We start from the raw sequence: 263,664 nt of genomic DNA on the forward strand, positions 1-263,664 counted from the left end.
TAATACATTTAACAATATTATTTAATGGCATTAATAACTTATTAGAAGGAAAAGAAAAATGATAAAATCAAAAGTAATTTCTAAGTGTACAAAAAAATAATCATAGTGTTCAACCAACTCAATAACCCTACATACATATTAATGACCTAGTACAAGCTAGAGTATATAAGAGTTCTTTAGAAGTTGTATTACACTATGAATTTAACTTGGTAAATAAAATGAGTCGAGTATAAACAATTATGATTCAGATATGTATGTTTGTGAGTTTAATTGGCAGCAAATCAATGGATAGTTTTCTATGGGTTGTCATTGTGCTGGATTAGAGGATTCAAATGGGTGGAACTGGAAAGCGACTCAACACAATACATGACAATTGAAAAGATTTTGAAGGGAGGAAACAAGAAGAATCCATATGTGCATATCCTTAGAGCTATATTTAACTTGGTGATTGAGGTGGGATTGGAGATGCACTATATATATCGTATACATCATGAAACAAACTTTTATATATATGGACTGGATAACAACACATCTGGATGATAGACAATTTGGATTGCAAGTATTTGACTCTGCCAAATAGGGTGCAATCAAATCTTGACACCCAATAGTTATGGAGATACATGATCACATTTTGTGTATCTTAACTTGATCGAAGTATTCCTACATATTAAAAAAAAAAAAATTGTTGAGTCTTTCCTTTGATACTTAACACATAAATTTTATGTCAATTAAACTTCACCAATAAGTACATTTTAGTATATCATTTATCATTGGCATGCCATTTTTATTTATTATTTATTTATTTTTAATCGAACCAACTCACATGCACTGCACCCTACCCCTTCATTATCCTCAATTCCTCACTAACATATATATACTCCGTATAATACTTACTATTCATGAAAAAAACTTTAAAAAAAAAAAAACAAGAAACAATGGGTTTTCGATTATTCGTGGAAGCTTAGGGAAGATTTTTTTTCTCCGACTTAGAATGAGAGATGGAGAGAGAGACAGAGAAGCGGGTAATGGAATGGATGAATGATGAAGGAAGACAAGACTTGGAAGAAGGAGAGCCATTTGAATATAATGAGGTGGTACAGATTTGCTAAGTTCTTAATGAATGGAAGTTGTTCGATCTGATATTCATCAATTCCAAGGAAATGTTGATGGTAGGGTTGAATTTATGTAACGTTAATTAGTTGTACAAAATACAAATGAAAGCTAAGGAAGGGGGAGTGAAAAAGCTAAGGAGAAGAATATAATCAATTGAATTGTATGATCCATGTTGTTTATGCATCTTGTTGAGCTACAGAATCAAAAAAAAAAAAAAAGAAAAAAAAAAAAAATCTTGGGTGTAATGGCGAGCTACGTGTTTTTCTCTCAATTCATAAATTCATCACTCTCGTTCAATCCTCATATGATGATGATTATTATTATTATTATGAGTTTCGCGTTCTTTATTGCTAACTAGTTGTACTATGATTCCAGGTGACATATAATGTGGCCTTGAATCTTAGCTAGCTTGTAGTATAAATATCTTCCCACACCTCACATTTCATGAATCACACTTACAACCTATCTAGCTAGCTTAGCCCGCAGCTACCACTACTATACCTTCATATCTTCATCCTCTTCTTTCTACTTCTTTAATTTGTTTATCTTCAAGTACAACACTGAGGAGAAGAAAAGCCATATATAATAAGTACAATACTCAACATATCCTTTTATCTTGCATGGTATATATTATTGTTCTTGGTTTTTACTCCTGTCTTTGATTTCTGCATTTGTTTCATTTCATCCATTTTTGCATCAATTTCTCTCACCTTAACATCTGATCTCAATGTTGAGTATAATATATGTATAAAAAATGAAATGTATAATATGTCAATTTAACCTTATAATTAAAATGAAACAGATTCATTATTACATGCATTCTCATCCCTGGCATTTCACATGTTATGCATCAATCAGTATAGCATATATTAACGTTCTTGATTTTTACTCTTGTTTTTACTTTCTGAAAGTTGCATTTGTTTCATTTCATCCATTTTGCGTCAATTTCTCTCATCTTAACATCTGATCTCACTGTTGAGTATAATATATGTATTAAAAAAAATGTATGTAACCTTATAATTAAAATGAAACAGATTCATTATTACATGCATTCTCATCCTTGGCTTTTCACATGTTATGCATCAATCATATATGCTCGGCAAAGTTTAATTAACATCCCAAAGTAGTAGTGGGCAGGAGATCCGGTTTTACATAAATGCCTCCACTCAACGTAAAGACAAGAAGTTTAAAACAATATTAAACATGATATAGCAACATGTAGTGAATGTACTAATGTACGATGCATGTCATCCACTTGTTAGTTGTCGGGTGTAGTTTGGTTAGTTCATATTGACGACTTGATAATATATATATGTAACTACCAACTTATATGGTAACTTAATAATCTTAAGATCTTCCTAAGTTTTGAGTCCTTTCCTAGTTTATTTAGAAATATATTATGGATACTAAGAACTTATTAGTTTGAACATTTCTATACAATTGTAACCAAACAGTCTGTATATTGATTACAAGTACAAGTAATATTACACATACTCTTAATTTTAATTTTATTCCATTTTTTACTATGAATTTAATTTTTACCATATTTTTTACTCTGCCTATGTCGCATGTAATATTACACATACTCTTAATTTTAATTTTATTCCATTTTTTTACTATAAATTTAATTTTTACCATATTTTTTACTCTATGCCTATGTCGCATGTTCATATTTATTTAGAAATAACTTCTATTACCAATTTTCTCTTATATTAATAAAATCATGATATAACCAATTACATTGTGCTTAGATGACAAGTCTGTGGTTCTCTTTGAGGGAAGGTCATAGTAATTCAAAAAAAAAAAATCACAATATATTCCCCATTTTCAATTCTTTTTCTTTTTTTTTTTTAGCTCAAAGGTATCCTCCAGCCGATCGTCAGAAGACTAATCCCCCGTCCCTACTAGTTACCGGTGGTCTTATATAACGGGGAGTAATATACGGAGTATCATTTTCCATAGAGTAAAGAACTGAAGCAAATACACCTTCTGACAAGAAGTCAAATCAGTTCCCCAGATTGGTGTTCATGCATGTTTTCATTGACTTGGAATTTTCAAGAAGCCTCATAAATTGTTTTTTTTTTTAAAAATTTTTTTATTTTAACCTGGATAAGATTACCGTACCCAGGAACGATTAAGACTAGCTGTTAATTAATAATTAGAAGCTAATTAATTGTCAAACATGACCTACACCTCACAAATAGCAAGCATGCATGCATGAACTTCATCAATATAATTCCAGTTAATATATTTCTGGGTTTTTTTTTTTTTTTTTTAAAAAAAGTCTTTGGAATGTTGTGATTAATTGCTGGATATTAATTGTTCAATGTTTTAGCTTTCAAGCATGGGAGACATCGGCAGGGCCGGATTTTAGGCTGTGCAAGCTGGGCTACCGCACAGGGCCCCCAATTTTAGAGGGGCCCCAAATTTTAGAGGTCCAATATTTAATTTTTACCTAACTAGTTTAGAAATAAAAATAAAAAGTTTTCAATTAAATCTAAAAAGGTTCTATGAAGAGATGGTAAGAATGTGTATTTAGTGTATTTTCACTTGGAGGTCAAAGGTTCCAAACTTGCATATATTGATTTTAAAAATTATTATTTTAGTAGGCCACATTTATTTATCAGAACAGGGCCACAAAAAGTTAAAATACGACCCTGGACATCGGAGAATCATCGGATCCACCATTCGAGGAGGCGTACAAGAAACTTTTTGACGAATTTAACCCGCAGAGATTAAGCGAAGGGGACGAGGTTTTGGTGGGGGATGAAATGGAGCTTCCATTGATTGATCTGGAAGAGCTGAGCCGAGGAGAAATGGCAAGAGAGGAGTGCAAGAAGAAGATCGCCAGAGCTTCTCAGGAGTGGGGTTTCTTCCAGGTCGTGAACCACGGAATTTCACGGGAGATATTGGAGACGATGAGGAAAGAAGAAGTGAAGCTGTTCAAGAGAACGTTCAAGGAGAAGGCTATGGCGGACAAGATGTTCAACTTCTCGGAGGGGAGTTACCGGTGGGGATCACCGTCTGCTTCGCGCCTGAGAGAGTTCTCTTGGTCGGAAGCTTTTCACGTCCAGCTCAGCGATATCTACGCCGACGGCGACTCACCGGCAGCTGCCTCAATGCCCAACCACCACCTCAGGTACGGTACTTCTTCTCCCCCTCCCCACCATGCATGCATGAAACTTTAATAATATTTTAAGTTTTTTTTTTTTTTTTTTTGAAAACATAATATTTTAATTTAAATTATATTATTAAGAACTTTATGTAATTATTATTATGGAATAATAAAGAAAAGAAAAAAGGGGAAAGTGAAATGGAAAGGCCGACACACACACCATCTCCAGGTATGGCGTGTGGTACGACCAAATTTGCCATATATAACTAAACATGGCTTTTAGATTGTGGACAAGTTTCAATCTGAATATACTAGAATGTTGCGTTGTTTTTTAGCCAGGAAAAAAATATCTTCCACAAACATATCCATCCACACATTTTTATGGTAAAAACATATCTCGTGACTGATATGATCCATCCATTTCGCTAGATTAACGATTGCGAGTTGTTAAAAATTAAAGAGAAATTTGTGAGATTATTTTAAAAAATTATATATATATATATATATATATATATATATATATATATATATATATATATATATATATATAAACTAAAAATTTAATTATTGATGAATCCTGATGAACGGTCTATATATATGTGTGTAGCATTTTTATATATATAAAAATTAATACAATTATTAAGTTGAGTTAGTTAAAAAAATTCATTACTGAACATGAAGTACGTTTTAAAAGAACAAAATTGTGATACTGATTTTTTTATTATTATTAAAGTCTCATTTAAATTTAATTACCTAAACTTTAAGGGTGGTCACACATGAATTATTCTTTGCTACCATAAAGACATAAAGTTGTATGCTTTTATTTGATTTGTTTTTCATATATGGCTTATGGACTATAGTTATTGCTGCTACTCCATGCAATAATTGAATAAATAGAGACTAATTTAGCCAGATAATTATTATTCCGATTCCAGCTCAATAATGCGACAGGTGGCGACATCTTTGTACGAGCTAGGGCAAAAGTTGGCTGCAATCTTGGCGGAGAAGGTGGGCCACAGCCCGACATACTTCCAAGAAACATGTTTGCTGACCCACTCTTACATTCGAATGAATCGTTATCCTCCACGCCCCAACACCTTTGGCTTTGGTTTGATGCCTCATACGGACAGCGACTTCCTCACCATTCTGCACCAGGATGACGTGGCTGGATTGCAGCTTGTCAAACATGGAAAATGGGTGTCCGTTAAACCCAACCCAGATGCACTTGTTATCAACATTGGTGATTTGTTTGAGGTAGTTACGATCTTCGTTATTTGTGTCATCACTTATAGCTTATTCGTACATGTTTTATATGTAACGTGTCATGACTAATTAAAGGGATTGCTGGTTGTTATGTGTGTGCAGGCGTGGAGTAATGGGATTTATAGGAGCGTTGAGCATCGAGTTGTTACTAATAGTACGAGGGAGAGATTCTCAACCGCTTTTTTCTTGTGTCCATCGTATGATACAGTGATTAGCTCTCCTTTTGAGCCTTGTTTATACAGGAGATTCACTTTTAGGGAGTTCAAGGAGCAGGTCGGAGAGGATGTAAAAAAAATTGGTCATAAAGTGGGCCTTTCTAGGTTTCTTGTACGTTGTGACTAATCATTCATAACTTACAATTTTGCCCATCTGTACTACTAGTTATTGATCCACTCAAATTAGCATGCATTTGTCAAAATAGGAATCAAATGACATTGATATTCAGTGTCAAAGACTTATAATCAAGTGACACTTACTATCAGCCAGTGACTAAAAATAAAATGTAAAGCTACATGGTATATGTAGCTAATATTCTGAGTTTGTAGTTTTGTACTAAACTATCTTACTTACATATGAGCAGGCCAGGTAGCATATGTATATGTTCGATTCTTCTATGTATGTGTACATCAGTTTCGTTGGTTTAGATTTACAGCATAGATCGACCAACATTCTTAATTAAGAGCAGTTTCATTATCTCCACCAAGCTTGGTGCCAATGGATAGTGTGAAATATATCAGTAAAATGGTTCCCATGCTTGACCTGTCAACAATTTCATAACTTAATTAATATATCTCTACTCTGCCAACTTTAATTTACCTCAAACAGATCATTGATACTCTTCACTTTTTCAGAATATTAAAGAGTCGCGTTTCGTTTTAATTAATTGTATATAATTATATTCTTTTTGTATGCACAATACTAATTAAGCACATTATTATATATTCTAGAAAATAAATATGGTGAAACTTACAAGGTGGCAAAGAAGAGAAGGATCCTTCTGGGATCAAGGGTCCAAGAAGAGGACGGAAGCCGCCGGAAACCAAACTTCTTGTCACCGATTCTTCTTTCAGTCGGGGAGGAACTGATAATGTCGCCGCCGGTAACGACGGTTATCTGATTATTAAAGGGTTGCAGAGCAGGGGAATCGGCGGCCAACCCCGCAGTCACTATCATCGGCTTTTCAGGAGTGCTAGCTCCGTGTGAAACAGCTGCAAATTTAATAAAAAATTCCAGACAGAATATACATTAAAAAAAAAAAATCAAACAATATTATCTTCATTACCTACTTCTCATGTATGGGTACCCCACGGCATATTATATAGTTAATTAGTATACATATATGACTACAATGCAGCAACCAACCATTAATGTGGTAATATGTATATTATATATACTTCTGCAGAGTCATCATTTTATTTTTGTGTTTATCAACTAACTAAAACCCACAAGTTATAAATAATTCAATATGTTTGAAACAGTTAATAAGCAATGTTGGATAAATCTAAAGATTATTACTTCTCGACCTTAGCTCAAGGAGTCAAGGTCTTGATTTAAGCTAGGCTTTCCTAAAGTCGTGAGTGGGCCTTCAGCCCGAGAAGAGATTGACGTGGGGTGCAAGGCACCTTTGATCATGATTAAGGAATTCAATATTTAATTTATACCTCAATCTACGCATAAAATCAACAAGTAGATTATATTGCTAATGTAATTTAGAACGAATTTGGTACAGTGTTATAATAGTGAGATATCATAAGTCATACACACAAAATATGTTTTTTTCTCATAATGAGTCTTGTAACACAAGTTATGAATAATTAAAGTAGATACAAAATCATTCATGGTAAAAGAAAAGAAAAAAGTTTAACCTCTTGGTGATGATGAAGATGCGATGATGGAATTCTCATTGGTTGCATTTTGATGATTGGTTTTCTTCACTGACCCTTTTCTTGCCTGACTCCTCTGCAACTTATATTAGTCAACCAAAAACATGAGTTTTGTACCATTTATAATTTGTTCTGATCACTTATAAGTAACGATTTGACAATAACACTATAACCAACCAAATGACATGGATATTGGATAAGTATAAATGTCACTGTCTAATTAGTAATTTCGAATGGAACTGTACACGTATAGGCTTATCGGATTTTATATATATCCTGTATTCATGAATCATGATCAAATACCATTTGATTAAAAATAATAATTAACACGTGTAAAATTGATCAAAAATTATAATTGATTAGTGTTACCATTATTATAATATCTATCATTTTGAGATTATGATATCATTAAAAGTATTATATGGTCTAACATTACAATATCAATATTGAGATTATGTAAGATGTTTTAGCTTTAAGTGGTTTGAATATATTAAAATATATAAATAGAATACAGCTAGAAACTATATATATATAGTCATAAGACCAACTTTCACCCAGAGTATATTTTCCGGTAGCAGTTTTTTTTTTTAAATCAAAGAATGAGGTGATAATATACATAGGGTTGATTTCTCAAGGGCAGTCAAATATGAAATATGGGGAGAGAGAACGACTTACAGTAATTCTTGAATTTGGTTGTTGTGTTAGGTGAGAAAAGCGTTCCATCTCCACAACAAAGCTATCAGATCGGTTGGTGTATTGCAATCCAGTTATTATATGATCAGAAACTCTGACTTTCTGGGCAGTTTTGCCTTCAAATTCTTCTGTGAATTCCCCATTTGAGCTTATTACAGTCTCAGACTCCATATTCTCCGGCCTGCAAATATATATATATATATATATATATATATATATATATATATATATATATATATATGACAGGTTATTAATTAAACTACACGACAAGTTTCAAACATGTGAAAACAAAAACTGTGCTTACGAGCTGAGGTTTGGAGGTCGTTAGTTTTTCAACTTCTTCTTTCTTCAATTCACCGCATGCAGATGAAGCTAAAGGAGTGAATGGGAGAAGGGGAGAAATATAAAAGATCAGAGGAGTTGTTTGGAGAGGGAGATGGCGGCTGGGTAGCAAATCAGGAAACCACACTTCAACACCTGATCCTTTTCATACCAAGACAAACACGGCCTTGTTGGTCAACTTCACCTTTTCACACGACGGGGGATAATAAACAATGAATATTTCAGCTGCAAGACTCCATCTTTTTTTCTTCAACCGCTACGTATGTTATTGGTTTGAAAATCAAACTTAGAAAAAGAAGAAGAATTGAGTGAGGGTGTGGAAATCTTATTATTATTGGAAGAGTGATTGAATTGGAGGTGTTTATATATGGCATGGGAACAATGACTAATGGGAAGTAGTTTTAGGTCCACTTGGACCAACCTTAGCACAACATCTTTTTTTAATTGGGTTCAATTTTATTCATGTAGAAGATGAAAAGGACTTGGATGTGCTTATCTTAATAAGGTTTTGAATCAAGAATTCAAGATGAATTTCTAAATTCTAACGGGTGAATGTGCATGCCAATGTGGGCTTCGAGTTGTGGTGGACCTTGGTCCTAAATGACGTATAAATTGTGTATTTTTAATATTAGAATAGTGAAAATTTAGAATATAAATTGTGTACATGACAATTGTAGAATGAAATTTGTGAATATAATACAAGGTCACCAAATCCTAATCTGTTAATATTGTGTGACTACAGTATTTGAAAAGAATTTATGATTTATGAATACAAAACAAGGTAATCAATTACATATATATTAACATTGTGTGTTCGTAGTATACAAATTGTAAATTTTTAAAAGGTCAATTGCGAACTATTGTGAACATTTAGTATGTAAATTGTAAATATTTGAAACTTAGTCCACCTTGCAAGATGGACCCCGTCTACATTATAATTTTCCGTGGGCTTCCCAACAAATGGTTTTCACATATGGTATAATGGGTGTTATGTTTATTAGTCTGGGCTTTATTATTGTCATGGGTTTCACATATGCCCATTATATATTTAAATTCTGCTATTCACTTGCCTTCTTTTACAGCATTTTCATGGATTCCTAACCTATGATCAATCCTAGGAAGCCAGGTTTGCTTTGCTAACATTTGTAATAATATACAGGATTCCGAACTTACTAAAAACTAAAAAAATGATTTAAGGATTAAGTGTACAATCATTTGGGACTATACATCCTCCACTTATCTTTAGGGCAGGAGCAGATGGCACAGATGTAGTAAGTTCTTGGAAGTTGATCCATGCCAAATTAAAAGATTATTACGGACAATCCCAACAAAATTGGTCTGACTGTTAACTTAGTAACTACATGATTTCTTATTAGTAATGGACAATTTAGGGTCATAAGCAGAGTTCACCCATGCAGACCTTCTGGTACAGGGTTTCCTCACTGGGATTAAAAAAAAAAAAAAAAAAAAAACAAGAATTTCAAATTAAATTAGTATTCTTTGGCAACACTTCAAGAATGTGTTTGATATATACATACATACATACATACCCAGTTCATCACCTCATAACGCAAGAACATAGTGACCTTTTTCTTATTCTTTTCTTTCTACATACAACCAAGCCATTCCGCCGGCATTACTTGCCACCTCCGCCACCTTAATTTTCCACTACAAATACAAACGCCGCGCCTACAGTGTCCTCAGCCGCAATCTTCCGTTGCACAACATATATATACTTCATTCCGACCCGAAAAAAATGAACTATTCCAGCGGCGGCCGCTTGCCGCTCCACCACCAAGACCCCTACTCCGGCGACGGCCCTCTGAAACGCCACCACAGCGCCCATTACTATGCGCACCGGGTGAAAGAGAGCCTAACCGCAAGGATCTCCAAGCTAATCTGTTCTCTCTTTTTAGGCCTTCTTGCTTTTCTGGGCATCATAGCTTTCATTTTATGGTTAAGTCTCCGCCCCCACAGGCCAAGAATCTACCTCGAAGATTTCTCCATTCCCGGCTTGGATAAAGAGAACGGGTTCGAGGACGCCGAGATTATCTTCAACGTTACCGCTAGAAACTCCAACCAAGGCATCGGGTTTAACTTCGATGCCATGCAGGTCACCGTGTTCTACGAAGACCAAAGCATAGGCGGCGCGTCGTTGTTAATCCCCTTCTACCAGTCCCCGAAAAACACCACCGTTCTCGCCGGCGTTCTAAGCGGCGCGACGCTGACGGTGACTAACCAACGGTGGCAGCAGTTTCAGGCCGACCGGTCTCGCGGACTAGTGCTTTTCCGGCTGCAACTAACGTCGACGATGAGATTCAAAGTGTCGTCGTGGCACAGCAAACATCATAGGATGCATGCTAATTGCCCGGTCGGTGTCGGAAAAGATGGCACCATCACGGCAGATTACAAAGGAAAGAGATGCCCGGTTTATTTTAGCTAACATTTAGGACCTATGAACTAATGTTTAAAATTAAATTTGCTTGTAACTAATTAACTATTTTTCCATCCCAAAAGTTCTAAATCAAAACAATAATAAATCTGTTGAGATAAACCAAACAAGAATCGAAAATAATGCCAGAAAGTAAAGATTTACATGAAGTTGTTTTTTAATTATCATCCTGCAGTACATATGAGATATACACAACAAAATCTCTTTTCTGAACTTTTTTGAGGTCTGATTCATAAAGAAACAGGATAAACTAACATGCATGCATGCTTTTGGCTTTAATCTTTAGACAAATCTTTAGAATACGGTTTTCTTCAAGACAGTGCCGTTCTGTCCTAAATCAGTTCCATTAACTGTCACATTGTATACATAAGCTTCATAATCCATCTTATGATGCTTTGTTTTCCACTTGAATATCCTATACTGAACCGTCGTCTCCAAGCCAATCTTGAAACTTACATTTCCACCTATAATCTGCTGCAAAAACTGCAGGTCAGCTAATTTCATTTCCACTGCCCTCGTAGTATCATTCTTGCACGGCTGATAGAAGCCCGGGGTGGAATTCTTTGCGACAACAATTCCATTGTGGTTCATAGTGAAGTAGATGTCGCTGTAGTATATGCTCATACCCTTGTTGGGATTCGAGATTTCGATGCCTAACCTGACAGAAGTAATGTTGTGATGATCTGTTGTAGAATTCTTGGTATCTGAAGGATGAACATGGAAAGCTGCGATGGTGAAAGTGGGAGAACTCGGGATTAGAGTACGCCATATGACTAGAGAGACCAGAGTTAACACTGTTGCAACTTGAAAGTACCACCAATAGATTTCAGATTTTTCTTTGTATTGTTTTCCAACTGCCATTTTTTGGTTTACAACTAACTTGTAGCTGCAGTTGGTATATATAAGGATGTTTCGAAAATATTGAGGTTTATGAACCAGGTAGCATGTTATGTTTGTTTAGAATTTTATATATAGACTGAAAACCGAAACTCTCTTACTTTTCTTATGAAGTAAGAAATATAGGTACGTGTTTCTTTAATTATTTTTCTTTTTTTTTTTTTTGTTTATTAACCGTCACTGACCTTTTCTGATCTGAGCTATCTTTTTGGGGTTTCTTTTTCATAATCTTTGTAAGGAATGTCTGAACTCTTAGGTGTAGATGGAAGCTTTTGAGTGCTTATTGACTGTAGTTGGCTTTATCTCTTTCAAACTACTTTTTCGTGGCCACTAAAAGATGAGAAATAAAGGCTGTTTTTGAAAATAGTATATTGGAGTGTTGGAAAGTTGAAAACCAGTTCTCATTCCATTCCTACCATCAATGTATCATTTTGACTCACATTTGCACTCCCTAGCTTCTAGTGAAAGTTGAATTCCCAACTCCAAGAGACTCTCACACTCTGGCCCGACAAAGCATTTAGGAGAATATAAATCACGGTGATTCAATGATTCAGCAGACAGGGTCAAATGTTCATGCGCACAAAAGATCTGCTCACTTGGGCATAATCCCCACACTGTCGTCGCCGAGGTTCGAACCTTGGTCTCTTCTCCCAAATACTCCATAAATTCTAGTGTCATTTATCTATTTATAACTTCTTGTTGCTAGTTACCATTGTCCTTTGACGGGTGGTCGGTTGATAACTAAGGAGTATGCCGCCACTTCGTCCAAGTCTCCAAGACACGGGTAGGAAGAACTTCCATGAAGTTCATGTTACACTGGCAAAAATGCACAATAAGTATGCACTTTACAGATTTGTCTAAAGAATAAAGCCCAGCCATTGCAGAGAGTTGTCCTGTTTCTTTAGGAATCAGACTTCAAACAAGATTCAGAAAAGAGATCTACTATGTTGCTTTAATTTAGAGTGCATATATTCTTTTTTTTTTTTTAAAGGTAAAGAGTGCATTCTAACTCTTCCAGTTTTCCATCTTTTAATGACAAAGTATTGCAAATGTAAGATCACAAAATTGAAGCAAAGAATAACTTGGCATGGTGTTTGCCTTTTTAGCTTACTGACAATTAGTAACTGCAGAGAATTTCGGTACCACAACGCTAACATGCAACATTTACTTTTGAAAATTTCAGGTGTAAAGCTGCATTATGCCCAGTTTCTTACATAAATAATCAGTGTTCTGACCTAATGGATCCCTACTTCAGGGACTGGCGATGGGTAGCAACTTGTCTTCGCCATTCACGAATAGGAACCTGCAATAACAATCCATAAACAACATTTACATTTACAAATTTGTATAAACATATTTTGAATTTTTTTAACCATACAAAGAATAACTGTTAAACCCAGTATGCCTATGACAGAATATGGGAACAGATTCCTTACAGCAGGGAAGCCGCCATAATCCCCTGGCTCATTTATATCCTTGGTGACACAACTATTAGCTGCTAGCCTGACCTGTAGCCCAATTCAATAATTACGTTGGTTATCTATCATGTATGGATAAACGGAATAAGAGTGCATTTATAAATTGCAAAGCATGCTGATAAAAAGTTTGAAAATAAACCATTCAAGAAAATGGAAATGCATAGGAATATTTATTCAACCACATATAGTAATTATTGAATGAAAATAATAATTCAAGTAACTACCTTTGAGGCAATGCATACATGATCACGAATTGCAACTCTTCCCCCCATAGTTACATAGTCACCTATGCTGAAAGAAGATTAAAAGCAAATTATGTTAACAGTTTTAAAATGTTGAAAAGCAATCAAGTTTTGTATAAGTTTGGGAGTGATTTAGATTCAGCAATGCCATTTTGCTTTCCTCTTTATATAAAGGCACAGAGAGAGTAAGCAGCAATTTACGTTACTGAGCCGGCAATTCCAACTTGTCCACAGAGCATGCAGTTCTTCCCAATAACTACATTGTGACCTATCTGCAAAGTTGAGTGAATATATTGGGATTCTCAAATTTGAAATACAAATACTGTTAGAAACTCTGAAGATAAAGGTGAGAATGTTAGATACCTGAACCAAGTTATCTATCTTTGAATGATCCCCAATTACAGTATCCCTCCAACTGGACCTCTCCAAAGGTTAAACGATCAAAATCAATGCTTAGAATGCAAAGTACACTTAATTCAATAGACATTCACAAAATGCTCACCTGCCTCTGTCAATGCATGTATTTGCCCCTATCTCCACATGGGCTCCTATTGTCACATTCAGATTCTGAAGATGGAATACAACAAGAATGTTAATGCCAAGATAACTGTTATAAATGTTACTCAATACGACATAGAAGTGATATTTAGAGAACAAAAGATATATCAGTAAATAATTAATATTTCACCAACTTGAGGCTTCTTCACCATTTTTCCTTGTTCGTCCACAAAAAACCCAAAACCTGTTAGGAAACAACCCATTTTAAAATTGGCAGAAAGCAGTAAGTTACATTCAAATCTAATCCATTAAAACTGACACTCAGCCTTACCATCTTGTCCAATGCAGACACCGCTGTGGAGAACACAAAAATCACCAATTGTGCAATTAGTGACTGCAACATTATACCTGAATTTGTCAAGAAAAGATTTCACAAGATGTGAATGATGAAGAATTAGAACTTAGGTAAAAGATTACATACAGCTCATATTTGCAGACTTTAATAACTTGGAAAGAGAATGTTAACATCCTCAAAATAGTGCAGGAACTATACCCTACTCTTGTTGATTGGCCTATTGTAACTGCAGGCCCAATGATGGATCCTGAACCAACATGAACATTTGCAGCTACAACAGATTCTGCATGTATTACTGCACCAATCTCTATGACTGCCGTTGGATCAATGCTAGACGACTTATGGAAAGTCCCACCTCCATTACCCCATTTTTGAAATTCTTCATGGTCAATCTCACTGCAATCTTTTAGTGTTGAATCTGAAGCAGATTCCATACACAAGTCACAACTAAATGGGACCAGAACATAGTCATACTGAACAGAAAGTAAATTTTACATAAACCAAACCATTAAGGTCCAATACAACAATTCCAGTTCAAATAACAAACTTCAAAGTTCAGTAAACAAGCAACTCTTCACTTGGGGAGTAACAATGCAGCTTGGATACATGAGGTAACCCAAATTGCCAACTATTGCAGACAATTATCCTCCGGTGAACATGTCCATACAACATAAGAATCTTTAAATATAACCTAATAAAGCCATAGAGGAAGAGGAGCCTTATATCGTCAAACAGGTTTGAACTTTGAACTAGGGTGTTCTAATGCAAGGATCAAATTAGAAAATTAAAGAAAAGAAAAAGGTTCATACTTTTGCATCAATAGATATTTCCCATTTCGCTGCTAGCCTAGGTCTGCAGAACCCCATTTGCTATTATGATAAGAGTTTCACGGCGACATTTCCTCGAACAACTGGAATAGCTAAAAAAACTCACCAATCTCAGAGGATGAATGCTTATAAACTGATTGGTTCTTCGAGAAGTGGGTGTGTGCCGAATTGATTAAACCGGATCTTGGAGGGAACAGTGGTTGGCGGTAACTCTTGCAACCGATGAGGGCAGAAATTGAGGAGAAAGAACGAAGAGCTGCTAATCTTGGAATCCGAGAAGCCATGAAATCAACTGTCAAATGATCAAACACAGTTCAAACTTCAAAGATTCGCTTCAGAGGTTTGAAGCTGCTCTGATTGTTCGTAGATCAATTAAATTGTTCTTTTGAAATGAGCGCGCAGTTTTTTCCCACCCTAATTACCGAATTCCGTTGCAAAATTTCCAAAACGAAATTCTATTTACCCCATCTATTTTGCTATTTGCATCACATATTTAAATAGCTGTAGTCAAAGATTAATATTTGTTATCCATTTTTTAACAATAAAAATATTTAAAAAAAAAAAAAAAAAAAAACAAATCTGTCGCCTTATCCGGAGGGAAGGCAAGGTGTATGTCAAGATAAGATGTATGTTTCAGCTGAGCAAAGTCTAAGTGGATATGGTCATATGATTGGGATATCAGAAGTTACTTGGTTTTTCCTTAGTCATAGTTAATTATGTCCAATAAAAGACTGAACCTCAATTAACACACGGATAACGTTAGAAAAACAAAGAGAAAGGGACAACAAAGACCTGATCCTAAAAGTAGCGAACAAATACTCGTTACAAAATAAATCAGCGAATAACAATATTTGTTGAGATTATTCTTTCGTGAACTAAACGGAAAAGAAGACTTATAGCTACTAAAAGACAATTTTGTCCACCCCCACATCGTTATACATGTCATAAAAAGTTATGTCAATTTCTTACTCTCTAAATGAGAAAGTGACACCAAATTACTCTCACATATGGGAGGTTGTGGGTCTGAACTTTAGTAGAGACGATATTGACTCTTATAACAGAGTCAGTAGTACTAAGGGCATCCTCAATAGGGGTTCTTTCCCTAATTTTGGAACAGTAAAATCTTCATGTTTAACTTTTTAACAAATGGAAAGTAAAAAAACACACCACATTTTTCTCCTGCAAAAAAAAAAAAAAAAATTGTCAGAATTTAAAAAAAAAAAAAGAAAAAAAGAAAAAAGAAGGGTGAGACGCGCAAGTGCGTCTCACCCTTCAGCCTGGCGGGCGCGTGTAAGGCGTTTCAGAGTGGCCGCCAGTTGAAATTATATGGTTTCAGAGTGGCTGCCAACCGCCAATTAAATATTTTTTTTTGTTATGATTTTTAAATATTAATAATATGATTTTTACATATGATTTTTGTAAATAATAATTATGATTTTATTTGCTATAAATAACACATCTTTTATAATTTTTAACACTTTTTATTTGCAATTTTTACGTATGCTAATTTACATATTATTTTTACGTATCATTTATGTTTATTTCTAAAATTATAAATGAAATAAATAAATAATTAAAATATGGAGATAAAATGGTGGGTCCACAAAAAGTTGTGAACAAACTTAAAATTAATGGGAAGAAGAGATTTTTTGATTGAGTGAAATAGTGGATGATGAGGTGGATGTTGGGGCTCACAAAAATTAGGGGTAAAATTCTCAACTATTGAGGATGCCCTAATAAAAAATAAATAATGTAAATTATTATCGAAATGTGAACTGATAATATATATGACCAATTAACTTACCTAATAACTCCAACAGTGTCAAAGACCTTGTGGTTGAGCGGATGAGAGGTTTTAGGTTCAAATTTTAGTATGAAGTTTTGACTTTTTGTATTTCAGTAGGTTGAAAACATATACTATTATGTAATAAAGTTAAAAGCAACTCATAAATAAATAAAATAACTCCAAGGGCTAAAAACTACTCTTCTTTAACAACCGGTTACCCCTTTTTTTTTTTTTTTTTTTTTTTTTTAATGTAACAACCGGTTACCCCACTCCCCAACTTTTTCCAATTTCCATCATATTCCGCTACTCTTTAGTCAATAATAAAATAGGAAATTTCTTCTTAAAAAAAAAAAAAAAAAAAAAAAAAAAAAAAAAAACAGGAAAATTCAAAGAAAAGTAAACATAAAGAAAATCATAACAGTAAGAACATGGTTGTTTCTTGAGGATTCTTGTGGTCTACGTTGACCTGGAATGGGCAGATTCAATTCATTATACAGTCTTCAACCTCCATTTGTCCTGCATTTAACTACCATCAGTACGTTTACATTAAAGTTCTGATCTTGGAATAATCCGTTTGGGAGATCACAGAAACTGCGAAACATGAATTGGAATATACTTCACTACCTGTCGATTTTGTACTTCGCCCTCCCAGATTCTGAGTATGTAGATTTTCCTTACAGGCTCTGTGATGTACCCGGCAGCTTTCCAGAAAACACCCGCCTCCACTCCAACATCGATACTTCATTTCTCGCGTTATCCTCAAATGCTTCATACCATAACTTCTACAATACTTCAATTGGAAACGGTTCTGATACCGTTTATAGTATGTCTCTCTGCTACACCTATACTACACCGGAAAGTTGTAAGCTTTGCATAGAAAGTGCGGCAAAAGATGTCCAAGGAGACGATTGTTCTTACAAGAAGGAAGCAATTGTTTGGGAGGAAGATTGCCAGTTGCGATATTCGACACAGATGTTCTTGGGCAGCTTGAATTCTTCTGGGAATTTCGCTTTGAACAACAAACAGAACAACTCTAATCCGGAGCTGTTCAGGTCCACTGTGAATCAGACTTTGAATAATCTCACCAAGATGGCAGCTTTCAACCGCTCAACTATGTCTGCAACTGGCACGGCACCGTTTGTGGGTGGGGATACCATATATGCTCTTGTTCAGTGCACCCTGGATTTATCTCACCATGATTGCCAGAAATGCCTGGAGATAGCCACAGCAGAAATCTTGGAAAGTTTTTACTTTTCTCGAGGGGCTCGGCTTCTTAGTCGTAGCTGCTACTTGCGGTATGAGCTCTATGCGTTTTATAATGGTGACAAAGAAGGAACAAGTCGCAACGAAATGGTTTATGATGGTGAAACACTAGGAACAAACCACAACTCAAGTAAGTAGTTTTGCTCATAAATTGTTAAACTTTACACTGTTCTTCATGGAGTAAGAACTAATTATGCTCTTAATTTTGTTGCATTAGAATCAGGATTAAGTAAAAAGTGGACAATTACAGTGGTTGTAGCTGCTGTGACACTTCTTATAGCAGCAATGGGGTTCACTGCCTATTATCTTTCTCATTGTAAGTGATCAAAAAAGACTACTTTTGATCTATCCATATATATTCTCTGTTTGTATTTTAGGTTAACATGTAGTCTGATTTCACTTTTTAGGCTATAGAAGAGGGAATTCTAAAACAGAGTTAGTTCAGAGGAGTTACCCTGATGATGAGATGAGTCTGCTGAAGCAAAAATTCCCAGGAATAAACAATCAAGAACTTCCACATATTGACATTAGAACAATAATAGAAGCCACAGACAATTTCTCTGACCTTAATAAGCTTGGGGAAGGTGGATTTGGCCCGGTTTATAAGGTGGTATTTCTAATCATCAGGTCCATATATAATACACCCAACTCATATATATTTCCAAGCTTATGTATCCATAATTGTATATGCAGGGAAAACTTCCAGATGGAAAGGAAATAGCAGTTAAAAGGCTTTTAACTAGTTCTGAACAGGGTTCAGAAGAGTTTATAAATGAAGTTGAGCTGATCTTAAAGCTTCAGCACAAAAATTTAGTTACCCTCTTGGGTTTTTGCATTTATGAGGATGAAAGGCTGCTAATGTATGAATACATGCCCAATGGTAGCTTAGATGTATTTTTCTCAGGTTTGTGCTCTCCTCCTTATGTTTTCTCAGGTTTATGTGAATGGTAAACTTAAGGTTCTTGGCCTTTCTTCTTGTCTGTGCATTACACCAGATGAAAGTAAACTTGCACAGCTCAATTGGAGCCAACGTCTGAGCATTATCAATGGCATTGCGCGGGGAATGCTGTACCTTCATGTGGATTCGAGGCTTAGAATCATCCACAGGGATTTGAAACTCAGCAATGTGTTACTAGATGCAGATATGACTCCAAAAATTTCAGACTTTGGGATGGCGAGGATCTTCGCAGGAAATGATGGCCGAACTAACACTTCTGTGATTGTTGGAACGTTGTAATACCCTTTTCTCCTTTGTAGTACCAACTTTACTAGTCATGTCTCAATTTTCAATCTCATTTTTTTTTTTACTCTTTGTGCCCCAGTGGGTACATGGCTCCAGAGTTTGCCATGGAAGGCCTGTATTCCATAAAATCTGACATCTTTAGCTTTGGAGTCGTGTTGATTGAGATCATTACTGCGAAAAAGAATTCCGCTTTCCATCTCACCAGAACTGCTCCAAGTCTAATAGCACATGTAAGTCTGTGGCTCTGATACTAAATTGAAGGATGTGTTTCGTCTTAGCCAATGCCTTCTTGCAAAGATATTACACGATTAGCTGATAAAGCGATATACGTATTGCAGGCATGGAATATGTGGAATGAAGGTAGAGGCCTGGAGCTGGTGGATCCATTGCTGGAAGGTTCATTGTGTGGTGATGAATTCCTGAGGTGTCTGCAAATTGGACTGTTATGTGTTCAAGAAGATCCACATGACAGGCCTAACATGGCATCTGTAGTTTTTATGCTGAGAGGTGAATCTCATGCTCTTTCCCACCCTAAAAGACCAGCTTTCTGTGTTGGGAGATTCACAGATCACTATGAAAGTCTTTTCACTGATGTATCTGTAAATGGTCTCACTGTTTCAGCAGTATTACCCAGATAGTAAAATCACAGCTAAAAATCTTTTAACTACACTGATCTACTTGTGTAAATCTCTGACTAGCTTCAATGAAGATGATCTGTGTAGCCTTTTCCATGTGAAATGTGTAGATTCTTGGAAGATGGGTAGTTGGTGTCTGAAGATGAATTTTGGCCTTTTTGTTATTGTAGGTTTCTTGAAATTCTTTTCTTTGGTAATCTGCTTTGATCCGTACAAATTAAGCGTGGTGCTTTTGTGGTCCTGTTTGGCAACCATAATACTTTGACTCATCCTCTGTTTAACACAACTTGCCAGGATTTAATAACGATAGCCAATATGTGAGTGGAGCAAACAATAACACATTTTGTAATTAAATATTCATGTCTAATATATAATAAATTGAAAATAATGACATTTTTAGTCTTTCAATGACTAATTGTATGTACGCTTGGTAAATCTTACTCCTTTCATTGTAACAATTTTGTGCAACAAAACTGTCTGCAAGTCATGTTCCATTAACTTAATTATTCATTTTCTCTTTATGGTATAGTATATGCATATAATGAATTATGGCAGCAGCGGTTCTCTATTATATATGGCGGGCAAGAAACCAAGCGGTATGGGAGCATGCTCTACCGACGCCCAAACGAGTGGTGAATGCGGCGACATCTGCGTGGCAAGCGTGAAGCATGGTGCATGGAGGACCAGCTGCGGTGCCACAAACCGTACCCACTGCCACGGCTGGAGGCGGGCTGCCGAGAGTGTACGTCGATGCTGGCTTCCACGCGTCGGACGGAATGGCGACGGCAGGCGCGGTTGTAATCTCAAGCGAAGGGGAGTTTATGTCATGCTTCAATATGCGGTTACCTCATTGCCTGTCCCTATTAATGACAGAAGCGTTGGCATGTAAGGAAGCATTATTATGGTTGAAGGATAAGGGATTGCTCGCGGTACAGTTACATACGGATTGTCGTAATCTACAACACCACTTGACATCACAAGCCACACGGATGCGAACATATATTGGCTATATCATTGATGGATGCAGGACTATTTTGTCATCCCCTGTTATTTACATTCCTAGATTAGAAAATCTTATGGCGCACTCATTAGCGTCGCATGCTTTTACGCAGACTCATACGATGTACTGGGATACTATCCCACTAGATTTTAGTGCAGCCTATCTCTAATATAATCACCTTCATTGGTGGCTTTCAAAAAAAAATATGCATATAATGAGTCCGGATGTAAATAAATAAATGACAAAAGTAAAAGCCCAGTTGTGGCTACTTGTGAAAGAGTAGTCATTTTCTAAACGCTTTTGTATGTATTGGGCAAGATGTTTAATTAGAAATATCAAATATGGAAGTCATAAGCGGAGAATAAGCAGTTTTGTCAGAACTTAGATTCATTGACCATGAAATGGTCCTACATATTTTATATTTTCCGTGTAAATGCAGTCTAATATTCCATTTGTGGGTGGTATGCTTTCAAAATAATAATAATAATTATTATTATAGACCATGGTTAATGGTAAAGTGTTTTGGAATTTTTTGTGTGAACTCCAATATAATATCAAAGAAATATATATATATATATATAGAGAGAGAGTAAAGTGGACCTTGGTCCATCCCACCAACTTATAGAATTATATTATACCAATTAGGACATGCCATGTGAATAAAGAATCAACAATCAATAAAAAAGGAAATATAAATATTAGTCAAATTAAAATTTTTATATAAAAGGGGATCGTATCATACTCGGACTAATCTCCGTTCCCACAGAACCAGCTCAATTAATGGGTAATACGAGAGAGTGTTCAAACTCTCAACCTTTCTATAGAAACAAGAGTGCGGGGCCACTCACATCAACCAAGCTCGTTACTACTCTTTGTTAACTAATAGTGCAATGAGGAATGCAAGTTGACTCCAACCTTAGTTCTGGTCCAGCCGTTCAGGTTAACCAACATGAGCGCAAATGGTCATATTCACTCTCTTCAATTTCATGGACCCTATAGCTACGATTCCGAATATTGAATCTATCCTGCTGAAAATTCCAAGAACTTCTCGGCATTCGATCTTTTCCAAATGCCCGAGGAAGATTCACTCCTCTATTTGCCTTCTTCTTGATGGTTACATTCCTACACGTAGCTTCATTTTCAGATCGAAGTTTCAAAACGATGAATCAAACAGCTATTACTGCCGTTTTCCTGTTTCTGCTACTTCATGTTTGTGCAGCAGATCCGCTGGATACTCCCTGTTCGTATAACAGAGGCAATTACACAACCAACACCCCCTTCGACAACAACCTCAAAACCCTCCTTGCCTCTCTGCCCGACAGCGCCGCTCAAAACCAAGGCTTTAACTACACTTCACTTGGGGACGGAGATGACAGAGTGTTTGGTCGAGCGCTTTGCAGAGGAGACATCAACTCCACGGACTGCGAAACCTGTCTGGGAAAAGCAAGTGAAGAGATTAAACGCCAGTGCCAAACCAGGGAGGCTCTGATGAGATATGATCAGCGTTGTCAACTCGAGTACGGCTCTACACTCTTGAAGCGTTACAATGGGAAGTACCCAGACTCAAATGGCCTGAAGAAAACCGCGTCTGATCCCCTTCGTTTTTCGCGAGTTTTGAAGGAGTTGATGGGTGACCTTTCTGACGAGGCTGCTTTCCATTCCGGGCTCATGTTTGCAGCTCAAAGTAGAAATTTCTCAGAACAGATTTCTATTTACGGGCTTGTGCAGTGTACAAGAGACTTGTCTAATGCACAGTGCGGTGAATGTTTGAATAGCGCCTCGGGAGATCTTGAAGGATGTTGTGGCTCCCGTGAAGGAGGAACGGTTTATGGTGGGGCTTGTTCTGTGCGTTTTGAGATATACCAATTTTATTATACTGCCATAGATACCCGTGGTAAGAAATTTAATTTCATCATTTTAGTCCTATCATCCTCTACTACATACACAAATTACAATCTTTTCAACTTGATTTCATCAGGGCATAAGACAAAAATCTGGGTTCCTGTCACAATTGTATCTGTTTTAGTATTTCTGATAGGAGTTCTGGTTGGGTTCTTTGCGTGGTATCGTCAAAAGAGGAAGCACGCAGGAATAGGTAAACGCGTTTATAGTTTCTGAAATAATGAAAGATGAATATAGTTTTACCTAGTTTTTGCTTTGATTGAAGATAAAGAGGAAAGAAGCCATAGAGGAATGCTAGGTGACATTGAGGCCAGACCTGCAATTAATTCTTTGACTATAGTGGGAAAGTATGTGTTAAGTTCCCAGGAAATGCCAGCCGTGGAGCTGCCCGTCTTTGATGCAGCCCCGGAAATTTTTTCGCAGTCTAATAAGCTTGGACAAGGCGGATTTGGCACTGTTTACAAGGTACGCTAGCTCCTCCTTAGGATCCTGTCTTCAATTTCTGGTTCTGCTTTCGTGTTTCGATAACGTTAGAAAACTGGAGCCTTAATTTACAGAGTGTTCTGCCCAGTGGGGAGGAAGTAGCAGTGAAAAGGTTGTCCAGAAAATCATGGCAAGGGGTGGAGGAACTGAAGAATGAGGTGATGCTGATAGCAAAACTTCAGCACAGAAACTTGGTCAGGCTTCTTGGGTGTGCCCTGGAAGGGAATGAAAAGCTGTTGATATATGAGTTCATGCCCAACAAAAGCCTTGATTTTTTCCTATTTGGTTTGTTCTTCACTGGCATAGTTAACTTTTCTACTATCAAGAGTGCAGTTAGACTCACTGAAAAATTGATTTCTGCAGACAGGGAAAAAAGGTTGCTGCTTGATTGGAAAACACGGTTTAACATCATTGATGGAATAGCTCGGGCACTTGTTTATCTTCACGAGGATTCCCGGCTGAAAGTGATACACCGGGATCTTAAACCTAGTAACATTCTGCTCGACAATGACATGGTTGCCAAGATATCTGATTTTGGAATCGCTAGGATCTTTAGTGAGAAACACAACCCTGCCAACACCAGAAGAATCGTGGGAACATAGTGAGCTACTTTGCTACTTTGTTGAGTCAATCATAATCTAACATCTTATATGAAATTTTAAGGTAAATTAGTGTACTTTTCTTTGTACAGCGGATACATGGCACCTGAGTATGCAATGGGGGGACTATTTTCAATTAAATCTGACGTGTTTAGCTTCGGGGTGATAATGCTGGAGATCATCAGTGGACAAAGAAATAGCAGCTTTTACATCAGCGGAAGCCCTCAGACACTACTCTCCTATGTATGCCTTTGCATGAATCAATTTGGTTGTAATTAACACACACACACACACAGACAACTTGAACTGACTATAAAAAAATGCACAATATTGTCAGGCATGGAAGCTTCTGAATGAAGAAATGGAATTGGAAGCTGTAGATCCTGTGCTGATAGAATCATCTTCTCCAATGGAAGAAATAGCAAGGTGCATCCATATTGGGCTTTTGTGTGTTCAAGAAGATCCAGCAGAGCGGCCAAGAATGTCAGAAGTTGTTCATCTTTTGAAAGGAGGACAAATGTCAATGTCTAAACCAAGCCGGCCACCAGTTTCTTTGGGAAGAAGATCTAACCATGCCATTCATCTCAACCCTTCATCTCTCACAGGATCATGTGCCACCACATTGATTACTGGTAGCTACTATAGGCCTTCAGATCATGGCTGCATGCATGATATTAGACATACAAAATAGTGAACTATATATATAGTACGTGAAGTTATAGCCATTCAATTAAATATTTGATATATACATGTAAGAGCATCTACATCAAAGGAGAAATAGGGGAGAGTTCACTACATTTGAGGCCAAAATGCCATGGTGGCAGAGAGAGAATCAAGAGAGAGAAGGGGTGGGGAGCATCTGCAAATGTTGGGATATTACTCTGCCCAAGAAAAATAATTAATGATGAAAGATAAAGAACCAATAGAGAAATGACATGCTTATTTTTTATATATATTTTTTTATAAAATCAGTTTTGATTTTTTTTCCCTCCCCTCCCACATTATTCTCTTTCCTACTCACTCTTACATTCTCCCCCTAATAACCCCAACTGATAAGGATGCTCTAATATACTTATATAAGAGGTTTTAATTTGGTTCAATCTCTTTCTATAGTCAAATATATCAAATCAAATTAAAGTTAACAATATCAATATAAATATTTTTCTATGTGAGGAGAGAACTTGACAATTATTAATTGGCTGAGTAAATTGTGTTTCTGCATAATAATTGATAAATTAGTGAGATAATTAAGGATAAATCTCATAAATTAATTGTTACAAATCCCATAAAATTAGAAGTAAATTACCAAAATTAATTTCTACAATTAATTGAGGTTTGATAAAGGGCGAAGACTAAAAGGAGTAAAGGTCAAGGAGAACGGCAATTATTATTATCTATTCTAATAATTTAATTTAGGGAATAATTTATGTAATATAAATAGTAAAAAAATAAAATCAGTGGGAGCAGTGTCCCAGCCCCCACTTTGAATCCGCATGCGGATATACGCCATTTTCGTCATCTTCCGCTAGTCTTCAGTCAATCATCAACTTGGAAATTAAAAAATAAAATAAATAAATCAATAAATATAAAGAAGATCATAACAGTAGAACATACTTAGTTGTTTCTTGGGTCAATATAATTGATAAGGATTGTTGTGGTCTGCATGATATGAGATGGCCAGATTGATTATTCTTTGGTCTTCAACCTTCATTTGGATGTGTATTTAACTAATTCAATTCAATCTTCTACATAAAATTAAATTTTCTTGGAATAATTCATCAGTTTGGGAGAAACATGACGATGATGAATTGGAAGATGCTTCATTACCTGTCGTTTTTGTACTTTGCCCTGCCGGATTCTTTATATCCACAGCTTCCTTACAGGCTCTGTGATGTTCCCGGCAACTTTGCAGAAAACAGCACCCTCCAGTTCAACATCAATACTTCATTTCTTGCGTTATCCTCAAATGCTTCAAATCATAACTTCTTCAATACTTCAATCGGAAATGGTTCTGATACCGTTTATAGTATGTTTCTCTGCTACAGCTATACCACACCGGAAACTTGTAATCAGTGCATAGAAAGTGCGAAAAGCGATGTCCAAGGAGACGATTGTTCTTACAAGAAGGAAGCAATTGTTTGGGAGGAAGATTGCCAGTTGCGGTATTCGACGCAGATGTTCTTGGGCAGCTTGAATTCTTCTGGGAATTTCGCTTTGAACAACAAGAAGAACAACTCTAATCCGGAGCTGTTCAGGTCCACTGTGAATCAGACTTTGAATAATCTCACCAACTTGGCAGCTTTCAACCGCTCAACTATGTATGCAACTGGCACGGCACCGTTTGTGGGTGGGGATACCATATATGCTCTTGTTCAGTGCACCCTGGATTTATCTCACCACGATTGCCAGAAATGCCTGGAGATAGCCACGGCAGAAATCTTGGAAAGTTTTTACTTTTCTCGAGGGGCTCGGCTTCTTAGTCGTAGCTGCTACTTGCGGTATGAGCTCTATGCGTTTTATAATGGTGACAAAGAAGGAACAAGTCGCAACCAAACGGTTTATGATGGTGAAACACTAGGAACAAACCACAACTCAAGTAAGTAGTTTTGCTCATAAATTGTTAAACTTTACACTGTTCTGCATGGAGTAAGAACTAATTATGCTCTTAATTTTGTTGCATTAGAATCAGGATTAAGTAAAAAGTGGACAATTACAGTGGTTGCAGCTGCTGTGACACTTGTGTTAGCAGCACTGGGTTTCACTGCCTATTATCTTGCTCATTGTAAGTGAACAAATTAAAGAAGACTACTTTTGATCTCTCCTTTTTTACTGTTCCAATTTTAGGTTAACTAACATACAGTCTCTGTTTTCACTTTTTAGGCTATAGAAGAGGGAATTCTAACACAGAGTTAGCTCAGGGGAGTTACCCTGATGATGATATGAGTCTGCTGGAGCGAAAATTCCCAGGAATAAACAATCAACAACTTCCACATATAGACATTAAAACAATAATAGAAGCCACAGACAACTTCTCTGACCTGAATAAGCTTGGAGAAGGTGGATTTGGCCCGGTTTTTAAGGTAGTGTTTCTAATCAGATCAGCTCCATATATATATATTATATATAATACACTCAACTCATATTTATATGTATCCAAAATTATATATATATGCAGGGAAAACTTCCAGATGGAAAAGAAGTTGCAGTTAAAAGGCTCTTGACTAGTTCTGAACAGGGTTCAGAAGAGTTTATAAATGAAGTGGAGCTAATCTTAAAGCTTCAGCACAAAAATTTAGTTACCCTCTTGGGTTTTTGCATATATGAGGATGAAAGGCTGCTAATGTATGAATACATGCCCAATGGTAGCTTAGATGCATTTTTCTCAGGTTTGTGCTCTCCTCATGTTTTCTCAGGTTTATGTGAATGGTAAACTTATTGGCCTTTCTTCTTGTGTGTGCATTACAACAGATGAAAGTAAACTTGCACAGCTCGATTGGAGCCAACGTCTGAACATTATCAACGGCATTGCGCGGGGAATGCTGTACCTTCATGTGGATTCGAGGCTTAGAATCATCCACAGGGATTTGAAACTCAGCAATGTGTTACTGGATGCAGACATGACTCCGAAAATCTCAGACTTTGGGATGGCGAGGATCTTTGCAGGGAATGATGGCCGATCTAACACTTCCATGATTGTTGGAACATTGTAATTCATACCCTTTCTGGTTTAATTTGTAGTACCAAATTTACTAGCCATCTATCAATTCAAAATTTATTTACTCTTTCTGCAGTGGGTACATGGCTCCCGAGTTTGCCATGGAAGGTCTGTATTCCATAAAGTCTGACGTTTTTAGCTTTGGAGTTGTCTTGCTCGAGATCATTACTGCAGAAAAGAATTCCGCTTTCCATCTCACCCAAACTGCCCCGAGTCTAGTAGTATATGTAAGTCGGTCCATGTATATGCCTTGTACTGTATTACTTTCGTCACATGTCTTGATATGACACATGTAACGTGTTGCAGGCTTGGAATATGTGGAATGAAGGTAGAGGCCTGGAGCTGATGGATCCATTGCTGAAGAATTGTTGCTGTGGTGATGAATTCCTGAGGTTTATGCAAATTGGACTGTTATGTGTTCAAGAAGATCCATTTGATAGGCCTAATATGGCATCTGTGGGTTTTATGCTGGAAGGTGAATCTTATGCCCTTTCCCAGCCTAAAAGACCAGCTTTCTGTGTTGGGAGATTCACAGATCACTATGAAAGTTTTTACACTGATAGAACTGAAAATGGTCTCACTGTTTCAGCAGTAATACCCAGATAGGAAACCAATTCTCTTTGTTTAAATCACAGCTAAAAATCTTGTATGTATAAGGTTCTATATTTGTAAGTCAGCAAAAGTTTGTTTTAAAGATGCACAAATCAATAATATTGTGTTTATGTTAGGAACTCTAAGTCAAAGAATTTAACTAGTTGTGTTTATCTCCTAACTCCTAACGCGCCTCGTGTCATCGATTAAATCCAATTGCAATAACTCAACATTTAATTATTATTATTTTTTTTTTAAAAAAAAAATCAAACTTTAAAAATTTGATTTCTAATTTAGCTTTAGAAAAATGGTCAAATAAACCAATGAACTTTGAAAATTTTTACAAATGTTTAATTTTTTAAAAAAGTTGCTATTAATTCATCAAATTTTAAATGTTTTAATATAGTTTATATGATAATTGGGTATAATTATTTAAAATATAAATATTTATTTTTTTTTTAAATCAAACTTTAAAATTTTAAATATAATTGTTGTAATACATAAAGTTTGATATCCCTCAATAAACCCTTTGAAACCCACTTGTCCCGTCATACCGAACGAGTCTTTGAGAAATTCTTTTTCAAATTTTTTTTTTTTTGAAATTTTATATCTGTTACAAGAATTTTGACACATAAATCAGAATCAAGCAAGTTGTTAAGTGGATGAATATTTTTGTCACAGTCATGAGCCATGGAGCATGACCGCCATTGAAACAGTCCTACATATGTAACGTGTAAATAGGGTTGAATATTATAATTTTTACACAATTAATTCATTATAGTAATATTAAAATATAATTTTAATTATAATACATGTTTATTTGACAATATTTATATTTGTGACATATCACTATAGTCCACCATATAACGATGGGTTATAACGACTCATGAGTTGTTTAGATATATGTAAATAAATAATTCACAGAATTATAAGCCCACTTGTCCAGTTGCATCCAAAGAGCCTTTGACAAGTCTTTTCCAATGTATATTATTCCTATTATTTTGATATTTATTGCAAGAACTTTGACATAGAAATCAGAATGAAGTTGTTAAAGTGGATAAGCATTCTTGTCACAGCTTCAATTCATGGAGCTAGCATGACCGCTATCAAAACAGTTCACATATTTAACGTGTAAATAACGTCTAATATTAATCTCAATATTTTATGGACTTTACCATTGATTCCTGGGCAACCCGCATGAGTGCAAATGGTCATATTCACACTGTTCAATTTCAAGGACCCCATAGCTACGATTGGAGATGAATGTATCCAACACTCTGAGCCATCAGCAGAAAATTCAATTCCAAGAAGATGTCCATACACATTGCTTTCATCTTGCCATGTTTTTCCAAATTCCTGTGGAAGATTCATACTATTTCAATTCCTTCGATCAAGTCCCCAGATCGGATAAAGCTGAAAAGTTGCCATCTTTAGAACTTCCGACCAATTATGATGATCAATCAAAGAGCTATTGCTGCTGTTTTGGTGTTGCCGCTATTTCTTCATGTTTGCGTTGCCGCAGAGCCGCTTGATACCCCATGTTCGAGTAACAGAGGCAAATACACAGCCAATAGCCCCTTCGACAACAACCTCAAAAACCTCCTAGGTTCTCTGCTAGCGAACACAGCTCGAAATGAAGGCTTCTACAACGCTTCAGTTGGGGATGGAGCTGACAGAGTCCTGGGCCGAGCGCTCTGCAGGGGAGACATAAACTCGACGGACTGCCAGAACTGTCTGGAGAAAGCAAGCGAAGAGCTTAAACGCCAGTGTCAAACTAAGGAGGCTATGATAAGATATGATCAGCGTTGTAAAGTCGAGTACGGCTCTACCCTTTTGAAGCGTTACAATGGGAAGTATCTCGAATCGAATAACGAGAAGAAAACTGTGTCTGCAGATCCCGCCCAGTTCTCACAGGCTTTGAAGGAGTGGATGGATCACCTCTCTAATGAGGCTGCTCACAATTCCAGGCTCATGTTTGCAGCTCAAAGTATAAAGTTTTCAGAACAGATTACTATTTATGGACTTGTGCAGTGTACAAGAGATTTGTCTAATGAAGAGTGCAGTAATTGTTTGGATAGCGCCTCGGGAGATCTTGAAGGATGTTGTGGCTCCCGTGAAGGGGGGACGGTTTATGGTGGGGCTTGTTCTGTGCGTTTTGAGATATACCAGTTCTATTATAATGCCACTGGTAAGAAACTTGATCATATTGTTTGCATCTCTTCTTTCAGTTTGGTCATAATTATACACACTTTATTGCATTAACTTGATTTCAGGGAATAAGAAGAGCAAAACCTGGGTTCCTGTCACAATTGTGTGTGTTTTAGCATTTCTGATGGCAGTTTTGGTTGGGAGCTTTGCACGATATCGTCAAAAGAGGAAGCAGGCGAAAACAGGTAAAAATATTTATAGTTTCTGAAATCAAAGATGAATATAGTTTTATTAGAGTTGGTTTAATTAATTGCAGATAAAGAGGAAAAAGGCCATAGTGGAATTGAAGCCAGACCTGGATCCAATTCTTTGAGTATAGTAGGAAAGTATGTGTTAAGCTCCCAGGATATGCCATCTGTGGAGCTACCTGTCGTCGAGGCAGCCATTGAGATCTTTTCGCAGTCTAATAAGCTTGGACAAGGCGGATTTGGCACTGTTTACAAGGTACGCTAGCTCCTCCTTAGGATCCTGTCTTCAATTTCTGGTTCTGCTTTCGTGTTTCGATAACGTTAGAAAACTGGAGCCTTAATTTACAGAGTGTTCTGCCCAGTGGGGAGGAAGTAGCAGTGAAAAGGTTGTCCAGAAAATCATGGCAAGGGGTGGAGGAACTGAAGAATGAGGTGATGCTGATAGCAAAACTTCAGCACAGAAACTTGGTCAGGCTTCTTGGGTGTGCCCTGGAAGGGAATGAAAAGCTGTTGATATATGAGTTCATGCCCAACAAAAGCCTTGATTTTTTCCTATTTGGTTTGTTCTTCACTGGCATAGTTAACTTTTCTACTATCAAGAGTGCAGTTAGACTCACTGAAAAATTGATTTCTGCAGACAGGGAAAAAAGGTTGCTGCTTGATTGGAAAACACGGTTTAACATCATTGATGGAATAGCTCGGGCACTTGTTTATCTTCATGAGGATTCCCGGCTTAAAGTGATTCATCGGGATCTAAAGCCAAGTAATATTCTGCTAGATAGTGACATGGTTGCCAAGATATCTGATTTCGGAATCGCTAGAATCTTTTGTGAAAAACAGAACCTCGCCAACACCAGAAGAGTCGTGGGAACATAGTGAGCTCATCTACTTTATTGCTGCTTGTCATCATTTCTTTACATCTGATCTGAGATATTAAGGTAATTAATTAGAGTATGTACTTTTTTGTACAGTGGATACATGGCTCCTGAGTATGCAATGGGGGGACTGTTCTCTATTAAATCTGATGTGTTTAGTTTCGGTGTCATAATGCTGGAGATCATCAGTGGACAAAGAAACAGCAACTTTTACATCAATGGAAGCTCTCATCAGACACTACTTTCCTATGTATGACTTGGTTGCAAACTTGCAATTAACCTATACTTAATTGCTTTAAATTCTCTACACAAATTAAAGAACTAGAGATTATCATGTCTGCAGGCATGGCAGGTGGTGAATGAAGAAAAGGAATTGGAAGTTGCAGATCCTGTGCTGATAGAGTCGTCTTCTCCGGTGGAAGAAATAGGAAGATGCATCCATATTGGGGTTCTGTGTGTACAAGAAGATCCAGCAGAGCGGCCAAGAATGTCAGAAGTTGTTCATCTTTTGAAAGGAGGACAAATGCCAATGTCTAAACCAAGCCGGCCACCGATTTCTATGGGGAGAAGATCTAACCATGGCATTCATCTCAAGCCTTCATCCACTACAGCATCATCTTCACTCAATCATCTCACAGATTCTTGTGCTACCACTTTCATTGATTAGTGCAGTGGTAGCTAGCTGCTAATGGTCTTCATGGAGGCATGCATGATATTACACATACAAAATAGTGAACCAAAGTTATATATTGTTTTAGTAATGATAGGAATAAAGTGTCAGTCCCAAATTGAAGAAGTGATTTCTAACTTAAACTACAGCAGAAAAGAAAATAAAGAATGTCTCCAAATTTCAATAAAGTAAGAACCAATTCTATCATCGTGACAACTTTAAAAAGCACGGTAGGTAAGGAATCCAATATTTTTTATTCAAATCTATTCGCACTTGCAGTATATATTAAAGAAAATATAACAGCTATAACGCAAAGAACAGACAACTTTAGGAAGTGCCTATTTTTTAAATATGAAAGTTCAATTAAATTAATTCAGCTCAAGTCAATAACCTTGTGGTCCAATGACACAAAGCGACTGATCGAACCTCAGTGGGCAACTGTCCCTTGCTTAAGGAGTGTATTCAATTGAGACTTTTATAAACACTTTTAAAGTTTGGTTGTATTCAATTTAGATTTATAAGGACTCTTTAAAAGTTTATCGGTATACAAAAATAGTCACTTAAAATTTCCAACACGCTTTATTTCTAATTAATTAGTATTACATTTCCTTATTGATTCGACTCGATCTGTCTAACGAATAAGAATTCGTAAAACAACCTCACACAAGTATAACTAATTTTCTTTACTCTTCTTTAATATATTTTTTTTACACATCCTTTGATATTTTATCGTTATACAATTATACATCATTATTATACTTTTGTGTAGAGACATATTAATCATTATCATTATACTCATTATTCCTAGATAATTTATTTTCTATGAAATTTTTAATTTCATTTCTCATCCATTATTTGCCTCAATTATTGTTAGTCAACAACAGTCTCTAGCTTTGTGAATTTTTTATAACTTTTGGCCTACATTGATGAGATGGGAGATCGAAAAAATCAGCCTTCCCTGATTGTTTTCACATTTTTTGTCGTTTTGTTGTCCCTTCCTTTCAGTCTGGTATTTGGATTAAAATAAATAAATAAATAAATAAAAGCCTTCCTTTAGATGATTCAAGAATCACTCTACTGAGAGTGGAAGTACACATAGTATTTTTCTTAGGAAAAACTAGGTTTTATGTTTACAAATAATTCGCGCTCTGTGGTTGAAACTTAAGCTCATCATAGGAATAAGAGTTGGCATATTTTGTGTGAACATGAAGCTAGCCAAGCTAGGTGGCATGGATTTGCAGAGATGCTTGGTTTTCCTATACCTGCTTTCTAGTATCATCATCACCCTTTCGGCAGTCGCACAGCCTGATCTTGTATTCTCAGTATGCGGCAAAACTGGAAACTACACAGCAAACAGCGCCTACCAGAACAACCTTAACACACTTCTTTCCTCCCTCTCGTCCGAGGTTAATGAATACGGATTCTACAACGCATCCGAAGGCCAAAGTCCCGACATGACGAGCGTGCTTGCGATGTGCAGAGGTGACGTTAAGCTGGACGCATGTCGTACCTGTGTTACCGATGCTGCTAAGAAGTTGGCACAATTATGTCCTAATCAGAAGGAGGCGTTCGGAGGGTACGATGAGTGCGTCATACTATACTCCAATAGATTCATCATAGGTTCCATTTCAAAGGATCCTTATTGGTATCGGTGGAATTTGGAGAACGCCACGAGTATCGACCAGTTTAATGAAGATTTAAGAAAGTTGCTGGATGATCTTGGAAGCCAAGCTGCAAAAGGCAGCTCCTTTCTTAAGTTTGCAGCGGGGAAGACGACTGGACCGGACTTCCAGCCCATATATGCACTTGTGCAGTGCACTCCTGATTTAAGTGCTCAAGATTGTTCAGCTTGCTTGAATGCTTCTTTTGAAGAGATGAGTAAATGTGACAAGTGTTATGGGAAGAGAGGGGCCGGCATAATCTGGCCTAGCTGCAATTTTCGATATGGCAGTGAACGTTTCTTCAGTGATACCTTGATTCAAGTTCCAGCTACGCCACCACTGGGGCTATCACCACCACCACCACAATCACAATCAGGTATATTTAGCTTAGGCCCGCTCAGTCCTCATGTTAATTTTCACTCTTTGTTATACAAGTAAGGGCAAACTCTTCGTCATCTCTGATTGGTCAAGGTAGGTCTTCCAATGACTAGTGAGATTAGTGTACCGATCAAGACTTTAGAGTGGTCAGTTGAAGCAATTGAGTTTGCCCATTGATTATTTTTTATTTTATTACCTCAAGACTCAAGCTAAGGGCCGGCCGGCCGGGGGAGGTTTTACATGCTCATATAAGTACTTAGTAATCCAGATCTTTATTTTATAGGAGGAAAGGAGGATGACCAGCATACAACTCCAACTGTCTTGTTTGTTGTAGTTCCAGTTATAGTTGTAGTTGTCATGGTTACAATCATTGTTTGCATCGTCTTAAGAAAGAGGCGAAAAGGGAAGCAAGAGAATGGTGACGTGGAAGGTAAGTTCCAGTCCATTTGACTCTTTCTTATTTCTTCTGTGAACTCAATTCAATATGAATTTGCTACTATAAGAAATGCTACAAATTAAATAATTTCTAAAATCGTAATAAATTTTGACAAGGTGAGGGTATGCAGAGGAAATAATTTATAATTTGTGAGATTTATAATGTATTGTAATAAGTATTTAAATTAATTAATTAATATGAAATATATTTTGTTATGAAAAATATTTTTTTTTAAAATAAACTTTTTATGATCATTGATAAGACCATCTCCAATGAGGCGCCAAAACACCAAAACACAAAAGAAAAATGGCGTTTGTTGCCTCCAATCAAGTCGCCAAAACACCAAAATTTTAGCGCAGAGTGAACAGTGCTGCGCCATATTCACCTTGCGCCAAATCTCTTTTATTTTTTTTTCCATTTTGACCCCTCCTTTTTTTTAATTCCTTTTTTTTTGTTTTGTTTTTGTTTTGATATATTTGTATATTTTGATAAATTGTTAATTATAAATTTTATATTATTAAAAATAAATTATATCATTTGAAAGATCTCATCAAGACGATTAAAACAAGTCTAATATTGAATATAGGCTAATTAAAAATGAAAACACATAAAGCTTAATTATAACAAAATTAAAGAAAATTACATACTTAATTTAAAGCAAACACATAAAGTTTAATTAAAACTACTTTAAAAATATTAAACATAAATTGTATATTATTAAAATAAAATTATATCATTTGAAAGATCTTATCAAGACGATTAAAACAAAATTAATATTAAATATAATTTAATTAAAAATATAATTACATAAAATATAATTAAAGTCTAATTTATTAAATTACAACTATTAGTTTTGTTAAAAGAATAAAAGTATAAATATAAACTTTATGAGGGGTGTATGAATAAAATTTGGTGCAAAATTTGGTGTAATGGGTTGGAGATGGAAAAAATTTGGTGTAAGAATATGCTAAAAATATTCCTTTTTAGTGTAAAATTTGGTGCAGAATTTGGTGCAATGGTTGGAGATGGTCTAAGGCCAGGACCCATGAGTAGGTTCTCTGTCCTAACTGATTCTTTCGTTATATATTCTAATATTCTATCACATCGAATGGTCATTATTGTTGTTGTAATCTTATCATGATTACTATTTGCATTTTCCTTTTTCTAATGCAGAAAAGGAAAGCCAAAAGCCAGCAACCTATTTACCTTTAATTTAATGTCATTAAGACTCAAATTACTATATGAATAGCGATTCAATATAATCCAATTAATGAGTAGAATCTCAAAAAGATTATTCTTGGTTTCTATGTGAAGGTTTGGAAGAATCCAACTCAAGTGTTGAAATTTGTCCGGCGGAGTCTCTTGTGAAATTTAATTTGATTACCTTACAAAATGCAACCGATAACTTCTCTGAAACAAAAAAGATAGGAGAAGGAGGTTTTGGTACCGTATATAAGGTAAGTCTATAATTAATTATATTATGTAATATTAGTAATATATAGTTACGTACAATTTAATAAAGCTTTAAATCTCTATAAATCAATATTATTTATATTATTTCGTGAATGTGTAGGGTACACTTAAAAATGATCAGTTAGTTGCTGTGAAGAGATTGTCTGAAAATTCAAGACAAGGTAATTTAGAATTTAAAAATGAAGTGGATTTCATAGCTAAGCTTCGACACAATAATTTGGTGAAGTTGCATGGTTACTGCCAAGAAGGAAGAGAAATGATTCTTGTCTATGAATTTGTTTCCAATGGTGGCCTTGATGGCTTTTTATTTGGTAATATTTCTTAAACTAGTCGATCTTTCACTTTGGTTTAGGAATTTTTAAAATCATATATTCTCAATTAAATGTCGACATGCAGATCGTGACAAACGTGGATACTTGGATTGGGAGAGAAGCTACAGAATCATAGAAAGTATTGCTAGTGGACTTATTTATCTACACAAAGAATCCTCTCCTAATCGCATTATTCATCGCGATCTCAAAGCTAGTAACATTCTCTTAGATGTAAATTTAAACCCAAAAATTACAGATTTTGGAATGGCTAGGTTGTTTGCTTTAAACCAAACCCAAGGCTCTACAAATACATTGGTGGGATCCCAGTAAGTACTCCTTACTAAACTAATTATATGCAATTTGATTAGTCAACTTATTGGACTAAAATATTTATCAAATTCACATTTCAGTGGATATATAGCACCAGAATATGCGCGCTTTGGCATATATTCCGATAAATCTGATGTATATAGTTTTGGAGTGTTAGTTTTGGAAATTATAAGTGGACAGAGGAATACCATTCAAAGTGGAAATTCTAAAAAGGACCTTTTATCCGACGTAAGTATGGTATCAGTATTAATGACATGCATATAAGTAACAAAACAAATTTAATTGACATAAATAAGTTGTGGATGGTGTTACAGGTTTGGACAGAATGGGAAAAAGGGTCTACTTCAAATGTGATAGATCCATTATTGAAACGTCCATCAAGTCCAAAGCAGGAGATAGAAAGATGCATCCATGTGGCCTTGCTGTGTGTTCAAGAAAATGCAGATGATAGACCTAAAATGCCTCTAGTTCATGATATGCTAAATCGTAACTTATCTATGGAACTTCCAAAGCCCTCAGTCCCTGGTTTTTATACTCAAAGCCGTGTCAATTCATAGGCTCCGAGGCAGTTTAGGAAGAATGGGATTTCAAACATTTAGTGTCGTATATGCTGAATGATCACTTTTAGTATTGTATGTTGGGAAAAAAATATTTTTAGTTTTTAGTTATATTTTGAATGAAACAATTTTACAATGATTTCAAAATATGAGAGAACATATATGGATTGTCATGAACATTATATTTTTATTTAAAATATATTTTGTATTTGGTAAATGAATTTTTCTTTCAAGCATCAAATTGTAGTAAAGGGAATTAAGATATAATAATGACTCTTTTGATGTGGTATGTAGTATTCAATTGTCTTTTTTTGTGGAACATGCATGGATTCCATTACTACCACATCTTTTGGGTTAAAGCTCCTTTGAGTACTCCAATTCAAATTTCCTTAAAAGTAAATTAAAAAAAAAATCTATCTATACAATTTTTTTAATTAACTAATCAAAAAGTTTCCGTTTGTGCATCGACAGAACAGTATGGTGGCTCATTATTTAGCTAAGTATGCTTTTTGTTATGTAGGAGAGACTAGACTTGAATATTTTGATTTTATTCCTTATTTTCTCTCTGTTCTTTTGTGTAAGAATGTTGCTATGATTTTATTTTTTAATATTTTATTTAACACTTTCCAGAGTCGGTTGCTATGATTTAATATATTTTGCGTTTTAGTTTTCAAAAATTAATTGAAAAGTTGAAATCAACTTTTCATAAAGTAGGAAAATGTCTCAAGTCCTTCAGATGTTAAGTCGAAACTCAATTCTCAAACCTCCAGAGCTCTTGGATCCTTGATTTTTTATTCGAAGTAGTGTCAATTTATAGGTTCCGACGCAGTTTAAGAAGAAAAAGATTTCATTGGGTGAGCAGATTGCAACCAAATTGATGTCAGTCAATCTGATCAATTTTGCACATTCGTGCCTCAAAGCTAAGGGTGTAGCCCCTAATTCTAATACTATTTTGTGATATTTTATTATTGATTTCCGATAATTAATTTGAAACATTTTTCATTACGGATTAATTGTCTAATTGTGATGGTTATTGGGCATTTGATACCTTTATAATTTGTATTTGATACATTTATAATCGATTAATTGTCTATTGACTGCATAGTCCATTTTCTATTTGTCATTATATTGTGTATATTTAGGTTATTAGGTATTGTGCCATCATTGTAGGCAAATCCTTAATGACCATATTATCTTATTGATAATATTAATCCATTACCTAATTGCTAAATATTAATTACCTCAATAGACAAATTATACAACCTTAATAATAATAATAATAATAAATGTTACATCAACATTATAGTATTATAAACTCTCTTTCCGTCTAATTTTTCAATGTGGGATAATTCAACACTTCTTTCATTTCATTATTAAAAGATGTAATTGTGGCGCATGGAAGATTCATTTACTTCCTTGAATTTTAAGTTTTGCTGAATAATACTATGCTGTATGATTCATTAATATCTGACCAAGCAAATCTTGTGCAGCTTGAAAGGTGGACGATCTAAACTAGAAAATTTGACGTTGTCCTAATCTGCCCCCCTTCTATCTAGACCTTTTCAAACCTTTTATTAATTGATAGTTTTGAAACGAGCCAATGAGACCTGAAGGGGCGATGGCAAACAATGCAATATTTTATTTTAAATCCGTTACAGAATGAGTGGTGATTATATTGTTTTTTTGAAGTGGTGATTATATTGTTTGTGTTTCAAATAATTAATTTCAAAATTTGTCCCAAATATATTATTTAATTATAAAAAATTTGAAATAATTTTACAAGATAAATGAGTAATGTAACATCACAGAGTCCATTCTATTTGAGACGTAACATTTTTTTTATTGGAATATGGATATAATTGAACATTTGTGAAAAATTATAAAATTGGATACAAATAACATTTTATGTTGCCAATGACCTTGTGGTTGAGTGGCACCAAGTTACTCCCTTATATGAGAGGTTGTGAGTTTAAGCCTTGGTGGATGTGGTATTGACTCTTTGTGATTCAGTAGGTTGAACAGATACTGCATTTGTGACCTTAATTCAGTTTACAATAATTTGAACCTCACTAGTTCAATAAACTGTATAGAAGAAATCAATATTCGAAATTCTTAGTGACAGTGTGAAGATTATGCACACCAACACAAGGCTAAGTCATTGAGTTCTCTAAAATGCTCTGTCGGGCCTGGGCTAGGCAACATTTTGGGGAAGCTTGCAGTAATTTATCTTAGGAATAAAGGTCAAATAGGTCATCGAACTGCACACGATAATGCAATTAGGCCATTGAACCTAAAAAACCAACAATTAGGTTCCTAAACTAACTAAATTCATGCAATTCTTCCAATTTACAGGTTTCCAATAGGTCATCACAACTTAAATTATTTTTTTAAAAAAAATAAAATTTAAAATTAATTATTTAAATTAAAAAAAAAAAAAAAAAAAAACAGATCTTCCGGTCGGAGACGAAGAGTCTTCGTCTCCGGCCATGGAGACGAAGAGTTTCTTCATCTCCGTCCAGACAAAGCTTCGTCTCCATGGACGGAGACGAAGATCAGAGTTTCTTCGTCTCCATGCTGGAGACGAAGAGTTTCTTCGTCTCCGACCGAAAGTTTTTTTTTTTTAATTTAATTTTAAATTATTATTTTTAAATATTTATTTTTTTAAAAAATAATTTAATTTAAGATTACCTGTTTGAAACTTACAAATTGGAAGAATTGCATGAATTTGGTTAGTTTAGGGACTTAATTGTTGATTTTTTAGGTTCAGTGGCCTAATTGTATTATCGTGTGCAGTTGAATGACCTATTTGACCCTTATTCCTTTATCTTACATTGGGTCTTAGGAAAGTGGCAAATTATGCTATGGACCTGTGTCCACCATGTGCATGGTGGACACGCTGTACATTCATAATTTCTATATTCTACATTCATAATTTCTAAACTGTAGATTCATAAATTTTATAATGTAGAATCATAATTTCTATACTGCACATTCATAATTTCTGTACTGTAGATTCATAATTTCTAAACTGTATAGTTATCAAATTATGAATCTACAGTACAAAAATTATGAATGTGTAGTATAGAAATTATGAATCTACATTATAAATTTTATGAATCTACAGTATAAAAATTATGAATCTACAGTATAGAAATTATGAATCTACAGCGTGTCCACCATGCACATGGTGGACACGGATCCAGGGCATAACGCTTCCAGGAAAGTTGAAGAAATGAACATGAAAACGTTGAATATTGCCAAGCCAAATAAAAAAAAGAGGACATGTAGTGAAGATGAAGACAATGACAATGTTACCCAAAAGAGAATTAAGAAGAATTAGAGAAATTTAAACCAAAAGTAGTATTTATTTAGACTATCGCTGTTAGACTAAGTATTTAGACTAATGTTATTACAAAGTTGCAAACATTTATTTTAGGAGTAAAAGACATTTTTGGTCCTAGACTTATAGTGGCTTGGATGAACAAACTCCGCCGCGGCCCTGTATGCTGGTCGCGGTGGTCAGACCAGTGGGCACGGCGGACGGCAGTCCGGGAATCAGCGTGGTCGTGGCCGTGGCGGTGGACGGCAGAATGGCGGAGGTCGTGGCCGTGGCAATCCTAGGTGTCAGATTTGCCGGAGTCACGGTCATACGGCCGTCTACTGCTACAAAAGATACACGGAACCTGCACCGCATGCCAATGTTGCCGTCGCAGGAGGCTCGCCGGCGGACGCCTGGTTCCCTGACACTGGAGCGTCCACCCACGCGTCGCCGGATGAGCAGCAGGTTGGGCAGTCCGAGCTCTACACCGGCGGAGATGTGCTGAAAGTGGGCAATGGCACTATAAGTCTAGGACCAAAAATGTCTTTTACTCTTTATTTTAGTGACAATAAAATCAATCTCTCATTTATTATCTTGCATTTATATACTTTAAATTACATATTTAAATAAACAAATTAAATATTTAATTATTTATTTACCAATGCATAAACATCTCCGATATAATATTACATTGATATATTTTAAAATACTTATTTAAAAATAATTATTGAGCATTATTTCATTCACGCAAAGCGCGTAAAATAACTAGTTTATGTATTAAAAGTAATAATACTTTCATTGTCACATTTTATGTACCTAATTAAATTAATGAGGTTTACTAAAATTATCTTTAATTTTTTTTTTATAATAATGTTAAGTACTCCATATAATATATAAACTCAATCTAGGTTATATCTTTAATATATGTCCCTTTTTCGTTATTTTTCTTATACATTATGCTATAAGAGTTGTATTATACAATTTTTTAGATTAAAATATTTTTACCATTATTACTTCTATTATCTTTTTCCACTATTATTATAATGCAAATGGATATACAATATATTTTTTATATTCTTCAATGATAATAATGTATGTATACATGATATTATGAGAAATAACTTTGATTTCATTAGATTTTAATTAAATGTTATCATACTTATATTTAATAATTTATCATTTTTAAAAAATTCATACTTAGATAACTTTTCTTTTAAGTACTATTGACCCTATTACGTATAGTATATTTTATATATACTTTCATAAAATACTAAAACAAGTCAATAGCACTTCTATTGATGCTCAAATCCATGACCTCACACTTAGGAAAGTCACTTCATACCACTTGACCACAATTCATACTTTAATAATATTAATCACACATAATTATTACTCAATATATCAATTATACTTTCAATATGCGCGATGCACAAAAACATACGCTCAAAATTACAATGTACAACTTTTTTTTTTTTTTTTTAAGTACTACTCACTCTGTTATTATTTTATTTTATTAATAAAATCACGACAGATCATGTTACTTTTATTCCATAAAAATTCATATACTCCGTATCAATTTTTTTTAATGTGTATTCACAAGAAAGACAAAAAGTCAAAAAGCGTAGAGCCCAAGGGTATTATTGCATGTGGTTCACTTGCGAGTAGAGTTATTTGCACACTCTAGCTGTCAAGCATTAATTCCCAGGCATTGACAATGTCTTCACCACCAGTCTAGCAAGGAAAATGTTTTGATTTAAAAAGAAAAATGATAAGTGAATTTATTGAAGAAAAAAAAGTTGCAACTTGTTTCTTTCATGAATAAATTAAGGTGAAAAAAAGAAGTAATATGTGCAATATTTTTTTGTTTGGTTGCCTAAAGCTATCTCTCTCTCTGTAGTATTTGGACTGAGAGAAAACCCAACTGTTAGTTCACTGCTGGGATGCTCTTTAAAAAAAAAAAAAAACTTTAATTTGTTGGCATATTTTGTGTGAACATCATATCGATCAATGAAGCTAGGTGGCATGGATTTGCAGAGATGCTTGGTTTTCCTATACCTTCTCTCTAGTATCATCATCATATTCATCACCCTGAGCGTGTCAGCAGCAGATCGTGAACTTTTATTCGCACTATGCGACGGCCTAAGTGGAAATTACACACAAAATAGCACCTACCAGAACAACCTTAACGCACTTCTTTCGCCCCTCTCGTCTAACGTCAATGACTACGGATTCTACAATGCATCCGCCGGCCAAAGTCCTGACACGACCACTGTGGTTGCGATGTGTAGAGGTGACGTTGAGCTGAGCGAATGTCGTAAATGTGTGAATGATGCAGCTAAGATGACGGTGCAATCGTGTCCTGTTCAGAAGGAGGCATTCGGAGGGTACGATGAGTGCACGATACGATACTCGAATAACCCCATCATTGGTTCCATTCCACAGTATCCTGTTAAATACCTTTACACCTACGTGAATGTCACGAGTACGGAACAGTTTAATCAAGATTTAAGAAAATTTCTGGATGATCTTAGAAACCAAGCTGCAAATAATGGCAGCTCCTTTCTTAAGTTTGCAGCGGGTAAAACCACTGGACCCGACTCCCAGCCCATATATGCACTTGTGCAGTGCATCCCTGATTTAAGTGCTCAACAATGTTCAGCTTGCTTAAATTCTTCTTTTGAAGAGATCCCTAGTAAGTGTCTCTTTTGTTATGGCAAGACAGGGGCCGGCGTGATCTGGCCTAGCTGCAATTTTCGATATGACAGTGCCCTTTTCTTCGGTAATGCATTGATTCATGTTCCAGCTCCACCACCACTGTCACCACTGCCACCACAACCACAATCAGGTATGATATGTATGTTTAGCTTAGGCCCGCTCAACCCTCGTGTTTTTACTCTTTGTTATACAAGGGCTCTTCATCATCTCTGATTGATCAATATCTTCCAATTACGAATGAGATTGGAGTACTGTAGTTAGAGCAATACTTTAATTAGAGTGGTCGACTGAACCAACTGAGTTAATCCATTGATTGTTTTTTATTTTATTACCTCAAGGCTCAAGCTAAGGGCCAGGGAGGTTTTACATGCTCATATATATAATTAATAAGTACTTAGTAATCCAGATTTTTAATTTATAGGAGGAAAGGAGGATGACCATCGTCATACAACTCCAACTGTCTGGTTTGTTATAGTTGCAGTTATAGTTGTAGTTGTCATGGTTACAGTCATCGTTTGCATCGTCTTAAGAAAGAGGCGAAAAATGAGGCAAGAAAACGGTGGTATGGAAGGTAAGTTCCATTCCATTTGACTCATGGAACCAATAAATGAATTCTTACCAAAATGATATTTTTCTTATTTCAATTCTTCTGTGAACTCAATTCAATATGAATTTGCTACTATAAGATATGCAACAAATTAAATAATTTCTAAAATCGTAACAAATTTCAACAAGGTGAGGGTATGCAGAGGAAAGAAATTATAATTTGTGAGATTTATTTTTAATTCTAATTATATTTTGTGAGATTTATAATGCATTTAATTAATTAATTAATATAAAATATATTTTGTTATGAAAAATATTTTGTTAAAAATATACTTTTATTATCTATAAGGTTAAGAGTAGATTCTCTATCCTATCTCGTAATTGACTCTTTCGTTATTCGAATGAGTTCTAGTACATGTACTTTCAAATTTTACTTTTTCAAAATTATTCCTAGATGTGAATATGTTTTTTTTTTTTTTTTTTTTTTTTTTTTTTTTTTTTTTTTATGTGGATCCCTATAGATGTGTCTATATCAAACTTTTTAAGTGTGGTAATAAAAATTGAAAGTGGAAAATATGAATAGATTATACATATAGTGATACGAACCCGTATCAAGCCGGCACCGCTTTGAGTGGGTGCAGACTCCAAAGATGGAATTAGGGGAGGGGAAAAATCAGAGATAGAGAGAGAGAGAGAGATTTCAGAGAAGGAAGATGAGAGTAGAGAAGAAAAAGATAATAATAATTCGCATGTCTTTCCCCCTAGCATGCAGGGTGATTATATACTAAGTTACTCCTATTATGCTTAGGACTATGATTCCTAATTAATATGATATAATAAAGTATTAGGACTAAACTAATGTATCCTATTACGAATAAACTTAGTCTAACAAATGTAATCAACCATCCATGCCGGTTTCCTTCGTTTTCTCCTTGGCCTAGTAGCATGGGTTGTTTCTTTTCTTTCTCCCAATTCTTGATTTTCACCTTCTTCTACTGTGGATATACTCGTATCACTCCCCTTCCCTTCGACGACCGCCTTGTCCTCAAGGTGGAGATTCGGGTACCATCGTTCCATTTCCTCGGCAGCTTCCCAAGTGGCGTTTTCTGGACTACTATCTAACCATTGCACTAAGACTTGGCGTTGTATTTTTTCATTTTTTAGAACATTCTGTTCCCCACAGAGTGCTAGTAGAGCTGAAATTGGTGATCGGCCCACAATTTCTTCTGGTAATTGGACCTCTATATTTTCTTCAGTTCCTATGTGTTTCTTGAGTTGTGAGACATGGAATACTGAATGAATTCTTGCTTGTGGTAGTAGCTCGAGGCGGTATGCAACTTCCCATATTTTTTTCAAGATGTTGAATGGACCATAATAGCGTCGTGCTAGTTTGTTAGAGCTTCTACGTGCTACTGATATCTGTCTATATAGTTGTAGACGAAGCAAAACCTTATCTCCTACTGAAAATTTCATTTTGCTTTTTTTTGGCATTGGCTTTTTGGGCCATGCGATGCTGAGCTTCCCGAAGATTGTGTTTCAGTGGCCTTATCAATCTGTCACGATCCAACAATAATTCATATAGTGCTTGCACTATTGGTGTGTCTTTTGTATACGGTGCTAAGGTGGGTGGTGGTCTTGTATATAGTGCTTGAAATAGAGTCATTTTAATGCTGCTGTGGTAGCCTGTATTGGCGCAAAATTCTGCCCATCCCAAGTATGTCGTCCAATTGGTTGGTTTGATGTGAGTAAAAGCCCTTAAGTATTGCTCTAAGCCTCGATTCATTACTTCTGTCTGCCCGTCAGTCTGTGGATGGTATGATGTGCTTCTCTTCAGTGTTGTGCCACTTAGTGTGACCTTCAAAGTATGTAACTGTAGTTGCTCAGCAATTTTGGGTTGCACAAAGTTATGGGTGCTGCCACTATCTATTAGAATCTGTAACTTTCGGTCATTAACTTCTCCCAAAAGTTTAAGCGATCTGGGATTACCCGGGCCTGCCAATGAGTTTAGAATGGAAATATCTCCTGCGATTATGTCATCTTGCCCATGCACTATGGTTTCTTCTCCTAAGATTGGATCTTCTGTGGTTTGCTGTGTCAATTTTGACAATTTTCCTTGGGAATCCTCAAAACGAGACTCGCCGAACCGCTTTGTGACATTCTGTAAAAATTCCTTCCATGTAGTTAACATTCCATTCCTTTTCATCCATTGATACCACCCAGAAGCATTCCCTTCCATTGTGAATCCTGATATTCGCAATCGCTGTGTGTCTGGTGTATCATAAAAATCAAAATATTCTTGAATTCTAAATATCCAACCATGAGGGTCTGAGCCATCAAAGCGAGGTAACTCAAGTTTCATATGAAATCGTTGAGTCCCTTGGCCACTCTCCGGTTGCAAAGATGGTTGTAGATGATTATCAGGTGGAGGCCCTAAAATTCCATGTGTTTGAGGTTGCATTGCTGCATTTTTATTTGTTGTTACCATCGTTTCCAACCGTGACACGGAGGTAATGAGTTGTTGAATGAGTTGGCGATTTGTAACAGTTTGTCTTTCAAAATTTTCTTGAAATTCGGCAATTGCCTGCTCCCAAGGACGAGTTGTTGATGTAGATTGGTTGTCTGACATAATGAAGTAGGATTACAGTTTTGAGTGTGTAAAAGAACAAGAAAGATGAGTTCGATGCAATGAAAGCACCAATTGATACGAACCCGTATCAAGCCGGCACCGCTTTGAGTGGGTGCAGACTCCAAAGATGGAATTAGGGGAGGGGAAAAATCAGAGAGAGAGAGGGAGAGATAGAGAGAGAGAGAGAGATTTCAGAGAAGGAAGATGAGAGTAGAGAAGAAAAAGATAATAATAATTCGCATGTCTTTCCCCCTAGCATGCAGGGTGATTATATACTAAGTTACTCCTATTATGCTTAGGACTATGATTCCTAATTAATATGATATAATAAAGTATTAGGACTAAACTAATGTATCCTATTACGAATAAACTTAGTCTAACAAATGTAATCAACCATCCATGCCGGTTTCCTTCGTCTTCTCCTTGGCCTAGTAGCATGGGTTGTTTCTTTTCTTTCTCCCAATTCTTGATTTTCACCTTCTTCTACTGTGGATATACTCGTATCATATAGTATTTTCCTATTCGAATACTCTTATCACATCGAATGGTAATTATTGTTGTTGTAGTCTTATCATGATTACTATTTGCAATTTTCTTTTTCAAATGCAGAAAAGGACAGCCAAAGGCTATGCAGAGATCAGAGTAAGTTCCAATAATACTTTATACAGCAACCTAATTGACTTTAATATTATGTCATTAAGACTCAAATTACTATATTGAACAGCGATTCATTATAATCCAACTAATGAGTAGAATATATCTCAAAAAAATCATTCTTGATTTTTATGTGAAGCTGTTGAAGAATCTAGCTCGGGTGTTGGAATTAATTCAGTGGAGTCTCCTAAGGAATATAAATTGATTGTCCTACAAAATGCAACCAATAACTTCTCTAAAACAAACAAGATAGGAGAAGGAGGTTTCGGTACCGTATATAAGGTAAATTTATAATTAATTATACTATGTACCATTAGTAATATATAGTTACAATTTAATAAAGTTTTATATCTCTATAACTCAATATTATTTATATTATTTCGTGAATATGTAGGGTAAACTTGATAATCATTAGTTGCTGTGAAGAGGTTGTCTGAAAATTCAAGACAAGGTACTTTAGAGTTTAAAAATGAAGTGGATTTCATAGCTAAGCTTCAACACAATAACTTGGTGAAGTTGCTTGGTTACTGCCAAGAAGGAAGAGAAATGATTCTTGTCTATGAATTTGTTTTCAATGGTGGCCTTGACGGCTTTTTATTTGGTAATATTTCTTAATCTAGTCTTTCACTTTGGTTTAGTACTTTTTTAAAATTATATATTCTCAATTAAATGTTGACATGCAGATCCTATTAAACGTGGATATTTGGATTGGGAGAAACGCTACAAGATTATAGAAAATATTGCTAGAGGACTTGTTTATCTACATGAAGACTCTCGTCTTCGCATTATTCATCGCGATATCAAAACTAGTAACATTCTCCTAGACGCAGATTTAAACCCAAAAATTGCCGACTTTGGGATGGCTAAGTTATTTGCTTTAAACCAAGCCCATGGCTCTACAAATACATTGGTGGGAGCTTAGTAAGTACTCCTTACTCAACTAAATCTATTTACATTGCAAAGTAATTTGATTAGACAACTTACTAGAGTGAAATATTTGTCCACTTCACATTTCAGTGGATATATGGCACCGGAATATGCACGTTATGGCAAATTTTCAGAAAAATCCGATGTATATAGTTTTGGAGTATTAGTTCTGGAAATTATAAGTGGTCAGAGGAATACTATTCAAAATGGAGAATTTACAAGAGACCTTTTATGTGATGTAAGTGTGGTTTCGGTATTCACGACATGCATCTAAATAACAAATTTAATTAACATAAATAACTTGTGAATGTTGTTACAGGTTTGGACACAATGGAAAAATAAAACTGCTTTAAATGTGATAGATTCGAAATTGCGAGGTTCATCAATTCCAAGGCATGAGATAAAAAGATGCATCCATGTGGCCTTGTTGTGTGTTCAAGAAAGTGTAAATGATAGACCAAAAATGTCTCAAGTTGTTCACATGTTAAGTCGAACCTTATCTCATAAACCTCCAGAACCCTTTGATCCTGGATTTTTTACTCAAAGTACTGTCAATTCATAGGCTCCGAAGCATTTTAAGAAGAAAAAGATTTCATTGGGTAAGCAGATGGCAACCAAATTGATGCCAGCAATCTGATCAATTAAAGCACATTCGCGCCTCAAAGGGTGTAGCCCCTAATTCTATTTTGTGATATTTTATTATTGATTTCCAATAATTAATTTGTAACATTTTTCATTACGGATTAATTGTACGTCTAATTGTGATGGTTATTGTGCATTTGATACCTTTATTTATAATTTGTATTTGATGATACATTTATAATCGATTAATTGTCTAATGACTGCATAGTCCATTTTCTATTTGTCATATTATTGTGTATATTTAGGTTATTAGGTATTGTGCCGTCATTCTAGCCTTCTAGGTAATAAGTCCTTAATGGCCATATTATCTTATTCATCTAATTACCTAATTGCTAAATACGGAGTATTAATTACCACAATAGTCAAATTATACTATAGGCAGGTAATTAGTTACCAAATCTAATTGCTACTTTAATGACTATTATTGGTCTCATTATCTTGCATCTTAATGAAAAATGTTACATCAACATTATAACATTATCTCTCTTTCTGTTTAATTTTTCAACGTGGGATAGTTCAACACTTTTTTCATTCCGATAATGCCACATGGAATCCTCCGAGTATAATGGTTTTACTATGTTTAGTTTAGTCATAAACTTTCAAATTGATCATTTGTGGTCCTTCGACTTTCAAATTTAACCATTCGTGGTCCAAATTAACCACCCGGTCCTTCAACTTTCAAAATTCTATTATACAATTATGTACATTCAAAACATGAGATTTTTTTTTACAGAGTTAAGAGTTTATGCATGTGTATTATGTATTATGTTAGATTATGTGTATTACCCTTTCAAAAAAGATTATGTGTATTATGTTAGTGGTTTATGTACATTCTATTATACAATTATGTACATTCGAAACATGATTTTTTTTTTTTTTTAGAAGTTAACCGCAGACACGGGAAACAAAATTTACAAAAAAAAAAAAAAAAAAAGTACAAAACGACGACGTTTTGGGCTAGGGCCCTAGTGCACGATATAATTTGCCAGACTTGAAGGGGTGATGGCAAAAAATATTTTATTGGAAAAATGGTCAAATAGATCCCTGAACTTTATTCAAAAGTGCAATTAGGCTCCTGAACTTTAAAAATGTTCAATTAAACACTCAAACTTGTCCTTTTAAAGTGTCTAACCCAATAGTCGGTTATTCACCTGGAATAACTGGTCATCTAAAATTCCGGTCATATTCCGGCGAATAAAAAATTCAGACGATGAAAAACAAATTTTAAAAAAATTTCAGGGTCTTCTCTACCGAAGAAGACAACCAGCAGTCAGATCTGGTCGCCTTCTCCATTGGAGAGGACGACCGGTCCTCTCCTGGAAAAGACGAAAGTCCGGTCATCTTCTCCTGGGGAAGACGATCGGATAATGTTTTTCCGATGGAACTTTTTTTTTTTTTCCCGGGTTGTAACGATGGTTAACAGTAATTAGCGATTGTCAAAACTTCAATAATTCAACGGTAATCTGTTGATTACCGGTAATTTGACTTATTTGACTTAAAATGACAAGTTCGAGTGTTTATTTAAACATTTTTAAAGTTTAGGAGTTTAATTATACTTTTGAATAAAATTCATGGGCCTATTTTATCTTTTTTCCTGTTTTATTTTAAACCCGTTACAGAATGAGAGGTGATTGTTTGTGTTTCAAATAATTAATTTCAAAATTTGTCCCAAATATATTACTCCGTATTTAATTAATTATAAAAAGTTTGAAATAATTATCGGTATAAGATAAATGAGTAACGTAACACTACAGAGACCATTTTATTTGAGACGTAACATTTTTTTTATTGGAATATGGATATAAATATAATTGAACACTTGTGCGGAATTATAAAATTTGATACAAATAACATTATATTTTTAAAATGTACATGGCACATACCTAACTAAATAGTGGTATGTGTTTCAAGTAATTTATATTTAACCTTTTTGAGTGACGACTAAATTTGTAAGTACTATCCTTGAGTAAACATGATTTTGTGACTTTAAATGGCAAATGACTACAAAGAGGTAATTCAGTTTATAATAATTTATAACCTCACTAGTTTAGTAGGCTATATTTGAAAAAGAGACCAATGTTCAAAACTCTTAGTAACAATGTAGAGATTCGGTGCAAGGTGATTTAGAATTAAAAAATGAGGTGATTTTGGTTGCCAAGCTTCAGCACAAAAATTTGGTCAGGTTGCTTGGGTTTTGGGTTTTGGGTTTTGCCTGGAAAGGAGAGAAAGGCTTCTTATTTATGAATTTGTTCCCAATGCTAGCCTTGACAACTTCTTGTTTGATATATATTCTTCTTTCATATCTATCATTCTTTTTGTAAAACTCCTCCCCTGTCATTCAATTTGAATTGGGAAACTCGCTATAAAATCATAGTAGGAATTTTCAGGGAACTTCTATATCTCCATGAAGATTCTCGCCTTCGTATAATTCATCGTGATCTCAAAGCTAGCAATATTTTACTAGATGCAGATATGAACCCGAAAATATCTGACTTTGGCATGGCAAGGTTGTTTGCATTAGATGAAACTGAAGGCAATACAAGCAGAATTGTGGGCACTTAGTAAGTAGTATCATACAATCAGATCACCCTCATTTTGATCAAGAACTGAAATGAAAGTTTAAGAAAGCTGAACTTGATCAATAATTTTTGTTTCAACTCAACTTTGCAGTGGATATATGGCACCAGAGTATGCAATGCACGGCCAATTCTCAGTTAAATCAGATGTTTTTAGCTTCGGAGTTCTGGTCCTGGAAATTTTAAGCGGACAGAAGAACATATGTTTTCGAAATGGGGAATCTGTACAAGACCTTCTGAGCTATGTAAGTATAAACAACATTTATAATTATCTATTAAACCTGCAAGAATTTGGGCAATGATATATCAAATTCCCACAGGCTTGGACTCAACGGCGCGAAGGGACAGCTTCAAATCTGATAGATCCCATGCTGACAGCTAAATCAGGTCCAGTACATGAAATGATGAGATGCATACACATCGGCTTGCTTTGTGTTCAAGAAAATGTTGCAGATAGACCTAGAAAATGCCTGAAAATGGTCTCACTGTTTCAGCAGTAATACCCAGATAGGACACCAAATCTCTGTTTAAATCACAGCTAAAAATCTTGTATGTATAAGGTTCTATATTTGTATGGCAGCAAAAGTTTGTTTTAAAGATGCACAAATCAATAATATTGTTCATGCTTAAATATTGTGTTTATGTTAGGAACTCTAAGTCCAAGAATTTAACTAGTTGTGTTCATCTCTTAACTCCTAACGTGCCTCGTGTCATCGATTAAATCCAATTGCAATAACCCAACATTTAATTATTATTTTTTTTAAAAAAAATCAAACTTTAAAAATTTGATTTTTAATTTAGCTTTAGAAAAATGTTCAAATAAACCAATGAACTTTGAAATTTTGTACAAATATATATATATTTTTTTAAAGTTGCTATTAATTCATCAAATTTTAAATGTTTTAATATAGTTTATATGATAATGGGGTATAATTATTATAAAATATAAATATTTAATTTTTTTTTTAAAATCAAACTTTAAAATTTTAAATATAGTTGTTATAATACATAAAGATTGACATCCCTCAATAAACACTTTGAAACCCACTTGTCCCGTCGTACAGAAAGAGTCTTTGAGAAATCCCTTTTCAAAATTTATTTATTTATTTGAAATTTTATATATGTTACAAGAACTTTGACACATAAATCAGAATCAAGCAAGTTGTTAAGTGGATGAATATTTTTCTCACAGCCATGAGCCATGGAGCATGACCGCCATCGAAACAGTCCTACATATGTAACGTGTAAATAGGGTTGAATATTATAATTTTTACACAATTAATTTATTATAGTAATATTAAAATATAATTTTAATTATAGTACATGTTTATTTGACAATATTTATATTTATGACATATCACTATGGTCCACCATATAACTATGGGTTATAACGACTCATGATTTGTTCAGATATATGTAAATAAATTATTCACAAAATTATAAGCCCACTTGTCCAGTTGCATCCAAAGAGCCTTTGACAAGTCTTTTCCAATGTATATTATTCCTATTATTTTGATATTTATTGCAAGAACTTTGACATAGAAATCAGAATGAAGTTGTTAAAGTGGATAAGCATTCTTGTCACAGCTTCAATTCATGGAGCTAGCATGACCGCTATCAAAACAGTTCACATATTTAACGTGTAAATAACGTCTAATATTAATCTCAATATTTTATGGACTTTACCATTGATTCCTGGGCAACCCGCATGAGTGCAAATGGTCATATTCACACTGTTCAATTTCAAGGACCCCATAGCTACGATTGGAGATGAATGTATCCAACACTCTGAGCCATCAGCAGAAAATTCAATTCCAAGAAGATGTCCATACACATTGCTTTCATCTTGCCATGTTTTTCCAAATTCCTGTGGAAGATTCATACTATTTCAATTCCTTCGATCAAGTCCCCAGATCGGATAAAGCTGAAAAGTTGCCATCTTTAGAACTTCCGACCAATTATGATGATCAATCAAAGAGCTATTGCTGCTGTTTTGGTGTTGCCGCTATTTCTTCATGTTTGCGTTGCCGCAGAGCCGCTTGATACCCCATGTTCGAGTAACAGAGGCAAATACACAGCCAATAGCCCCTTCGACAACAACCTCAAAAACCTCCTAGGTTCTCTGCTAGCGAACACAGCTCGAAATGAAGGCTTCTACAACGCTTCAGTTGGGGATGGAGCTGACAGAGTCCTGGGCCGAGCGCTCTGCAGGGGAGACATAAACTCGACGGACTGCCAGAACTGTCTGGAGAAAGCAAGCGAAGAGCTTAAACGCCAGTGTCAAACTAAGGAGGCTATGATAAGATATGATCAGCGTTGTAAAGTCGAGTACGGCTCTACCCTTTTGAAGCGTTACAATGGGAAGTATCTCGAATCGAATAACGAGAAGAAAACTGTGTCTGCAGATCCCGCCCAGTTCTCACAGGCTTTGAAGGAGTTGATGGATCACCTCTCTGAGGAGGCTGCTTACCATTCCAGGCTCATGTTTGCAGCTCAAAGTGGAAAGTTTTCAGAACAGATTACTATTTATGGACTTGTGCAGTGTACAAGAGATTTGTCTAATGAAGAGTGCAGTAATTGTTTGGGTAGCGCCTCGGGAGATCTTGAAGGATGTTGTGGCTCCCGTGAAGGGGGGACGGTTTATGGTGGGGCTTGTTCTGTGCGTTTTGAGATATACCAGTTCTATTATAATGCCACTGGTAAGAAACTTGATCATATTGTTTGCATCTCTTCTTTCAGTTTGGTCATAGTTACATTAACTTGATTTCAGGGAATAAGAAGAGCAAAACCTGGGTTCCTGTCACAATTGTATGTGTTTTAGCATTTCTGATGGCAGTTTTGGTTGGGAGCTTTGCACGATATCGTCAAAAGAGGAAGCAGGTGAAAACAGGTAAAAAATATTATAGTTTCTGAAATCAAAGATGAATATAGTTTTATTAGAGTTGGTTTAATTAATTGCAGATAAAGAGGAAAAAGGCCATAGTGGAATTGAAGCCAGACCTGGATCCAATTCTTTGAGTATAGTAGGAAAGTATGTGTTAAGCTCCCAGGATATGCCATCCGTGGAGCTACCTGTCGTCGAGGCAGCCATGGAGATCTTTTCGCAGTCTAATAAGCTTGGACAAGGCGGATTTGGCACTGTTTACAAGGTACTCTAGCTCCTCCTTATTAGGATCCTGTCATTCCGGTTCTACTTTTGTGTTTCGATAACGTTAGAAAACTGGAGCCTTAATTTACAGAGTGTTCTCCCCAGTGGGGAAGAAGTAGCAGTGAAAAGGTTGTCCAGAAAATCATGGCAAGGGGTGGAGGAACTGAAGAATGAGGTGATGCTGATAGCAAAACTTCAGCACAGAAACTTGGTCAGGCTTCTTGGGTGTGCCCTGGAAGGGAATGAAAAGCTGTTGATATATGAGTTCATGCCCAACAAAAGCCTTGATTTTTTCCTATTTGGTTTGTTCTTCACTGGCATACTTAATTTCTTCTACTATCAAGAATGCAGTTAGACTAGACTCACTGAAAAATTGAACTTAATTAATTTCTGCAGACAGGGAAAAAAGGTTGCTGCTTGATTGGAAAACACGGTTTAACATCATTGATGGAATAGCACGGGCACTTGTTTATCTTCATGAGGATTCCCGGCTTAAAGTGATTCATCGGGATCTAAAGCCAAGTAATATTCTGCTAGATAGTGACATGGTTGCCAAGATATCTGATTTCGGAATCGCTAGAATCTTTTGTGAAAAACAGAACCTCGCCAACACCAGAAGAGTCGTGGGAACATAGTGGGCTACTATACTTTATTGTTGTCATCATTTCTTTACATCTGATCTGAAATATTAAGGTAATTAATTAGAGTATTTTTTTTGTACAGTGGGTATATGGCTCCCGAGTATGCAATGGGTGGACTGTTCTCGATTAAATCTGATGTGTTTAGTTTCGGTGTCATAATGCTGGAAATCATCAGTGGACAAAGAAACAGCAACTTTTACATCAATGGAAGCTCTCATCAGACACTACTTTCCTATGTATGACTTGGTTGCAAACTTGCAATTAACCTATACTTAATTGCTTTAAATTCTCTACACAAATTAAAGAACTAGAGATTATCATGTCTGCAGGCATGGCAGGTGGTGAATGAAGAAAAGGAATTGGAAGTTGCAGATCCTGTGCTGATAGAGTCGTCTTCTCCGATGGAAGAGATAGCAAGATGCATCCATATTGGGGTTCTGTGTGTGCAAGAAGATCCAGCAGAGCGGCCAAGAATGTCAGAAGTTGTTCATCTTTTGAAAGGAGGACAAATGCCAATGTCTAAACCAAGCCGGCCACCGATTTCTATGGGGAGAAGATCTAACCATGGCATTCATCTCAAGCCTTCATCCACTACAGCATCATCTTCACTCAACCATCATCTCACAGATTCTTGTGCTACCACTTTCATTGATTAGTGGTAGCAAGCTGCCAATGGCCTTCATGGACTATAGAGGCATGCATGATATTACACATACAAAATAGTGAATCAAAGTTATATATTGTTTTGCACATGAGAGTAATGATAGGAATAAAGTATCAGTCCCAAATTGAAGAAGTGCTTTCTAAAAGAGCAACATTATTAGTGGTGTTTTTGGGGAGAATAGTATAATTTGTGATGAGTTGGAGGGAAGAGAAATGGAGGTAGAGAAATTTGAGACTCTTCTTCAAGGACCCCACACCATTGAACAGTGCTGGTCAGAGAAAGCTTGAAAAGCTGTGCGCGTTTCACGCACAGCTGAAGCCACGCGGCAGTTACTTTTTTAATTTTTAATTTTAAAATAAGTTTTGTTTTATTAATTTTTTTTTTCTCTCCCCTTTTATTCTCTTTTCTAATTACACTTACAATAACTCCTCAAAAATCATAAAGAACCTCTACTAGTGTGGATGTTCTTAAACTATAGTAGAAAAGAAAATAAAAAATGTCTCCAAATTTCAATAAAGGAACCAATTCTAGCATCGTGACAACTTAAAAAAGCACGGTAGGTAAGGAATCCAATATTTTTTAGGCACAAATGTCAAATGGACTCATCTACTACTGCGAAGTGCTCAATTCCCACCACGAACTAAATTAAGTGTCAAATAAACTCATCTATTAGCTAAATTTGTTCGATTTACATTTTTTACAAGTTGGTAGCAGGTTACCTATCTAATTATTAAAAATAAATAAATAAATAGAATTAAAAATTAAAAAAAAAAAGAAAAGAATATCAGCCACCGGATATCCGGTGGCTGATATTCTCTTCTTTTTTTTTTTATTTTTTTATTTTTAAATTATTTTAATTATTTTAATTTTTATTCTATTTATTTATTTATTTTTAATAATTAAATAGGCAACCTGTAAAAAATGTCAATTGAACAAATTTAGCTAGTAGATTGGCATATTTGATACTTAATTTAGTTTGTGGTGGGAATTGAGCACTTCGCAATAGTAGATGAGTCTATTTGACACTTGTGCCTATTTTTTATTCAAATCTATTCGCACTTGCATTATATATTAAATAAAATATAACAGCTATAACGCACAAAAAAAAAAAAAAAAAAAAAAAAAAAAAAAAAAAAAAAAAACAGACAAGCTTTAGGAAGTGCCTATTTTTTAAATATGAAAGTTCAATTAAATTAATTCAGCTCATGATAGTCGATCGCGTCTTTACACGTCTATTGGTATTTATACTACAAAAATAGTCACTTAAAATTTCATTTCAGCTAAAATGTCTAACACGCTTTATTTCTAATTGATTAGTATTATATTTTTAAGTATAAATATTATATTTTCTTATTGATTCAATTCGACTGGTCTCACGAACAAGGATTCGTAAAACAATGTCACACAAGTATAACTAATTTTCTTTACTCTTCTTCAGTATCTTTTTTTATTATTATTTATTTTTACACATCCTTTGATATTTTATGCTTATACAATTATACATCATTATATTATTATATTTTTGTGTGGAGACATATTAATCTTTATACTCATTATTTCTTAATAATTTATTTTCTATAAAATTTTGAATTTCATTTCTCATCAATTATTTGCCTCAATTATTGTTAGTACAATTTTCAAAAAAAAATTATTGTTAGTACAATAGTCTGTTTGTGAATACTTTTTTATGACTTTTATTTGGCCTACATTGATGAGATAGGATAGGACATAGGAGAGCGAAAAAAAATCAGCCCCCCTGGCCTGATTGTTTTCACATTTTTTGTTGTTTTGTACGTCCCTTACTTTATGTCTGGTATTTGTCTTGAAAAAAGTTCTGGCCTTCTGGGGGCTTAATTACAATTAATATAACATAATTAGCTGAAAACCTAAAAAATCCAGATGTGAGTTCACTGGTGGATGCTATTAGGAAAACCTCGGTGACAGAATAATAGGGCTGGCACCCGACCCGGATCATAAGTGGACATCTGACCCGACGTCATATTTGACCCGGCACCACATGGAGACCCAACGGGCAAAACTCCAACGGACAGAATTTTAACAGGCGTCACCTCTATTGCAATTGAAGCCACCATTGATGAGAGATAATTAAAGGTTTGGCTCTTCATTTATGTCCCATGTTGTTACCGTTGACACCTTAGTATAAATAGATGCTCCCCTCAGATTGAGGGAACACGTTCAATACTCTGGACAAAGACACATTGTACTTTCTATACTAAGACATTAAGACAATACAACTATTGTCACTCTTTCACACAGCGTTATTCTAATATTATTATTATTACCGGTAACATATTTACCGTCACTCGATTTTATATATACAAATAAAATTCGGGCTCTGTCGTTGAAACTCAAACTCATAGGAATAAGAGTAGGCATATTTTGTGTGAAGCTAGGTGGCATGGATTTGCAGAGATGCTTGGTTTTCCTATACCTGCTTTCTAGCATCATCATCACCCTTTCGGCAGCCGCACAGCCTGCTGATCTTGTATTCTCAGTATGCAGCAAAACTGGAAACTACACACCAAACAGCACCTACCACACCAACCTTAACACACTTCTTTCCTCCCTCTCGTCCGAGGTTAATGAATACGGATTCTACAACGCATCCGAAGGCCAAAGTCCCGACATGACGAGCGTGGTTGCGCTGTGTAGAGGTGACGTTAAGCTGGACACATGTCGTGTCTGTGTTACTGATGCTGCTAAGAAGTTGGCACAATTATGTCCTAATCAGAAGGAGGCGTTCGGAGGGTACGATGAGTGCGTCATACTATACTCCCATAGATTCATCATAGGTTCCATTTCAAAGGATCCTTATGTGTACCGGTGGAATTCGGAGAACGCCACGAGTATCGACCAGTTTAATGAAGATTTAAGAAAGTTGCTGGCTGATCTTGGAAGCCAAGCTGCAAAAGGCAGCTCCTTTCTTAAGTTTGCAGCGGGGAAGACGACTGGACCGGACTTCCAGCCCATATATGCACTTGTGCAGTGCACCCCTGATTTAAGTGCTCAAGATTGTTCAGCTTGCTTGAATGCTTCTTTTGGAGAGATCAGTAACAGTAAATGTGACAAGTGTTATGGGAAGAGAGGGGCCGGCATAATCTGGCCTAGCTGCAATTTTCGATATGGCAGTGAACGTTTCTTCAGTGATACCTTGATTCAAGTTCCAGCTACACCACCACTGCCACTATCACCACCAACAACATCACCACCACCACAGTCACAATCAGGTATGTTTAACTTAGGACCGCTTAGTGTTCATGTTAACTTTCACTCTTGTTATACAAGCAAGGCCGGGGCTCTTCATCATCTCTGATTGGTCAAGGTAGGTCTTACAATGACCAGTGAGATTAGTGTACATACTGCAGTTGGATCAAGACTTTAGAGTGGTCAGTTGAAGCAACTGAGTTAGCCCATTGGTTGTTTTTTATTTTATTACCTCAAGGCTCAAGTTAAGGGTCCGGGGATATGATGTTTTACATGCTCATATAAGTACTTAGAAATCCAGATCTTTATTTTATAGGAGGAAAGGACTCAAAGGAGGATGACCAGCATACAACACCAACTGCCTTGTTTGTTGTTGTTCCAGTTATAGTTGTAGTTGTCATGGTTACCATCATCGTTTGCATCGTCTTAAGAAAGAGGCGAAAAAGGAGGCAAGAGAATGGTGGCATGGAAGGTAAGTTTCAGTCCATTTGACTCTTTCTTATTTCTTCTGTGAACTCAATTCAATATGAATTTGCTACTATAAGAAATGCTACAAATTAAATAATTTCTAAAATCGTAACAAATTTTGACAAGGTGAGGGTATGCAGAGGAAAGAATTTATAATTTGTGAGATTTATAATGTATTGTAATAAGTATTTAAATTAATTAATTAATATGAAAAATATTTTGTTATGAAAAATATTTTTTTTAAAATAAAACTTTTTATGATCATTGATAAGGCCAGGGCCCAGGAGTAGTTTCTCTGTCCTAACTGATTCTTTCGTTATATATTCTAATATTCTATCACATCGAATTGAATGGTCATTATTGTTGTTGTAATCTTATCATGATTACTATTTGCATTTTCCTTTTTCTAATGCAGAAAAGGAAAGCCAAAAGCTATGCATAGATCAGAGTAAGTTCCAATAAGACTTTATACAGGAGTTTTTTGCACTTTTAGTCCCACGACTATAGTGGCACTGGTAGAATTGATCCACGACTTTTAAACTTTGCAATTTTAGTCCACGATTATTGATTTTTTTTGTAAAAATGGTCCTTCCGGCCACTTTTCCGTCAAAATTTCACCGGAAAAAAAAAAAAATTCTCTATTTTTAACCGGGTTAAAATTGACATTTTACTTATCTCAAAAAATTAAAAGAAAAAAATTGATATTTGACTACATACAATATTACTGGGCTACATATTACTGCCCTAGGCAGCGGAGTACATGTACCACTCCAATCCTGCTGCCGGATAACCCAACTAGCCCGGGGAACGCCACGGCCTCTCCGCTGCTTACTGACAGCCCTGCCTGCTCTAGGAACTCCGCCGCCTGGGGCAGTAGTATGTAGCCCAGTAATATTGTATGTAGTCAAATATCAATTTTTTTCTTTTAATTTTTTGAGATAAGTAAAATGTCAATTTTAACCCGGCTAAAAATGGAGAATTTTTTTTTTCCGGTTAAATTTTGACGGAAAAGTGGCTGGAAGGACCATTTTTGCAAAAAAATCAATAGTCGTGGACTAAAATTGCAAGGTTCAAAAGTCGTGGATCAATTCTGCCAGTGCCACTATAGTCGTGGGACTAAAAGTGCAAAAAACTCCTTTATACAGCAACCTATTTGCCTTTAATGTCTTTAAGACTCAAATTAACTATATGAACAGCGATTCATTATAATCCAATTAATGAGTAGAATCTCAAAAACATCATTCTTGGTTTCTATGCATGTGAAGTTGCGGAAGAACCTAGCTCAAGTGTTGAAATTTGTGCCGTGGAATCTCTTGTGAAATTTAATTTGATTACCCTACAAAATGCAACGGATAACTTCTCTAAAACAAAAAAGATAGGAGAAGGAGGTTTTGGTACCGTATATAAGGTAAATCAAGAATTAATTATATTATGTACATTAGTAATATATAGTTATGTACAATTTAATAAAGTTTTAAATTTCTATATTCAATATTATTTATATTATTTCGTGAATATGTAGGGTACACTTGAAAATGATCAGTTAGTTGCTGTGAAGAGGTTGTCTGAACATTCAAGACAAGGTAATTTAGAATTTAAAAATGAAGTGGATTTCATAGCTAAGCTTCAACACAATAATTTGGTGAAGTTGCATGGTTACTGCCAAGAAGGAAGAGAAATGATTCTTGTCTATGAATTTGTTTCCAATGGTGGCCTTGATGGCTTTTTATTTGGTAATATTTCTTAAACTAGTCTTTCACTTTGGTTTAGGAATTTTTAAAATCATATTTTCTCAATTAAATATCGACATGCAGATCGTGACAAATGTGGATACTTGGATTGGGAGAGACGCTACATAATCATAGAAAGTATTGCTAGTGGGCTTATTTATCTACACAAAGAATCCTCTCCTAATCGTATTATTCATCGCGATCTCAAAGCTAGTAACATTCTCTTAGACGCAAATTTAAATCCAAAAATTACAGATTTTGGAATGGCTAGGTTGTTTGCTTTAAACCAAACCCAAGGCTCTACAAATACATTGGTGGGATCCCAGTAAGTACTCCTTACTAAACTAATTCTATATACAGTTGAGAAATGATGCGCAATTTGATTAGTCAACTTATTGGACTAACATATTTATCCAATTCACATTTCAGTGGATATATAGCACCAGAATATGCACGCTTTGGTATATATTCTGATAAATCTGATGTATATAGTTTTGGAGTGTTAGTTTTGGAAATTATAAGTGGACAGAGAAATACCATTCAAAGTGGAAATTCTAAAAAGGACCTTTTATCCGACGTAAGTATGACATCAGTATTAATGACATGCATATAAGTAACAAATTTAATTGACATAAATAGCTTGTGGATGGTGTTACAGGTTTGGATAGAATGGGAAAAAGGGTCTACTTCAAATGTGATAGATCCATTATTGAAACGTCCATCAAGTCCAAAGCAGGAGATAGAAAGATGCATCCATGTGGCCTTGCTGTGTGTTCAAGAAAATGCAGATGATAGACCTAAAATGCCTATAGTTCATGATATGCTAAATCGTAACTTATCTATGAAACTTCCAAAGCCCTCAGTCCCTGGTTTTTATACTCAAAGCCGTGTCAATTCATAGACTCCGAGACAGTTTAAGAATAATGGGATTTCAAACATTTAGTGTCATATATGCTGAATGAATAAATGATCGCTTTTAGTATTGTATGTTGGAAAAAAATATATTTTTAGTTTTTGTTATATTTTGAATGAAACAATAATTTTACAATGATTTCAAAACATGAGAGAACATAGATGCATGGATTGTCATGAACATTATATTTTGATTTAAAATATATTTTGTATTTGGTAAATGAATTTTTCTTTCAAGCATCAAATTGTAGTAAAGGGAATTGAGATATAATAATGACTCTTTTGATGTGGTATGTAGTATTCAATTGTCTTTTTTTTTTTTGGGTGGGACATGGATTCCATTACTACCACATCTTTTGGGTTAAAGCTCCTTTGAGTACTCCAATTCAAATTTCCTTAAAAGTAAATTAAAAAAAATCTATCTATACAATTTTTTTTAATTAACTGATCGAAAAGTTTCCGTTCATGCATCGACAGAACAATATGGTGGCTCATTATTTAGCTAAGCATGTTTTTTGTTATGTAGGAGATACTAGACTTGAATATTTTGATTTTATTCCTTATTTTCTCTATGTTCTTTTTGTGTAAGAACGTTGCTATGGGTTAATATATTATGCGTTTTAGTTTTCAAAAATTAATTGAAAAGTTGAATTCAACTTTTCTTAAAGTAGGAAAATGTCTCGAGTTCTTCAGATGTTAAGTCGAAACTCATCTCTCAAACCTCCAGAGCTCTTGGATCCTGGATTTTTTACTCAAAGTAGTGTCAATTTATAGGCTACGACGCATTTAAGAAGAAAAAGATTTCATTGGGTGAGCATAATAAACTTAATTTGAGGAAGGAATAAGGATCCTAACGCTACTCTGATACCAAATGAACGTAATTTGAGTTTAATTGATAATCAATTAGGAAGGTTACAACAATAGGAATAAATAGATAACTTAACTAATAGGCTATTGACTAGGCAAAGATAACAATCTACCTAATATAACTAATATTATTCCTAATACAAATAACGTAACAAAATATATCTTAACAAGCAGATGGCAACCAAATTGATGTCAGTCAATCTGATCAATTAAAGCACATTCGTGCCTCAAGGCTAAGGGTGTAGCCCCTAATTCTAATACTATTTTGTGATATTTTATTATTGATTTCCGATAATTAATTTGAAACATTTTTCACTACGGATTAATTGTCTAATTGTGATGGTTATTGGGCATTTCATACCTTTATAATTTGTATTTGATACATTTATAATCGATTAATTGTCTATATTGACTGCATAGTCCATTTTCTATTTGTCATTATATTGTGTATATTTAGGTTATTAAGTATTGTGCCATCATTGTAGGCAAATCCTTAATGACCATATTATCTTATTGATCTAATTACCTAGTTGCTAAATATTAATTACCTCAATAGACAAATTATACTATGGGACTATTTAGTAAATAGTGGTTTGCGGATTGGTTAGTAGGTTTGATTAGTTGATAGCATTATTTGATTGTAGAAAAATATTTGGTAAATTAGTTGTTAGCTTATAGCTGATTACATGTAAAATGACTTTTTCAAAAAACTACTTTGAATAACTTTTTGAATTTTAGCATTTTGGAACAATAAGTTCGTCACAAAAAGCTAATTAAGCAAACGCATTTTGGAGCAATAAGTTAGTACGAAAAGCTAATTAATCAAACACTCATATTGATTGTTTAACAAGCCAAACAATTAATAGTGGCTAAATAAGTCAAAATTGACTGATAGACTAACTATTTTACCAAACATGGCCTATATGCAAGTAATTAGTTACCAAACCTAATTACTACCTTAATGACTATTATATTGGTCTCATTATCTTGCATACAACATTAATAAAAAAAAAAAAAATGTTACATCAACATTATAGTATTATAAACTCTCTTTCCGTCTAATTTTTCAATGTGGGATAATTCAACACTTCTTTCATTTCATTAATAAAAGATGTAATTGTGGCGCATGGAAGATTCATTTACTTCCTTGAATTTTAAGTTTTGCTGAATAATACTATGCTGTATGATTCATTAATATCTGACCAAGCAAATCTTGTGCAGCTTGAAAGGTCCAGAAAATTTGACGTTGTCCTAATCTGCCCCCATTCTATCTTAGACCTTTTCAAACCTTTTAATTGATAGTTTTGAAGGAGCCAATGAGACCTGAAGGGGCGATGGCAAACAATATTTTATTTTAAATCCGTTACAGAATGAGTGGTGATTATATTGTTTTTTTTTTTGAGGTGGTGATTATATTGTTTGTGTTTCAAATAATTAATTTCAAAATTTGTCCCAAATATATTATTTAATTATAAAAAATTTGAAATAATTTTACGAGATAAATGAGTAACGTAACATCACAGAGACCATTCTATTTGAGACAACATTTGAGACGTAACATTTTTTTATTGGAATATGGATATAATTGAACATTTGTGCAAAACTATAAAATTGGATACAAATAACATTTTATTTTGCCAATGACCTTGTGGTTGAGTGACACCAAATTACTCATTTATATCGGAGGTTGTGAGGTTAAGCCTTGGGTGGATGTGGTATTGACTCTTTGTGATTCAGTAGGTTGAACATATATTGCATTTGTGACCTTAATTCAGTTTACAATAATTTGAAACTCACTAGTTCAATAGACTGTATAGAAAAAATCAATATTCAAAATTCTTAGTGGCAGTCTGGCAGTGTGAACATTATGCACACCAACACAAGGCTAAGTCACTGAGTTCTCTAAAATGCTCTGTAATTTATCTTAAATTGGGTCTCAGGAAAGTTGAAGAAATGAACATGAAAACGTTGAATATTGCCAAGTCAAACCTTTACGAGTCAGAAGCTAGGTTGCGTGCTCACTAATTTGGCTTATTTCATAAAAGCGTGTTGTTAATTAGTCAACAGCTTCTTAGGAAAAACTATATTATATGTTCATATAAATAATTCCTGTTCTTTTCAAACTTAGGCTCATAATGTATAAGAGTTTGCATATTTTGTATGAACATATATACATGAAGCTAGGTGGCATGGATTTGCAGAGATGCTTGGTTTTCCTATACCTTTCTTGTATCACCCTGTCAGGGATCGCACAGCCCGATCTCACATACTTCTCCTGCGACCAAACTAGAAATTACACACAAAACAGCACCTTCCAGAACAACCTTAACACGCTTCTTTCGTCCCTGTCGTCGTCTAATCATGAATATGGATTCTACAATGGATCCGTGGGCCAAAACCCCGACAGGGCGAGTGTTGTAGCGCTGTGCAGAGGTGATGTTGAGCTGGAGATATGTCGTAGTTGCGTTAATGATGCGGCTAGGAAGTTGGTACGCTCGTGTCCTAATCAGAAGGATGCATTCGGGTTTTACGAGGAGTGCATGATACGATACTCGAATGAATCTATCATAGGTTCCATTTCAAGGAATCACCAGGTGTACATGTGGAATGGGGCGAATACCACCAGCCCCGACCAGTTTAACCAAGATTTAAGAAGGTTGTTGGATGGTCTGCGAAACCAAGCTGCAAATAATGGCGGCTCCTTCCTTAAGTTTGCAGCAGATAACACGACCGGACCGGATTTCCAGACCATATATGCACTTGTGCAGTGTACTCCTGATTTAACTGCTCAACACTGCACAGATTGCTTAACTTCTGCTTTCGGGGATATGCCGAATTGTCCATGTAAAGGCAAGAGAGGGGGAAGAATAGTCTTTCCTAGCTGCAATTTTCGATATGAAAGTTACCGTTTCTTCAATTATACTTTCATTCCAGCTCCTCCGCTGCCACAACCAGGTGAAGTGACTTTCCATGTTTACATATGCTTTAACACGTCCCTTCATGTGTGTCGGTGGGTCGATTACTTTTTGATGGGCTCTAAACAACACTTGAATCACAGTTCTCTTGTATGAGGTTGGTTTTTATACCAAATTGAAGATGTGCTCCGTGCTCGTGTCAACTGAAAAACTAAGCTAAACTGCATATTTATGCTTATAATTATTATATGTTCTAACACATCTTTGTTTTGTAGGAGGAAAAGATGACAATACAATTCGGACTGTCATCATCGTTGTAATTCCAGTAATAGCAGTTGTCATGTTTACCATCTGCGTCTGCATTGTCTTAAGAAAAAGGCAGAAAAGGAGGTCAGAGAATGATATAGAGGGTAAGTTCCAATCCATGCCATTTGATGAATAGTTAATGATCTGAATTCTTACGAAAATGTTGTCTTATGATGTTTTTGGTATTGGTTCTATGAAGTTGTGGATGAAGTTAGTGACATGGATGAAATTAGTACTGTGGAGTCCCTTCAATATGACTTTGCTACAATAAGAACGGCTACAAATAACTTCTCGGATTCTAACAAACTTGGACAAGGTGGTTTTGGTGTTGTTTACCAGGTAAATTTATCAATTACCATCACTAACCTTTATACTGTCATCCACTTGATTCAATGAGTGAATATATGTGTTTCTTCATGAATTGTTAAACTATTATTCAGGGTAAACTTCCAAATGGACAAGAAGTTGCAGTGAAGCGACTTTCTAGAGATTCGGTGCAAGGTGATTTAGAATTAAAAAATGAAGTGATTTTGGTTGCCAAGCTTCAACATAGAAATTTGGTCAGGTTGCTTGGTTTCTGCCTGGAAAGGAGAGAAAGGCTTCTGGTTTATGAATTTGTTCCCAATGCTAGCCTTGACAACTTCTTATTTGGTATATATTCTTCTTTCATATCTATCATTCCTTTTGTAAAAATCCTCCTGTCATTCAATTTTCATGTTGTAATCCACTTACAGATCCAGTCAAAAGAGCGTATTTGAATTGGGAAACTCGCTATAAAATCATAGTAGGAATTTCCAGGGGACTTCTATATCTCCATGAAGATTCTCGCCTTCGTATAATTCATCGTGATCTCAAAGCTAGCAATGTTTTACTAGATGCAGCTATGAACCCGAAAATATCTGACTTTGGCATGGCAAGGTTGTTTGCATTAGATGAAACTGAAGGCAATACAAGCAGAATTGTGGGTACTTAGTAAGTACTGTCAATCTGTCATATACTCAGATCACCCTCATTTTGATCAAGAACTGAAATGAAGGTTTAAGAAAGCTGAACTTGATCAATAATTCTTGTTTCAACTCAACTTTGCACTTTTGCAGTGGATATATGGCACCAGAGTATGCAATGCACGGCCAATTCTCAGTTAAATCAGATGTTTTTAGCTTCGGAGTTCTGGTCCTGGAAATTTTAAGTGGACAGAAGAACATATGTTTTCGAAATGGGGAATCTGTACAAGACCTTCTGAGCTATGTAAGTATAAACAACATTTATAATTATCTATTAAACCTGCAAGAATTTGGGCAATGATATATCAAATTCCCACAGGCTTGGACTCAACGGCGCGAAGGGACAGCTTCAAATCTGATAGATCCCATGCTGACAGCTAAATCAGGTCCAGTGCATGAAATGATGAGATGCATACACATCGGCTTGCTTTGTGTTCAAGAAAATGTTGCAGATAGACCTACAATGGCCGCAGTTGCTGTCATGCTAAGTAGCTCTTCTATGAGTCTTCCAGTACCCTCGAGCCCAGCATTTTTCATGCATAGTGATATCAGTCCCGAGGTTTCGCTGCTTCAAGAACACAGCTCAAGAATGTCGGAATCGCAAGATGAGCCATCATTTTCTGACTTTTATCCCAGATGAAACCATGAATTTCCTTATCTGGTTTCTACTTTTTCTGCTCTGTCTGGTTATTATATCCTCCCTGATCTTAATCATTTTAAAGGGGTTTTGTTAGCACTGGAATTCATTGATGACAGCATTCATTTGTACAAAACTAGCTCTGGAGTAGGGTAACATTTTGTTGTAAAATGAAACATAAATATGGCTTTCACCGTAATCTAGGATGGATGGATTACAAGGGGGAGGGCAAAAGTTTGTTAAAAATGATAATGATCACCTAAGGATAGGGTTTTATGGGCTTACAGATTAGTTCGGCTTATCACCTAAGTATAAAAAAATGACAGTGATCACTTAGGGACAGGGTCCTATGGACTTAAAGATTAGTCTGGTTGATCACCTAAGTATAAAAAAAAATGACAGTGATCACCTAAGGACAGGATAGCAAATTATGCTGTGCAACCGAATGCACCTTGCAAGGTGCATACGGTTGCAAAACGGCGCCGTTTTGGTTAAAAAAACACGCGTCCCACTTAAAGAAGAAATCATGTTCGATTCCCGGCAATAGCATTTTTATATATCCAGAAATTCATAACTATATAACCACAATTTCATAACTATATATCCACAATTTCATAACTATATATCCACAGTGAATGAATGAAGTAAAAATCCACAATGAATGAATGAATGAAGTAAAAATCCACAATGAATGAATGAATGAAGTAAAAATCCACAATGAATGAATGAATGAAGTAAAAATCCACAATGAATGAACTAAATAGCCACAATATATGATTGAACTAAATATCCACAATGAATGAACTAAATGTCCATAAATTCATAACTATATAACCACAATTTCATAACTATATATCCACAATTTCATAACTATATATCCACAATTTCATAACTATATATCCACAATAATGCTATTGCTGAGAGTCGAACCTGATTTTTTTTTTTAAAGTGAGACGCGCGTTTTTAATCAAAACGACGTCGTTTTGAACCGTATGCACCATGCGCATGGTACATTCGGTTGCACAGCATAACTATTGGGACAGGATCCAATGAGCTTAAAAATTAATCGGGCTGATCACCTAACTATAAAAAATGACATGGGGCTGAGGTAATTGGTATTGTATTCAACTGTCTTTTATGTGGAACATGGACTCCATTACTACCACATCTTTTGGGTTAAAACTCCTTGAGTACTCCAATTCAAATTTCCTTTTAAAGTAAAAAAAAAAAAATGATCTATCTGTACAATGTTTTTAATTAACTAATCGAAAAGTTGAATTCAACTTTCATTAAAGTAGGAAAATTTTACTTTGCATTTTTAAAAAAGTTAGGTATGGTCCTTTATGCAATTATCTATATTAATTATTTAATCTTGTTGGTCGATTCATTTCTTGATTGTTGCTAAATTGGTCTAACGTGACAATGATGACATACAGAGAGCAATTCATCATTAGTGTGAAACCATTACAGGGCGTTTGGTTGGAGTGGGGAAATTATGTGGGAAAAGAATTGTAATTCCATGGGAGTTGAATTACTGAGAATAAAGTGGAAATTTAAATTCCAGTGTTTGGTTGATAGGAATAAAATTACTAGGAATTTCAATTCCAATGTTTGGTATACATGGGAATTGAAAGAGAATAAGTAGTATAAAGTCAAAAATGTCCATTATTGTTGTTAGACATTAATTTTAGGTTAAAAAAGGAAGTGGTAATTTTGACTCACCACTATCTTTTTTTCCCAGGAATTAAAATACCAGGGGGGACATGAGATTTTAATTCCATGAAAATGGGGGAATTGCAATTACATGGAATTGCAATTCCCTCCAACCAAACTACGAAATTTAATGGCCTTTGGAATTAGATGGGAATTAAGTGTGAAGGGAATTTAAAATCCCTCCAACCAAACGCCCTGTTAGGGTTTATATTTGGACTTACGTTCCATTGTTAACTATATCACACTTATGATATAACACCAAACATAAACCTGTTCACAACCAACTTGGTTAAACTCTGCTTCCGTGTAATAGTTTACAAACCACACATGAAATGTAAATTGTACTAAAAAGATCTCATGTCATAAACTTGACCAAGAATGTGTTAGTCAGAATTGAACTCGTATCTATCATGTTACATCTACTTAGCCATCAATTTGGGCAGTAATTTCTGAATATACATTTACCATTTTAATGCAGGAATGTATATGTAGATTTCACCTACAATTGCACTTTTATATTCACAAGAGGCACCGACCATGGGGTAACACACATTTCTACCCATCCACGACTTCAAGAATGAAGCCATGAAAAAGTGTATACATAAATAAATTATTGAATTGAATGTTGAATTGCATATGCTGCTAATAGAACAAAGTCAATCATACAGTGATTTAAAATCACAATTACGGTTTGATTGACTCGTTTAGCACGCTAAATCGTTTGAAATTTGAGTATGAATACTATTTGGAGCATATTTATGTTGCATGTAGCAACTTCTTTCTGCAAACCTTCCATTTTTCTGAATCCATTCTCCAAATCCATATATGAATTTCCAGAAACGGGTTGCGTTTCTATTCTTGAATTTACACTTCTATGCCCGAGCAGCAGTCCAGGACGATTCGATCATCCAACACGTATGCGGATCAGGTGGGAACTACACTCAAAACAGCACATACCAGAAGAACCTGAACACAACTCTGTCGTCTCTTTCCGAGAATGTCGACGAATATGGATTCTATAATGCTTCCATCGGCCAAGGTTCCGACAGGGTTAGTGCTGTCGTGCTGTGTAGAGGCGATGTGGAGCTGAATCTATGTCGTGGTTGTGTTAAAGATGCTGCTCGCAAGATTGTGCAGCAGTGTCCTGATCGCAAGGTGGCATATGGATGGTACGTTAAGTGTTTGATATATTACTCCAATGAAACCATCATTGGTTCCATGTCAAGTGACACTCTTTCCTTGCCCTGTAACAATCAAAACGCCACACAGCCGGCCAATTTCAACCAAGATTTGAGGAGCATGTTGGACCGCCTGCTAATCCAAGCCACTCAGGGCGGTCCGTTTCTCAAGTTTGCAGCTGGAAATACGAGTGCACCGGATTTCAACACCATATATGCACTTGTGCAGTGCACACCTGATTTGTCTGCTCAAGGCTGTAGCGATTGCCTGACGGCTGCTTTTGGAGCCCTGTCTGCTGCTCAGTGTATTGACAGGGTAGGGGCCATAGTGTTAACCCGTAGCTGCAACTTTCGCTATGAGAATTACCGTTTCTTCAATTATACGTTGATCAAACCTCCTCTGCTACCACAATCAGGTGATTCGGGGAATTTATGCTGACAAAGTTTTCAACTTTTTTTTGTAAAGACAGCTGATAGTAATGCATTGAGTTTATTTCTGCAGGGAAGGATGATAAAACAATTCCAACTGTTGTCATTATTTTAGTTCCTATTGCTGTGGTGCTTATGCTGCTTGCTATTTGCAATTTTGTAGTATTAACAAAAAGGCAGAAACAGAAGGCCAAGAAGGAGATGAAGAGTAAGATGATAATATACTGCATCTTTGATCTTTCTGTTCTGTTACATAATCTAGCTTGAAGGAGTTAATATTTGGTGTAGTGTGGAAGAAACAAGGACAATTAATGTTTTTTTTAAAAAAAATTTAATTTTCATGTCAAATAAAGCTATGGAAGAAACAAGTTCTCTCTGTGAAATTAAAAGTGTGGAGTCCCTTCAGTATGACCTTGATACCATAAGAGCTGCAACAAATAACTTCTCTGAAGCCAACAAACTTGGACAAGGTGGTTTTGGTGTTGTGTACAAGGTATGTAGCTTCACCATTAGCCTTGATACTATTTTGTTCTCAGATGTTAACTCTTTTTTGCTCTCAATGCTCCTGTTTTACTTAAATTCTGCCTGAATAACTTAGGGTCAACTAGCGGATGGGATAGAAATTGCTGTGAAGAGACTGTCTGGAAATTCTCAGCAAGGTGATCTAGAGTTTAAAAATGAGGTTGTTTTAGTGGCTAGACTTCATCACAGGAACTTGGTGAGGTTGCATGGTTTTTGCCTGGAAGGAAGAGAACGGATTCTAGTCTATGAATTTGTTCCTAATGGAAGCCTTGATCAGTTATTATTTGGTAAATATTTCTTCACAACCTATCTGCAGAGGCCAGTAATGGAATATTTCAATTAAACTTTGTAATTTACATGCAGATCCTGTAAAGCGTGGATGTTTGAATTGGGAGAGGCGCTACAAAATCATAATAGGCATTGCTAAGGGACTTGTTTATATGCACGAAGACTCTCGTCTTCGCATTATTCATCGTGACCTCAAAGCCAGTAATATTCTTCTGGATGGAAATATGAATCCCAAAATTGCTGACTTTGGTATGGCAAGGTTGTTTGCCTTGGACGAAACTCAAGGCTCTACAAGTAGAGTCGTGGGTACTTAGTAAGTACAAAACCTCATTTTCATTTGGAAAATGATACACTATATATAATATATTTGTATAGTAACGTGATTAATCTACTCTGAATCCACCATGAATCTATCTTGCAGTGGATATATGGCACCAGAGTATGCAATGCACGGCCATTTTTCAACGAAATCAGATGTATTCAGCTTCGGAGTATTAGTCTTGGAAATTGTAAGTGGAAGGAGGAATACATCTTTCCAGTATGAAGATTCTGCACAAGACCTTTTAAGCTATGTAAGCTAGCTAGCATGAATATTTGTACTGCATAATGGATCACCAGCAAAGTTATTCCACTGCACAATGAAAGTTAACTGGATTATAATTTACAGGTTTGGATACATTGGCAAAATTGGACGGCTTCAAGTGTGATAGATGAGATGTTGAGGGGAGTATCAAGTCCAGTGCATGAAATAATGAAATGCATACACGTTGGTTTGTTGTGTGTTCAAGACAATGTTGAAGATAGACCAAGAATGGGAGAAATTGTTGTCATGCTAAGTAGCTCATCATCTCTCAGCCTTGCGGTGCCTTCCGGGCCTGCATTTTTTGTGCACAATATCACAACTGCTGGAACTCTTGACAATACAGAGGCTTCAAGAAACGAGGTGTCATGTACTGAGTTTTACCCCAGATGATCGAAATCCAAAACCATCAAGTTAATCAATTTCAGAGTTAGTTGTTCCTCAATCCTCACATATTACAAAGTTTAAGAATCCAACTCATCAATTTTTAATACAAAAATCATGTTTGTGTTATGCATGCTCTATTCCAATAGATCTGCTACAAATGTGATAGATTATATGTTGACAGATACATCAAGTCCAGTGTATGAAATAACAAAATGCATCCACATTTCATATTTTAGTACTATGGAGTATGGACATTAATTAAAAGGCTGCAGGATACATAATTATTTGAGTTGAATATGATTCATGAAGTTAAATTTATATCTTTTTCTCCCACACGGCATAATCCTGTCCAGATGTTACCAAACTGAAATTGGGTGGAATGAGATTTGCTACATCTGGCTTTGGCCCAATCTTCATTAGAACTTTGTCATCAATCTTTGCAACATAAGCATCTGCATCTGCAGCTAAAATCTCCACGTTGCTTGTTTCACTGATCCCATTTCTATTTCTGATTGAGGTCAAATTTGAAATCTCATCCTTCAATCCCCAATCAAAGAAATGATCGTAAAACTGCCAAACAAAGAATGAGAATTAAGTTAACAATCTTGTAATCTTTTACTAGACTTGTTATAGAGAGAATAACATTTTTTTCAAGTCTACATAAAAATGAGTAAAAGTAAAAAATTACCACAGATGGCACGCCGGGGTGAGTGAGGATGTAAGCATAACCCTGAATAACTTTATCCTTGGGAAAAGGCCAGAGGTTTTGTGTTGAACCGGTGTCATGGTTATCTATAAAAGTGACGGCATTTTTCGGTGATATTCCGATCAATCCCGGAGGCTTTCCGTTGGAATCCTTCAATCTCCCGAGCTCACCCAGCACAGCAGCTTGAAGGATTCCTTTGGTCGTGAAATCAAACGCTGTAACAGCGCCGCCACCATTCTGAACCCACTGGGATAACTCATTCCTGTGATTATCCTGGTTGTAATCCGGTTTTCCATCCGAACCATAAGCCATAGAGTTCCAAAACTCGCCGACGGCAAATTGCGGCGAAGTATTCTCCATGTAAATCTTGGTAATGCTAGCTGCATATCCCCTGACAAAATCGAATCTCCAGCCGTCAAACCCAATCTCAGACTTGAGCCAATTCATCCACTCCGATAACTCCTTCTGTACCCTGGGGTTAAGATGATCAATATCGGGGGCGGCGCCGAAGTCCATACCGGTGTCGGCATTGCCAGTGCCATCGGAATATTGCGTGTCATCTTTGCAGATGAGGCCCGGACCCCAGTCGAGGCGATCATCCGACGTGCCACCTTCAAAGATGCAGTAAATCCCCCTACTGTCTTTGTAGTCAGCACATCTGTGGTTTATCACTATGTCGGCCACCGCCTTTATCCCTTTGTCGTGAAGCGCCGCCACCAGTGCCTGCAATTGTTGCTTGTTTCCATACTTGGATGTATCCAAGTCATACAGCCTTCCAGGCATATACCCTGACCACGAAAATTGTTAAAATCTGGCCATAATACATATGGCTCAAGAAACAAGAAAAAGGTTGACTAGGTAAAGTTTTTAAGTTCAATTCATAGTGGGATTGTGGGAGCTATTTTATTGACTTAATTAGTTTGGACGGGTCAATTATAAACAACATAAACTGGTTGACCTTGCAGGTTAGATTACAAGATATGATTTATTTTGTGCACACTCTCTATGCTTGCTACAAATTTCCTTGGTTACTTAAAATGGAGAAAAAAAATATGATTTTCTAATAAAGAAAGTGACAAGTAACCACATTTAAAGTTTAAACCACTAATAATTCAGGAGACGGCAATATATGTCACATTGAGGGGTAACATTTAAACTACAAATAATTCAAAGATAACATTGATAATATGTGAGAGACATAAATTGTAATTTTTTCAAAAGAAAATGAAAGAAGAAAAAGACAGCACCTTGGGGAGCAACAGAGTTGGAGGGTGGTGGTAGCCAAACATGAGTTATCCCAGCATTGGCCAAATCCGGGATCAAATTGATGAGCAAGTTGTACCATCCACCTTGCTGATTGTTTGATTCCCAGTTGAACCCCTAAACCAAACAACATCAAATCAATCAAAACCGTGCATACAATACAGATAATATATGCATATGCTGGGATGATACCTGGAATAACAGAGTAGAGCCAATTGCAGGAACAAAAATGCAGGCAAGACAGAAGCAAGAAAGAAATTGAAAAAGATTCATTTTTGTGGATTTTTGGTTCGAACCCAGATGAGGAGAAGCAGTGAGATTAGGGGTGTTATATAGCCGGGAAGTATCCAGTTTGGATAGACACTCAGACTAGTGCTGCATCAGAAAAGTTTCAGTTCACACCCTTCTGGAGATGAGCCTTTTTGGGTTTAGACTTTAGCGGCTGCATTTCTTGATTTTTTTCCAATAATAATGAACAATTAAATTTAATTGCCTAAACTGCTAAACATATACTATATTGGGTTCCTGCTAGGAAGTGCTAAATTTTAAATGCCTAAACTGCTAAACATATATTGGGAGATCACTATTTTGGTCCCTCAATTATTTTACTACTATTAATGTAGTCTTTAATTTTCAATTTCAACTAATTTGAGGATCAAATTGTTTAAAATTTCGTGAATTAAACTCTTGGAGGATCAAATTGACGAAATTTTAAAGCAGGGAAAATCACCATTTTGATAATTCAAAATGGTTTAATTGACGAAATTCTAAACAATCCGAGAATGCCAAGCACCTTGTGCTTAGATGACATGTAGTGATTCTCTCACATGGAGCCTCAGTGGATGCGGTTTTGACTCTTTGTAATAGGGCCAGTGGTACTCAAAAAAAATAAAAAAAAATCGAGGATCAAATTAGTTCAAATTGTAAAGTAAATACTACATTGACAATTGGAAATCAAAATAGTAATTTCCCTTACTATATTTGTTGTATTTTTAGATTTGGAAATTTTTTCAATCTTAATTTTAGAACATCTATTTTTATATACATACAAAGGATGTGGCAGTACTAGCAAAAGACTAGTTTAGGTGAAATGGTCTTAAAATCATTTAAGCATGAGTTTTGGAGCTCGTGGAAAGAATTTAATTATGGTAAAGAGAAGGATTTCAAAATTAAACATGAAAATCCGTTGGTAAAAAAATATTTCTAAATACAGTTGACTCAAATCTTAGAGGATTTTATGTAGATAAAATATTAATATTGTACGAAACAGGATTTCTGAATACATTAGGAAAGGGAATACACAATCTTATAAATACATGTTAAAAGATATCAAATAATGAAATAAGTTTCCATATGAGGCTAACATTATTCTTGAAAATCTCTCCGACTATTAAAAATGGGTTCCACTTTCACATCATCCCATTTGCAAATCATCCACTATTCATAGTACATCTCTACATATCTAATCAATTTTCAAATGTAGACCCAATATATTAAAATAACATTATAATTATATTAAAATATTAAAAAGTAAAGAAAATAAAATAAAAGAATAATAAAAAATACAACAGCGGCCGCGGCAATTTGCAAACCCCTTTAATAAAAATAAATAAAATAAAATACTAATGTGGCATTTCCCATCAGCTTGAAAATGTCCCCTTTGCAGGGTAATTTCAGCTTGACTATCTACTCCAGTCCCTATAAATCTCTAGATGCCTAATATAATATGGGAAATTCTATTCACACTACCTATTTTGCTATTTGCACCACCTATTTCGCATGTTCTATTTCAATAGATCTGCTTCAAATGGGATAGATGATATGTTGACAGATACATCAAGTCCAGTGTATAAAATAACAAAATGCATCCACATTTCATATTTTAGTACTATGGACATTAATTAAAAGGCTGCAGGATACATAATTATTTGAGTTGAATGTGATTCATAAAGTTAAATTTATATCTTTTTCTCCCAACGGCATAATCCTGTCCAGATGTTACCAAATTGAAATTGGGTGGAATGAGATTTCCTACATCGGGCTTTGGTCCAATCTTCATTATAACTTTGTCATCAATCTTTGCAACATAAGCATCTGCATCTGTAGCTAAAATCTCCACATTGCTTGTTTCACTGATCCCATTTCTATTTCTGATTGAGGTCAATTTTGAAATCTCATCCTTCAATCCCCAATCAAAGAAATGATCATAAAACTGCCAAACAAAGAACGAGAATTAAGCTAACAATCTTGTAATCTTTTACTAGACTTGTTATAGAGAGAATAACATTTTTTTTCAAGTCTACATAAAAATGAGTAAAAGTAAAAAATTACCACAGATGGCACTCCGGGGTGAGTGAGGATGTAAGCATAACCCTGAATAACTTTATCCCTGGGAAAAGGCCAAGAGGCTTTGTGTTGAACCGGTGTCATGGTTATCTATAAAAGTGACGGCATTTTTCTGTGATATTCTGATCAATCTCGGAGGCTTTATGTTGGAATCCTTCAATCTCCAGTGCTCACCTAGCACAGCAGCCTGAAGGATTCCTTTGGTCGTGAAATCAAACGCTGTAACAGCGCCACCACCATTCTGCACCCACTAGGATAACTCATTCCTGTGATCATCCTGGTTGTAATTCGGTTTTCCGTCCGAACCATAAGACATATAGTTCCAAAACAGACAGACAGGGGATATGCCGCTAGCATTACCAAGGTTTACAAGGAAAATACTATGCCGGAATTCGCTGTCGACGAGTTTTGGAACTCTATGTCTTATGGTTCGGACGGAAAATCGGATTACAACCAGGATAATCAAAGGAATGAGTTATCCCAGTGGGTTCAGAATGGTGGCGGCGCTGTTACAGCGTTTGATTTCACGACCAAAGGAATTCTTCAGGCTGCTGTGCTAGGTGAGCTCTGGAGATTGAAGGATTCCAACGGAAAGCCTCCGAGATTGATCGGAATATCACCGAAAAATGCCGTCACTTTTATAGATAACTATGACACCAGTTCAACACAAAGCCTCTGGTCTTTTCCCAAGGATAAAGTTATTCAGGGTTATGCTTACATCCTCACTCACCCCGGAGTGCCATCTATGGTAATTTTTTACTTTTACTCATTTTTATGTAGACTTGAAAAAAAATGTTATTCTCTCTATCTTATCTCTAGCTATTTTGTTCAACACTTGTCAAATGTAGTAAAAAATTACGAGATTGTTAGCTTAATTCTCATACATAAAGTAACTGATTTGATCTTTCAAAGACTAAAATCGTTACTCTATACATAACTTAAGAGTTAAAATGGTCACTCATGAATATAACTGAATGACCAAAAATTCAATTTTCTTTTTAAAAAAATGAAACAAGAAAACGACAGCACCTTGGGGAGCAACAGAGTGGGAGGGTGGTGGCAACCAAACATGAGTTATCCCAGCATTAGCCAAATCCGGGATCAAATTGATGAGCGAGTTGTACCAACCACCTTGCTGCTTGTTTGATTCCCAGTTGAACCCCTAAACCAAACAACATCAAATCGATCATAACTGTGCATTCAATACAGATAACAGAGTAGAGCCAATTGCTGGAACAAAAATGCAAGCAAGACAGAAGCAAGAAAGACATTGAAAAAGATTCATTTTTGTGGATTATTGGTTCGAACACAGATGAGGAGAAGCAGTAAGATTAGGGGTGTTATATAGCCGGGAAGTTTCCACTTTGGATAGACACTCAGACTAGTTCTGCATCATAAAAGTTTCAGTTCACACACCCTTCTGGAGATGAGCCTTTTTGGGTTTAGACTTTAGAGGCTGCAGTTCTTGTTTTTTTTTTTTTTTCCCCCAATATTAATGAACAATTTCCTTCTAGGAATTGGTTGGGTTTTCCCATTGTTAATCCAATCATACAATTTGATTCCGTTACGTTGAATCCACTCAATTCTTTCCAAAAAAGGTTGAATCCACTCAATTAAGATTATGGGCAGTTGGCAAAATGACGAATACATACGGTAAATGAATTCAATGGGTTATCTCTAATCTGCAAAAGACAAGAAAATATAAATATTGTAAAATTAGAAGCTTTCACACTTTATATGACTTAATTTGTATGGACTGAGTTGTTTACAAAATGACTTGTTTCTAAATATTGAAAAATTAGAACCAAACAAGTCATCTTAATTGGGGTCTGCAAGTATGAACATGTTCCTGGTTTTGTGTCAAGTAGTAGAGTATGGGGCTAGGAAACCATATGATTAACTGGTTTGGTTGGAAAAAAAGGAGTGGCATGGACTGAGTCGCTCCTGTAGTGTTTTGAGATAAATTCGATCAAAAATTGAACTCATAGTATTTAGATACAAATTAAAACACTTCTTCATCCATTTGACGACCATCTTTTAATTCTTTCAAGACTGTTAAGTATATTTTTTGTGTAAAAATGAGGTGTTCTAGGTCTATCTCTATCCGTCTAATGGACTAATTCTCGTTCTCTCTGAAAGACATACATGGAAGCTAACCCAAAGGAAATTGTCACTTATGATATTCGAACCCCTGTTATTCAATTCCAAGGATCGTCCCCACAAAGACTATTAGGTATATATGATGAGTTCTTTGTGAGCACCATGCATTGGTCCTCTCACTTAATACGGCGCAAATTATGCTCTGGAAACGTGTTCACCGTGAATGGTGAACACAAGTCCAAACGACGTCGTTTTTACGTAAAAAAAAAAAAAAAAAAAAAAAAAATCTCGGATGTGGAGTTAACGGCGCGCGTTTGATCAAATTATGAATTTTCTATTATGAGATTATGAATGTAATGAAAATTCATAATCTCATAACAGAAAATTCATAATCGCATAAAAGTAAAATATTTATTAAATTATGAATTTTCAATTATGAGATTATGAATTTTCTGTTATGAGATTATGAATGTAATGTAGATTCATAATCTCATAACAGAAAATTCATAATTTCATAACAGAAAATTCATAATCTCATAACTGAAAATTCATAATCTCATAACTGAAAATTCATAATCTCATGGTTCCAAAGTGAATTTGCAGGCATGGATTCATAATTTATGAATGTCCGTGATTTCGGACGGGAATGCGTAGGCATGGTTCCAAAGTGAATGTGCAGGCATGAATTCATAATTTATGAATGTCCGAAATCATTGCTCACCTCAAATTAAAGTGAAAACGCGAAATGTGAAAATGAAGAAGAAAAGTCACGCAATTAATTAAGAAAAAAAAAAAAGAAGAAGAAGATAACGTTGTACTAACACCGTTGTGAACACGGTTCCATGGCATAACGATTGCTTAATACGGAGTGTGGAAATTTAGCCTTTATTTTTAGTTGTGTACTGTAATATCAGATCAGATGCAACATTATGTTATTGCAAACAAGACTTATGCCTTGCGATCATGTATTTTGACCACTGGAAAGGAGTTGCGTGAGGAAAATTGCATTCCTAGAATACACCATACAAAATATAAACTACTGTATAATTTTTAATATTTAAATGGAATATATATTCCCAAATAATGATATTTTCTATAGGACTCCAGAAAAATAATTAAAAATACCAAATTGAGAAAAAGAACCCTAATAATAGCTAGTGTTTCATGTGCAATGTATAACAAAATATCTCAATGACGAGTTTTCTTTTATTGGGAAAATATTGAAGAGGACATAATTTGAGCTCTATTTTAAGAACATAACCTAGTAGGTACATAATCAATTTCAGAGTCAGTTGTTCCTCAATCCTCACATTTTACAAAGTTTAAGAATCCAACTCATCAATTTTTAATACAAAAATCATATTTGTATTATGTATGATCTATTCCAATAGATTTGCTTCAAATGTGATAGATCATATTTTTGTACTATGGACATTAATTAAAAGGCTACATTGATGCATATTTATTTGAGTTGATTATGATCCATGAAGTTAAATTTATATCTTTTTCTCCCACACAGCATAGTCTTGTCCAGATGTTACCAAATTGAAATTAGGTGGAATGAGGTTTCCAACATCGTACTTTGACCCAATCTTCATTATAACTTTGTCATCAATCTTTGCAACATAAGCATCTGCATCTGCAGCTAAAATCTCCACATTGCTTGTTTCACTAATCCCATTTCTACTCCTGATTGAGGTCAATTTTGAAATCTCATCCTTCAGTCCCCAATCAAAGAAATGATCATAAAACTGCCAAACAAAGAACGAGAAATAAGCTAACAATCTTGTAATCTTTTACTAGACTTGACAAGTATTGAACAAAATAGAGATAAGATAGAGAGACTAACATAAAAATTAGTAAAAGTAAAAAAAATTACCACACATGGCACTCCGGGGTGGGTGAGGATGTAAGCATAACCCTGAATAACTTTATCCTTGGGAAAAGGCCACATGCTTTGCGTTGAACCGGTGTCATGGTTATCTATAAAAGTGACGGCATTTTTTGGTGATATTCCGATCAATCCCGGAGGCTTTCCCTTGGGATCCTTCAATCTCCAGAGCTCATCTAGCACAGCAGCCTGAAGAATTCCTTTGGTCGTAAAATCAAATGCAGTAACAGCGCCGCCACCATTTTGCACCCACTGAGATAACTCATTCCTGTGATTATCCTGGTTGTAATCCGGTTTTCCGTCCGAACCATAAGCCATGGAATTCCAGAACTCTCCGACGGCGAACTCCGGCGAAGTACTCTCCATGTAAATCTTGGTAATGCTAGCTGCATATCCCCTGACAAAGTCGAATCTCCAACCGTCAAACCCAATCTTAGACTTGAGCCAATTCATCCACTCCGATAACTCCTTCTGTACCCTGGGGTTAAGATGGTCGATATCGGGGGCGCCGCCGAAGTCCATACCGGTGTCGGCATTGCCAGTGCCGTCGGAGTATTGCGTGTCGTCTTTGCAGATGAGGCCCGGACCCCAGTCGAGGCGATCATCCGGCGTGCCACCTTCGAAGATGCAGTAAATCCCCCTACTGTCTTTGTAGTCAGCACATCTGTGGTTTATCACTATGTCGGCCACCGCCTTTATCCCTTTGTCGTGAAGCGCCGCCACCAGTGCCTGCAATTGTTGCTTATTTCCATACTTGGATGCATCCAAATCATACAGCCTTCCAGGCATATACCCTGACCGCAAAAAATGTTAAAATCTAGCCATATTGACTAGGTACAAGTCTCTAACTTCAACTCAGGTTAGGATCACAAGTCTTTTACACTTGCGCACACAATCAGTAGTTGTTATTGAATTTTTCTGATTATTTAAAAAAGATGAAAATTTATAATTTTGATCATTTAATAAAGTAATTGATTTGATCTTTCATAGACTAAAATCGTTACTCTATACATAACTTAAAGAGTTAAAGTGGTCACGCATGAATATAACTGAATGGCCAAAAATTCAATTTTCTTTATAAAAAAAATGAAACAAGAAAAATACAGCACCTTGGGGAGCAACAGAGTGGGAGGGTGGTGGCAACCAAACATGAGTTATCCCAGCATTAGCCAAATCCGGGATCGAATTGATGAGCGAGTTGTACCAACCACCTTGCTGCTTGTTTGATTCCCAGTTGAACCCCTAAACCAAACAACATCAAATCAGTCAAAACCGTGCATACAATACAGATAATATAATATATATATTCTGGCCGGGATGATACCTGGAATAACAGAGTAGAGCCAATTGCAGGAACAAAAATGCAGGCAAGACAGAAGCAAGAAAGAAATTGAAAAAGATTCATTTTTGTGGATTATTGATTCGAACCCAGATGAGGAGAAGCAGTGAGATTAGGGGTGTTATATAGCCGGGAAGTTTACACTTTGGATAGACACTCAGACTAGTGCTGCATCAGAAAAGTTTCAGTTCACACCCTTCTGGAGATGAGCCTTTTTGGGTTTAGACTTTAGAGGCCGCAGTTCTTGTTTTTTTTTTTTCCCAATAATATTAATGAACAATTTCCTGCTAGGAATTGGTTGGGTTTTCCCATTATTAATCCAATCATACAATTTGATTCCGTTACGTTGAATCCACTCAATTAAGATTATGGGCAGTTGGCAAAATGACGAATACACACGGTAAATGAATTCAATGGATATATATCTCTAATCTGCAAAAGACAAGAAAATATAAATATTGAAAAATTAGAAGCTTTCACACTTTATATGAATTAAAATATTGTATCTCCGTGATTTTTCCTATGTTTAGGATCAAAAGATAAGAAACAAGTCATCTTGGGGTCTGCAAGTATGAACATGTTCCTGGTCTTGTGTCAAGTAGTAGAGTATGGGGCTAGGAAACCATATATCACTTGTGATAATCGAACCCGTGTTATTCAATTTCAAGAATCGTCCCCACAAAGACTATTAAGTATATATGATGAGTTCTTTGTGAGCACCATGCATTGGTCGTCCCACTTAATAGGATGCGTGAAAATTTAGTCCTTATTTTGTAGTTGTGTACTGTAATATCAGATCAGATGCAACATTATATTATTGCAAACAAGACTTATGCCTTAGCACTGTATTAGATTGATGAGAAATTAATGATTGATTTCCAGCTTCATTCGTGTTGGTTTCTCCCATGCTGCAAAGTCTTTTCCACATTATAAACTCTTTAATTTCCACCACTCTCTCCCTTGCGATCATGTATTTTGACCACTGGAAAGGAGTTGCGTGAGGAAAATTGCATTCCTAGAATACACCATACAAAATATAAACTACTGTATAATTTTTAATGTTTAAATGGAATATATATTCCCAAATAATGATATTTTCTATAGGACTCCAGAAAAATAACTAACAATGACCAAATTGAGAAAAAGAATATCTTTTCAGCTAGTGTTTCATGTGCAATGTATAACATATATCTCAATGGCGCGTTTTCTTTTATTGGGAAAATATTGAAGAGGACATCATTTGAGCTCTATTTTAAATTCATAGCTTCTAGTTTCACTAACTTAAGTTTTTTGTTTGCTAAACGGTTTGCGAACAAGGTTGTCCATTGTTTAGCTAGGGAAGCCTTGTCTATGTCTGACTGTATGTACTGTTCTTCTGTTCCATTTCCCTCCAGTGATCACGTTTTGAGCTTGGATCTTATTTAATGTTATTTCGCTCTTGTTTTCAAAAAAAAAAAGATTTAGATGAAACACAATTTGGTAGCATACAATTCTACATCATTTCAAATTCATATAGAAATAGAAATATAAATGCATATCAAAAAGTAATAAACTCATACATCAACTTTCTTTAATTTGTGAATAATAATAATGGCTTCAAACCACAAGATGCTTGATATCACTCTCAACACTTGTTATGTGCCCTAAATTTTGAATTTTTGGTAAAGGAGAACCAAACGTACTCATTTTAACTAGATCAGTGGTTATTGGTTTTGTATTCTTATTCATACTATCAAAATAATTTCAATTTAAAATTTTTCTAAATTAATTTGAATAAGATGAAATATAATATAAACTTGTGGACTACATTAACTAAATGAATCACAAAAAAAGTAGACTTAAAAATGTTTTTATTTATTAAAGGGAGAGAAGAGCTAAAATAAAGAAAAGAAGCTAAAATATACACACACAAAAAGTAGAATTAAAAAAATATATATTTTATTTATTGAAGGGTAAGAAGAGCTAAAATATACAAAGTGCTAAACGTGGGATTTGAAACCATAACATTTCATGTCATGCCCAATTTTTAGCCAACTAAGCTACTAAATTTCTTAGTGATTTGTACATGTACATATATATTAAAGGGGTAGGAAGGGGTGAGGGGGCAGTTAACCCATTGTAGATCCGCCTATGAATATAGAGTTGTGCGATTGTTAATATTGAGTTCTGTAGTTTTGTATATTGAGATAAAAAAATTGTGAATATAAAATTCAAAATTTGTGAATATAATTCGGATCCACCTTACAAAAATGGACCTGGGTCCACACCATAATTTGCTGAGTTATTTTGGTCCCATCATTTATTTTGATTTCTAATTTATACTTCCTTTGTCCTATTTTATATGTCTAACTTACTATTCATTGGTCAAACCAACACTTTCTTCTTTACTTATTTCTATTAGCATTTTTTTTTTTGAAGGAAGAAAGAACTTTATTAAATTAAATGTTGAATACAAGCGGGTAAAGATGAAATCCAAACAGACGGACCAGTTTGGGAATAAGATGCTCGTGCTACAGCGTGAGCACACTTATTAACTGATCTAGAAATATAATTAAAGGACACTACTTCAAAGTGTCTACGAAACTCCTTACATGCATCAATAGCACAACCTGCATATGACAAATCAGTTCCAGAGCTATTCAGGAGTGTACAAACCATCAGACAGTCCGAAAGAATCGCAACCTTCATGTAGCCTAGTTCTTTAACCCATGACAAAGCCTCTTTAACGGCCACTGCCTCTGCGAAGTGGACATCATTTAAGCAACGTATGCTGCCATTTTTTGCTCCCACGTAATTTCCATTGTTATCAAAAACAACACAACCATAGAAAGCCTGACCACCCCCATCATGAACAGTAGCATCAACAAAAACTCTAAAAACATCCCCTAAATTAGGAATATTCAAAACATGTGGTGCAGCTTCTCCATTCGGCAAAGACAAATGCAGCTCACTCCATTCATTCACAAGCCGTGTTACTTCCATCTTGATATAAGAACACTGCCACTGCTTAGCATTCCAAACCAACGCATTTCTCCCCATCCATATGCACCAACAGACTGCAGCAACCAACACTTTCTTCTCTATATCATTGGATATCAAAATCCCATCCCAGTCAACCACACACAGAAATCATCATTATGAGGGAGGGGTTGATGAAGCAGATCATGCCACAAAGGACTCACCTTCTCACAGCCACACATCAGATGATTCAAGGTTTCAGGCTCCTGCTGGCATAAAGGACAAGCAGCATCAACTTCTACTCTCCGGCTTTGAAGTGCAACAAGCGTAGGGATGACATTATGAAGGCAACGCCATAAGAAGTTATGGACCTTTGGTGGTATTTTCAGTTTCCAAATACAGCTCCACACACCGCTCACCACTTGCCCAGCAACATAAAATTCAGATAAATTTTTAGCATTTTATTAAAATTTTTAAATTTGATTTTTTTGTATTTAATAATACTTTTAATGTAGTTTCTAAATATATCAATTTTATATACTAATTCTAAATTTAATATTATGAAAAATTAAATTGTAAATAACTTTAATCAAGTCTCATTCACCAACATGACACATAAAATGAACAAAAAGAGTATATGTTTTTGATAGTATGAATAAGATTCATAGCAACCAATAACCTCTGATCTAGTTAAAAAGGGTTTGGTTCTCCTCTACCAAAATCTAGGGTACAAAGTGTTGAGAGTGCCTTGAGTGATGACAACTATCTTGTGGTTTCAAGGCATCATCATCATTATTATTGAATTTCATTTTTGGTTCTACTGTTATAAGATTTTTCTAATTTTAGTCCACCAATATAATTATTTTTGTCACATTATATCCACTATTATTAAAAGTGTTCCAATTTTAATCAATTTTAAGATTTTTCATGGACTAAAATTAGAACACTTTTAATAATAGTGGACGCAATGTGACAAAAATAATTATGGTGGACTAAAATTGGAATGACCCATATAACAGTAGGACCAAAAATGAAATTATTATTATTATTATTATTATTATTAGTATTATTAGTAGTAGTATTATTAGTAGTAGTATTATTAGTAGTAGTAGTAGTAGTAGTAGTAGTAGTAGTAGTAGTAGTATAGTAGTATAGTAGTAGTAGTAGTAGTAGTAGTAGTAGTAGTAGTAGTATAGTAGTAGTAGTAGTAGTAGTAGTAGTAGTAGTAGTAGTATAGTAGTAGTAGTAGTAGTAGTAGTAGTAGTAGTAGTAGTAGTAGTAGTAGTAGTAGTAGTAGTAGTAGTAGTAGTAGTAGTAGTATAGTAGTAGTAGTAGTAGTAGTAGTATAGTAGTAGTAGTAGTAGTAGTAGTAGTAGTAGTAGTAGTAGTAGTAGTAGTAGTAGTAGTAGTAGTAGTAGTAGTAGTAGTAGTAGTAGTAGTAGTAGTAGTAGTAGTAGTAGTAGTAGTAGTAGTAGTAGTATAGTAGTAGTAGTAGTAGTAGTAGTAGTAGTAGTAGTAGTAGTAGTAGTAGTATAGTAGTAGTAGTAGTAGTAGTAGTAGTAGTAGTAGTAGTAGTAGTAGTAGTAGTAGTAGTAGTAGTAGTAGTAGTAGTAGTAGTAGTAGTAGTAGTAGTAGTAGTAGTAGTAGTAGTAGTAGTAGTAGTAGTAGTAGTAGTAGTAGTAGTATAGTAGTAGTAGTAGTAGTAGTAGTAGTAGTAGTAGTAGTAGTAGTAGTAGTAGTAGTAGTAGTAGTAGTAGTAGTAGTAGTAGTAGTAGTAGTAGTAGTAGTAGTAGTAGTAGTAGTAGTAGTAGTAGTAGTAGTAGTAGTAGTAGTAGTAGTAGTAGTAGTAGTAGTAGTAGTAGTAGTAGTAGCAGCAGCAGCAGCATAAGGTCACTATCGTGCCATGTAACAAAGTATAAGTTTATGAATTGACTAACTGATTAAAAGTATATATATATATATATATATATATATATATATATATATATAGGCAGGTTCAGGTGCGGCAGTGTCTTACGGTGCGGTTATTTCTTACGGTGCGGCAACACCAATAGTTCACCAAATATGCACCATCAACTTTAGGAAATACACCACACAAAACAGAGTAAACAGAGCCCTGCATCACCAAACACACACCATTAGGTGTGAGTAAAAACACCATACACTGTTCGGAAATACACCATTGGGGGTGGTGAGTTATATGGTGTGTTTTTTTGAGTCTGTGGTGTATTTTGTGATGTTTTATTACATTTCATTGGGGTGTGTTTTTATTACACTGTTGGTACATATTGTTAACACTGTTGGTGTATTCTGGAATTTGACCGCACCGCCGCACCGTAAGACCCCGCCGCATATGAGCGCTCTTCTATATATATATATATATATATATATATATATATATATATATATATATATATATATATATATATATATATATATATATATATATATATATATATATACATCATTATGAATTTATACATCAAAATAAAATCATGAAAAATGTATTAATTGAGCAACCAATTTGCAAGTTTTAATATTGTATTCGTTGTATTTAATATATACTAATTGTTTAGTCCTGTGGACATTACATTTAAAAAGAACTATATAAATTAATGCATTATTCTAAAAGAAATTAAAAGACTACAAGGTACATATTTATTTGAATTAATTATGATTTATGAAGTTAAATTTGCTTTTTCTCATACACGGTATAATCATTGTTCTCCTAAAAATTGAATTCCAAACTCAAATGATTTTCATACTCCAACTTGATAGAGTATATGAAAAGAATAAATTTTCTTACATTGTACTTTAACCTAATCTTCATTATACCGTTGCCAGATGTTACCACGCCTCGGCCCCCCACACAGCATAATCTTGTCCAAATGTTAACATGTTGAAATTTGGTGGAATAAGTTACCCTACATCATACTTTGGGCCAATCTTAATTATAACTTTGTCATCAATCTTTGCAACATAAACATCTGCATCAGCAGCTAAAATCTCCACGCTACTTGTTTCATTAATCCCATTTCTATTCCTGATTGAAGTCAATTTTAAAATGTCATCCTTCAATCCCCAATCAAAGAAATGGTCATAGAACTGCAAAAACAAAGAACAAGAATTTAGTAAGTAATCTGGTAATAATCTTTTATTGGACTTGACGAGTGTTGATCGGAACAGATATAAGATATAACATTTCTTATAAAATATAAAAATAAAACTTTACCACACATGGTACTCCAGGATGGGTGAGGATGTAAGCATATCCCTGAATAACTTTATCCCTGGGAAAAGGCCATTGGTGTTGTGTTGATCCGGTGTCATGACTATCTATAAAAGTGACAGCATTTTTTGGCGATATTCCTATCAATCCTGGAGGCTTTCCATGGGAATCCTTCAATCTCCAAAGCTCACCTAGCACAGCAGCCTGAAGAATTCCTTTGGTCGTGAAATCAAACGCCGTAACAGCCCCACCGCCATTCTGCACCCACTGGGATAACTCATTCCTGTGATCATCCTGGTTATAATCCGGTTTTCCATCTGAGCCATAAGACATATAGTTCCAAAACTGGCCGACGGCGAACTCTGGCGTAGTATTCTCCATGTAAACCTTGGTAATGTTAGCTGCATATCCCCTGACAAAATCGAATCTCCATCCATCAAACCCAATCTCAGACTTGAGCCAATTCATCCACTCCGATAACTCCTTCTGTACCCTGGGGTTAAGATGATCAATATCGGGGGCGGGGACGAAGTCTTTACCGGTGTCGGCATTGCCAGTGCCGTCGGAGTATTGAATGTCGTCTTTGCAGATGAGGTCCGGACCCCAGTCGAGGCGGTCATCCGTCGTGCCACCTTCGAAGATGCAGTAAATCCCCCTGTTGTCTTTGTTGTCAGCACATCTATGGTTTATCACTATGTCGGCCACCGCCTTTATCCCTTTGTCGTGAAGCGCTGCCACCAGTGCTTGCAGTTGTTGCTTATTTCCATACTTGGATGCATCCAAGTCATACAGCCTTCCAGGCATATACCCTGAACTCAAAAATTGTCAAAATCTGGCCATCATAAACATGGATCAAGAAACAAGAAAAAGATAGCACCTTCGGGAGCTACAGAGTGGGATGGTGGTGGCAACCAAACATGAGTTATCCCAGCATTAGCTAAATCCGGGATCAAATTTGTGAGCGAGTTGTACCATCCACCTTGCTGCTTGTTTGATTCCCAGTTGAACCCCTGAATCAAACAACATCAAATTAATCATGTCGAAATCAATCAAAACCGTGCATACAATACAGATAATATAATATATATATGCTGGGATGATACCTGGAATAACAGAGTAGAGCCAATTGTAGGAACAAAAATGCAGGCAAGACAGAAGCAAGAAAGAAACTGAAAAAGATTCATTTTTGTGAATTATTGGTTTAAACCCAGATGAGGAGAAGCAGCGGTGAGATTAGGGGAGTTATTTAGACTTTGGATTGACACTCAGACTAGTTGTGCATTAGAAAAGTCTGGTTTCACACCCTGTTGAGATGAGCCTTTTTGGGTTTAGACTTTAAGAGGAAATTTCGCATTTATTGGAGACAGGACTTATTCTTTCCCCAAATACAAACAAGACTTATTTCTTAGTACTGTATTAGATTGATGAGAGATATTAATTGTTGATTTCCAGCTTCAATTCGTGTTGGTTTCTCCTACTGCAAAGTCTTTTCCACGTGCATTATAATCAACTCTCCCTTGCGATCTTGTATTTTGACAATTGGGAACGAGTTGCGTCAGGAAAATTTTATTCATCACATCATTTTCCTACAATACACACTACAAAATTCATACACAATATAAAATAATAATTTTTAATATTTAAATTTAAATGGAATATATATTACCAAATAATGATATTTTTATATGACTCCATAAAATAGGTTTCAAAAAAATATGACTCCTTAAAATAATTTAAAATGAACAAAAAATTGAGAAAAAGAATATCTGTTCATCTCTAATAATAGCTAGTGTTTCATGTGCAATGTACATCTCAATGACGTATAACTTGAACACGAGTGCATTGGTTTCATTTATTGGGAAAATATTGAAGATGATATCATTTGAACTCCATTTAGAACAACATATAAAAAAGCATCATTTCATATATTCATACAGAAAACTGACCAATGTTTCTATCGATTAGCAATAGCGAATTTTCCAGCAATGACTCAGACCTAAGAACTTGATAAAAATGTCATTAAACTATAAGATACTCCGTACTTGACAGTTTCAGCACTTGTTATATACGTACCCTAAATTTTGTATACGAGAACCAAAGCCTTTTTACATAGCTAGATTAGAGGTTATTTGTTTTGTATCTTATACATACTATCAAAAACATATATAAATTAAAAATAAAAATAAATGATGGGCCCAAAATAACTCTCTATGGCCCTAACCAAGCTCAATGGCAATTTATATCCTACACCACGGCGCGCGTTGCACTATGCGCCCAGATGCAAAACGACGTCGTTTTAATTTATTTATTTTTTTGAATTTTCCGCCCCAGTGAATGGCAGTAGTTTTTTCTTTAAAAAAAAAAAACCGCTGTTCAAGAATGTACATAATGTTATACTAGAATACACATAATTGTATACATGAATGTACATAATTATATAACAAAATATACAACTCTTTTTAAAAGATAATACACATAATATAACATAATACATAATAAACATAAACTTTTAACATAATACACATCAACTATTAACATAATACACATCAACTATTAACATAATACACACAAATTTTCTGATTCGGATGTACATAATTGTATAAAAAGAATGTACATAATTGTATAAAAAATGTACATAACTGTATGAACCAATACACATAACTGTGTGAACAAATACACATAATCCCAGCAACTTCCTACCGCGCCTCCCAAAACGACCCCAAAACGACGTCGTTTTGAGAGGCGCGCGGCGCACAGTGCTATGTGCGCCGTGGTGTAGGGTATAACGATTGAAGCTCAATACATTTTGGTCCCGTTAGAAAATTTCAAATGACTACGCGTTAGTGTTGATTGGGGAAGAGTGGGATGACTCCATGTTTGATTCTTTCAACAGTGCTTAAAATAGTGGAATGCATCCACATTCACATTATATTGTCTTGGTGTTCAATTTGTACAAGAAAATGACACAAAGTTCATAGTGGTTGCGTGGAAAATGATTTCTCAACGATGGAGATGGATACTCATACTGGCTAATTAGCACCTAGTCCTTGTTGTATAGGACCATAGGTAAGCGATGACGTTGATTGTAATTTTTTTTTTTTTTACGTTACATTTATTTAGAGACTAATATAATAGTTGATTGTTTTAAGAGTAAATATCTACCAGGACTATGTGGTCTAATGGTATCCGGGTTGGACTTCCATTTGAAAGGTTGTAAGTTCAAGTCTCAGTGGAGGCGTTATTTTGGTTCTTTGTGTTTCAGTAGGTTGAGAAAGTATATGAACAGATACTACAATGTAATAGGGCCAGTAACATCCAAAAAAAGAGTAAATATCTAAAATGGTCCCTCGACTATAGCTAAATTCACAAATTAGTTCTCAACTTTCAATTTCAACCAATTAAGTCCTTAACTTTGCAATTTTGACACGATTTGGTCCTCCATCTATTTGACCGTTTGTTGACCATGATTGACGATCTATAGAAAAACCTTCAACTCTCGTCGGAGCACGTGGAGGCCTCCAGGATGACGTTGCACCGGTTCGGAAACACGTCATCTTCTTCGCTCTGATACGAACTCAACTACATTGAATACAAAGGGGGGATGGAGAAAGGCGACCAGATTTAGTAGATTGCTTTCGGTAGTGGATTCGAATGTAACAGTGCGGTCTGTAAATGCAACCGGAACCTTAAAAAATCGATGATGGACCATGAAATTACATATATATTCTCAAAAATCACAGTCAAAAAACGGTCAAATAGACAGAGGACTAAAGGACTAAATTGTGTTAAATTTATAAAGTTAAGAACTTAATTGGTTGAAATTGAAAGTCGAAGACCAATTTGTGAATTTAGCTATAGTCGAGGGACCATTTTAAGTATTTACTCTTGTTTTAACTTTGCCATATTTGTATTGTCCTATTCTTTGTTCATAATATTTCTTTTCTTTTGCGTTACATTTATTTAGCAACTAATAGAATAACTGATTGTCTTTTCTTCGATGTATTTGCTTTGCCTTATTATATTCTTTGTTCATAATTTGTAATAGCTTTGAGAGTTTAGTCTGCACTTACAAGCTTACCACTTTTTATATTTAGATAATTGGATAATATGTAAATTGATTTTATTGGCTTCTATATAATATATTTGTTTGTTTTAGGAAAAAAAAGGTTCAATTTTCTTGAGGAAAATAGAGATAATGGACACATAAATGTATTTTATAAATTGAAAACAAAACAAAATGAAAAAGAAAAGGAGAGAGTTAGGCATAAAATATTGAGTAACGAAGTCTTACATAAAAATTAATAAAGTTAATTTTTTTTTTTGTCCTAAATTTATATGTGACATTCCATTTTTAGACTTTTATTTTACAATATCTCATTTGATCTTAGTATTATTGTGACATAATTATTTTTGATCATTTATCAACAAAATCGTTCAAATGCCTTAAATACAGGAATATTTCAGTCTTTAAATAGGAATTTTTCAACAAAATCAAAATATAAATATAGCGGCCAACCCACTTTGTATTAAAAAAAAAAAAATCTAAATGTCCTTATATTTAATGTCATTCCAACGATTTTTTTGATGGATGACTAAAAATGGTTATGACATAATAATACTATGACTAAATGTAGATGTTCTAATTAAAAAAAAAAAAAAAAGACTAAAAGTAGACTGTTATCTATAAATTTAAAATAAAAAATATAATTAACTAAATTAATAATAATAAAATACTGGTCATGTCATATATGTATGTTTTCAGCAATAATTAGATGCGAGCATGCGTATTGAGCTCAACTTGTTCCTTTCTTCTTCCTTTTTTAGTTGTTCAAAAGTATCCCTCCAATCGATAACCAGAAAATTAATCCAACATCCCTACTGTCAATATATTAATGACATATTTGATTCATAGAATAGGTCAGAAATGGAATGACATTCCTTGAAATAGACCCCTAAAAATGTCAGCACACTAACTTGTTCCTTTCTAGATTCTCATAATGGGTCAATTGACTATTGCCACTGTTTTGACCGTGGGTCAATGATCATTTGGCATGTCAAGTTGGATAAGTCCATCTTTGAGCCATATGACATTTTTTCAATACAGTATATCAAATGTTAAAACTCCAATGGAAGAAAATAAAACCAAAAAAAAAAAACAAAACAAAAACAAAAACAAAAAAAAAAAATGTAATTCATATTTTTTGGAAAATATATGTTACCCTTCTCTTTTTCCACACGTTTGTTTGACACGTAAGATTTGGGACAAAGTCAAGTAGGCAACAAATATCAGCAAAATGAAAATGAAAATTAAAGCTGTAGCGCATTTGATTTTGGACCGTGGGTGAAACTTGCCCCTGGCAATCCTGACCAACAAAAAATTATAAGAAGTTAGACAGCTTAGATTGCATATCGTGGCCTAGACAAAAAGTTAAACTTTAAACATTATAGTTACTAAATTAATTATTAATTATGTGACTAATTTGACTGAATTGGCCAAGTTATAGCCATATATATATATATATATATATATATATATATACTTATGTTAACCCAACTTCATCCAATTATTCCCAAGTCTATAAAATTCTGCTCCTAGAACCACGGCAAAGATAAATTGTGAGTGTAGCAATTAGCCCATCGGTCAGATCCTAATTTTCAAGTGCTCACAAGGGTCATGTTTCACGTGGGATTCGGACATCCATGTTGCAGCCTTTAGTTGTAACATCAAGTCAACAACAAATCACTATTAAGTCCCGGAGCGAAGAGACAAGGTTCAAACATAACAATGTAGAGATTATATTAAAGTGGACAGATCCCTTGTGCACGCACAATATTTGGTTCTATCTGCTGAGACATTGAGTCACTGTAATTTACATCTACCAAAATGTTCTTTTGAGTTGGGGTTGCGAATTCAACCTTTAATTTGGGAGAAGTCCGGTCCGGGGGCGAGCCGTAGCCTATTTATTAGTATGCATGCTTGTATTGAAACATACACTGGGCAGTTTAATTAGTTTCAATTCAACCGTACCCCCAGACCTCTCTCTCATTATATTGCATTCTTATATTATACTAGTTTTTTTAATCTGTTCCTCGACGATCCCGGGCTTGAGTGAGTCATGGATTCGCAGGAATGGATTATTTTCATACTCCTGAGTTTACATCTTTGTTCCGCCACCATAGCCGCCGACAACATAGATCCCAATTACGAATGGCACCAGTGCGGAACGAGTGGGAACTACACTCCAAACAGCACATACGACAACAACCTCAACACACTTCTGTCGTCCCTCTCAAACAACGTAAACCAATACGGATTCTACAACGGTTCCGTTGGGCAAGACTCGGAGAGGGCTAGCGCCGCCGTGCTATGCAGAGGGGACGTTGAACTGAGCGTATGTCGTAGCTGTGTTAGCGACAATGCTGTGAGGATTAAACAGTGGTGTCCTAATCAGAAGGAGGCATTCCGGTGGTACAACATCTGCAGTATATATTACTCCCATGAATCCATCATAGGTTCTTTGCGAACCACTCCTGAAATCGAACAACATAGTATCACCCCTGTTCAGAATCCTGGTCAGTTTAATCAGGATTTGACAAGCCTGGTAGACAGACTAAGAAGACAAGCCGTGAATGGCGGTCCGTTCCTCAAGTACGCGGCTAATAGTACGGCGGGACCGGACTCCCAGACCATATATGCGTATGTGCAGTGCACCCCTGATTTGTCTGTTCGCGATTGCGAAAATTGCCTGAAGAGTGCTTTCGCTCTATGGAATAAATCGAAGGGTAATGGGATGATAGGGGCAAGAGTTCTGCGTCCCAGCTGCTTTTTTCGCTATGAGATTAGCCCCTTCTTCGGTGCCTCGCTCATTAACGGATCTCATTCAACACCTCAACCACTTCCACCACCACTAGCTTCGCCTTCACCTGCTTCTTCTCCTCCTCCGCCACCGCAGTCAGGTAAACTTTTTGTGCAAGGTCTTACATGACATAATTAACTTCTTTTTTCAAAATTTGTAACATGGAGTGCTCAGACCACCTGATCTAAAGTCATCATTCCAGGCTTCCCGTCCTAATTAAGGACAATAGGGTGGCCGGGGTTTGACTCCCACCAACAATAGTTAGGACGTACTCTTCAGTGGTCCATCTTGCATTGTATTGTGGACTTTGGTGTAAATTTATTAATTGTAACACATAATTTGAATTAATCATTTTAGACCAGGCTTAGACCACCCTACCTAAACTCATCATTCCTCGCCGTAAGGACAGTAGGGTGGCCGGGATTTGACTCCCACCAACAATATCTTAAAGTTAGGACTCTTCACTGGTCCATCATGCATTGTATTGTAGACTTTGGTGTAAATTTATTAATTGTAACACATAATTTGAATTGATATTTTAGACCAGAGTCTATAATGTAGGATGAACTCTGATCCATGGTATAATTTGTTAGGTTCTAAGGTCTTAAAATTAAGCTGAGAAACTTAATGTATTAAAAAAAAAAAAAAAAAAAAATCTAACATGGTACATGCATGGCAGTACTAAATTTCTTATCTGAAACTAATCCAAAGATTTTGTTTTTGTAGGGAAAGATGGTAATAAAGCCCCAACAGTAACCATTGCTGCTTCAATTGCGGCGGGACTAGTTCTTGGTGTCATCATCTGATCCAGTTAAGGCTCAAGAAGCACGAAGGAGAAGTTGCAGTTTAGAATAATTTGTGTTGAGCTGTTATGCTCTGTTGAGTGTTGAGTGATCCTCCAAGGAATACAGTTATGTTTGTTTGTTAGAATTATGAGGTTTTTGAGTGCATCTTGAGTGGAGATAGAATTTAATTGTGATTTTTTACTTTTAATCATAGACTTATGTTACTCAATAATAAATTGAGCTTTTGTATTGATATATTTGCTGTGTGCCCTTATATTCTTTAACATATAAATACCTCTATGAAAGATCCGGACCACGTCGTGATTTACACCAAAATAAATAAATATAAATACCTCTGTACTGCACTTGGATAAAAATAATGGATCGGAATTATTCATAGCTCTTTATTTTTTCTTTATTAGACTAATTTTATATTAATTAATGTGATGCTTGCATCTTGCAAGATGAAGTTGCTTACATCATGCCATTTATTTATTTTTTATTTTAAAAAAAAAACCATGTGGCTATACTTCCGAAAATCATAATGTATTTGGCTAAATTTGTTAATTGTTAGTTTATCATTATTTTGTTGTTATTATTATTATTATTATTATTATTATTATTATTATTATTATTATTATTATTATTAAAAGTACGTTAGAATTGCATAGATGTAAAAAAAATAGTTAGTGAATTGCAAATATAATTATTATTGTTATTATTATTATTATTATTATTATTATTATTATTATTATTATTATTATTATTATTATGATCAACTTTTAAAAAAAAAAAGGAAATAGTATGATGATCAACTTTTTAAAGTGAGAGAGTACATTATTGTAGATATAAACAAAGTCTAATAAGAAATGAAATGTGATCAACACTTGGTTAAAAGCTAAGGCAAATTATTGTGTGGACCATGAGATACACATATATGGGACTTGAACAAATACTTTTAATCACTAGTATAAATATGACCAAACACATCTATTGTATAGTACTCCGTAAATGATAATACACAGTATACTTCGAATTTTTGCAATGGTGTAGTATACGGCTCTGTTTGGCAGAGCTTATTTAGGAGCTTATAACTTATTTTAAGCTACTAATAAGCTATAATTCTGTTTGGTAATGTTCTCAAAATAAGCTCATAGCTTAAAATAAGAGCTTATTTTGGAACGCAGGTAGCGTTTCAAAATAAGCTCCTAACTTCCTAACTTTTTTTCTATCTTTATCCTTATTATTTTTAAAAAATGACATAATTTATCCTTTCCAATTAAAACTTTTTTCTCTTATCCTTTATCCGCAACTTTCACTGTAATTATTATTATTATTATTATTATTATTATTATTATTATTATTATTAGATTTGCAACAATATTGCTACTTCATTATGAGCTGCTAGATAATGATTATGCTAATAGTTTTATTTTAAAATGTTAATTTTTTGAAAGACAAAAATGTTAAATTTTAATATGTAAAAAACTAATTTAAACTTTATGAAGATGCCCTTTTAGTCTTTTTACATTTATCAGCTTATCAAAAAGTTAATTTTACCAAACACTTTCAATCATAACAGCTAGTTTAACAGCTCTTCAGTTTTCAGCTCCGAACTTATAGCTTTTCAGCTTTCAGCTCCTAACTTATATCTTTTCAGCTAGGTTTGCCAAACAGAGCCTACTTCAATTCTTACACGTAAGGTCACTATCCTCCATTAATGATGATGACTTTTCAAGATTTCACATCCAATGTATCAATATAATTACTTCTATTATAAATGTCATGTAACAAAGTATAAGTTTATGAATTGACTAATTGATTAAAAGTATATAATACATTATTATGATATTAGAAAAAATAATAACACCCTTAGTGAGAATTCTTTACACGAAACAAGACTTTCCTGTCAAAATAAACCTCATTGGTTTTCCAATTTTTCAATTTCCACTGCGAACTTTTTCTTTAATTTGGAATTCTTCTTACAAGTTTAGTTGAATAAGCAATTGAAGACGTAGTTTTATATATATATATATATATATATATATATATATATATATATATATATATATATATATATATATATATATATATATATATATATATTTGTGAATTGATAAGTTCTATTATTTTGTACAAATTAATTAAATGAAAATATTTTATTTAAATGTGTGTAAATTCTTATGCATTAAAATTATTTATTATAAAAGTCTCAACTTAGGCATAATTGTACATATCTTACTTCAATTTTTTTATGACAAAATTAAATTGAATTATATAACTACGCCTTCGCTTTCAAAAAAAAAAAAAAAATATATATATATATATATATATATATATATATATATATATACACGCGTGCGTACACACTTATACATTAACATGCAAAGTGAGCACGTATCAAATATTTTTCTTACACTAAAGAAAATTCAAAAGTTGCTCACTTAAAAGTGACTCTCAATACTCAGGAAGTCAATACAATATTAAAAGAAAATCAAAGTTGTAGTAAATGTGTACTGATTGCGTATGATTGTTCAACAATATAATGTTATTTCGCTCCATGTTGTGATCAAATCCAAGTGCTTGAAATAGGAAATACTAAGCAATATTATTCAAATTCTTTATTTGTACTCTTTGTTAATGTTATTTGAGTTCATTAATTTAAAAAAAGAAATAGTTATCATATATTTTATTATTTTTTAAATATACACTAAACATTTTGGAAAAAAATAACATAAAAAATTAGGCAGGTATTGGCTAAATAGTTGGGTAGGTCCAAGGAATTGAAGTCTATACCTATGATATTCCAATTGAAAAATATTACTAGGTCATTTTTCTATGTTGGTTGGCACTCGACATCAAAGAATTTTCTTAATGCGTGATAACTTCATAACTTATTGGATGGTTGGGTCAATGTTTCATTATTTACAAAAAAAAATTTCACAATCACTATTTGAAGTCCTTATACTTGTAAAGGTACAATGGATTTTGTTTGTTCCATATTGGTGTGTAAACATAATTCGTGTTTTATATTCAAAATTCTTATATAAGAGTGAAGTTTACCTAGTGTACACCCTCAAACAGTAGCAACATGTTTTTCACATTATTACCAGAAAATAAAACACACATACTCTATTATTAGCCCCTCATCTACATACCATCATAATTATATTATTACATTCATTATTAGTATTGCTTACTTTACTCACTACACTAAATTGAAAATAATTGAATTATAAGAAGTTTTTAGTTTTTAATATAAAATGAAAATTTTAATTTTTTTAAAATAAAATTGGAAAGGCCGGTAACTAAACAAAAATTTTCAATATATCATTATCATTTTTATCAATCCAAAAGAAAAAAGAAAAAAGAAAAAAAAAAGGTCTGAAATCAACAATAGTAAACAAGAAGAAAATTTGTGGAATTTTGTGAGTGTCGTGTTTGAATTGGCATTTACATCATTTTTCCACAAGCTCGCGGTGGGAAAGGGAATAAAGACTTTGAGAGACGACCAAGTTCATGCATTAAATAACTGATTAAAGTATGTTGAAATAACTTGGGGTTGGAATGCTATTTAAGGGTAAACTAGTATTTGTGCCGTGGCAAATATGTTATAAAAATATACCCTATATGAGGTTTATTTATATATAAAAATTTTGTTATTTAATAATTATGTGTGAATTGCTATGATAAAATTATGAACATAAATATATTTACAATTTAAATAAGAATTGGTATTTAAGGTGGTTGATTACTACAAATCTTAAACTATATTAAAAATTTAGTACATAGTATTTAATATTACAAATTTTTTAGAATTTAATAAACTACAATAGTAATTGAATTACAATTTTCAGAGTCACCGCGGATCAAATTTTTTAGACCTTTGAGATTTCTAGAGTTAGAAATCTCAAAGGTCTAAAAATTTTGATTCGTGGTGATTCTGAAAATTGTTAGAAATCTCAAAGGTCTAAAAATTTTGATCCGTGGTGACTCTGAAAATAGTTAGAAATCTCAAAAGTCCAAAAATTTTGATTCGTGGTGACTCTGAAAATTGAAATTCAATTACTATTGTAGTTTATTAAGTTCTTAAAAATTTGTAATATTAAATACTATGTACTAAATTTTTAAGATTGACCTCATTAGAATAATCTCAATTGAAGTTTATTTGTGAGTTTTTGGATAGATTGGATGAGGCAAGAGAGATGAAAATAAATTAAGGTTAATTTGAATTTTTATGCACCATGTTATAAATAAATAAATAAATAAATCTTAACTATAATATAACCATATGATTTGGAACAATAATTGATCACCAAATCATATGGTTATATTATAGTTAGTAGTCTTGAGCAATTTAGATTTTTAAAGAGTACCTAAAATTTGGACAAAATCATTCACAAAAAAGACCATAAAGAGTCATTTTGCTAACAACTCAAGGATTAAAAACGTTGACACCCTAACATATGGATTGAAGAGTAACGAAAATTTTGACTGGTACATCAATAGAAAGCCAAACGTGTTACTTCCTTAAGAACTCAATAACTAAAAGGAGTAATACCCATAACGTAGAGATTGAATGTACTATTATTTTAGGACAGAAAATATAATTTCCCCTTCTTTTATACTTTAATATAAAAATAAGATTTCAGCTAGTTCAAGATACAAGAAGAATTTTAACTTGATCGGATAGTTAGCTTGGTAATTACAAGTGGTCATATATATGGTTTACCTCCTAAAGGAAGAATTCTGACACTCATCATTATTCAATAAGCTCGTGGACAGGGTGAGTTGGCGACAGGAGAGAAACGTACGTGTGTAATATCTTCTACCTTTATGATATGATTCAGGTTGAATATGTCCTGTCCGTAGCTTATTTGATTAACTAGCTAGCATGCTTGAACAGATTGAAACTTAGTACTAGGTAGTTTGGTTTCAAGCCTGCCGTGACCTTTTTTTGCATTCTTTCTTATTTTCACTATACTAAGCTAGTTTTTAATCCTTGAATTGTCTGCAGATCTTCTGGGGTTGATCCACTAACGGCACTAAGTGGCCATGGATTTCCAGAAATGGATTGTTGTTTTCCTAATCTTGAGTTTACATGTTTGTGCCACCGGCGCTGAAGATATAGATGTTAATTACGAATGGCATATTTGTGGAAGGAACGGGACTTACAGTCGAGACAGCGCATACCGCAAGAACCTGCAGGACAACCTTTTACCATCCCTCTCAAACAACGTAAATGAATATGGATTCTATAACGGCTCCGTTGGGCAAGGATCAGAGAGGGTTAGCGCTATTGTGCTGTGCAGAGGGGATTCTGATATTAATCTATGTCGGAGCTGTGTTAGTGATAATGCTCGGAGGATTTTAGAGTGGTGTCCAACTCAGAAAGAGGCATTCCGGTGGTACAACATCTGTAGTATATATTACTCCGATGAATCCATCATAGGTTCCCTGCGAACCACTCCTGAAATTACTCAATATAGTAGCATCAGTCTGGAGCATCCTGCCCAGTTTAATCAAAATTTGACAGACATGGTAGACCGCCTGAGAACACAAGCCGCTGCCGGCGGTCCATTCCTCAAGTACGCAGCTGATATTACAAGTGGACCAGACCAACATACCATATTTTCATATGTGCAGTGCACCCCTGATTTATCTGTTCGTGATTGCACTGATTGCATAAACACTGCTATCGATCTGTGGAATAAATCGGATGGCAATGGCAGGATAGGGGCAAGAGTACTGCGTCCCAGCTGCTTTTTTCGCTATGAGATTAGCCCCTTCTTCGGTACCTCGCTGATAAATGAATCTGTTTCAACACTTCCACCACCACCAGGTGAACTTTTTTTTTTTAATACATTAAATTTTCCCGTTTAGGCTAGACTAATCCCCTCATAACCCTTGTCCAAGAGTCGACAGAAGAGGTAAATCAGGAGTCGTCTAAAGAGCCTCTAATCAGTCCCGGGCCTTTCATTGACTTTGCACACAAAAGATCCATTATTTCCGCATACACTTCTGCCAACTTGTAAAGTTCAAGTTTTGTATATCATTGTGAGATTAATAAAGTGTTTTTTTGGACAGGGAAGGATGGTAATAAAACAGTCATCATTATTGTAATTGTAGTTGCCATTGCTGCGGGTCTCATCGGGGTTGCTATTTGCATTTTTGTCATCTTAAGAAAAAGGCAAACAAGGAAGGCCAATAGCTTTGTAAAGAGTAAGTGTAAGTTTCAATTAGACTTTAAATTGTAACTTAATTGTTCATACACTTAGCTTTAATGTTTGAGTTGAATCTCAAAAGATCATTCTTGGTTTCTATGTGAAGGTCCAGAAGAAACTAGCTCTACTGTTGAAATTAGTACTGTGGAGTCCCTGAAGTATGATTTGATTACCATACAAAATGCCACAGATAACTTCTCTGAAGCAAACAAGTTAGGAGAAGGAGGTTTTGGACCTGTATACAAGGTAAATTTAGCATTAACTTTACTAATTAATAGTTATAATGATATTCTATATTCTATAACTTATAACTTTTTTTTTAGTAAAATATTAATTTGGAAATAATTAGGGTAAACTTGAAAACGGGCTAGAAATTGCGGTGAAGAGGTTATCCGAAAATTCAAGGCAAGGTAATTTAGAATTTAAAAATGAGGTGGCTTTAATGGCTAGGCTTCAGCACAGGAATTTGGTAAGGCTACTTGGTTACTGCCAGGAAGGAAGAGAAATGATTCTCATCTATGAATTTGTCCCCAACGGTGGCCTTGACCACATTTTATTTGGTAATATAGTTCTCAAACCCGTGTTTCCCTTTTGTTTATAAATTTGAATCCATATCTTATTAGTTAAGAAATGTTGCATTTTAGATCCTATAAAATATGGATATTTGGATTGGGGGAGGCGCTACAAAATCATAGAAAGCATTGGCAGAGGGCTTGTTTATCTACATGAAGACTCTCGTCTTCGTATTATTCATCGCGATCTCAAAGCAAGTAACATTCTACTAGATGAAGATTTGAATCCAAAAATTGCAGATTTTGGCATGGCTAGGTTGTTTACTTTAGATGAAACTCAAGGTTCTACAAGCAGAATCGTTGGAACATAGTAAGTACTCTACTAATCTAATTTTTAGCTGGAAGATGATGCACTCAAAGTAATTTTATTAGTTAAATACTAGAGTAACACATTCAACCACTTGGCATTGCAGTGGATATATGGCACCAGAGTATGCATGGCAAGGTTTATTTTCTATTAGATCAGATGTATATAGTTTTGGAGTGTTAGTCCTGGAAATTATAAGCGGACAAAAGAATACCAGTTTTCAAAACGGAGAATCTATGAAAGACCTTCTAAGCTATGTAAGTATGAATATCAGTCCTGATGTGTGTATGAGTAACAAATTATATTGACATAAATAAATTGTGAGTGTTGTTACAGGCTTGGACACATTGGAAAGGTGGGTCTGCTTCAAATGTTATGGATCCAATGCTGAGGGGTACATCTAGTCCAGTGCATGAGATAACAAAATGCATTCACATTGCCTTGTTGTGTGTTCAAGAAAATGTTACAGATAGACCAACAATGACTGAAGTTCTTCAAATGTTAAGTAACTTAACTATGAGCCTTCGAGTACCCTCAGCCCCTGGATTTTTTATCCATAGCAGCGTTAGTTCAGAGGTGTCGAATCAGTCTACCAAAAATGAGATGTCAATAAGTGAGCAGTTTCCCAGATAGCATCCGAAGTGATACCAAAATGATCAATTCAAGCACATCATGTGGTTGCTCATTGCTTTTGCTTTTAGTTCTGTATTGTTTTTGTAATATTGATAATATTTGTCTGAGAGTTTGTTCTTCATACTATTGTCCATCTTGCTGCTAATATTTTGTAGAGTTTTTATTGTTTGGAATGTTCATTGGCTGCTCTGTTTAATCTGCATATGGTTTTGGTGTTTAGTAGTTTGTAACATCTTGATTGTGTCCTGTTTTATACGTTGCAGTCATTTTCGGGGTAAATCATGATATTAACTAATTAAAGTGTACAAATAGTGCTAGTCATTATTTATTTAGCTCCATAGTATGTATGTATCAGCCTCGGAAGTTATAAGTATGTTGAAGAATTTATCTTTTCAACACATACATACACCGCATAATTAATCTACAAAATATATTACTTACTTTACACAGCTCAACTGATTGACTAATTTAAAAAGGGAAAATGGCACTTTTTACCCCTGAGTTATATACTTATAGCACTTTTTCCCCCTCAATTATTTAGGTAAGCACATTAGCCCCCTCAATTATTCTAAAAGTGGTGCCTTTTCCCCCTAATATATTAAATTGACATTTATACCCTTAAAGTAAACATTTTATTTATTTTATTACTCCAACAAATTATTGCGTATACGTAGGGAAGACCACGGTTCGGTTTGAATTGAACCGAATACTAAAGCAATCGAATTAATAGTTTACGGTTATAATTCAGATCTAGAACCCAATATTTAAATATCAATTTATTAAAATTATGTATCAAAAAAATTGAATCTTGAACCGTGAACCGGCGGTTCCGGATCTGATTCGCGATTTTGAACCGTCTTTATTTTAAAATTTTATTTTTTATTTTAAAATAGTCTAAATTAAACAATAAATGTATTTTATTTTTTCAGTTCGGAACATGAACCATCCGTTCCGGTTCACGATTTTAATGAACTCTTAAATATCGAATTTTGATTCTAAATTGTAATTGGAATATTTCGGTTTGGTTGCTATGGTGTTTGTTTAGTTTGAACCAAATTATGGTCATAATTTGTTGGAAAAAAAAATAAATTTAATATTTAGTTTAAGGGTAAATATGTCCATTTAACATTTCAGGGGGAAAAACAGCCACTTACTTTACACAGCTCAACTGATTGACTAATTTAAATCAAATTAAATACGTGTACGTGTAAATAGTAAATTATTAAAGACAACTAAGATTTACCTCGTAATTTCCTACCACGACACTATTACTATTAGTCTATATTCATTATAATTATTGATTTGCTATTTTTACTACAAAGTATTAAAATGAGTTAATTTTATTTTTTTGGGAGAAGAGTTAATTTTATTTTTTGTCCTAGATTTATGTGTCAATTCACTTTTAGTCTTTTTTTTTTTTTAAATATCAATCTTTGTTCTAGTATTATTGTGGCATGATCATTTTTGTTCATTTGTCTGCAAAACCGGTTAAATGACATTAAATACAAGAGTATTTTGATTTATTCAGTTCTAAGTGTTAAGTTTTTTTTTTTTTTTCGGTCCTATATTTATATGTGTCATTCATTTCTAGTCTTTTTTTTTTCTTCAAAAGATCCTCGTTGATCCTATCATTATTCTGGCACGATCGTTTTTTGTCATCACTGACATTATTAACCACTCAAAATTCTCTTCTTCTTTCTTTCCTTCTTGGTAATAAAATTGTTATCAATACGTAAGTCAACTGCAAAATCCAAAAAAATGCAATTTTCAACCACAAGTCTGCTACTTCATGACAAACCATAAATCTAGTGCATAAGTCTACTTCATAAAAATTCACAAGATTTGTGGTTCTATTACCAAGAAGGAAAAAAATGAGGATTTTGTGTGATTAATAACGCCATTTTAAAGTCATCTAAACATATTGGTTGACTGTGGACAAAAGATGATCATGTCACAATAATGTTAGGACAAATAGGGATGTTATGAAAAAAAAAGGGACTAAAATAGAATATAACATATACGGAGTATAAATTTAAGACCATAAAATGAAAAGGGACTTGATACTTAGAACTGAATAGATCAAAATGTTATTGTATTTAACATTATTTAAACGATTTTGTTGATAGAGGACAAAAAATTGTCATGCTATAAAAATACTATGACCAAATAGGATATCTAAAAAAACACTATGTAAACTGACACCTATAACAATAGTATGACCAAATAGGAGTAATGTTTTCCACTTTTCCACCATACGAGCCTTTTAGCCCGTTACATAATTAACATTTGATCAAAGGCATAATTATACAATTCTCTCCGTCCGTCGTGAAAATATATGAGAAATATTGTACAACTAATTATACCTAAATTAGTAGTTTTATATTTTTGAAACACGATACGATTGTATTACAGTATAAATAATTTAGATGCATACAAAATTTTACAGTAATTTCATTTTATTATTTTACACAAAATAATAGAACTAATAATTAATTTACAAGTTATATAAAAAAAATGTAAATTTATAAACATGCAATTTTATTGCAACAAATACTTTTCAAACACTAAATAAAATTCTAATTTCTAAAGTTATGTAAAGGCGGCTTCCAGGAAATAGAAGATAATACGGAGTAAGGAAATATTGTAATTTATGCATCGCACAAATATGTCAATTAAATTATCAATGTTATCCTTATATTATTAGTTGTGTAAATGTTGCTTTTAAATTTTTAAAACTTGATATATATTGAGAAACAATGTTGTCGGCTGAAGGAGAACAAACGGAGAACAAATAAATTGAAGAAAAAAAAAACGTGGTCTTCAAACAGGGAAAACAGCGGACAACCATATTTACACCAATAATACTTCAGGGAAGAGGCAATATATGTAATATTTTCAAAATTGAAAGACAATATTTACACTACTAATAATTTATGTATAACATTGATAATTAGTATATTTGTGAGGAACATAAATTACCATTCTTTTTTACGGAGTAATATATTAAAATAAAATCAAATAAAATAATTCCATGTGGTTGTTAGATCAGTGTTCAATGATGTGATGTTCATCGGATTCTCGCAGTGTTGCTAGATGGTCCCACCAATGTGGGTAGGGTGGTGACCAAAAGCTTAACAATTAAGCTTGGAAGATGAAGTGACAGGTTTTTTGATTAATGGCTTCATTCATGTCCACTTAATGGGAGATTAAAGTGGGCAAATGAAAAGACAAAAGAGTTGGCTTTGTAAAGCCTATATAAAGGCCATGGATTTGGCTACCTTGGACATGAGAGAGTTCAAGAAGAAGAAAAAGAGAGGAGAGAAAATTTGTGTGAGATATACAAGTGTGAGAAAATTAGCCGAGAAGAAGTTGGTGGATTTCGTAGAAATTCTTGTGCCTCGGGGTATGTTGTTTTCTCTTGTATTGTGTTGCCTCTAATCGTTGAATTAGAGAAGTCTCCTCTGTTGTACCCATTATCTATATAGTGGAAGGTTTACTGGCTTGTGCCCGTGGTTTTTTACTCCTTACCTTGAGAAGGTTTTTCCACTTTAAAATTCTTGGTGTTCTTTTTGGTGCCGTTTATTTATTTTCATTGTGCTAATTATATATTCTTGTGAACTTTCTTCCCAACACGCAGGACCTTCATTTTTCCACAAGGACCACAACATACATCGTGTAAGCTGAAAATAATGTAATTATAAAGTTTGAAGAAAAATGAGTTTATATTATTCTTTCTTTTAAGTAAGAATTAAATGTGGTGTGCATACAATTTGAATCGAATCTAGATTAGTCTTACAAAATTATATGAATTTTTGTACTTAAATTTCTTATATAGGAGCAAAGTTTATCTAGTGTATGTACATCATTAGATAATAGCAACATGTTTTGCGCATCACCAACAAAAAATACAGTACACACACTCTATTGTATATTAGCCACTAATCTACGTACCATCAATCCAGTACACACACTCTATTGTATATTAGCCACTAATCTACGTACCATCAATCCATCATAATTACATCCATTATTATTATTGCCTACTTTATTCACTACAATAAAGAATTAATTTCACTTTTGGTCCCACGACTTTTGATGTTCTATCACTTTTGGTGCACAACTTTAAAATTTTTTAATTTTGGTGCCTAACTTTGTTATTTTTATCAATTTTGGTCCTTTCGGCCAAATTGACTGTGAAATGTTGTTGGATTTTATATTGTTAGGGGTAAAATCTTCATCCCAAGGAAACATCTTCAATATCTAAACAAGATCACCGTAAAATCATATCTATAGGTGTTTGATGATGAGAATAATGGGGAAGATGGGCAGAAACCAGACAGATCTATGGGATTTATAGTTTCGACCATTGGCAAACTCTTCTTTTCCTCTTAATATGATTTTTCTTTTGTTTAAATATTGAAGATCTTTCCATGTGATGACGATTTTGCCCCTAAAATATAAAATCTGGAAATATTTTACCGTCAATTTGGCTAGAAGGACCTAAACTGATAAAAATAACAAAGTTAGGCACCAAAATTGAAAAAATTCAAAGTTGTGCACCAAAAGTGATAAGAACTCAAAAGTCGTGGGACCAAAAGTGAAATTAATTCCTACAATAAATTACAAATTTGATAAATTAAAATAAGTTTTAAAAAAAAAAAAAAAATCGAAAGGTCAGTAACTAAAAAAAAATTCAATATATCATTATCATTTTTATCAATCCAAAAGAAAAAAGAATAAAAAGGTTTGAAATCAACATTAGTAAACAAAAAGAAATTAAAATTTGTACACACATGAAAACTAGGATCTAGTTAGTAGGTTAATTGCACAACTCATGAGGACTCTAAAAATAGGGATTTATGGATTTAAAAAGGTAATTCTATTTAGGTGCAAATAAAAATGTGTACCACCTTAAATGTAGTCAAACATTAAATGTTAATTATTTATTTTTATTTAATAACCAAACTATTAATTTTTTTTAAAAAAAAAAAAACAAAAAAACTAAACCCCTTGCCTTCTCACGGAAGGCGATGGGCTGGGTTGCCTTTTCCGGTGAGAACGCATGCAGCCCAGTGGGTCGCCTTCTCACCGGAGAAAGCGACCCAGGTAGCCTTCTCCGGTGAGAAGGCAGCCCATCAAGTGGGTTGCCTTCTCACCGGAGATGGGCATGCCTTCTCATCGGAGAAGGCTCTGGTTTCGTTTTTTTTTTATTTTTTGTTTTGTTTTTGTTTTTTTAAATGTTTTAATTTAAGGTGGTGCAAATAGCAATTTGACCACCTATTTGACTATTTACACCACCTATATAATTATTAGAAATTTTTACATTTTCACAATTCCAATGTACTTTATAATCCTTTGGAAAAAGTGTCAAATTGGTCCCTGAATCGACCGGATAGTGCAATTGGGTCCCTTAACTAAAAAAAAAGCTACATTCAGATCCCCTAAACCTGTAAAATTGTTCAATTAAGTTTCAAGTGATTTGTTTAACATGTTAAGTCTTCACATGGTTGACACATGTCATTTTAAAATATTTTTTTATTTTTGTTTTTTTATATAAATGTATTTATTTATTAATATATATATTATATATAAAAATTAACAAAAATAAATAAAAAAATAAATAAAAAAAACACAGTGGACGGCCATGGCCGTCTTTAATACTAGGAAGAAGAGCGGCCATGGCCGCACCTTCCCTCCCCGCCACCCTGTGCAACATAGAATTCCTACGAGGGCGCTCAAGAAAGCTGCAATACAGAATTTCGTCGCGAGGTAGGGGTAGTTGGATTCCGTCGCGAGGTCGCCGTCGTTCTTCATGAATTCAAACTCCTCCGTTCTGATTCCGCCGCCGCAGTCGTCGCAGTCGAGGAGTCGCTGTTGGCGCCCAGCACTAGATTGCCCTCGTTCCAGAGCGCGGCGGCCATGGCCGCTCTTCTTCAAAATCTGAAAGACGGCCATGGCCGTCACTGCCACCGGCTGTCCGAGCCGGTGGCTGTGTTTTTATTTATTTTTACTAGTCGATTTAGTCCCTTAGGCCGTCTTCCGTCGACGGCCGGAGGGACTAAATCGACTAAAAATAATTATTTTCGAGGACTAAATCGACGGCCGAAGGGATTAAATCGACTAAAAATAATTGTTTTCGTGGACCAAATTGATGAATAAGCAATTGATGGACTACATTGACAGTCCGCTAATAATTGAGAGACCAAATCGTTCATTAACTCTTATTATTATTACTAGTTTTTTACGCGCATTGCGCGATTGGGATAATGCCCAATGTTTTTTTTTTAATAAATACTTTAAAGTATATATCAAGACAAGATTATATTAGAATTGTTCATGCATAGATAATTGAATGTTCAATTTGCATATTTAAATAGGTAATTCGATCTAAGTTTACACATGCAAGATAATATAGTCAAGATTGATTATAATTGTCAATAAAATAATTGTATAGGTATGGTTGAAACCAAATACGGGACGTAAGGGATAGCGAATAAAAATTAGGGCATAAAATATTAAATATATACTAATATTGAAGAGCTAACTGCTGATTGCCAAACAAGGATATTGCGAGGTAGTTTCCCACTTCAATTTGTTGTGTGATTTGAATACTCTTTTTGTTAATAAATCTCCCAAGTAGTTAATATGATTGGCTTAAATATATTTTTTTATTTTTTATTTTTTAAAATAATAATAATAATAATAATAATAATAATAATAATAATAATAATTATTATTATTATTATTATTATTATTATTATTATTATTATTATTATTATTATTATTATTATTATTATGTATACCCTTAGGTCGTTTTACATATTAATCTAAACAGTTAATTTTTTCAAATATCTTTTTGATATAATTCGCTGGTCAAATCCGCTAATATAATCCGCTGACGCTAACCGCTAACTGCGGATTGTCAAACAAGGACATTGCGAGATAGTTCTCACTTCAATTTGTTGTGTGATTTGAATACTCTCTTTGTCAACAAATCCCTCAAGTAGTTAATATGATTGACTTTATTAATTATATTTTTTTAATTTTTTCATGGTATTAATAAAATACTTGGTAACTAAATATATAGCATTATTTTGTATTATAACTTTGATATTTAATTAAAAAAATAGCGCACAAAAAAAGATAATAGACAATGTAGTGAATATAATCAATTGATGAATTTGAATGTAAAGAATTTTTACATTAGAGAAAAATAAAGACAATATAACTAATAAAATTATTTCTCTTAATTAATTTATTGATAATGAATAATTTTTTTATTAATAAAGACATTGTAGGGACAATGTAGCGAATATAATCAATTGATTAATTTGAATGTAAAGAATTTTTATATTGGAGAAAAATAAAGACAATATAACTAATGAAATTATTTATCTTATTTAATTTATTGATAATGAATAATTTTTTTTGAATAAAGACATTGTAGACACATAATTTTAAATTAAAGAAATGCATATGTATTATTTTTTGTTGTAGCTACTAAATTATTATTTAATTTAATAAGAGTAAAATAGAATACTAATTATGCCAACTTTGATTGTGATGTGCTTCGAACTTAAGACCTTTTTTATTGAAATCAATGAGTAAGTTAACGGTGAACTAACAGAAATTAAAAGAAAAGTTAATATTTAACGGAAAAGTTAACGGATAATCTTATTCATTAAGGATAAATTAGGAAATCTTAAGAAAAAATTAAAATCTGATCAATCTGAGCCATTCATTTGATTAAAAAATATGACCGTCATTTTTTCTACCCATTATAGGCCTAACTCTCTTGGGCTCTTATTAGTATAGTAGATTATTATTATTATTATTATTATTATTATTATTATTATTATTATTATTATTATTATTATTGTTATTGTTGTTATTGTTGTTATTGTTATTATTATTAAAATTATTATTATTATTATTATTATTATTATTATTAGGTAGGGTCAACAGAGACTCCTTTGTCATCCTTGAACAGCTTTGTAGAAGTTGATATTGAGGTTCTTGCATCTTTGGCAGATTCTAAACTAAATTTCTTCAATAGGTTCTTTGCATATTTTTCTTGAGAGATGAAGATGCCTAACTCCATTTTTTTCCTAAATTTATATGTAGCAATTCACTTTTAGTTTTTTTTTTTTTTTAAAGCATCCTCTTTGATCCTAGTATTATTGTAACATGACTAGCGTCGCCGTGACCGACTCTCACACATCCCGCGAAGTGTTCTGGCCAACCGCCAGATACATGACTTCGTCCGATAGCGGGGAGATGAGGAGAGACAGGATTGACTGATGCTGCTGTATCCCTGCTCTGTATGCTGGATTGGGGCCGAAAACGGCAGCTTTTGCCGCCGAGCCGGAATCAGCGGAGGATGGTGCAACATCGACGGTGGGCGGCGGACACGGTGTATCACCGTCTACAAAGCCGAGAAGCCCTTGACCTCGGAGGAACGGGACTAGTTGGGTTCGCCAGAACAGAAAATTTCGAGTGGTTAGCTTGATGGACACAAAGTGGTGGGCGGAAGATAGGGTGTTTTGGGTGGTGGCCGGAGTAGAGACGGTGGCGGCAGTCACCGTTCTCTCGGAAGAGTTTGTCGACATGATGATTAGTGAAGGGGAGGAAATTAGGAATTTTGGATCATAGGCTAACTGATACCAGATGAGAATAATGTTTCTATTCAGTTCTGAAGAGATAAGGAATTACAATACTAAAGGGAATGGAAAGCACAAATAACTCATATCTAATAGGCTAGTCATAGGAGACTCAACCAACTAATGAAATATAATAATAATAATAATAATAATAATAATAATAATAATAATAATAATAATAATAACACCCTCATCAAGTTGGAGCAAATATGTTAATTATGCACAACTTTTTACACAAATAACTAACTCGAGTCTCATTAAAGACTTTGTGAATAGGTCTCCCAATTTTTCTCAAGTATTCACAAATCCAGTAGATATTAAATCTTGTTGTATTTTTTCACGAACGAAGTGACAATCGATCTCTATGTGCTTGGTTCGTTCATTACTGAGTTGGACGGGAAGAGCAACTTGATTTTCATACCATAGTTTTGCAGGGATTAGAGCTTTGAAACTAGATTCATTCAAGAAGTTGTTTATCCACATCACTTCACATGCTGATTGTGTCATTGCTCTGTATTCAGACTCTGCACTCGCGAATGAGAAACACATGCATTATGTTTTTTGCTCTTCCACGAACCCAGATAATATCCAAAGAAAACACAATAGCCCATTATTGATCTTCGATCCTTTTTAGATCCTGCCCAATTAGCACAAGTGAAACACTCAATTTTAGTGTGATCATGATTCTTATACAAAATTCCATGTCCAGGGGCTCCGATCCCTTCAAGTATATATATATTTGTGTATATACTTGTATATTAACGTGATTAGTCAACTCTGAATCCACCTTGAATCTATCTTGCAGTGCATATATGGCACCGGAGTATGCAATACATGGTCACTTTTTGACGAAATTAGAAATATTCAGCTTCGGAGTATTAGTCTTGGAAATTGTAAATGGAAGGAGGAATACATCTTTCCAGTATGAAGAATCTGCACAAGACCTTTTAAGCTATGTAAGCTAGCATGAATATGTGTACTGTATAATGGATCACCAACAAATTTATTCCACAATGAAAGTTAACTGGATTATTATTTACAGGTTTGGATACATTGGCAAAATTGGACGGCTTCAAGTGTGATAGATGAGATGTTGAGGGGAGTATCAAGTCCAGTGCATGAAATAATGAAATGCATACACGTTGGTTTGTTGTGTGTTCAAGACAATGTTGCAGATAGACCAAGAATGGGAGAAATTGTTCTCATGCTGAGTAGCTCATCATCTCTCAGGCCTGCATTTTTTGTGCACAATACCATAACTGCTGGAACTGTTGACAATACAGAAGCTAAGCTTCAAGAAACGAGGTGTCATGTACTGAGTTTTACCCCAGATAGATGAAATCCAAAACCATCAAGTTAATCAATTTCAGAGTTAGTTGTTCCTCAATCCTCACATATTACAAAGTTTAAGAATCCAACTCATCAATTTTTAATACAAAAATCATGTTTGCGTTATGTATGCTCTATTCCAATAGATCTGCATCAAATGTGATAGATCATATGTTGACAGGTACATCAAGTCCAGTGTATGAAACAACAAAATGCATCCACATTTCATATTTTTGTACTATGGACATTAATTATATTAAAAGGCTACATGATGCATATTTATTTGAGTTGATTATGATCCATGAAGTTAAATTTATGTCTTTTTCTCCCACACGGCATAGTCTTGTCCAGATGTTACCAAATTGAAATTAGGTGGAATGAGGTTTTCTATATCGTACTTTGACCCAATCTTCATTATAACTTTGTCATCAATCTTTGCAACATAAGCATCTGCATCTGCAGCTAAAATCTCCACATTGCTTGTTTCACTGATCCCATTTCTACTCCTGATTGAGGTCAATTTTGAAATCTCATCTTTCAGTCCCCAATCAAAGAAATGATCATAAAACTGCCAAACAAAGAACGAGAAATAAGCTAACAATCTTGTAATCTTTTACTAGACTTGACAAGTATTGAACAAAATAGAGATAAGATAGAGAGACTAACATAAAAATTAGTAAAAGTAAAAAAAATTACCACGCATGGCATTCCGGGGTGGGTGAGGATGTAAGCATATCCTTGAATAACTTTATCCTTGGGAAAAGGCCACTTGCTTTGTGTTGAACCGGTGTCATGGTTATCTATAAAAGTGACGGCATTTTTCGGTGATATTCCGATCAATCCCGGAGGCTTTCCGTTGGGATCCTTCAATCTCCAGAGCTCATCTAGCACAGCAGCCTGAAGAATTCCTTTGGTCGTGAAATCAAACGCTGTAACAGCGCTGCCACCATTTTGCACCCACTGGGATAACTCATTCCTGTGATTATCCTGGTTATAATCCGGTTTTCCGTCCGAACCAGAAGCCATAGAGTTCCAAAACTCGCCGACGGCGAACTCCGGCGAAGTATTCTCCATGTAAATCTTGGTAATGCTAGCTGCATATCCCCTGACAAAGTCGAATCTCCAACCGTCAAACCCAATCTCAGACTTGAGCCAATTCATCCACTCCGATAACTCCTTCTGTACCCTGGGGTTAAGATGATCGATATCGGGGGCGCCGCCGAAGTCCATACCGGTGTCGGCATTGCCAGTGCCGTCGGAGTATTTAATGTCGTCTTTGCAGATGAGGTTTGGACCCCAGTCGAGGCGGTCATCCGGCGTGCCACCTTCGAAGATGCAGTAAATCTCCCTGTTGTCTTTCTTGTCAGCGCATCTATGGTTTATCACTATGTCGCCCACGACCTTTATCCCTTTGTCATGAAGCGCCGCCACCAGTGCTTGCAGTTGTTGCTTATTTCCATACTTGGATGCATCCAAGTCATACAGCCTTCCAGGCATATACCCTGACCTCTAAAATTGTCAAAATCTGGCCATCATAAACATGGATCAAGAAACAAGAAAAAGATAGCACCTTGGGGAGCTACAGAGTGGGAGGGTGGTGGCAACCAAACATGAGTTATCCCAGCATTAGCTAAATCCGGGATGAAATTGATGAGCGAGTTGTACCATCCACCTTGCTGCTTGTTTGATTCCCAGTTGAACCCCTGAATCAAACAACATCTAATAATCAATCATGTCGAAATCAATCAAAACCGTGCATACAATACAGATAATATAATATATATATATATATATATGCTGGGATGATACCTGGAATAACAGAGTAGAGCCAATTGCAGGAACAAAAATGCAGGCAAGACAGAAGCAAGAAAGAAACTGAAAAACATTCATTTTTGTGAATTATTGGTTTAAACCCAGATTAGGAGAAGCAGCGGTGAGATTAGGGGAGTTATTTAGACTTTGGATTGACACTCAGACTAGTTGTGCATCACAAAAATCTGGTTTCACACCCTGTTGAGATGAGCCTTTTTGGGTTTAGACTTTAGAATAAATTTTCGTGCGAGGAAATTTCGCATTTAATGCAGACAGGACTTATTCTTTCCCCAAATACAAACAAGACTTATTTCTTAGTACTGTATTAGATTGATGAGAGATATTAATTGTTGATTTCCAGCTTCAATTCGTGTTGGTTTCTCCCTACTGCAAAGTCTTTTCCACGTGCATTATAATCAACTCTCCCTTGCGATCTTGTATTTTGACAATTGGGAACGAGTTGCGTCAGGAAAATTTTATTCATCACATCATTTTCCTACAATACACACTACAAAATTCATGCACAATATAAAATATAATTTTCAATATTTAAATTTAAATGGAATATATACATATTACCAAATAATGATATTTTTATATGACTCCAGAAAATAGGTTTCAAACAAATATGACCCTCCAGAAAATAATTTAAAATGAAAAAAAAAATTGAGAAAAAGAATATTTGTTCATCTCTAATAATAGCTAGTGTTTCATGTGCAATGTACAACATCTCAATGACTCAGACCTAAGAACTTAAACTATAAGATACTTGACAGTTTCAGCACGTGTTATATACGTACCCTAAATTTTGTATACGAGAACCAAAGCCTTTTTACATAGCTAGATTAAAGGTTATTTGTTTTGTATCTTATACATACTATCAAAAACATATATAAATTAAAAATAAAAATAAATGATGGGTCCAAAATAACTCTCTATGGCCCTAACCAAGCTCAATATATACATTTTGGTCCCGTTAGAAAATTTCAAATGACTTCATGCTTGATTCTTTCAACAGTGCTGAGTGGGATGACTCCATGTTTGATTCTTTCAACAGTGCTTAAAATAGTGGAATGCATCCACATTCACATTATATTGTCTTGGTGTTCAATTTGTACAAGAAAATGACACAAAGTTCATAGTGGTTGCGTGGAAAATGATTTCTCAACGATGGAGATGGATACTCATACAGGCTAATTAGCACCTAGTCCTTGTTGTATAGGACCATAGGTAAGCGATGACGTTGATTGTAATTTTTATTTTTTTTACTTTACATTTATTTAGAGACTAATATAATAATTGATTGTTTTAACTTTGCCATATTTGTATTGTCTTATTCTTTGTTCATAATATTTCTTTTTCTTTTGTGTTACATTTATTTAGCAACTAATAGAATAACTAATTGTCTTATCTTCGCTGTATTTGCTTTGCCTTATTATATTCAGTTGGAATAAGGTTCAAATTGGCCACTGAACGTAACCTGAAAATGCAATTAGGCCACTGAACGAAAAAAAAGTGCAATTAGGCCATTGAACACTCAAAAAATGTGCAATTAGGCCACTGGACTCTCTAAACGTATGCAATTTTACCGGATAGCAGGTTACCATCAATTTTAGCAGGTTACCTGCTTACGTGGCAGCTTAGTTGGCATTTTTAATAATTTTTAAATCATTTTTAATAATTAATTTTATTAATAAATTTTATAAAAATTTGGAAAAAATTAAATAAAAAATAAAATAAAGTCATTTTTATTTTTTAAAAAAAAATTTAATAAAAATTTATTATTAAAATTTATTAAAAATTAACTAAATTTATTAAAAATGCCAACTCAGCTGCCATGTAAGCAGATAACCTGCTAAAATTGAGGGTAACCTGCTATCAGGTGAAATTGCACATTTTTGGAGTGTTCAGTGGCCTAATTGCACTTTTTTTTCGTGCAGTGGCCTAATTGCATTTTTAGGTTACGTTCAGTGGCCAATTTGAACCTTATTCCTATTCAGTTTAGTCTACACTTACAAGCTTACCACTTTTTATATTTAGATAATTAGATAATATGTAAATTGATTTTATTTGCTTCTATATAATATATTTGTTTGTTTTAGAAAAAAAAAGGTTCAATTTTCTTGAGGAAAATAGAGATAATGGAGACATAAATGTATTTTATAAATTGAAAACAAAACAAAATGAAAAAGAAAAGGAGAGAGTTAGGCATAAAATATTGAGTAACGAACTCTTACATAAAAATTAATAAAGTTAATTCCATTTTTGTCCTAGATTTATATGTGACATTATATTTTAGACCTTTATTTTAAAACATCCTTTGGTCTTAGTATTATTGTGACATAATTATTTTTATCGTTTATCAACAAAAATCGTTCAAATGCCTTAAATACAAGAATATTCAGTATTTAAATAGGAATTTTTCAACAAAATCAAAATATAAATATAGCGACCAACCTACTTTGTATAAAAAAAAATAAATCAAAATGTCTTTGTATTTGTCATTTCAACGATTTTGTTGATTGATGACCAAAAATGGTCATGACATAGTAATACTATGACTAAATGTGAATGTTCTAATATTTAAAAAAAAAATTAAAAATAGACTGTTATCTATCAATTTAAAACAAAAAATAAAATTAACTAAATTAATAATAATAAATTTCTGGTTATATGTATGTTTTCAGCAATAATTAGATGCGACCCTGCGTATAGCTCAACTTGTTCCTTTCTAGATTCTCATAATGGGTCAATTGACTATTGCCACTGCTTTGACCGTGGGTCAATGATCATTTGGCATGTCAAGTTGGATAAGTCCATCTTTGAGCCATATGACATTTTTCAATAATACAGTATATCAAATATTAAAACTCCAATGGAAGAAAATAAAACAAAAAATAAAATTGTAATTCATATTTTTTGGAAAATATATGTTACCCTTCTCTTTTTCCACACGTTTGTTTGACACGTAAGATTTGGGACAAAGTCAAGTAGGCAACAAATATGAAATATCAGCAAAATGAAAATTAAAATTAAAGCTGTAGTGCATTTGATTTTGGACCGTGGGTGAAACTTGCCTCTGGTTTTTTGTATTCCTGACCAACAAAAAATTATAAGAAGTTAGACAGCCTAGATTGCCTATCTCGGCATTGACAAAAAGTTAAACTTTAAACATTATAGTTACTAAATTAATTATTAATTGTGTGACTAATTTGACTGAATTGACCAAGCTATAGTCTTTTATATATATACTAGTAATTCACTCGCGCGATGCACGGAAAAAAATTATGTTATTATAAATAAAAATAAAAAATAGAAAAACTAAAATATTTTAAATTATTTAATATAATAATATTTTTGAGCTTCCATTGGTCAAGTATTTATTATTTTTATAGAATACAAAATTACAATTAAAATTAATATTAATATTAAAATTATAATTTTGTATGGTTAATATAATTTCTAATTATGTGCATATTCAAATAAAATTATAGAGAGAATTTACATAATTACATTGATTTATTCTTAATTGTATTTCATCTATATTATAATTTTCACAATACGAATAATAACTAAGATAATTACATTTGGAAAGCAAATTTCAAATTTTGTATGTGTAAATTTAAACTCTAATTGAACACATTTTTTATATGATTATATAATATATAACTATTTTATTTTTCAAATGTATATTTTTTATATGATTATATAATATATAGCTATTTTATTTTTTTAATGTTGTGTTTTTTTTTTTAATAATAAAGGATGTTGTGGCATTAATTGTAACATTAATTATTTCCCAAACCATATAGCTTTATTATATAAAGTTCATTCAATTATTCCTAAGTCTATAAAACTCTGCCCTAGAACCACTCCAAAGGTAAATTGTGAGTGTAGTAATTAGCCCATCGGTCAGACCCTAATTTTCAAGTGCTCACAAGGGTCATGTTTCATGTGGGATTCGGACATCCATGCTACAGCCTTTAGTTGTAACATCAAGTCAACAACGAACCGCTACTAAGTCCCGGAGCGAAGAGACCAAGGTTCGAATATCGGCAGCAACAATGTGGAGATTATGTCAAAGTGGACAGATTCTTTGTGCACGCACAATATTTAGTCCTATCTGATGAGACATTGAGTCACTGTGATTTATATCCACCCAAATGTTATGTGGACTTGGGGTTGGGAATTCAACCTTTAATTTAATTTGGGAGAAGTCCGGTCGGGGGGCGAGCCGTAGCCTATTTATTAGTATGCATGCTTGTATTGAAACGTACACTGGGTAGTTTAATTAGTTTCAATTCAACCGTACCCCCAGACCTCTCTCTCATTGCATTCTTATATTTTACTAGTTTTTTTAATCTGTTCCTCGACGATCCTGGGCTTGAGTGAGTCATGGATTCGCAGGAATGGATTATTTTCATACTCCTGAGTTTACATCTTTGTTCCGCCACCATAGCCGCCGACAACATAGATCCCAATTACGAATGGCACCAGTGCGGAACGAGTGGGAACTACACTCCAAACAGCACATACGACAACAACCTCAACACACTTCTGTCGTCCCTCTCAAACAACGTAAACCAATACGGATTCTACAACGGTTCCGTTGGGCAAGACTCGGAGAGGGCTAGCGCTATTGTGCTGTGCAGAGGGGACATTGAACTGAGTGTATGTCGTGGGTGTGTTAAGGATAATGCTGAGAGGATCAAACAGTTGTGTCCTAATCAGAGGGAGGCATTCCGGTGGTACAACATCTGCAGTATATATTACTCCCATGAATCCATCCTAGGTTCTTTGCGAATCACTCCTGAAATCGAACAACATAGTATTACCCCTGTTAAGAATCCTGGTCAGTTTAATCAGGATTTGACGAGCCTGGTAGACAGACTAAGAAGACAAGCCGTGAATGGCGGTCCGTTCCTCAAGTACGCGGCTAATAGTACGGCGGGACCGGACTCCCAGACCATATATGCGTATGTGCAGTGCACCCCTGATTTGTCTGTTCGCGATTGCGAAAATTGCCTGAAAAGTGCTTTCGCTCTATGGAATAAATCGAAGGGTAATGGGATGATAGGGGCAAGAGTTCTGCGTCCCAGCTGCTTTTTTCGCTATGAGATTAGCCCCTTCTTCGGTGCCTCGCTCATTAACGGATCTCATTCAGCACCTCAACCACTTCCACCACCACTAGCTTCGCCTTCACCTGCTTCTTCTCCTCCGCCACCACCGCAGTCAGGTATAAGCTGAGAAACTTAATGTATTAAAAAAATACTAAATTTCTTATCTGAAACTAATCCAAAGATTTTGTTTTTTTGTAGGGAAGGATGGTAATAAAGCCTCAAGAGTAACCATTGCTGCTTCAATTGCGGCGGGACTCGTTCTTGGTGTCATCATCTGATTCAGTTAAGGCTCAAGAACCACAAAGGAGAAGTTGCAGTTTAGAATAATTTGTGTTGAGCTGTACTGTTATGCTCTGTTGAGTGATCATCTATCGAAGGAATACAGTTATGTTTGTTTGTTTGAATTATGAGGTTTTTGAGTGCATCTTGAGTGGAGATAGAATTTAAGTGTGATTTTTTACTTGTAATCATAGACTTATTATGTTACTCAATAATAAATTGAGCTTTTGTAATTTGTATTGATATGATATTTGTGTGCACTTATATGCTTAAACTGTTAAACATATAAATACCTTTGTACTGCACTTGGATAAAAATAATGGATCGGAATTATTCATAGCTCTTTATTTTTTTCTTTATTAGACTAATTTTATATTAATTAGTGTCATGCTTGCAAGATGAAGTTGCTTACATCATGGCATTTAATTATTATTTTTTTAAACCATGTGGCTATACTTCCAAACAAATAAAGGCAACCAAAGTGATTCTAGTGGGCCTAATTTTTCTTTTTTTCTTTTTTAAATTTATTTTTTAAACTACAATCTAGATAAACATGATATATGCCAACATTCGATGTCATCAAAGTATAATGTATTTGACTAAATTTGTTAATTATTAGTTTATCATTATTTTGTTGTTGTTGTTGTTATTAAAAGTAAGTTAGAATTGTAGAGATGTAACAAATAGTTATAAGTGGATTGCAAATATGATGATTAATAGTATGATCAACTTTTAAAAGTGAGAGAATACATTATTGTAAAAATAAACAAAGTCTAAGAAGAAAAGAAATGTGATCAACACTGTTGGGTAATAAGGTTGAAAAACCCCAAAATAATAATCTTACGGAAAGATTATTATTCTATGGGGAAACAGAAAAAATCTGGGAAGGAAAAGCGGTGGAAAAATTGAGTAAAAGGTTAGCACTATTTTGAACACAAAGTTCTTTTCTTTAAAACCTTATTTGCTACCTCCACAAGTGCTAGGAACGTTGTAGCCTAGGTTTCCCAGGATAAAACGTGTTACGATTCTTTGTTTAAGCACCTAAACAAAGAACCCGGCAAACAAAGCAAGAGCTAGAACACTGTTTGTGAAAGAAGATAGTAGAAGCAGAAGTTTTGAACCAAAAACTGTACTGGAATTCCTTTTTGTTTTGTTCTGTGTAAAATGCTTCTGCCCTACCTCTCTTTATATAGGAATGTTGGAGGGATAACATTCAACATGGCCATTAACTCAATGATTCAACGAACATGGTCAAATCTCGGTGCGCACAATAAATCTACCCACTTTGAACACAATGATATAATATCTATTTGCATATATTTTTTTTCAATTTATTGAGAGAGTTAGTTATGTTGGTTTCTAATATGCTATATGCCTTGGCACAAACGTTTTTTTTTTTTTTTTTTTTGCCTTTTATGCATTAAATTCTCGGTTAAACTAATCTTAAGTCAAAATTTTCGACCCGCTTTTGTCGGAAATGATTCTTACTTTGGTGAGAAATTGACAAAAATGGGCCGAAAGGATTATTTTTGAAAAAAAGAAATCGTGGACCGAGATTACAATGTTTGAAACTCGTGGAGAAAACATAAAAGTGTCACTATAGTCATGGAAACAAAAGTGCGAAAAACTCTTGTAAGTAATTATTCATTTTCCGCAAACCTGCGGCGCACACGAGAGCGAGAGTGCACCTCTCGCCGTTGCACGAGAGTGGTTGAACCAAGTGACTATATCGTTTGCACCAGCCAATTTCCGGATGACATTCGTGCCTGCACCTGCGACGCACACGAGCTCGGGCTTGAATCAAGCCAAACCCACCCCTCCCCCCCCCCCCCCCCCCCGCGCGAGAGAGCCTCTATGCTATACAATTCTACAAGTTTCAAAAGAGCTCTTGTATATAAGGGGGGCAAATCTTCTTTCCAAACCAATGTGGTGCAACGTCCACTATTTCCCTTCATTTTCCAACTCAAATGGGTCTACTTTGAGAATCAATATCTCATTCACCCATTATCCATTTTGAGCGTACAATATATCAATCTCTTCGTCTCACTACGAAGAACCCGAATCCACTTTGATCCGACCGAAATCGGAAATGGACCCCACTGATAATTGTACCACAAAATAGCCACTTAATATGTCATTTTAAGCTATTTTTTCCAACAAACACTTGGTTAGAGGGTAAATTATTCTGTGGACCATGGACCATATAGCCGTGTGGACCAAGAATATAAAGTACAGAGTACATTTTTAATATACTAAATGTATATAATTTTATAAATAGTGTACTTTCAATACTAAAAAAAAATGTACTTTACATACACAAATAATGTATTTTTAATATATTAATAATATAATTTTTATTTATGATTTGCACAGCTGTGTGGATCATATTCCATGTAATAATGATTGTGGTTAGACGAGGTACACATGAGACATACTTTTAATCACTAGTACAAATATGACCAAACACACCTATTTTAAGTGATAATACCCAGTAAAATAAATTAACATGCATAACAGAAACACATAATTTTAAGACTATACGCGTCTGTTTATAACAAACGCGTAATTTTTTTGAAACAATAAAATAATTTTAAGACTATACGCGTCTGTTTATAACAAACGCATAATTTTTTTTGAAAAAATAAAATAAAATATATATGCGTCTAGGAACTAAATTTGAACTAGTATAGAATCCAAAAATATTAAGATCTGCACAGCTGTGTGGATCATATTCCATATAATAATGATTGGGGTTAGAAGAGGTACACATGAGACATACTTTTAATCACTAGTACAAATATGACCAAACACACTTATTGTAAGTGATAATACCCAGTACAATAAATTACCGTGCATAACAGAAACACATAATTTTAAGACTATACGCGTCTGTTTATAACAAACGCACAATTTTTTTTGAAAAAAAATAAAAATAAAAAATACTCCGTATATGCGTCTAGGAACTAAATTTGAACAAGTAGTATAGAATCCAAAAATATAAGAAAATTATTACTCTTTCTTTTCTTGTTTATGCTTTGAATTTCTGTAATGGTGTAGTATACTCGTACACGTAATTAAGGTCACTATCCTCCATTAATGATGATGACTTTTCAAGCTTTCACATCCAATCCAATCTATCAATATAATTACTTCTATTATAAATATTTTTATCTTCATACTAGTTTTTTACGCGCATTGCGCGATTGGGATAATGCCCAATATTTTTTCTTGGAAAAATTATAAAAAATGTCCCTTTATAATATGCCAATTATCAATGTCACTCCTGAATTACGAGTGGTGTAAATATTGCCCCTCAATTATCAAAATGGTGCACATATAGCCCCTTCCGTAACGGGCATGTGGTTTCCCACCACTGTCCCTCGCTGGTACTTCGAATCGAGGAGGAAAAAACAATTAAATTATATATTTACTCAAACTTAACGGTGTCGTACACTAACAGGGAACCACATGTCCGTTACGAGAGGGGCTATATGTGCACCGTTTTGATAATTGAGGGGCAACATTTACACCACTCATAATTCAGGGGTGACATTGATAATTGGCATATTATAGAGGGACATTTTTTACAATTTTCCCTTTTTTCTTTACATATGTACTTTAAAGTATATCAAGGCAAGATTATATTGGAATTGTTCATTCTTCCAAAGTTTCACCTCTATGACCAGTTGAGCTGCCCATGCTGGTATATTGGAATTGTTCATGCATAGATAATTGAATGTTAAATTTGCGTATTTAAATAGGCAATTCTAAGTTTACAAATGCAAGATAATATAGTCAAGATTGATTATAATTTTCAATAAAATAACTGTATAGGTATGGTTGAAACCAAATACGGGACATAAGGGAAAGCAAATAAAAATTAGGGTATAAAATATTAAATATATACTAATATTGAAGAACTAACGGCTGATTGCAAACAGGGACATTACAAGATAGTTCCCCACTTCAATTTGTTGTGCGATTTGAATACTCTTTTTGTCAATAAATCCCCCAAGTAGTTAATATGATTGACTTAATTATATTTTTTTATTTTTTAAAACTATTATTATTATTATTATTATTATTATTATTATTATTATTATTATTATTATTATTATTATTATTATTATTATTATTAAATATATGTATACCCTTACGTCATTTTACATGTTAATCTAAACAGCTAATTTTTTCAAATATCTTTTTACCAACCGTTGATATAATTCGTTGGTCAAATTCACGAATATAATCCGCTAACGCTAACCGCTGATTATCAAACAAGGACATTGCGAGGTAGTTATCACTTCAATTTGTTGTGTGATTTGAATATTCTTTTCGTCAACAAATCCCTCAAGTAGTTAATATGATTGGCTTTATTAATTATATTTGTTTAATTTTTTTATGGTATTAATAAAATACTTGGTAAATAAATATATAGCATTATTTTGTATTATAACTTTGATATTTAATTAAAAAATAGTGCACAAAAAAACATAATAGACAATGTAGTTAATATAATCACTTGATAAATTTGAATGTAAAGAGTTTTTACATTGGAGAAATATAAAGACAATATAACTAATAAAATTATTTCTCTTAATTAATTTATTGATAATGAATAATTATTTTTAAAGAAGACATTGTAGGGACATTGTAGCGAATATAATCAATTGATGAATTTGAATGTAAAGAATTTTTATATTGGGGAATGAAAACTAAATACAATATAACTAATGAAATTATTTCTCTTATTTAATTTATTGATAATGAATATTTTTTTTTTGAATAAAGACATTATACACACATAATTCTAAATTAAAGAAATGCATATGTATTTTTTTTTTGTAGCTACTAAATTATTAATTAATTAATTTAATAAGAGTAAAATAGAGTACTAATTATGCCAATTTTAATTTGATTGGGATGAGGTTCGAACCTGAGACCTTTCTTATTAAAATCAATGAGTAAGTTAACGGTGAACTAACAGAAACTAACGGAAAAAATAATATTTACCGGAAAAGTTAACAGATAATCATATTCGTTAAGGATAAATTAGGAAATCTCAAGGAAAAATTAAAATCTGATCAATCTGAGCCATTCATTTGATTAAAAAAATTGACCACCATTTTTTCTACCCATTATAGCCCTAACTCTCTTGGGCTCTTATTAGTATAGTAGATTTGTAGCTATCAATCAGTGTTTAGAAAATGGGGATAAAATTCTATTCATGACGAACTTGAAGTCATTCCAAAAGGATCAGTATGTCGAATCTACAGTGTTGGACACTGGAAGTCTAATTTTAAATTTTCTGGAGTACAACTGCAGTTCTAGAGGAACGGTTAAGAGATTTTTTTTTTTTTTTTACAACAAATCCAGTGGTAAGTTATTTTTTTGAACCAGTTATAATTTCATGCACATTAAATAACATATTGAAGCATATATAGCATTGAAACTGTAATTATAAACTTTTTCATTTAAAAAGCCACACGTTAAAATATGGTTTCACATACTTTGAGTCAAAAAATAAAATAGCATCACTTATTAATGAAATGTATAATTCTAATTGTCATAATTTTATAGTCACATTCTATTGTGAATGCATCAAAGGAAGAAAGCCACGATGTATTTGTACCAGAGGTTTGAAAGATATATTGATGCAGGGATTGATGCTTTTGAAGATGCTATGAACCGTCGTTTGGTAAATTATATTCTAAATACTTTACATAAAATTTGTATTTATTGTTTCTTTGTGCTAACACATTTTAAACAAATTCCAAAATGCAGTTCTTTTTTCTAGTCATTTCATCTGACCACCTATATGTAATATGCCTTGATTTGATGATTGGCTATACCCGGATTGATATAATCGACAATTCCTCCGTCGATGGTGATCAAACATACAAATATGGCAATATACCTGGTACATTGGTAAGTACTGTCTCACACATTTTAAGTCATTATACAAACTTTAACATTCTGTTGTAATTTTTTTTTTAAAATAATTTTCTTTTATTGCAGAAGGAATATTTTGCACGGTATTTGCGTAGGAAAATGATATTCTCCGCTGAACAGGCAGTTAAAAATGCTGAACCAACAAGAATGGAGATGAAATGGAGAGATTCAAAAAACAAGACTGATTGTGACGTATTTGCAATGCGCCACATGGAAACATACATGGGCACAGGAGCAAAAGATTGGGAATGTCGCATCCGGAAATGAAAGAAGACAGATCTTGATCATCTCAGGGTCAAGTACATTGCAGCCATATTAAATGCTGAAAATAACGAATTGTCAATTGCGAACAACGAAACAGTTGGTCTTGGAAAGAAATGATGAATTAGTACTAGTTTATGTAATTAACAAACATTGGAATATTTTTGTTATATAAAATTCTTTTGTTACATTAAGCAAATTAAGTTATATTTTGACGCACATTAGGATTAACATTGATGCCACTTAATACCTCACGTAGTTGAAAAATCTTAACATGTTTATAAACACAAAGTTAATATGCGTTTGGTTTTGTAAAAGACTTAAATTTGCGTCAACAAAAACTAAACATGCGTGTTGGAGGGCTTCAAAAAGACAAATCTTAACATGCGTGAGTTTGTTTATTAACAACAACAAACTTTTAAAAAAACAAAAAAAAAAATAGAACTTCAAAATCATTAATGTGCGTTTAATATACTGTATTATGTGCCAGTAATTGTAATGGGTGTCACCTGTATATTTAATGGACCTAACGGTTTTAAGATGCGTTAAATCCACACTTAATGTGTGCCGCTAAATATTTAAACATGCGTATGCTAATACTTCAGTGTGCTTGTGTGTTAAGTTATTTCGCGCATTGAACTTAAAAGAGCACAGTTCTGTCATTTAAAATCAATTTCGCGCACTCCAGTTGTAAAATAACTGAATTAGTACTCCGAATATTAAAAAAGAAAAAAAAAACCCCCAAAAACAGAAACCTTCCTACCTTCGCGTTGTTCAATTTCAAAAAGCATTTTTCAAAACTTTTACACATTACAATCATCATTATCCATTCGAAATTTTTTTTTAACAACACCGCACACATATTGTTATTTCATTCCATATTTTGTGATCAAATCCAAGTGCTTGAAATAGGAAATACTGAGCAATATTATACAAATTCTTTATTTTTACTAGTTATTAATGTTATTTGAGTTCATTAATTTTTTTTTTAAAAAAAATAGTTATCATATATTTGTTTTTAAATATATACACTAAACATTTTGAAAAAAAAAAAAAAAACATAAAAAATTAGGCAGATATTGGCTAAATAGTTGGGTAGGTCCAAGAAGGACAGAAAGTCTACAATTATGATATTCCAATATAATCGAAAAATATTACTAGTACACTTTTCTATGTTGGTTGGCACTCCACATCAAAGAATTTTCTTGATACCTGGAAACTTCATAACTTGTTGGATGGTTGGGTCAATGTTTCCCATTATTTACAAGAAAGCTAAGTCTTTATACTTGTATAGGTGAGTCCGTTTATTCCATATTGATGGGTAGACGCAATAATTCGTATTTTGTGTGAATGTCTCTGGAATTTTCTGTGAATGTAGCAGTACGTGTTTGAATTGACATTTACATCATTTGTCCACAAGGGCTGAATCCATACGAGTCTTTCAGCCCGTTAAATAATTAGCATTTAATCAAAGGCATAACTATACAATTCTCTCCATCCGTCATGAAAATATATGAGAAATATTGCACAACTAATTATACTCACTCAGTGAGGACATTTGACTCTTTGTGTTTCAATAGGTTGAGAAAGTATGTGTAGACAAACATTATATTGTAACAGAATTAATAGTACTAAAAAACAAAAATACCTAAATTAGTACTCTGTAGTTTTATTTTTTGAAACACAATACGCTTGTATTACATTATAAATAATTTTAGATGCATACAAATTTTACAGTAATTTCATTTTATTATTTTACACAAAATAATAGAACTAATAATTAATTTACAAGGGCTTTCAAAAAAAAATTTATTTACAAGTGAACAATAAATATAAATAAAATATAAATTTATATAAACATGCAATTTTATTTGCAACAAATACTTTTCTTACACTAAATAAAATTCTAATACTTTTATTTTATTCTAAATTCTAATTTCTAAAGTTACACATAAAGGCGGCTTCCGGGAAATAGAAGATAATACGGAGTAAAGGAAAATTGTAATTTATGTTCCTTATTTTATATATATGTCAATTATTAATGTCACTCTTAAATTATTAGTGGTGTAAATATTGACCTTTAATTTTTAAAATATGACATATATTGCTCCTCCCCTAATAAGAAGAAGGAGATCAGAAACATTGTTGTCAGTGAGAGGAGAACAAACGAAGAAAAATAATGGAGAAAAAGAGAAGTGGTCTTCAAATAGGAAAACAACGGGTAACCATAATTACATCGTATCACTAATAATTTTGGGGAGAGACAATATATGTAACATTTTAAAAATTAAAAGACAACATTTACACCACTAATAATTTAGATGTAACATTGATATTTGACATATTTATGAGCGACATAAATTATAAATTTTCACGGAATAATATATTAAAATAAAATCAAATAGTAAATAATTCCGTGTGGCTGTTTAGATAAGTGTTCAATGATGTGATGTTTATCGGATTCTCGCATTTACATCATTTTTCCACAAGGACCACAACATCGTGTAAGCTATAGAAAGGTCAACTTATTAAAAAAAAAAAGGTTAGTAACTAAAAAAAATCAATATATCATTATCATTTTTATCAATCGAAAAGAAAATAAAAAAGAATAAAAAGGTTTGAAATCAACATTAGTATACAAGAGGAAAATTTGAACACGCATGAAATTAAGATCTAATAAATAGGTTGATTGCGAAGTTCATGGAGCTCTAAGGGTGGAATTATATGGATTTAAAATTTGTCTCGCGAAAGAGGCCAAAAATGACATAAATATTAAAATAAATTGTGGAATTCTGTTAGTGTAGTGTTTGAATTGGCACTTACATCATTTTTCCACAAGCTAGCGGTAGGAAAGGGAATAAAGATTCTGGGACAGTGACACGATCAGTTGACAGTTGGTGACCAAGTTCATGCATTGAATAACTAATTAAAGTATATGATACGTTAATTGCAGCATTATATTAATAAAGTAACAATATGAGACAAAACATGCATGATTTCCTTGTCAACTTTGAACAAAAAGCTCAATGGGTTTCATCTTTTCCACCATGCGAGTGTTCAAGAAAAAGTCATAAGTTTGGGAGAAGAAAAAGTCATAAGTTGGACAACTTCAACCGAGTTAATTAGTCGGACATTCAGACCGCTGACTTAATAATATAACTATAATACTACAAGTTTAATTTTCGATGGAAGTTGTTTATTGGTCTTTTTGATATGAGTAGGTCAGTTATGGACAATTTAGACGGATTTGTCCAATGTACACAATTTGGTAGTGATTGAGGGTTTCCCTCGTAAAAGTCATAAGTTTTTTTTAAGCTTACTTTCCAAAATTGATGGATACATTCAATAATAAGAATCCGTTTGAAAATTCAAAAAATAACTTTCAGAAATTTCGAGATAAGGGTCAAATAGACCCTTCAACTATAGGCCAAAATGCAATTAGCCCATTAAACTAATAAAAACTTCAATTAGACCCTTCATCTTTTCACTTTCATGCAATTAGGTTAATTAACATGTTACATTTAAGTTACAGGTAAATTTTTTTTTAATTTTAAATTTAATTAAAATAAAAAATATATTTTTAATTAAAATAAATTTTGTTAAAAAAATTTCGACGACTGATTGGCTTCTCTGTGTAATACAGAGAAGCAGGCCATGGCTTCTCCATCCAGTTGGACGGAGTCGATCTAACTTCTTCGTCCAGCAGGCCATGTCTTCTTCGTCCAACTAGACGGAGAAGTAGGCCTGGGCGCCTGGCTTCTCCGTCCAACTTTTCAGTTTTTTTTTTTTTTTTTTGTGTAAATTCTTTAAAAAAAAAAAATTATCTGCTATTACTTTGTGTTTACTACAAATTGAGCTAATTGTACAAATTTAAAATTTATGGACTTAATTGCATATAAATAAAGAGATGAAGGTTTGTTAGTTGATGGGGCTAATTGCACGTTGGTTTATAGTTGAATGGACTATTTGACCCTTATCCCGGAAGTTTTTTTATTTTTATTTTTCTTGTTTGGTATTCAAAGAAAATAAAAAGAAAATATTTATTATGGTCAAAGAAAAAATTAATTTGGAGGATAACAGTCTTCCAACATTTTTAATTGAAAATTATTTTTCAGATTCTTTTTTTTTTCCTGTCTTTTTCTTCTTTTTCTCCATCTTTCAAGCTAGTTTCTAGATTTTTTATATCTAGAAAATAGTGGAGAAATTACAAATTTGATGATCTGAAATAAGATCTATTTTTAAAAGTGAGAGAGTATTATATGTATAAGGATAACATAATACAACTTTCAACAACTCAGGAGCTAAAAATGATAATACCCATAATATATATTTAGGGAAGAAAAATATAAATTTCCCTTCTTTTATAATATACAAAAATACAGTTTCAGCCAAGGACAAGAAGAATTCTGACACTCCAAAAGCTGGTGGACGGGGTGAGTCGGCGACGGACGAAGTTCAGCTTTTAACCCGACCTGCGCCTGCGCTATAGCTACAGGATTTTCTCTGACTGGTATTAATTAATTTGCTTCGCTTTTTCATTTACAATATTGCAAGTTAATTATACTATAATCATTGAAAAGTTAGTACTAGCTAGTTTGGTTTCAAGCCTGCTGTGACCTTTTTCGAATTCTTAATTATTTTAACTAGTTTGCTTTAATCCTTGTCTGCAGATCTTCTGGGGTGGGGTGGGATTGATCCAGTAAGTGGTGATGGATGATTCCCAGAAATGGATTATTGTTGTTTTCTTAACAATCTTGAGTTTGCATGTTTGTGCCATGGCTGCCGATGATTTTGATGTGAATTTTGAATGGCATAACTGCGGAGAGAATGGGACTTACACTGGAGGCAGCCCATACGGCATCAACCTTAACACACTTGTGTCATCCCTCTCAGACAAACTAAATAACTACGGATTCTATAATGGTTCCATTGGGGAAGACTCAGAGAGGGCTAGCGCTATTGCGCTGTGCAGAGGGGATGCCGACATTAATCTATGTCGTACCTGTGTTAAGGAAACTGCTGGGAGGATTATAGATTTGTGTCCTACTCAGAAGGAGGCATTCGGGTGGTACAACATCTGCAGTATATATTACTCAGATAAATCTATCATAGGCGGTTCTTGGCAAACCGCTCCTGTGAAAGAACAAAATAGTAACATCACTCATGAGAATGCTGTTGAGTTCAATGAAGATTTGGCAAAGCTGGTAAACAGGCTACGAGGAACAGCTGCAAATGGCGATCAATTCCTCAAGTATGCTGCTGATAGTATACCCGGACCAGGTTCCCAGACCATATATGCGTATATGCAGTGCACCCCTGATTTATCTGTTCAAGATTGCACTGATTGTCTAAACAATGCCACCACTGTATGGAATAACTCCGATGGCAAAGGCAAGATTGGGGCGAGAGTACTGCGTCCCAACTGCTTTTTCCGCTATGAGAATAGCACTTTCTTCAGTAACACCCTCATAAATCAATCTGTTTCAACATCTCCACCTCCACCACCACCGCCACCACCACCAGGTAAACTTTTGTACAAGTCTTACACGCCCACAAAAGGCAAAATCCTCGCCCATCCCTATAAGATAGCTGAAGGATAAATCAAGGTAACTCAATAGTACTTTAGTTGAGGGGACCAGTGCCTGTCTGCTCACAAGGAGCTCACCATATTGTGTGTAACTCCCATACTGTAGCTGCAGGACTCAATCTTGTGTCTTAACCCACAATCTCCCACCTAGTAATTACATGCTTATATGATCGTGCAATAAAATTTTGGGAATACATTTCTTATCTGCAAATAATCCAAAGATGGATTTTGTTTTTGCAGGGCCAGATGGTAATAATAAAACAGTCATCATTATTGTTGTTTGCATTGCTGCGGGTCTTATGGGAATTGCTATATGCATTTTTATCATCTATAGAAAGTTGCAGAAAAGGAAGGCCAATAGCTATGTGAAGAGTAAGTTCCAATTAGATTTTAAATTGTAACCAAATTGTTCATACGCTTGACTTTAATGTTTGAGTTGAATCTCAAAAGACTGTTCTTGGTTTCTATGTGAAGCTATGGAAGAAATTAGCTCTACTGATGAAATTAGTGTTGTGGAGTCTTTGAAATATGACTTGATTACCCTACAAAATGCAACAAATAATTTCTCTGAAGCAAATAAGTTAGGAGAAGGAGGATTTGGGCCAGTATACAAGGTAAATTTAACGATTACAATTTATTAAAGTTTTATTTTTACTCTTTTTTTTTTTTTTTTTAAATATGAACTCTAAAATAATTCAGGGTAAACTTGAAAACAGACTAGAAGTTGCTGTGAAGAGGTTATCTGAAAATTCAAGGCAAGGTAATCTAGAATTTAAAAATGAGGTGGCATTAATGGCTAGACTTCAACATAGAAATTTGGTGAGGCTGCTTGGTTACTGCCAAGAAGGAAGAGAAATTATTCTTATTTATGAATTTGTTCCCAAGGGCGGCCTTGACAATATTTTATTTGGTAATAGTTCTCAAACTCGTCTTTCACTTCGATTTAGGAATTTGAATCCATATCTTATCAGTTAAATGTTGTCTTTCAGATCCTGTAAAACGTGGATGTTTGGATTGGGGGAGACGCTACAAGATCATAGAAAGCATTGCTAGAGGACTTGTGTATATGCACGAAGACTCTCGTCTTCGCATTATTCATCGTGATCTCAAAGCTAGTAATATTCTTCTAGATGTAGATTTGAACCCAAAGATTGCTGATTTTGGCGCAGCTACGTTGTTTACTTTAGATGAAACTCAAGGCTCTACAAGCAGAATCGTTGGTACCTAGTAAGTACTCTTTACTAATCTAAATTTCAGCCGGAAGATTTATACATTATAAAGTAACTTGATTAATCAAATAATACTGGAGTAACACACTCAACCACTTCACATTGTAGTGGATATATGCCACCGGAGTATGTATGTCAAGGCCTATTTTATGTTAGATCAGACGTATATAGTTTTGGAGTGTTAGTCTTGGAAATTATAAGTGGAGAGAAGAATACCCGTTTTCAAAACGAAGAATCTATGAAAGACCTTGTGAGCTATGTAAGTATGACTATTAATTAGTATTGATGTGCATATGACTAAGAAATTATTATATTGACATAAATAACTTCGGTTGTGAATATAATGCTGTTACAGGCTTGGAGTCATTGGAAAAGCGGGTCTGCTTCAAATGTGATAGATCCAATGCTAAGAGGTACATCAAGTCCAGTGCATGAGATAACAAAATGCATCCACATTGCGTTGTTGTGCGTTCAAGAAAATGTTTCAGACAGACCAACAATGGGTGAAGTTCTTCAAATGCTAAGTAACTTAACCATGACCCTTCCAATACCTATAGCCCCAGGATTTTTTATCCATAGCAACATTAATTTAGAGGCGTCGAACCAGTCGTATACCAAAAATGAGATGTCAATTAGTGAGCAGTTTCCCAGGTAGCATCCAAAGTCATACCAAACTCATCAATTCAAGCACATCATGTGGTTGCTCTTTGATATTGCTTTTAGTTCTGTATTGTTTTTGTAATTGTGATATTTGTCTGAGAATTTGTTCTTCATACTATTCTCCATCTAGCTGCTAATATGTTATTGAGTTTTATACTTTTTGGAACGTTCATTGGCTGCTGTGTTTAATCTGTTGCATATGGTTTTGGTGTTTAGTAGTTTGTAACAGCTTAATTGTGTCTTGTTTTATAGATTGCAGTCATTTTCTTGCTAAATGAGATGTCTTTAGCTCCACAGTATGTACGTATGTATGTATCAGCCTTAGCTTGGAAGTTACAAGTGTGTTGAAGATTTCGTCTTTTCAAAAGGAGGAAAACATACATGGAATCTCATAAATAATATATGAAAGGTATTCCTAGAAGTGGAGTTTACATGTACACTTTATTGAATAATGTAGGAAAAAAGGATTAAATTGGCCTCTAAAATTAAACGGATAGCACAATTAAGATTCTAAGTAAAAGAAAAGTTCTATTCAGAATCCCCTTAAAACGATTAAAATGTCCAATTGAATCTTAAATCAACACGTTTAGTGGGTTGGTACTTCTCATACTGACACGCGTCACGTTTTTTAAATTTTGATTTTAATACATGTATAAAAAAACAAACTTTTTAAACTTATTTTTATTTAATTTTTTTTTTGAATTTTTTTAATTAAAGTATAAAAAAAACAAAAATTGAAAAACAAGACACGCATCCGTCAGAAAAGCACCAACTTGCTAAACATGTTATTCAGGACTCAATTGAATATTTTAGTTAGTTTAGGGGTTTGAATGAAGATTTTTTTTTTTTTTTTTTTTTTTGCTCAGGAACTTAATTGCAATATCCACAATTTAGGGATATCACCATTGTGGGCAAGAAAAAAGTAACTTGGAGGAAGTGTTTGCTAACTTTATAAAAATATTGATTACTTTTTTCTTGATAATCAATATCCTCCAAGGTACTCATTTCTTGATATAAAATAGAGAATATTGATTATTTATTTAAGCATATAAAATAGAGAAACAACTTACCTATGGATTTCACAACTTGGAACTTGGAAATGGATGAATTTGAGATTTCAAAGCTTGGGGAAGAAAAAAACCTTCGATTGTAAGTATAAGAAGAAAATAATGACGGTTGCACAATGAGTTTTAACATAAGAAGGGGATTATAATTTGAAATTCCTATTTTACCCCTCTATTATTAAATTGTTTTTTAGTTTTTTAGTTATCTGCAGACAGAATATTAACACTAAGGACCGAACTCGTCAGTTTATTTATAACTGAGAGACTAAACTCGGATATGACCATAACTTAGGGACTAAGTCAGAACTTGGTGTAACTTAGGGACTAAAAATGCTATTATTATTATTATTATTATTATTATTATTATTATTATTATTATTATTATTATTATTTCTTTTTTTTTTTTTTGAAAACATTATTATTATTATTATTTCTAGTTTAGCAATATGACATCAACAAACGATAATATGGATGGAGAGAATTTTAAGTGGACCAACAAATGCGTGGTGCTTTTTGGTGAGATTTCTATCAAATATATTTGAAAAAATGGGCGTAGGGTAATGAAATGGAAAGAGATTAAAGAAGAGTTTGAAACTACCGCCAAACGACAAATTGCTAGATCATGATTATGCTAATAATTTCTATTTCAAAATGTTAAATTTTAATATTTAAACAAAACAATTTAAAATAAACCATTTTTATTTTTAACGGTATTTATTAAACAAAATTTAAAATAGGAAAAATTGCACTTTTCGTCCCTAAGTTATAGGGTAATTGTAGAATTTGTCCATGAGTGTTGGTCATACTCACTTTTCGTCCCTAAGTTATCATTGACGTTGCACTTTTCGTCCCTGAGTTATAGAGTAATTGTAGAATTCGTCCCTAAGTGTTAGTAATGCTCACTTTTCGTCCTTAAGTTATCATTAGCGTTGCACTTTTCGTCCCTGGGTTATATTAAAATTGCAAATCTCGTCCCTAATCACTATTACATAAATGGTATACTACGTCACTTAATAGACAGAGGTCTTTTAAATAACCACCGTCTAATATATTTTGTTATACTACGTCACTGAATAGACGATAATTTTTTAAATAACTGTCGTATATACCTTAATTAATTGTTTTACATCATACACTTTAAAGAACCACCGGCGGTTTTTTTACACATACACGGCGGTTTCAAAATATCGCGCGTGTAAGTGACTGCCGTTGTAAATATACACTTTCTACGGCAGTTTTGAAAACCGCCGTGTATGTTAACTATATACGACAGTTAAATAACTGTCGTGTATGTCAACTATATACGATAGTTATTTAAACAATCGTCGTCTATTAAGTGACGTAGTATAACACAATATATTAGACATCGGTTATTTAAAAAATCACCGTCTATTAAGTGACATAGTTTACCGTTATGTAGCAGTGATTAGGGACGAAATTTACAATTTTAGTATAACTCAGGGGCAAAAAGTGAACGTCAATGATAACTTAGGGATGAAAAGTGAACATGACCAACACTTAGGAACGAATCCTACAATTACCTTATAACTCAGGGACGAAAAGTGTAACGCCAATGACAACTTAGGGACGAAAAGTGAGGATGGCTAACACTTAGAGACAAATTCTACAATTATCCTATAACTTAGGGATAAAAATGCAATTTCCCCTTTAAAATATTGTTCAGAAGATGAGAAGAAGTATTATTTGGTGGGCCCACATTCAGCGCAAAGCGCGTAATCTGGTCAATAGTAAATGAGTAAATAAAGAAATATCTATTGAATTTGGTGCGTAGGTAGTAGGTAGTATCCAAAACTTCTGCCGGGAAGTTTCTTCGTGCCTTCTGGGAAGTGGTCAACTAGCGATAGCGATATGATGCAGTTGCAGCTCAGGGAATAATGGTGGTCTGTGGTATTAATTTGTTTCGATTTGCGTTTTCGTTTAAGATATTTCAAATTTGATTATTCTTCAATTTCTAGTTAAACTTTATAATTTTTTTATTTTTTTTGGGTTTTCCAGTGTTCTCCTAATCTTGAGTTTAGTTTTTATGGATTCCCTGAAACGGATTGGTTTCCAAATCTTAAGAAAAATGAAGGGAATTGGAAGGAAGCCCAAACGTTATGAAGACTGTAAGGAAGACTGTAAGGAAGACTGTAAGCTCCAATAACACTTCACCTTGCAGCCTAATTGTTAATACCCCTCCCCTGACTTTAAAACATGTTTTATTGTTTATTAAGATTCATAGTTACTAGTTGTGAGTTGAATCTCAAAAGATCGTTATTGGTTTCTGTGTGAAGTAGATTCGGATAGTTCTATGAAAGGAGGTAGATATAGATTTTTGGTAAGTTCTCTGGAAGGAATTAGTTTTGCTGAGGAGGCTGTGGAGTATGATTTCATCACTATTCAGAATGCAACAAATAACTTTTCCGACACAAACAAGATAGGAGAAGGAGGTTTTGGTGTTGTATACAAGGTAAATTTATCATTTACTGGTTATTAACGTTTCTTCTGTTTTCGCTTTGGACTAATATTTTTACTGCATTTGATAACCCACATTTGTTTCTACCCTGTTTCTGCCAATCTATAGTTCCATGATTTTGCATGGTGTAGCATGCTTGAAGAATTTTAAAACTTCTTGCTTCCTTCTGTCTTCTTTAAACTCTCTGTATCCCATGTTCTACATCATAGCATATACATATAATACACTTTTGTTTTGTTTTTATTTTTATTTTTATAAATCAATAGTTGATTTTTTATTTTTAATATTTATTTGGGAATAATTTAGGGTACATTTGAAGATGGACAACAAGTTGCTGTGAAGAGGTTGTCTCAAAATTTAAAGGGAGGTAGTCAAGAATTTAAAAATGAGGTTGCTTTAATGTTCAAGTTTCAACACAGGAATTTGGTGAGGCTTCTTGGTTATAGCTTGGAAGGGAAAGAAGTGCTTCTGGTATATGAATTTGTTCCCAATGGCAGCCTTGACAATTTTTTATTTGGTAATACATCTCAAACATGTCTTTCACTTTGATTTGAGAATTTGATGCCATGCCTTTCTAGTTAAATGTTGACATGCAGATCCTGTAAAACGTGAATGTTTGGGTTGGGAGAGACGTTACAAAATAATAGAGTGCATTGCCAGAGGGCTTATCTATCTGCACGAAGGCTCTCGTATTCGCATTATTCATTGCAATCTCAAAGCTAGTAATGTTTTACTAGATGAAGATTTGAACCCAAAGATTATGGACTTTGACATGGCCAAGTTGTTTGCTTTAGACAAAATCCACAACTCGACAAGCAGAATCATGAGAACCAGGTAAGTATTCCTTACTAAACTAATTGAATTTGCAGTTGGAACATAGATGCATTGCATTATAATTTGGTTAAACTTACTACTGGAGTAATTAATACATTTATCCACTTCATGTTGCAGCAGATATATGGCACCTGAGTATGCGTTGCAGGGTGAAATTTCTATTAAATCAGACGTATATAGTTTTGGAATGCTAATTCTGGAAATTATAAGTGGACATAAGATTTCTAGTTTTCAAAATGGAGAATCTACAAATGATGACCTTTTAAGCTATGTAAGTATGTATATCAGTATCAACATGCATATGAATAACAAATTTAATTGACATAAATAGCTTGGAGTGTTCTCACAGGTTTGGACACATTGGAAAGGTGGGTCCGCTTCAAATGTGATAGATCCAATGTTGAGAGGTATATCAAGTCCAGTGCATCAGATAACAAAATGCATCCACATTGCCTTGTTGTGTGTTCAAGAAAATGTTCCAGATAGACCAAAAATGGCTGAAATTCTTCAAATGCTAAGTAACTTATCTATGAGCCTTCCAGTACCTCTAGCCCCAGGATTTTTTAGGAAAATGCAGAAGAAGAAGGCCAAAAGCTATGTGAAGAGTAAGTTCCATGCAGACTTTAACTTGCAACCTAATGATCGAGTAGATTCTCAAAAGACCGTTCTTGGTTTCTATGTGAAGCTGTGGAAGAATCTAGCTCGAGTGTTGAAATTAGTCATGTGGAGTCTCATTTCAAATATGAATTGATTACTATACAAAATGCAACAAATAACTTCTCTGAAGCAAACAAGTTAGGAGGTGGGAGATATTGGCTAGTATACAAGGTAAATTTCACATTAACCTTACTAAGTACTGTAATTAACTGTTACAATTTAATAAAATTTTAAATTTTCAATAACTCGGTGTTATTTATATTATTCTGGTGGTATAATTCAGGGAAAACTTGAAAATGGACTAAAAGTTGTTGTGAAGAGGTTATGGAAATATTCAAAGCAAGGTAATTTTCAATTTAAAAATGAGGTGACTTTAATAGCTAAGCTTCAACACAGGAATTTGGTGAGGCTATTTGGTTATTGTCAAGAAGGAAGAGAAATGATTCTTGTCTATGAATTTCTTTCCAATGGTGGCCTTGACGGATTTTTATTTGGTAAATATTTATTAAACTGGACTCTTGGTTTGGTTTAGGAATTTGAAACCATATGTTTTAAGTTAAATGTTGACATGCAGATCCTGTAAAATGTGGATATTTGGATTGGGGGAGACGTTACAAAATAATAGAAAACATTTGTAAAGGGCTTGTTTATCTGCACGAAGACTCTCGTCTTCGCATTGTTCATCGCGATGTCAAAGCTAGTAAAATTTTGCTAGATGCAGATTTGAACCCAAAAATTACAGACTTTGGCCTTGCCTGGTTCTTTGCTTTAGATGAAACTGAAGATGAAGATGTAGTCGTGGGGACCCAGTAAGTACTCCATACTAAACTAATACATCACAAAGTAATTTAATTAGTCAACTTACTAAGACTAATGCATTTATCCACTTCACATTGTAGCGGATATATGGCACCAGAGTATGCATTTTATGGCCAATTTTCTGTTAAATCAGACGTATATAGTTTTGGTGTGTTAATCCTGGAAATTATAAGTGGTCGAAGGAATTATTCTGCACCTGACTTTTACCTTCTAGATGATGTAAGTATGAATTGGATATCAATGTCGACTTGAGTAATAAATTTCATTGACATAAACAGCTTGCGATTTTTCTTATAGACTTGGACACATTGGAGATGCGGGTCTCCTTCAGATGTGATAGATCCAATGCTGAGACGTTTGTCAAGTCCAGTGGATGATATAACAAAATGCATCAAAATTGCATTGCTGTGTACTGAACCTCGTCATGCACTTAGGCCAACAATGGGTGAAGTTCTTCAAATGCTAAGTAACTTAACCATGACCCGTCCAATACTATAGCGTTGAAGACTGTAACGGGAACAAAACAAAAAAAGTTGGCAAAAATATGACGTTTTTTAAAATTGGACGAAAATAGAAAAAGATCCTTTCGCAAATGCGTTTGTTGTCAGATAATTTTGTTTTGTTTTGTTTTGTTTTTTTTGTTTTTTCATGGTTAAACAGACTCGTATTGTATACGAGACAGGTAAGTCCCACTTGTATGTCTGTGATTTTTTTTTATTTATTTATTTATTTATTTTTTTTTTTTTTAAAGTTGGTCATCTGACATTTTTAAAAGTTGAATGAAAATAAGAAAAATTCATTTCTCAAATGCATATGTTAACAGAATATTTATTTTGTTTTTATTTTTTTTTTTCACGGTCAAACAGACACGCATGTCTCGTATTGCTATTGCGTTTAGTTCTGTATTGTTTTTGTAATTGTGATATTTGTCTGAGAATTTGTTCTTCATACTATTCTCCATCTAGCTGCTAATATGTTATGGAGTTTTATATTTTTTGGAACGTTCATTGGCTGCTGTGTTTAATCTGTTGCATATGGTTTTGGTGTTTAGTAGTTTGTAACAGGTTGATTGTGTCCTGTTTAATTTTATACGGAGTACATTGCAGTCATTTTCTTTGTAAATCAAGTTTCTTTACATCTAAAAAACGTGAATCAGTATCGTGAGCTCGACATAGGATGGCTAATCTCCCTCAGGATGAGAATGCTTGAGATAAATGGAATGGAAATAGAGACAGAGTCTCTCCCTGAAACCGAACTGCCGACGGCAACCCCTCAGCCTGAAAACCAGGTACGTGACTTGACTGGCAATTATGGCTCGTGGATGTTGGTAACACGAAGGGACAGGAGAGGACCGAGGAGAAACGATGCTCGTCAAGATTTTGGAAAACAAGGTACACCCTGCAAGGCAAGAGACCCACGGCAAGGTTTAGGAGTCCCATCAAGATTTGCCACCCTTCAAGGTCTAGATGGAGAGGAGGGGGTGCCTAATGTTCCTCTGCGCCAATTGGCGTGGTGGTTGTCCTTGCTGGTTTGCGGCTTCCTTTTCTTTTTGTTTGCTTGTTTAATGTTTTGCTTGATTTGGAACTGTCAAGGGGCGGCTTCGAAGGCATTCCGTCGCACCCTCAAACAGTTTGTTAGGATCCATAATCCGTCAATTGTGTGTCTACTTGAACCTAAGGTGTCGGGCCAGCAGGCGAATGAAATTTGCTCAAGCTTTGGTTTTTCCGAGTGGATTAGAGTGGAGGCGGTTGGATTCTCGGGGGGGATTTGGATCCTCTGGAAAGACTATCTAACCATTAATATTATCCACACTCACCCTCAGTTCATTGTCTTGCAGGTTGATGAAGGCAATATTATCAACTTCGCATGGACCACGCACCCGAAGTTCCAGGAGCTTGTAGACCAGTCCTGGGAACCCAATGAGGAGTTAGAAGCAAACAAAGCATCGTTGGCAGCAGCTCTACAAGCCTGGAATAAGGATGTTTTTGGCAACATCTTCCAAAAGAAAAAAGGGATGCTGGCAAGAATTGATGGTATTCAACGTAGTTTGTGTTTCAAAGCAACTTATAATTTGTTAAGGTTGGAAAGGAGGCTACGACCTGAATTGGAAGATATCCTATTCCAAGAGGAGCTTCTTTGGTACCAGCGGTCAAGAGAAGATTGGATAGCGTCGGGAGACCGTAACACACGATATTACCATGCGGCTACCATGGTAAAAAACAGCAACAAGAGAGTTTATAGATTGAAGGATGACAACGGAGAGTGGATTGAAGAGGAGGGACTGATAAGAGAACATGTTAACAGGTATTATATTAGATTACTGTCCTACTCAGAAGGAGGCATTCGGATGGTACAACATCTGCAGTATATATTACTCAGATAAATCTATCATAGGCGGCTCTTGGCAAACCACTCCTGTAAAAGAACAAAATAGTAACATCACTCATGAGAATGCTGTTGAGTTCAATGGAGATTTAACAAAGCTGGTAAACAGCCTAAGAGGAAGAGCGGCAAATGGCAATCAATTCCTCAAGTATGCAGCTGATAGTATACGCGGACCAGATTCCTAGACCATATATGCGTATATGCAGTGCACCCCTGATTTATCTGTTCAAGATTGCACTGATTGTCTAAACAATACCATCACTGTATGGAATAAATCGGAGGGTAATGGCAAGATAGGGGCAAGAGTACTGCGTCCCAACTGCTTTTTCCGCTATGAGAATAACACTTTCTTTAGTAACACCCTCATAAATCAATCTGTTTCAACATCTCCACCTCCACCTCCACCAACTCTGCCGCCGCCGCCACCACCACCTGGTAAACTTTTGTACAGTCTTACACGCCCACAAAAGGCAAAAACCTCGCCCATCCCTATAAGATAGTTGAAGGATAAATCACGATAACTCAATTGTACTTTAGTTGAGAGGACCAATGCCTGTCTGTTCACAAGGAGCTCACTATATTGTGTGTAACTCCTATACTGTAGCTGCAGGACTCAGTCTTGTGTCTTAACCCACAATCTCACACCTTAGTAATTACATGCTTATATGATCGTGCAGTTAAAATTTTGGGAATACATTTCTTATTTGCAAATAATCCAAAGATGATTTTGTTTTTGCAGGGCCAGATGGTAATAATAAAACAGTATCATTATTGTTGTTTGCATTGCTGCGGGTCTTATCGGGATTGCTATATGCATTTTTATCATCTACAGAAAATTGCACAAAAGGAAGGCCAATAGCTATGTGCAGAGTAAGTTAGAATTAGATTTTAAAGTGTAACCCAATTGTTCATACGCTTGACTTTAATGTTTGAGTTGAATCTCAAAAGATTGTTCTTGGTTTCTATGTGAAGCTCGGGAAGAAACTAGCTCTACTGATGAAATTAGTGTTGTGGAGTGTTTGAAATATGATTTTATTACCCTACAAAATGCAACAAATAACTTCTCTGAAGCAAATAAGTTAGGAGAAGGAGGATTTGGGCCAGTATACAAGGTAAATCTAACAATTACAATTTATTGAAGTTTTATTTTTCTATAACTTAATAATTGTTTTTATTTTTAAATATGAACTCCAAAATAATTCAGGGTAAACTTGGAAACGGACTAGAAATTGCTGTGAAGAGGTTATCTGAAAATTCAAAGCAAGGTAATCTAGAATTTAAAAATGAGGTGGCTTTAATGACTAGGCTTCAACACAGGAATTTGGTGAGGCTGCTTGGTTACTGCCAAAAAGGAAGAGAAATGATTCTTATTTATGAATTTGTTCCTAATGGCGGCCTTGACAACATTTTATTTGGTAATAGTTCTCTAACTCGTCTTTCACTTTGATTTAGGAATTTGAATTCATATCTTATCAGTTAAATGGTGCCTTTTAGATCCTGTAAAACGTGGATGCTTGGATTGGGGGAGATGCTACAAAATCATAGAAAGCATTGCTAGAGGACTTATTTACTTGCATGAAGACTCTCAACTTCGAATTATTCATCGTGATCTTAAAGCTAGTAACATACTACTAGATACAAATTTGAATCCAAAAATTGCAGACTTTGGCACGGCAAGGTTGTTCACTTTAGATGAAACTCAAGGCTCTACGAGCAGAATCGTGGGAACCTAGTAAGTACTCTGTACTAAACTAACTTTCAATCAGCGGAAAGATATATGATGCATTCCAAAGTAACTTGATTAATCAAATACTGGAATAACACACTCAACTGCTTCACATTGTAGTGGATATATGGCACCAGAGTATGTGTATCATGGCTTATTTTCTGTTAGATCAGACGTATATAGTTTTGGAGTGTTAATCTTGGAAATTATAAGCGGAGAGAAGAATACCCGTTTTCAATACGAAGAATCTATGAAAGACCTTGTGAGCTATGTAAGTATGACTATTAATTAGTAGTGATGTGCATATGAGTAAGAAATTATATTGACATAAATAACTTAGATTGTGAATGTTGTTTCAGGCTTGGAGTCATTGGAAAAGCGGGTCTGCTTCAAATGTGATAAATCCAATGCTGAGAGGTACATCAATTCCAGTTTATGAGATAACAAAATGCATCCACATTGGCTTGCTGTGCGTCAAGAAAATGTTACAGACAAACCAACAATGGGTGAAGTTCTAAGTTCTTCAAATGCTAAGTAACTTAACCATGACCCTTCCAATACCTATAGCCCCAGGATTTTTTAACCATAGCAACGTTAATTCAGAGGCGTCGAACCAGTCTACCAAAAATGAGATGTCAATTAGTGAGCAGTTTCCCAGGTAGCATCCAAAGTCATACCAAACTCATCCATTCAAGCACATCCCACGGTTGCTCATTGCTATTGCTTTTAGTTCTGTGTTGTTTTTGTAATTGTGATGTTTGTCTGAGAGTTTTTTCTTCATACTATTGTCCATCTTGTTGCTAATATTATGTTATGGAGTTTTTATTTTTTTGGAACGTTCATTGGTTGCTCCGTTTAATCTGCATACAGATTTGGTGTTTAGTAGTTTGTAATAGCTTGATTGTGTCCTGTTTTATAGATTGCACTCATTTTCTTAGTAAATGAGATGTATTTAGCTCCACACTATGTATGTATGTATGTATCAGCCTTAGCTTGGAGTGTTGAAGAATTCGTCTTTTCAAAAGGAGGAACACAAAAAAGGTTCAATTCAAATTTCATAAACTGATAAAATAAGACAGAGGGAATAATAATCTATTATGAAATCTAAGTACAAAACTATTTTTGCAAATAATTCATTTGAAACCAAAACTTTAAAATAAACCATTTTTATTTTAAACGGTATTTATTAAACAAAAATTTAAAATTTGTTCAGAAGATGAGAATTACTACTGAAGAAGTATTATTGGTGGGCCCACATTCAGCGCAAAACGCGTAAATGAGAAGAAGTATTATGTGTGGAATTTGGTGCGTAGGTAGTAGGTAGTATCCAACACTTGTGCCGGGAAGCTTCTGCATGCCTTCTGGGTCGTGGTCAACTAGCGATATGATGGAGTTGCAGCTCAGGGAATTCTAGCAGACGACTGTGAATGGTGGTCTGTGGTATTAATTTGTTTCGATTTGCGTTTTCATTTAGGGTATTTCAATTTTGATTATTCTTCAATTCTACTTAAACTTCATTTTTTTCCAGTGTTCTCCTAATCTTTGAGTTTAGTTTTTATGGATTCCCTGAAATGGATTGGTTTCCAAATCTTAAGAAAAATGAAGAAATTGAAGCCCAAATGTTATGAAAACTGTAAGCTCCAATAACACTTTAAATTGCATCCTAATTGTTAATACCCCTTACTTTAAAACATGTTTTATTGTTTATTAAGATTCATAGTTACTAGTTGTGCGTTGAATCTCAAAAGATCGTTCTTGGTTTCTGTTTGAAGCTGATTCGGAAGAAATTAGTTTTGCGGAGGAGTCTGTGGAGTATGATTTCATCACTATTCAGAATGCAACAAATAACTTCTCCCAGACAAACAAGATAGGAGAAGGAGGTTTTGGTGTTATGTACAAGGTAAATTTAGCATTTACTTTAATATGGTTATTATCGTTTCCTCTGTTTCCGCTTTGGACTAATATTTTTACTGCATTTAATAAGCCGCATTTGTTTCTACCCTGTTTCAGCCAATTTATAGTTCCATGATTTTGTATGTTTAGCATGCTTGAACAATTTTAAAACTTCTTGCTTCCTTCTGTCTTCTTTAAACTCTCTGTATCACATGTTCTACATCATAGCATATAGATATAATACACTTTTGATTTTCTAAAAGTCAATAGTTAATTTTTTTTTTTATCACTAATTCGGGAATAATTTAGGGTACATTTGAAGACGGACGACTAGTTGCTGTAAAGAGGTTGTCTCAAAATTTAAAGGGAGGTTGTCAAGAATTTAAAAATAAGGCCGCTTTAATGGCCAAGTTTCAACACAGGAATTTGGTGAGGCTTCTTGGTTTTAGCTTGGAAGGAAAAGAAGTGCTTCTGGTATATGAATTTGTTCCAAATGGCAGCCTTGACAATTTTTTATTTGGTAATAGATCTCAAACATGTATTTCACTTTGGTTTGAGATTTTGAGGATATACCTTTCTAGTTAAATGTTGACATGCAGATCCTGTAAAACGTGGATGTTTGAATTGGAAGAGACGTTACAAAATAATAGAATGCATTGCCAGAGGGCTTATTTATCTGCACGAAGGTTCTCCTATTCGCATTATTCATCGGAATCTCAATGCTAGTAATGTTCTGCTAGATGAAGATTTAAACCCAAAGATCGTGGACTTTGACATGGCCAAGTTGTTTGCTTTAGACAAAACCCACGACTCTTCAAACATAACCAGGTTAGTATTCTTTACTAAACTAATTGAATTTGCAGTTGGACGATGATTGCATTGCATAATAATTTGGTTAAACTTACTGGAGTAATTAACACATTTATCCACGTCATGTTGCAGCGGATATATAGCACCAGAGTATGAGTTGCAGGGTGAAATTTCTGTTAAAACAGACGTATATAGTTTTGGAGTGTTAGTCTTGGAAATCATAAGCGGACAGAAATTTGTCAGATTTCAAAATGAAGAATATATGAATAACCTTTTAAGCTATGTAAGTATGAATATAAGTATCAACATGCACATGAATAACAAATTTAATTGACATAAATAGCTTTGAGTGTTCTCACAGGCTTGGACACATTGGAAAGGTGAATCTGCTTCAAATGTGATAGATCCAATGCTAAGTGGTATATCAGGATGTCCAGTGCATGAGATAACCAAATGCATCCACATTGCCTTGCTGTGTGTTCAAGAAAATGTTCCAGATAGACCAAAAATGGCTGAAATTCTTCAAATGCTAAGTAACTTATCTATGAGCCTTCCAGTACCTCTAGCCCCAGGGTTTTTTAGGAAAATGCAGAAGAAGAAGACCAAAAGCTATGCGAAGAGTAAGTTCCATGCAGACTTTAACTTGCAACCTAATGATCGAGTAGATTCTCAAAAGATTGTTCTTGGTTTCTATGTGAAGCTGTGGAAGAATCTAGCTCAAGTGTTGAAATTAGTCATGTGGAGTCTCGTCTAAAATATGAATTGATTACCATACAAAATGCAACAAATAACTTCTCTGAAGCAAACGAGTTAGCAGAAGGGGGATTTGGGCTAGTATACAAGGTAAATTTAACATTAACCTTATTACGTACTGTAATTAATGGTTACAATTTAATAAAAATTTAAAATTTCAATAACTACAGTGATATTTATATTAAATCTGGAATAATTCAGGGAAAACTTGAAAATGGAATAGAAGTTGCTGTGAAGAGGCTTTTGAAATATTCATGGCAAACTAATCTTGAATTTAAAAGTGAGGTGGCTTTAAATGCTAGGCTTCAACACAAGAATTTGGTGAGGCTATTTGGTTACTGCCAAGAAGGAAGAGAAAGGATTCTTGTCTATGAATTTTGTCCAAATGGCAACCTTCTAAAATTTTTATTTGGTAAATATTCATTAAACTGGACTTTTAGTTTGGTTTAGGAATTTGAAACCTTATGTTATAAGTTAAATGTTGACATGCAGATCTGGTAAAACGTGGATATTTGGATTGGGGGAGACGCTACAAAATAATAGAAGGCATTGGCAAAGGGCTTGTTTATTTGCACGAAGACTCTCGTCTTCGCATTGTACATCACGATGTCAAAGCTAGTAAAATTTTGCTAGATGTAGATTTGAACCCAAAAATAACAGATTTTTACATTGCCCGGTTGTTTTCTTTGGATGAAACTCACTGTGAAGACAAAGCTTTGGCGGGAACTCTGTAAGTACTCCTTACTAAATATTTAATCTATAGGTGGAATATGATGCATTGCAAAGTAATTTGATTAGTCAACTTATTGGAGTAACATGTTGAAGATAACCATGCTATCGAGTTGCTATATTTGTTGAGGTTTAGTTAATTTTTAGCTTATCTATAATTATAAATATACACTCCTCATGTACACTCTTTATTAGCTCAATATTTCATTTTTAACATAACACGTTTATCTATTTCACATTGCAGTGGATATATGGCACCAGAATATCTATTGTGGCGTGAACTTTCTGTTAAATCAGACGTATATAGTTTTGGAGTGTTAATCTTGGAAATTATAAGTGGACAAAGATGTTTGGATTATAATAGACCCTTGGCAAATTCTGAGGATCATATGGGATACCTTGCAAGTTATGTAAGTATGAATATCAATATTGAGATGCATACAAGTAACAAATTGAATTGTCATCAATAGCATGTGACTATTGCTTTTTCAGGCTTGGACACATTGGAAAAATGGGTGTTCTTCAAATGTGATGGATCCCATGTTAAGACGAATATCAAGTCCAGTGGATGATATAATTAAATGCATCCAAATTGCTTTGCTGTGTGTTCAAGAAAAGGCTGAAGATAGACCAACAATGGGAGAAGTTGTTCAAATGCTAAGTAACTTATCAATGAGCCTTCCAATACCCTCAACTCCTGGATATTTTTGTCGTATCAAAAATTCAGATGATTTAGAGGGTTCAATCTATGAGATGTCAACTAGTGATGATGATGATGATTATGATTATCGCCCCAGATAGCTTCCCAACTGATACCCAACTCATCAATCCAACCACATATTGCGCTTGCTTTGATTTTGGCTTTGTATTGTTTTCCAATTCTGATATTTGTTTTTAGGTAAATCGAATCTTTTGTTCATTTTACTTTCGTACTTAAATACGATTCACTCACATCACATGTCCTTTTTCAATTGGACTAAATAGTCAATTCTTCATTGCCTTTACGCAAAGGGAAATCTTTCATTTTCTGAGATCCTCCTCGCATGTTTCACTAATTTAGAGTTATTATGTATAGTACATTTTCGCTCTCCACTTATAAGAACAGTTGTAATGCAACAATTAGAATGGAATGTGGTGGATTGACTCAATCAGAGTAATATCCCTCATATAAGTTTATGCTTTTAATGCTAATCATTTTGTACATTGTGCTTTTAGAGTTGTACTATATAATTTTTTAAACAAAAATACTCTTACTATACACATGCATCCATCATATATTTTCTTATATTTTTTTAAGGAAAAATGACACCTTTTTCGTGTGGTGTTTACTTATAGCACTTTTTTTTCACTGTGTTGTTTGATGTAATCATTTTACGTCTCTCAATTGTTTCTAAAGTGGTTATTTCTCCACCTCTCTATTAAATTTATTAATCGAACTGATTCATTTGGATCATTGGACTTATCAATTTTTGATTCATCACACTTATTTTTATCCGGTTAAAATTTATTGACAAAGATACTAAAATTGAACAATTTTATAAAACTAATCTATCAATTTCAAACTAAGATTGATAATATCTCCCTACTTTAGCCCCAAAGCGCGTAATATATAGTCAAAAGTAATATGAGAAGGAGTTAATGAGACATCTAATGACTAAAGAGGACGACTTGTCCAAAAAGAAGCATGTGTGAAATTTCCTGCGTAGGTTGGTATTCACATTAACTTCATTTTTGCAGGGCCGAGAAGCTTGGCGAAGGAGTTCTCATCCTGCCAACCCTCTGTTAACGCTGCTCAGCTACATCATTTTCTTTCCATTGTTATCCTAATCTTGAGTTAAGTCTTTTATGGATTCCATCAAACGGATTGGCTTCCAAATCTTAAGAAAAATGAAGAAAAGGAACCCCAAACGTTATGCAAACTGTAAGCTCCAATGCTTCTTTAAATTGCAGCCTAATTGTAAATACGCCTGACTTTATTGTTCATTAAGATTCATATCACTATACGAGTTGCTACTAAGTGTCTGTCAATCTCAAAATATTGTTCTTGGTTTCTATGTGAAGCTGATCTGGAAGAAATTAGTGTTGTGGAGTATGATTTCATTACCCTTCAGAATGCAACAAATAACTTCTCTGAGAAAAACAAGATAGGAGGAGGAGGTTTTGGTGTTGTATACAAGGTAAATTTAACATTTACTTTAGTATTGTTTTACACTGTTTCAGCCTATTTATATATGCTTGAAGAATTTAAAAAGTTCTGAAACTGATTTCTTTGCTTCCTTCTGTCTTCTTTAAACTTTCTGTTTCCCATGTTCTACATCATAGCTTATAGATATCATACAGTTTTGTTTTTCTATAACTCAGTAGTTGATTTCTTTTTAATATTAATTCATCGGGAATAATTTAGGGTACACTTGAAGATGGAGAGCAAGTTGCTGTAAAGAGGTTGTCTAAAAATTTAAGGAAGGGTAATCTAGAATTTAAAAAGGATGTGGCTTTAATGGCCAAGTTTCAACATAGGAATTTGGTGAGGCTTCTTGGTTTTAGCTTGGAAGGAAAAGAAGTGCTTTTGGTATATGAATTCGTTCCCAATGGCAGCCTTGACAATTTTTTATTTGGTAATGGATCTCGAACATGTATTTCACTTTGGTTTGAGATTTTGAGGCCATACCTTTCTAGTTAAATGTTCACATGCAGATCCTGTAAAACATCGATGGTTGGATTGGGGGAGACGATACAAAATAATAGAATGCATTGCCAGAGGGCTTATTTATCTGAATGAAGACTCTTGTCTTCACATTATTCATTACAATCTCAAAGCTAGTAATGTTCTGTTAGATGAAGGTTTAAACCCAAAACTTGCGGACTTTGACATGGCCAGGTTGTTTGTTTTAGACAAAACCCATGACTCTACCAGAAGAATCGTGGGAACCAGGTAAGCACTCCTTACTAAACCAATTCAATTTTTAGTTGGAAGATGATGCATTGCAAAATAATTTGATTGGTCAACTTACTAGCTAGAGTATCACATTTGTCTATTTCACATTGCAGCGGATATATGAGACCAGAGTATGTATTGCACGATGAGATTTCTATTAAACCGAATGTATATGGTTTTGGAGTGCTAGTTTTGGAAATTATAAGCGGAGAGAAGATTGCCAATTTTCAAAATGGAGAATCTATGAATGACCTTCTAGGCTATGTAAGTATGAGTATCAATATCAACATGCATATGTATAAAAACAATTAATTGACATAAATAGCTTGGGAGTGTTGTTGCAGGCTTGGACACATTTGAAAGGTGGGTCTGCTTCAAATGTGATAGATCCGACACTAAGAGCTGTATCAAGTCCACTGCATGAGATAACAAAATGCATCCATATTGCCTTGCTATGTGTTCAAGAAAATGTTGCAGATAGACCAAAAATGGTTGAAGTTCTTCAAATGCTAAGAAACTTATCTATGAGCCTTCCCGTACCCTTAGCCCCTGGACTTTTTATTCATGGCGGCATCAGTTCAGAGGCTTCAAGCAAGTTTACCAAAAATGTGAAGTCAATTAGTGATCAATATCACAGGTATGTAGCATCCAAAGTAATACCAAACTGATCAATGCAATAAGCACATTCTGTAACATTTAGTTTGCAATATATAACTCCAACAATCATCACCATTGTAGTTTCAGTTGCTGCTGGACTTATCGTTATTGCTATTTGCTTTTTAACCGTCTTTAGGAAAATGCAGAAGAAGGCCAAAAGCTATACAAAGAGTAAGTTCTAGGAAGACTTTAAATTGCAACCTACCGAGTAGCTTCTCAAAAGATAATTTTCGGTTTCTATGTGAAGCTGTGGAAGAATCTAGCTTGAGTGCCGATATTAGTCCTATGGAGTCCCATCTGAAATATGAATTGATTACTATACAAAATGCAACAGATAACTTCTCTGAATCAAACAAGTTAGCATATAGAGCATTTGGGGTTCTATACAAGGTAAATCTAACATCAACCTTACTATTGTATTGTAATTAACAGTTACGATTTAATAAAATTTTAAATTTTCAATAACTCAAGATTATTTATATTAATTTTGGAATAATTCAGGGAAAACTTGAAAATGGACTTGAAGTTGTTGTGAAGAGGTTATTCGAAAATTCAATGCAAAATGATCTAGAATTTAAAAATGAAGTGGCCTTAATAGCTAAGCTTCAACACAGAAATTTGGTGAGACTACTTGGTTACTGCCAAGAAGGAAGAGAAAGGATTCTTGTATATGAATTTTTTCCCAATGGCAGCCTTTATGGATTTTTATTTGGTAAATATTTATTAAACTAAACTTTCAGTTTAATTTGATTTAGGAATTTGAAACCATATGCTTTCAGTTAAATGTTGACATGCAGATCCCATAAAATGTGGATATTTAGATTGGGGAAGACGCTACAAAATAATAGAAGGCATTGGCAAAGGGCTTGTTTATCTGCACGAAGACTCTCGCCTTCGCATTATTCATCGCGATATTAAAGCTGGAAACATTCTGCTAGATGCAAATTTGAATCCAAAAATTACTGAGTTTGGCATTGCCTTGTTGTTTGCTTTGGAGGAAACTCACTGTGAAAGCGCAGCTGTGATAGGAACTTTGTAGTACTCCTCACTAAATATTTAATATATGGGTAGAATATGATGCATTGCAAAGTAATTTGATTAGTCAAGTTATTGGAGTAACATGTTGAAGATAACCATGTTATGAAGTTATATATTTGTTGAGATTTAGTTAATTTTTAGCTTATCTATACTATTATAAATATACACTCATGTACACTCTTTTTTAGCTCAATATTTCATTTTTAACATAACACGTTTATCTCTTTCATATTGTAGTGGATATATGGCACCGGAATATGTACACAGGGGTGAAGTTTCTATTAAAACAGACGTATATAGTTTTGGAGTGTTAGTATTGGAAATTATAAATGGACAGAAATGTATCCATGTACAAAATGAAGGAACTATAGATGAATGCCTTTCAAGTTATGTAAGTATAAATAATATCAGTATGGAGATGCATATGAGTAACAAACTGAATTTTCATAAATAGCATGTTATTACAGGCTTGGAAACAATGGATAAATGGGTCTTCTTCAAATCTAATAGATCCAATGTTGAGAGGTGTATCAAGTCCAGTGGATGATATAATTAAATGCATCCAAGTTGCTTTGCTGTGTATTCAAGTAAAGGCTGAAGATAGACCAACAATGAGTGAAGTTGTTCAAATGCTATGTAACTTATCTATGAGTCTTCCAGTACCATTAGCCCCGCCTGGACTTGATGATGATTGCAGCGTCTGTTCAGAGGGTTCAATCAATGAGATGTCAGTTAGTGAAGATGATGAGTATCTCAGATAGATAGATAGCTTCCTAAATCCTAATTAAGTGATACCAAACTCATCAATCCGCCAAAGACCTTATGATCTACTGGCACCAAGCTGCTCTTTTATGTGGGAGGTTGTGGATTCAAGCTTCAGTGGAGGCAGACTAGGCTCTTTATGCTTCAGTAGGTTGAGAAAGTAATTATAAACATATACTACATTGTAACATATTCAGTAGTATTTGAAAAAAAAAAGAAAAGCGCATACTAGTTCTTATTGCAATTGCTTTTGGTTTTGTATTGTTTTAAATTCTGATATTTGTGTGAAAGGTCAATTTACATAGTATTATCCAGCCCCATGATTATTATAATTATTATAGTCACCTGTTATTTATTACGGAGTACTTCATTTACTATTGTCTATCCATGGTAACTTCAATCACACACTCCCATAGCTCATTCAATTATCTCTATCTCTTCCCGCCAAATATTATATAAGAATATGGGTCAAATAGGCAATCGAAGTGCACACGGTAATGTAATTAGGCCACTGTACTGAAAAAACCAACAATTAGGTCTCTAAACTAACCAATTTCAAACAATTCTTTCAATTTCAAGGTTTCCAACGGGTCATCCTCTCAAATTAATTATTTTTTAAAAAATAATTATTAAAAAAAAAAAAAAAACAGACTCCGGCCGGAGACAACTCTTCGTCTCTGGCAGTGGAGACGAAAGGTTTCTTCGTCTCCATGGCTGGAGACGAAGAGTTTCGAAATTTAACCAGTCGTGGTCCTCTTGAAAGGACCATGATTGGTTAAAATTTAATAGTTGAAGGACCATGAGTGGTTAACTTTGGATCACAAATGGTTAAATTTGAAAGTCGAAGGACCACAGATGGTCAATTTGAAAATTTAGGACTAAACATGACAAAATCACTATACTCGGAAGACCTGGAATGATATTAACTCTAAAAACATATCATTAAAAAGCTCTAAATGAGATATTATAAATAACACCCATATTAATTTTTTTTTAATTAACCCTACAATTACATTAAGTAATAATTGCTTGTTCATTATATTAAGTTACTACTACATATTGATTAAGTCATTACTATATATTCATTAATGTAAATTTATTAAGTCACTCCAAGGTCTATAACATTTTTCATCCCCTTTTTTCAAAAAGGTTGAACCCCAACCCTTAATTTACTACATGTATTCTCCTAAATATTGCGTTTTTTATTTGGTAAGGATTATTCAAATTTGCGGACAAAAATACATTAATGAATATATAGTAATGACTTATAAATTATAAGGTTAAAAAACAACTGAATAAATTATAAAAATATTACATTTAACATTATCTTTTTATTAAACATTATTTTTTTTTTATGTATGATTAAGAAAAACAAACAATCAAAACATAATATCATAATAAATTAATAATTATAAATATGTTCCAACACTGTTGAGAGATTATACTAGTTTTTTAATCAATTAATTAGTGTAAAAAGTAAGAATATTGCGTATTACTCTTATAACTATTGATTTTTTAAAACTTATGTGGAATGGCTATGTGACAGGTGTTCAGAGTCCATTTTCCGCGTGGTTACACGTCGAACGGTCGAAGGCATTAGTTAGGCAAATACGAGGTATGACCGTTTTGTTTGAATATTCAGCGCAGACAACATAGACAGGCGTAATTAACTAATTAATGATATGATTGCAATGACTAAATGTTTTTTTGCGTGGAATAACTGGCCTAAAGATATAAGATTGGTTTTTTTTTTTAGGTGTACTTAGATTTTTAGTGTCTCTGACAGAATTGTATGCATCTCTTTTGAGTGGGATAGTTGGTCATAGTTTAGAGATTTAAGGCAGCTATATATCTAAAGTCAAAAATCGAATCCCTCATTGACTTTTGGTTAAGAATGGATGAGTCTCTTCCACTTAACACACTCTAGGTTAAAAGTATGAATGGTTAGCTTATGTACTTAGCATGCCTAAACAGATTGAAACTTATACTAACTATAAGATAAGAAGTTTAGTTTCAAGCCTCTGACCTCTTCTTGTAGATCCGTTTTGCAGCTTAAGTTAAGTCATGGATTTGCAGAAATGGGTTGCTTCCCTAATCTTCTTGAGTTTACATCTTTGTTCCATCATCACCATGGCGGCCGACATAGATCCCAATTATGAATACAATGAATGTGGGAAGACAGGGAACTACACACAAAACAGCACATACAGCGACAACCTCAACACACTTTTGTCCTCCCTCTCGAACAACGTGAACGAATATGGATTCTATAACGGTTCCGTTGGGCAAGGGTCAGAGAGGGCTAGCGCTATTGTGCTGTGCAGAGGGGACGTTGAACTGAATATATGTCGTGGGTGTGTTAAGGATAATGCTGAGAGGATCAAACAGTTGTGTCCTAATCAGAGGGAGGCATTCCGGTGGTACAACATCTGCAGTATATATTACTCCCATGAATCCATCCTAGGTTCTTTGAGAACCACTCCGGTAACCGTGCAATATAGCGCCAATACTGTCCAGAATCCTGCGCAGTTTACTCAAGATTTGACAACCCTGGTGGACCGGCTAAGGAGACAAGCGGTTGATGGGGGTCCGGTCCTCAAGTATGCGGCGGATAACAGGACTGGATCAGATCTCCGGACCACATATGCATATGTGCAGTGCACCCCTGACTTATCTGTTAAAAGCTGCAATGATTGCCTAATCAATGCTTTCACTCAATGGTCTGGGTCGGGGGGTAATGACCGGATAGGGGCAAGAGTACTATGTCCCAGCTGCTTTTTTCGCTATGAAATTAGCCCCTTCTTTGGCAACACCCTGATAAAGAAACCTCCTTCAACACCATCTCCACCTCCACCAGATTCAGGTGATCTGACATGAAAATTCTGGAAATCTGGACAACCTAACCAAGTTGGTCAGCCTATTTAATTAGTAGCAGAAGGTTACAAGTTCGTCATCTAACGAGAACAGTAATTATTGTCTTTCTTGGTTTGAATCGGTCAACTATGGACAATCTAGACTCTTTGTGATCCTTTGCGGGCTAAGGTCACAAGGCGGGTGTACACCCCCAGTAGTGGCTATGGTTTCCTTGTCACCTAAACAAAATTATGAGGATAATGTTTTGTCTCTCCCTCTACCTCAATCGGAAAACTTCTAACTAACAGATCATCAAATGTTTCATTTTTGTAGGGAATGATGATGGTAATAATGCCCCAAAAGTCATCGTTATTGTTGTTTCAATTGTGGTGGGGCTACTTATTGTGCTTGCTATTTGCATTTTTATCATCATAAGACGAAGGAAGAAAAGAAAGGACAAAAACTATGGGGAGAGTAAGTTCCAAGAACACTAGTTTAGTTGCAACATAATTGTTTATATATATGCCGAGGCTCATATCTCTAAAGATTGTTCTTGGTTTTTATGTGAAGCAGTAGAAGGAAGTAGCAGTGTAGATGAAATTAGTGTAGTAGAGTCTTTGCAATATGACTTTACTACCATAAAAAATGCAACAGATAACTTTTCGGAAGAAAATAAAATAGGAGAAGGAGGTTTCGGTGCTGTATACAAGGTAAATCTAACATTAACTCTTTCATTAACATTTACGGTACGATTTAATATAATTTTGCTTTACTATAATTTAATATATTTTTTAAAATTTAATTTTGGAATCATTCAGGGTAAACTTCAAAATGGACTTGAAGTTGCTGTGAAGAGATTGTCCGAGAATTCAAGGCAAGGAAATCTTGAATTTAAAAACGAGGTAGCTTTAGTGGCCAAGCTGCAACATAGGAATTTGGTGAGACTACTTGGTTTTTGCTTAGAAGGAAAAGAAATGCTTTTGGTATATGAGTTTGTTCCCAATGGCGGTCTTGACAACATTTTATTTGGTAAATATTTCTTAAATTTTTAATTTGGTATATATAGGAATTTGAAACTGTATTTTTTAGTCAAGTGTTGACATGCAGATCCTACAAAACGTGGATATTTGGATTGGGGAAGACGCTACAAAATCATAGAAAGCATTGCTAGAGGACTCGTTTATTTGCATGAAGACTCTCGTCTTCGCATTATTCATCGTGACCTCAAAGCTAGTAACATTCTACTAGATGCAGATTTGAATCCAAAAATTGCAGACTTTGGCATGGCTAGATTGTTTACTTTAGATGAAACTCAAGGCTCTACAAGCAGAATTGTCGGAACCTAGTAAGTTGTCTATACTAAACTAACTTTTAAGATGCATTGCAAAGTAATTAATTTGATTCCTCAACTTCATATGACAGTGGTTATATGGCACCAGAGTATGCATGGCATGGTCTTTTTTCTGTTAGATCAGATGTATATAGTTTTGGAGTGTTAGTCCTAGAAATTATAAACGGACAGAAGAATACCAGCTTTCATAACGAAGAATCTATAAGAGACCTTCTAAGTTATGTAAGTATGAATATGAGTACCACAGTATCTACAATATGCATGTGGGTAACAAATAAATATATATATATATATATATATATATATATATATATATAATTGACATAAATATATAACTTGTGAGTATTCTTCAGGCTTGGACACATTGGAAACGTGGATCAGCTTCAAGTGTGATAGATCAGATGTTGACAGGTACATCAAGCCCAGTGCATGAAATAACAAAATGCATCCACATTGCTTTGCTGTGTGTTCAAGAAAATGTTACAGATAGACCAACAATGGCTGAAGTTCTTCAAATGTTAAGTAACCTGTCGATGAGCCTTCCAGTGCCCTCGGCCCCTGGGTTTTTTATTCATGGTGGCACCGCAACTTCAGAGTCTACAACCCAGAATTCCAAAAATGAGATGTCAATTAGTGTGCAGTATCCCAGATAGATAGCATCCAATTCAGATCGAGCTAGCAACAATGGCTGCAATTCTCATGCTTGTAATCCATCTTCATCTCAGTCTTCTGGTGCCATCTAAAGGCCTACTAGCGGCCAGAAATTTATATTAGAGGCCTGTAAATATAGGAAGTAAGAAAGAGAAAGTATTTAATTTGATCAAATAAATAGAATCTGTAATTTTTATTGCTTGTAGTATATCATTCACTCACACGGTGTGTCTTCTTTTCTATGGAATGAAACATGACATTTTCCTATATTATAGGCACAAGGATGATCTTTTAATGCAATGATACTTATAATTCTTTGTAAGAGGTGTTACAGGTAATATGTGTAATATTTTCAATAGATTCATTGAAAAATATTATATTTTAATTAAAAAATTTAATAAATTTATTGTCTGGTATATGTCTAATATAAAAAAGAATGGAGTGACAATATCTTGCCAAGAAATTTCATTATGTTTTTTTTTCTTTATATTCCATAATATAATCCATAATCAGTCATGGTACACTATTTATGATAAGGAAGTTTACCTAATTAGTGTCTCATAGTACATCTGTCTTAACACTATTTATTTATTTTGAAATAAAAAAATTTATTTTTGATTTTTATAAGTTTGAACTTAACCGTAAAGAACTCTTATGTTTATGCTTTGAAAATGAGTTAAAAAGGTAAAGTAAAGGATGTGTCTCAACTAAGTTACTTGTTTCCAAATTCTTCTACTAAAAGAATATAAATTACTCATAGTTGACTGATTCAAAATTAAAATGTCAGTAGAATGTTAGGTAAAACTTGTAATTTTATTATTATTAAATTAACATTACTGATAAACTTGATTGGAGTTATATTACATATTACTTTATATATTTAAAAGAATTAGTGGTTTTGACACATTTATAAAAAGAAAATCGTAATAAAAGAGGGTCTAGTAATTTTCAATATCCCAATCCAAAAACAGGGACCATCTTTGACATCAAAGAGCTACTGACAACTGATCTTTCTTCATAGCATCACTGCGCGCGTCAACATGAAATACCCACAGAATTTCCTGTTTAGGTTAGTATTTGACATTTACACCATTTTCCCACAATCTCGTGGTCGTGGAGGAAGGGCATATATGGTGGATGAGTTGGCGACAAAGTTGGGCGAGGCGGCTTTGAGCTTGACTCTGTAAATGGTGCGCCTGTCCGTGCCGCCAGAACACTGTAGCTGCAGCATGTTCTTTCCCTGGTATTAATTATTTTCCCTTTCCACTTTTAGGTTTACAGCTTTTCACAATATTATAATTATTACTTCCTACATATATTATATGTGTTTCTGTGAATTTTCAATTTTCCCCTACTTTTGACGAGTTCATCAGTACCCAAGATGTTAGTAATAAAAGAAATTTGTATTCAGGATCCACTAGTTCTATTTACTTTGCAAATCTCATAAACTTGGGAAATATGTTGAATTGGGCTCTATGTTATGTCTAATTTGTAAAGTTTGCATCTTTTACCTACCATTGTGATACTTTCAGGCTCTTTTTCACTAGATTTATTTTTAATATTTTTTTTTCTTTATATCTGTTCAGCTGCAATCTTGGGCTTGAGAGTAAGTCATGGATTGCTTTCCATATCTTCTTGAGTTTAAATCTTTTTTCCATCACCATAGCGGATATAGGCCCTAATCATGAATACCATGAATGTGGAACCAGAGGGAGGTACACTCAAGACAGCACATACAGCAAGAACCTTGACACTCTCTTGTCATCTCTCTCAAAAAATGTAAATGAATATGGATTCTATAAGGGTTCTGTTGGGCAAGACTCAGAGAGGGCTAGCGCTATTGTGCTATGCCGAGGGGATGTTGAACTGAATGTATGTCGTAGCTGCATTAGTGATAATGCTCGGAGGATTAAACAGCGCTGTCCTAATCAGAAGGAGGCATTCCGATGGTACAATATCTGCAGTATATATTACTCCGATGAATCCATCACAGGTTCCTTGAGAACCACTCCTAAAGTTGTACAATATAGTAACATCAGTTATCCGTATCCTGCTCGGTTTAGTGAAGATTTGAAAAACATGGTAGACCGCCTAAGAAGACAAGCGGCTGATGGTGGTCCATTCCTCAAGTATGCGGCTAATAGTACAGCTGGACCAGCCCTCCAGACCATATATGCATATGTGCAGTGCACCCCTGACTTATCCCATCAAGATTGCAGTGACTGTCTAAGCACTACTTTCACTCTATGGTGTAAATCAAATGGTAATGGCAAGATAGGGGCGAGAGTACTATGTCCTAGCTGCTTTTTTCACTATGAGAATAGCAGTTTCTTCGGTGCCACACTGATAAAAGCGCCCCCCTCTCCATCACCTCCATCGCATCGAATAGCTATTGTTATTGTAGTTTCAACTGCCATGGGTCTTATCATGATTACTATTTGCATTTTTCTAATGCAGAAAAGGAAAGCCAAAAGCTATGCAGCAAGTAAGTTCCAATGACTTTAAACAGCAACCTAAATGTCAATATGCTTGACGTTAATGTTTATTAAGACTCATATCACTATATGAGCAGTGATTCATTGTATACCAACTAATGAGTTGAATCTCTAAATATCGTTCTTGGTTTCTATTTGAAGCTGTGGAAGAATCTAGCTCGGGTGATGAAATTAGTCCTGTAGACTCTCACCTGAAATATGAATTGATTACCATACAAACTGCAACTGATAACTTCTCTAAAGCAAACAAGTTAGGAGAAGGACGTTTTGGTGCTCTATACAAGGTAAACCTAGCATTAACCTTCTACGTATGTTTAATTAAATTTTATTTTTCTATATAACTCAATATTGTTTATATTAATTCGGGAATAATTCAGGGTAAACTTGAAAACAGACAGTTAGTTGCTGCGAAGAGGTTGTCCGAAAATTCAAGGCAAGTTAATCTAGAATTTAAAAACGAGATAGCTTTAATTGCTAGGCTTCAACACAGGAATTTGGTGAGGCTGCATGGTTACTGCCAGGAAGGAAGGACAAAGATTCTTGTCTATGAATTTGTTCCCAATGGTGGCCTTGACAGCATTTTATTTGGTAATAGTTCTCAAGCATGTCTTCCACTTTGGTTTGGGAATTTGAAACAATATCTTTTAAGTTCAATGTTGACATGCAGATCCTGTAAAACGTGGATGTTTGGATTGGGGGAGACGCTACAAAATCATAGAGAGCATTGCCAGGGGGCTTGTTTATTTGCATGAAGGCTCTCATCATCGCATTATCCATTGCAATCTCAAAGCTAGTAACATTCTGCTAGATGTGGATTTGAACCCAAAAATTGCAGACTTTGGCATGGCCAGGTTGTTTGCTTTAGACGAAACCCATGGCTCTACAAACTTAATCATGGGAACCTAGTAAGTACTCCTTACTAAGCTAATTTAATTTATTGGTGGAAGATGATATGTAGCACAAAGTAATTTGATTAGTCTATCCACCTCACATTGCAGTGGATATATATCACCAGAGTATGCATTGTGTGGCCAATTTTCTGTTAAATCAGATGTATACAGTTTTGGAGTGTTAGTCTTGGAAATTATAAGCGGTCAGAAAAGTAGCAATTTTCAAAATGGAGAATCTATAGAAGACCTTCTAAGCTATGTAAGTATGAATGTCAGTATCAACATGCACAAGTAACAAATTTAATTTACAATAAAAGCTTGTTGGTGTTCTTACAGGCTTGGACACATTTTAAAAGTGGTGCTGCTTCAAATGTGATAGATCCGATGTTGAGAGCTGTATCAAGTCCAGTTCATGAGATAACAAAATGCATCCACATTGCCTTGCTGTGTGTTCAAGAAAGTGTTGTAGATAGACCAACAATGGTTGAAGTTCTTCAAATGCTAAGCAACTTATCTATGAGCCTTCCAGTACCTTTAGCCCCTGGGTTTTTTATTCATGGCAACGTAAATATAGAGGCTTCAAGCCAGTTTACAAAAAGTGAGATGTCAAATAGTAGTGATCAATATCCCAGGTAACATCATGTGCTTGCTCATTGCTTCTGTTCTCTGTTTTATATTGTTTTTAAATTCTAATACTTGTCTGAGAGTTCATGCTTCAGCATACTATTGTCCATCTTGCTACTAATATGTTGTGGACTGTGGAGTACTTTTTTCAACTGGATAATGGTCAAATAAATCTTTGAACTTGGTCGTATAGTGCAATTGAGTGCCCTAACTCAAAAAACTTCAAAGAAACACTTGAAACTGGCAATTATGTCATTTAGCTAGTTGCTAATTGGTAGCTACTGATATAGTGATACGACATCTATATGGCCTTTCTTTTTCCCCAATTTGCTGTTTTGCCAGTGTAAGACAAATCAACAGAAAATTTGGAAAACCTTTTAAAAATGTACCCATAGAAGTCAAATCAGCTGTTGCTAACTGGCTAAATGACCTAATTGTAAGTTATTATGGTTTCAGTGCTTTTTGGAATCTTTTTTTTTTTTTTTTTTTTGGGTGTTGGAGGATTTCTTTGACCTTGTCATTTTTTTAAAGAGTTCATTGGCTGCTCCTTCTAATTTGCATATTATTTTTAGTGTCTAGTAGTTTGTAATAAAACCTCAACATTATAGCTTCAATTGCTGTGGGACTTATCAGTTATCATGAATTCATGATTGCTATTTTTATTTTTTTCATTTTAAGGAACATGCAGAAGAGGAAAGCCAATAGTTATGCGAAGATTAGTGCTCTGGAGTCTCTTAAATATGATTTCAAAACCATACAAAATGGAACAGATAACTTCTCAGAGGCAAACATGGTAGGAATAGGAATTTTGGGTCCTGTATACAAGGTAAATCTAACATTAACCTTAATATGGTCGGTAGCATTTGCAATTTGAATCAAATTTATTTTTCTGACTCAATAACTGTTTTATTTTTTTATATTTATTTGAGAATAATTCAGTGTAAACTTGAAAACGGACTGGAAGTTGTTGCAAAGAGGTGTTCTGAAAATTCATGGCTAGGTAGGCAAGAATTTAAAAATGAGGTGTCTTTATTAGCCAAGCTTCAACACAGAAACTTTGTGAGGCTGCTTGGTTTCTGCCAGGAAGGAAAAGAAATGCTTCTTGTCTATGAATTTGTTCGCAATGGTGCCCTTGACCAATTTTTATTTGGTAAATATTTATTAATCTGTTCTTTGAATTTGGTTAAGGAATTTGAAACCGTATCTTTTCAAGTTAAAATGTTGACTTGCAGATCCTATAAAACGTGGATATTTGGATTGGGGGAGACGCTACCAAATTATAGAAAGCATTGCTAGAGGGCTCGTTTATTTGCATGAAGACTCTAATCTTCGCATTATCCATCGCAATCTCACAGTTAGTAATGTTCTGCTCGATGCAGATTTGAATCCAAAAATTTCAAACTTTAGCCTGGCCTGGTTGTTCACTTCTGACAAAACCCACGGCTCTACAGACCAAATTGTGGGAACCTAGTAAGTACTCCTTAATTACTAAAGTAATTTAATTAGTCAAGTTATTGGAGTAACATGTTGAAGATAACCATGTTATCAAGTTACTATATTTGTTGAGATTTAGTTGATTTCTAGCATATCTATAAGATCATAAATATAGTCTCCTCTTCTATGCTTTCTATTATATTAGTATTAGAATTTGCCTAGTTTTACATTAATTCCCCTTTTCCTGCTATTTATGGCGTAACACGTGTGACCACATCACGTTGCAGCGAATATATGGCACCGGAATATTCATGGCATGGCCAATTTTCTGTTAGATCAGACGTATATAGTTTTGGGGTGTTATCTCTGGAAATTATAAGTGGACAGAAACATAGCTATTTTCAAAATGAAGAATCTATAAGATACCTTCCGAGCTATGTAAGTATGAATATCAGTATCCCATGCATTTGAGTAACAAATTTAATAATCATAAACTCATAATAGCATGTGAGTGTTGTTGCAGGCTTGGACACATTGGAAAAACGGGTCTTCTTTAAATGTGATAGATCCAATGTTGAGAGGTGTATCAAGTCCTGTGCCTGATATAATTAAATGCATCCAAGTCGCGTTGTTGTGTGTTCAAGAAAAGGTTGAAAATAGACCAACAATGGGTGAAGTTGTTCAAATGCTAAGTAACTTGTCTACGAGCCTCCCCGTACCCTCAGCCCCTCCGTTTGTCACTCCTAGCCGCGTAAGTTCAGATGGTTCAATCAATGAGATGTCAATTAGTGATGATGAGTATCCCAGATAGCTTTCAAAGTGATACAAACTGATCAATGGATGCACATTCTTGGTAACTCAGATGTATTTAGCTTCACAGCATTCGTCATGGAAACCATAAATATGCTGAAGAGTACATATATACAAGAGCTTCTAAGTATGAATATGTGTAATACATTAGTGGCTTCAAATGTAATAGATTTCATGTTTGAGGAGTAGATAAGTGCAGTGCAGGAAATAATGAAATGCATACACATGGTTTTGTAGTGTGATCAAGATTAGTTGACATTTGTATTTTTACCTAAAAAATAATTAGATTTTAAATACTTTTCATATGTTATAAATTTTAAAATTGTTAAATTTGAATAAGTGTTTTAGTTTTTCAACAAATAATAAAGAATTTTTAAAAACACTAGCCAACTATTATGTAGTATAATTACAGTTTTGTTATCATTTCAAATAATTAACCGTAAGATCGAAGATAACGTGAGTTTTGATTTTATTTTTGAACTGAACAAGTTAGAAAAAAGTATATAGATTTTATTTTTGAACTGACCAAGTTAGAAAAAGTATATAACAGGAAAAAAAGAAAATTCTAATTAAAAATTGTCAATATCCCATTGATTACCGTTTTTTTTTTTTTTTTCCAACAACAGGGTACAGCCACCATGTTTGAAAACAGGAGTAAAGCGATAGTAAATACTGTAGATTTCTTCTCCAAGGAAGACAAGTTCAACAAGAAATATCGTTTGAATTTCGTCTGATTTCTCCTCGAGCTCCTGGAGAAAGGAAGCTTCTGGGACATGGTCGGTTAGCGGCGAAATTCGGAGAGCCGCCTTTGAGTCCTCCCAATTCCCAAACGTCTGTAAATGCTGCTCTGCTTGTGCGCCTGCGAGAACACTATAGCTACAGTATTTTCTTTCCCCGGTATTAATTTGTTTTGCTTTTTCATTTTGTATACTGCAAGTTAATTGCTTTTTCACTTAATAACAAGACTGCACAATTATTTTCCCTTTTCCAGTTGCTTAACAATTCATCTTACGCTTAAGATTTAGTTAATGAGTTTCGAGTTGGAGGTTTTGACATTATTATTATTGGTTTACTATAATTATTACTTCCTACATATATTATATATTATATACACTTCTGTGAAATTTTACCTATTTTTAAGGATTTCGTCTGTAATCAAGATGTTAGTAAGAATTTCAGCTAACTTTATTCTGTTTGCCCATTCTAAACTTTAATCAATTTAATATGTATTTGTGAATTGTGATCCAAACCAAGCACCTAATCAGATCACAAAAAAAGTTACACTGATAAGAGTTTTACTGACCAAAAATAGTTGAAATTATTACAATGTTAATTGAGAACTATATTGTTAAATTGTCAGTCTGAAAAATAACATAAGAGTTCAATTAATATTTTTGTCTTACAAATTTCTCATTGTGGTCCAAATGGTCATTAGACATGTCAAGGCTGGATATGTCTTGTGTATTGGTCTAATGACTTTGTCCAGTTGGCATGCTTGAAACTTATACTAGGTACTATGTAGTTTGGTTTTAAGCCTGTGACCATTTATTGCATTCTTATTTTCATTAGTTTTTTTCCTTATCTGTTCTGCAGCAATCCTGGGCATGAGTAAGCTGTAAGCCATGGATTTCCAGAAATGGATTGTTTTCCTAATATTGAATTTACATCTTTGTGTCATTGCCAAACGGATAAATGAACCTCCTTCGACTCCAATGCCTCCGCCACCAGGTGAACTTTTCTACAAGGTCTTAAATGCTTACATGATGTTGAGATTAAAATTTAGGGAATAAGTTTTGTGTCTCCTTCTAGCTCTTATTCACTTCATTTGGAAAACTTCTAACATATCAATACTATATTTCTTTTCTGCAAATTATCCAAAGATTTTATTTTTGTAGGGAAGGATGGTAATAAAACCTCAACAGTCAGCATTATTGTAGTTTCAATTGCCATGGGTCTTATCTTGATTGCAATTTGCATTTTTATCATCTTTAGAAAAATGCAGAAAAGGAAGGCCAAAAGTTATGCAGATTGTAAGTTCCAATAGGACTTTCATATGCGATCTAATTGTTAATACGCTTGACTTTAATGTTTATTAAGGCTCATATCACTATATGAGCTGTGATTAATTGTGTGCCAACTAATGAGTTGAATCTCAACAGATCTTTCTTGGATTGTTAGTGGACAGATGGACACAACTAGCTCTATTGATGACATTAGTTCTGTGAAATTTGATTTCACTACCATACAAAAAGCAACAAGTAACTTCTTGGAAGCAAACATGGTAGGAAGAGGACATTTTGGTGCTGTATACAAGGTAAATATTCTAGCATTAACTGTAATTTGGTTACTAACATGATGCCAATTGCCAAATGAGATCCTAGAGACGCATGGGTTTCCTCACATTTCCTCTGTTTTTGCAAATGCATGCATGGAATAACTTTTGTCTGCAACTCTCAGAATGGATTCTTCAATTTCCCAAGAAGCCGTCAATTTATGGCATTTAATAAACTACATCCGTTTCTACCCTGTTTGAGCCTATTTATAGTGCAATTTTGTATGTTGTAGCATACTTGAAGAATTAAAAAAACTATTGGAACAGATTTCTTTGCTTCTGTTTGTCTTCTTTAAATTTTCAGTTTCCCTTGTTCTTTTCCATAACTCAATAATTTGTTTCTTTTTAATATTAATTCGGGATAATTTAGGGAAGACTTGAAAACGGAGTGGAAGTTGCTGTTAAGAGGTTGTCCGAAAATTTAAAGGAAGGTAATCTAGAATTTAAGACTACGGTGGCTTTAATGGCCAAGCTTCAACACAGGAATTTGGTGAGGCTGCTTGATTTCAGCTTGGAAGGAAAAGAAATGCTTTTGGTATACGAATTTGTTCACAATGGCGGCCTTGACAACATTTTGTTCGGTAATAGATCAAATCTCAAAATGTCTTTCACTTTGGTTTGGAATTTGAGACCATATCTTTTTGTTAAATGTTGATATGCAGATCCTGTAAAACGTGGATGTTTGGATTGGGGAAGACGCTTCAAAATCATAGAAAGCATTGCAAGAGGGCTTATTTATCTGCACGAAGGCTCTCATCTTCGTATTATTCATTGCAATCTCAAAGCTAGTAACATTCTGCTAGATGCAGATATGAACCCGAAAATTGCAGATTTTTACATGGCCAGATTGTTTGCTTTAGACAAAACCCACGGCTCTGCAAACAGAATCATGGGAACCGAGTAAGTACTTCTTGCTAAACTAATTTAATTTACAGTTGCTAGATGATGTATTGCCGAGTAATTTGATTAGTCAACTTACCGAGTTACTGGAGTAATATATTTATCCACTTCACATTGCAGTGGATATATGGCACCAGAGTATGCATTGTATGGCAAATTTTCTGTTAAGTCAGACGTATATAGTTTTGGGGTGTTAGTCCTGGAAATTATAAGCGGGCAAAAACATACCAGTTTTCAAAATGGAGAATCTATAAAAGACCTTATAAGCTATGTAAGTATGAATTATGCACATGAGTAACAAATTTAATTTACATAAAAAGCTTGTGGGTGTTCTTACAGGCTTGGGCACATTGGAAAAGTGGGGCTGCTTCAAATGTGATAGATCTGATGCTGCTGAGAGGTGCATCAAGTCCTGTGCATGAGATAACAAAATGCATCCATGTTGCCTTGCTGTGTGTTCAAGAAAGTATTGTAGATAGACCAACAATGGTTGAAGTTCTTCAAATGCTAAGTAACTTATCTATGAGCCTTCCAGTACCCTTAGCCCCAGGATTTTTTATTCATGGCAACGTCAACTCTGAGGCTTCAAGCCGGTTTACAAAAAATGAGATGTCAAATAGTGATAAATATCCCGGGTAACATCCTGTGCTTGCTCATTGCTATCGTTCTCATTTTTATATTGTTTTTGAATTCTAATATTTGTCTGAGAGTTCATTCTTCAATTGCCATAGTACGTATTATGATTGCTATTTTCATTTTTATCATCTTAAGGAAAATGCAGAAGCAGAAGGTTGCTGTGGAGTCTCTTAATTATGATTTCAATACCATACAAAATGCAACAGATAACTTCTCAGAGGCAAACAAAGTAGGATCAGGAATTTTGGGTCCTGTATACAAGGTAAGCCTAGCATTAACCTTAATACGGTCGCTGACATTTACAATGAATCAAATTAATTTTTCTATGACTCAGTAAGTATTTTATCTTTTATATTTATTTGGGAATAATTCAGGGTAAACTTGAAAACGGACAAGAAGTTGCTGTAAAGAGGTTTTTTGAAACTTCATGGCTAGGTATGCAAGAATTTAAAAATGAGGTGGCTTTATTAGCCAAGCTTCAACACAGGAATTTTGTGAGACTGCTCGGTTTCTGCCATGAAGGAATAGAAATTTTTCTTGTCTATGAATTTGTTCCCAACGGCAGCCTTAACCAATTTTTATTCGGTAAATATTTATTAAACTAGTCTTTCAGTTTGGTTTAGGAATTTGAAACCATATCTTTTCAAGTTAAATGTTGACCTGCAGATCCAATAAAACGTGGATATTTGGATTGGGGGAGGCGCTACAAAATTATAGAAAGCACTGCCAAAGGACTTGTTTATTTGCATGAAGAATCTTGTATTCGCATGATTCATCGCGATCTCAAAGCTAGTAACATTCTACTCGACGCAGATTTGATCCCAAAAATTACAAACTTAAGCTTGGCTTGGTTGCTTGCTTTAGACGAAACCCATGGCTCTACAGATCAAGTTGTGGGAACCATGTAAGTACTCCTTACTAAACATTTCATTTAAAGGTGAAGTATGACGCTTCGCAAAGTAATTTGATTAGTCAACTTATTGGAGTAACATGTCGAAGATAACCATGCTATGAAGTTATATTTGTTTACGTTAGTTTATTTCTAGCTTATCTATAAGATTATAAATGTAGGCTCATCTTGTACGATTTTATTAGATCAAAATTAAAATGTCCCTAGTTTTACTTTGTGTTTTAAATTTACTCTTGCCTTTCCTACTGGTGGCGATCATATTTAATCTTTAAAATAACAGGTTTACCTACTTCACATTGCAGGGGATATATGGCACCAGAGTATATGTTGCAGGGTAAATTTTCTATTAGATCAGACGTATATAGTTTTGGAGTGTTAGTCCTCGAAATTATAAGTGGACAGAAACATAGCTATTATCAAAATGGAGAATTAATTAAATACCTTCCGAGCTATGTAAGTATGAATATCAGTATCCGCATGCACTTGAGTAACAAATTTAATTGTCATAAATAGCATGCGAGTGTTATTGCAGGCTTGGACACATTGGAAAAACGGGTCTTCTTTAAATGTGATAGATCCAATGTTGAGAGGTATATCAAGTCCTGTGCCTGATATAATTAAATGCTTCCAAGTCGCGTTGCTGTGTGTTCAAGAAAAGGTTGAAGATAGACCAACAATGGGTGAAGTTGTTCAAATGCTAAGTAACTTATCTACGAACTTTCCAGTACCCTCAGCCCCTCCATATGTCATTCCTAGCCGCGTAAATTCAGATGCTTCAATCAATGAGATGTCAATTAGTGATGATAATGAGTATCCCAGATATGTTTTGGAAGAATGAAATTAATTTTGTTTTGTCATTATTGTATAGATGAAAATCTAAGATGTAATAGGAGACAGTAATTAGGTAAACTTCGATGTCATATATAGTGAGCTGAGTCATATATGCACTACATATGGATAGAGACAAGGGAAAAGTGTCAAATTGGCCCCATAAGTCAAGTAGATAGTACAATTGGGTCCCCTAAGTGAAAAAAGCACCATTCAAGTCCCCTAAATCGGTAAAATTGTTCAATTAAGTCCAATATGACTTGTTTATCAGGTTAAATCGATATGGTGTTGACACGTGTCCTTATTTTATTTTTTAAAATAAATGTTTTTTATTTATTAAAAATTAAAAATAATATTTATTATAAATTAATTAATAATAATAATAATAATAATAATAATAATAATAATAATAATAATAATAATAATTAAATTAAAAAAAATTTTTTAAAAAAAAACAGCCACCGGCTGTCTGCACTGGACAGCTAGTGGCTATCTTCCTTCTTCACGGTTGTCTAAGGAAGGTGGACATGGACGTCTGGCCGTCTTCCTTACTTCCTTACCCGCCACGGCTGTCCGCGAAGAAAGAAGACAACCACGGGCTGTCCGGCGCGGACAGCCGGTGGATTTTTTTTTTTTTAAATTTTTAAAGTATTATTATTTTAATTAATTAATTAATAAAAATAATATTTTTAATAAATAAAAAGTATTTATTTTAAAAAATAAAATAAGAAAGACACGTGTCAACACCATATCGATTTAACCTGTTAAACAAGTTATATTGAACTTAATTGAACAATTTTACAGGTTTAGGAAACTTGAATGGAGTTTTTTTTCACTTAGAGGATCCAATTACACTATCCACTTGACTTAGGGGGCCAATTTGACACTTTTCCCTAGAGACAAATATATAGGGTAAAATTAAATGGAGTGTAACTGCTTTTTCTAATGTTCATTAGAGTATAGTATTATTTTAAAGGAGATGCAGGCAAAGATGGGTGATGTCCACTGTCCAATCTAATATTACGAAGATGTTAACTTTTTACCTAATAAACATTATTTTTTCCCTATATGATGAAGGAGGTGAAAGAAAGCACTTGACATGAACCTAAGCCATATTGAGTCAGTCAATAATGTTTGAAAAGAGTAAAAGCCTGTTGTGAAGATAGGAGCAATTGAAGCATGTGCTCCATCTCAACTAAAAACTTAAGCTGATAGTTGAATTGCACATTAATGATTATATGCTCAATAGGAGCCATCTGTACGTGATTGAGCTGACAGTCAATTTTGGTGTCATTATTTTAAATTAATTACTTTTTTATATTATAATATTTATTTAGTTAGTTTAGGATTTAAACTGCTTATTTTGCTATTTAAATTCCTACTTGCTAATTATCCTAACAGATAATGTTAGTTAGGATTATATTAGATTTACGACTTTTTGTTTATCGAGATTAGTTTGTTAGGAATTCTGATTACAATTCTACGATTATAAATATTGTTATCTTATACGAATAATAAAATTGATAGTTGAAGAATGTTTTGAAGTGAAAAACTGACAGATGATTCAAGCACAAAAACAACGAACAACATGAGAATTGTAAATTCGCGTTGTGATACTTTTTTTTAAAACCTTATTTGCTAGCTCCTAAAGATATAAAAACTTTATTTGCTACTCCTCAAAGGTGCGCTGCAAGGTGCTAGGAGCGTTGTACTCTAGGCCCACTTCTCAAAATAAAACGAATTTTGATATATTTTTTGAGCACTCAACAACAATTAGATCTAGCTAATAAATAAGAACAAAGAAAGACCACAAATTCCTTGGAAATATTTCTCCTCCTTTTGAAATAATTCATTACCTTAATTATTCAATCAACGTAAATAAGTAAGAAAGGAGTAAGACATGAGAAAAATTGCTCTTGAGGGTTTTCATCTTAATCTTTCTTTAAGAGATAAAGAAAAGGAATAAAACAAAGAACATGTGAAGAGGCATAGGAGACAAAGCATCTTCCATCAACTTTCCTCCGAAATCCAAAAAGACAAAAAAAACACACAATAATAATAATAATAATAATAATAATAATAATAATAATAATAATAATAATAATAATAATAATAATGCATTATTAAAATGATCTAATGGGTATATTTTAGAAATCAATTTCTCATTCACTCCTTATCTATTTTATGCGTACAAAATATTGATTTTGTTTGTTTCTTTTAGGAGAATCAAAATAAAAACAAATTAACATTCTTGTCAAATAAAATTATGAATTTTCTAGAATTCGAGAGAGTTGAGAGTTCAGCTACGATCAAATCATGGTGGTCCATACTTACCAAGTGTGTTGACGTGGGGTTGTCTTTTATAACCCAGTGTTGCCGAGAACCTATAAAAAAAACTCTCAAATAAAAAACAAAACAATAAAACCTTTTTTCTAGCCCAAATTTAAACTTTCAAATCAAATTTGTCTATAAAAAACTCCCAAAAAAAAAAAAAAAACCTTTTTTCTGGCCCAAATTAAACTTTCAAATCAAATTTGTCAAACCTTCTTTTTAATCATAGTGTGAAGACAAGATCAAACCAATTAAGGTTTAAGGCAAATTATGCTGTGGAAGCGTGTCCACCTTGCAAGGTGGACATGGTTCCAAAACTATTTATAATTATAAATATATAGTTCAAAAATTATGAATATATAGTTCTATAATTATGAACATAGAGTTGTGAACATAATTATGAATATATAGTTATGTAATTATGAATATAGAGATTCAATAATTGTGAATATGAAGTTCAAAAATTATGAATATATAGCTCTATAATTATGAACATATAGAGCTCTATAATTGTGAATATAAAGTTCAATAATTATGAATATGAAGTTCAAAAATTATGAATATATAGCTTTATAATTATGAACATAGAAACGTGTCCACCTTGCAAGGTGTGCATGGTTCCACAACATATCGGTTGAAGGTTTAATTTGAATTTTTTTTTAAGTCCTTGGCCACATTGGGTTATAAGATGATATATACGTAGGTACTCTCTCGAGCTCTAAAAAACTCATAGTTTAATTTTCTATCACAAAGGGTTCTTCAAACCTCTATTTAAAAATAAAAAAAAAAAGAAATACTTATGATTTTTTACAAGGTAGGCTATTTGACAAACCTAGCTGAAAGCTTAAAAGGAGCTAAGAGCTTAAAAGCTATAAGCTAGGAGCTGAAAATTGAAGAGCTGTTAAGCTAGCTGTAATGCTTGGAAGTGTTTGGTAAAATTAGCTTTTTGATAAGTTAATAAATGTAAAAAGACAAAAAATGACATCTTCATAAAATTTAATTTAGTTTGTTTACAAATTAAAATTTAACATTTTGTCCTAAAAAAAATTAACATTTTGAAATAAAATTATTAGCATAATCATGATCTAGCATCCCATAATGAAGTAGCAACTAACAATAATGTTGAGAATTAATTAAGAAGGGAATTTAAATTTCCTCCAACCAAACGCCCTGTAAGTGTCTACAAAATAATAATAAACTCCTAACTTTTTTTTAAGAATGACACTATCTACCCACCCAATCAAAACTCCAGTAGTCTCTTTAACTATTTTTGCCATCAGTAACGCCACTTTCCCTATTTTATCCCATTCTATATATTTACTCTCATTTCCTCCCACAATAATAGGTAATATGTTTTCAACTTTTAAATATCTTTTTAGCTAAACTTGTCAAAAAATAGTCTAAAAGTATTTAATTCATTTACCTCTATCATCATCACTCTAGAGGCGAATTAATCTGACAAAACTGTGATCACTTAAATATAAAATAAAAATAAAAATTAAGTCATTAAAATGTTTAGATAGTAATACAAGAAAAATTATTTAAAATTTTATTAATTAGAGTAATAGGAAAAGTATTATATTCTGCTAGCATATTCCAATAATTCCATGCATGGCTATAAAAACAACTCACTCAACCACTAGTTACTAATAATATTTCGATTTTAAATGCAACTATGCAAGTGGATAATATGAAATTCAAAGCCAACCACATATTAAAATTTCTCATATATCCTTTCGATATAGGAGACATCCAAAAGAACTTTAACTCAAGATTATTATATTACATTTCATCTCGTCACCACTTACATGAACGATGATATTTTCTCATCTACTTGCATAGTGACCCTAACATATAATAAGCACCTCCACATAGGAAATCAACCAACTCGACTAGAGTTGTCCCAAAACTTAATTTCTATCTTATTATTGCAGAAAATTATACCATGGATCAGACCCGGGTCTATCTTACATTATATTTACAGTTGACACATTTTGTAAACTTGTAAACAAATTGAAGGTATAATATGATAACTACAAGACGCATAAACTCTAAATACATAAAATGTTAACTGCATTATAGATACAGTGCAAGTACATAATATATTATGTTAACGGTAGACACATAATTTTTGGATTAAGATTCACAATACAATATGAATCTGGCCTTATCTTGGTCCATGATATAACAATGGCATTATTGCTATATCGGCCTACCTAAGGAAGCTAGGTTATTGTTAACATCATTGAGATATTAATTAGTATATTAAATCAGTTGATTAGATGAAGTTGTTTCATTGTCTTTTTGCACTTTATTCATTAAAATACTAAAATGCCAGCAGCATTGCCTTTCTGTCTCCCCTATTAACTCAAACAAACTATTAACTCGGCCAAACTCAAACAAACGATTTTTCAGTCTTCTTCTTTTCAACAAAATGGCCAGGCCTAAAATCTTGAAATGGCTGATTTTACTCCTAGTTCTGCTCACATGCAATTTCTCCACTGCAAAAGAAACGCAGCCCATAACAGAAACCTCCAAGCTCCATAAGTTCTTGAATTCAGTTCATCAATGGAGGAATCGGGTGAGCCAATCAGAAGACGGGAATCTGAAGCTTGGAGCTCCTATGGTGCTGGTGGGAATCCTTTGTTTCATAGCCGCAACTATATCGAGTTCGGGTGGAATTGGCGGGGGAGGCTTATACGTACCGATTCTAACCATAGTTGCCGGGTTTGATCTCAAAACATCCTCGAGCTTCTCGGCATTCATGGTGACAGGAGGCATAATTGCTAACGTTGTCTGCAACATGTGTGTTACTTCTCCGAAGCGAGGCGGGAAGATCTTGATTGACTTCGATATAGCGCTATTGTCGGAGCCATGCATGTTGCTGGGAGTGACTATTGGGGTTATCTGCAATATTGTGTTCCCAGAGTGGCTCATCACGGCTCTGTTTGCCGTGTTTCTTGCTTGGTGTACTACCAAGACGTTCAAGTCCGGGGTTTCGTACTGGAAACAGGAATCTCAAGGGCTAAGGAGAAGTGGGAGTAGAGAGGTGGAGAAAGGGTTGCTGGAACACAAGAACTTTGATGGGAATGAAGGGACTGTGTTGAAAGAAACAGCAAATTGTAGAGTGGGAATTCCATGGACGAAATTTGGGATGCTGATTCTCATCTGGTTTTGCTTCTTTGTTCTGTATATCCTTCGTGGGAATCGATATGGGAAGGTATATTAGTATATTAGTATATATGTCTTCTTTCTTATCATCTTCTTAGCTTTCTGCAAAATCTGAGTTTCCTCTGCATGAAAAGTGAGTCCCTTTTTCCTTGATTACTTGATGAAGATTTAGATCAGATCAATCCTTTTTGGTTAAAATAGTTAAATATTCTTGAATAATATTGAAATGAGTAGGCAGAGTTGTTGATCTGATCATAAAAGTATTCTTTTAAACAAGTAGCCTTTTTTCTCCCATACATGATTGTGTGGACATAATTATTAAGAAACCTTTGTCTGTACTATGAATAGCCTAGATTAAACTATGTGCTGGAAAATACATGTATTTTGGCAGATTGTATCAGAGGAAATAAATGAAAAAAGGTGGCAAGTGGCAACAATATCAGAAAGTGCTAGTAGCTATATGAGATTGTATTTTCTCTTGTTAGGACTCGAACTTGTAACATGGCTCTGATACCACTTGTTAGGATCAAACGAATGTGCACTTTTATTTCCTTACATAACTACATTTTCGAGAGGCGGGTGTTGGACCTTGTGGTAACCCGAAGTACTTGGGACAATATATATGCAGGGCATTATTCCCCTTGAAACTTGTGGAGTTGGGTACTGGCTCATTTCATCACTCCAAATACCTCTTGCTGTGATCTTTACAGCATGGATCCTGTTTGCCTCCCACAGTTCAGCTTCCCAAGAGGTATTTATTTTCTAAAATTTCTTTAATATTCCAATTAAGAAGCAGCATTAATTAGTTGTTTCATCTTGTGTGGTGAGGTTTTTATTTTCTAAATTTTCTTCAATCTATTGAAGGAAGAGGCAGGTGAAGGTGTAAAAGGACTGTCAAACAGGCTTGTTTTCCCCATGATGGCCTTTCTAGCTGGGCTTCTTGGTGGAGTGTTTGGCATTGGTGGTGGAATGCTCATAAGTCCTCTCCTAATCCAAGTTGGAATAGCCCCTGAAGTAAAGATTTTCTTTTAGCCATTTTGGGTTTCACAGAATTTGGAAATTAAACCTAATAATACTATGTTTCGCTGCAGATCACATCAGCAACCTGTTCATTCATGGTGTTTTTCTCCTCCACTATGTCAGCAGTGGAATACCTTCTTCTGGGAATGGAGCAAGTGAACAGTGCCCTCATCTTATCCAGCGTTTGTTTCGTGGCATCACTTATCGGGCTGGTTGTGGTTCAGACAGCAATAGAAAAACATGGGAGAGCATCACTGATTGTGTTCTCTGTTGGAACAGTGATGGCTTTGAGTACTGTTTTGATAACTAGTTTCGGAGTTATTGATGTCTGGGAAGATTACAGGACAGGGGAATACATGGGATTCAAGCCCCCCTGCTGAACAACAGAAGAAACAAAAAATATGAATTGAAGTTTTGTCAGTTTTGTGCAAGTTCTTGTATGCATAGTTTCACCTTCAATAACCCCAGAGACTTTTTCTGAACTAAGAGCCTCAATTTTGTAATAACTGTATAGTATGGTGCATCAAATATTTTCTGTATTAATAAAGGTCCGACAATAATTATGAATCATGATATGACTTGTTGACAACTAAACAAACAAAATCAATAAAGAATTTGCAGCAGACACTTGTGGAAAATGAAATGAAAGCACATATATATATAATTGATGGTGAAATGATCAGGCGTGGGCTCCTTGTTGATGATTGAGCTTCTTCTCCTCTTGAACTGCGGCAGTTGCTGCAATGTAATAGGAAACTGAGAAGAGTCCATGTATGAAGCACAGTATCCCTCCCACTGACAGATAATGCTGATGTGAAATCCCACAAGATCTTCTTGATCTCGAGTTTGATAGTGTTCCCATCACCAGTATTGAGAATGCAATAACGAAGATAAGCCTGATTATCAACAAAAATGCTATTTGCTTAGGCTTTTAGTTGAGATGGAATACATGCTTCAATTTGGTATCAGAGCCATGCCAAAGGTCATGGATCCAACTATGAGTTTAGGTTTTTAGTTGAGATGGAACACATGCTTCAATTTCGGTAACTATGTAGTTACAAATTTAACTGGAGCAGCCTGTTGGCCTTCTTGGTAATTGAGCCAGTCAACTATGAGCAGCCTAAGCTGGTTTAGCTAAGGTCACAAACAGAGATTTATTTAGTGCATATGGTTTAGCTAGGGTCAGAAGGTGGGGTTTATTTAAGCGTGAAATTAAGACAAACCATTGCAAGACAAGAGATGCAAAAGCAAGTTGTTTGTTGGAAGAGGATTGGTCCATTTCTTCCTTGGATCTGATGCAAATGCAGCCACCAAGCAACTTTGAAATGACTTGTGCCAGAACCAGAAGTATAGTTGCAGCCAATCCTAGCTTAAAAGCTTGATAACTAGGATCTCTACATTCAAATATCCACACCTTTAAGTTGTTAACCTGTTCCATATATAAATCCTTAAAATGGTTAGCTTGCTGCTTCAAATTAAAGTGTCATTAATGATTGATCTGAGGCCGGGCAGAACAAAATTGAATTGAACCACTGCACATACCTTATTCTGAGCTACCTCGGCTTGAATGCCGAGGATGCCAGCTGCAATGTCCAAAATCATGATCAGAAGACAAACGAGAATGCCTGTGTGTTTAGCCATCTTCGCCGCCATTACACCGAGCCTGGATTGATCTAAAGAGATGCAGTAGTAGTGGTTCTTGAACTACAAGTATTATAAACATGGGCCACATTCTTAGCTTATATATATACTTTAAACTTGGTTTGAGTCTTGGAGAATCAGAATAAAGTGAGAGTTAGTATTATAAATCTGGGAAGATTAGCTGTGCAAATGGAGAAAAAGGTGAACTTTGTCCTGAAAGAGTTGTTTATTCTGCTTTAACTTGGCTTGTCCTTATCTTGTTATGTTGGGATGCTTTTCCACAGGGAGCAAGGAAAGCAGGGTATCAATATCATCAACACCTGCAGCCCGGAATTCAAAAGCATGAACAGCTCAGATAAGAATTTAGTCAATCCATCTTTTTTTTTTTTTTTTTTTTTTTGCCTGACGAGAGAAACCCACAATCACTTTCTTGTGAACTGGTAAATCCGGCCTTGTAACCTTAGCCAGTAAAAGACCTCTAGGAGGTAACCAGTCTAGATTGCCTATAGGCTATAGCTGACCAACTCAAAACAAAGAAGTCAATAAATCAAATTTAGAACTTTGTGGTTACTAAGCCAACGCTAGATTAACTTGGTTGGGGTTGTTCTGGTGAATCGATCTTCTTGCATGCATGCATGCTTATATTCCAAACTCCAAAGTCACTTTCACTTGCACGTTACTGCATCTTCCAGATGGGAGGTATTAGGTTCCCAGGCCACTTTGCTTCAAAGAGAAGCACTGTATATTCATTATATAATCATATATATGATATATCCATAATTTTTACTATAATCTTAAAGTTTCTTTGTTTATTGTGACATATATATAGTTTTCTTAATAACATTTTGTCTTTAGTAAGTGTATTTAAATAATTATTACTAGTTACAATATCACTGGAACAATCAAATGCTAAATGACCAACAATATGATAGGGTGGAAAGAATAAAACATATGATAGAAAATAATGAAAATAAAATAGAATTTTATTAGAAATAAACAGCAGTTTAGACTTTAGAGAGAGTATAATCAGTAATTGATAGTTCAATTAATTTCTGGATTGTAATTGTATCAAGGGAATTAAAATTTAAAAACATAAACAAAGAAAAAGGGAGCAGATGAAATGGGCCCTCAAACCAATTAGGCCCAATTCATATAGATTTAGATTTAACTTTTTCTCAATTTGGCCCAAATCGTATAATATTAAACTCTTATGTATTTTCAAAAAATTAAACTATTATGTTAACCATATTCAGATAAATTTCAGGGACATACCCTATACCCCTCTAATAATATCTTGATTAAGTTTATTGAAAATAACAATCTTACACTCCTTTAAAAAAAAAAATCTTACACTTTAGTTTATAAAAAAGTTAGCTACCACCACTCGAAAATGCATTTTGGTTAAAACCCATCTTGACCTTAGTCAATAAAAGATTACAAAGACGTAAATCAGTCTAATTATCCATAGCTAATCGATTTAAACTTGTAAATTGAAAAAATTGTAGGTGCAGGTTCCAATTTGTTCCTTACATACTATTAATAATTATTCTTTTTTGTTACATTTATTACTATAAATCATTTTCCATTTTTTTTTATCTAAGGGAATGGGGGGACCCGCCTAGGCTATTGCCTAGCTCTAGAGGTGCTCTTCTGTCATGTTATAAAATCTTTATCCGCTTCTAAATTTTCCATATTAATTTATGGTGAGTTGATAGCGATTTCAAGTGAACTTCCACCATTAGATTCAAAGTTTAGTTTCTTCTCTTTTACTCGTCATTCTTCAATTCTCTTATCGTCCCTTATTACTTTTTTCCCCACTAATCTTGCCTACACAACATGTACCTTAATGTGACATCTCATTAATGATATCATGCATTGTTTTTTTGTAGAGGTAAGGGAATTTATACCATGTCATATTTTGGTGCACATATATGTCTGGGTGCATGTGAGAGAAAGAGATAGCGGTCCTGCTTCTTCTACTCCGTATTTATTAATCAGAGCTGGCAGCCATTTGCATTATCCATGGAAGCTAAGTCCTGCTTCGTTATAGTCCAAATTCAATTCAATGCAATCACACTAGTTTCGATTAACTTTGAAATCTAATTATTGTTAAATTTCATCAAGAAAAGAAAATAAAAGAATGGTGATATGTTTATCCCTATAACTTAAATACTCCTACAAACAACTCATCACTTTATCTCCATTAAACATACTTCCTCAAACTATTTGTTATGGAAGACTCAACTTGTTAACTTTTTTCGTAATCAAAATCTCAGTAGACACGTTGAAGACACATTTCTGTGTCCGGCTTCATTTATTAAGGCTCTGGATGAGTGTCTTGTTGTAGCCTTGCTCCGGATAAGTGTTTTGTTGTAGCTGCGCTCCGAATGAGCATTCCGTTGTAGTTGCGTTCTGGATGAGCGTTTCGTTGTAGCTGCGCTTCGGATGAGTGTTTCGTTGTAACTGTGCTTTGAACACTACTGGAAATTCTGAAATTTCCGACCACCTGAAAGTGATCTTAAATCAAGTTGAAAGTCTTGTTTCGACCACTTTTGGTATCCGGAAAAACCTTTGTTGCTATTTCCGACCACTTTTTGGACTTTTTGGTATCAACTTAATTTAAGATCATTTTCAGGTGGTCGGAAATTTCAGAATTTCCAGTAGTGGAATGAGTGTTCCGTTGTAGCTGCACTCCAGATGAGTGTTTCATTATAGCTGCACTCTGGATGAGTGTTCTGTTGTAGCTCCGCTTTGGATGTGTGTTCCATTGTAGCCGATCCTGCGACCAAAAATTTGGTCCTTTAGGAGTCTTTTATTTTGTTCGTGACAAAGTAGCATCAAAGGAACTACATGAAAACTACATCTCTACAAAAAGACCAACTGGCTGACATCTTCACCAAGTCACTGACCACAACAAGGTTAAATGATCTAAGGGACAATCTCAATGTTCTCTCTAGAGAATCTTAAGTGTGAGGAGCGTATTATAACTTAGTATTCTAGGCACACTAGAATTCATATCCCTCTTCTTATATTATTAAGAATATTACCATTACCAAACTCTTTTTATCATTATAAATACATCTTTTCATTATATATTTTTCATTACAATAGATTGATTAATAATAAGATCATCATTCCCAAAATTATTATTCTCATGCTCTTTATGTGGCTAATAATCATTGTGAATATAATTATGTTCATGAACCAAGACTATGTGGTCTAATGGTACCCGGGTTGGACTTCCATTTGGAAGGTTGTGAATTTGAGCCTCAGTGGAGGCATTATTGGTTCTTTGTGTTTCAGTAGGTTGAGAAAGTATATAAACAGATACTACATTGTAATAGAGTCAGTAACATTAAAAAAAAAAATGTTCATGAATGGGCTAACCCTATGAACTTGTAATAAAAAAAATTAAAGTATCCAATTAAATAGAGTCAGGTGGGTTGGAAAAATTATGAGGAAATTTTTTTGAAGAAATGCGTATCATTACTCTAAAAAAATTATTCTAATAGCTATTATTATTATTATTATTATTATTATTATTATTATTATTATTATTATTATTATTATTATTATTATTATATTATTGAAAAGTAGGATAGTAAATGGAGTCAATGTTGGGCAACTGCCAATTAAGGCGGATAAGGTGGAGTATAGCAAGGGGTAGTTAGACATTGAAGACTTTAGGGGGCCATCTTCTTAAATTAGAGTGGTAGTTATCTATCTATTTATATTTCTATAAATGAAGAAACAAGTTGTTATGGCCTTATCGGGCAACAAACTGAGTTGATCAAATAGTTAATTTAGTAATCAAAAAGTTATAAGCTCAATTTTTTTATGAAAATTGTTTATTAATGTTCTCATTTTGAGTTGATCAATTAAAATCATAAGACAAACATCTTCGCATAGCGACTAGAATGTTGCATCTATTAATTGAGGCTACCTACACAACACTACAAATTGGATCCTCAGCTCATTCATCTAATTAACACAATTTTATAATATCTATACACTACTTGTAATCTTTAACCTATGCAATATCAGTATGTTACTTAGGATATGGATGCCAAATATATATAAAGTTGACACTTGATTTTGTTTTTCTTGAAATGGCAAGTAAAATGTTTTGCAAGATTAATTATTCGATTAATATTTCCTATAACTCTAATGGATATATCAACTATGCCAATATACAACAATCAATATAACACATCAAAGAAATCGAAATATATTACATTAAAATGAGAGACTATAATATTACTTTATTTGGATTATTTTCAATGAAGTATGATTTTTCGGCACTTTATTTTTACATAATATTTAGAGATTTTTTATTCTGATTAATTTACACCTTTTATCTCTACCATTTACACCATTGTGTTTCCTTCCTCGCACTGTGAATTATAATTGAATATAAGTCAATTACTTATAGACTTAATTGTGCATTAAAAATCAACCAGATTATATCACGTACTCATGACACCAACATAAATTTAAAAATAATGTAACAAGTAAGGAATTTAATCAATTAATTAATTATTTTACCTAAATTCAAGATTAGAAAAGAAAAATCAAACATTGGTTGAGGATACAAGGAGATTTATTCCAAAGGTTAATGATTGATGTTGATCATTGTCCTTAAATCAACACAAACTCATTCTTTCATGGTATGGAAGCTTTTTATAATTTTTCATAAGGTTCTTAATTGGCTGACTGTTCTAATTACTACCTGTGGCAGTGTACCATGTTTGCATATTGTGGACTCCAGCTTTGCCATTAAATATCTCCCAAATTAGAAGTAAGATCTCTCATATAAAGTTCTTTAATTCCCCCTACTAATATCTGTATGTTTTTTGATACATTATATTATTTAAAGAGTTTGAAAATCAAATTTAGACATTGTAAGATCAAGCACTTACTATTATATACTACACTATTACTATATCTATTATATTTGTGATGACTAGGGATGAGCGTAATTCGAATTATTAGAAGTAACATTTAAAATCTGAACAGAATTTTAAATTTCAAATTAATCCAAATAGTTATTCGTTCGGATATTTTAAATTATGGTATATCATAATATAAATTCGATTCAAATATCATGTGTTATCATTTTATCCAACCCAAAACTCGAACTAACCCCAAATTTTGTTATAAATACTGAATAAATTATTATTAGCTATTAAATATATTTTGTAATAAAATTATTTTAATTTTCAAAACTCTCTTAGCTAATTTGTTAGTATTTTGTGTCCTTTTAAAACATCACCCAAAATTTTCATATTCTTGAAAAAATAATGAGGGTATCAAACGGACCGAACCCATCCAATACAATGATGGCTAATATATATTTGTTTTCTTATACACAAAAACATCAAATATGCGTATTATGATATAAAAACGTACACACTATACTAGAACTATTTGAACATTAAAAAAAAAAAACATCATTAAAATGTTACATGATCCAAATAATATGCATTAATTAGTTCATTCTGATGTCCTAAATGGTGAATATATTTTAATTTTCAGAATTTAATGTGTCAACATTAAATGCGCAATGAACTGGGTCAGTGCATGGAAGTTCGAAGCAATAAATCTAATGAAAGAAGTTTCCATAAATTAGAACGGACTGGTCTCTACATATTGTCATATACATTCATTTATGGCCTGGCGCAGGAAGGCAATGTAACTGCAGGCTACGACTATGGATACTTTCCAAGTAAAACAAGCAAAAAAATATGGCCTAAAAATTGTTTTTCTTCATTCACTAACCTATCTTTTTCCCTTCTTTGCCAACTCTATCTAATGTTTTCAAGATTTGTGAAGTTTGAGGCCTGCAGAAGGGCTTTAAGGTTTAAAAAAGATGCCAGCTGCGGTTTGGTTTTCCTTGAAGAAGTCATTGAACTGCAGATCAGAGGTGGGAGAGGTTCATGATCCGAATTATAGAGGTGGCAGAAATTTGGGGAAAATATCGACTAGTACTAGGAAGAGTAGCACGATTCGGTCGGGTTGTTCGAGGTCGATTGCGAATCTTAAGGATGTTGTGATTCATGGGAGCAAGAGGCACACTGAGAATCCACAGCTGCAAAGCCCAAGATCTATTGGAAGTAGTGAGCTACTGAATCCAATTGTTCATGAGGTGGTTCTTAATAATTCAACCTGTGAGCTCAAGATTACCAGCTATCCTTTCCAAGATGGCAACGGGTGTGGTGGCAGTAGCAGCGGTGGTGGTGGTTCAGGTTCACCCTTTGTGGGTACCCTTAAGCCTGGGACTCCTGGCCCTGGAGGGCACCAGGTCGCTCCCTCCAAGAGGCCTGGAGGGTTAGGCAGCCCCATAAGAATAGGGTCGTCTGGTAACCTTTCAAAGAGGACAGGATCTGGATTTGGTGGCATAGTTGTCCGGCCTCGGCCTTGGCCCCGGCCTAAGCCTAATTGTGGAGGTGATTACAATGGTTTTCTGGCTTTGACTTGCCATAAATGTGGTGAGCAATTCTCAAAATGGGATGCTGTTGAATCACATCACCTTTCCCAACATGCTGGTAAGACCATCATTATATTCTAACACATTATTGATGTCTTCAAGAACTCCCGCCCTCCTAACGATTGGGCGGAGGCTGGTAAAGGCCAAGTCTAATAGGAGTGGCTTAGGGATTGCTGGATGGAGGTCGATAAAGGGCTTAAAGGACCAAGTCCAGCCCCCAATGTCTCAAAAACGTGTTGCAGTATGAGAAAATAAAGTTGCACCTTTGCTACGAGCTATAGCTTTTGGTATAGTGGTAAGTGTTTGATCCTAACAAGTGGTATCAAAGTTGAGTCCTAACAATAACATTAACATTTAAGACTGGCTGGGAGCCGGGAATTGTTGGGCAAAGACTGGTAAAGGTGAAGTCTAGCATTTAAGACTGGCTGGTATTGGGAGCGGGGAGTTGTTGGGCAAATGTCGGTAACCTTGTGGTTATCGAGTTAACCGTCTGACCAAATGCTGGGGTTAATTTGTAATACTAACTCAATAATCAACATGCTTAATTAGTCACGTACTTAATCCATACTTCAAAGCTTCATCTATCTATGATTCTTGAAAGTAAAAAATGTGCATTATATTTGATCTATGATTTGATTGTAGTTACACAGCTTGTTGAAGGGGACTCTTCAAGGAACATTGTAGAAATGATTTGCAGAACAAGCTGGGCAACAAAGTCTGACAACACTAACAATTGTAATGGGATGGAGAGGATCCTGAAGGTGCATAATATGCAGAAGACACTGGCTGAATTCGAAGAGTATCGCGAAAGGGTGAAGATCAAAGCCAGCAAACTAGCCAAGAAACACGCGCGTTGCCTAGCAGATGGGAACGAGCTGTTAAGGTTCCACGGCACAACCGTAGAATGCAACCTCGGCGCAAATGACTCCTCGAGCCTTTGTACCTCGGAGAAATGCAACGTTTGCCGGATCCTGAGACGCGGTTTCGCAATCAAGAAGGAAATCAATGGAGGGGTTGGAGTTTTCACAGCTTCTACTAGCAGTAGAGCACTTGAAGCCATTGAAGAATCAAGCTGTGCAAACCAAGGTGCTGCGAGGAAGGCACTGATAGTGTGCAGAGTGATTGCTGGGAGGGTGCACAGACCACTGGAGAATGTTGAAGAATTGGCAGGCCAATCTGGGTTTGATTCATTGGCTGGTAAAGTAGGCATTTACTCAAACGTTGAAGAGCTCTTTCTGCTGGATCCCAGGGCTTTGCTTCCTTGCTTTGTGGTAATCTGCAAAGCATAAAATGGAATTCAACGTGACTTTTCCAAATGGAATGTCGTCATTGCATCAGTGTTATGTACTGATCACAAAAAAATTACGTCACTTTCTCGTAAATCAAAGGAATTATATTGAATGTCACTGCAACGGTGTCATGTACCGGCCACAAAAAAATTTCATTTGCTTCCAAAGATTATAGTTTAATTTATCACGCACTGGCTGGAGTGATCAATTTTGTTTACTCTTTTCCATTTTTCTCTTTTACTTGTTTAATAGTTGGGTCATTTTGTCAGAGAATTGCAGGGATTTCGTGATGATTGCTTCCATGGTTGGTGAGCTTTTAGTAGCTCTTGTCCTACTGCATATCTTATAGTAATTGCTTTGTCGGAAATATAATGCATAAATGATATGATGTTCTTCAATTCCCTGATGAGTGTTTATTTGAACAACCTATCCATTTAATTTTGAAAAATACTTAGTATACTCACATTTTAAACTCCCAACTTATACTCCCTTTTAAACTCTCAACCTGTACTCCCTTTCACATGTTCTTGATGTAGACATTTTGCTGTGGACCTACATGATGAAAATAACCAATTCTGATTTGCTACCTCAGGAATTATAAATGAGGGAGTAGAATTTTGAGAGTTTATGTAGTTGAACTCTTTAATTTTAGGACGGTAGTTTATAAATGACGCGCATTAAATGTGTGCAAATACACTAAATGTGTGCCCCATAAATTTGTACCCGCGGCGGGCACCGACGAAATCCTAAAAGCAACATCAGCCGATCCCTGTAACTGATTTAATGAGCCATTCGCAGTTTCACAGTCTGAATTAGTTCATAATTACACATGCATGGCTTAATCATTGAGACAATTATATATATATATATATATATATATATATATATATATATATATATATATATATATATATATATATATATATATATATATATATGACATTTTGGAGAGTGAGCACGGAAGAGGGAGTGAGAATAGCAGACTGAAAAATGTGAGAAATTTTGAAGGAATTACCGTCACCCAGATGTATTTTATCGGGACCCTTGTACTCAGAGAAGGTGCGCAGAATAGCCATATTGGGGGTGGCGTGATGAGTCGCCTCACTGTCAAATAACCATGGTGAAGCCAATCCTACAGTGGAATTTGCTGTAGGAGACTGATTGGATGGAGTTGCCTGCATGGGAAAAACATTATGGGCTTTTAAAAACCGAGCTAACTTACGACAGACACGGGTTTCATGACCAGCAAAGTTACAAAATTGGCACACAACATTGGATCGACTGTTGCCATTTTGTGGTCGAGTTTGCCTGTTAATAGCAAGCTATAAATAGTATACAAATGAGAGTAAGTAGCAGGGATCGAAGTTGTAACAACTATCATAACATAGCTGTTATATTCTACAAAAGTATAATTAGAACAAATATAGAGATAGAAAATGTCGTGGAAGAAATTGATGTTAGAATAATTATGATGTGGCTCATTAATTTATTATTATAAAATTTTTTAATTAAGATAAATTTTTATCTTTAAATTTAATAATGTACTATTTTTATTATTAGTCAATTAAGAGATAATATCAAATTGATTTGAACCGCTTATCACTTTATCTCTCCTGTTGGAACGTGAAAACAAAGGGTTATTATTTTGAGACTCTAATCCTCCCTCTCATTTTCCGCATAAATAAAAGCGCTCTCCATCAAAGTTCTTAGTTTAAGGAAATGCAAAAGGTCTGAAGGGAGAAATCAAGTCTCTACTTCAAGCAACGCGGGGAAAACATGGAACCAAGTATGTTCGTTAAGCGCTAATTAAGCATTATATATGAAATTCATTGTGTTATTAAGATACTTAGGGTTTAATTATCTTACGTGTGGTATACTTAGGGTTTATCTTACATGTGGTATTAGAGCCAAGTTGAGGAACATTATGGCCTTGTTTGGTAAAAAATTGGCCTATAGGTCAATTTTGGCTTATTTGACCATTATTAATTGTTTGATTAATTAGCTTTTTGCAACTCCAAAAGACTAAAATTCAAAATGCTACTCCAAGCAACTTTTTCAATTAGCTTTTTGAGAAAAGAAATTATACCAAACAGCTATCAGCTAACAGCTAATTTACCAAACATTTTTCTACAATCAGCTACTATTATCAACTATTTATACCTTCTAATTAACACAATAAGCTAACAGTCATTTTACCAAACAGGGCCATATATGATTTTTCATATATGATGATAGATGCAAATCAACAACTTTTCATATATGATGATGGATGCAAATCAATGGCTTGTTACGTATATTACTGAAACATTATATTTTATGGATATGTAAATTACAGTACGTATGGGATATGTTTTAAAGGATTAAACATAGATGTGTTAATTACGTTAGTGACTGCAATTGTATTCATATATATGTGTCCTCCCTTTCAATTATGTGAGTGACTAACATTTGTGTCGTCCCTTTCAATGAACTCAATAATGGGATAAATTCATTGATTAATGATTAATGCGTTTTAATTTATTAGTGCTTTAGTATTGTCTGCAATTAAGATAAATATTAATAATTGAGTAAATTACTTTAATTTGAGTATATTTGCAGCACATAATTTTCACTCCTTGCATATCACATACTTTCTCAACTTACTGAAATACAAAAAGTCAATATCCCAGACTAGGACTTCCTGAAACACAAAGAGCCAATACCCCACACTACGGTTCGAACCTGAGGGGATTGCATGAAAATGAGGTAATTGCAATTACGTGTAACTGCAATTCCTTCCAACCAAACTAAGGGGGGTGTATTCAATCATGACTTTCATAGAGTTTTAAAGACTTTTATGAACTTTAAAAGTTTGGGGGTATTCAATTCAAACTTTTAGAGAGTCTTTAAAAGTCATGGTATTCAATCAAGATTTTTAAAGAATCTTTAAAAGTCGTGTGGTATTCGATTAAGACTTTTAAAGAGTCTTTAAAAGTCACGTGGTATTCAAAAAGTTATAATTTTTTTAGACTTTTTAATTTTAAGACTTTTGTATATTTTTTCTTCTCAAATATAATAGTTGAAATCCAACCATCAACCCCCAAATTTCAAAATTTTCTTTCTAACAACTTTTATGTTTTCTCTCTCTACTTAAACTCTATTTTTTCTCCCAATTTAAACTTTATAAAGTATAAACCTATCTAAATTTAATAAAATTATTTTTTCTTCATTATCCTATATTTTCCTCATACCTAAACTCTACCAAATTTTCTCTCTCTCCTAAACTTTACAATCTTCCTCTAAAAATTCGAAATAATATTATTTTTACTTCATTATTCCTTGTTTATATTGATTTTTATTTTTTTCTATGAATTTTTATCCCTAACTTTCTCTAATTCTCCCTAAATACATGAACAAAGCACACTTTTCATCATCAAATTTTAGTATATGTTTCATAATATTCATATAAATACTTATATATTTTGATTTTTATTCTTTTTATGTTTATATTCGTAATATATATTTTTCCTTTTTTTTTAACAAGAAGTTACTACTAATAGCTAACTACTGTTCGCAACAACAATTTGGGGTTGCAAAAAGTAACACTTTGTAGTTGTTCGCAGTCTCAAATTGCTATTGCAAATAATAGTTATTTGCGTGATGCCTAGCAATATATCAAGTATAATTATATATATATATATATATATATATATATATATATATATATATATATATATATATATATATATATATATATATATATATATATATATATATATATATATATAGAAAAACGCTCATATGTGGTCATGTCATTAGGTGTGGTCGTGTGGTCGTATCTGTGTCGTTGAATCAGTTTAATCTAAAGGCTGTGGTAATTCTGAGGATTTTCGCGCGTTTTAGTAAGTGGGGGTGTTATGGTAATTACAGTGACCATTTATAGCGGGCGGGTTCCAGAATACACCAACAGTGTTGACAACATGCACCAATAGTGTAATAAAACACACCACAGTGAAACACACCAATGGTGTATTCCCGTGTTATGGTAATTACAGTGGCCATTTATAGCCGTCGAGTTCCAGAATACACCAACAGTGTTGACAACATGCACCAATAGTGTAATAAAACACACAACAATGTGATTTTCCTTATTCCGGTGTTTTATGACAAGTTTACCCTTACAGTTTGCTGGGTAGAAGAATGTGCGCGAAAATACTGAAAAAATCTTGATTAATATGATCCATTAGATCTATAGAGGAGTGATCACATGTGGCCATGTTGTTAGGTGTGGTCATATATATATATATATATATATATATATATATATATATATATATATATATATATATATATATATATATATATATATTAAATATTAGATTTTTTTTTTATTTTATGCAACTTGTAATTATATTTTTAAATATTTTATTTGATCAATTCTTTTATTATTTATTATTCAACATTGTTATGAATTTCTAATGAAATATTTTTTTTTATGTTTATTAATAATATATATAAGTAATTAGCATATAAGTCTCAACATACTATGGATAAAAATAATAATGTTGAGAATGTTGATGTGGGTGAAGAACTACATAATAAGAAAATTTTATGATATATTACAAATGTATTGTAAGAAAATTATAAATGATAAGAATAAAATTCATTGAAAGTTTGTAAGGATGTATTCAATTTAGAGTAGCTTCTCATTGACTCTCATTGGCTCTACAAGCATTCGATATGCCCCAAAAATCACTCAATTCATCTAAATCATCAATAATTATACATAAACACACAAATGAATCAAATGAGGACACTTTGCGCAAAATTATAACAAATAACAAGGAAAGTAAGCTTAAAGCCTTAAATGCAATGTGAAATTATAAACTTTTAGACTCTTATCAATCATCATCACCATTTTCTAAATAATAATATAGAAGATCCAAAAAATTAAAGAATACAATAATAATAAGGATAGAGATAATAATTGTAACAATAATTGCTCACCAAAATAATAATTGTAACAATAGTTATATTGCTCACCAAACCATATGGCTATATTATAGTTAAGATGCCGTAAGTAGGGATAACTTAATATTAGCACAATGCATGCATGCTAAAAACATTCTATGACTAGTAACTTAACTTAAATACTACATCTAACGTCTAAGTGTTTGAAGTCGGCACATTAGAGACGTCGAGGACCACCTTGGCCTTCGCATGATGAGCAACGGTGATGACATTCTCAATTTTGGTTTGGTTCTTCATTCATTATTATCAACACTAATAAAATTCGCTTCTATATTGTTGGAGAAATTAGGCTGATAATGTGAAAATAAAGAAAATGTTGTGTCGTGGTATAACCACTATCATAGAAGCAAATTCGTCGCTACCTATCGCGAAAAGGAAAGGCGAAGGAAACTGGTAAAGCTTTGTTATTCTAACGTGAACATCATACTGGAAATGAAAGTTGCTTACATGAAAGAGGTAACTGCCACCTTTATATACAAGAAGGGTGATGGCAGTTATAACAGAAAAAGAAACAGATATTTTTCTACTCAAAACAGATATTTTTCTACTCTTGTTGGCCTTCTTCCTCTAATACCCCCCCCCCCCCCCCGGGTAAGCTGGAGTGTGCAAGTCTTGAATACCCAGCTTAGATACAAAAGTATGAAACAAAGAGGAAGCTAACGGTTTTGTGAAGCCATCAGCGATTTGGTTAGCAGAGGACACAGATAACAGTTTAATCAACCCCTGGACAATCCTTTCCCTTACGACATGGCAATCGATCTCGATGTGCTTAGTCCTTTCGTGGAACACGTGGTTCTCAGCAATTGCCATAGCAGACTTACTGTCGCAGAAAATAATGATAGGCTCAGTTGTGGTTACTTGCATGTCTTGAAGGAGGGAGTTTAACCACTGTAATTCACATGTTGTCATGGCTAAGGCTCTATATTCCTCCTCAGAGGATGATTTGGAAACCGTAGCTTGTTTCTTTGAGCGCCATGAGATGAGGGATGTACCTAAGAAGGCACAAAAGCCTGTGACTGATCTGCGAGTTTCTGAGCAAGATGCCCAGTCGGAGTCTGAGAAAGCTTGAAGCTTGAGTTTGTTGTTGGTTGGGTAGAACACTCCCTGGCCTGGAGATCCCTTAATATATCTTAATATGCGGTGAGCAGCTATCATATGTTTGTCAGTAGGTGTGCTTACAAACTGACTAAGGTGATGTACAGCAAACGTGATGTCTGGTCTAGTTGCTGTAAGGTATAATAGCCTCCCGATTAATCGCCGATAGCTGCTTGGATCAGACAGAGGTATGCCATCGGTGTGAGTTAAAAGCACTCCCGGTGTCATGGGCGTGTGTACCGGTTTGCAGTGTAGGAAACCAGCGTCTTCAAGTATCTCGAGGGCATACTTTCGTTGGCACAAGTTAAGGCCAGAACTGCTGATTGTGGCTTCCATCCCCAGAAAATAGCCAAGAACACCTAAATCCTTGATTTTGAAGGCAGCATGCATTAAATCTTTCAGCTCCTGGATAAGAGATAGTTTGCTACTGGCCATTAAGATATCATCGACGTAGACAAGAAGGGCAATGAATTCTGTACCAGTACCCCTTGTGAACAATGGAGGATCTGCACTTGATTGTTTGAATCCAACTTGTAATAAAGCAGCTGTTAACTTGGCATTCCATTGACGGCTTGCTTGTTTTAGGCCATAGAGTGATCTTGTCAATTTTCACACTTGATTCGGCTTCTCGGTTTGAAATCCAGGAGGAAGCACCATATATACTTCTTCATTAAGATCACCATGCAAAAACGCGTTATTGATATCCATTTGATGAATGTTCCAACCTCTTGAAATGGACACGGCCAAAAAGGTTCGAATAGTTGTCAAACGAGCCACTGGGGAAAAGGTTTCAACATAGTCTATGCCCAACTGTTGTGTGTAGCCTTTGGCTACCAACATTGCCTTGTGTCTTTCGATGGAACCATCTGCTCTTAACTTAGTTTTATACACCCATTTGCATCCTATGGGTGTCTTTCCAGTTGGTAACTCTGTCAACTCCCAGGTGTTATTTTCCTGAAGTGCCAATATCTCTGCTTTCATGGCGTCTCTCCAACATTGATGTTGGATAGCTTGATTATAAGTTCGGGGTTCTGCAACTGAAGTGACTGCCATAGTAAAAGCTTTATGCAAGGGGGAGAGACCATCATATGAGATGACACGAGACAGAACATGGGGAGAAGTCCTCTGTATGGCTACTGACTCACAATAATAATCACCTAGTTTGTTTGGCACATGTCTTTCTCTAGTTGATCGTCGAGGGACTAGAGGAATGTCAATGTGTATCTGATCATCACCTGTACTTGTTTCATGACCACATGTTGACTGAGAAATAGCTTCGTCAGGTAACAAACTAGCTGCTGGTTCATGCAGGGGCTGATTTGTATGGAATTCAGCATGTGACAGGTTGACCGAATTGTGGTAACCACTAATGTTACTCCCAGGCTCAAGTTGTTCATCATGTATCAGTGTAGTGTCATCATTTGGAGGCTGCCCTTCAATTTCCAAGTCTATATTCAGAGGGATGTTTGGCAAAGATGGATTAAACAAGTGTGGATTCTGCACAGTATTCTTCAAGGATTGTTCTAGAAAGGGGAACTGCATTTCATAGAACACAACATCACGAGTTACAAATATAGACTTGTCAATTAAATCATAAAGCATGTAACCTTTGATATTTGCAGGGACCCCTATAAACACACACTTTCTGCCCCTCGGTTGCATCTTGTTTCTTTGGTGTGGTAAAGTAGATGCGAAGCAAAGACATCCAAATACTCTTAGTGTAGTAAGATCCGGATTTCTTCCATATAGTCTGTGATAGGGACTCAGTCCTTCAATCAAGGGAGAAGGAAGTCGATTGATCAGGAAAACAGCGTGTAAAACGCAATGACCCCAGAATTCCATAGGGAGTTTTGCTTGAAACCGAAGTGATCTTGCAACATTAATGATATATTGATGTTACCTTTCAACTACTGCGTTTTGTTGAGGGGTGTTAACGCAAGATCTCTGGTGCAGAATACCCTTGTCATCAAAGAAACTTCCCATCTCAAACTCGTGTCCATTATCACTTCGAAGAACCTTGATTACGACACCAAACTGAGTTGATACAAAGTTGTGGAACTTCTTTATTAAATCCCTGACTTCAGATTTTCTTTTCATGAGATGAAGCCAGGTGAACCTTGAGTAGTCATCTACTAGAGTTAGAAAATATTTCTCACCTTTCAGAGAATTAATTGGGAAGGGTCCCCATATATCTGCATGAACAATATCGAAACATGCATTTGTTGAAGAATTGCTTAGAGGGAAGGGGGACCGTTTGTGTTTAGCTAAGTGGCATACATCACAAGCTTTATTCGTAGGAATCAATCTAGGTAGATCCTTTAACAAATGCATTTTATTCATAGGGTAGTGCCCTAAACGTTGATGCCAAAGCTCAACTTTATTACACTGCATAACCAAATTTCTAGGAATAGAACCAGAGTTCATCACTATTGCAGGCTTTGTCATGAGGTATAAACCCCTCTCTTGTTTAGCTAAACCAACCATCTTCCCATGAGGTTCCCAAATTAGGCACTGTTCAGATGAGAAAACCAAATCATAAGCTGAATCTTGAAGTAATTTGCTCACAGATATTATGTTAAAGAAAAATGATGGAATGTGCATGGCATCTTTCAACCATAAGCCTTCTCCAATATGTATGTTCCCTCTGTGTTTGACACATATTCTTTCTCCTGTAGGCAGACTCACTTCATCCCCCTCAATAGCACGATATTCATGAAAAAATTGAGTAGAACAAGTGATGTGATCCGTAGCCCCGGAGTCTAGAATCCATGAAGAATTGCATAGAGAAATAGAATTAATATGAGAGGTAAGAAACTTGCCTTCATTCTGATCTGGATCAAACCTTGGAACAAGGGAGACAGCTGCTGTGGCACTTGAGCTTGACAAATGTCCCATCTGATTTTGAATGGCAGCCATCAATTTTTGAAACTGATCTGCAGAAACTCCTAAATCATTTGTATCATTCACCACTGGTGCGGTAATCTGCTGCTTAGCCTTAGATTTGTAGCCCGGCACCCATCCCGGGGGATAGCCGTGTTTCTTGTAGCATTTTTCGATAGTATGGCCAGTCAAGCCACAGAACGTGCACTTAGGCTTGTTAACTCCATTGTTCAAATACTTCTTACCATTGTAAGGATTGACAGCAGCTACTACTTCCTCTGTGGAGGTTTGAATGTTTCGAATGGCATTAGCCTGACTAATCTCAAGATTCCCTGTGAGTAGATTAGTCATGTTGATCTGCCTCTCTACCTTCTCTGCCATGACATAAATTTTGTAGACTTCCGGCAAGGGGTCCAGAATCAACACATTGGACTTCAATGCATTGTAATCATCGTTTAGACCTTGAAGGAAGCGGATCACCTGATCTATGTCTCGTTCCTTCCTGATCTTATCTGCAAGATTGCATGCGCAGCCGGTGCATAGACAGATGGGAAGAGGTCTCATAGCATTCATCTCTTCCCACATTGTCCTGCATTTAGTGTAGTATTCACTAACAGTTAAGCTACCTTGTTTCAAATTGTAGATCTCATTTTGCAGAATTGAGATCCTCTAAGCATCGCACTGTGCGAATCTTCTCTTGAGATCATTCCACACATCGCTAGCCTTCTCCAGATGGATGACGCTCTGCGCAATCGAAGAGTCCACCGCCTTGAAGATCCACGAACAAACCATAAGGTTGCATCGTCTCCACATAGGATATCGAGTGTCCTCCCTGTTTGGTGCTGATAGACTTCCATCGACAATGCACCACTTGTTCTTCACTTCTAGAGCAATTTTCATGGAAATACACCAAGAATTGTAGTTAGAACTACCTGTTAATGGAGGATTCACCAGAATGAGACTCGGATTGTCGTTCGTATTGAAGAGAAGAGGATTCTCCTCTCCGTTGTAGCTTCTCTGGTTCTGTGAATATGGATTCCACTGCGGAATTGTTCTGGAGCTGGAGGAACCGGCGATCGATTGGCCGGCGACTGATTAACTGATGTTCCGATGTGATCTTCTTCATCGGTTTCGCCGGTGCCGACGAGTGCAGCGGCGTAAGAGCTAAAACGCAGCTCTGATACCATATCGCAAAAAGGAAAGGCAAAGGAAACTGGTAAAGCTTTGTTATTCTAACGTGAACATCATACTGGAAATGAAAGTTGCTTACATGAAAGAGGTAACTGCCACCTTTATATACAAGAAGGGTGATGGCAGTTATAACAGAAAAAGAAACAGATATTTTTCTACTCAAAACAGATATTTTTCTACTCTTGTTGGCCTTCTTCCTCTAATACTACCGGTGCAATCTCACTACAACGACGACTCCCTCGTAGGTTAACACAACAATCTCTTTCTCCGTGCACTCGGGGCAAGCGGGGATTAGAACTTATACACCATACTCAGAGTAATAATGAGACACAAGAAAGAGATGTATAATCTTATCTGATTTATGAACTAATATAGTTCTCCTTTAAATAGTATAGGGCAAGATATAAGCCACATACTATCACATCAATAGTATTAAATCACTATCCTCCCAAATGCTTTGTCGGGTCGGGGTGTGGAGACCCTTAGAGTTGGGGTTCAGCCTTTTAGAAGAATAGTATTAAATCACTAATAAATCCCATGAAAATTGGGAACCACAATTATTTCATGATATGGCTTGCATTTTTCCGGACACATAAAAATTCATGATACGTAGACAACATGTGAGTTTAATTCATGTTTAATTTGTTCGAATATAGTTTTCTAAAACGTTTTTAAAATGTAAACAATAGTGACCGGAGGCTCACTGATCTCCCTATATAAAGCAATACTTTCTTTTTTTTAAAGTCATCTCATCATCAATAGCTATTCCTTTTTATAAACACTCTTGCATTATATTAATCCTTTGCTTCACTACACGTATCTTGCATTGTTCCACGCATTTCTTCTAAGAAAATGTCTGGTGAACAAAATCTCCCATCTAATCCCATATTGCTAGACTCTACCAACAAAGAAGAAAATCATCCCAGAACTGCCAATTACAAGCCAACCATTTGGAAATATGATTCGATCATAGTCTCTTACGAGTAAATATGCTGTTAGTATTCAACCATTTTTTTTAATATACTTTTATTATTACTGCATTTTGAGCACATAATACCAAGAAAAATATTATTTATACCTCCTAAGTTCCCACTAATATATAATTTCTCCTCATGATGTGGCTTATATTATTACCAACATATATGCTTATTTTATTTATGAGTGTACATTTACATGCAATGCAGTGAACATTATTGTTACGTTGATAATTGCATATATGAATTTACTGACACGGGAACGTAAGCTGACCTTTTTTTCTTTTTTTGAGTACTACTAACGTTGTGAATATAATTGATAATTTCAGGACGTGAAATACCAAAGAAGAGCTGAGAAGCTGAAAGAGGAAGTGTCGTGCCTTTTCGACAAAACGGTGGATGCATTGGCTAAACTTGAGCTAATAGACAGCATAGGGAAGATGGGTCTTTCCCATCACTTTGAGAAAGAAATAATGGAATCTCTGGACCACATTTTACTCTGTGCTAATAACGACAACAAATGTTTTAGCTCTGAAATGGATCTCTATGCCACTGCCTTGTCTTTTAGGATTCTAAGACAATATGGGAATCATGTCTCTCAAGGTACGCACATAATATGATTATTAACAACGTAACCTAAACCTACTCCATAATCCATATCCTATCTAGGATGGTACGTAGTTGATGCGTGGGTTCCATGCATTATTAGATTCTGGTGAAAATAAATAAGTTGTTGACTATGATGTTTTTGGATTTCTTTAGCATTATTTAACGCGTGCACAAATGAATTATAATAACGTTTTAGAAATGTTTTTTTGTTTTCCATTTATGACAGGTGTATTTTTGACTTTTATGGATGATGTGGGAGAGTTCACAATAGAAGAAGGCCCCAAAGCAATTCTTGAACTTTTCGAAGCCTCTCATTTGGCCTTAGAGGGAGAAGACATATTGTACAAGGCTCGAATTTATTGCACGGAAATCATCAAGAATCTAACTTCAGAAGATTCAGATAATCGTTTGGCTGGTTCTTTACTACTCCCTTCGCATTTGACAGCAAATTGGTACAACGTAAGAAGAGAAATTTTGCAACGTGAAAATGAATCAATGTCAAATTCTCAACTTCTTCATTTGGCAAAATTGAACTTCAATATTGTGCAAGTTGAACACCAAAAGAACCTTGTGGAAATCTTAAGGTAATATATATATACAAGTTTTGAGTTATATATCATTGTAGTATTGTATTCTTGATATGACTTGGGTAAATTATATTATATTGAATCTAACACTTTTTACTTTAATGGTTGTTGTCCTTGTTCATTAGATGGTGGAGAAATCTTGGACTGATAGAAAATATGAGTTTCACAAGAAATCGAGTGGTTGAAAGCTTCTTGTGGTCTGTAGGGGTGGCATTTGAACCTCAATATGGACACTTCAGGAAGTGGTTGACCAAGGCCATAAAATTGGTTCTAATAATTGACGATGTTTATGACATCTTTGGGTCATTACAAGAGTTGGAAAACTTCACCACTGCCGTTGAAATGTACGTTAACTTGTTTAATGAAATCTTCTTTTTTTTTTTCTTTTTTTTTAGTGACAATGGAAACTTGTCTTCACTACTTGAGGCCTGAGGGTGTGAATTGGGTAAATTTCAACTTGTGTCCCTAGCCGGCATGAGATAAATTAATTTTAGTTGTCCATAATTAGCTGACTCAAACTAAGAAAGCAAATACGTAACTTTCACCAAGAGTCAAACTTGAAACGTTGTGATTACCAAACTAACTACTATTGGTGTGAATGTTTTAATTGCAGGTGGGACCCTAGTGGAATTGAGGATTTACCAGAATGCATGAAAATTTGCTTTTGGGCTCTTTATGATATCACCAATGACACTGCTCGTCAAATTCATGAACAGAAGGGTTGGGACTGTGCGTTACCATATTTACAAAAAGGGGTATGTACTTCACTTCTTACCAAAATTCTTTCAATTTAGGGTTGGATAACATGTCATTTCCTCCCCATTTTTTTTCATTGTTTTGCTATATAATTACGTTGTCACTTTCTATTTTTCTTTGAAATCTCAACCAACAAATAAAATATTTTCTTTTTTGGTTGGATTTAATAAGTGGGCAGATTTTTGCAAAGCTTTACTAGTGGAAGCAAAGTGGGATTCAATAGGCTACACTCCAACATTGTGGGAGTACCTAGACAATGCATGGATATCATCATCAGGCAGTGTGCTTTCACTTCATATACTTCTAGGAGTAGCTCAAGATTTCTCAGATATCATCCACTTCCTCAAAAACAATAAAGATCTCATCTATTACTCATCTCTTATAATTAGATTGTGCAATGATCAAGGCACTTCAGCAGTAAGTACATACCAACATGACATTATTTTTTCATTTCAACGTCATATATTTTTGTATAGTGATATAAAACCAAATAGGCAAATATATATATGAACTAATGGTTGAATTTGTTTGATTCATTTTAGGCGGAACTAGAAAGAGGTGATGCACCTTCGTCGATATTATGCTACATGAAAGAGACAGGTGTAACAGAAGAAGTGGCCCGCGAGCACATTAGAAATGTGGTTCATGAAACATGGAAAAAAATCAACAAGTTTTGCTTCAACGACAGTTCTTCAATATTCTCATCCCTAGGAACCTTAGTCACATGTGTCACAAACACCGCCCGAGTGTCGCATTTTATTTACCAAAATGGAGACGGGTTTGGAGTTCCAGACCGTGAAATTCAAGACCAAGTCATCTCTTACTTGATTGAGCCCATTCCTCTCAATTAATTATTGGAAAAGAAGTAATGTACTCCATAATATATGTAATATGTGATCATTTTCAATAAGGTTTAACGTAAATAATCATAATGCTTCGTGCGTGTACTTAGTTTCAAATCCATATATCTCTCCATTTTCTACTAGCTAGGGTTATTGGAAATTTTTACAGTGTTTGTATTTATATTGTCTTTCGTTATTTATAATAGAATAAGTTTAGTTTGAGATTGTCTCATCTTAAAATATGTTGTACTATTTTTTAGTTAAAAGACAATACTTTATATGAATCATAAAAAATATTATAATTTATTAACTAAAAAATATATATTTCACGATCTCACGGAAGACTTACTCTTTATATCATATATTCTTTACGAATAAATGATTTCGCCATATAGAAGAGAGCTTCGGACGGCATCCATAGAGACTTGGAATCAGTTGCGGCGCGGCCTTCCTTTGCATCCTGCCGTGGCTAATGTGGTCCATACTTATGGGGAATTGACTGACATGTGCATATTTTTTTTTTTTTTTTTTATTTGAGAGGAAACATGTGCATAATTTTATCGAATTAATTAGACAATTAAAAATATACAACTTTTGAAATCCAGACAAATATACACAAAACTCAGGTAGTAAACGTGATTTTTGGTATTGAACAAATTAAAAATGCATTTCCTAAATACTCTTCAAATTTTCCCTAAATTTATTTTTTAAACATAGAAGTAATTTATCCATATTATAATAATATATACATATATATTTACTAAAAAGGGGTGGGTAGGGGGGGGGGGCGCCAGGACCACCCTACCCCAAGGGGTGGCTCCGCCCCTGCCTGGAAATAAAGAGATCACAACCTGATGGACTCAATTTAAATTAAGAGTAGGATTCATCTATAACTATTGCAAATTTTAAAGTTTAGTAATGGTGAGATTTAGTCTTTGACTTCTCAAGATAGAGGCTGTGTTCGTGTGGTTGTGTCCCCTAATATTTTCCTTTATAATGTGTCTTATATTTCATTGGATACCATGAATTAGCTGACCACCCATATTTTTAATTAAATACAGAGTACTAATTAAATATACTACCACACCCGAAGGCCGGAAAAATTGAAAAATAAAGAGATCACAACCTGATGGACTCAATTTAAATTAAGAGTAGGATTCATCTATAACTATTGCAAATTAAGTTTAGTAATGGTGAGATTTAGTCTTTGACTTCTCAAGATAGAGGTTGTGTTCGTGTGTATGTGTCCCCTAATACTTTCCTTTATAATATGTCTTATATTCATTGGATACCATGAATTAGCTGACCACCCATATTTTTAATTAAATACAGAGTACTAATTAAATAATCTAATTAGATATACTACCACACCCGAAGGCCGGGAAAATTGAGAGAAATTTTTTTAAAAGAGATTCCTAGCATTACTCATGATTTAAATAAATTAAACATAACATGTAATCTTCTTTCTAGTTTTGAGTTCAGTCACTTCTTTATTTTTCTTTTTCATTTTCATTTTTTTTATAAATTTTATAATAATTAATTGTGTGAAGAACAAAACACCAATAAGTCAAGGACATTGGTCTAGTGACACCAAGTTGCACTCTCATATGGAAGGTTGTGGATTCGAGTTCAGTGCAGAGGGTACTAACTCTTTGTAATAGTTATGAACAATACTGCATTGTATTAGAGTCACTAGTATTAAAAAAAAAAAAAAAAAAAAATCAAATTAAAACTCACTCCCTATAAAAAGCAACCTATCATCACATGAAAATAAAACTACTGTTGATCATATCGCCGGCCTGGCTAGCTAGACAACATATCACCAGGCCAACACATTTCTCCTAAGAAAATATAATGTTAGGTCAACAAAACATCGTTTGTACCCAGATGAGGCCTATGTCTTTCATTACCAAGAACGAAGAAAAGCTTCATAGAAAGACTGCAAATTACCAGCCAAACATTTGGGAATACGATGTCATACAGAATCACACAAGTGAATACGTTGTGAGTATTTAATTTGAATCTTTTTATTTATTTTTATTATTAGTATTCTATATAAACCCATTCTCCAGTACTCTAGAATTAAACAGCTATCTGTCAATAAATGCTAAGGCCCTGTTTGATAAAAAATTGGCCTATAGGCTAATTTTTGATTATTTAACTACTATTAATTGTTTGATTTAGTTAAAATATTAATATAAATGTTTGGTTAATTAGCTTTTTGCAACTCCAAAAGGCTAAAATTCAAAATGCTACTCCAAGCAACTTTTTCAATTAGCTTTTTAAGAAAGGAAATTATACCAAACAGCTATCAGCTAACAGCTAATTTACCAAACACTTTTCTACAATCAGTTAATGTTGTCAACTATTTATACCCTCTAATTAACACAATCAGCTAACAACCATTTTACCAAACAGTGCCTAAGTGAAATCATTTACCTTATTACGTAGTCTGTCCATGTGTCAAAATATATACAAATGGATAATGGCAATAGGCGGGAGATCAGGGAATTACAAATTTGTAAGACAACAAATGAAGGCCTTATTGTTGTTATTTTTGTTGGATATAAATATAATCTAACATAAACATAATAAAGACTTAATTACGAGAAACCTAATATCGTAGCAGCAGAAGCAATATTATTAGAGATCAAAATATTTCTGCCGTTGATATCTTCATAATTGTATTACTTCTGGAACAGTAGAACTGCAAGGAAAAAGATTAGACATTCTATCCTACACTCCACTCAGAACTTTAGATGACATATTTTGTGTTTTCTGAGAAATCTAATTGAGTACCATGTGTATATATTATATCACATTAATATAGACATTATATAGGCATATAGTGTTTGATAAACCAACTAGTCATTTACCTACTTAATAAACATTGTCAACTTGTACCACATAATTAAGACGTTAATAATATAAAAATATTATACGAGAAAATTTTACATTCCTCACTTCCACAAAATGCGCATGGTATGATCACTAAAGTCCTTAAAACCATGCCGTAAGTAGAGATAGCTTAATATTAGTATCATGCTAACTACATTATTCTATGACCAGTAACTTAACTTAAATACTACCTCTAACGGTTAAGTTTGAAGTTAGCACTCATGTCACTCACAGTCGATCATTAACATAGCCAATAGATAATCAAACCACAAAACATACCTATAGTTAGAAAACGAAGAATGTAAACCTTATAAATAGAACTTTAAACATACACCAAACTTTCCAAATAAATTCAAGGTTCACTTAAATGAATTGAAAAGTATCATGAGCCTTACATTTATGTCTGGCAAAATTGTCTTGAGTGTTTTATAACACTACAAGAAAAATCACAAATCGTGACAGAATGTAATCCGTTGTCGTTTCACGACGGAAATGGTGACGATATTAAATTCCATAGCTATTTTTGGCGCAAAGTGAGAAAAAAACCAGTAAAATCTTGGCGCCCACATTTTGACGATGGATTTTGCGGCGAAATTAAGTTCCATCGCCAATATGGCAACGGAAAAGGCAACAACCGATATTTCCGTCGCTATTTTATGATGGAATTAGCAACGAGAATGAATTCATTTGCGTCGTTTGGTGCAAAGTGCAAAATATTATCGCATAATCTTTGCACCAATGAGTTTACGACGGAGGGTGACGATGAAAATTGTGATAGTTATTTTTTCCGTCGCAAAAATATTTATTTTTTAGCATAATAACGACAAAATTTGTAATGGAAAGTGTGGCGACAAAATCGTGACGACAATTATTTTCGTCGTTATATTTTAGAGGAAATATGTGACGGAATATGAGTTTCGCGACGAAATATTTTCTCAAGCGATGACGACGGAATTTCATGTTTTCATGACGAAATATTTTCTCAAGCTAGAGACTATTAATTGCTATAGAATTTATTTCATGATAATATGCCACAATTTCAATACGATAATACCTTTGTTCCAATAGACTTCTTAAGATTATTATAACATTTTAATAAATATGTTGCACAATTATATGTTCAATAATTAAATTTAAACTCATAAAAATAATACAATGATATTAATTTTTGTGAAACCTTTAGACTTATTCCTCATGATACATTGATACATGACGGAACTCCCTCAAAAAGTCAAAGTCCACATATCATTTTCCTAAAAGTTTACTGTACGTACGTTAGTACGTATAGATATACAATAATATATCTTAGGATTTACATGTACACATCAAAATGTTTGTTGAGCTACCTTCCAATAATATTACCAAACTGTTTTTCTAAATCTTTTTTTTTTCTTAAAAAAAAAAACATCAATTTTATTGACAACAACAAAAATAATATTATCAAACTGTTTTTCTAAATCCATTCAGTAACTAAAAAGAAAAAAAAAAAAAAACAATATTATCTACTACACTGCTAATGAAATCTGTCAAGAGTTTGATTCTTATAAATATCCTCTCGCTTGAACCTATCGTACAACTTACCTAATTTACACATTTAAATTTAAATAATCATTATAGATTTACCTCGTCACCCAAAAAATAATGCACTTTTTAAATATATTTTAAAAGATAAATGCAAAATTTAACCAGCCAACCATATAAAATGGGCGGTGTTCCAATCGGAAACGTATTACAATAGCAACAAAGGTGAGGTTGTTGATTCGGGCAAATTATTGTGTGGACCGTGGTCCAAACAGCTGTGTGGACCACGGTCTAAAACGACGTCGTTTTAATTTTAAAAAAATTGATATGAGCCCGTGTTAGAATAATGAAAATTTTGGGGTACGATAATGTATTTTATGAGTTAAAATAATGTAATTTATGTATTAGAATAATGTACTTTATATGTGTTAGAATAATAAAATTTCTGAAGTAAGATAATATAATTTGTGTTAGAATAATGTATAATGTATTTTATGTGTTAGAATAATGAAATTTTTGATGTAAGATAATGTATTTTATGAGTTAAAATAATGTATTTTATTAGTTAGAATAATATATTTTATGTGTTTTTGGATTGTGGTCTACACAGATGTATACCACAATACACGCAATAATATGTATAGAATGATGTTAGATTTTTTGGGGGAGAAGAATGATGTTAGATTTTTGTCGAAAAAGTGTGGTAACGCTTAATCCCGGCTCTTATGCGTGGTTGCCGGTGGGAACGAATTGAAAGAAAATGAAAGGGAAGACTATCATATCCCTATCAACTACCAAGACTATGTGGTCTAATGGTACCCAAGTTAGACTTCCATTTGGAAGGTTACGAGTTTGAGCCTCAGTGGAGGCGTTATTGGTTCTTTGTGTTTCAGTAGGTTGAGAAAGTATATGAACAGATACTACAATGTAATAGGGCCAGTAACATTCAAAACAAAAAAAAAATATCCCTATCAATTACCAACTGATCATGAATATAGTAGGGTATATTTGCTTTCACTAGGGATGAAAAATTTAATTTATTCCGCAGATATCCATTCTAATTCATCTTGTATGGATAAGGTTTTTGTGGGGGATCAGAGTAGATCTTAAAAAATTAAATCCGATCGTGTTGATTCGGATTTTATATACAAAATCCATCTAAAACTTCACCTGACTCACCATGTACACGTGTATATATAATAGTAAAATAAGTATTAGTATGTAGTTAATTATAAAAGTTCGTATAGTTTTTGCTAACTTTTTACAATTTTTAGTTCTAATTAAACTGTTGAGCATATAACCATTAATTAATGTGCAATCCAACTATTAGCTTAGGTTTTTAGTTGAGATGGAGCACATGCTTCAATTTGGTATCAGAGCCAGACCGGATAAGCGACTACGATCCACGTGTGTTGCTTGGAACCCACCGCACATGTGAGAGGGCGTGTTGAGCATATAACCATTAATTAATGTGCAATCCAATTATCAGTTTAGGCTTTTAGTTGAGATGAAAGTACATGCTTCAATTTCATAATAAGTTTATTTAAAAAAAAAAAAAACTTAACAGTTTAGTTATTATATTTGAATATGTTTATTATTTTATATTTTAATATAATTAGTGAAATTTATTATTTTATTATGTGTAAGTGCATTAAATATAATTTTTAAAAAATTATTAAGATAATAAATTGTGGGTACCCGTAATGGGTATGCGCACCCGATAGAATGGGGGTGAATTTTGAAAATGTCCCGCTGATACGGGTTGGGGTGGGTGGTGGATGGAGAGAGTATAAGATGAAGCATTGTATATTGTATATTGTATATTGTATATTGTATACTTTCTTCGCATTTCAAGTTATACATTGTTTTTTTAAAAGAAAAATTGTAATTTATGTCCCTCCATAGTCCATAATATGTCAATTATCAATGTCACTCTTAAATTATTAGTGGTGTAAATGTTCCTCCTCAATTTTCAAAACGGTATATATATATTGCCCGTAAATGTTGCCCCTCAATTTTCCTCCTGTACGGTACAAGAAGGGCAATATATATATACCGTTTTGAAAATTGAGAGGCAACATTTACACTACTAATAATTCAAGAATGACATTGATAATAGGTATATTATGGAAGTACATAAATTACAATTTTTCCTTCTTAAAATTGTGATTTTCTTATATTTTGTTTCCCGTTTATTTATTTATTTATTTATTTTGTTTCGTAATAGCTAGTACCTCTTTATTCATAGGAAAATTCATTAATTAGTTAATTTTATAATGGAAAATATATTTATGTGCTCTCAGAAATAATGAACTATCTTTCTTATCTCCGAAATCACCCAATTTGCTAGTACCTCATTATTCATATGACAATACATTAATTAGTAAACTTTATATTGAAATATGTATTTATATTCTCTCATCAGAATTAATGAATTTGTTATCTCCAAAATCACACAATTCGCTAGTATGTAGCTCATTATTCATATGGCGATTCATAAATATAATGTTGGTATTGGTCTACAGAAATTGTTCTTTATTACTCCCATAATTATTATAACTAATACAGAATAATATTAAATAAAATAGTCGATTTACATGCGTAAGAGCGAGATTTACCCTATAAACATCTATGAATAATAGTTGCAGTCTCAGATCCGTTACAAATTAAGATAAGATAGAGGTTCTAAGCACAATATTGCCACGCGCGCGTAGTCTCTAACTTGACAAAGGACAACATTCAATGGAGAACAAATATGGCCAACTGTACGTGGGTTCCATGCATTATTGGATTCAGCTGGTGAAAATAAACAAGTTGTTGACTATGATGTTTTTGGATTTCTTTAGCATTATTTAACGCGTGCACACTTTTTTGTTTTCCATTTATGTCAGATGTATTTTTGACTTTTATGGATGATGTGGGAGAGTTCACAATAGAAGAAGAAGGCCCCAAAGCAATTCTTGAACTTTTCGAAGCCTCTCATTTGGCCTTAGAGGGAGAAGACATATTGTACAAGGCTCGAATTTATTGCACGGAGATCTTCAAGGTTTCTAAGATATTATTCACTTCCTCAAAATCAATAAAGATTTTATCTATTACTCGTCTCTTATAATTAGATTGTGTAACGATCTAGGTACTTCAATAGTAAGTACATACCAACATGACATATTATATTTTCATTTCAACGTCATATATCATATATTTATTTTTTTTTTGTAATGATATATATAAAACCAAATATATATGAACTAATGGTTGAATTTGTTTGATTCATTTTAGGCGGAACTGGAAAGAGGTGATGCACCTTCGTCGATATTATGCTACATGAAAGAGACTGGTATAACAGAAGAAGTTGCCTGCGAGCACATTAGAAATGTGGTTCATAAAACATGGACAAAAATCAATAAGTTTTGCTTCAACCACAATTCTTCAATATTCTCATCCTTAGGAACCTTAGTCACATGTGTTACAAACACTGCCCGAGTGTCGCATTTTATTTACCAAAATGGAGACGGATTTGGGGTTCCAGACCGTGAGATTCGAGACCAAGTCATTTCTTATTTGATTGAACCCATTTCTCTCAATTATTTATTGGAAAAGAAGCTATTTACTCCATAATATATGTAATATGTGATCATTTTCAATAAGGTTTAACGTAAATAATCATAATGCTTCGTGCGTGTACTTAGTTTCAAATCCATATATCTCTCCATTTTCTACTAGCTAGGGTTATTGGAAATTTTTACAGTGTTTGTATTTATATTGTCTTTCGTTATTTATAATAGAATAAGTTTAGTTTGAGATTGTCTCATCTTAAAATATGTTGTACTATTTTTTAGTTAAAAGACAATACTTTATATGAATCATAAAAAATATTATAATTTATTAACTAAAAAATATATATTTCACGATCTCACGGAAGACTTACTCTTTATATCATATATTCTTTACGAATAAATGATTTCGCCATATAGAAGAGAGCTTCGGACGGCATCCATAGAGACTTGGAATCAGTTGCGGCGCGGCCTTCCTTTGCATCCTGCCGTGGCTAATGTGGTCCATACTTATGGGGAATTGACTGACATGTGCATATTTTTTTTTTTTTTTTTTATTTGAGAGGAAACATGTGCATAATTTTATCGAATTAATTAGACAATTAAAAATATACAACTTTTGAAATCCAGACAAATATACACAAAACTCAGGTAGTAAACGTGATTTTTGGTATTGAACAAATTAAAAATGCATTTCCTAAATACTCTTCAAATTTTCCCTAAATTTATTTTTTAAACATAGAAGTAAAATCACATATGCCATATGCCGCTTAGGTGTTTTTGGAACAAGTTATTATTAATCGGTAAGAATTAATTGTATTTAATTTTGTAACTGCAAATATTATTATAATAATAGATATAACATTATATAACCGCTTCAAACATTATAATTTAATTATTAAATTGGATTGATGTGAAATACTTAATGCTGGGATTTAATTAATCCACTATATATACCTATGTGTTTGGGAAGAATTTTATGAGCCAAGATTTTTTTTTTTTTTTATCTTTCCCTAAGTTGTCTTTCTTTCTCAATTGAAACTCTACCCATTCAATTCAATTCATTCCTAAAAGCTTGTGTTCATCAAGCCGTTCTAGTTCGCCGATGGTACTATAGTTCGAGTGCTCAAACTATAGTATCGTTAATTCATCTTATCCTGAGAGACTAAGACTGCAACGCTTCTAGCACCATTGAGAGGTAGCAAATCAGTTTAAGAACAATCTGGGTATCACACGTCTTGGATCCCTTTTCCTTAATTATTTTTCTTGTCAATCTCATAAACAATACCGCATATGGAGAATTCTATTTGCACCACCATAATTGCTATTTACACCACACTTTGATAAGTGTGCTAGCTTTATAGGTGGTGTAAATAGAAAATTGCTATTTGCACCACATTTATTAAAGTAAATCAAACATTATGTTTTTATTTTAAAAATATTTATTATTTATTTTTTTTCAAAAATAAACATTAAAACATTTAAAAAAAAAAAAAAAAAAAAAACAACCCATCACCTTCCCCGGTGAGAAGGCTACCCGCACGGCTGCCTTCTCACTGGAGAAGGCGAGGGGTAATAGTAAATAAAAAGAAATTTGACGAACCTTTCTCTAATATAATTGCAGTTAGCAAAATAAATTGGAGAGCTAAGCTATAAAATTAAGGTATATTTTCAATCGAGTTAATTCTACTAGAGGTCATTTGTCTTTGGCGGTAATTCTGAATTGGAATAAGGTCCAAATTGACCATTGAACGTAACCTGAAAGTGCAATTAGGTCACTGAACGAAAAAAGAGTGCAATTAAACCACTGGATACTCCAAATGTATACAATTTTACCTGATAGTAGGTTTTCATCCATTTCATCAGGTTGCCTGCTTACAAGGATGGTGAGTAACTATTTTTTTTTTACCATTCAGTAACTAAAAAGAAAAAAAAAAATAAAACAATATTCTCTACTACACTGCTAATGAAATCTTTTCGCAGAACAACAACAACAACAATATTAATAATAAATAAACAACACTGTCTTTAATATTTTATTAAATAATACACCTTTTAGCTTCAAAAGAAGTGACTGGGTAATAGAGTTATCACAAATTTAATTCTTACAAATACCTTCTCGCTTGAATTCATTACACAGAATCTTTCCTAATTTACACATTCAAATAATCACTATGGATTTACCCTATCACTAAAAATTAATACACCTTTTAAATATCTTTTAAAAAGATAATGCAAAATTTAACCAGCCAACCATATAAAATAGGCGGTATTCCAATCGAAAACGTGTAGTAGTACAATAACAACAAAGGTGAGGTTGTTGATTTGTTGTCGGGTATATATATATATATATATATAATGGGGTGGAGTGAAGGCAGGGGACCAACTGCCCTTACGTCCCCATTCTGAATCTGTCCATGTTGGGAACGAATTGAAAGAACATGAAAGGGAAGACTATCCCTATGAACTATCAACTCATGGTAATAATGAATATAGTTGAGTATATTTACTTCTCACTAGGGATGATAATAATTTTAATTCGCCCCGTATTTAAATTCATCCCACATGAATAATTTTTTTTTTTTTTTTTTTTTGGGTGATAATGGTGGTGAAATAGGATGAGTCTTACAAAATAAAATTCAATGTGGGTCAAGTTTAATTTAAATTTTATGTACAAAATCCACTTAAAATTTCACCTGACAATCCACCTATATATATATATATATATATATATATATATATATATATATATATATATATATATATATATATATGTGTGTGTGTGTGTGTGTGTGTGTGTGAAAATTAATTAAAAGTAAGATAAGTATTAGTATGTAGTTAATTATAAAAGTTTCTATATTTTTGGTTAACTTTTTAGTAAACTAATAAGTTTATTTTTTTAAAAAAAAATTAATTATTATATTTAAATATTTTTTATTATTTTATGTTTTAATATAAGTAGTGAATTTTATTATTTATTATATATAAATAATTTAAATATTATTTTTAAAAAAATTAATAAGATAATAAATGTTGGTATTTATAGTGGGCACTTACACTTAGTAGAGCTAGGGTGAATTTTGAAAAAGTTCATTCGATGCAGGTTGGTGTTGGGAGTGAGTGGAGAAAGTATAAAATGTGTCATATGGTGGATGTAGCCCTCCCTGACCCACACTCAAGTCCTCAACTCATTGTCATCGATCCCTACTTTTCGGGTACCTCATAAAATGACCCCATCATTTTTTTATTTATTTATGTATGTTCAATTGTTCAATCTACTAGATCATGGTTTCAATGTGTTATATATATATATATATATATATATATATATATATATATATATATATTCTTGCTTCTTTTCCCAAATTATACCTAGACCCTTAGGGATTTCTTTTATTTTTCGTTGCATAAGATTTTATTTAATGTAGTTTATCTTTCTTTTACAATTTGTGAGTTATTATATAAGAGTATAGTTTACTCATTGCTCACGGTTAAATATTGCCCTCAAATTTCTCTTGCCACTACACAAAAAAAAAAAAAATAATAATAATAATAATAAAAATGCATTTGATTATTTGAACAATGCTAATATTTTGATAAATTTGTTAATTTTACAAGAATTGAAAAGTAGTCGGTCTTAATATCATACTACTACACTATAATAAAGAGTTCTCTTACATATACTTTAAAATTTTACTTCCTCAAATTTAGGCATGATGTAGCGAGAACTGATAAGTTATTATTATTTTTTTTAATATGGACTCCTGTAAAAATGTCTATATCAAAATTATAAGCATAGGAGTAGATGTTGGGAGTAGAGAAGGAGAATACTAATAGTATTTTCCTATAATAAATTAATTAGGAATTCTCGGTGAAGTTATAGTACGTGTGGCTCAGAGTTCTACTGCCTCAAAAAACAAACAAATCAATCAATTAAAGATCATCAGACAAGATCGATATAGGAAAATTCATCATCAATTGACTAAACAAAAGACAAGATGTGACGTTTTTATATTATAAACAAATCAGTTTTTATATATGATTGAGATGTTTTTTTTTTTTTTTTTCTCCTAAGAAAATTTTAGGTCCACAAAACACCCTTTGTACCAGATGAGGCCTAAGTCTTTCATTAACAAGAACGAAGAAAAGCTTCATCGAAAGACTGCAAATTACAAGCCAAACATTTGGAAATACGATGTCATACAGAATCATACAAGTGAATCCGAATCTTTTTTTTTTTTTTTTTTTTTTTGCTGGTGCATGCATAATGCATGTATTCTACTATTAAAGGGGGAAGAGTTCTCTAAAAGAGCAGCTGAGCTAAAAGAAGTTGTGGGGAAAATGGTGGAGGTAAAAATGGATCCATTGGAAACCCTTGAGCTTGTGGATCTCCTGCAAAGACTGGGCGTATCCTACCATTTTGAGGATGAAATACCACTACTGGAAATTATTGAATTTCCGATCACCTGAAAGTGATCTTTAATCAAGTCAAAAGCAAAAAGTGGTCGGAAATAGCAACAAAGGGTTTTCCGGATACCAAAAGTGGTCGGAACAAGACTTTCGACTTAATTTAAGATCACTTTCAGGTGGTCGGAAATTCTATAATTTCCAGTTGTGTACAGCAAGTATTATAGTGGTGCAATGTTTGGAAGCATAAAAGAGATTAGAGTCTCAAAACTATATAATTCAAACTTTTTTTGAATGTATATTGTATATATAATGGTGCAAATCCAATTCTTTTTTTCAATGCGGGGCAAAGACTATTTATAAGCCTTGTCAACCCATATGTGTTTATTTTGAGAATCTGTTTTGAGCTTATAATATATAGATTTTTTTTCCATATTACTACGAAGAACTCGAATCTACCTGACTGAATCCAAATAAAAAGTGGATCCTCCATATATTTGTACCATAAAATAACCAGTTAAAATGATAATTTTATGATTTTTTTTTTCAACAATATAATATTAAAACAAAAAGGTTGAATATTTTCAGTAATTAATCTTACAATAATTGATAATTACGCAATCATGGATGCATGACTTTTCAATTAATTTAGAAGTCATCGGCGCCTACTATACTCTAGTCCCTCTATATATATAAGCCCACTCTTCGATACTCTTGGATTCATCAGCCATCTGCCTATTAGCGCTAAGTGAAATCGTATTCTTATTACTTAGTCTGTCCATTTTACAAAATAAGTAGAAATGTATAATGGTAATAGGAGATCAGGGAATTATAAACCAAGCATCTGGGATGATGATTATGTGCAATCTAGAACCGCTATCTACACTGTAAGCTAAGCTACACATAAAATTAAGACTTTATATTAATGTTATGTTTTCTTATTCATAAGGTAACTATATATTCCTCGTACTGATACAGATCAGATGGCGTTTTTTATTTTCTTTATGTTTTATCTGGTGCATGCATGCATTCTACTATTACAGGAAAAAGAGTTCTCTAAACGGGCAGCTGAGCTAAAAGAAGGTGTGAGGAAAATGGTGGAGGAAAAAATGGATCCGTTGGAAAAGCTTGAGCTTGTGGATCTCCTGCAAAGACTGGGCGTATCCTATCATTTTGAGGATGAAATACACCATGTTTTGGAGCATATGTACACCTCTTGCTGCTGTAATGGTGATCAAGATTTATATGCTACTTCTTTGCAGTTCCGGCTGCTTAGACAGCAGGGATACAAAGTCCCTCAAGGTACCTACATTGAACACCCATGCAAGCACTCCCTAGAATATATAACTAAACCTGGCCTCGTATGATAAGACAGAAACATGGTTTCTGTTTTTTTTTTTTTTTTTTTTTTTTTTGCAGAGGTTTTCTGTGGTTTCATGGACGACGAAGGAAATTTTAAGAGAAGCTTGAGCGAGGATACGAAGGGAATCCTTAGTCTGTATGAAGCAACATACCTATGCATGGAGGGTGAGAGCATTATGGAAGCAGCCCAACATTTCTGCACTAAACATCTTAGAGAAATCCAAAACATGAAGGTCATATTAGATCAAGATCTGGTGGACCATGCTCTAGAAATGCCTCTATACTGGAGGATTCAGAGGTTTGAAGCAAGATGGTTCATATCCGTTTATGAAAACAGACACAACATGAACCCAGTTTTATTGGAGTTTGCTAAACTGGACTACAATATGGTTCAAGCCAAATATTTGGAGGAATTAAAGCAAATGTCCAGGTGATGAGTGCATACACTTGGTTTTAATGCAACCTAGACAAATGAAACAAACTTCAATAAATAAATAAATAAATAATTAGATCAATCTAGCTACCAGTCTTGCCATATATATGTAGTTGCAAAGATGGAAGAAATCAAAGAATTTTCTAATTTTTTTTTTTTCCATAATATTATAGGTGGAATAGAGATATCCGTCTAGCGGAGAAGATGAGCTTTGCAAGGGACCGGTTGGTGGAGGGTTTCTTATGGGCTATGGGGTTCACTCCTGATCCTCAGTTCGAATACTGCAGAAAGATTTCAACTAAGCTCGCTGTACTGTTAACAGTTCTTGATGACCTTTACGATGTTTACGGAGGCTTGGGCGATCTGGAGATCTTTACTGATGTCGTTCAGAGGTTTGTCTGATCTCTTAGCTTATATATGAATCATGTTTCAAGTAATGCTTTTATTTTTGCATGGACTAATGCACTTTTTATTGCATATATATTTCATATATAGATGGGATGTAAATGCAGCTGAGACACTTCCAGAGTATATGAAGATTTGTTTTCTAGCCATTTTCAACTCCATGAATGAACTGGGTTATGATGTTCTGAAAGACCAAGGTTTAAGCATTATTACAAACATAAGAAAACAGGTAATCCATATATTATTCACGGCCAGTAACTAAACCAGAGATCAGTATTATTAACCAGATAATTAAGCTGTCTTGATTCCAGAAATGATAAGTGTACTCAAAGGAGTAAAATTTCAGGATTTTATTAAAGAAATAGAAAATAAAAAATCAAAACTGTACTGTGGCATACTTTTTTATGGATCAATGAAAGTATGCCACAGTCACCGCGAGAAGTAGAAAATAAAGTAAAAAGCGAAAAGTATATATTTTATTACTGTTCTGATTAATCTTATTTGTGTATATTTGCGCATATATATATATATATATATATATATATATATATATATATATATATTTCAGTGGGCAAATCTCTGTAAATCATACTTACTGGAAGTGAAGTGGAATGTGGGTAGATATACTCCAAGCCTGAATGAGTACCTGGATACCGCCTTCATAACAATTTCTGGTCCTCTACTATTAATGCATGCTTATTTTTGCATTACAAATCCCATTAACGTTGAAGATCTGCAACACTTAGAACAATATCCTGGAATCATTCGCTGCTCTGCCATGATTCTTCGTCTTGCAAATGACTTGGGAACTTCACCGGTACATACATGAATTACTATTTTAATTAATTTCTTTTCTTTTCTGAAAACATATATGATTAATTTGATGATGTTACGTTGTTGAAAAGGATGAAATGCTGAGAGGAGATATTGCGAAATCAATCCAGTGTTATATGCGTGAAAGTGGGTGTTCAGAAGAGAAAGCTGGGGAGCATATCAATGGCTTAATTGCAGAAACGTGGAAGAAACTGAACACAGAATTAGTGAAGATGGAGCGTCCTCTTCCCAAAGAGTTTAGAAGAACAGCGATGAATCTTGCTCGAATTTCTCAATTTATATACCAACACGGAGACGGATTTGGTGTCCGCCCAGATGAGATGAAGAATCGCATTGTGGATCTGTTCTTTGAACCCATCCCCATGCCGTGAAATCTGCCTGCGGCCAATTCCCATCCATCCTCAGCTATCTAAATCTATATATAAGTAATCTACAGATTCCTTTTCGTCGTGTCAGTGGTGAAATCTGCTTTGGTGTTCGTCCGATCCAGATCACAACAAGAATCGCATAGCATCTCTGTTCTTTGAACCCATTCCCCTTCCCTGAAATCTGCCTGTAATTCCTTAGTAATATAAATAAGGAATCATATATTTTCTTCTATGTTGGTGTTGAATGTTATAAGTAATATTCATTTTGGTTTATTTTGTTATTATGAACCTGATTTTTGCAAAATAGTCTTCTCAATTAAATTTTTCAGAAAGTAATTTTGAGAAAACTATTTGCAAATAACCATTTTGCTGGAAAATTAATAAATATGTTTAGTATTATTCGAAAATATACCAATTGAATTTCTGGTCAAGTTCTAGAAGCATTTAGCTCATTTAAACTTTTCATTGAACATTTTGTCGAGCTTCATTCCAATGAGTTAATACTATCTGAGGTCCTTCGAGTATAGTGATTTTGTTATGTTTATTCTTAAACTTTCAAATTAATCATCTTTGGTCCTTCGACTTTTAAATTGTTACCATCCGTGGTCTAAGTTAATCATTCATGGTCCTTCAACTATTAAATCTTAACCAACCGTAGTTCTCTTGAAAGGACCACAGTTAGTTAAATTTCGAAAGTTGATCGACTATGAGTGGTTAACTTGGACTATGAATGGTTACATTTAAAAGTCGAAGGACCACAGATGATCAATTTGAAAGTTTAGGACTAAACGTGACAAAATCATTATACTCGGAGGACATCATGTGGGAGAAGCAAAAATAAATAAGCAAAAATAGATGGTCAATTTGAAAATTTAGTAATATAAATAAGGAATCATATATTTTCTTCTATGTCGGTGTTGAATGTTGTTATAAGTATTCTTCATTTTGGTTGATTTTGCTATTATGGCAAGATTGAACCTGATTTTTGCAAAATAGTCTTCTCAATTAAACTTTTCAGAAAGTAATTTTGAGGAAAGTATTTGCAAATAACCATTTTGCTGGAAAATTAATAAATATGAAAATATAAAAATTGAATTTCTGGTCAAGTTCTAGAAGCATTTAGCTCATTTAAACTTTCCATTGAACATTTTGTATAGCTTCCAATATTACCGTATACCAATAAAGGGGGAGGGGGAAGCAAAAACAAAAAACAAAACTACCCAAGCACAAATATAATATATCTGCCACTGCCACTAACTTATATATAGATTTAAATATATGGGAAGTACACAAGAACATAGGGGAAAAAGCAATTAGAGCAACCTAAATACTTTGGTCAGCCTGTTTTTTTAATTAAAATATAAATAAATAAATAAAGGAGGCCTTCAATTGAGAGTGGCCGCCAGCTGGTGGCCACTCTCAATCGTTACTCCTATTGGGGTTGCCCTTAAGAAGGTCACAAGTACTGGTCCCGTTCCAATAAAATATATCTTATGATTTACATGTACACATCACAATATTTGTTAAGCTACCTTCGAATAATATTATTATAGTACGTGGTTGAATGTTGCTGAAAAATAAAGGAAAAGGGGTAGAGTATTACAAACTTAAAGGATCTGTTTATTAATCAAAGAATTTCTCTTAGAAAGAATTGGAAAGTACAAAACATGTTTACTTACACAATTTCTCATTTTAGAAAATTGGTAACATTTTCTAATAATTTTATAGAAAACTGGATAACTTTTAAAAACTATTTTATAAATGAAAATCATAATTACTATTAACTATATATTTGACAATATATTTATCAACACAACCACATTCTTACCACTATCTACTATTATCATCTTCTTTTACTTATCACCATCCTGATTTGAGACTCAGCCGTGGACTCACGCTGGCACTCACGGTGTGAGTGTCAGCGTGAGTTTGGTGTGAGTGTCAGTGTGAATCTCTCTAGGCTTCACACTTCCATTTTGCTCCTTCGCTCCCCAGTATGTTTTCGGGTGCTTTCCTTATGCTTTTAAGCCTCATTTTGTTGAAAAAATAGCATTAAAATGACATTTTAAGTGGCTATATTGTGGTACAATTATCAGTGGGGTCCACTTCTGATTTGGGTCGGGTCAAAGTGTATTCGGGTTCTTCGTAGTGAGACGAAGAGATTGATATATTGTACGCTCAAAACGGATAATGGGTGAATGAGATATTGATTCTCAAAGTAGACCCATTGATGAGTTGGAAAAATGAAGGGAAAAAGTGAGCTTTTGTCCCACATTGGTTTGGGAAGAGGATTTGCCCCACTATTTATAGAAGAGTCTTTTAAAGGCTTAATGAATGTATAGCATAGACGTTTTCTCTCGCGCGCAGGGGTGGGTAAATTCTTTGGAAAAAGTGGTGTCTTGACTCGGTAAAGTCTCTATACCCAAACATGAGCCAATCTTCTTCTCTCTTTCTATAATATATATATTCAATAATATTTTATATATTTCGATTTGGTTCATTATCACCAACAATTTTCTCCTAAGATTAGCATCCTTTCATGCTTGCTTGCACCATTCGATCTTTTCCTCCTTCAATCAAGATACACCAAATTATGCATTGTTGCACCTTCCTTTACCTAACATTTGAGCCAATTAAAAACAAGTATAAATGAACACAAAAATAACACTATTTCATGACATATCAATACAGTAAGATATAAGCCACGTACTATCAAATCAATAATATTAAACTTCGCCCGCATGGGTAGCTCAACTGGTCATAGAGGTGAAACTTTAGAAGAATGACCAGGGATTGAGACTCACCAGCGGTAGTGTGGGAGCAACCGGTCTAGCTGAACCCCAACCCTAAGGGGGCCCCCCACACCCGCTCTGTTGGGCCGGGGTGAATAATATTAAACTTAAACTTCTTCCAAAAGGCTGAACCCCAACCCTAAGGGCCCCCCACACCCGCTCTGTTGGGCCGGGGTGAATAATACTAAACTTCTTCCAAAAGGCTGAACCCCAACCCTACAGGCCCCCCACACCCCGGCTCTGTTCTTCCAAAAAGGCTGAACCCCAACCCTAAGGGCCCCCGCACACCCAGGGGTGAATAATATTAAACTTCTTCCAAAAGGCTGAACCCCAACTCTAAGGGCCCCCAACTTCTTCCAAAAGGCTGAACCCCAACTCTAAGGCCCCCCACACCCCGCCCACACCCGGGGGTGATGAATAATATTAAACTTCCTGAACCCCAACCCTAAGGGCCTCCAACTTCTTCCAAAAGGCTGAACCCCAACCCTAAGGGCCTCCAACTTCTTCCAAAAGGCTGAACCCCAACCCTAAGGGCCCCCCACACCCCGGCCCGACAGAGCCACACACCGGCCCGACAGAGCAAGGCTGAACCCCAACCCTAAGGGCCCCCCACACCCCGGCTCTGTTCTTCCAAAAGGCTGAACCCCAACCCTAAGGGCCCCCAACTTCTTCCAAAAGGCTAAACCCCAACCCTAAGGGCTCCCAACTTCTTCCAAAAGGCTGAACTCCAACCCTAAGGGGCCCCCACACCTCGCCCACACCCCGGGGGTGATGAATAATATTAAACTTCTTCCAAAAGGCTGAACCCCAACCCTAAGGGCCCCCAACTTCTTCCAAAAGGCTGAACCCCAACCCTAAGGGCCCCCACATCCCGGCCCGACAGAGCATCCCCACACTGTCGCTGGTGAGACTCGATCCCTGATCATTCTTCCAAAGTTTCAACCATAATATTAAACTTCTAATAAATCCCATGATAATTGAGAACCACAAATATTTCATGGCTTGCATTTTTTCCAAATCCCAACACAAAAATTCATGACGACGCAGATAACATGTATGTGAGTTTTCATGTTTGTTAAGTTCGAATATGGTTTTCTAAAACGTTTTAAAAATGTAAACGATTGTGACCGGAGGCTCACTGATCTCCCTATATAAAGCAATACATCTTTTATTTTTTTTAATCATCTCATCATCAATAGCAATTCCTTTTTATAAACACTCTTGCATTGATCCAAGGATTTCTGCTAAGAAAATGTCTGGTGAACAAAATCTCCCATCTAACCCCATATTGCTAGACTCTTCCTTTACCAACAAAGAAGAAACCCATCCCAGAACTGCCAATTACAAGCCAACCATTTGGAAATATGATTTCATAGTAGAGTCTCTTACGAGTAAATATGTTGTGAGTATTCAACCATCTTTACATATATATATATATATATATATATATATATATATATATATATATATATATATATATATATATATATACTTTTATTATTACTGCATTTTGAGCATATAATAGTCCATGTCTTGAGGGAGATTAGTAGGACTGTGTAGCATTATCAACTTATATGAGCCACCTTTTTAATTTTTTCTTTCTGGGTTTAGCCATGGGTGGGACAGTTGGGCTAGAGATTTAAGGTTGCTACATATATAAAGTCAATGATCAAACCCTTGACTTTTGGTTAAGGGTAGATGAGTCTCTTCTACTTAACCACACCCCAGGTTAACACCATATATATATAATGAATTTATACAAACTTGTATGAAACCATTGTACAGTACAATCTCAAAACTTAGGCGTGAGATAATGAACTTATACATGCATATATGCTACTCCTTGCACTCTATGCAATAATGAATTATTTACGAGTGTACAATTACATGCAAGGCAGTGAACATTAATGTTGATAATATATATGAATTATTTACTGACACGTACGGCAACGTAACCTGTGTGAATATAATTGATAATTTCAGGACGTGAAATACCAAAGAAGAGCTGAGAAGCTGAAAGAGGAAGTGTCGTGCCTTTTCGACAAAACGGTGGATGCATTAGCTAAACTTGAGCTAATAGACAACATAGGGAAGATGGGTCTTTCCCATCACTTTGAGAAGGAAATCATCCAATCTCTGGACCACATTTTACTCTCTGTTAATAACAACAAATGTTTTACCTCTCAAATGGATCTCTATGCCACTGCCTTGTCTTTTAGGATTCTAAGACAATATGGGAATCATGTTTCTCAAGGTACGTACGCACATAATATGATTATTAGCAACGTAACGTAACCTAAACCTATTCGTGGGTTCCATGCATTATTGGATTCTGGTGAAAATAGGCAAGTTGACTATTCCTTTCAAAAAAAAAAAACAAGTTGACTATGATGTTTTAGGATTTCTTTAGCATTTAACGCGTGCACGTACAAATGAATTATAATAACGTTTTAGAAATGTTTTTGTTTTCCATTTATGGCAGATGTATTTTTGACTTTTATGGATGATGTGGGAGAGTTCACAATAGAAGAAGAAGGCCCCAAAGCAATTCTTGAACTTTTCGAAGCCTCTCATTTGGCCTTAGAGGGAGAAGACATATTGTACAAGGCTCGAATTTATTGCACGGAGATCCTCAAGAATCTAACTTCAGAAGATTCAGATAATCGTTTGGTTGGTTCTTTACTACTCCCTTCGCATTTGACAGCAAATTGGTACAACGTAAGAAGAGAAATTTTGCAACGTGAAAATGAATCAATGTCAAATTCTCAGCTTCTTCATTTGGCAAAATTGAACTTCAATATTGTGCAAGTTGAACACCAAAAGAACCTTGTGGAAATCTTAAGGTAATATATATAAAAGTTTTGAGTTATCATTGTAGTATAGTATTCTTGATATAAATTATATTATATTGAATCTAACACTTTTTATTTTAATGGTTGTTGTCCTTGTTCATTAGATGGTGGAGAAATCTTGGACTGATAGAAAATATGAGTTTCACAAGAAATCGAGTGGTTGAAAGCTTCTTGTGGTCTGTAGGGGTGGCATTTGAACCTCAATATGGAAACTTCAGGAAGTGGTTGACCAAGGCCATAAAATTGGTTCTAATAGTTGACGATGTTTATGACATCTTTGGGTCATTACAAGAATTGGAAATCTTCACGACTGCCGTTGAAATGTGCGTTAATTTGTTTAATGAAATCTTCTCTCTCTCTTTTAATATCTATTTATTTTTTTAGTGGTAAGGGAACTCGTTGTCACTACATGAGGGTGTAGATTGGGTAAACTTCGAATTGTGTCCCTAACCGGCAAAGGACTACAATGAGATAAATCAATCTTGGTTGTCTATAACTAACCGACTCAAACTAAAAAAGTTAATACGCAGCTTTTATTGAGAGTCGAACTTGAAACGTTGTGATTACCAAACTAACAGCACAACTAACTACTATTGGTGTGAATGTTTTAATTGCAGGTGGGACCCTAGTGGAATTGAGGATTTACCAGAATGCATGAAAATTTGCTTTTGGGCTCTTTATGATATCACTAATGACACTGCTCGTCAAATCCATGAACAGAAGGGTTGGGACTGTGCGTTACCATATTTACAAAAAGGGGTACTTCACTTCTTAACAAAATTCTTGCAATTTAGGGTTGGACAACATGTCATTTCCTCCCCCATTTTTCCTTGTTTTAATTTGCTATATAATTAGGTTGTCACTTTGTATTTTTCTTTGAAATCTCAACCAATTCAACAAATAAAATATTTTTGTTTTTGGTTGGATTTAATTAGTGGGCAGATTTTTGCAAAGCTTTACTAGTGGAAGCAAAGTGGGATTCAATAGGCTACACTCCAACATTGTGGGAGTACCTAGACAATGCATGGATATCATCATCAGGCAGTGTGCTTTCACTTCATATACTTCTAGGAGTAGCTCAAGATTTCTCAGATATCATCCACTTTCTCAAAAATAATAAAGATCTCATCTATTATTCGTCTCTTATAATTAGATTGTGCAATGATCAAGGCACTTCAGCAGTAAGTACATACCAACATGACATATTACATTTTCATTTCAACGTCATATATTTTTGTATTGTGATATAAAACCAAATATATATAAACTAATGGTTGAATTTGTTTGATTCATTATAGGCGGAACTGGAAAGAGGTGATGCACCTTCGTCGATATTATGCTACATGAAAGAGACAGGTGTAACAGAAGAAGTGGCCCGCGAGCACATTAGAAATGTGGTTCATGAAACATGGACAAAAATCAACAAGTTTTGCTTCAACGACAGTTCTTCAATATTCTCATCCCTAGGAACCTTAGTCACATGTGTCACAAACACCGCCCGAGTGTCGCATTTTATTTACCAAAATGGAGACGGGTTTGGAGTTCCAGACCGTGAGACTCGAGACCAAGTCATCTCTTACTTGATTGAGCCCACTCCTCTCAATTAATTATTGGAAAAGAAGCTATGTAGTCCATAATATATGTAATATGTGATCATTTTCAATAAGGTTTAACGTAATTAATCATAATGCTTCGTGCGTGTACTTAGTTTCAAATCCATATATCTCTCCATTTTCTACTAGCTAGGGTTATTGGAAATTTTTACAGTGTTTGTATTTATATTGTCTTCCGTCATTTATAATAGAATATAACTTTAGTGTGAGATTGTCTCATCTTAGGACGTGTTGTACTATTTCTTAGTGTTACAGAGGCAAAATGGCAAAAACAGGTAGTGGAACGAAGACGCCATCTTACTGGATTCTTCAGCACTCAAAATATATCTTACAAAAACACAGTATTGACATGGGAAAAGGGATATGATTCCTTATTTATATTACACTCCATGTGGAGTGTGAAGCATAATTCACCACTGACATGACGAAAAGGAATCTGCAGATTACTTTTATATAAATAGATAGGTGAGGATGGATGGGAATTGCAGGCAGATTTCACGGCATGGGGATAGGTTCAAAGAACAGAGCCACAATGCGATTCTTCATCTCATCTGGGCGGACACCAAATCCGTCTCCGTGCTGGTAAATAAATTGAGCAATTCGAGGAAGATTCGTCGCTGTTCTCCTAAACTCCTTGGGAAGGGGACGCTCCATCTTCGTCACTAATTCTCCATTCAGTTTCTTCCACGTTTCTGCAATTAACCCATTGATGTATTCTCCAGCTTTCTCTTCTGAACACCCACTTTCACGCATATAACACTGGATTGATTTCGGAATATCTCCCTTCAACATTTCATCCTTTTCAACAACGTAACATCATCAAATTTAATCATATATGTTTCAGAAAAGAAAAGAAATTAATTAAAATAGTAATTCATGTATGTACCGGTGAAGTTCCCAAGTCATTTGCAAGACGAAGAATCATGGCGGAGCTGCGAATGATTCCAGGATACTGTTCCAAGTGTCGCAGATCTTCAATGTTAATGGGATTTGTAATGCAAAAATAAGCATGCATTAAGAGTAGAGGGCCAGTATTTGTTATGAAGGCAGTGTCCAGGTACTCATCCAGGCTTGGAGCATGTCCACCCAGATTCCACTTCACTTCCAGTAAGTAGAATTTGCAGAGATTTGCCCACTGAAATATATATGTGCAATTATATACAGATTAGCTAGATCAATATTGTTATGCGTAATTTACCAGTCAGGTCGAGACGTGGGACCTTGGGGCAAGGGACTTCTCGTTTTATGGGTAAGATCAATATTATTGATTAATTAGTTACGGGCAGTTCATAATATAATATATGGATTACCTGTTTTCTTATGTTTGTAATAATGCTTAAACCTTGGTCTTTCAGAACATCATAACCCAGTTCATTCATGGAGTTGAAAATGGCTAGGAAACAAATCTTCATATACTCTGGAAGTGTCTCAGCTGCATTAACATCCCATCTATATATGAAATATGCAGCAAAAAGTGCATTAGTCCATGTAAAAATAAAAGCATTTATATTACTTGGAACCAAAATAAAAATAAAAATATAAGCTAAGAGACAAACCTCTGAACCACATCAGTGAAGATCTCCAGTTCGTTCAAGGCTCCGTAAACATCATAAAGGTCATCAAGAATTGTTAACAGTACAGAGAGCTTAGTTGAAATCTTTCTGCAGTATTCGAACTGAGGTTCAGGAGTGAACCCCATAGCCCATAAGAAACCCTCCACCAACCTGTCCCTAGCAAAGCTCATCTTTTCCGCTAGACGGATATCTTTATTCCACCTATAATATAATATTATATATGAATTTTTATTTTTTTTAAATTTGTCTAGGTTGCATTAAAACCAAGTGTACGTATGCACATGCACTCACCTGGACATTTGCTTTATTTCCTCCAAATATTTGGCTTGAACCATATTGTAGTCCAGTTTAGCAAACTCCAATAAAACTGGATTCATATCGTGTCTCTTTTCATAAACGGATATGAACCATCTTGCTTCAAACCTCTGCACCCTCCAGTATAGAGGCATTTCTAGAGCATGGTCCACCAGATCTTGATCTAATATGACCTTCATGTTTTGGATTTCTCTAAGATGTTTAGTGGAGAAACGTTGGGCTGCTTCCATAATGCTCTCACCCTCCATGCATAGGTATGTTGCTTCATACAGACTAAGGATTCCCTTGGTATCCTCGCTCAAGCTTCTCTTAAAATTTCCTTGGTCGTCCATGAAACCACAGAAAACCTCTGTAACAAAAACAAATACGAGGTTTAATTATATATATGTTTTAGTGTTTTTATTTCTGGGGAGTGCGTGCATGGGTGTTGAAAGTATCTAGGTACCTTGAGGGAGTTTGTAGCCGTGCTGTCTAAGCAGCCGGAACTGCAAAGCAGTAGCATATAAATCTTGATCACCATTATAGTAGCAAGAGGTGTATATATGCTCCAAAACATGCTGTATTTCATCCTCAAAATGATAGGATACGCCCCAGGGCCGGATTTTAGGCTGTGCAAGCTGGGCTACCGCACAGGGCCCCCAGTTTTAGAGGGGCCCCAAATTTTAGAGGTCCAATATTTAATATTTACTGAGCTAGTTTAGATATAAAAATTAAAAGTTTTCAATTAAACTTAAAAGGTTCTATGAAGAGATGATAGCAATGTGTATTTATTGTATTTTTACTGGGAGGTTAAAGGTTCGAAACTTGCATATTAAAAATTATGATTTTGGAGGGCCTCAGTTATTTACCAGAACAGGGCCCCAAAAACCTAAAATCCGGCCCTGATACGCCCAGTCTTTGCAGGAGATCCACAAGCTCAAGCTTTTCCAATGGATCCATTTTTTCCTCCACCATTTTCCTCACACCTTCTTTTAGCTCAGCTGCCCGTTTAGAGAACTCTTCTCCCTGTAATAGTAGAATATAATACACGCATGCACCAGATAATTAAAACATAAAGAAAATGAAAAACGCTATCTGATCTGTATCACTACGAGGAGAGGAATAGGGCGGTACCCTATGAAAAAGAAAACATAACATTAATATAAAGTACTCTTAATTTTATGTGTAGCTTACAGTGTAGATAGTGGTTTGAGATTGCACATAATCATCATCCCAGATGTTTGGTTTATAATTCCCTGATCTCCTATTACCATTATACATTTCTACTTATTTTGGAAAATGGACAGACTAATTAAGTAATAAGAAAACGATTTCACTTAGCGCTAATAGGCAGATGGCTGATGAATTGTATAGTGGGCTCATATATATAGAGGGAATAGAGTATTCGCGATTGTGTGGCAAATTATATCGTGCACCAGGGAAGGTGTGAGGAAAATGGTGGAGGAAAAAATGAACACCTCTTTAATTTTGACCCTTACTATTTTTGACTAATCTCAGATTAAAGAGGTGTTCAGAAAATGGTGGAGGAAAAAATGAACACCTCTTTAATTTTGACCCTTACTATTTTTGACTAATCTCAGATTAAAGAGGTGTTCAGTTTTGACTCACACCTTCTTTTCCAATGGATCCATTTTTTCTTCCACTGAGTTAAGAATTTATGTTTATTATTTTAAAAGGTTATGTGTATTATGTATTATGTTAGATTATATGTATTATGCTAGGAGTTTATGTGTATTTTAATATACAATATTGTACATACGAAACATGAAATTTTTAGGACGCACAACGCATTGTGCACGATATAACAATTGCAATTGTGTGGACCATGAATATCATGTACATTCTTTTTTTTTTTTTTTTTTTTTTTTTTTTTTTTTTTTGAAAATACATGTACATTCTTAATATACTAAAAATACATTATTGTGTACATAACTGTGTTGACCATGAACACCTCTTTTGTGGGGGAGAATTCCGATCCGGAGATAACTCGGGTTCGATTCCACAAGTGACGATTTCGATTGGGCCAGCTTCCGTGCCTCCCTGAGCGAAATGAAATTAGTCAGGTATCTTTTGTGAGTGCTCAGTCGCTTCTCAAATATGGGGGCAATTTATATCCTACACCACGGCGTACATTGCACTATGCGCCCAGATGCAAAACGACGTCGTTTTAATTATTTTTTTTTAAAATTTCCCGCCCCAGTGAATGGCAGTAGGCTTTTCTTTAAAAAAAAACCCGCTGTTCAAGAATGTACATAATGTTATACTTGAATACACATAATGTTATACATGAATACACATAATGTTATAATAAAATATACATACTCTTTTTAAAAGATAATACACATAATCTAACATAATACATAATAAACATAAACTTTTAACATAATACACATCAACTCTTAACATAATACACACAAATTTTCTGATTCGGATGTACATAATTGTATAAAAACAATGTACATAATTGTATAAAAAATACACATAACTGTATGAACCAATACACATAACGTTGTGAACGAATACACATAACGTTGTGAACGAATACACATAATCTCAGCAACTTCCTACCGCGCCTCCCAACACGACCCCAAAACGACGTCGTTTTGGGAGGCGCGCGGTGCACAGTGCTATGTGCGCCGTGGTGTAGGATATAACGATTGAAATATGGGGCAGTAGTGACGTTCTTCAGGGAAGGTGTTGGAGCGTTATGCTGGGCAACCTGTGCACCATGCATGGTACACACGGTTGCAAAAACGACGACGTTTTGACGCCCGACTTTAAAAAAAAAAAATCAAAATTGCATAACTATACATCCAGAATTGCATAACTACACATCCATAACTTCATAACTATAAATCCAGAATTGAATAACTACACATCCATAACTTCATAACTATACATCCAGAATTGCACAACTACACATCCATAACTTCATAACTATAAATACAGAATTGCATAACTACACATCCATAACTTCATAACTATACATTCAGAATTGCATAACTACACATCCATAACTTCATAACTATAAATCCAGAATTGCATAACTACACATCCATAACTGCATAACTATACATTCATAATTGCATGCATAACTACACATCCATAACTTCATAACTATACAGACTCGGCCTTTGCCTAGGGCCCACGCTGGGAAGTAGGGATGACAATTGAACCCGCCCCGACGGGGAAAACCGATCCCCGCCGCGACGGGGACGTGTTCGGGGATTTATTTCGGGGAACGGGGGCGGGGATTGGATGGGGGGAATTTTTCAATCCCCGCCGGGGACGGGGACGGGGACGGGGAGGGCATTCCTGGCCCCGACCCCGACCCCGACACCGTCCTCGATCCCCGCCCCGTCCCCAAATCCCCGACTAATAATATTAATATTATATATAAATTAATATCTCTCTTGTATATATTTAATCATATTCTTTAATTCCCATGTAATTAGTATTCTAGTTTAGGTACATACTGTTCATTGTTATTGTAATACCGTACATATATATTGTATAAATAGGCTATGTTTATTTGTTTAAATTATTATTGAACATCAATGTATTATATTCTTCATTCTCTATCTCTGCATATTCTCATGGTATTAGTAGATGATTTTTTTTCCATCTTTGCGAATTAAATTTTTTCCTTAACAAAACTGTGTTTCTCTAATTTTGTTAAGAATGCATATTATATTATGTGTTTTTTTTTTTATAAAAGGCATAAATCAAAACGGGGCGGAGATTCCCCGTCCCCGAAAAATCCCCGCCGGAGAACGGGGCGGGGACGGGGAATGGGGGGACATTTCGGGGACAGAGACGGGGACCCCATTCCCCGCCTCGCCCTGTTGCCGTCCCTACTGGGAAGGGACCCACCGGCCACCACCTTATGTTATTACCTTTTATATATACTATAAATGTCTGGTATAATAATTTAGTGTAAATTTTTTAACGAATTGATAATTAGCTGAGTTGGTAGGTTTAGTGGTTTGTATGCGTGAGGTGGAAGAATCGAATCCCCTTAACTGCATGCACCTATTCATAAATTTTCCTCCTTCCCCATTACTTCTTTAGTGGATGATTTTCCTCCTTGATATTATTATATAGCATTAAAAATTGAATTTAAGAATATTATTATATAGTATTAAAAATTGAATTTAAGGATATTATTATCATGGTTGCAATAGGCGGTAGAGTAGCGCCTAGCGCCTAGACGGCCTAGGCGGAGCCTAAGCAGGCTAGGCGGTCGCCTAGGCGGCTAACTAAAAAATAGAAAAACAGTGCACGTGTATAGGTGCATATATGTCATATATATATATATATATATATATATATATATATATATATATATATATATATATATATAAATGAAAAAATTAGCAAGGTCGAGTCGGTCGGGTTAACTCGGCTAACTCGACAGAAATTGACGAGTTAACTCGGTGTAATCGGCCGAGTTAGGCGCTAGGCGGCCGAATTAGGCGCTAGGCGGGTGCCTAGGCGGCCGGTTTCCTAGGCGGGCGCCTAGGGGAAAAATCGCCACGGCCAAGGGGCGCCTAGCGCCTTGACGCCGATTACTCGGTGCCTAGGCGGGATTTTTACAACCCTGATTATTATTACTCCGTGTATAATATTAAAATTGTAACATACTCCTTCCTCTTTACTTCTTTAGTAGATGATTTTCCTCCTAGCTTACTTTAGGAATATTGTTAGGAACATTGTATTAGGATTTTGATGATACCAATGTAATGTAGAAAAGTAGACCCCTAACTATTAGCTATTTTCAATCGCTGCTTTCGTCCTAGACGAGAGTTGCCATAACTCCTCTGTAATTCGTGTTAAGCTAGACAAACACACGAAAATGAGTTATGACTAGATGTTAGGGTCTCCAAGGCGAAAGAAGACACGAGACATGAAGAACAACAACGAGAGTCAAGCAGGAGTTGTCAATAAGCACAAAAGGACAGTTTTGTTAAAAGACAATCTTTATTAAGCATTACTTCTCTTCAACAACGAGAAGAATGTTCTACCTGTCTAATTTGACAACATCATGGGACAATAAGGACCTCATCTTATGGGACACACTTTTCAAGGAGCATTAAATGAAGATGTACCATCTCCTGGAGCTAAAGGACAAATCCTAATGCCTTCCATACCTTCAAACGGCTACATGGTACAACCTCATTAATGGAGCATTTAATGCATGAAGCTCCCCGGTCCTTGTCCAATGGTTAAAAGGTTCGAAAATTTCATCTCCCTCCAACGGATGAATTTTCATCACCTATATAAACCCACCTTCATCAACTAAGAAGGTGCTGGTTCATTCTCACTCGACTTATTTACTTGCAAAAGCTCTTGGACGCTCTCATTTTCTAAAAAGCTTTTGTGAACCAGTGTAACCATGAAGGAAAGCATTCTTAACATCAAGTTGACGAATGTCCCATTGGCGAACCATGGCTAAACTAAGAACTAAACGAATACTACCTGGTTTGATGACTGGAGAAAAGGTTTCAACATAGTCGATACCATCCACTTGGTGATACCCTTTTGCTACTAGTCGGGCTTTGAGCCTATCAAGTGTGCCATCAACTTTTAATTTAGCTTTAAACACCCATTTTGATCCGATTACATTCATATGAGAATCTCTTGGAACTAAAGTCCATGTGAGATTTTGATGCAAAGCATCAAGTTCATCAAGCATGGCTTTCCGCCACCCATCATGTTGAAGGGCTGCTTTGATTGACCGTGGCTCACTTGGAATATCTCCACAGGTGAGAAGTAAAGCATATCGAGGATTCGGCTTGTAAATTCCATGTTTTGCTCTTGTAACCATAGTGTGAGATGTTGATGAAACAGGTTCAGAAGAGGAAGCAGGAGGTATAATAACCGAATGATTGTCTTCAATGGGAAGAGGTAGTGAGGAAGACATATCATGTTCTTGTGGGGACAACTCAAGATCAATGTTGGTGGAAGTGTGATCATGGGACTGATTTGATGGTAATTCAAATGACATAACTGGACTTGTAGGATCTGGTACAAAAGGTGACGAACTTGAGGTTGGGGTTGGAACAGGAATATGCATTAAATCTATTGATGGAGATGGTGAATTCACTGAGACAGGAATATAATTGCATTGTCTTAACTAGTTTTTAATAACAATCAAACACTTGATTCTCCATCTCCTGTCTCAATGAATTCACCATCTCCATCAATAGATTTAATGCATATTCCTGTTCCAACCCCAACCTCAAGTTCGTCACCTTTTGTACCAGATCCTACAAGTCCAGTTATGTCATTTGAATTACCATCAAATCAGTCCCATGATCACACTTCCACCAACATTGATCTTGAGTTGTCCCCACAAGAACATGATATGTCTTCCTCACTACCTCTTCCCATTGAAGACAATCATTTGGTTATTATACCTCCTGCTTCCTCTTCTGAACCTGTTTCATCAACATCTCACACTATGGTTACAAGAGCAAAACATGGGATTTACAAGCCGAATCCTCGATATGCTTTACTTCTCACCTGTGGAGATATTCCAAGTGAGCCACGGTCAGTCAAAGCAGCCCTTCAACATGATGGGTGGCGGAAAGCCATGCTTGATGAACTTGATGCTTTGCATCAAAATCTCACATGGACTTTAGTTCCAAGAGATTCTCATATGAATGTAATCGGATCAAAATGGGTGTTTAAAGCTAAATTAAAAGTTGATGGCACACTTGATAGGCTCAAAGCCCGACTAGTAGCAAAAGGGTATCACCAAGTGGATGGTATCGACTATGTTGAAACCTTTTCTCCAGTCATCAAACCAGGTAGTATTCGTTTAGTTCTTAGTTTAGCCATGGTTCGCCAATGGGACATTCGTCAACTTGATGTTAAAAATGCTTTCCTTCATGGTTACATAACTGAGGATATTTATATGGAGCAACCACCAGGTATGCATAATCCAAAATTTCCATCTCATGTCTGTAAACTTCGAAAAGCTCTCTATGGCCTTAAACAGGCACCAAGGGCTTGGTTTGATCGTTTTAGTGCTTTTTTGCTGAAAACTGGTTTCTTTTGTAGTCTTGCTGATCCATCCTTATTTATTCTGCACTCTCAATCTGGCACATTGGTCTTACTCCTTTATGTTGATGATATGTTGTTGACAGGATCTAATTCGATATTACTTGATGATTTTATCAAAACTTTACATTCTGAATTTGCCATGAAAGATCTTGGACCTGTACATCATTTTCTTGGTATTGAGGTTCAACGGTTTGCTAATACTTTGCACCTTTCTCAGACTCACTATGCTCGCACTATTCTTGACAAAGCTCAAATGTTTGATTGCAAACCAATGAATACACCTATGGAGTCTAAAACCAAGGGCCTTCATGATAACAGTTCCTTCTCTGATCCTACTTTTTATCGTAGCATTGTCGGTGCATTACAATATTTAACACTTACAAGACCAGACCTTTCTTTCAGTGTTAACTATGTATCTCAATACATGCAATCACCAACTATTGCTAGCATAAAAATGGTTCGCCGTATCTTACGCTATGTTAAAGGCTCTATTACTTTAGGTTTGTATCTAACTGGAAACACTACACTTGATCTTTTTGCCTTTTCTGATGCAGATTGGGCAGGCTGTCCTACTACTAGACGCTCTACGACGGGTTTTTGCACATTTTTGGGACATAACATCATTTCTTGGTGTGCAAAAAAACAACCGACCATCTCGCATTCAAGTACTGAAGCTGAATATCGTGCAATGGCTAACACAACAGCTGAATTAACATGGCTCACTTTTCTCTTACGTGATCTTCATATTCCTCAAACCCGCCCGCCTATACTCTTCTGTGATAATCTGAGTGCATTACACATGACTGTTAATCCTGTGTTTCACGCCCGTAGCAAACACATTGAACTGGACTACCATTTTATTCGTGAGAGAGTCGCAATGGGACTCCTTATTACTCGCCATGTCTCATCTACTCTCCAGCTTGCGGACATTTTTACCAAGCCCTTATGTAAGGCCAATCTTCTTCGCATTCGCAACAAACTATGTCTCCAGCCTCGACACAGTTTGAGGGAGGGTAATAACAATCAAACACTTGAGTGGAAAGATACGGATGATAAGAATAATAAGGAAATAAATCATTCAAGGAAATGATAGCAAAGAATATGGGATTGCATAGCAAACAATCTGGGATTGCATTCAACCACAGCATTCAAGGGAATGATAGCACAAAATATGGGATTGTTATATTTTTCCTTTATTGTATTATTCTCTTCTGTATTTTCAAAAAAGTATTATTCTCTTCTGTAAAAATTCCTATATATATGATAAGCTAATGAACTCTCTTCTCACGTTGAAAAGAGACAATTATATTCACAGTCTATTCAAAAGTTTCTGTTTTTCTTCAATTTTTTAGCCTTAAATTGTTGACATTACCCAACCATGAATTTGAATTTGCTTGGATTCTTGTGGGTTCCAATACTTTGGTGCCTAGAATTTTAGTTGTCACTCAAGTACGTGCCATAGTCCCAATCCCTTGCGGAACGATAATTTACACCCATTTACTCACCATCTCTTTCCAGTACATCAACGCTATAACAAAATAATTTGTCATTAAAATCTATGTATATTTTTCAAGTTAATTTTTGTTTGTTTGTTTTTTTTTTGTTTTGTTTTGTTTTGTTTGTTTGTTTTTTTTTTCTAAGTACTTGTTTTGTTAATTTTTATTTCATACTCTATTGTTTATTTTAAATAGTTGTTTTGTTTGATTCTAAATAATGGATATCAAGGTGCATTTGTTTGGTTAATTATGCAGATTTGCGGTTATATGATAAATTTTGTATTTAATTTAACATGCATAATAATGTAAAAATTGTGTAGTATATGTATTTGAGGAAACAATTGCTATTATGTTATGCTATGAATGTTTTCATTCTTTCAACCTACAAAGCAATGTGCATTAAAAGCATATTACAAAATAATTTAATATAGATTCAATTATAAATTATTTATTCTAAATTTTATTAAATTTGTAATGTAATGATTATTTTGAAATATGTTAGTTGGACTAGTTTTTTACGCGCATTGCGCGATTGGGATAATGTCCAATGTTTTTCTTAAATAAATATTTTAAAGTATATCAAGACAAGATTATATTGGAATTGTTCGTGAATAGATAATTGAATACTGAATTTGCGTATTTAAATTGGTAATTATAAGTTTACAAATGCACCGTGATTTACATCCTCTCACATGCTCTGTCGGGTCGGAGTGTGGGGGGCCCTTAGGGTTAGGGATTCAACCTTTTGGGACAAGTTTACATATGCAAGATAATATAGTCAAGATTAATTATAATTGTCAATAAAATAATAGTATGAATATGGTTGAAACCAAATACGGGACATAAGGGAGAGCAAATAAAAATTAAAGCATAAAATATTAAAGATATACTAATATTGTTTAAGGAGATTCCGAACAGTAGGATTTGTGGTTAGAATTTTATTAAGACTTTAATATTAGAATTAGATTAATGTTGTAGTTATAATTCTATATATTAGACTTTAATATTAGAATTAGACTAATTGTGAATTAACGGTACTAATGGAAAAGTTAACGGATCGGATAATCATATAATTAAGGATAAATTAGGAAATCTCATGGAAAAATTAAAATTTGACCAATATGAACTATTCATTTGATTTAATAATTTGACGGTCATTTTTCTACTCAATGTTTAAATATGATGTAACCCAAAGATCAAAATGCTAAAGAAAGTGTTTTGGTTATTCAACACTATTACATTGTAATATTTGTTCAATCAAACTTTCTCAACCTAATGAGCAGCAGACGGAGTCAACAACGCCTCCACTAAGGCTCAATCTCATAACCCCCCACATGGGAGAGTTCACTACATGCCATGTGAACACAAAGTGCTTGGCTACTGTTGCTGCTGCTACTACTACTACTAGACAATGTAGTGAATATAATTAATTGATGAATTTGAATTTAAAGAATTTTTACATTGAAGAAAAAAATTAAAATATGATTAATATGAGTCATTCATTTGATTAAAAAATTTGACCGTCATTTTTTTCTATCCATTATAGGCCTAACTCTCTTAAACTCTTATTAGTATATATATAGTATATAGTAGATAGATAGAAGTAGATTAGTATAGTAAATACTAAATACCAATATATTTGATTTAATACTTCAACCATAATAGTTGACCCCCCACGGTTAAGAATGCCTATAGGCGTATTATGGGGGACTATTCTGATGACCCAGGAGCTTTTGATAAATGTGTTACATTGTGGAAATTAAGACTGCCACCCAAATGGAAAATCTTTTTGTGAGAGCTGTGTCTGGCATACTACCCACCATTGATAATTTAATTATTAAACGAGTGGAGGTGGATCCTATATTTCCCATGTGTGGCAATACACAGGAGGATATTATGCATGCACTGATTTTATGTGATTACTCTAAAATGGTTTGGAATATTTCGGGATTACCTGTCACGAATATTCTAGCTGATTTTTTCCAATCATGGTTCATAGGCGTGATGCACTCGTTGAGGGAGGGGCAAGTACGGCTGGCCGTTGGGATCCTGACTACTTGTGGCTAGCAAGAAATATGGCGCTATGGGAGAGAAGTTTGCCACGCCCGGCAGCTACGGTGAAGAGGGCGGTGCTGACCCCGAGGAGGCCTACACCAGGCTCAGACGAGTGACAGACCAGCCGCATGCTACGGTGATGCCGGAGACCGAGCCACATGGTCTCAGGTGCTTTTTCGACGCGGGTTACAGACAACACACGGGAGAAGCGACATACGGAGTTGTGCTACTCAATCACGAAGGTGTGTTTATGGCGGCCACGGCGGGGACACTACCTGGTGCTTTTTCACCTATTATGGCAGAAGCTCTAGCATGCAAGGAAGCCTTATCATGGCTTAGAGGGCGCGATATACAAATGGTTGATCTACCCACAGATTGCATGGAGCTGCGTAACATGATAACATCAAGAGGTACCGGAACTCGTTCTTATGTTGGGGTCATTGCGGACCAGTGCAGGACAACTATGTCATTATTTAATTACTGTTCTTTACATTATATTTCCAGGACTGTTAATATGCATGCTCATACTTTAGCTTCGTTAGCTTTCGATCAGGAACATCCTATGTACTGAGATATAATCCCACCTGACTCTATTACTATGTTCGTTCATTAATATACCAAATTATTTGGCTTTCAAAAAAAAATAATAGTTGACCCCCGCATTATTCAATTTTGGCTCCGCTCCGTGAGTGAATCTATCAGTGTCTTGGCGACCAGAATTTGGATTAGTTGGGAAAGTGATGTGGGTGCTACATACTATTAATGTATCCACAATCCACATGGTCCCCCCGTCCTATATATGTATAACTTTCTCAAATAGTCAAATGCAATGTGTGTGGACGCAGCCGTTTTTGCGGACGGTTGTGGCTATGGTTTTGTACTGTGGTGTGGAATAATGTTGGTGGTTTCGTGGCTTCTAAGCAATCCGTGCACCAGGGCGCATATAATAATATGTGTTTTGTGCCTCTCAAAACGATGTCGTTTTATTAACTTCAGGTATAAAATTACGTGCATTCTATTATATAATTCTGTACATTTGAAACATGAAATTGTCAGTTATAAAATTTTGTGTTTCTAGGTATAAAATTCTGTGTTTTCAGGTATAAAATTATGTACATTCTATTATATAATTCTGTACATTTCAAACATTGATTTTTTTTAAAAGAGTTAAGAGTTTATGTGTATTATGTTAAGAGTTTATGTATATTATGTATTATGTTAGATTATGTGTATTATCCTTTTTTATATAAAATAAAAAAAAAATATGTGCAAGCATAGTGCAGCGCTGAGATCCAACATATGTGATTGACTAAGTGGATGCGTTATTGGCTCTTTGTGCTTCAGTAGGTTGAGAAATTAGTTTATAAACAGATACTACATTGTTATAGAGCCAGTAGCATTCAAAAAAAAAATGTAATATGTGATCATTTTCAATAAGGTTTAACGTAAATAATCATAATGCTTCGTGCGTGTACTTAGTTTCAAATCCATATATCTCTCCATTTTCTACTAGCTAGGTTATTGGAAATTTTCTTCCAAAAGGTTGAACCCCAAACCTCAGTCCTCCTCAACTGAACATGAACCACAGAGGCTAGATCGATGCTCACTGCGCACAAGGAGCTCCCCTCACTTTGAGAGCCCCCTCACTTTGAGAAGTTGCAGAGGCTAGATCGATGCTCACTGCGCACAAGGAGCCCCCCTCACTTTGAGAGGTTGCTCCCACACTGCCGTTGGTGAGACTCGATACCTCTGGTCATTCTTCTAAAGTTTCACCTCTATGACCAGTTGAGCTACCCATACGGGCAATAAATTGAAATATGATGCGCATCCGGGGAATTGAACCACAGTCAGTACCGTGAGAGGGTACTATGATACCACTACACCAGATGCACTGATCAAAACAAGAAATTTTTATAGTGTTTGTATTTATATTGTCTTCCGTCATTTTTAATAGAATATAAGTTTAGTGTGAGATTGTCACATCTTAGGACGTGTTGTAGTATTTCTTGTGTTACTGTTCCAGCTTCAGTCGTCTTTCCATTTTCGTTATTGCCGGCGCGGCCTTCTTTTGAATCCTGGCTAATGTGGTCCATACTTATGGGGAATTGACTGACATGTCCATATTTTAATCGTATTCATTAGACAATTATTTTGTCCTGGTTGTTATACGGTCTAAGACCCTTATTTTGTCGAGGCCATTACAGTGAAGGTGCAATCGTATACCGTGACTAGGGCGCATAGATGCGTGCTCCGCGCCTTTCAAAACGATGTTATTTTGTTAATTTTAGGTATAAAATTCTGTGCATTTTATTATATAATTCTGTACATTTGAAACATGAGAATTTTTAATTATAAAATTCTGTGTTTCCAGGTATAAAATTCTGTGTTTTCAGATATAAAATTCTATACATTCTATTATATAATTTTGTACATTCGAACCATGAATTTTTTTTAAGAGTTAAGAGTTTATGTATATTATGTATTATGTTAGATTATGTGTATTATCCTTTCAAAAAAGATTATGTGTATTCAGTTATAAAATTGTTTGTTTTCAGGTATAAAATTCTGTGTATTCTATTATATAATTTTGTACATTCAAATTTTTTTTTAAAGAGTTAACAGTAGACACACGAAAAGGTACAAAACGACGTCATTTTAGGTTAGGGCACACTACATTGTGCACCCTGGTGCACGGTATAATTTGCCGTGAAGGAGGTTCTCACCTGTATTAAGGAGCATGCTTTCAACTATATAATCATTAAGTTTGATTATTAAAATTTCTGCAATAGTTTTAACTCAACTTTGTTAGATCTTTCGTAAGTTGGCTCGATAATTATTAAACAATGTCGTAGGATTGCTAGTGGCATTAGGAACGTGTCTATTCACAATGTTAAAAAGTCAGGAAATCAGGTTACTCACGTTCTGACACAAGCATTTGGTTCTTAGTCTATCGTCCTTGGGTTTTGAGAGTCTGTACCCCCACTTTGTATGGTTTTTTTTTTAAGTACATTATTTAATAGTATGTATAAAATAATATACTTTTAAAAAATATATTTTACGTACACAAGTAATGTATTTTTGTTTCTTCGTCTATCTTTAGATTTTGGGAGTTTGTCCCCCCACTTTGTATGGTTTGTTTTCAAAAAAAAAAAAAAAAGTACAATATATAAAATAATATCTATCCTTAGAATTTGGGAGTTTGTCCCCCTGCTTTGTATGATTTGTTGTAAAAAAAAATACATTATTTGATAGTATATATAAAATAATGTACTTTTAAAAAATGTATTTTACATGATCATTCATTTGGATGAGTAATTGGGATACCATCACACTACATGGTAGTTTGTGACAATATTCAACCTTTTTGTTTTAATATTATTGAAAAAATAGTATACAATTGACATTTTAAGTGTTATTTTATTGTACAAATATATGTAGGATTTACTTCTTATTTGAGTCGGGTCAATGTTAATTCGAGTTTTCGTAGTAATATGAAAATATATATATTATACACTAAAAATGGATACTGGATGAACGAGAAACTGATTCTCAAAATAGACTCATTTGAGTTGTGAAGGCTTCTAAATTACTTTGTTCCACATTGAAAAAAAAATAATTTACACCACTATATATACAAATATGCTTTAAAATAAAGTTTAAATTGTATAATTTAGAGGCTCTCTTTTATGCTTTCAAACATTTACGGTTAAAGTAAATTAAGGATTGGACATACTTTCTTCTAGATGATTATTTTTTTTTTTAAAGTAAAAGTATACATAATATTATTCTAATTTGTCAAGTAGTTTGTGCTCAGATAACATGTAATGACTTTCCCATATGGGAGGTCATGAAGTCGAACCTTAGTGGAAATAGTGTTGCTCCTTGTGCTTCAACATGTTGAGAAAGTACAGAATAAATTACAATGTAATATAGTCAGTAGTACTCAATAAAATATTACTAATTTTTGACTTTTTGAGTATCGATTTAGGACTAATATAATTTGCTGCATACTGATTGTACTTTCTAATACGGAATATTTAGCACGGTTAGCAGCTTGAATTGCGTTAAAAATATGGATATACTTCGATCCTATTTTCTGCACTCATTTCATATTCTCAGTGATACATACTTTTGATTGCTTAATAAAAAGTTAAAGAGTCGGTCATAATTTTAAACATTTAATAAGAGTTATACTTCACTAGCTACATCTACTATTTTTCATATATAATATATCTTGCGTGCTTTATACTCAGTAATAGTATTATTATTATTACTAGTATTTGTCCCGTGCGATGCATGAAAAATATGTTATAAAAATATACCTTATATGAGATTTATTCATATATAAATTTTTTGTTATTTAATAATTATTATGTGTGAATTCCTATGATAAAATTATAAACATAAATATATTTATAATTAAAATAATATTTAAGGTGGGTGATTACTACAAATCTTAAACTATATTAAAAATTTAGTACATAGTATTTAGTATTACAAATTTTTAAGAACTTAGTAAACTACAATAGTAATTGAATTACAATTTTAGAGTCATCACGGATCAAAATTTTTAGACCTTTGAAATTTCTAACTCTAGATGTAGCAACATACAATTGACCTTTAAAGAGCAAACAATCACAATCTTAGTTCGAACATTGATTTTTTCTTCCAAATACTATCGAATTAAGTGTGTAATCAATAAAATATGAGAACTAATAATTCGAGAATATAATCTTAGGGTGTGTTTGGTTCGCACATAGGAATCGGAATCGGAATGGGTATCAAATACTTGGTAATGGTAATGAGTTTTGGTGGAAGTATTTGACATGTTTGGTAGTAGGGTGGAATGAGAATGGTTACTAATAGTAGTGCTTGAAAATGAATAAGAGAATGAAACCCTTATTTTATTTGGGTATGGGTTTTTCAATTGATGGGGTATTCGAAACCCATAGTAGTGTTCTAAAAACCTATCAACCAAACGACAACAATCACTTTTATACTCATTCCTATGGGCAAAACCCACCAACCAAACACACCCTTAATGTTACTAAACCTACACGTCAATTAAGTTGGAGAGTGTTGTTGAATAGTATCCGATGAATCCACGAATAACGCATCTTTGTCTCCGTAGTCCTCGATATGCACATCAACAATCTTAAATATTAGGTCGCCTAGCTATGCTATACATTTTTTTTTTAAAAAAAAAGACTTTATTATCAAAAAAAAAAAGGCCAAAGCCAATACAAAAAAATGGACTTAGGCCCCACATGGCCTAAATCCTGCTAACTAATCTAAATAAACTAAATAAAACGAGATTACATAACGAGGCCCCCGGGCTCTAACATGCATGCCCCAAGTCCCATACTAGCTATCACTAACCAGAACGCAGACAAGAGTATAAACATCAAGATGTGAAATAAGTAGCCTGTGAAGCTGCTCCGAAAAAGTGCACGCGCAGCCCAACTGCTTCACAGCCCACCATATGGTCCGAAGCTCAAATAGCAAGGAATAGACACTTCGCGTGTCACCATCATAGTACCTCCCTGCCAGTTGCACTATAGCGACTACACACCATAATGCAGCCTAACCGGGCTGCACCACGACTATAACACCTCCCGTAGCGCTATTGGCTGGCCCGTAAAACAAGACATGCCATACAACAAGATAGATACATAGCTAGCAATGGCACGCAGGCCTAAGTCGAGATACATAGCTAAAGATGGCACGCAAGCCTAAGAAAAAAAAGTACAAGGTAAATCACAGGCCATAAAATCAATCAACATAGCACAAGGCAGCCAATAGCAGAACTCCCGATCAGCACCAGTACGAACCAGAACCAACCCTAACGGGATTAGCTACTATGGGTCAGCAGCAAGCCTGGACTACCGCCAACGGATTTGAAAAACACCTACCCGGCCACCGTTCAGCCCGGGCTAGGATGCAATTTTTTACCGCTTGCATCGGCGTTGAGAGCTGGTCTGTCCCAAAAAATGCCTGCAAAGGCGAAACCAAAACAGCCCAAGACCAGTTCATGCCTCCGAGGCCAAAGAAACAGCACCTGCAAAAAAATAGAAACAAGATAGAACAACCAAGCATCCTGTTCCCCTGACCCAACTATAATTTCTAGCTCGGGTGAGTGTTTAAGGTTATAACAGGTTGACGCGAACAAAAAGCAACCCCCCAAATAATAGCCCATCCCCCCCGGAGTCCAGAAGGAACGCAGCTACTATTGGCCAGCAGCAAGCCTGACCAGGTCAACGGATTTGACTAGTCCTGCCCGGTGCACCGTTCAGCCCGGACTAGGGTGCCATGTTGTACCGCCAACACCTTACGTTGAGACTCAGTCCTGCAGGCAGGGCCTCATGGCCTCCAAAAGAACCTCACACACTCTCTGCTTTTTAGCTCACATCCACTCTTTCTTTTACCTCTCCAACTCTCATTTTCCTCTAACTCACTCCATTCCTTTTCACTCCTTTCTTTTCATTCTCCTTTCTTTCCCTTATTCTTTTTTCTTTTCTTTTTCTTTTATCTTTTCTTTCCTTTCTTTTCTTTTCTTTTCTTTTCTATTTTTATTTCTTTTTCTTTACAAACAACAGCTTACAGCAGGAGTAATAACACAATCACGGGGGGTCATCAATCTCAAAAAACACATAGGGCACATCATCATGTATCAGTAACGCGCGGACCCTAGGCGGCAGATCATTGAGGTTCCGAAAGACGGCCTCACCTGGCTTATCAACCACCCAATCAGCTAGTGCCTGCGCAGGCAGATTGGCCCTAGACGGGCACACAACAGCAGTAACTACCCCGCAGGAACACAGGAATCGAAGCCTGGACACCACACTATCTAGAATCCACGGCGGACGAACAGAGATATCAACATAGCTAGCTAGCTCCGCCCAGGTGGACTCTATATCAATCACTGTATTTCCCCCGGCCAGGCACCATTCCAAGCAGGAGAAAAGGACCCGGAACATGCCCCGGGCGTGCTCCCCCTCCCCAGACCACGCAACCCCATAGCAAAAACCACCATCCTGGTTGCGCACCACGACTGCAGCCCCCCCCCCCCCCCCCCCACTGCCGAAGACAGAGATAGATTAATCTTTAACGCACCAGCAGCAGGAGGAGACCACCTGACCGTCCTAACAACACGCCTCGGCACACGTGCCTCCAAGTATGCCACAATAGTCCTCCAATTAGAGGGCAGGATATGCTGCGTGGGCCACCGCCTAAACAGACATTCCGCCATCCCCATTGCCACCCCACGCATCACTCGTGCAACACTGGGCGTGTCTCGGCCATACATACACCCATTACGGTGCTTCCATAGCTCCCACAATACCAGATACGGCAACCTACAAACAACAAAAGACAAAAGAGGGTTACGCGCCCCCCGCCGACCCCATCCCACAATCAAAGTCCTAAGACTCCGATGTCGCGAATAGAGGCCGAGGGACGCCAAAACATATCTCCAGACAGCTTTTTCTGTTTCCCCAGAATAAAAAATATGATCAATAGACTCAGGGGCCGGGGCCGGACAACACCGACATCTCGAGACGATCACATGACCGAAACGAGCGAGGATGTCATCCGTGGGAAGCCGCTCTCGGAACACTCTCCAAGCCAGGAAGGACACCTTAAAAGGAAGGTGCTTGCGCCAACACTTAGCTAAAGGAGGGTCTGGTGCAGTGGGCAGTGCAGGCCTAAGAAAGGCCTTGGCAGAGGAAAAAGAAAACATACCGTCGGACGCCACGGTCCAGAGTGGGATATCACGCGGGCCCTGCCCTATTCGGGACAAATCCGCAGTAATCCCTGCATACGCCAAGTCATCGTGGTCAGCCAGATCAAGCTCACCATCCCGCACATAATCTAGGAGCAACTCCCGGGAGTAAGAAACCCCCCGGTGTGAATAAAGTCTGCCGAGCGGGCCCAGACCTGACCAGTTGTCCCACCAGAAATTTACCCGGCCTTGGAACAACCGCCAAGTCAGAACCCTCTCAACCTCATCACATACTGCCAACATCCGCCTCCAGGTGTGCGAATCAGTACTCCGGACTAACTTAGCAACCGGGTGAACCCGACTGCAGTATTTAGCCCTCATAAAATCCGACCAAAGCGTGTGTTCTGTCCGGAAATTCCACCATAATTTAGCACTGGCCGCCCTCACCATCAAATCCAAGTCCAAGAACCCCACCCCCCCCCCTCCTTCTTTTTAGGACGAGAGAGAGTTTTCCAAGAACTCCAATGATACCGGGCGCCCCCTGACTGTTTCCAGAAGAAACTAGCATAGCATCTCTCCAAGTCCCGTATGACTTGCTTAGGCGGTGCACAGGCCGAGAATAGGTGCAACGGCATGGCCTGCAAGACTGAGGATATCAAAATTGCCTTCCCGCCCTTTGAGAGCAGTCGGCGCTGCCAACTCAAACATCTAGCCTTCACTTTATCCACCACCGAGGCAAAGTAAATACATTTCTTACGGCCAATATACACTGGGCAACCCAAATAAGTAAATGGGAACTGATTATGCACACAACCTGTTGCCCTGCGAATCTGTTCAATCTCATAGGCCGGAGTACGAGGGTGCATGTAAAAAGCACTCTTCTGAAAGCTCACCAACTGTCCCGAAATCTCCTCGTACTCCTTTAACGCACCAATTACCTCCTGAATAGCTCCCAACCTGGCCGTACTAAAAATAATCACATCATCCGCATAGGCCAGGTGGTGAATATGTGGTGTCCCTGGCGGCTGTGTAAACCGGGGCACCGCAGTGCCATCATAAACCCGCGCAAGGTAAACTGACAGGACTTCAGCTGCAATCACAAACAAAGTCGGGGACAATGGATCCCCCTGCCTGAGCCCCCGTGTAGATGTAAAGAAGCCTTCTTTGACTCCGTTTACAATCACTGAATACCACACGTTAGACACAGCCCGAAACACCATATCTATCCAGACCTCGCTGAAACCCAAACGGCGCATCACCGAAGTCAGGAAAAACCACAATACCCGGTCATATGCCTTAGCCATGTCTAACTTAAGCACTATGTCCCGGTTCTGTAAGCTCAACCCATGGCACATCTCGGCCGCCAAAAGCACATTATCAGTAATAGACCGACCAGCTACAAACCCACTCTGCTGCGGCGACAATACCCGGGGCAGGACTGTAGCCATCCGAACTACCATGAGCTTCGTGATAAGCTTACTACTGAAGTTGCACAAACTGATAGGCCTGTAATCTGCGAACGTTTCTGGACTCGGCTTCTTCGGCAAAAGGACGATGGATGTGTGCGTGATAGCCCTGGTGAATTCCCGTCCCGCAAAGTAACTCCGAACCATACTGACAACATCATCCTAAATAATATCCCAACAGGCCTTATAAAAAGCCCCCGAGAAACCATCCGGCCCTGCTGCACTTGTAGAGTTCATTTGCATTACCACCGCTTTCACCTCCTCCACCTCAGGCACGGCCGTTAAAAGCTCATTATCCTCTTTAGTAACCAAGCGTGGGACACAATCCAACCTAGCCAGATCAAAACCCCCAATCTCTGCGGTGAACATATGCTCAAAGAAAAAAAACTGCCTGATTAGCAATCCCTTGCCTATCTTCCAACCACACGTCGTCACCATCCTTAACCCTGTGTATATATAGCTTACGCCTGCGTGCCTTAACAACAGAGTGAAAGAACCGGGAGTTTCTGTCCCCATCCTGAACCTCGGTGATACGCGCCTTCTGCTGCCAAAATTCTTCCTCAATTGCAATCTGTTTTTGTAACAAAGCAACACCCTTTTTATATTCAACCAACGCAATTTCATCATCCGGGTGTTGCTGTAAGGCAGCTTCAAGGGTCTGAACACTATCCTCATATTCACGGAGCTTCACAAAGATATCCCCAAGCACAATCTTGCTCCACCTGCTCAGAACCTTACCCAATCTATTCAACTTGGTGGCGATTACAAACATAGGGGCCCCCTCAACAGGAACCCGCCAGCTATCACGCACCACCCTTAGAAAATCTTCGTACTTAATCCACACGTTCAGGAAAACAAAATGCTTCGGTACCACCTGCATACTCAGTAAATCACAAGACATTAAAAGAGGAGTGTGGTCAGACGTGGACTTTGATAAATGCCGTACAGATGTCATGAAAACCGATTCCCACACCGAGGTGTAAATGAACCGGTCCAAACGCATCCATATAGCCGCGTCCTTACGCCGCCCATTCCACCAGGTGAAACGGGAACCGTAATAAGCCGCATCAATCAAGTCACACGCACTGACACACTCCTAAAAATCAGTAGTCTTCCGATGTGAATATGGAAGCCCACCTTTTTTCTCGTCCACACTTAGCAAGCAATTAAAATCACCCGCCACCGACCAAGGAACTCCCCCGGGAATCATAGAAAATATAGCTTTCAGCTCAGCCCACAACGGGTCCCGAAGACGTTCCTTGGTTTTGGCATAAACAAATGAGAGCCAGAAAGGCGTGAGAACCGTAGAATGTACACAAGAAATCGTGATGCACTGCTCAGTCTGACTCTCGAATGTTACTGCCAAATCATTATTCCAAAAAATCCAAATTTTATTATTATCAAAATTAAAGCGAATTCTGAAAAACTCAAGCCAATCAGACGAGCTGAAAGGCTCGAGCAGACATAATACAAAAGGTGAATGCATTCTCAGCAATACACGGATCATGCGTGCAGACCCCTGGGAGGAAACCCCCCTCACATTCCAGACGAGTAGTTTCATATGGATAAAACAACCGGATCCGGACGAGAGGGGTCCCCCCCTTTTCTGGTGTGACTTAGCCGACGTCTTGCCGGGCCAACGCCTTCTATCCGGCCGTCAGAATCTGACCCCGACTCCGGGGCCCACTCCTCAGGCTCGTGACCCGGCACCGGTACGTCTGAATCTGACCACGCCCTGTCCCTCTCCCTTCTCGGCCCCCAGGGAGCCTTAGGAGAAGAGCCTGGTGTCTGGGACAGCCAGAGAGTATCACTCGGGAAGGCACAGGGCGGTGTCCCCAACTCAAGGGGGCCATAGAAACCAGGATGTGAAGTAGGAGTAAAAGAGAAAGATACCTGGTGCGGGCTTTGCAGATCCGCCCGCATTCCTGAAGAGCTAACATCCTCAGTAACCTCCGGGATAGTGGACAAGTAACCAGGAGACTGGCCATTCCCTATCCCGGGTGATGCAATCGGGGTAGTTGGCGAATCACCACCACCCGATGACTCCACAACAGCCTCCTCAAAGGCTAAACTCTCATCCTGGAGCACAGCAAACCCATTACTAACCGGTACCGAGGTAGCCCGGCTAGGTGGTAGGGCCCGCCATGCTTTATTACCTGTACCAGCACTTGGCCCCTGACTAATGTCAACCATCGGGGCCTTACCTTTTAACTGTTTTTCTTTATTACTTTGCTTTTTTCTCTGAGTAGCAGTCATGTCCCACTGGTCCAACACAGTAGCTGATCCCCGGTCCTGGCTGCCCCCCTTAGGGGGTGGGCCAGCATCAGCCATTGACGCTGGCATTTGTGATGCCGTAGTGCGTGGAGAACGTGCCCCACCACCAAAGACTCGACAACTGCTAGCCACATGACCTTGCTTTCTGCAATTTAAACAGTACGGGGGGACATGCTCATACTCAATCATTTGCCAAAACCCCACGGCCTCCTGATCCGGGCGCGCAGTCCCTAATCGGATAAACATCTTGCGGCATAGGGGTTTCAACAAATCAATCTCAACTTTCACCCTAGCCACATTAGGCCGGGTGAACTTAGCCGTAGGCGTGTCCACCTGTAAAAACTTGCCAATAGGTTTGACAATTTGTTTAAGACAAGGCTCTGAGAAGCAATTGGCCTTAAGATTAGGCAGTAGCACCCACACCGGGGCCAAGGACGTCTCAAACCTCGTGTCAAAGTCCATTGTCCACCTAAAGAGCCTCATCGGGCACTTCCCGTTAAAGAGAATCTGACCCTTGACTAGCGTGTTAATGCAATCTTCCGGGTTAGAAAATGCGAGAGACACGTGTCGTGGGTCCACTAAGCCAACACTCACCGTTCCTTTCAACTTCAAATGTTTGGCAAAGTGTTCTCTTATAACGGAAAGTACGGGCCTGCCATACGAAAATTTTCCAATAAGTAGGGTTTCCCCTATTTTATTCATCTGTTGCACCTCCGTATCCTCAAAGGTGATGCAGGCCTCCCCTTCATAAGATTCAACCATTTTATCCGGGATAAAAAGTCCCGGGGCATGGCCCGCATTAACACCTTGAGCTGGCAGACCCGTAGAAGCAAAAAGACTAGCAAAGGAAGGAAGCGTACATGAGCTCACGGCCAATGCAGAGCTACCTACCTGGGCCGTAGTTTCCAAGCATGATGCCCCATTGGGGTGGCATTCTTAGCGTGAATAGCAGCGAGCCGTGTCCAAACATTGGACACGGTAGAACCCGAGACATGCAAACCACCTACAGTGGTGTCATGTCTCAGGATAGGGATGTTATTGGGGGTTGGCATTGTGTTTTGCTTGCCCCCAATAGCATCCCCTTGTGGAACATTCAAAGGCATGGACAAAACTCTAAGTGTGGTTGATGTACTCGAATTAACATCTTCATGGGACCTATGACCAGCATTGTCTAAAGTGACTAGCCGATTAGGATCACCCCCATGAGCCCTATGACCAGCTTGCCCGACTTGGGCTTGCCGATTAGGGTGCATAACTGATGCCTCTTGTACATTCCCCTCACTTAGATTGAAACCAAAAGAAAGGGGAGCACAAACATTACCTATTGCCGTATGGTTAACCTCCAGCAAAGAGGCCTTTGTAGAACCGGTAAGCAATGCTCCATCTTCTTGAGTCTCTCGGCCAGCCCCACCATTTTCCGTAAAACTGTTTCGGCCCTCCTTGCCCAATGGCTCGGAGTGCACAATTGTGCTATAGGCCAATGTGGGTGTGTCCTGACCAACCTGTTTAATGGCCTCATTTGCACAAGGTTCCGTAGCTTGATCAAGAGCCAAGCTGTTAAGAAGTGTCATGGGGTCTAATGTTGGCATGTGGTCGAATGTTGAGCTCAATTGTCGTCCATGGACCATGCCAACATTAGGCACCAAACCCAGCTTACTGTCTATCAAAAAGGGGCATTTCCACCCAAAAATCAAACAAAGATTATGTGATAGACAATTGGGATTGGGCAAGGTCTCGGTACAACCCACCGAAGCCTTGCTTCCCCCTCCATAACGACCAAATGAAACCGGGCTCAAAGCATGCAATCCGTCAGCATGTGTTATAGATTGCATGCCAAAAGATTCCACACTTTGTGTCCTCTCTCCATTCGGCTTGTCAGGCCTCGAACTAGCAACGCAAAGACCACATATATTACTGCCAACACCATGAGGTTGGCTTATTGAGCCGAGACTAGTACCAAAACCACATGAGGCTGCCATGACTACACCACCCTTCATAGCAGAAGATTCCTTGCACTCAACAGCCTCCTCACCACCCAAACTGCCTTGCCCATATGAATTAGGCCCTTTAGACTTAATAGGCACTGAGTGCAGCATCAAGCTGCTATTCTCATTACCAGTCAAGCCCGGCAGTTTAGCGACAAGGAGTGGTGCATGTGCTTGGGTACTTGTCAGCCTATGACCAGCCTTGTCAAATTGACTTAGCCGATTAGGCGCAGCACCAAGTGTTCTATGACCAGCTTGCTCAATTCAAGTTTGCCAATTAGAACACCTAATTGATGCATGCTCATTCCCACCTTTAGAACAAGGAAGAGAAGCCGAAGACTTACCTGATGGCTGTTGCTACCTTGCCAAGCCAGCCTCCCGAACATGAGCAGCTTCATATGGCCTCACCCGAGTCCTCTTCTTTCTACTTCGACGCGCACAAGGATTGTGCAAGTATTCTTGCCCACCTCGTTGGTTTCCCGTAGCTGAAGGGCCACCTTGGTTGATGGACTTGGTCACCATGGGTCCATCAAGCTTCGTGAGCCCCATCATCTTCTTGGCACCCTTGGACGGCAAGGCCAACGGCCGAGAGACCACCGGCGCAACCAAGGCTTCCCGGCGTTGCTTCGTGGCCTTCTTGACACGGATGGCCTTGGACTTTGGCTGGAGGGGCAAACCAATTGGCCACCGACCCTCCTCCTCCAAGTCCATGCCTGCGCGAAGAAGCTCCCAAAGATCTTCGAACTTCACCAACTTCTTCGCCTTCTCCCAATCGCCATTGACCGAGGCCAAAGCCAAGGCCGCCTGCCTCCAATCACCTTTCTCCATCACAGTCTCAACACATGAGGCAGCCACCATTGATGCCTGACCCATCTCTGCCTTGCGGAGACCAAAGTTCTCCGGCGGCAGCCTAGCTACGGCCTTAGCGGCTGGTGCGAGAGCACGGGCAAATGCGCTGACCTCTGACGTCCGGCCTTCACACTGCTTCCCCCTCCCCCCTTCTGAGATCACAACCTCATCGGAGTGAAGGTCTGCAGCCTTAGCCAAATTCGCGCAATCGCGCGTCTTGTCTCGAACGCCACCACAAAACTCAGTCCGATCCTCCTTCAATTGGCATGTCTGCGCACGACGGCTCAGCCCCAACCCATCTTCTCTCATATCTAAGGGGCTGAGACAACCCCCAGAGACCGGCAAAGTGGTCGGAGACGGCGCGCAAATAGTCGGAGGACCAAGGCTTGCCGGCGACGCTCCAAACTGCCCATCTACCGTGTGGAGGTGGCGATCAATTCCAGACGACCCCCCTATGTCTCGTAGCTGCTCATGGTCACTAACAGAGATCGGAAAAGCCGCCGGAGCCGGCTGGACAGAAAGGCCATCGGAGCCCTGAATCGCCGGTGGACGCGAGATGGCCGGAACCCTAGCTTCGCAGTCGGACTTCTCCGCCAACCTCCAATCGCCAATATGAGCATTCTGATCAGTCCCCAAAGGTCCCTGGACCTCTCCGCACCGTGGAGACGGCCCTTCAGAGCCATGGATGGCCAAAACCGCCGGAGACGACACGACAGTAGTCGAGGGACCAAATGTCGCTGGAATTTTTTCTGGCCTCCGATCTTCAACCTGAGCATCGCGATCGACCCCCTGGTGTCCCTAGATGTCTCCGAGGTGACCAGCATGGCCATTGAACGCCGGAGAAGCCGCCGGAGCCGCCATGGCAGAAGTCGAGGGACCAAAAATCGCCGGCAAAGCCACCGGCCTTCGATCGTCACTCTGAGCATCGCGATCGGACCCATGAGACCTCTGGATGTCTCCGACCCTAACAGAAGGGCCACCAGAGCCCTGGTTCGCCGGAGACGAGGGATTGGCCGAAACCCTAGCCTCGCGATCGGACTTCTCCGCCAACCTCTGATCTTCGCGATTGTGATGGCGATCAACCACCCTTGGCTTGACGAAGGCTTTGGAGGGCTTAGGGAGAGGATCGCCATTGTTGATGGCCTTGATCGCCTCCTTCGACAGTACGTAGCCATGTCGACGCAAAAGCTGCGCACGATCTCGGAGCTCCCGCATCGTCCCTACCACGTCAAACCTTTGCTATGCTATACATTAATTTCAAACTTATGGACTTTGGGGTTGCACGTGTGATGTGCATACATGCTTCTTAAAGCCATATGGTCTTGTGAAAATTAAATGTTGTTAATACAAACATTTAACCATTAATATCAACATTTAATTTTCACAAAACTATATGACTTTATTATAATTAAGATAAGATTATATATTATTATATATGGTAGTTGGTGAAGTATTTTACACAATGCCTATTGAATTCATTATTCATGGTAGACAGCCTACGAATAGGATGGTATTTGCATGTGTGCCATTTAATATATTGTTCACGGAATAGATTTGGAATGGCATAACATTTTTGGCATATTCCTCTATTTGGTAACCACTTGTATTTTCAAGAACATTGTTTCTGAGAATGACATATTTCCCTTGCAAGGGGAATAGAGATTCCTGGGGGCCCCTGATATTAGGCTATTCCTGAGTTATCAGGAATAGCTTAAAGTTTCTATTTCCTATTTTACCTCCTAATTAAATTTATTTCTTATTTCATCACCGCCGCCGCCACCACCATCGCCGTCGTTGTCGCCACCGCCGCCACCACCGCCACTGCCGCCGTCGCCACCACCACCACCAACGCCACCACCACCACCACCGCCGCCGCCACCACCATCACATATTTTTATAAGGGTATTTATGTCTTTTAAAACATATTTCATTTCTATTCCTTAAATCAAGCAAACACTGTAATATAATTCCTAAAGTCTATTCATTTCGCGAACCAAACAATATAATACAATTCATATTCTATTCATTGCCTATTCGATTCCTTATTCCTACTATTTCTTGCCTATTCGATTCCTTATTCCTATTACCTCAAAATTCATTCTGTGAACCAAACATGCTGTAAATCCTAAGATGATTCATTGGTCGGATCCCGCTTGACTATTCTGTACTTTGTCGTCCGCGTATTTACTTGATTATGTAAAAGCGTGGTTATTTTTTTATTATTTTAGAATAAAGATTAAATAGGTTTGATACACGCAATTAGATAATTGAATCTAAAAAATTTATAATTAAATTTTTAAATTAACCAATTTCATACCATTCATTTAATTTGCTGGTTTCTAACATGTTACTCTAAATTTAAAATAATTTTAATTAATTTTAATTTTAAATAATTATTAAAATTGAATGAATTATATAAAATTGATTACATTAGGGATTCAATTGGTTAATTTGATTATCAATTTGACCTTTATTTCACTTTTTTTTTAGATCAAGAGCGAGGGAGTACCCCATATGAAAGAACGTTAATTAGGCCTTTGCAATCACCTTTTGTGATAAAGGAATGATCATGACATCACCTTCAAGAATTGGTAAGAGGTTTGGGGGAAGTACCCCTAAATCAATTCAATTATTACTCTGGCTAAACAGTTTGTGGATAGTTATGTCATGGATCGGGGTCCACCTTGTAAAATAGATCTAGATCATATCTACAATTTTTAAATTCTATATTTACAATTTTTGAATTTTATATTTACAATTTTCGAATTGCATATTCACAATCAATGATTTTTATAAAAAAAAAATAATTATTGAAAACAATTCAGGGAGTAAATATTCAGTTCTGTAATTGTGAATATAGAGTTCAGTAATTGTGAATTAGAGTTTGAAAATTGTGAATATAGAGTTCTAAAATTGTGAATATAGAGTTATACAATTGTGAATATTGAGGTATGTAATTTTGTGTAATAAGGTCTAAAATCGTGAATATTCAGTTCTAATATTGTGAATATAGAATTCAAAAATTATGAATATAAAGTTCAAAAATTGTGAATATAACTCGGATCCACCTTGTAAGGTGGACACAGGCTCACAGTATATTGTAGCTTGGCTGCTTGGTTTTCTTCACCAAGGACATTACATAAAGAGTCGTTATACCCTGCACCATGGCGCGCATAGCACTGTGCGCCCTGCGCCTCCCAAAACGACGTCGTTTTGGTAAGTTATGTAGGGAGTTGACGCGATTATGTGTATTTGTTTATACAATTATGTGTATTTGTTTATACAATTATGTACACTTTTTTTTATACAATCATGTACATCTTTTTTATACAATTATGTACATCCGAAATAGGAAATTTATGTGTATTATGTTAAGAGTTTATGTATATTATGTATTATGTTAGATTATATGTATTATCCTTTTTTATATAAAAAAAAGTATGTGTATTTTGTTATACAATTATGTACATTTATGTATACAATTATGTGTATTCTAATATAAAATTATGTACATTTTTTAACCTGAGATTTTTTTTTTTTTTAAAGAAAATTAACCGCCAACACAGGACAGTGAAATTTCAAAAAAAAAAAAAAAAAAAAATCTGAAACGATGTCGTTTTGCATCAGGGCGCACAACGCGCCCTGCTGCAAGATATAAATTGCCTTACATAAATTGACTTTCCAATATTTTTTAAGCCACTTGTTCCATTTCACAAGAGTTTGCCTTGTATCGCCAACAGATCAGAGTAGCTAATACCATTGATCCAATCAATTGCTTCTTTCTTCCTAATCATATCACTTCTGATCTCAAGTTTTCTAAGGCCTTTGGTCCAAGCCTAGTACAGTCCCTTCAGAATGAGAACTAGGCTTTCTGCGATAAATTTAGATTAATTTGATCTATTCATCTAAAATGATTAATTGTTAAAAGAATAAGAAAAAATTAGTGCTGCCAATTTCATAAATATATAAACTTTGAATATTTGTACATTTATGAAATTAACGAACCCACCATTATCTCTCTCTCCAATCGTTATATCGTGGATCAGGGTTCACAGTGCACTATAAAGTCTTGTTCAATACACATAATTTGACTTCATAATGTACAAAATTCATGTAATTTATGTCACTGTTGGAAATCTCGCGTTTTCCTTCCAACAAAAATTGGACGGAAAACGCGATATATTGGTCGGAAACGATGTTTCCGTCCAACATACCGACCAAAAGGAACGTTCGGAAAAACCTCCGTGGAAAATTTCGTCCAACTACGATTTTTGGTCGGAAATAGCGTCCAACATACAAAAATTGGACGGAAATTCCGGCAAGTAACCCACCATTTTTTAAACGTTGGAAATTCCATCCAACTACGTGCGTTGGTCGAAAATTCCGTCCAACTACGTACGTTGGTCGGAAATTCTGACCAATGTTGGACGGAAAACTCACATATTATATTTTGTTTTTTCCTTCCAACTGTTGGTAGGAAAATCCTAAATCATCATATGAAATGTTTTATGTTTTATTATTTTTATATTACCATAATTTTATTTATACGTGTTGTAAATAAATTATATGTCATCAACAAATTAATGGATACACTAAATTCAAAATTGAAAATATATTTAAATATCAAAATTATTTACAATAAAAATTATGATCATATTCATAAAAAAAAAAGTCATAAAAAAAAATATTACTTGATTTATACTATTTAAGTATGAAAATATATACAACTTATTCGATACTACTTATTAAGTATGCTCGTTTCACCCAAATAAGCCTTCAAATCCGGCACTACTTCAATGGCTTTGGTCTGAAGAGGCGATGTAGGACTAGGGTTTTGGGTGGTAGCACGTGAGGGTTAGCAACAATAGAAGATTAAAGTAGAAAGTATAAAACTAGAAGCACCTACCTTCGTTCACAGGGAAGACTAAGTTTAGATTCAGCAACTTCGTCGTCGGCAGGGGCGGAGGCCGAGACCGAGCAGTAATTTCGTCGTTTGCAAGGTCGGAGGTGGAGACCGGAGAGGAGATGCGGAGTCTTCCGGTGTCGTCGGCAGCAGCTTTGTGGTCGAAACTCGGCATGGAGGAGCTGTCTTCTTCGTCTCGCAAGGAAGAGCTGTCGGCTGAGTTGGGGAAGCGATAGAAGGCCAGAGAATTAAGAGAATAAGGGATTAGGTATTTGGGGGGATTGGGTTTGAAATTTAATTTTTAATTATTAAAGACCGGTATTTGGGGGTAGTTTTGGATGGGAGGGAAAGTTTTTGAGACATCAACTTAGAAAAAGAAGAGAAAATTTAAATTTTCGTTCAATAACATGTTGGACGAAAATTAAAATTCTTACCAATTTTAATTTCTACCTATTAGTCAATTTGAGTTTACCAACCAACACTACAGGTTGGACAGAATTTCCTTCCAACACTAGATGTTGAACGGAATTTCCGTCCAACGCGCGAATGTTGGACGGAAATTCCGACCAACTTTCCGTCCACTCTTCTTTTGCGATAGAAAGTTGAAATTTTTATTAAAATACCCACGAACTTACGGTTGGACGGAAATGTTGGACGGAAAACGCGAGATTTCCAGCAGTGTGTTCATAATACACATACACATAAACATGATATAATGGACATGAATTCTGTGCTTTATAAGCATGGATTTTGTACATTATGAATATGAATTATGTGTATTATGTTAAGTGTTTATGTGTCTTCATTATATCATGTTTATGTGTATTTGTATTATGAGCATAAATTATGTATATTATGAACATGAATTATGTACATTATGAAGTCAAATTATGTGTATTTGCACTATGAACTTTGTAATATAAATATATGCACTTCAAAATTGGAAAAACTTACCAAAATGCCATCCTTTTAAAATAAAAAATAAAAAAAATAAAAATCCTTTATTTTGGGGTGTTGATCTGAACCGGATGAATGACTGAAATCTCACATCACTTTTTACATGGACACCTCTTTTTATTTGATCCAAACCCCATCTCCATTTTGTATTTTCTTCACACATCTAGTATTTTCTTATGTTTTAATTTCATATTTTCTGTTTTTATGCTACCTAGCACAGGCTAAGTAAAAATAATTCATCCCCCAATCATCATTTATTAGGCTAATTTTACCCTCCCCATCCTTGTAGGACTATTGTAATTTTGTCCATTATCCAATCTATCAAAATTGTTTAGGGATTCTTACATGCATCCACTTACACTACTGGAAATTATGAAATTTCTGACCACCTGAATGTGATCTTAAATCAAGTCAAAAGCCTTGTTCCGACCACTTTTGGTATCCGGAAAAACCTTTGTTGCTATTTCTGACCACTTTTTGGTATCAACTTGATTTAAGATCACTTTCAGGTGGTCAGAAGTTTCATAATTTCCACTAGTGTTAGTAGCTCTCACATTAAAATTAAGCGAAACGACAATTAGGTAAAATCAAGCAAACATACAAACATACTCTGTAAACTGGCTCAAACATATTAGCGCTGCAATTCAAGCACACAACAATCAATAAACAAGACAGATTTCTACAAGTAACATTAAGATTAAGGTAAATGGTGCTGAGGAGAAGCAATATATCATCAAGAAAAAGAAACAGAAAGCTGTTGGCAATTAAAAAGAAAATGTATCCTTAATGGTGGAAATTACCACTATTCTACACCCTCCTCATCACGAACTCTAGTCAAATGTATCATGAACGGTGCTCGAGTGACGCGTCGCATTTCATTTACCTCAAATGTATCATGAACGGTGCTCCGTCGCATTTCATTTACCTCGAATGTATCATGAACGGTGCTCGAGTGTCGCATTTCATTTACTAAAATGGAGGCAGATTTGGAGTTTCGGACCGTGAGACTCGAGACCAAGTCATATCTTATTTGATTGATCCTATTCCTTTCAATTAAATAAAAAATTAAATAATTCTCCATAATATATGTAATATGTGATATTTTTCTATAAGGTTTAATATATCATGGGACCCTTCGGTCCCTCCATTTCACCCAAAAATAAATATAAAAAAAAAAAATCATCATGCTTAATGTGCTTAATTTCAAATACATATGTCTCCCCATTTTTTACTAGATTGAACATTTTATGGTATTTGTATGAATTAGGACTCTATTATTCATATTAGATTAGGATTATATTATTCGTGTTAGACTATGATTCTATTTAGCATCTCTATATATTCGCTTCATGTACTTTCAGACATTATTATTGAATACAACAATACATGGAGGCTTGTTCCCTTTAAATCAGGTATGAATGTAGTTTCATCCTTCATTTCTAGCCTCTTTTCTCTTCTAGTTTCCTTTAGTCTTTAGGTTCTAGGCTAAGGATAGAAGGTGTGTTTGGGAAGTGTAGGTGGTGAAGGAGGCTCAAGCTAGGTAGAGAGGAGGAAGAGATCCAAGCAAGAAGATTAGACTACAAGAGGTATAACCCCATGAATTCCTCTTTAAATTTGGCTCTGTGAAGCCTTAACTTTGAGTAGAAATGAGTAGAAATTATGAGTTTTTGATGTGTTCATGCTTGGAAGTGATTTAGTATGTGTTTGTGGGTTGTTGAGATTGTTTTGGACTTGTTTGGATGAGTTTTTGTAGGAGAAATAACATCTGGTGCACAACACAGTATGCACCAGATCAGAGGGGCGGCCCTAGGCGCGGCGCATCAGAAGGGCCGCTGGCTAGAGCCGTGGTGGCACAGGACTAGGGCATGGCCCTAGAGGAGGGATGTTGCCTAGTCCCGGCGCCTTAACGGGGCTCATGGGGCGGACCATGAGGAGTCCCGCCCCAGGACCCTGAGTATAGTCTGTGAAGGATTTTTGTGTAGTGGCCGGGCCCTTGTGGCTCAGCTACGTGTCGTTTCGGACCGAGTGTTACGGGCCCTTGTGGCTCGTCTCTTCGGGATCGTCTTGTCGCACGTTTTGGCTTTGATTTCATTGAATTTGGATTAAAAATAAGCATGTTATGAAGGAAATTGTGAAGAATTGCTACACAGTGCATATTTGCCAAGTTTACTGTGTATGAAGAATTATTTGATTATTCTGATCTGATAATATTTTATTGAGTAAAGAAGCATGATCATTTGAGAATATGATCTATTATTAAAGCATGATTAAATTGTGATATTTGATCAATGAGAAATGAAGCATATTTTGTTGAGTGAATTATATAGAAATTGCTATGTTGCAAACCGAGCATGATGATACATTATTGAATACTTCATGTTAGTTTATACATGATTTAGAAGCATGTTATAGAGCATTTTGACATTTCACATGAGTCATATTTCAAAAACGCATAAGGGGCCAATGTGAGTCCAAGAATACTGTCAAAAACTACATAAGCATGTGGTATAGCATTCTTTGATGCATTGAGAAGTAGTAGAATTGTTGCATGCATGAGATTGATGCATGAGAGATATATTTATGTATTATCTATATCGGTGAGGTTTTGGAGGATACCGTTTGGACTATGTTCCTCTCGGGAGATATTTATGGACATTGCGGTCCCAGTATATGTAACGCGACGCATTCTCACGTTACGAGTTTGGAAACTTCCCACCATGCTTGGAATCCTGGTTAGGGGGTGTGCACACTAATAGTTCGATACCTGATTCCACAGAGTTTGAACCACGAGATTGGTTCCTTAGACAGTAGGAGATATTGGGTCGGAATTATGCCGTTCACACTTCTATGAAACCCTAAGCCGTCTACGAGTATAAGAGAAAGAAAGAGAGTCAACAGAGACTCAAGAAAGAGAGTCAACAGAGACTCAAGTATGAGAGTCAATAAAGACTCGAGAGAAAGAAAGAGAGTCAAGAGAGACTCGAGAAAGTAACAAAGAGACCTCCACAGAAAGTACTATAATTTATAAATGAGTGTATGAGTATATATTTGTACTAGATTGCATATGAGTATGAGTTACTGCACTAGATTGCAGAAGAGTATGATTATATTATTGCACTAGATTGCATAAGAGTATGAGTATATTATTGCATTAGATTGCATAAGAAGTATGATTATAATGTTATACGTGATTGTATGCGAATAGAGCATCGTAAGAGATTGTTTAATGAGAAGTTTGACTTAAGATATTCCGTGAGCATGATTATTGTGTTGTAATAGAAACTCTACTTATCAAGTCATGTGGTAAGAATGTGAAAGCATGTAGACACCTGTTGTATGGTTCTCTAACATGATCCAATCCGTAAACATGAGTTGCTTGATAAACTATTTGAGAAGTATATATGTTGATGAATCTACGTGATCAGTCTGATACATATCTAAGCATGCCAACTGATCTTATAGGGTGCAAGCATCTAGAATGAATATGATAATCTAAAGATGATTTGAGATTAGCTTATTGCTATAAAGATATAAATTGTTTCCAAAGTATATGCTAGAATGCTTTACAGGGTTGAGTGTGGTTATACTTAGCTTCGAGCTAACGGGTGTTTTTCCTGTTTGTCTACGTGTTGCTTGCAAAACCCCTTTCAGGTGGGCCCAGCTGTGTGAAGAAGTCGAGTTAGATTAGTCACGTAGATAGATAAATCTAAACTCTAGTTCAGTCGATGATTATGTTATGGATTTAGACTTATGACCTTATACTCTTTGATGATGTTGTAGACTTTTGGGTGATGTTTTTCCCCCTTATGTTTCCAGTATTTATATTTAGTTCCCATACTTAATCTAATTTCTAGTTTTACCCCTTTTAGCCTATGCAATCACCAACGAAGGGTGGTTGTGGCAGTGACACTCTCACTATTTATCTTTTAGTTTTCCGCTGCTTAGTTATGTTAATGTCTGTTTAGAGATGTAAGTAAGAGTTAGAAAAGTGGGTTGTTACAATCTCGGTCTTAAAATTACTTCCTCTCCCTCTCTGGATATTCATGCTTATTCTGATTCCGATTGGGCTGGCTATCCTGATGATCGAAAATCTACCAGTGGTTTTGCTATATTTTTTGGGACCAATCTTGTCTCATGGGTTTGTCGAAAATAGCGTATTGCGGCTCGTTCCTCAACTGAGGCATAATACAAAGGACTTGCTGATGTTTCTGCAGAGGTTATTTGGCTCGTATCTCTGATGAAGGAACTCGGGTTTGCGCCACCTTCTGCGCCCAAACTCTGGTGTGATAATCTGGGTGCTACTTATCTATGTGCTAATCCGGTGTTTCATGCTCGCACCAAACACATTGAGATCGACTACCACTTTGTTCGTGATAAAGTAGCAAAGAAAGAATTACAAGTCAATTTTATTTCTACCAAAGATCATATAGCGGATATTTTTACTAAGTCTCTTTCGTCTGTACGTTTTAATTTACTCCGTTCCAAGCTCAATGTTTTGGCTAACCAAACTTGTGCTTCAGGGGGAGTATTAGGACTCTATTATTCATATTAGACAAGGACTATATTATTCGTGTTAGACTAGGATTCTATCTAGCATCTCTATATATTCGCTCCCCTTACTCTCAGACATTATTATTGAATACAACACAATTATATTCTCATCGTATGTATTGTGTTAGTAAATAGGGAAAAAATTGCTTTCTAGTATCTAATACGGAGTAAATTATTTTGGCATTAAAAAAAATTTAGTTGTTGAAGATGAAAAAAAAAAAAGAAGATAAAATGCTCAATACAATAATACTATGATCAAATGAGGATGTTCTAAAAAAAAAAAAAAAAAAAAAAAAAGTGGATTGTCACCTATAAATCTAGAAAAAAAAATAGAAACAACTCTTTTAAAAAAATAGATAAAATCTAGAATAAATCACATCACAATAGAGATAAGGTAAAATATAATACTTCTATGAAGGATATCAAAGCTAAGAGTGATGATAAAGATAGTAGACAATGCACTGAGTAAGTCGATGAAGTGATGAGACAAGGAAATAAGGATGGATGAAATTGAATTAGTGGAATAATGCCTGATTTAAATTAAGGCTCCGTTTGGAAAGCAGGAAAATGACTTCTGGAAAATGTTTTCTGGAAAATGAGTCATTTTCCAGAAAACATTTTCCTTTCTGGTGTTTGACTACACAACAGAAAACTGTCTTTGTGTGTTTGGTTTATTTTCCAGAAAATGAGTAGGAAAATGAAAAGAAATGAATACTTCAAAATTTTAATTGTTTGATACTTTTGATAAAATCCTTTTGTAAATAGCACTTTTTTGATATATATATATATATATATATATATATATATATATATATATATATATATATATATATATATATATATATATATATATATATATATATATATTAACATTTAAAAAAATGTAATTTTTTTAAATTTTTTAATACGAAAAAATTAATATTATTTGTAGACTTTACTTCTTTTTTTTTTACTTTGAATTTAAAAAAAAAAAAAAAAAAGAAGCCCGCGGACCGGCTCGTGGGGCCCGCCAACCCGCATGGGGCAGAATTTGGTTGCATGAACCCTAGCTTGCGGGTGTGGTGGGCCGACTCGCAAAAGTCCACAAAATTAGACTCGAAAAATTATGCATGTGCATCCCTTGAAAAATGACTTCCAAAAAAAAAAAGGAGGTCATTTTTCCCTAAAACATACCTATTTTCCTTTGACTAATGCTTCATTTTCCATTGACCTCATTGACCTTTAAGTAACATTAAACTTAGGGTGCGTTTGGAAACCTATAAAATGACTTCTGAAAAATGTTTTCCAAGTTTTGAGTGTTTGGCAAGAGGGGGAAAATGATGTCAATGAAAAATGATGCCTTAGTCAAAGGAAAATAGGTATGTTTCGAGGGAAAATGTCTTCCTTTTTTGGGCGGAAGTCATTAAGGAATGCACATGCAACATTTTTCGGTCCTAATTTTTTGCCGCTTTTGCGAATCGGCCCACCAAGCCCACATACTAGGGTTCATGCAACCATAACCCGTCCCATGTGGGTTTGGTGGAAATACTAACGGTGGGACTAAAAGTGAAACACATTCAATAATAGTGGTTATAAAGTAGCAAAAAAAATTAAGATGGACTAAAATTGAAAACGCCCCTATAACAGTAGGACCAAAAATGGAATTCACTTTAAAAATCCTGACATATATGATATATGCCCAATCAATAAACAGTGGCGAAGCTGATAAGTGCATAATTGTTCATATTTATACCCCATATTTAGCCTTGTTTTGCTTATGAAGTGTCACAATGTTGTTCAAAATGATCTTTATTTTGCTCATTTGGTCCATTATGCACAATTCATTATCTTTGAGTAGAAATGAAGGATTTTAGATCATGTTGGATGCATTTGGAGTCAAAGGGAGCCAAGGTGAAGCTAAAGAGATGGATGCAACACTTCCAAAGGAGCCAAAGAGTATTGTTTTCAATGGTGTTGATCATATGGACAAATTAAACCAAGGCAAAAGTAGAACAAGTATCAACAAGCTGAAATTCTCGCATGGATTGGACACTGTTCTATTTTCGGGCCATATCTCGGTCTAGAAATATCCAATTTATGTGATTCTTATCCCATTGG

At 35.1% G+C, this 263,664-nt stretch overlaps 30 protein-coding genes, 3 long non-coding RNA genes and 3 pseudogenes across 50 annotated transcripts; 25 read left to right on the plus strand and 11 right to left on the minus strand.

Annotated features, from left to right (window-relative positions):
* Positions 1–3,744: 3,744 nt before the first annotated feature.
* Positions 3,745–5,883, plus strand: LOC109167090 (gibberellin 2-beta-dioxygenase 8-like). Its single transcript, XM_019316004.1, has 3 exons — positions 3,745–4,252; positions 5,164–5,482; positions 5,594–5,883. Exons 1-3 carry the CDS (start codon positions 3,885–3,887, stop codon positions 5,831–5,833), a joined length of 927 nt encoding a protein of 308 aa, XP_019171549.1. The 5' UTR covers positions 3,745–3,884; the 3' UTR covers positions 5,834–5,883.
* A 63-nt stretch (positions 5,884–5,946) lies between these two features.
* Positions 5,947–8,731, minus strand: LOC109167093. 4 transcript variants are annotated; one of them, XM_019316011.1, is made up of 5 exons: positions 8,377–8,731; positions 8,050–8,244; positions 7,357–7,450; positions 6,462–6,699; positions 5,947–6,250 (listed from the first exon to the last, which is right to left on the minus strand). In XM_019316011.1, exons 2-5 carry the CDS (start codon positions 8,236–8,238, stop codon positions 6,163–6,165), a joined length of 609 nt encoding a protein of 202 aa, XP_019171556.1. In that variant the 5' UTR covers positions 8,239–8,244; positions 8,377–8,731; the 3' UTR covers positions 5,947–6,162. The 4 variants fall into 4 exon arrangements, with proteins under 4 accessions (XP_019171556.1, XP_019171554.1, XP_019171555.1 ...); XM_019316009.1 differs by having other exon boundaries at positions 7,357–7,456; XM_019316010.1 differs by having other exon boundaries at positions 8,372–8,731.
* Positions 8,732–9,979: 1,248 nt separating this feature from the next.
* On the plus strand, positions 9,980–11,573 carry LOC109167092 (NDR1/HIN1-like protein 12). Its single transcript, XM_019316006.1, has one exon. It carries the CDS (start codon positions 10,166–10,168, stop codon positions 10,850–10,852), a length of 687 nt encoding a protein of 228 aa, XP_019171551.1. The 5' UTR covers positions 9,980–10,165; the 3' UTR covers positions 10,853–11,573.
* On the minus strand, positions 10,934–12,199 carry LOC109167094 (protein NDR1-like). Of its 2 annotated transcripts, none has more exons than XM_019316012.1 (3): positions 12,175–12,199; positions 11,947–12,088; positions 10,934–11,588 (listed from the first exon to the last, which is right to left on the minus strand). In XM_019316012.1, exons 2-3 carry the CDS (start codon positions 11,982–11,984, stop codon positions 11,156–11,158), a joined length of 471 nt encoding a protein of 156 aa, XP_019171557.1. In that variant the 5' UTR covers positions 11,985–12,088; positions 12,175–12,199; the 3' UTR covers positions 10,934–11,155. The 2 variants fall into 2 exon arrangements, with proteins under 2 accessions (XP_019171557.1, XP_019171558.1); XM_019316013.1 differs by having other exon boundaries at positions 10,934–11,585; positions 11,944–12,088.
* Positions 10,934–15,599, minus strand: LOC109167088 (probable UDP-3-O-acylglucosamine N-acyltransferase 2, mitochondrial). 5 transcript variants are annotated; one of them, XM_019316002.1, is made up of 12 exons: positions 15,265–15,599; positions 14,530–14,749; positions 14,308–14,384; positions 14,171–14,220; positions 13,981–14,045; positions 13,842–13,893; positions 13,680–13,750; positions 13,461–13,527; positions 13,195–13,266; positions 12,978–13,061; positions 12,635–12,648; positions 10,934–11,586 (listed from the first exon to the last, which is right to left on the minus strand). In XM_019316002.1, the coding sequence occupies exons 1-10, from the start codon at positions 15,440–15,442 to the stop codon at positions 13,005–13,007; spliced, it is 909 nt and encodes a 302-aa protein (XP_019171547.1). In that variant the 5' UTR covers positions 15,443–15,599; the 3' UTR covers positions 10,934–11,586; positions 12,635–12,648; positions 12,978–13,004. The 5 variants fall into 5 exon arrangements, with proteins under 5 accessions (XP_019171547.1, XP_019171548.1, XP_019171545.1 ...); XM_019316003.1 differs by having other exon boundaries at positions 12,635–12,645; positions 12,975–13,061; XM_019316000.1 differs by lacking the exon at positions 10,934–11,586 and having other exon boundaries at positions 12,577–12,648.
* Positions 15,600–17,388: 1,789 nt separating this feature from the next.
* On the plus strand, positions 17,389–20,205 carry LOC109167079 (cysteine-rich receptor-like protein kinase 10). The gene is made up of 8 exons (XM_019315989.1): positions 17,389–18,277; positions 18,320–18,337; positions 18,425–18,523; positions 18,615–18,814; positions 18,901–19,111; positions 19,203–19,440; positions 19,530–19,680; positions 19,789–20,205. The coding sequence occupies exons 1-8, from the start codon at positions 17,545–17,547 to the stop codon at positions 20,086–20,088; spliced, it is 1,950 nt and encodes a 649-aa protein (XP_019171534.1). The 5' UTR covers positions 17,389–17,544; the 3' UTR covers positions 20,089–20,205.
* Positions 20,206–22,135: 1,930 nt separating this feature from the next.
* On the plus strand, positions 22,136–25,163 carry LOC109167072 (cysteine-rich receptor-like protein kinase 25). 2 transcript variants are annotated; one of them, XM_019315977.1, is made up of 8 exons: positions 22,136–22,979; positions 23,064–23,180; positions 23,253–23,452; positions 23,545–23,755; positions 23,834–24,071; positions 24,162–24,312; positions 24,407–24,775; positions 25,153–25,163. In XM_019315977.1, the coding sequence occupies exons 1-7, from the start codon at positions 22,196–22,198 to the stop codon at positions 24,758–24,760; spliced, it is 2,055 nt and encodes a 684-aa protein (XP_019171522.1). In that variant the 5' UTR covers positions 22,136–22,195; the 3' UTR covers positions 24,761–24,775; positions 25,153–25,163. The 2 variants fall into 2 exon arrangements, with proteins under 2 accessions (XP_019171522.1, XP_019171521.1); XM_019315976.1 differs by lacking the exon at positions 25,153–25,163 and having other exon boundaries at positions 24,407–24,824.
* A 701-nt stretch (positions 25,164–25,864) lies between these two features.
* Positions 25,865–28,497, plus strand: LOC109167078 (cysteine-rich receptor-like protein kinase 10). 6 transcript variants are annotated; one of them, XM_019315983.1, is made up of 8 exons: positions 25,865–26,605; positions 26,648–26,665; positions 26,753–26,851; positions 26,950–27,149; positions 27,245–27,455; positions 27,538–27,775; positions 27,861–28,011; positions 28,091–28,497. In XM_019315983.1, exons 1-8 carry the CDS (start codon positions 25,870–25,872, stop codon positions 28,388–28,390), a joined length of 1,953 nt encoding a protein of 650 aa, XP_019171528.1. In that variant the 5' UTR covers positions 25,865–25,869; the 3' UTR covers positions 28,391–28,497. The 6 variants fall into 6 exon arrangements, with proteins under 6 accessions (XP_019171528.1, XP_019171530.1, XP_019171529.1 ...); XM_019315985.1 differs by having other exon boundaries at positions 26,759–26,851; XM_019315984.1 differs by having other exon boundaries at positions 25,865–26,593; positions 26,636–26,665.
* A 1,099-nt stretch (positions 28,498–29,596) lies between these two features.
* LOC109167076 (cysteine-rich receptor-like protein kinase 10) lies at positions 29,597–32,459 on the plus strand. The gene is made up of 7 exons (XM_019315980.1): positions 29,597–30,563; positions 30,649–30,768; positions 30,840–31,027; positions 31,120–31,330; positions 31,409–31,646; positions 31,743–31,896; positions 31,990–32,459. The coding sequence occupies exons 1-7, from the start codon at positions 29,825–29,827 to the stop codon at positions 32,311–32,313; spliced, it is 1,974 nt and encodes a 657-aa protein (XP_019171525.1). The 5' UTR covers positions 29,597–29,824; the 3' UTR covers positions 32,314–32,459.
* Positions 32,460–33,441: 982 nt separating this feature from the next.
* LOC109167073 lies at positions 33,442–48,920 on the plus strand (annotated as a pseudogene).
* A 4,267-nt stretch (positions 48,921–53,187) lies between these two features.
* Positions 53,188–56,294, plus strand: LOC109167075 (cysteine-rich receptor-like protein kinase 25). Its single transcript, XM_019315979.1, has 7 exons — positions 53,188–54,166; positions 54,238–54,357; positions 54,429–54,616; positions 54,707–54,917; positions 55,012–55,249; positions 55,339–55,492; positions 55,586–56,294. The coding sequence occupies exons 1-7, from the start codon at positions 53,428–53,430 to the stop codon at positions 55,910–55,912; spliced, it is 1,977 nt and encodes a 658-aa protein (XP_019171524.1). The 5' UTR covers positions 53,188–53,427; the 3' UTR covers positions 55,913–56,294.
* Positions 56,295–58,286: 1,992 nt separating this feature from the next.
* LOC109167095 (cysteine-rich receptor-like protein kinase 10) lies at positions 58,287–62,325 on the plus strand. The gene is made up of 8 exons (XM_019316014.1): positions 58,287–59,168; positions 59,462–59,617; positions 60,029–60,061; positions 60,873–61,021; positions 61,136–61,346; positions 61,428–61,668; positions 61,773–61,920; positions 62,002–62,325. The coding sequence occupies exons 1-8, from the start codon at positions 58,340–58,342 to the stop codon at positions 62,242–62,244; spliced, it is 2,010 nt and encodes a 669-aa protein (XP_019171559.1). The 5' UTR covers positions 58,287–58,339; the 3' UTR covers positions 62,245–62,325.
* A 2,986-nt stretch (positions 62,326–65,311) lies between these two features.
* Positions 65,312–68,129, plus strand: LOC109167077 (cysteine-rich receptor-like protein kinase 10). The gene is made up of 7 exons (XM_019315981.1): positions 65,312–66,077; positions 66,313–66,447; positions 66,543–66,682; positions 66,784–66,994; positions 67,078–67,315; positions 67,441–67,591; positions 67,667–68,129. The coding sequence occupies exons 1-7, from the start codon at positions 65,312–65,314 to the stop codon at positions 67,985–67,987; spliced, it is 1,962 nt and encodes a 653-aa protein (XP_019171526.1). The 3' UTR covers positions 67,988–68,129.
* Positions 68,130–70,333: 2,204 nt separating this feature from the next.
* Positions 70,334–73,087, plus strand: LOC109167080 (putative receptor-like protein kinase At4g00960). The gene is made up of 7 exons (XM_019315990.1): positions 70,334–71,291; positions 71,378–71,512; positions 71,658–71,797; positions 71,903–72,113; positions 72,190–72,427; positions 72,536–72,686; positions 72,782–73,087. Exons 1-7 carry the CDS (start codon positions 70,523–70,525, stop codon positions 73,085–73,087), a joined length of 1,950 nt encoding a protein of 649 aa, XP_019171535.1. The 5' UTR covers positions 70,334–70,522.
* A 74-nt stretch (positions 73,088–73,161) lies between these two features.
* Positions 73,162–78,834, minus strand: LOC109167086 (alpha-amylase-like). Its single transcript, XM_019315997.1, has 4 exons — positions 78,813–78,834; positions 78,426–78,558; positions 73,770–74,575; positions 73,162–73,651 (listed from the first exon to the last, which is right to left on the minus strand). Exons 3-4 carry the CDS (start codon positions 74,568–74,570, stop codon positions 73,397–73,399), a joined length of 1,056 nt encoding a protein of 351 aa, XP_019171542.1. The 5' UTR covers positions 74,571–74,575; positions 78,426–78,558; positions 78,813–78,834; the 3' UTR covers positions 73,162–73,396.
* LOC109167083 (alpha-amylase-like) lies at positions 76,862–116,285 on the minus strand. Its single transcript, XM_019315992.1, has 5 exons — positions 116,090–116,285; positions 115,851–115,983; positions 114,977–115,782; positions 114,594–114,848; positions 76,862–76,987 (listed from the first exon to the last, which is right to left on the minus strand). The coding sequence occupies exons 1-4, from the start codon at positions 116,168–116,170 to the stop codon at positions 114,594–114,596; spliced, it is 1,275 nt and encodes a 424-aa protein (XP_019171537.1). The 5' UTR covers positions 116,171–116,285; the 3' UTR covers positions 76,862–76,987.
* On the minus strand, positions 76,903–77,646 carry LOC109167065 (annotated as a pseudogene).
* Positions 77,659–78,182, plus strand: LOC109167066 (alpha-amylase-like; the record flags this gene model as incomplete). Its single annotated transcript, XM_019315970.1, has 2 exons — positions 77,659–78,144; positions 78,177–78,182. Coding segments are annotated over 2 exons (492 nt in total), but the record flags the coding sequence as incomplete, so codon positions are not given.
* LOC109167081 (alpha-amylase-like) lies at positions 80,681–82,885 on the minus strand. The gene is made up of 4 exons (XM_019315991.1): positions 82,712–82,885; positions 82,497–82,629; positions 81,376–82,181; positions 80,681–81,247 (listed from the first exon to the last, which is right to left on the minus strand). Exons 1-4 carry the CDS (start codon positions 82,790–82,792, stop codon positions 80,993–80,995), a joined length of 1,275 nt encoding a protein of 424 aa, XP_019171536.1. The 5' UTR covers positions 82,793–82,885; the 3' UTR covers positions 80,681–80,992.
* On the minus strand, positions 88,277–90,292 carry LOC109167084 (alpha-amylase-like). Its single transcript, XM_019315993.1, has 4 exons — positions 90,017–90,292; positions 89,791–89,923; positions 88,917–89,722; positions 88,277–88,789 (listed from the first exon to the last, which is right to left on the minus strand). Exons 1-4 carry the CDS (start codon positions 90,095–90,097, stop codon positions 88,604–88,606), a joined length of 1,206 nt encoding a protein of 401 aa, XP_019171538.1. The 5' UTR covers positions 90,098–90,292; the 3' UTR covers positions 88,277–88,603.
* Positions 94,990–104,510, plus strand: LOC109167074 (putative receptor-like protein kinase At4g00960). The gene is made up of 7 exons (XM_019315978.1): positions 94,990–95,870; positions 102,643–102,777; positions 102,886–103,025; positions 103,129–103,339; positions 103,424–103,661; positions 103,765–103,915; positions 103,995–104,510. Exons 1-7 carry the CDS (start codon positions 95,030–95,032, stop codon positions 104,289–104,291), a joined length of 2,013 nt encoding a protein of 670 aa, XP_019171523.1. The 5' UTR covers positions 94,990–95,029; the 3' UTR covers positions 104,292–104,510.
* Positions 116,286–120,347: 4,062 nt separating the features above from the next.
* On the plus strand, positions 120,348–121,724 carry LOC109167087 (cysteine-rich receptor-like protein kinase 10). The gene is made up of 2 exons (XM_019315998.1): positions 120,348–121,328; positions 121,411–121,724. Exons 1-2 carry the CDS (start codon positions 120,488–120,490, stop codon positions 121,488–121,490), a joined length of 921 nt encoding a protein of 306 aa, XP_019171543.1. The 5' UTR covers positions 120,348–120,487; the 3' UTR covers positions 121,491–121,724.
* A 10,368-nt stretch (positions 121,725–132,092) lies between these two features.
* LOC109167071 lies at positions 132,093–171,461 on the plus strand. Its single transcript, XM_019315974.1, has 31 exons — positions 132,093–132,214; positions 132,375–133,227; positions 133,532–133,663; positions 133,766–133,905; positions 133,991–134,201; positions 134,281–134,518; positions 134,629–134,779; positions 134,876–135,171; positions 140,122–140,159; positions 140,240–140,382; positions 140,495–140,705; positions 147,634–147,862; positions 147,977–148,127; positions 148,206–148,464; positions 148,545–148,687; positions 148,799–149,009; positions 149,090–149,327; positions 149,571–149,678; positions 152,483–152,525; positions 152,606–152,898; positions 153,016–153,089; positions 162,210–162,352; positions 162,446–162,656; positions 162,736–162,973; positions 163,067–163,217; positions 163,295–163,590; positions 164,261–164,408; positions 164,522–164,732; positions 170,361–170,598; positions 170,907–171,057; positions 171,137–171,461. The coding sequence occupies exons 2-31, from the start codon at positions 132,414–132,416 to the stop codon at positions 171,440–171,442; spliced, it is 6,216 nt and encodes a 2,071-aa protein (XP_019171519.1). The 5' UTR covers positions 132,093–132,214; positions 132,375–132,413; the 3' UTR covers positions 171,443–171,461.
* Positions 141,401–144,228, plus strand: LOC109167085. Of its 2 annotated transcripts, XM_019315996.1 has the most exons (3): positions 141,401–142,421; positions 142,868–143,334; positions 144,155–144,228. In XM_019315996.1, the coding sequence occupies exons 1-3, from the start codon at positions 142,395–142,397 to the stop codon at positions 144,165–144,167; spliced, it is 507 nt and encodes a 168-aa protein (XP_019171541.1). In that variant the 5' UTR covers positions 141,401–142,394; the 3' UTR covers positions 144,168–144,228. The 2 variants fall into 2 exon arrangements, with proteins under 2 accessions (XP_019171541.1, XP_019171539.1); XM_019315994.1 differs by having other exon boundaries at positions 141,401–143,334.
* LOC109167096 lies at positions 146,462–147,316 on the plus strand. Its single transcript, XR_002051784.1, has 3 exons — positions 146,462–146,581; positions 146,670–146,774; positions 146,914–147,316. It is a non-coding gene; the product is annotated as an uncharacterized LOC109167096 (long non-coding RNA).
* Positions 151,131–152,028, plus strand: LOC109167099. The gene is made up of 4 exons (XR_002051786.1): positions 151,131–151,247; positions 151,388–151,503; positions 151,844–151,941; positions 152,003–152,028. It is a non-coding gene; the product is annotated as an uncharacterized LOC109167099 (long non-coding RNA).
* LOC109167091 (cysteine-rich receptor-like protein kinase 10) lies at positions 156,807–157,650 on the plus strand. The gene has a single exon (XM_019316005.1). It carries the CDS (start codon positions 156,849–156,851, stop codon positions 157,593–157,595), a length of 747 nt encoding a protein of 248 aa, XP_019171550.1. The 5' UTR covers positions 156,807–156,848; the 3' UTR covers positions 157,596–157,650.
* Positions 166,453–167,812, plus strand: LOC109167097. Its single transcript, XR_002051785.1, has 3 exons — positions 166,453–166,723; positions 167,420–167,554; positions 167,722–167,812. It is a non-coding gene; the product is annotated as an uncharacterized LOC109167097 (long non-coding RNA).
* Positions 171,462–176,053: 4,592 nt separating the features above from the next.
* LOC109167306 lies at positions 176,054–178,527 on the plus strand. 2 transcript variants are annotated; one of them, XM_019316329.1, is made up of 5 exons: positions 176,054–176,983; positions 177,563–177,685; positions 177,799–177,948; positions 178,026–178,336; positions 178,438–178,527. In XM_019316329.1, exons 1-4 carry the CDS (start codon positions 176,198–176,200, stop codon positions 178,332–178,334), a joined length of 1,368 nt encoding a protein of 455 aa, XP_019171874.1. In that variant the 5' UTR covers positions 176,054–176,197; the 3' UTR covers positions 178,335–178,336; positions 178,438–178,527. The 2 variants fall into 2 exon arrangements, with proteins under 2 accessions (XP_019171874.1, XP_019171875.1); XM_019316330.1 differs by having other exon boundaries at positions 178,026–178,330; positions 178,432–178,524.
* Positions 178,528–178,533: 6 nt separating this feature from the next.
* On the minus strand, positions 178,534–179,682 carry LOC109167307. Its single transcript, XM_019316331.1, has 3 exons — positions 179,497–179,682; positions 179,178–179,383; positions 178,534–178,850 (listed from the first exon to the last, which is right to left on the minus strand). The coding sequence occupies exons 1-3, from the start codon at positions 179,605–179,607 to the stop codon at positions 178,634–178,636; spliced, it is 534 nt and encodes a 177-aa protein (XP_019171876.1). The 5' UTR covers positions 179,608–179,682; the 3' UTR covers positions 178,534–178,633.
* A 5,527-nt stretch (positions 179,683–185,209) lies between these two features.
* LOC109167316 lies at positions 185,210–187,772 on the plus strand. 2 transcript variants are annotated; one of them, XM_019316351.1, is made up of 3 exons: positions 185,210–186,140; positions 186,725–187,382; positions 187,447–187,772. In XM_019316351.1, the coding sequence occupies exons 1-2, from the start codon at positions 185,465–185,467 to the stop codon at positions 187,369–187,371; spliced, it is 1,323 nt and encodes a 440-aa protein (XP_019171896.1). In that variant the 5' UTR covers positions 185,210–185,464; the 3' UTR covers positions 187,372–187,382; positions 187,447–187,772. The 2 variants fall into 2 exon arrangements, with proteins under 2 accessions (XP_019171896.1, XP_019171895.1); XM_019316350.1 differs by having other exon boundaries at positions 186,725–187,772.
* A 116-nt stretch (positions 187,773–187,888) lies between these two features.
* LOC109167067 (uncharacterized mitochondrial protein AtMg00810-like) lies at positions 187,889–193,911 on the minus strand. The gene is made up of 4 exons (XM_019315971.1): positions 193,002–193,911; positions 188,594–188,679; positions 188,387–188,546; positions 187,889–187,923 (listed from the first exon to the last, which is right to left on the minus strand). Exons 1-4 carry the CDS (start codon positions 193,909–193,911, stop codon positions 187,889–187,891), a joined length of 1,191 nt encoding a protein of 396 aa, XP_019171516.1.
* Positions 193,912–198,375: 4,464 nt separating this feature from the next.
* On the plus strand, positions 198,376–201,449 carry LOC109167317 (annotated as a pseudogene).
* Positions 201,450–214,414: 12,965 nt separating this feature from the next.
* LOC109167314 ((-)-alpha-terpineol synthase-like) lies at positions 214,415–217,331 on the plus strand. The gene is made up of 7 exons (XM_019316349.1): positions 214,415–214,582; positions 214,739–214,997; positions 215,115–215,487; positions 215,664–215,882; positions 215,986–216,124; positions 216,464–216,712; positions 216,801–217,331. Exons 1-7 carry the CDS (start codon positions 214,496–214,498, stop codon positions 217,098–217,100), a joined length of 1,626 nt encoding a protein of 541 aa, XP_019171894.1. The 5' UTR covers positions 214,415–214,495; the 3' UTR covers positions 217,101–217,331.
* A 3,761-nt stretch (positions 217,332–221,092) lies between these two features.
* Positions 221,093–224,364, plus strand: LOC109167313 (alpha-farnesene synthase-like). The gene is made up of 7 exons (XM_019316348.1): positions 221,093–221,291; positions 221,873–222,143; positions 222,372–222,732; positions 222,846–223,064; positions 223,359–223,500; positions 223,677–223,922; positions 224,040–224,364. Exons 1-7 carry the CDS (start codon positions 221,142–221,144, stop codon positions 224,346–224,348), a joined length of 1,698 nt encoding a protein of 565 aa, XP_019171893.1. The 5' UTR covers positions 221,093–221,141; the 3' UTR covers positions 224,349–224,364.
* Positions 224,365–224,661: 297 nt separating this feature from the next.
* LOC109167046 ((-)-alpha-terpineol synthase-like) lies at positions 224,662–227,553 on the minus strand. Its single transcript, XM_019315950.1, has 8 exons — positions 227,417–227,553; positions 227,132–227,248; positions 226,689–226,860; positions 226,220–226,592; positions 225,911–226,129; positions 225,665–225,803; positions 225,241–225,489; positions 224,662–225,152 (listed from the first exon to the last, which is right to left on the minus strand). Exons 1-8 carry the CDS (start codon positions 227,501–227,503, stop codon positions 224,850–224,852), a joined length of 1,659 nt encoding a protein of 552 aa, XP_019171495.1. The 5' UTR covers positions 227,504–227,553; the 3' UTR covers positions 224,662–224,849.
* Positions 227,554–263,664: the final 36,111 nt, after the last annotated feature.

This window comes from Ipomoea nil, unplaced genomic scaffold (assembly GCF_001879475.1).
Source record: "Ipomoea nil cultivar Tokyo-kokei standard unplaced genomic scaffold, Asagao_1.1 scaffold3147, whole genome shotgun sequence".
NCBI classification, from domain to species: Eukaryota; Viridiplantae; Streptophyta; class Magnoliopsida; order Solanales; family Convolvulaceae; genus Ipomoea; species Ipomoea nil.

Bases quoted from the DNA above. Each gene is read 5' to 3' on its own strand.
- LOC109167090 (XM_019316004.1), top strand. From the start codon at position 3,885: ATGGAGCTTCCATTGATTGATCTGGAAGAGCTGAGCCGAGGAGAAATG. The intron at 4,253-5,163 runs GTACGGTACTTC...TTCCGATTCCAG, and splicing joins ATGCCCAACCACCACCTCAG to CTCAATAATGCGACAGGTGG. The intron at 5,483-5,593 runs GTAGTTACGATC...ATGTGTGTGCAG, and splicing joins ACATTGGTGATTTGTTTGAG to GCGTGGAGTAATGGGATTTA.
- LOC109167093 (XM_019316009.1), bottom strand. From the start codon at position 8,238: ATGGAGTCTGAGACTGTAATAAGCTCAAATGGGGAATTCACAGAAGAA. The intron at 7,457-8,049 runs GTAAGTCGTTCT...GACTAATATAAG, and splicing joins AACCAAATTCAAGAATTACT to TTGCAGAGGAGTCAGGCAAG. The intron at 6,700-7,356 runs GTTAAACTTTTT...TTAAATTTGCAG, and splicing joins ATCTTCATCATCACCAAGAG to CTGTTTCACACGGAGCTAGC.
- LOC109167092 (XM_019316006.1), top strand. From the start codon at position 10,166: ATGAACTATTCCAGCGGCGGCCGCTTGCCGCTCCACCACCAAGACCCC.
- LOC109167094 (XM_019316012.1), bottom strand. From the start codon at position 11,984: ATGAAAAAGAAACCCCAAAAAGATAGCTCAGATCAGAA. The intron at 11,589-11,946 runs AAGGTCAGTGAC...TTTCACCATCGC, and splicing joins AAAGATAGCTCAGATCAGAA to AGCTTTCCATGTTCATCCTT.
- LOC109167088 (XM_019316002.1), bottom strand. From the start codon at position 15,442: ATGGCTTCTCGGATTCCAAGATTAGCAGCTCTTCGTTCTTTCTCCTCA. The intron at 14,221-14,307 runs GTAAGGCTGAGT...GTTTCCTAACAG, and splicing joins TGTCTGCATTGGACAAGATG to GTTTTGGGTTTTTTGTGGAC. The intron at 14,046-14,170 runs GTTGGTGAAATA...TTCCATCTTCAG, and splicing joins AAATGGTGAAGAAGCCTCAA to AATCTGAATGTGACAATAGG.
- LOC109167079 (XM_019315989.1), top strand. From the start codon at position 17,545: ATGAATTGGAATATACTTCACTACCTGTCGATTTTGTACTTCGCCCTC. The intron at 18,524-18,614 runs GTAAGTGATCAA...TTCACTTTTTAG, and splicing joins TGCCTATTATCTTTCTCATT to GCTATAGAAGAGGGAATTCT. The intron at 19,441-19,529 runs GTAATACCCTTT...TTTGTGCCCCAG, and splicing joins TCTGTGATTGTTGGAACGTT to TGGGTACATGGCTCCAGAGT.
- LOC109167072 (XM_019315977.1), top strand. From the start codon at position 22,196: ATGGTTACATTCCTACACGTAGCTTCATTTTCAGATCGAAGTTTCAAA. The intron at 23,453-23,544 runs GTACGCTAGCTC...CTTAATTTACAG, and splicing joins GATTTGGCACTGTTTACAAG to AGTGTTCTGCCCAGTGGGGA. The intron at 23,756-23,833 runs GTTTGTTCTTCA...TGATTTCTGCAG, and splicing joins CCTTGATTTTTTCCTATTTG to ACAGGGAAAAAAGGTTGCTG.
- LOC109167078 (XM_019315983.1), top strand. From the start codon at position 25,870: ATGATGAATTGGAAGATGCTTCATTACCTGTCGTTTTTGTACTTTGCC. The intron at 27,776-27,860 runs GTAATTCATACC...CTCTTTCTGCAG, and splicing joins TCCATGATTGTTGGAACATT to TGGGTACATGGCTCCCGAGT. The intron at 28,012-28,090 runs GTAAGTCGGTCC...AACGTGTTGCAG, and splicing joins CCCCGAGTCTAGTAGTATAT to GCTTGGAATATGTGGAATGA.
- LOC109167076 (XM_019315980.1), top strand. From the start codon at position 29,825: ATGATGATCAATCAAAGAGCTATTGCTGCTGTTTTGGTGTTGCCGCTA. The intron at 30,769-30,839 runs GTAAAAATATTT...AATTAATTGCAG, and splicing joins GAGGAAGCAGGCGAAAACAG to ATAAAGAGGAAAAAGGCCAT. The intron at 31,331-31,408 runs GTTTGTTCTTCA...TGATTTCTGCAG, and splicing joins CCTTGATTTTTTCCTATTTG to ACAGGGAAAAAAGGTTGCTG.
- LOC109167075 (XM_019315979.1), top strand. From the start codon at position 53,428: ATGATGATCAATCAAAGAGCTATTGCTGCTGTTTTGGTGTTGCCGCTA. The intron at 54,918-55,011 runs GTTTGTTCTTCA...TAATTTCTGCAG, and splicing joins CCTTGATTTTTTCCTATTTG to ACAGGGAAAAAAGGTTGCTG. The intron at 55,493-55,585 runs GTATGACTTGGT...TCATGTCTGCAG, and splicing joins ATCAGACACTACTTTCCTAT to GCATGGCAGGTGGTGAATGA.
- LOC109167095 (XM_019316014.1), top strand. From the start codon at position 58,340: ATGGATTTGCAGAGATGCTTGGTTTTCCTATACCTGCTTTCTAGCATC. The intron at 59,169-59,461 runs GTATGTTTAACT...TTTATTTTATAG, and splicing joins ACCACCACAGTCACAATCAG to GAGGAAAGGACTCAAAGGAG. The intron at 61,921-62,001 runs GTAAGTATGACA...ATGGTGTTACAG, and splicing joins AAAAGGACCTTTTATCCGAC to GTTTGGATAGAATGGGAAAA.
- LOC109167077 (XM_019315981.1), top strand. From the start codon at position 65,312: ATGGATTTGCAGAGATGCTTGGTTTTCCTATACCTTTCTTGTATCACC. The intron at 66,078-66,312 runs GTGAAGTGACTT...TTTGTTTTGTAG, and splicing joins TCCTCCGCTGCCACAACCAG to GAGGAAAAGATGACAATACA. The intron at 66,995-67,077 runs GTATATATTCTT...ATCCACTTACAG, and splicing joins CCTTGACAACTTCTTATTTG to ATCCAGTCAAAAGAGCGTAT.
- LOC109167080 (XM_019315990.1), top strand. From the start codon at position 70,523: ATGAATTTCCAGAAACGGGTTGCGTTTCTATTCTTGAATTTACACTTC. The intron at 71,292-71,377 runs GTGATTCGGGGA...TTATTTCTGCAG, and splicing joins TCCTCTGCTACCACAATCAG to GGAAGGATGATAAAACAATT. The intron at 72,428-72,535 runs GTAAGTACAAAA...TCTATCTTGCAG, and splicing joins AGTAGAGTCGTGGGTACTTA to TGGATATATGGCACCAGAGT.
- LOC109167086 (XM_019315997.1), bottom strand. From the start codon at position 74,570: ATGCCTGGAAGGCTGTATGACTTGGATACATCCAAGTATGGAAACAAG. The intron at 73,652-73,769 runs GTAATTTTTTAC...TTTGTTTGGCAG, and splicing joins ACCCCGGCGTGCCATCTGTG to TTTTACGATCATTTCTTTGA.
- LOC109167081 (XM_019315991.1), bottom strand. From the start codon at position 82,792: ATGAATCTTTTTCAATTTCTTTCTTGCTTCTGTCTTGCCTGCATTTTT. The intron at 82,182-82,496 runs GTGCTGTATTTT...TTTTGCGGTCAG, and splicing joins CCACTCTGTTGCTCCCCAAG to GGTATATGCCTGGAAGGCTG. The intron at 81,248-81,375 runs GTAATTTTTTTT...TTTGTTTGGCAG, and splicing joins ACCCCGGAGTGCCATGTGTG to TTTTATGATCATTTCTTTGA.
- LOC109167084 (XM_019315993.1), bottom strand. From the start codon at position 90,097: ATGAATCTTTTTCAGTTTCTTTCTTGCTTCTGTCTTGCCTGCATTTTT. The intron at 89,723-89,790 runs GTGCTATCTTTT...TTTTGAGTTCAG, and splicing joins CCACTCTGTAGCTCCCGAAG to GGTATATGCCTGGAAGGCTG. The intron at 88,790-88,916 runs GTAAAGTTTTAT...TTGTTTTTGCAG, and splicing joins ATCCTGGAGTACCATGTGTG to TTCTATGACCATTTCTTTGA.
- LOC109167074 (XM_019315978.1), top strand. From the start codon at position 95,030: ATGGATTCGCAGGAATGGATTATTTTCATACTCCTGAGTTTACATCTT. The intron at 95,871-102,642 runs GTAAACTTTTTG...TTTTTTGGACAG, and splicing joins TCCTCCGCCACCGCAGTCAG to GGAAGGATGGTAATAAAACA. The intron at 102,778-102,885 runs GTAAGTGTAAGT...TTCTATGTGAAG, and splicing joins GGCCAATAGCTTTGTAAAGA to GTCCAGAAGAAACTAGCTCT.
- LOC109167083 (XM_019315992.1), bottom strand. From the start codon at position 116,170: ATGAATGTTTTTCAGTTTCTTTCTTGCTTCTGTCTTGCCTGCATTTTT. The intron at 115,984-116,089 runs GTATCATCCCAG...TGTTTGATTCAG, and splicing joins GCTCTACTCTGTTATTCCAG to GGGTTCAACTGGGAATCAAA. The intron at 114,849-114,976 runs GTAATTTTTTTT...TTTGTTTGGCAG, and splicing joins ACCCCGGAATGCCATGCGTG to TTTTATGATCATTTCTTTGA.
- LOC109167087 (XM_019315998.1), top strand. From the start codon at position 120,488: ATGGATTCGCAGGAATGGATTATTTTCATACTCCTGAGTTTACATCTT. The intron at 121,329-121,410 runs GTATAAGCTGAG...GTTTTTTTGTAG, and splicing joins TCCGCCACCACCGCAGTCAG to GGAAGGATGGTAATAAAGCC.
- LOC109167071 (XM_019315974.1), top strand. From the start codon at position 132,414: ATGGATGATTCCCAGAAATGGATTATTGTTGTTTTCTTAACAATCTTG. The intron at 134,780-134,875 runs GTAAGTATGACT...ATGCTGTTACAG, and splicing joins TGAAAGACCTTGTGAGCTAT to GCTTGGAGTCATTGGAAAAG. The intron at 163,218-163,294 runs GTAAGTATGAAT...GTGTTCTTACAG, and splicing joins TAGAAGACCTTCTAAGCTAT to GCTTGGACACATTTTAAAAG.
- LOC109167085 (XM_019315994.1), top strand. From the start codon at position 142,226: ATGAGAATGCTTGAGATAAATGGAATGGAAATAGAGACAGAGTCTCTC.
- LOC109167091 (XM_019316005.1), top strand. From the start codon at position 156,849: ATGGCGGCCGACATAGATCCCAATTATGAATACAATGAATGTGGGAAG.
- LOC109167306 (XM_019316329.1), top strand. From the start codon at position 176,198: ATGGCCAGGCCTAAAATCTTGAAATGGCTGATTTTACTCCTAGTTCTG. The intron at 176,984-177,562 runs GTATATTAGTAT...ATATATATGCAG, and splicing joins GTGGGAATCGATATGGGAAG to GGCATTATTCCCCTTGAAAC. The intron at 177,949-178,025 runs GTAAAGATTTTC...GTTTCGCTGCAG, and splicing joins AAGTTGGAATAGCCCCTGAA to ATCACATCAGCAACCTGTTC.
- LOC109167307 (XM_019316331.1), bottom strand. From the start codon at position 179,607: ATGGCGGCGAAGATGGCTAAACACACAGGCATTCTCGTTTGTCTTCTG. The intron at 179,384-179,496 runs GTATGTGCAGTG...TATATGGAACAG, and splicing joins CCGAGGTAGCTCAGAATAAG to GTTAACAACTTAAAGGTGTG. The intron at 178,851-179,177 runs GTTTGTCTTAAT...GTTGATAATCAG, and splicing joins GCATCTCTTGTCTTGCAATG to GCTTATCTTCGTTATTGCAT.
- LOC109167316 (XM_019316350.1), top strand. From the start codon at position 185,465: ATGCCAGCTGCGGTTTGGTTTTCCTTGAAGAAGTCATTGAACTGCAGA. The intron at 186,141-186,724 runs GTAAGACCATCA...ATTTGATTGTAG, and splicing joins TCACCTTTCCCAACATGCTG to TTACACAGCTTGTTGAAGGG.
- LOC109167067 (XM_019315971.1), bottom strand. From the start codon at position 193,911: ATGGCCAGTAGCAAACTATCTCTTATCCAGGAGCTGAAAGATTTAATG. The intron at 188,680-193,001 runs GTATTCAAGACT...TGCTATTAACAG, and splicing joins TACTTTTGTATCTAAGCTGG to GCAAACTCGACCACAAAATG. The intron at 188,547-188,593 runs GTAAGTTAGCTC...TTTCCCATGCAG, and splicing joins TCATGAAACCCGTGTCTGTC to GCAACTCCATCCAATCAGTC.
- LOC109167314 (XM_019316349.1), top strand. From the start codon at position 214,496: ATGTATAATGGTAATAGGAGATCAGGGAATTATAAACCAAGCATCTGG. The intron at 215,488-215,663 runs GTGATGAGTGCA...ATAATATTATAG, and splicing joins GAATTAAAGCAAATGTCCAG to GTGGAATAGAGATATCCGTC. The intron at 216,713-216,800 runs GTACATACATGA...GTTGTTGAAAAG, and splicing joins ATGACTTGGGAACTTCACCG to GATGAAATGCTGAGAGGAGA.
- LOC109167313 (XM_019316348.1), top strand. From the start codon at position 221,142: ATGTCTGGTGAACAAAATCTCCCATCTAACCCCATATTGCTAGACTCT. The intron at 223,065-223,358 runs GTGCGTTAATTT...TTTTAATTGCAG, and splicing joins TTCACGACTGCCGTTGAAAT to GTGGGACCCTAGTGGAATTG. The intron at 223,923-224,039 runs GTAAGTACATAC...GATTCATTATAG, and splicing joins ATGATCAAGGCACTTCAGCA to GCGGAACTGGAAAGAGGTGA.
- LOC109167046 (XM_019315950.1), bottom strand. From the start codon at position 227,503: ATGTATAATGGTAATAGGAGATCAGGGAATTATAAACCAAACATCTGG. The intron at 226,593-226,688 runs GTACCTAGATAC...TTTTTGTTACAG, and splicing joins CGGCTACAAACTCCCTCAAG to AGGTTTTCTGTGGTTTCATG. The intron at 225,490-225,664 runs GTAATCCATATA...TATATATTTCAG, and splicing joins TTACAAACATAAGAAAACAG to TGGGCAAATCTCTGCAAATT.